Below are 288,358 nucleotides of genomic sequence, written 5' to 3' on the forward strand. Positions count from 1 at the left end.
ACGATCTCCCAGGACTGGACTGTTCTTAAAGTAAAAGAGGAGAAGGTAAAGAGACTGTTGCTTGTGCCTGGTTCTTTCATTGCCGGTCGGCCCTGCACCGTGTTATCCACACAACACCATAGACTTTCACGAGCACCAACTGTGCCCCGGGGCACCGCTCCACCTGTGGGAAGCAGTACCACCATTGCTGCCATTACATCACCCCGGAGGCCTCATACAGCAGTGGCGGCTTAATAGCCGCATACCACAGGTGGCGTCACGAACACAAACTTTAATTCATCAGCCATATTTAACTGATACACACCAGGGCCACGGAGTCGGGCCCCGCCACCACTGACTACCTCCGGACTAGTCCGGCCCGGCACCGAGTGCCCCATAGCCCTGGGGTGGACGAGTCACTTTTGGCGTCACGAACAGGATTTCGTGCCCGGTCCCACCGGGTACTGTGCGCCTGCAGCAACTGTGCTTAAAAGACTGTGTTACTGTTTGCAAACTGCCGCCGCCATTGGCCTCGCTGAGCGCAAGAAGAAGGGGGGCGTGCCTGACAAAGATCGCGAAGGGAGCGCGCCATCAGAGCAGAACGCCGTTAACCCCACGCTACCCGGAAGAGATTGTAAAAAGAAAGCGGAGCCTGGTAAGGTTCACTAAGGGGGAGGAAGATGTCCGACACCGAGGGAGAGCCGGTGGCTGTAGTAGTTCAAGACGCAGCACGCCGGCCGATGTAATTCCAGTCGCCGTCGCCCCGGCCCCCGCTGTAGCGCCGGTAATGCCGATCACAATGCCGTACATCCCGGGAGCAGAATGGCTGCCGCAGTACTCCGGGGAATCCCATACCCTGAGCGACTTCAGAGAAAGGCTGCACAGCTTGTTCATAGTGTATCCGCTGACTGAGACCCAGAAGGTGGGCATATTAATGGGGCAGCTAGCCGGCGCTGCCCAGCGTGAAGTGAAGTCCTGGCCTGATACAGATAAAGGGACAGCAACCCAGATACTGGCCAAGTTAAAGAGTACTTTTGACACCCGCACCGCAGCAGAAATAAAGATGAGATTCTTTGGGTGCAAACAACGGGCCACAGACAGCATAAGGGACTATGCCTTAAACTTGCAGGAGGCCCTGAAAGCAGTTAAACAGGTGGACCCAGAGAGTGTACGTGAAGAAGACAAACTCCTAACTGAGCAGTTCATAGAGGGGCTCCTGTCAGACGCCCACAGGACCCAGCTGCGTATCATGGTCCTGCAGAACCCTGCTCTGGACTTTGCAAAGTTTAAGGACCAGGCCATCCGGGTACTGAGAGAATCTACACCGAATAACCCAGTACCCCTACGGCCTCTTGATATCACGTACCCAGGGGTGGTGCCTGCAACACGAGCCGCTGCAGGGGCTGAGGCGCAGTCCCTGGATAAGGATCCCACTGCAGAGCTCAGACAGCAGGTCCAGGAGCTGACCAAGACTGTAGCTGCCCTTGCCAGGACCGTGCAGTCTCTACAAGTGACCCCATCGCCTGCAAGAATCGAGTTGGCCTCCAGCCCAGATGACGTCCCATGGATGCGACAGAGGAGGATTCCGCCGACCCGAGGAAAAGATACAGACCGGTATGATTCAACGGGACAACCGATCTGCCGCCGCTGCAGTCAGGCGGGCCACATTGCAAGACACTGTCCTTTAAATGGGCCGAGCCTGGGGCCAGGAGCCAACCCCCAGGTGTAAGGAAGCCCGGCTCAACCCCCAGTCGCAGCAAGTATGTGGGAGGACGACCGGTCCTTCCTATTGTGCTGGATGGGATCCCTTTGAATGCCCTCCTGGATACGGGGTCCCAGGTAACAACCATCCCTTATAAACTGTACAAAAGATATTGGGCTGATTCAGACATTGACCATGGCCCAGATGATGATTTAACAATTGTGGCCAGTAATGGTCAGCCCTTACCTCAAATTGGGTATAAAGAAGTAACCATTAAAGTGGGGCGGGTAGAATTGCCATGTCAGGGGATGATAATTGTAGATATTGATCGCAAAGAATCTTACCCACTGCTAACCATTGGTACAAATGTGATAGAAAATTGTATTGCCGAAGTGATAATTTTGTTGCAACAGGCGTCTGAAACTGCCAGCTCCGGGCAGCAGCGTGCCCTACAGAGGGAGATCAGAGCCCTGATGAGGAGGCAGCAGGTAAAGCTGGCCGGAGGAGAAATTGGCAGTGTGAGGGTACGTGACCCCCTCCCCATTGCAATACCCCCAAGAAGTGAAATGTTGATATGGTGTCGGGCAGCAATAGGCCTCAAGGGTCAGGATTACCATGCCTTGGTAGAACCGGTGTATTCAGACAGTAGGCCTGGAGTCCTGATAGCCAGAGGGGTAGCAGACGTCCGCAAGGGGAGAGTGCCCGTCCGTGTCCTGAATTGTGGGGAGGAGGAAGCCAAATTGCCCCGGTACGCCACTGTAGCAAAACTGTACACTGTCAGTAACAATACCATCAAAGCAGTGGAACCCTTGATCCCGTCCAACCAGGCGGAAGACAATGGCTCCAAGGGGCAGCTGGAAGACTGGTGCCAAAAATTACATGTGGGCACCGACTCCACCCCCTCACACCAAAAGCATGGGGTTTACCGGGTGGTACAGGAGTACGAGCGGGTCTTCAGCAAACACCCCCTAGATTTTGGACAGGTAAAAGGGGTTAAACATCAAATCCCCACGGGTGATCATCATCCCATTAAAGAGAGATACCGCCCTGTACCCCCAGCACAGTATCAGCGTGCCAAAGAAATGTTACGGGAAATGAAGGAGGCTGGGGTTATCAGAGATAGTTGTAGCCCCTGGGCCGCTCCACTAGTGCTCGTAAAGAAAAAAGATGGTACAATGAGAATGTGCGTAGATTACAGACAAATTAACCGCATTACACATAAAGATGCTTATCCACTACCCAGAATAGAGGAGTCACTAACAGCCTTAAAGTCAGCTAACTATTTCTCCACCTTGGATCTCACCAGTGGGTGTTACATCTCGTGGCTCTCCTGAGGCAAGGACTGAGGCAGTCTCCCATTCCTTGCCTGCCACGAGCACTCCTGCTCAGCAGCGCCGAAGGTCTGCCAGACTGCGCAGTGTGCAGGAGATACCTTCTCAGAGAGGCAGCAGAAGGGTGACACCTAGTGGTTCTCCTGTTACAAGGAGTGAAGCGGTCTCCCATTCCTGGCCTGCCGCAGACTCTCCTGCTCAGCGGCCCCGAAGGTCTGCGAGGCTGCGCAATGTGCAGAGGTTTACTGCTCAGGGAAGCAGTGAGATTCCCGTTATCTCTGCACATTGTGAGACCGAGGATCCCGCCTCTATTTCCCAGAGGCAGGAGGGTGAGCATGTGCAATGCGTGGTGGGTCCTGATTCGCTCACTGACGTCACACGGCTTGATGACAAGGCTGCTGACGTGGTGAATCCTGACTGGCCAGGCTGGGACGTCGTGGACCCTGATTGGGTCAAGTCCGTCATCTCCGCCTCGCGCCCGCCCTCGGGTGGAGCTGCACCTCCTTAAAAGCTCCCCCTGCCATCATGGCGGCGCGCGACCGTCCTTCTATGTTTGGATGTCTGGCAGCGTGCTGCCACGCCACTGCTCAGGCATTACTGACTCTTGTGGGCTTGGCCCTTGCTGCTCCGGCAGTACCTCGTTTGCAGGCCGTGTTCCTGCCTTGCTGCTCCGGCAGTATCCCCTTCAACAGGCCGTGTTCCTGTCCCAGGTGAGCTCCTCGAGTCTCCACCGGACTCACCTGGTTATTGAAAGCACACGTGCGTGGGCACCTCTGTGCTACCCTCGTGCCATATTCTCGTGACTTCCACTGGCACACGTGCGTGGGCACCTCTGTGCTTCCCCGTGCAACAGGTACACCGAGCCGTGAGATCCCTGCCATACAACCCACACGGGTTAGGGCAGATCGGTGTACATAGATCGTCTGTGACATTCCAGACGATCGCTGGCAGCAACCCGCTCACTCTTCACCCACCATAGCGGCGGTCCCTTACACCGCACAGTGGACCTTGACCGGCGGAAGCTGTCCATTTCCCATCTTAGCACGCTTCCCCGGGTCCCCCTCGTAACATTACGGTCGCGCCTAAGGTCTGGCTATGGCTGAAGAGCAGCAGCAGTTGCTGCGTTATGTGCAGCAGTTGGAGTCACGATTGGCAGCAGTGGAGCAGTCTTCCTCCGATAAGACTACTCTGACGACAGTCGCCACCCAGGCGGCTACCCAGGCTGTGCTATTGGGCGGAAGGTCTCCTCGCCTTGCGCTTCCAGAGCGCTTTAGCGGCAACAGCTCTGAGTGCCGTGGTTTTATAAACCAGGTTACCACCTACTTAGAGCTGTCCGCGACTCTTTACGCTACCGAGAAGGCGAGGGTAGCCTTCGTCCAGTCCCTGCTCACAGGGAGAGCGCTGAAGTGGTCCACGCCGTTGTGGGAGCGCGGAGATCGTGTGGTGAATAACTTACCAGCTTATCTTGGGGCCATGAGAATGGTGTTCCTCGGGCCTCAAGTCACCCACGACTCCGCACTGCGCCTCCTACGACTTCGGCAAGGGTCCGCTTCAGTCGGGGACTTTGCGGTACACTTTAGGACACTTGCCGCAGAGCTAGACTGGCCGGATAAGGTCCTTGTCCCTGTGTTTTGGGAGGGCTTGGCAGGGTTTGTCAAAGACGCACTGGCCACGCGTGAGGTGCCTGCCACTTTAGAGTCCTTGATTCAGGTTGCCTCTCGCATAGGCATCCGCCAGGCGGAGCGAAGGCTCGAGGTCTCTTCAGCACCCACGTCTTCTCGGCCTAAAAAGCGTCTGCCTCCCGTCTTCCATCAGACAGGTCTCCCAGCCAGTCCTGTAGGCAACTCCGTGGAGTCAATGGAGGTGTCCAAGGTGGTCTCCTCTGCCCCAGGTTCTCGGTCTTGTGTCATCTGCTTTTCCTGTGGGCAGAGGGGACACATAGCTACCCGATGTCCCAAAACCGTCGGGAAAAGACAGCGTCTAGTTTCTATCAGAGGGGGGACTCTAGACGCTACCTCTCCCTCTAGGTTGACTATCAGCGCCCAGTTGCAGTTCGGCACTACTCTCTTCTCTGCCCTGGCTTGCTTGGACTCAGGCGCTGAAGGCAATTTCATCTCGACCTCCCTGACAACCCGATACTCAGTTCCCCTGGTTCTGTTGCCCAAGCCACTCATGGTTCGGGTAGTCGACGGGTCCATACTACTCGATCCTATCACCCAGATCACCATCCCTCTCAGGATGGATGTACCACCGGGACACCATGAGCAGGTGTCCTTCCTGGTGCTTCCAGGGGGGACGGATGAGATCCTACTGGGCCTTCCCTGGTTGAGACAGCATGCTCCTATACTCAACTGGGCAACAGGGGAGATCTCATCCTGGGCAGGATCCTGTAGAGAGCACCTCGTGACTACCGAACCACCCGCTACCATTAGGTCGGTAGGGTCCTCAGGGAATACAGAGGGGCCGGGTTTACCGACACCTTATGAGGCCTACAGGGATGTCTTTTCAAAAAGGGCGGCAGATACTCTTCCTCCCCACCGGCCATATGATTGCCGAATAGACCTGAAGCCAGGCTCCGAGCCCCCTAGGGGCAGAGTGTATCCACTCTCTGCGCCAGAGACGGAGGCTATGTCCAAATATATTCAGGACAGCCTGGCGAAGGGGTTCATTCGCAAGTCTATTTCACCGGCTGGTGCAGGGTTCTTTTTTGTGCAGAAGAAGGAAGGGGATCTGCGCCCCTGTATCGATTACAGGGGATTAAATGCAATCACGATCAAGAACAAATACCCTTTGCCCCTCATTACTGAGCTATTTGATCGATTCCGCGGGGCAAAGGTCTTCACAAAGCTGGATCTACGCGGGGCGTATAATCTAGTGCGAGTCCGAAAGGGCGATGAGTGGAAGACCGCCTTTAACACCAGGGACGGTCACTACGAGTATCTAGTAATGCCCTTCGGACTCTGCAATGCCCCCGCCGTATTTCAAGACTTTGTGAATGACATTTTCCGGGATTTGTATCTTTCCGTGGTTGCACACCTGGATGACATTCTTATCTTCTCCCCCGATCTTACCACCCATCGGAGGGATGTCATCCGAGTACTTAAGAGGCTCCGTACCCATTCGCTATATGCTAAGCTGGAAAAGTGCGTTTTTGAACGGGAATCCTTGCCGTTCCTGGGGTACATCGTGTCCAGTCAGGGGTTAGCAATGGATCCGGGGAAGTTGGAGACAGTGATGAACTGGCCTGAGCCCCGCTCGCTGAAGGCGATCCAGCGATTCTTGGGGTTTATCAATTATTATCGCCAGTTCATTCCCAACTTCTCGACGGTGGCAGCACCCATCATTGCCCTTACCCGCAAGGGCGCTAATCCCAAAGCATGGACACGAGAAACGGTAGAGGCATTTCACACTCTCAAAACTCACTTCTCCAGAGCTCCCATCCTTCATCGTCCAGACATCTCCAAACCCTTCCTACTGGAGGTAGACGCCTCTTCGGTCGGTGCAGGTGCAGTCCTGTACCAGAAAAACGAACGAGGAAGGAAGCATCCTTGTTTCTTTTTCTCCAAGACCTTTTCTCCGGCCGAGAGGAACTACTCCATAGGGGATAGGGAGTTACTGGCGATGAAACTAGCATTCCAGGAATGGCGGCATCTCCTGGAGGGTGCGAAGCATCCATTTGAGGTATTTTCTGACCACAAAAACCTCACATACCTCCAGACAGCACAACGCCTGAACCCAAGGCAGGCCCGTTGGTCTTTATTCTTCTCACGGTTCCGCTTTATTATCCGCCACCTGGCCGGTGAGAAGAACGTACGGGCCGATGCCTTGTCACGTTGTATGGTTGTGTTGGAGGAGGACGAGGAGGAGCCTCGTCTTATACTACCCCCGGACAGCTTGAGGATGGTCACTCCCACTTCTTTGGACCAGGTGCCACCTGGCAAGACCCTCGTTCCCCCTGAACTACGGAACGAGGTGCTATCGTGGGCCCATGCCTCCAAGGTTGGGGGTCACTTCGGGGTCAAAAGGACCAGAGACCTGGTGACCAGGCATTATTGGTGGCCGAGACTACCCCAGGACATACAGGAGTATGTGGGAGCCTGTATGTCGTGTGCTCGGAATAAGCCGTCCCGGCAGAGACCGGCAGGTCTTCTTCACCCACTGCCAGTGCCGGATCGTCCCTGGGAAGTGGTAGGGATGGACTTCCTGGGAGATCTGCCCAAGTCAGCAGGGCACAGGGTCGTATGGGTCATCACGGACCACTTCTCTAAAATGGTCCACTTGGTGCCTCTCCCACGACTCCCGACGTCACGTGCTCTCGCCACCTTGTTCATTCGGCATGTATTTAGGTTGCATGGCATGCCTGACAAGGTGGTGAGCGACCGGGGTCCCCAGTTCGCGTCTCGCTTCTGGAGAGAGCTCTGTAAGCTCCTGCAGATAGAGCTGAACATCTCCTCCGCATACCATCCCGAGACCAATGGACTAGTGGAGAGGACTAATCAGACCTTGGTAACTTACCTCCGCCATTTTATATCCGCGCACCATGACAACTGGGCTAACCTCCTTCCTTGGGCCGAATTTGCCATTAACAATTCGGTCCATGAATCCTCTGGCCAGACTCCGTTCCTACTCAATAACGGACAACATCCCAGAATCCCGGTTCCGATGCCCATTACGTCACCCGATACTAGAGTGGAGGATTGGGCGACCAAGGCCCGGGAGATCTGGGATGACACCCAAGAGGCTCTTAAAAGGGCTAAAGACCGGATGGTGACAACGGCTGATGTTCGCCGCCGCCCTGCACCATCCTTCGCCCCTGGTGACCTAGTATGGCTGTCCTCTAAGAATGTTAACCTACGGGTACAGGCAGCCAAATTCGCCCCTAGGTATCTGGGTCCGTTTAAAGTACTACAGCAGGTAAACCCAGTGGCATATCGACTCCAGCTCCCTCCACCCTGGGCTATAACCAACACCTTTCACGTGTCCCTCCTGAAACCCGTACGACTTAATAAATTCTCGGGGTCCCTGCCGGCTCAAACCGACTCCCCGTCCGACGACCCTGAGGTGGCAAAACTTGTGGAGACAAAAGTCATACAGGGCAAGAGGTACTACCTCGTGGAGTGGGCCGGAGCATAGATCCTGGGAGTTGGAGGATCATATCCGCGCCCCGGGTTTGATAGCGGCCTTCGAGCACGGACAGGGGGGGGGGCCTAGACGGGGGGGTAATGTTACATCTCGTGGCTCTCCTGAGGCAAGGACTGAGGCAGTCTCCCATTCCTTGCCTGCCACGAGCACTCCTGCTCAGCAGCGCCGAAGGTCTGCCAGACTGCGCAGTGTGCAGGAGATACCTTCTCAGAGAGGCAGCAGAAGGGTGACACCTAGTGGTTCTCCTGTTACAAGGAGTGAAGCGGTCTCCCATTCCTGGCCTGCCGCAGACTCTCCTGCTCAGCGGCCCCGAAGGTCTGCGAGGCTGCGCAATGTGCAGAGGTTTACTGCTCAGGGAAGCAGTGAGATTCCCGTTATCTCTGCACATTGTGAGACCGAGGATCCCGCCTCTATTTCCCAGAGGCAGGAGGGTGAGCATGTGCAATGCGTGGTGGGTCCTGATTCGCTCACTGACGTCACACGGCTTGATGACAAGGCTGGTGACGTGGTGAATCCTGACTGGCCAGGCTGGGACGTCGTGGACCCTGATTGGGTCAAGTCCGTCATCTCCGCCTCGCGCCCGCCCTCGGGTGGAGCTGCACCTCCTTAAAAGCTCCCCCTGCCATCATGGCGGCGCGCGACCGTCCTTCTATGTTTGGATGTCTGGCAGCGTGCTGCCACGCCACTGCTCAGGCATTACTGACTCTTGTGGGCTTGGCCCTTGCTGCTCCGACAGTACCTCGTTTGCAGGCCGTGTTCCTGCCTTGCTGCTCCGGCAGTATCCCCTTCAACAGGCCGTGTTCCTGTCCCAGGTGAGCTCCTCGAGTCTCCACCGGACTCACCTGGTTATTGAAAGCACACGTGCGTGGGCACCTCTGTGCTACCCTCGTGCCATATTCTCGTGACTTCCACTGGCACACGTGCGTGGGCATCTCTGTGCTTCCCCGTGCAACAGGTACACCGAGCCGTGAGATCCCTGCCATACAACCCACACAGGTTAGGGCAGATCGGTGTACATAGATCGTCTGTGACATTCCAGACGATCGCTAGCAGCAACCCGCTCACTCTTCACCCACCATAGCGGCGGTCACTTACACCGCACAGTGGACCTTGACCGGCGGAAGCTGTCCATTTCCCATCTTGGCACGCTTCCCCGGGTCCCCCTCGTAACAAGTGGGTATTGGCAGGTTCCCGTGGCAGAGGCGGACAAGGAGAAGACTGCATTCACGACACCAATAGGCCTCTGCGAGTTCAACTGTATGCCATTCGGGCTCTGCAACGCCCCAGGGACATTCCAAAGGTTGATGGAGTGCTGCTTGGGCCACCACAACTTTGAAACCGTGCTGTTGTACCTGGATGACGTCATAGTCTACTCCAAGACTTATGAAGACCACCTGAGGCACTTAGCAGAAGTGTTTGAGTCCTTGTCGGAGTATGGCCTGAAGATAAAGCCGTCCAAATGTCACCTCTTGAAGCCAAAGGTACAGTACCTGGGTCATGTGGTCAGCGCAGAAGGTGTGGCACCTGATCCGTAGAAAGTCACCGTAATCAAGGACTGGCCAAGACCCACCATGGTAAAGGAGGTGCGGCAGTTCCTTGGGCTGGTGGGCTACTACCGAAGGTTCATTGATGGTTTCACAAAGATAGCAGCACCCCTTCAAGATCTCCTGGTGGGCCAGCCAAAGCAGGCTAAGAAGCAGAGCCCTCCATTTGAATGGAGCAGCCAAATAGAAACATCCTTTGTCCGGCTGAAAGGGTCTCTCACGGGAGAAGAAATTCTGGCCTACCCTGACTACAGCCAGCCGTTTGTACTGTATACAGACGCCAGCAACGTGGGACTGGGAGCAGTTCTGTCCCAGGTGCAGGGAGGCAGAGAGAAGGTGATAGCTTACGCCAGTAGGAAGCTTCGGCCCACAGAAAGGAACCCAGAAAACTACAGTTCCTTCAAGCTAGAGTTCCTCGCTATTGTTTGGGCAGTGACTGAACGCTTCAAGCACTATCTGGCATCGGCCAAGTTCACCATCTTCACGGACAACAATCCGTTGACACATCTGGCAACAGCCAAGTTAGGTGCGTTGGAACAGCGATGGATGGCCCGGCTGTCTAACTTTGACTTTACCATCAAGTACCGGGCTGGCAAGAAGAATAACAATGCTGATGCGCTGTCCAGAATGCCTCACTTACCCGAGTCTGGAGAAGACCTGGATGAACTCGAAGAGATAGAGTTACCGGCTTTCCATCACCAAGGTGTTTCCCAATGTGAGCATGCTGTAGGAGTGAAGCGCTCGAGCCAGCACGAGGTCTCGATCAATCCATTACTCCACCATAATTGGGAAGAGACACAGAACGGTGACCTGGCCGTGCGATTGGTCAAAGAAAAGCTAGCACAAGCTGATACCCATCTTGGCCCAGATGCTCCAGAAGAAGCCCAGCAGCTGTGGAAGGAGAGGGGACGACTGTTCACATACCAAGGCAAGCTCTGCAAGAGATATGTCAACTGGCGAACGAATGAACTCGTCTGGCAGATAGTGGTCCCACAGAGGGATGCTCCAATGGTCCTAGCAGCTTACCATGATAACGCAGGATACTTCGGGTGGAAGAAGTTGGAGACCCTACTCCGCGATCGGTTCTACTGAGTGCACATGAGAAAGACAGTCGAGAAGTGGTGCCGAGACTGTGGTCCGTGTAACCTGAGGCGGAAAGATGATGCCATCCAGAGGTCTCCCCTACAACCAATTGTCACGAAGCAGCCCCTGGAGTTGGTGGCCCTGGACCACGTGAAGTTAACACCAAGCCGGTCAGGCTATGTTTACGCCCTCACCATTGTGGACCATTACCCTCGTTTCCTGGTAGTAGTGCCTGTGAAGGACCAGACAGCCAGAACAGCAGCTAGAGCATTTCAGGCATACTTTTGTCGACCTCACGGTTACCCTGACAGGGTACTGACTGATTAAGGTCCTGCATTCGAGGCAGAAGTGTTCCAAGAGTTCTGTAACATGTACGGTTGTAAGAAAATCAGAACAACACCGTACCACCCCCAAACCAATGGATTGTGCGAGAAGATGAACCATGTGGTTATTGATATGCTCAAGACTCTACCGCTGGAAGAAAGAAACCAATGGCCAGAGAAGTTACCAGATCTGGTAGACCTGTATAACCATATCCCAGTAAATTCGACCAACTGCAGCCCTGCTTACCTGATGCGAGCAAGACCTGGCAAGTTACCTGTAGACTTGGAGATGGGAACTGTGTCACCTGAAGCAGTTCAAGAGATAGAAGATTGGGATACAGAACGACAACAGCAGTACCGCAGAGTTCAAGAATGCGTAGAAAAGAGCCTGTCCCAAGCAAGAACGAGACAAGAACGGAACTACAATCAAACGGCCCCAGCAACTCCCTTAGCACCTGGAGAACAGGTCCTCAAGAAAAAGCGGCGGGCGCATAAATTAGATGATCAGTGGGAGAATGAACCCTACACCATTATTCCCTCCAACTTTGACAATAGTAAGGTATGCCTCATAAGCAAAGATGAAGGCAAGACCTATCAAGCAGTTTCTCGAGACCTCCTGAAAGCGTGCCCTGAACGGTGCAGAACCCAAAATGAAGTAGAAGAAGTACAAGAAAGTCCCCAAAGTCAAGAAAAAGAGGAAGAGATGATCCAAACAATCCTTGGAAAATTCCCCAAAACTTGGACCCGAATAAACAATGCCATAGTGGTACCAGTGTTGACGTTCCCGCAGTTGGTCGAGCCAGAAACAGAAAAGGTTCCAGATCCACCTAAAGAACCGTCCGCTCCAACACGAGATGACACGCCAGCAGTGGAACAGGAGAATCAACCCCCTGCCAGTGGTGAACCTGCCGTACCCTTGGCGAATCTGAGACCCCGTAGGCAACCAACACGCATACCTGTCAGGCTTAGGCCTACCAGTGACACGGAGGGGGCAGACACTCCAAGTAGTCAGGGACAAACCCCAGAGCTACGCCGGTCCCAACGTAGCACTCGGGGGACAGCCCCCTCCAAGGTATAGAACATAGAAAGTAAAATACCTAACAGAGTGTAAATAGTTATGTAAAAATGTCTGGTATGTAATGTTTTGTTTTAGGTGATTAAGTAAATGGACAATTGGGCCACTGGACTATGGGTGGCCAACACCGTGCTGTACATAGTTAGCACCAGTGTGCTCAGCACCCCTGAAGAAAAACCCGTCCGGCGTGCATAGAGTGGGGTCATCAATGCTCTGACGCACGCCCAGAGCCCACTTTGGGGGTTTGATCGCGGCGGGTCCCCCATGGAGCAGTGTAATGGACACCCGGCAGGGAGCCACACTGGACTCTAATAGTAGTGTTTAAGTTTGTAACGTTTAAGTAATGCGCCTCCCATAATGGGATGAAATGTTCTAACATGTTATGTTTTGTTGTACAGTCCGGGAGTACTGAATTTAACTAAGGGGGAGTGTGGCGCCCCAGGACCTGGTCGCCACAACAGCATTGCCCTTCCAAAGGGTTAATGCTGAGCCTGGAGGTAATTGGGAGGTCCATTGGCCAGCAAGTTTAACATCCAACGCAGTTCTCCCTCCAGCCAGCAGGGGGAGCTCTGAACCTGGAATTCCAGGGAGCATTCCTCAAGTCTGACCTGAGGGAGGAAGTAGTGGTCAGTCTGGAGAGAAGTGATAGCAAGCAGACGCAGAGTGTGCTGTCCTGTGGATCTGGGCCTAGAGCTGGAGCAGCTTGGCCCAGGGACGCAGGAGTAGCAGAGAGGCAGAGAAGAGACTCGGACATCGGAGTCTGTGGCCACCAGGGCTTAAAATATTCCCTGGTAGCCGAATCCAAAGGGCAGGAGAGCTGCAAGCACCTGGCCCATAAACAGCCCGAAGGTACAGCTGCAGCATCAGGGCCCGGTGAGGACTCCAGCAGAGAAGCACCAGAGAGGGCCTGTGCAGCCTACCACAGAGGGAAAGGGACGTACCACCGGTCCCAGCAGCAAGAGGGCCATTGCTAGATCCATAGAGCAGGGTCCTATCATAGTAAAGAAAAGAACAGGAGTAGGCCTCATACTCAGCTGGCCAGAAAGATCACCCCAAGTACTTCCAGGCCGACCGGATCCCCTTCACCACCTGTGACGGTCTCCCAGGACTGGACTGTTCTTAAAGTAAAAGAGGAGAAGGTAAAGAGACTGTTGTTTGTGCCTGGTTCTTTCATTGCCTGTCGGCCCTGCACCGTCTTATCCACACAACACCATAGACTTTCACGAGCACCAACTGTGCCCCGGGGCACCGCTCCACCTGTGGAGAGCAGTACCACCATTGCTGCCATTACATCACCCCGGAGGCCTCATACAGCAGCGGCGGCTTAATAGCCGCATACCACAGGTGGCGTCACGAACACAAACTTTAATTCATCAGCCATATTTAACTGACACCCACCAGGGCGACGGAGTTGGGCCCCGCCACCACTGACTACCTCCGGACTAGTCCGGCCCGGCACCGAGTGCCCCATAGCCCTGGGGTGGGCGAGTCACTTCCTCAACAATTTTTGCTGATACTATGCGCCTTTGTTAATCCCTCTCCCCCACCATGACTGCCACCTAGGTGCCGCTCACCGTCTGGACCTTGTAGAGCTTATTATCCCTTCTGCATATGACTCCTCCTGTACTTCCTCCCCTTCCTCTTGGACCAACATCTGACTCCGAATAATGCTTACAGTGTGCTCCATCTTGTAGATGACCAGAATTGTCACGCTGAGAATGGCATCGCCAGTGCTAAAGATCTTCGTCGATATTTGTAAACTGTGTAGAAGGGTGCCTAGGTCCTTGTTCTGACACCACTCCAGCAGCGTGATCTGCACCACCTCTGGATTAAGTTAGCCCAGGGTATACGTCATACCGTATTTCAGCAGGGCTCTGCGGTGCTGCCACAGATGCTGCAACATGTGCAGATTCCAATTCCTGCGTGTCGGAACATCGCATTTCCGGCATTTAACCGCCAGACCCTAAGACTTCAGGAGCGATGAAAGTTGTTGAGCTGCTGGGTGCAAAGGATGAAAGTGAGCACATAGCGAGCGTGCCCGCTGCACAAGGCCATGTAGGCCGGGATGGTATTTTAAAAATTGCTGGAGAATCAGATTCAACACGTGAGCCATACAAGGCACGTGTGTCACAATGCCCTGACGAAGGGCCGCAGACAGGTTTGCATCATTACCGCACACGGCTGTTAAGTCACCAACGTAGTCCACTCAATCAATTTGTACTCCGGTCGCCAGGTGACAACGTGTTCCTTTCGTGCATAGTGCTGATGATGGGAAAGGAGTCGATGCCTGCGGCGCAGGTGGACGCAGGTTATGGTCACCCACTGGGTTGCGTTACCTTGACAGATACAGAACCACAGGTTGAATGTAGGTGGTGGGTATCTCACAGATGAAGTACCATCATTCAGCTACAACCAATGGGAAGACACCACACCCTTTTTTAGGCCCATCCTGTCTGCAGACCAGTGCCAGACAAAGCTATGAACCTCTTGTTACTGTTACCCCCAGTTCAGTTTTATGAGTTTGTGTGCTTGTTACCTGACTACTTTTCCTGCTTGCTGTTTATGTACCTCGTTGGCCGATCCGCATTTCCCCTCTGCTTGTTTTCTGATTAAGTCCTGGCCATCCCATTCTGTTCCTCTTCCTCAATTAATGTTTTTGACCCTGCATGACTACTATTCTCTGGAACTGCAGCCTTCCACAGGTATTGATCAACTTGGGCCCTGTGTAATTCCAAATCACTGTATAGGGGTTAAAGGGTTTCAGGGTTCTGGGTGTCCAGCTTGGTGAGTGGCTTGCCTCTAGCCTATCATTTACAGCCCATCTGAGTGTGTCGATCCAGGCAGGCGTTACACCGTGCCTTCTACAGAAGGCCATGTAGGCCGGGATAGTGTTTTAAAAATTGCTGGACAACCAGGTTCAACACGTGAGCCATACAAGGCATGTGTGTCACATTGCCCTGAAGAAGGGTCGCAGACTGGTTTGCATCATTGTCACACCCGACCTTCCCTGGCTGCTGGTTGAGTGGAGACAACCATTGATGAAACTCGGTCTCCCTCTCCAGAGCTTACCGTCCACAACTCCTCAGCGGTGTGACTCACATTTCCCAGACATTTCTAAGTAAAGAGTCGACCGCATCATGCTGTTGAGCTGTGCTGCCAGCATAGTAAGAAGGTGAGTGGGATTCCTTGGGCGCAGTTACAAGGAAGGGTGGCCTGACCACACAGGGTTTGGGCCGAGGTGGAGGACCCACACGAGGTTGAGGAGGCAGAAGCAGTGGAGGAACTTGTACATACAGAGGAAGGATTGACACACAAGTCGTGGGAACGGCAAGACTTGTACAGCAAACCATTCTCCATCTCTCACCATAGTTACCCAGTGCCCAGTCAGCAACATGTAACTCCCCTGTCCATGCTTATGTGACGCCCTGCGCAAGCCAGGGGTCACAGGTCATAACACCACACGCACCCCACATTCCCTGCAGGTACACACAAGGTCAAAACTAAAATCCTTGTTGCCTTCCTCCAGGGGCTGGTGTCCACACCAGGGGTGGGCCAGGCTGTTGGCTCCACCCACCGAGGAGTTCACAGCCCTGGAGGCGGGAAATCCAGGCAGAACGGAGATAAGCTAGGAAAGTGAAGGAGTAAACAGGGAGAATAAGAGGAGAGTTGGAAGTGACAGAAAAGTGACAGAAAAGTGACAGCAAGAAGCCTGAAGTTAGTCCGGGTGTGTGCCCCGGACTGAGACAGCAAGGTTGGCAGACGGCAGTGACCATCTGCAGGCGAGACTGATTGGAGGTTGCCGAAAGGACCGTGGACGGGTGGTGACCCGGCGGTACCGGAGCGGTATACGAAGATTAGTCAGCACCAGGGCAGGGGCCTTTCGGATCCCGGCAAGGCTAGGAGTCGCCATAATTTGCCAAATCCATCAGTGAAGGGGACGACTGTCTCTCAACAACTAAGTCCCGATTGAAGGCAACAGTCCAACCGTTAAGGGGAGACACCGCCACCACCAAGGCACCAGTTTCTCAGGGCCAGCGCCTGCGGGCAAGAGCGGGCTCCTCCGGCTCATATCCAAGCTGGGGAGCGGGTTACCGGTGGGAACCCATCACTACCAAACAACAACACATAGGTGCAGTGAAGAGACTGTCACCGTCAACTGCAGGGGACATCAGCAACGTAACCGTCTGAGGGACCCGTCCAACCAGCCGTTTGTTTACCGAGAACTGTGTCGTGTTTACTGGCTGAGTGAGTACCTCCGTGCCATGCGGCACAGCGCTGCCCCTGCACCCCTGCACCTCCACAGGCCCCCTAGCCCGCCTGTCCACCATCCCAACTCCATCACTGGGCCCCGGGATCACCAACCCCTACCCACGGAGGGGCAACACAACAACTGGCTGCTCCATACCATCACTCCCGGGATCCCCAGCCAGAGCAGCGGTGGTGTCCACATAATCACCACAACCGTGGGTGGCGTCACGGACAATAAACAATCCCCACACCCAAACCCCTTTCACTCACGGGCAAGGAGCGCCGCTAGAGTCCCCGGGATCCGGCCCATCGCTCGACCCACCGAGCAGCAGCAGGCCGCAGCAGCAGCGGCAGCCGGACCCGAGCAGTGGGAGAGCGCGGCGTCCCCTCCTCCGCCCGCGACAACTTGGCGTCACGAACAGGATCTTACCGCTCTGCCGTCTGGTAGAGGTGCGCCTTGTTACCGCCGGAGGTGTCCGGCCAGAAATTTCAGAAGCCGCCATTTTTGGCGCGAAGAGTTCCCGCTCGAGCGTCTTCTCGAGTAGCAGAAGCGCGAAGGCCAAAACCCCGCCCCGTAAGAGGAGGGGCCGGAAAGAAGCTAAGGGGGACGTGATGGCGGCTGGCTGCATGTGAACGCAGCTATAAAAGCAGGGACGCCAGGACTCTGCAGTCACCCTGTTCCTGGAAGGAGTTGCCAGCAGAATGTGGATGCCGTCCCGCAGCACCGTAGCCCCCGCGCCGGGAACCGCGGCGGGGGTGGAGATCCGGACCACGCAGCTCTATCAAAGGCTGCAGGTCAAAATGCAGCTCCTCATGGAGGAGTGGGAGGTCGACATGGCGGACGTGATAGCGACCGTGCGGAGACGCGAGGAGGAAGCCGAGGAAGGGAGGGTGAGTGACCCACGCCCCGATGCCCTTGAAGGGTCGGTCATCGCGGCTGCGGGACCTGGTCCAAGCCCTCTCGCTCTGTTGCCTCCCTCGCCACCCGTCTCGGAAGCTGTGATCCCGCCACTAGGCCCGCTGCCACCGCAACCGGTAGCGATACCCAGCATGCCCGCCCCGGCGGGCCGACCTGTAGCCAGAGCCCGTAGAAAATCGGAGGTGCTGCCATGGAAGGCCCCGAAGTCTGCACCGGAGGCGTCCCCTGAGAAGTCCCCCGAGCCGGAGCTGATAACCCGTTCCGAGCCGAAGGCCCAGCAGCGGAAAGCCCCTGTGCCCATCCCCCACTGAGGTGGCGCCGGGTTGTCGCTGCAAGGCGGCACCCAAGGCCAAGACACCGCGGAACCTGCCGCCCAGATTCCTGACAGTGGGCAGCGTCCAGAATGTCCTGCGGGGCCCGACCCATGCGCCGGAGCTCGCAGCAGCACCGTATTGGGACAGGGAGCCGGTACCGTTGGGCCCGGAGATCGGTGAAAGAGAAAAGAAGAAAGCGGAACTGGTGGCCCATGCAATCCGGTTGAAGGAGAACCTCCGCCAGGCGACGTTCCGTGTCCGGGGACCGCTGTATGAAGGACAGGTGAGGCGGTTTGATGTCCGCCGGGGCTATGGGTTTATCTACGAATCGGGCCTGGAGGCCGAAGTGTTTATAGCCCGGCGGGACGTGAATGCCCACCTGCCCGAGGAGCACCCCGGCCGTAACCTGATGCCGGGTGACATCGTGCAGTATACCCGGCACTGTGGAGAGAGGGGGTGGTTCGCCCTAGATGCGAAACTGAGGGGCAGCCAGGAGAGCCGTGTGAGTTCTGCACCCCTTCCCTCAGAGGGGCAACACAACAACTGGCTGCTCCATACCATCACTCCCGGGATCCCCAGCCAGAGCAGCGGTGGTGTCCACATAATCACCACAACCGTGGGTGGCGTCACGGACAATAAACAATCCCCACACCCAAACCGCTTTCACTCACGGGCGAGGAGCGCCGCTAGAGTCCCCGTGATCCGGCCCATCGCTCGAGCCACCGAGCAGCAGCAGGCCACAGCAGCAGCGGCAGCCGGACCCGAGTAGTGGGAGAGCGTGGCGTCCCCTCCTCCGCCCGCGACACTTACTGGTCCAAGTATCTGTGGTGAAATGCACCCTGTCACACACAGAGTTTCTCAAGGAATCGGTGAGGTTGTGTGCTACCTGCTGTGGTAGCGCGGGCACGCCTTTCTTGGAGAAGGAGTGACGACTGGCCATCGGCTCTTGGGGCACTGCAATGGGCATAAGGTCTCGAAAATCCTCGGTCTCAAAAGGGTGTAAAGGAAGCCTTTTTGTTGCCAACAAGTTGCAGATGATGAAACTCAACCTCTTAGGCATGTCATGCCCTTCGAAAATCATGTAAAACACAGCGTGGGGACTCCAACCACAGTCTCCCTCGTTTCCACTAATTGGGCCACACACACCCCACTTGACTGGCATCAGTTGACCCCCCTTTTGAAAAAGGAAAAGATGCTTTGCATGAAGCACTCTCAAAAATACGCGTGCCTTTCGCCTCCCCTGGTTGACCCAGGGGAAGAAAAGTCCTCTGAGAGCCATGACTTGTTCATCTTGGTTCTTTTAGAAACACAGCGAGGGGACTCCAACCACAGTCTCCCTCGTTTCCACTAATTGGGCCACACACACTCCACTTGACTGGCATCAGTTGACCCCCCTTTTGAAAAAGAAAAAGATGCTTTGCATGAAGCACTCTCAAAAATACGCGTGCCTTTCGCCTCCCCTGGCTGACCCAGGGGAAGAAAAGTCCTCTGAGAGCCATGTCCACATTGTCAGTGGACAGACACGTGTGCTTATCTGCCAGCAGACCCCCAGCAGCACTGAAGACAGGTTCCGAGAGAACGCTGGCTGCAGGACACGACAAGATCCCCAAGGCGTACATGGCAAGCTCAGGCAATTTATCCAGATTGGAAGCCTAAAATGAGCAGGGCTCAAGTTGCACAGTAATGGCATCGACGTTTCCTTGCATATACTCATATATCTGTGTGTCCTCTTTTTCCTTGTCCAGCTCTTTTGTTTTCACATGAGTATATGTCCTTGTCACTTTCCCATGTGTTTGTGTTGTGTTGTGAGTTGTTTGTCACCTTTTGGACACCTTTGAGGGTGTTTTCTAGGTGTTTTTATGTGTTTGTGATTGCCTGCCATTGTTTCCTATGTGGTTCGAGTTTGGTTCGTCGAACATTCGACGAACGAACTCGAACGAGACCTCTGTTCGGCGAACCGAACTCGAGCCGAACCGGGACCGGTTCGCTCATCTCTAGTGATGAAACCAAAAGAAGCACTGCATCCTCAGCCACAACCCTGGCTGTGGCCAACAGCGGTCAAGGGTCTGCAGTTTGCAGGAAGGATCGCATAGCCTGGGCTATTTTTGAGACCACAAAGGATGAACCAATATTCGTTATCTGCCAATGTTGTAAACAATGACTAAGTAGAGGCAAACATTCAAATAATATGACTACTACATGCATGAACCGGCACATGCAAAACCAACATGCATTACTGTAGGAATCTTACTACGCTAAAATGTGGACTACCGGGACTACCCAACTACCATCCGCCAAATCAACTACGTCTGCTGCATCATCCTCTTCCTGTGTCACCATCGAAACTATTCTCACACAGCTCTCCAAAAGCAGAACCTCCACTTGTTTACCTGCTAGTCATGCTGAGTGAGAGCCCATCAGCTGTTATGGAAGTGACCATGCCTGGTGTTTTTAACGCATGTGAGACACTGAGCACACTACGTTTCTCAATCCACCATCCCTCACAGTCAACTGGTCGGTCATTTACACCTTACTCAACCCTCTCTCAGCACAGCAGAAAGCCCTCGGTCCCGCAGTTTTGGTTATGTAAGAGATCATTTCCTCCCACACATGCCAAAGCAAATACCTTGAACTTCACCGTATCTAAACAGTTGGTCACAGAACTGCTGGTTTTCCGCATGGTGGATACAGACGGTTTCCGAAACCTGATAACCATTGCAGTCCCCCAGTGCGAGTTGCCCATTCACCATTACTTCTCTAATGAAGCTGTATAATGGGTTGGCCCGTCTGTGCCTCACCCTCAAGTAGCCTACTAATAGTAGGCTACTGGAGAGTGAGGCACAGATGGGCCAACCTATTATATCCTGCCCCCACAGGTTGCATATTATCTCCTTCTCTGTTCTAGTGTGCTCCCCTGAGGAATCCATGTTACTGTGGAGGAAACGCATAGGGAGGGTATATGGGGTTAATTTTTCCCCACACTTGGGGGCTTCCCTTGTTATGGCAGTAGTTTGCACCTGCAGCTTCCATCTGGAGGATTGTGTTGAAAAACTCAGCTACATACTTGGTGAGAGCAATCCTTTTTTATGTATTTGTTTGTGTCATGTTGATAAATTGCACTTTTTGCCTCTGCTTTGATTTTGTAGTTATGCTCCTACATAATTTTTAATGAACTAAATAAAAGATATATTTAATTCCTAATAGCATTGTTATACCTCATGGAAACATCCAACACATGAGGGCCTTCATGCTGCACTATCTGCAACATGATGTCCTTATCGTTAGTCTTATAAATAGTGTTGACTACTGGGTTGCCCTCTGTTAGATCCATGATACAAGAGTAAATTTAGCAAGATGCTTGCCCCCTGGAAAGGGATGTGCGGATGCTGGAGTATCGAAACCAGGAATCCCCTGTAGCTGTGAAGAGCCCGGGCTGAGCTGCCCCTGGGTCTTGTAATGCCAGAAGTGTAAAATGATGCCTGGAGCGAGGTCCTGACTGTGCTCCTCAACCCAAGCTGTGCCCGGGGAAGACTTCTCTAGTGTAAAGATACTCCTTTTATTCCCCCAAATGGTGCCCGCCCCCCTTTTGGTTGTCCTAGTGATAGCACCTAAATGTGTGTGGTTTGTGAATGTGAGAAACAGCAGGGATTAACCTCTTCCTTACCCGAGATGAGTACTGCACCTTAAGTGAGATGCAATACCCTGTGGTGACTGAAGCCTCAGGGGCGTCACACATGCATACTTCTTATGTCAAAAGATTCGGAGTTCGGTTCGGCAAACTGTTCAGTGAACGTAGCACTTGTTTGGTAAGGCTTAGCGAACCAAACTTGGAAAGTTTCACTCATCTCTATACTTAATATCTAGGGACATTATAATGGTACTTGCATTCCAAACTGATTCAAGTTCGAAAGGTCTAAGGATTACTACAAGCAAAGTTGTTAAATTTTAGGGTTTTATCTCTGCTTTAGATATTACACAGATGTTTATTGAATTTGTGCTGTAAATGAGAGGTTTACATTTTCCTCTCATGGGTTTGAATATTGGTTGATACAGCAAATCTTAATTTTCTAGCTAAAGCGGCTTTTACGTCTTTATTCTTTAAGCTGTAGATCAGGGGGTTCAGTATAGGCACAGCAGCTCCATTAAGCAAAGAGAAAAATTTATTGTAACCTAAGTTTACGGCTGTAGATGGCCTCATATATTGAAAGTTAAGAGAAGCGTAAAAGCAGATGACAACTGTAAGGTGAGAGGAACACGTGTAGAAGGCTTTACGCCTGCCGCCGCTAGAACGTATAGACAAGATGGTGCCAATTATGAAGATGTAGGAGATGAATATAAGGGTAAAGGGGATAAGACCAGTAACCAGCCCCCCTACAATATAAATGTAGAGCTGAAGAAAAGATATATCACTGCAAGTCAATTTTAGGAAAGGCATAATGTCACAGAAGAAATAGTCCATCTCGTTGGACTTAAAACACGTTAATTGAAAGATCCCCATAAAAAGTGGTAGGCCTTCAAGAAACCCACAAATCCAACAAAAAAGGGTTAAAAGGGCACAAAGTTTCAAATTCATGATAAGATTATAATGTAAAGGTTTACAGATAGCAACATAGCGATCATAACTCATCACTGTTAAAACCAAGAGTTCGTAACAAGAGACTAATAAAAAGGCAATAATTTGCATACGACATTGAAGAACCGAGACAATGTTATCTCCCGATATGAAAGAAGAAAAGATTTTATGAAAAGTTATTGCAGAACAAGTAATGTCCAAAATAGACAAGTTGGCCAAGAAAAAGTACATGGGTTTATGGAGATGGTGATCGATACAAATAAGGAGAAAGATGGTTAGATTTTCTACGAGAGTGATGAGATAAACCAGGAGAACCAAGAGGAAAACAAAAGGCTCGTCTGAGATCCCGGTGATGAAGAAATAAGTTATTGTGCTCACATTCCTGTGATCCATGTAATTTATACATTTATAAAATATATATAAATTTCAATATGAAATTAAAATTGATTGAAAAAAACATGAATATGCCTTAGATTACCGAATGTTTTCCAATCATGCATAAATAACACAGTATTTCTGCAAAGTAATAGTTACAATAGCAAACAATGATTGGACAGGATTTTCAGTATTATTTGTTATTTCATACAAAAGTACTAAGTAGTTAGAGATACTCTACAACCTTTCACACTGGTTAGAATAAAATTTTGGCCCCTGGTGAAACATAACACATGTAAATGATAGATCCAGCAAACTATACTATCGAAGAGTAGAACGGGAACATGTCAGGGTTATTCTCCATAGATGCATGATGCATAGAGCATGGTAGTGAGAGAATCAGGGGTTTACATAAAAAAATAGCTGAATTTTCAGGCTTCCCCTAGGGTCAATAAAAGCCGATGGGATGAGGAACATCAAAGCGAGAAACCCAAAGGACACATCTTCTAATGGAAATGTTTTCTCAATTATCTTTTCTTATTACAAGTGTGTTCTGTATACTTATAAATATAGTTCTACAAATATATTACAGAAAGTGTTTTATACAATTTTTAATCCTGATTCACCTACAAAAGTATATAAAAGAGAAAGTAAGTATATTACCAAAAAAATACTTATATTACATATTAATTAAAAACCATGATAGATGGATGATAGGTAAGTATATAAAAAGAAAATTGAAGCGATAAAAAGTCTGTTATTAGTATTTTGCCAAATGGATGAAAAATAGGGTGGGTATTCCGAGCTTTCACTTAGTGTTATGCTGACATACCCTACCTTGCGACGGAGGTACGCACCCTACGTACGCAAACTTTGTGCCTGCTCCACAACAGCTAGAAGCAATGAGTAGAAGGGAAGGACCCAACACTGATGCACATAAAAAAAAAAATCCAAGACTTTATTAGGTCATCTTAAAAACATTATTAGGGTAAAGACTATATAATATGCGCCCAAGCCTGAAACTTGACACGTTTCGGACTAGAAAATAAAAACAAAGTCCTTAATCATAAATCACTTATGATTAAGGACTTTGTTTTTATTTTATAGTCCGAAATGCGTCTAACTCTACCTCTGGACTGGCCTGTTCAGTGGACCGCGTGCACTCCTGCTGAAGTCCTGGGACAACTTTATACTAGGTGAGCTGAAAACACTTTTTTTTTTACTCTACAACAGCTAGCCCTGGTAGGCCCTAAAAGTCCCTATTTCAGTTGTCAGGGATTATTTTTAAAGGATATAAATGCTTAAAGGCAATTAGTCCCCATCTCAACATATGCAAATCCACTGCTATAATATTTTGTGCCCAATCAATGTATGCAACCTCACACAAGATAGTGCTCAATATGAGGAAACCAGTATTTTACATTCATTTTCATATCTTTGCAAAGTGAAACAAAAGTGCTTGACATCTAGAAGAGAATTCTTCATGCTCTTATCAAACACATTGAAGGAGCGCCATGACAGTTGAAAAAATACAAATTGAAGTCTGTCCATCCATTCAAAAGCCAAGAGCTGAAATCCAGGCTAAATATCGGAGTGAACAAGTTGGCTTATGACAAGGTTTATCAGTTCTGGAGACCAACGAGGCAGCAAATATGCGTCATCATAGTGAGATCACAGATGTTCATATGAAATAATGGAAGCAGCATACAGTCACCAGTATTATTGATGCACCAATAAGAACATTACTTAATTAGAGATGAGTAAACCTTTTCAATAAAAGTTTGCCAAATTTGAATTCGGTACGAGCCTTAGCCTGATCGCTAACCCGAGCACTTTCCCCAAAAGTCAGCAATGTTGGGTTTTGTTTGATCACTGATCATGTTTTCTAATACAATGATATGCTTTTGGATAGGATTGTGGTGCTTTATAATGAATGGGTAGGATGTGATTAATAAGTGAAGGGGGTGAGGTATCAGGAGAAGCCAGAGGCATGTAGCGCCATTTTATTATTTTTTCCTTCTTAACTTTATTTGCGTTTCTGCAGCCAATCACAGCATAGCAACCATCCACAAGATTCAGACACAAGTGCTTGTGTCATTGGCTGCCTAAGTCATATATCACTCTGTATATAAAAGGCGAACATGGAGTGTCGGTGCCATTTTGTGAATGTTAAACATTAGGGAAGGTGCTGCTGCCGGTTCTGCTGGACAGTTAGCTTTGCTAGGGGTTTAATGATAGGTATTTGAGATAGATAGGAGAGGGATAGTGTAGAATAGATAAGTGCAGTGTAGGGAAAGGTGTGTGCCACAAATCTGTATTTCATAATAGAAATAGGGATTGCTACTTGTGACTGCCTGCTAAAGAGTTGCTCGTCAGTGATGTAAATTGGTATTGCTACTTATTACTGCCTGCTCAAAATTAGGCGGTGAAACACATTTCTACGTATTGTTATTTATTAGTGCCTGCTGTAAATTTGATAGTGAACTAGTTAAATATGTCTTGGCACTTTTGAGTTCCTGATACGATTTATGCATTGACCCACACTTCTAGGTATTGTTAGTTAGTAGTGCCTGCTGTAAATTTGCTAGTGAACTAGCTAAAAAGGGACTCTTGGCACTTTTCATTGCCTGCTCTAAATTACGCAGTCAATCACATTTCTAGGTATTGTTAGTTAGTAGTGCCTGCTGTAAATTTGCTAGTGAACTAGGTAAAAAGGTATTGGCAGTTTTTATTGCCTTCTCAAAATTACGCAGTCAATCACATTTCTAGGTATTGTTAGTTATTAGTGCCTGCTGTAAATTTCCTAGTGAACGAGCTAAAAATTTGCACAGTCAGCCACATTTCTAGTTATTGGTACTTTTTAGTGCCTTCACAATATTGTCAACTGAGGCAGGAAATAAATAATTTATCTCTAGTGTAAGGTGTCTGCCAGGTGTGGGCATAGGGTTGTGAAACATCTGTTTGAAAGAGGAAGGGTACATCAACCATGAGTGGCAAATCACAATGAGGTTGTTGTGGAATTGTGAATAAGCGGGGTATTGGAGGTGTACATGTGGGAAATTTGGTAAGTAAAAGTTCTAGTGAGCAAACACCAGCTCATCCTATCTCAAGTGAAATGTTAATAAATTCCATTACTGGACAGTCTACTTCACTAGATTTCTTTGGCAGCCGTACATCGCTTCAACTTTGAAATGAGGCTGATTAACACCATGTGCTAGAGTGGATGGGAAGCTTTACATCAAGTGGCCTCTCCTCCTCTTCCTGCAACTCAACATCACACACAGTTCATTCCTCAGAGGGGCCACACCAATTACACTTGTTTCTACCCGTCACATACCTCCAATTGGCAAACAGGCTGTGGGGAAACACACATAAACGTGTCTGCAGAGCTGTTCACACATTCTATCCCATGGGCATCAGAGGTCTGCTCCAAAGATTCTCAGAGTCAGGAGGAGAAAAGCATCTGCCCTGATGCCCAAAATATTTGTCAGTTGGATCTTGGCCCAGACAAAGTAAAGTAGGGTCCGAGCAGGATCTTGACCCTCATCAACTGATGGTAACCTCAGTGGGTGGAGGTGATGATGATGAGACTCATATTGCTGAGGCACACGCATACTGTCCTGTGAGGTCAGGTCAGGAAGAGGAAGAGTGGGACAACATAGAGAATGACAATGATATTCTAGATCCCACTTGGTGTGAACCCAGAGGCATGCAGCTGAGTAGTTTAGCAGATGAGGAGGAGGAGGAAGACGAGGATGTTTCATTGGCTATTCCCACACAAATACGTAGTGATGCAGTCAAGGAAAGCACTGCATCCTCAGTCACAATCCTGGCTGTGGTCAGCAGCTGCTAGGAGTCTGCAGTTCGCAGGAAGGGTTGCCTAGCCTGGGCCTTTTTTGAGACCGCAAAGAATGGCCCCACTTTCACTATCTGCCAACGTTGTAAACATCGACTCAGTAAAGGCAAAAATTCAAATAATTTGACTACTACATACATGAACCAGCATATATACGCAACAAACATGCATTACTGTGGTAATCTTACTACACCAAAATGCCAACTACAGGGCTTACCCAACCACTGTCCACCAAATTCATGACACCTGCTGCTTCTTCCTCCTCCTGTGTCACCATCAAAACTATTCTCACAGAGATCTCTGATAAGAGAACCGCCACTTGTTTACCTGCTACAGTCGGGGTGAGTGAGAGCCAGTCAGCTGTTCCGGAAGAGACCATGCCTGGTGTTTTTAACCCATGTGAGACACGGAGCACACCACGTTTCTTAATCCAGCATTACATCTCCGCCTACGCCTCCCTCACAGACCACAAGTCAGTCATATACACCTTACTCAACCCTCTCTCAGCACAGCAGCCAACCCTTGGTCCCACAATTTTGGTCACATAAAAGATCATTTCTTCCCACACATGCCATAGCGAACACCTTGAACTTCACCATATCCAAACTATTGGCCACAGAAATGCTGCCTTTCTGCCTGGTGGATACATACTGTTTCCAAAACCTGATGGCCATTGCAGTCCACCAGTACCAGTTGCCCTTTCGCCATTACTTCTCGAATAAAGCTGTGACTGCGCTAAACCAACATGTTGCCGACAACATTACCTTTTCCTTTAAAACTCTATGTCTCCCAGGGTGTATATCACCCCAACACCCAGACAAGAAAGCATGGCATCTCTCTGCCTGGATACTGGGTTACTCTGGTGGCTGCGGGGGCAAGCGGAGAAGCGGCTGATTCCCAAGTCTTGAAATTTACAAAGGCTTGTGAGAAAAACCTCTGGATCTATTGCTTCCTCCATTGATTTTGCTTCCTCCACCTCCTCTAGGGCGTCCAACTGCACCCTCAACCTCTCCCTTACTGTAACACACATTCCAAAAGTGCAGAGAGAATCCCCCACCTCCTTACAGCTCAGCCAAGACAATCAGGAGTGCTGAAATTAATATGAATTGTAGAAGCAACTGATACAGAAGAGTTGTGGAGCGCTATCTGGGTCGAGTTTGATAAATTGCTCTCTGCACTGACTCTGGAGCCAGGGAATGCCATGCGGGATAACGGTGCAAACCTGTTGGCGTACCTACGCCTGGGCCATATTACACATGTGCCTTGCATAGCTCATGTCCTCAACCAGTTTCTGCAGAAATTTCTAGCCCACTATCTTGGCCTAGATGCGCTGCTGCAGAAGGCATGGTCACTGTGTAATCACTTCCGTTGTTCGCAACCCGTGGCTCGACTTGGAATGCTGCAAAGGTGTTTCAGCCTACCGGTTAACCCTAGCATGCGTGACGTAAAAAAACTACACTTTTGCGTAACAGGGGCCTCTTAAGCCCCCTTGCAAATCATATGGAGAAACTCACATAAATAACTTTTACAAGTTTATTTCAAAATTGCAAAATAAGATATGAATAATGCACAGCATTTTAATGATATTTTTTTGCAGAAAACACCAAAAACATTTTTTTTCAAAATTTCCAACAAAGATATGAAAAACACACAAAGCTATATAAATCTAGAGTAAACCTAGCTGCAGCTACATTTCTTTTCAAACTTTTTCTTTTCAATTTTATTGGTCTTCCAAACAATTTTCACGTTATCTTTTCTGAAGAATGTTCTTTACAGATATTTTCCCCAAAAGTGGTACAATATCGCTCAGTTTTCCTAAGTTTCTTGGACAAATGAAACAATGCTTTCGTTTTCTTTCTCATGGCCCTGGAATATCCTGAAACTGTATGCCACACCATTTTATTGCTTCTTTAGTTTGCTTTGGCAAGCATTTCATGTTGCTTCGCTCCATCATGTGAGGCATTACAAATTAATGCCAAAGGTCCTTCAAGAATAGGTGTCTCCTGTGCTTCCTCCTTGCATGGAATTCTGGATGAATTTCTGTATAAATAATACTTCCTCCTCTCACCCGTAGCAGCTCTTACCTTTTATACTTTTTTTTAGGAGGTGTACAATTGTCTGGATTTGTGTGGCTCACAAACTCTTTGCATGCTTCTTATAGAAACAAAGAGACTAGAAATGAGTCAGACTTCCTCCCAACATCATATCATTACAAGTTCTTCAGCAATTAACCTAGCTCACAGTGTATACTGTCCTCAGTACTCTCTACACAGCTAATTACTGTGTTCAGAAGAACCTGAGATGATGTCATGGCGTGACGCCCTGGCACAGCCAGGTTGTCACAGAAAGAGTTAATCCTCCTTGGTAATCTGATCTCACACCGGTGCAGCAGGACAAACCACAGCCCCCAGTGTAAGAGAAAAGCAGAGCAGAGGGGAGGGGCTGGAGCAGAGAGTGTGTGGAGAGGAGACAGAAGAGGAGCCTGGAGTTGTAGCTCCCAGGCTGATAGTGAAGCGTGCTCCGAGAGGGCCGGGACAGGCTGTAGTGAGGAAGGGGCCAGAGGTAGCCGGAGCAGGGCGGTGGCCCCTCGGTACCTGGGTACCCGGATCACTACAGGGGAGTGGATTCCCCGTTCCCGGCTGAGGAGAAAGAGGAAGAGAGTGGAGAGAAAGGCACCTGGCTGCAGGGAAAGAACAACAAGGGCTGCTGCACCGTGTGTGGGACACTAACACCCCCGTACCGAAGGCTGCGGACACCGGCAATTCCTAGTTTACCAGTGACTCCGTGTGACTTACTTGTGAGTACACCCGTGCCCTCGGGCACCGCACTGCAGCACTGCGCCCTGCTCCCTGCTTACCCCATCACCGGGCCCCGGGACAACCAACCCCCTACCCACGGAGGGGAGAACTAACATCTAGCTGCTCCATACCATCACTCCCGGGATCCTCGTCCAGAGCAGCGGTGGTGTCCCAATCACCACAACCGTGGGTGGCGTCACGGACAATATAAATCTCCCTTACCAAATCCCTTTATACTGTGGAGCCTGGGATCACAGACCGGGTCACGCCACCGTGATACCCACAGAAGTGACTCTGTGGCCCGGATCTGAGTACCCCCCTGGTCCCCGGGCGACACATTTGGCATCACGAACAGGATAGAACCCATCCAGTTACCTGGAGGAAGTGCGCCTTATTCTGGACTGTCAGCGAAGATCCGCTGCAAAAATTTTGAAAGTCGCCATCTGTGCCGCCATTTTTGGGCGCGAAAATCTCCCGCCCAGCGCCTTCTTCCCCAAGCGGTGGGCGCAAAAAAGAGGCTCCGCCCCCTGAGAACGCGGGCGGAAGTGAAGCTCCGGAGGACCGGAAGCGAAAGGAAAACTCTAAAAGTTGCTAGAAGGACTGCTCCCGAGTACCAAGGGGGAGCAGGAAGAAGGAACCGCAGTTTATGTGACTAGGACTGTAAAGGCAGGGATGCCAGGACTCTGCCAGCATTTGGTTCCTGGAGAGGCCGCCGCAGCGATGCACCGACCCATTACCCCTGTTACCGGTAGCGGAGCCCGCAGCGCCTGTTGGGGAGGACCCAGACCTGGGGTCCCCAGGCCTCACCTTTGTCACCGCCCTGCCACCGGCCCCGGCAGTCCGCCCGGCCGCGACGGAGATGACGACTTCTCCGGCAGTCCGCCCGGCCGCAACGGCAGCGAAGTACCAGTCCCGTTGACCAATCTGGAGCCGTTCCTGGACTGGGGTCAAGGGGTGCTGCCTGGGTTTTAGGGGCAGCACCAAGGCCAGGTTGTTTGGGTGGGTGACTGAAGGACCCGTTACACTGTTATTATTAAAAGTGTTCGACTGTTATTGCAACGTTGAAGCAATGTACATCCCGCTGTGGGAAGATTGAAAATGCATGTGTGAAAATGTTTAAAATGTTTTATTCTTTTCCCAGTTTAATAAATGTTGGTGGCCAGACGGCCCGAGGACGGGCCGTGTTTTACCAAGGGGGTGTGTGACGCCCTGGCACAGCCACGTTGTCACAGAAAGAGTTAATCCTCCTTGGTAATCTGATCTCACACCGGTGCAGCAGGACAAACCACAGCCCCCAGTGTAAGAGAAAAGCAGAGCAGAGGGGAGGGGCTGGAGCAGAGAGTGTGTGGAGAGGAGACAGAAGAGGAGCCTGGAGTTGTAGCTCCTAGGCTGATAGTGAAGCGTGCTCCGAGAGGGCTGGGACAAGCTGTAGTGAGGAAGGGGCCAGAGGTAGCCGGAGGAGGGCGGTGGCCCCTCGGTACCTGGGTACCCGGATCACTACAGGGGAGTGGATTACCCGTTCCCGGCTGAGGAGAAAGAGGAAGAGAGTGGAGAGAAAGGCACCTGGCTGCAGGGAAAGAACAACAAGGGCTGCTGCACCGTGTGTGGGACACTAACACCCCCGTACCGAAGGCTGCAGACACCGGCAATTCCTAGTTTACCAGTGACTCCGTGTGACTTACTTGTGAGTACACCCGTGCCCTCGGGCACCGCACTGCAGCACTGCGCCCTGCTCCCTGCTTACCCCATCACCGGGCCCCGGGACAACCAACCCCCTACCCACGGAGGGGAGAACTAACATCTAGCTGCTCCATACCATCACTCCCGGGATCCTCGTCCAGAGCAGCGGTGGTGTCCCAATCACCACAACCGTGGGTGGCGTCACGGACAATATAAATCTCCCTTACCAAATCCCTTTATACTGTGGAGCCTGGGATCACAGACCGGGTCACGCCACCGTGATACCCACAGAAGTGACTCTGTGGCCCGGATCTGAGTACCCCCCTGGTCCTCGGGCGACACATTGGCCTTATCACTCCCTCCGAAAATCATAAGACATCCTCACATGGTATGATCCACCCCCCGGCCCCTCCACCAGCAACCCTGACTATAAATAAAGTAACTTGAGACACAAACACTGCTGAGTACATGATAAAAATAGCAGGGGCCTGAAAGGCCCCCGTTTCGTACAGGTGTGGTTTTCCCCAAAAAAGCATTGTTACACCAAAATGCCTATCAAAAAAATTATATGAACAACTGGTTATTACCAACAACGACATACTTGAGGAATACCTAGGGTTTCAAAATTCCAAATAAAGTAATTTTGCAGATAATAGCAAAAAGGAAGCATTGTAGGGTTAGCCGGTTGATATGCAATGTGCCGACATGGAATTCCACTCTGTACATGTTGCAGTGACTTTGGCAGCAGCAGCAAGCCTTGGTGCACTATACCATGAGTCATAGCATGGGACTATGCAGTGCAGATGTGGGGAAAATCAGGATTGCGGAGTGGGCACAGATCAAGGAACTCTGCACCCGCCTGCACTGTTTTAAAATAGCAACAAAGATGGTTAGCTCTATTGATGCCATCATCAGCATCACTATTTCTTCTACATGTTGAAGCCCACTTTCAATAGTCTGCGAGAGAAGGTGAGGGTCCCAGAGGAAGAGAAGAGGATGAGGAAAGGATACCATTTCCTGTAAGGTCCAGGCAGTCGTCTTACAGGCGGGTGTCACTGGAGGGTGGAGTCCATTGATCGGGGTGGGCTTATGGTAACAGAAAAACTGGTAGTGAAGGTGCATGATCCAAGGAACAAATGGAGGAGGAAGAGGTGCTGGGCACAGAAACCTCAGGAGATTAAGAAGATATTGATCCCGTCTCTCTTGTCCGTGGTTGGTAGGAAGGGATACAGAAGGCAAGCTTGAGCATTACCCCGCCACCAACACAACATGGATTTGGACCTCATGGAAGCATCCAACACATGAGCGCCTTCTTGTTCCAACATGGATATCTGCAACATGATATCCGTGTTGTTAGGATTAGAAATAGTGCTGACTACTGGGTTGCCGCTCTGTTAGATCCACGGTACAAGAGTAAATGTAGCAAGATGCTTCCCTCCTGGAAAGGAATGAGTGGATGCTGAAGTATCAAAACCAGCTTGTAGACCATCCTAACAGTAGTTTTCCACAAGATAGCAGTGAGGCACACAGCGTGCATGGCAGTGCTAGAAATCGCACCACGGGAACATCGTATAATCAATGCAGAAACATTAGCAGCAGCAGTTCAAGTGGCAGAAGAAATTTCTTTAAGGTTTTCACACATTTGCACCAGCAAAACAGAGTACAAGTCTAATGTCGCGGGTGGAGGAGGGGACGCTGCGCTCACCCACTGCTCGGGTCCGGCTACTGCTGCTGCTGCTGCTCGGTGGTGGCTCGAGCGGTGGGCCGTATCCCGGGGACTCGACGGCGTTCCTCGCCCGTGAGTGAAAAGGGGGGAATGTTTGTGGTTTAGGGATATTGTCCGTGACGCCACCCACGGTTGTGGTGAGTTTGGTGACACCACCGCTGCTCTGGACGGGGATCCCGGGAGCGGTGACAGGGAGCAGCTTGGATGTTATTTCTCCCCTCCGTGGGTAGGGGGTTTGGTTGTCCCGGGGCCCGGTGAGGGGTAGGGATTGATGGCTGGTGGGTTACGGGGCCTGGCGAGGTGCAGGGTCACGGGGGCAGCGCTGTGCCGCACGGCACGGTAGTACTCACTCAGCCAATGATGAATGCAAAGTCTCCGGTAAAACAAACGGCTGGATGGATGGGTCCCACAGACGGCTGCAGTGTTTCTCCTCCCGGCAGGTTGATGGTGACTGCCTTTCCCTGCACCTGTGTAGTGTGTATGGTTCCAATGGGTTCCCACCGGTAACCCGCTCCCCAGCTTGGATGGGTGCTGAAGGAGCCCCTTTTGCCCGCAGGCTCTGGCCCTGGGAACTGTAGCCTTGGCGGTGACTGTGTTTCCCTTTACGGTTTGAGCTGTCGCCTTCAATCGGGTCCTGGCTGCTGGGAAACCCCAGAGGTTCCCTTCACTAACGGATTTGACAATTTCAACGGTGACTCCTAGCCTTGTCGGGGTCCGTAAGCCCTGCCGGATGGTGCTGGCTTCTATTTGTTCACCGGTCCGGTACCGCCGGGCCACCGCCCGTCCACGGTCCTTACGGCTCACTCTGATTAGCCTCTCCTGCAGACGGTCACCACCGTCTGCCAACCTTGCTGTTCCGTCCGGGCCACACACCCGGACTGTCAGACTGCTCCTCTACCACTTCACTTTCCAAAACTCAAAACTAATCTGACTCCTTTTCCCACCTCCAGGACTGTGAACTCCTCGGTGGGCGGGACCAACCGCCTGGCCCACCCCCTGGCGTGGACATCAGCTCCTGGAGGAAGGCAACAAGGATTTTTGTTTGACTTTGGTGTGCCTAGCCGGGGTGTGGGGTGTGTTGGTGTAGTTCCTGTGACGTCCTGGCTTGTCCAGGGCGCCACACTAACACACAGTGAACGACCAGAGAGAATGGTGCAGGAGTATCTAGAGCTCAATATTGATGCCTTAAGGGGGGATTGGACCCTTTTGCATTTTGGACTTCAAAAATGGAAGAGTGCACTGAGCTCGCCAGTCACGCCTTGAAAGTTTTGGCCTGCCCGGCAGTCAGTGTTCTTTCAGAACATGTCTTCAGCCATGTTGGCGGTGTATTGATGGATAAGCACATCTGGCTGTCCCCAGAAAGCGTAGACTGCCTAACTTTCATAAAGGTGAACAAGTCGTGGATGTTCAATGACTTTGCCACCTCAGTTCCAGACTGTGCAGTCTAAGCAATGGTGTAGTGCCAGGCTTCTGAGAGCAAGATGTCTATACCTGTCTGTTATCTTGCTCTGTCTGGTGAAGGTAGTAATGTTGGTTAAGGCCTTGTTACAGGGCCGGTCCCACACATCTATGTTGTGGTGTTCCACTATTTTTAGTCTGTGCCAATTGTTGCCACTTTTCCTGTTGTCTGACCATCTCATAACTGCTAAAACCAAAAATTCGTAACCAGAGACTAATAAAAAGACAATAATTTGCATACGACACTGAAGAACCGAGACAATGTTATCTCCCGATATGAAAGAAGAAAATATTTTATGAAAAGTTATTGTAGAACAAGTAATGTCCAAAATAGACAAGTTGGCCAAGAAAAAGTACATGGGTGTATGGAGATGGTGATCGAGACAAATAAGGAGAAAGATGGTTATATTTTCTACGAGAGTGATGAGATAAATCAGGAGAACCAAGAGGAAAACAAAAGGCTCGTCTGAGATCCCGGTGATGAAGAAATAAGTTATTGTGCTCACATTTTTGTGATCCATGTAATTTATACATTTTATAAAATATATAGAAATTTTAATATGAAATTAAAATTGATTGAAAAAAAACATGAATATGCCTTAAACTACCGAATGTTTTCCAATCATGCATAAATAACACAATATTTCTGCAAAGTAATAGTTACAATAGCAAACAATGATTGGACAGGATTTTCAGAATTATCTACTATTTCATACATACAAAAGTACTAAGTAGTTAGAGATTCTCTACAACCATTCACACTGGTTAGAATAAAATTTTGGCCCCTGGTGAAACATGACATATTTAAATGATATATCCAGCAAACTATACTATCGAAGAGTAGAACGGGAACATGTCAGGGTTATTCTCCATAGATGCATGAGCATGGTAGTGAGAGAATCTGGGGTTTACATAAAAAAATAGCAGAATTTTAAGGCTTCCCCTAGGGTCAATAAAAGCCGATGGGATGAGGAACATCAAGCCAAGAAACCCAAAGGACACATCTTGTAATGGAAATGTTTTCTCAATTGTCTTTTCTTATTACAAGTGTATTCTGTATACTGATAAATATAATTGTACAAATATATTACCGAAAGTGTTTTATACAATTTTAATCCTGATCCACCTAAAAATAAATAACATCAGTATATAAAAAAGAAAGTAAGTATATTGCCTAAAAAATACTTTTTATTAAAAATTAATTAAAAACTTTGATAGATGGATGGTAGGTAAGTATATACAAAATAATTTAAGTGATAAAAAGTCTGTTATTAGTATTTTGCCAAATGGACGAAAAATAGGGTGGGTATCCCTAGCTTTCTCTTAGTATAACCCCGACATACCCTAGCTTACTATGAAGTTTGGCACCCTACGGATGCAAACATCATGCCTGCTCCACAGCAGCTAGCCCTGGTAGGCCCTATAAATGCCTATTTAGGTTGTCTGGGTTTATTTTTAAGGGACATAAAGGATTTAAGGCAATTAGTCCAAATCCCATCATACAGTGCCTTGCGAAAGTATTCGGCCCCTTGAATTTTTCAACCTTTTCCCACATTTCAGGCTTCAAACATAAAGATAAAAAATTGTAATGTTCTGGTGAAGAATCAACAACAAGTGGGACACAATTGTGAAGTTGAACGATATTTATTGCTTATTTTAAACTTTTATAAAAAAAATAATAAACTGAAAATTGGGGCGTGCAATATTATTCGTCCCCTTTAAGTTAATACTTTGTACCACCACCTTTTGCTGCGATTGCAGCACAAGTCTCTTGGGGTATGTCTCTATCAGTTTTGCACATCGAGAGACTGAAATTCTTGCCCATTCTTTCTTTGTAAACAGCTGGAGCTGAGTGAGGTTGGATGGAGGCGTTTGTGAACAGCAGTTTTCAGCTCTTTCCACAGATTCTCGATTGGGTTCAGGTCTGGACTGTGACTTGGCCATTCTAACACCTGGATACGTTTATTTGTGAACCATTCCATTGTAGATTTTGCTTTATGTCTGGGATCATTGTCTTATTGGAAGACACATCTCTGTCCCAGTCTCAGGTCTTTTCCAGACTCCAACAGGTTTTCTTCAAGAATGGTCCTGCATTTTGCTCCATCCATCTTCCCATCAATTTTAACCATCTTTCCTGTCCCTGCTGAAGAAAAGCAGGCCCAAACCATGATGCTGCCACCACCATGTTTGACAGTGGGGATGGTGTGTTCAGGGTGATGAGCTGTGCTGCTTTTACGCCAAACATCGTTTGGCATTGTGCCCAAAAAGTTCAATTTTGGTTTCATCTGACCTGAGTACCTTCTTCCACATGTTTGGTGTCTCCCAGGTGGCTTGTGGCAAATTTTAAACAACACTTTTTATGGATATCTTTGAGAAAGGGCTTTCTTCTTGCCACTCTTCCATAAAGGCCAGATTTGTGCAGGGTACAACTGATTATTGTCCTATGGACAGACTCTCCCACCTCAGCTGTAGATCTCTGCAGTTCATCCAGAGTGATCATGGGCCTATTGGCTGCAATTCTGATCAGTCTTCTCCTTGTTTGAGATGAACGTTTGGATGGACGGCTGGGTCTTGGTAGATTTGCAGTGGTATGATGCTCCTTCCATTTCAATATGATCGCTTGCACAGTGCTCCTTGGGATGTTTAATGTGGTAGAAATCGTTTTGTAACCAAAGTCAGCTTTGAACTTCTCCACAACAGTATCATTGACCTGCCTGTTGTGTTCCTTGGTCTTCATGATGCTCTCTGTGCTTTAAACAAAACACTGAGATTATCACAGAGCAGGTGCATTTATACGGAGACTTGATTACACACAGGGGATTATATTTATCATCATCAGTCATTTAGGACAACATTGGATCATTCAGAGATCCTCAATGAACTTCTGTAGTGAGTTTGCAGCACTGAAAGTGAAGGGGATGAATAATATTGCACGCCCCAATTTTTAGTTATTTATTTTTTACAAAATTTTTAAATAATCAATAAATTTCACTCAACTTCACAACTGTGTCCCACTTGTTGATTCTTCACCATAAAATTTACAATTTTTATCTTTATGTTTGAAGCCTCAAATATGAGAAAAGGTTGAAAAATTCAAGGGGGCCGAATACTTTCGCAAGGCACTGTATGCAAATACACTGCTATAATAGCATTGTGTGCCCAATCAATGTATGCAGCCTCACTGAAGATAGTGCTCAACATAAAGCTGGGGTCACACTAAACGACAGCGACAACGACGTCGCTGTTACGTCACCATTTTCTGTGACGTAGCAGCGACCTTGTAAGTCGCTGTTATGATCGCTGCTTAGCTGTCAAACACAGCAGCCGAAGCAGCGATCATAACGACACGCGTCGCTGTTCTGCAACATTTGCAGAGAGCAGGGAGCCGCGCACACTGAGCGCTGGCTCCCTGCTCTCCTAGCTACAGCACACATCGGGTTAATTACACGATGTGTAATGCAGCTACATGTGCAGAGAGCAGGGAGCCTCGCACACTGAGCGCTGGCTCCCTGCTCTCCTAGCTACAGTACACATCAGGTTAATTACACGATGTGTACTGCAGCTACATGTGCAGAGAGCCGGAGCCGGCGCTGGCAGCAAGAGCGGCGGAGGCTGGTAACGAAGGTAAATATCGGGTAACCACCTTGGTTACCCGATGTTTACCTTTGTTACAGCTTACCGCAGCTGCCAGATGCCGGCTCCTGCTCCCTGCTCGCTTCATTTCGTCGCTCTCTCGCTGTCACACACAGCGATCTGTGCATCACAGCGGGAGAGCAACGACCAAAAAATGAAGCTGGACATTCAGAAACGAGCGGCGACCTCACAGTAGGGGCCAGCTCGTTGCTGGATGTCACACACAGCGACAGCGACGGGACGTCGCTGCAACGTCACAGAAAATGGTGACGTAGCAGCGACGTCGTTGTCGCTGTGTGTGACACCACCTTAAGGTAGACCAGTATTTCACATTCATTGTCCTATCTTTCCAAAGTGAAACAAAAGTCTTGACATCTAGCAGAGAATTGTTCATGCTCTTATCAAACACCTTGAAGGAATGCCATGAAAGTTGGAAGAATTCGAATTGTAGTCTGTAAATCCGTTGCAAAAGACAAGATGTGACGTCCAGGTAAAATATCTGAGTCAACAAGTCAGCTCATCTCAAGGTCTATTAGTTCTGGAGTGACAAACATGGCAGTGGAAGTAGGTCATATGCGTCATAATAGTGAGATCATTGACGTCCCTGCATGCAATGTGCAGCGAACGTTACCAAGTCTGAAATGGTCACCCCTGAAAAGGTGAAGACTTCAATCTTGCCATAAGAAGCATCTGCTCGTGTTTGCAAGAAAGTACAAAAGTGGACAGTAGAAGATTGGAAATGGGTGACTTGGAGCGAGGGTACGAAAGTCAATATACTGATACGTGCATATGGGTCTGAAAGAAGCAAGTGGAAAAGGGACTATGAAATCAAGAAATTAAAGAAATATTAAAGTTGGGTGGAGGAAATATGATAATATGGGGTTGTTTCACAGCCAAAGGCATTGAATACTTGACCAAGATCGATGGTGGTCTCAATGCTGAGCTATATGTGAGTGTTGTACAAGATGAATTACTTCACTTACTCGAGTACTGTCGGTATGAAAATGACAACATAGAGTTCCAGAAGGACAACAACCCAACGTATATCTTGAGCTTAGATAAGAAATGGTTCAATGACAATGAACTTGAGGTGCTGGATTGGCCCTCCAGTTCCCAATTGAACACCTTGTAGGTAGAAGTGAAGAAAAAGCTATATACATAAGAAAGTGAGCCGATCGGTATTCACCAACATTGGGAACATGTAGAAGAGGACATGAGATCAGATTTCGGTGGAGACATGGTTGATTTTAATTGAGAGCATGCCTGGAACAATTCAGGCTGTGTTTAAAGCGAAAGGTGGATTTACAAAATATCAACAAAATAATACAAATTTTAGGAGCAAAACAGTAACAATGTGGTGACATGAAAAAAATCTGTATAACTAATCATATTCTAAATAGCTGCAAGACAAATTTATATTTACAAGATGATTGTCTATAAAATGAAGGTCGTCTCATGCTCAAAGCAGTAGTGGATGTTGAGATATACAGCCTGAAAGTCAAAAGTCCGAAATATCATTACTCTTTTGCTTGTCAGTGTATATATTCATATATTCCCAAGTTGTATATATAACTGTAAAATAACAATAATATCCATATTTTATATCCTATGACGCTGTACTGCATATCAATATAGTGCTCCATTTATATCTTGATTATATCAGGCAATTAAATCCACTGTTGCACCCAGATCTCAACATCCCTCTAAACCTGTCCACTAAAGTAAGTTGTTCTGCATGCCGGGCTTTTCAATAACCAGGAGCAAAACAGGAATTATGCAGTAACATGACTGTGCTGTTCCTACTTGTTTTATTTAAAACTGTTACCTGCAATGGCATATCTACTGTTATTTAATGTTTTTCATGCTTGTCTTCTTCTGCCATCTACTGGTCAGACCTTTCGGCTCCTCTGTTTCTTTTCGTCCAGCCCATGGGAGTGTCTGCTGCTCCTTTTACATCACATCCTGGCATCCATGTTCAGTTCCCAGTCAGAGATCGTGAGAATCACACCCTTTATTTGAGCTGCTAGAAGCAAAGTCTTCTGACCTTAGTGGCATCAGAAACAACATCACTAGAATACCACAACACCAAGAACTCGGTTTTCTGTAACTGGGCATGTTTTATGGAGAAATAAACCACCGTTGTTCATCTCAGCGTGTGCATGTTTCATCCATCAACTCTGAAGCGCTCTGGTCATGTCTGCCTCACCTTTTGGAAAACGAAGGTAAGATGCTTACGCCTTCTCACAGCTATGCACCTTCAATCACCTTTAAGTGGGGACAGAACAATAACAAGAATCTGATAACTAATCATATGCTAAATAGTTGCAAGTCAAATTTATATAAATATGAGATAGCCAAGATGATTGTCTATAAACTGAAGGTTGTATTACGCTCAATGATGTAGTAGATGGCGAGATTTGGAGCCTGAAAATTAAAAGTTCAAAACATTGTTACCATTTTGCTTGTTTCTTGTACGTTCTCCACTTCTGTGTTTGCTAATATTATGAACATAATGGGAACCAGTTTTCTGAGCAGATGCTTCCCCCCACCCCCCATTAAACCAGGACCACAACAACTTCTCCAAAGACGTAAAGCAACTAGCAACTAGAATCCGCTACAAACAATGAAATCACTTAGCAATAAAAATGGATAGTAAAAGGAAATTTATCAACCAATGCCAGGTAGCTGCTGCCAAGCCAAATGCGATTATAATCAATTAAACACAATTCACAAATCTTTTCTTGCACTACTGAAAGACTTTTCAATTAGACTTTGCCCACTTTCTAGACACTTCCCAAAGTCATCAAGGTAGGGGTAAATAGTGTCTAAAGCAACATGCTGTCATCTATTGGGAAAAATATATTAATCAGTATATAATTATAATCACGCCTGTAATAAGAAACTATATTTACACTTTCTAAGGAAAAGCTAAATTTCTGGGTCCATTGGGTTTCCTATCATGATTTTTCTTATCCCATTGGCTTTTATTGACCCAAGGGAAACCTTGAAAGTGCTGCTATTTTTCTATTTAATCCCCTGCTTCTCTCACTATCATGCTTCATCTGTTCATGGAGAATAAGTGACACGTCCCTGTTATTCTCACTATTGGTATAGTTTACTAAATAAATCATTTTCATGCATCATATTTCACTGCAGGAAGGATTTTACTGTAACCAGCGTGAAGAGTTGTAGAGAATCCCGTACAATCCTTAATTTGTAATGAAAACCTTAAGGAAATACTCTTATTATTTAAACAAAATCATATTATTTAAATCCATTTTACTGATAACTTGAAACTTTGAAAAATGTAATGGATCATAAAAATGGGAGCACGACAACCTCTTTTATCATTACCGGGATCTCAGATGAGCCTTTGTTGCAATTTTTTGTTTTCCTCTTGGTTCTCCTCATTTATCTCATCACTCTCGGAGGAAATACAACCATCTTCCTCCTTATTTGTCTAGATCACCATCTCCATACACCCATGTACTTTTTCTTGGCCAACTTGTCTCTTTTGGACATTAGTTGTTCTACGATCACTCTTCATAAAATTCTTACTTCTTTTGTATCGGGAGATAATTCTGTCCTGGTTGTTGAATGTGCTGTGCAAATTTTTGCCTTTTTGTCGTTGACTAGTGATGAACTTTTGGTCTTAACAGCTATGAGTTATGATCGCTACGTTGCGATCTGTAACCCTTTACGTTATCATCTCATCATGAATTCTAAACTTTGTACGTTTCTGGCCTCTTTATGTTGGGCTATTGGTTTACTTGAGGGCATACCCCTTTTTATGGGGATCTATAAATTAACATGTTTTGTGTCCAACAAGGTAGACCATTTCTTTTGTGACATAGTGCCTGTCATGAAGTTGTCGTGTAGTGACACATCTTTTCTTCAATTTTATATTTTTAGTGAAGGGGTGTTCCTTGGTGGTTTAACCCCATTTACCCTTACATTCATCTCTTACATCTTCATAATTGGCACCATCTTGTCTATACGTTCCAGCATCGGCAGACGTAAAGCCTTCTACACGTGCTCCTCGCACCTCACAGTGGTGGTCTGTCTCTATGGTTCTCTTGTCTTCCAATATTTGAGGCCAACTTCATCCATCAATTTAGGTTCCAGTAAATATTTCTCATTGTTTAATATAGCTGCCGTCCCTATACTGAACCCCCTGATCTACAGCTTAAAAAATAAAGATGTGAAAGCCGCTTTTAGAAGAAAAAATGGATTTACTCATGTCAACCAAATTGCAAAGCCATAATTGTTATGTAGAATCCATTATTTTTATACCTTAACTTTATAAAAAGCTTAACAATATTATCTGAGGATGTTGTTCATTGGTTGTATCTGGTGTAGCTCAGTCCCCATCTTTATAATTGTTATTCCAGGCACTCTACGGATAATTATCTCAAACAACTTCTTGGAAGAACTTAACTGGGTTTTACAACCAGGAAAAAGTTTTAGCAAGCAGTTCAGATTGTCGAATACTAAGGCGGGCTTTGCACGCTGCGACATCGGTAACAATGTGTTACCGATGCTGCAGCGATAGTCCCGCCCCCGTCGCACATGCAATAACTAGTGAAAGCTGCCGTAGCGATTATTATCGCTACGGCAGTTTCACACGCACATACAGTTAGGTCCAGAAATATTTGGACAGTGACACAATTTTCGCGAGTTGGGCTCTGCATGCCACCACATTGGATTTGAAATGAAACCTCTACAACAGAATTCAAGTGCAGATTGTAACGTTTAATTTGAAGGTTTGAACAAAAATATCTGATAGAAATTGTAGGAATTGTACACATTTCTTTACAAACACTCCACATTTTAGGAGGTCAAAAGTAATTGGACAAATAAACCAAACCCAAACAAAATATTTTTATTTTCAATATTTTGTTGCGAATCCTTTGGAGGCAATCACTGCCTTAAGTCTGGAACCCATGGACATCACCAAACGCTGGGTTTCCTCCTTCTTAATGCTTTGCCAGGCCTTTACAGCCGCAGCCTTCAGGTCTTGCTTGTTTGTGGGTCTTTCCGTCTTAAGCCTGGATTTGAGCAAGTGAAATGCATGCTCAATTGGGTTAAGATCTGGTGATTGACTTGGCCATTGCAGAACGTTCCACTTTTTTGCACTCATGAACTCCTGGGTAGCTTTGGCTGTATGCTTGGGGTCATTGTCCATCTGTACTATGAAGCGCCGTCCGATCAACTTTGCGGCATTTGGCTGAATCTGGGCTGAAAGTATATCCCGGTACACTTCAGAATTCATCCGGCTACTCTTGTCTGCTGTTATGTCATCAATAAACACAAGTGACCCAGTGCCATTGAAAGCCATGCATGCCCATGCCATCACGTTGCCTCCACCATGTTTTACAGAGGATGTGGTGTGCCTTGGATCATGTGCCGTTCCCTTTCTTCTCCAAACTTTTTTCTTCCCATCATTCTGGTACAGGTTGATCTTGGTCTCATCTGTCCATAGAATACTTTTCCAGAACTGAGCTGGCTTCATGAGGTGTTTTTCAGCAAATTTAACTCTGGCCTGTCTATTTTTGGAATTGATGAATGGTTTGCATCTAGATGTGAACCCTTTGTATTTACTTTCATGCAGTCTTCACTTTACTGTTGACTTAGAGACAGATACACCTACTTCACTGAGAGTGTTCTGGACTTCAGTTGATGTTGTGAACGGGTTCTTCTTCACCAAAGAAAGTATGCGGCGATCATCCACCACTGTTGTCATCCGTGGACGCCCAGGCCTTTTTGAGTTCCCAAGCTCACCAGTCAATTCCTTTTTTCTCAGAATGTACCCGACTGTTGATTTTGCTACTCCAAGCATGTCTGCTATCTCTCTGATGGATTTTTTCTTTTTTTTCAGCCTCAGGATGTTCTGCTTCACCTCAATTGAGAGTTCCTTAGACCTCATGTTGTCTGGTCACAGCAACAGCTTCCAAATGCAAAACCACACACCTGTAATCAACCCCAGACCTTTTAACTACTTCATTGATTACAGGTTAACGAGGGAGACACCTTCAGAGTTAATTGCAGCCCTTAGAGTCCCTTGTCCAATTACTTTTGGTCCCTTGAAAAAGAGGAGCCTATGCATTATAGAGCTATGATTCCTAAACCCTTTCTCCGATTTGGATGTGAAAACTCTCATATTGCAGCTGGGAGTGTGCACTTTCAGCCCATATTATATATATAATTGTATTTCTGAACATGTTTTTGTAAACAGCTAAAATAACAAAACTTGTGTCACTGTCCAAATATTTCTGGACCTAACTGTACCTGCCGTGCGACGTCCCTCTGGCCGGCGACCCGCCTCCTTCCTAAGGGGGCGGGTCGTGCGGCGTCACAGCGATGTCACACGGCAGGCGGCCAATTGAAGTGGAGGGGCGGAGATGAGCAGGATGTAAACATCCCGCCCACCTCCGTCCTTCTCATTGCAGCCGGCGGCAGGTAAGGTGAAGTTCCTCGCTCCTGCGGCTTCACACACAGCGATGTGTGCTGCCGCAGGAGCGAGGAACAACATCGCACCTGTCGCTGCACCGGCATTATGGAAATGTCGGAGGCTGCAGCGATGATACGATAACGACGCTTTTGCGCTCGTTCATCGTATCAAAAAGGTTTTACACGTTGCGATATCGACTGCGACGCCGGATGTGCATCACTTTCAATTTGACCCCATCGACATCGCACGTGCAATGTCGCAATGTGCAAAGCCGCCCTAACTGTGTGTAATATAGACACTTTTATGATTTGGGGGTTTTTTTTTAGATGTTTTTGGGAAATGTAAATATTTTTCATCCCATGCAGACTAGATTCCTATCCGCTTCTCTCTGTATTCTGTTAAATGGTCAAATGCCGACTAGATCCACATTTACTGTCTTCAATGCCCTATTGAGAGAAGCTGATGAAATCTAGTCGGCTTCTAACCACAAGTTCGCAAATTGCTCGAACTAGCTTCCAGAACCAAATCCAAATCCTAACAGTGTGTATGTTACACATTGTTAGCATTCATCAATCAGCGCTGCTTGCTGAAAGTTATTCCATTTTTAGAAAGCCCCTTTTAGATCCTTAGCCCAAAGTTGTATTCATAACTCAGCTTTCTGCTACTGTAATCAGTCCATGAATTTTTAACAGACATAAATTTTATAGTTTATCTGAGTGCCTGAAATACATTGTCGAGTTTTGGTTTTTTTTTAATTATTTTGTCATTTTTTTAAATTTTTGGAGCAGTGTACTTTTTATAACTAAGTTTAAACTTTTACAACTTTGATCCTCTTAAATACAAAAAAGAACCTTATTTTTTTGTTTATAAGACACACTGGATTATAAGATAAATGTGAATAGTGGTCTTTTATTGAGAAGAACTTGTAGGATCAGCACAAGCACAGACGTTTCGGTCTTGGTGCTCAAGTAGGGTCCAAAAAGTAGGGTCCAAAACCGTCTCAAGTAGATGTAGAAACTTGGCACTCAAGATAAATGTGAATAGTGGTCTTTTATTGAGAATAACTTGTAAGACCAGCACAAGCACAGACGTTTCGGTCAAAGACATTCATCAGTGTGTGTGCAGGGGGTCCTCAGGGTGCCACATAGACAGCGGTGGACACCGCGTCATACCTGACTAAGCCAGTTGCCAAATTGCTATACCTTCTGAGGACCCCCTGCACGCACATTGATGAAGGTCTTTGACCGAAACGTCTGTGCTTGTGCTGGTCTTACAAATTATTCTCAATAAAAAGTCACTATTCACATTTATCTAGAGTGCCAAGTTTCTACATCTACTTGAGACGGTTTTGGACCCTACTTGAGCACCCCCCAGAAGCGCCGTGTCTATCAACTCACACTGGATTATAAGACGTACCCCACATTTAGAAGAGGAAAATAAGAAAAAAAATGTAGTGTTAAAATGAGGGTCGATCTTATAATCCTAGTGCGTCTTAATCCTAATGCTCACAGAGGGGAGCGGCGTTGGTGCAGTGGCTCAGAAAGGTCACAGGAGGCAGGGTCAGCGATGCTGTGGGCTCAGAGGAGGAGGTGCTGCGGCTCAGTCAGATCAAAGCACCCGCAACCAAGACATCTCATCTTGTGACCCTCCTGAGCCACTCCACTGCTCCTCGGAGCCATCAGTATCGCCAACCCAGCCTCCTATGACCCCACTCCACCACCGCTGCCCCGGTAAGCCATATCCGAATTGTAAGAGGCACTTCCATTTTAAACAAAACTCTATATGTAAAGTATATATTCATTATTTTGCATATTTGACATGGTATTTTTATTTTATGGATTAATACAATTTTGACAAAACTAAACTTATACTCTTTTTATATGTTGTTCTTCATTTGCAAAAAAAAAGTCACTTTGAATAATAATAAGTAAAAAAATATATTTTAGTCACCATATTCTGAGACTTTATTTTATATTATATATTTATGCTTTTATTTCTAACACTTTTTTATCACTATATTCTAAGACCTTCTTTTTTTTTTGCTGCAGACAGAGCTACAGTATTTCACATTTTTGTAAGTATTCCATAATATCTTTCCGTGGGACAGCACTGAGGATCTGACCCTGTGATACAATGTACAGTGTCAGTGTGCAGCTTGTATAACAGGGTAAATTTGGTACCCTCTAAATAACTCAACCCACAGCCATTAATGTGTAAACCACTGGCAGCAAAAGTGAGTACACCCCAAAGTAAAAAATGGCCAAATTGTTCCCAATTAGACATTTTCCCTTCCCAGTGTCATGCCACTGATTAGTGTTGCAAGGTCTCAGGTGTGAATGGGGAGCAGGGGTGTTACATTCGGTGTTATCACTCACACACTCTTTCATACTGGTCACTGGAAGCTCAACATGGCTCATGTGTCAATATTTTGTGTGGCCACCATTATTTTCAAGCACTGCCTTAACTCTCTTGGGCATGCAGGTCTCTAGAGCTCCATAGGAGCCGCTGGATCCTCTTCCATTGCCCATGATGACATCATGGAGCTGGTGGATGTTGCCGACCTTGCGCTCCTCCACCTTCTGTTTGAGGAGGCTTCACAGATGCTCAACAGGCTTTAGGTCTGGAGATACTTGGCCACTCCAGCACCTTTATCCTAAGTTTCTTTAGCAAGGCAGTGGTCGCCTTGGAGGTGTTTGGGGTTGGTATCATGTTGGAATATTAAGGGAGGGGATCCTGCTTTGCTTCAGTATGTCACAGTACATGTTGGCATTCATAGTTCCCTCAATGACCTGTAGCTCCCCACAGCCGGCAGCACTCACAGCCCCAAACCATAACACTCCCACCACCATGCTTGACTGCAGGTAAGACACTTGTCTTTGTCTTCCTCACCTAGTTGCCGCCACACACATACTTGACACTATCTGAACAGAATAAGTTTATCTTGGTCTCATCAAACCACAGGATGGTTCCAGTAATCCATGTCTGCTTGTTTTCAGCAAATTGTTAGTGGGCTTTTTTGTGCATCATCTTTAGAAGAGGCTTTCTTCTGGAAAGACAGCCATGCAGACCAATGTGATGCAGTGTGTAGCATATGGTCTGCGCAGTGAAATATTAACCCCCCCACCACTGTAACCTCTGTAGTGTATGGTGTATCGTCTGAGCAGTGACAGGCAGACCCCCACCACTGTAACCTCTGTAGTGTGTAGTGTATCGTCTGAATAGTGACAGGCAGACGCCCACCCCTGTAACCTCTGCAGCAATGTTGGTAGCTCTCATTCATCCATTTTGATAGACAACCGCTGGATATAATACTGAACACGTGCTCTCAAATCCTTTGGTCGACCATAGTGAGGCCTGTTTTGAGTGGAACCTATCTATCTAAACCACTGTATGGTCTTGGTCACCCTGCTGCAGCTCAGTTTCAGGGTGTTGCAATCTTTTTATAGGTTCGGCCATCTTTATATAGTGCAACAATACCATTTTTAGATCTTCAGAATTGGCCTTGAGGAGCCATGTTGAACTTCCCGTGGCCAGTAAGAGAGAGTGTGTGAGTGATAACACGAAATGTAACACCCCTGCCCCCCATTCACACCTACGACCTTGTAACACTAATCAGTGACATGACACAGGGGAGGGAAAATGGCTAATTGAGCACAATTTGGCCATTATTCCCTTAAAGATGTATCACTTTTGTTGCCAGGAGTTTTGACATTAATGGCTGTGTGTTGAGTTATTTAGAGGGCACCAAATTTATACTAATACAAGCTGCACACTGACACTGAACATTGTATCACAGGGTCAGATCTTCAATTTTGTCTTATGAACAGATATTTTAAGTTATATGGATCATAAAAATGTGAACACAACGATCTCTTGTATCATCACTGGGATCTCAGATGAGCCGTTGTTGCAATTTTTTGTTTTCCTCCTGGTTCTGCTCATTTATCTCACCACTCTCAGAGGTAACCTTTCCATCTTCCTCCTCCTTTGTCTAGATCACCATCTCCATACACCCATGTACTTTTTCTTGGCCAACTTGTCTATTTTGGACATTAGTTGTTCTACGATCACTCTTCATAAAATCATTACTTCTTTCATATCGGGAGATAACACTGTCTCGGTTCTTGGATGTCTTGTGCAAATTTTTACTTTTTTGTCGTTAACTAGTGATGAACTTTTGGTCTTGACAGCTATGGGTTATGATCGCTATGTTGCTATCTGTAACCCTTTATATTATCATCTTGTCATGGGCTCTAAGCTTTGTGCCCTTTTGGCCTCTTTGTCTTAGGTTTTTGGTTTTCTTGAATGCATGCCCATTCTTATAGGGATCTTTAGATTAACATGTTATGAATCCAACAAGATAGACCATTTCTTCTGTGACATTGTGCCGATCATGAAGTTATCGTGCAGTGACACATCTTTTCTTCAGCTCTATATTCTCACTGTAGGGGTATTTGTTGCTGGCTGTACCCCCTTTTCCCTTACATTTATTTCCTATATTTTCATAATTGGCACCATCTTGTCTATACGTTCTAGCAGCGGCAGACGTAAAGCCTTCTACTCGTGCTCCTCGCACCTCACAGTGGTCATCTGTCTCTATGGTTCTCTTGTCTTCCAATATCTGAGGCCACGTTCGTCCATCAATTTAGGTTACAGTAAATATTTCTCATTGTTTAATGCAGCTGTCGTCCCTATACTGAACCCCCTGATCTACAGTTTAAAGAATTAACATGTGAAAGCTGCCATTAGGAGAAGAAAGATTAGCTGTAGTACCAGCCAAAACGCCTTTCCATAATTGAAATACTTAAACCATTCAATTTCTAAAACTTACAAAAAGTCTTGAAAGCCCAAAGGTATCATCTGAACTTACAAGAAAGCATGTCTTTCAGAAGCACCAACAAACTGATCCATCAGTTAAATATAGATTTGCAGCTTACAAAACCCAGACACCCAATGGAGAAAAAATAAAAACACTTAATTCCCTTTGAACTAAAGTTGTACAACAAAGATCTTGAGCTGCATACGTAATTCAGCTAGTTACTAGAGATGAGCGAACCGGTCCCGGTTCGGCTCGAGGCCGGTTCGCCGAACGGGGGTCCCGTTCGAGTTCGGCTCGTCGAACGTTCGACGAACCGAACTCGAACGTATAGGCTATAATGGGAGGCAATCACAAACACATAAAAATGCATTATAAATGTACACAAACAGTTAATAAACATTGCCATAACACTTACCAGTCCCCGCGATCCCTTCTGCACTCTGTCTCCTGCCGCTATTCCATCCGATGATCGCTTAATCCTCCCGGTGACCTGCACTGCCAGCAGAGATGCAGGACCTATCGTGACGTCAAAATAGCCATGTGACCAGTCACGTGGCTATTATCTCATTGGCTACAGACTGGTCACATGACTATGACACGTCATGTAGGACCTGCGAGTGCATCTCTCCGGTACACGGTGCACATATGTGTATCGCCGTGTACCGGCGACATGCTCTAGCACACGGTCGACTCCCTGTTCCGTTAGGGACCGGCTGACACAGCCGGTCATTAACGGAGATCACCCTTGCCATAGCAACGCAGTTAGCGGTGACGTCACCGCTAACCGCGGCTCCGAGAGCACCGTTGCTATGGTAACGCGTCTGTCAGCGTTACCGCTGACAGCCAGCACTGATCACTCACGGAGTGAAGGCTGCACGCTGCTTCCCGATTGTAGTGAGGATTGTAGTGAGGATGAGGTTCCCCAGCCCCAAGTGATGAGCTGGTGAATCTCATCCTTCCTCACTACAATCGTCACTACTACTACACTAGTGAGGATTGTAGTGAGGATGAGATGCCCCAGCCCCAAGTGATGAGCTGGTGAATCTCATCCTTCCTCACTACAATCGTCACTACTACTACACTAGTGAGGATTGTAGTGAGGATGAGATGCCCCAGCCCCAAGTGATGAGCTGGTGAATCTCATCCTCACTACAATCGTCACTACTACTACACTAGAAAGAAAGAAGACAGAAGAGCAGGATCGTGGAGGGCTGACAGGGGGTAATAAAGATGGAGTCTCTAATGTGTCTGTGTATTTATTTCTATTAAAGTATTTTTTCTCTGTGTGGTGTCTTTTTTTTAACCCTTTATTGGAGATTCTTAATGGCCGGGTCAAACGTGCCTGACATTAAGAATCTCTGGCTTAATACTGGCTAGTAAAACAAAGCCAGTATTAACTCATGATTACCCAACAAGCCACCCGGCTCCAGGGCTGTTGGAAGAGTTGGATACAGCGCCAGATGATGGCGCTTCTATGAGAGCGCCATTTTCTGGGGCGGCTGCGGACTGCAATTCGCAGCAGAGGCACCCAGAAACCTCGGGCTAACCTGTGCTGCGGATTCCAATCCCCAGCTGCCTAGTTGTACCCGGCTGGACACAAAAATGGGGCGAAGCCCACGTCATTTGTTTTTTAATTATTTCATGAAATAAGTGAAATAATTAAAAAAAACGGGCTTCCCTATATTTTTGGTTCCCAGCCGGGTACAAATAGGCAACTGGGGGTTGGAGGCAGCCCGTGGCTGCCAGCTGTACCTGGCTAGCATACAAAAATATGGCGAAGCCCACGTCATTTTTTTGGTGGGCAAAAAAATTCTGCATACAGTCCTGGATGGAGTATGCTGAGCCTTGTAGTTCTGCAGCTGCTGTCTGCTCTTCTCCATACAGATAGACAGCAGCTGCAGAACTACAAGGCTCAGCATACTCCATCCAGGACTGTATGCAGAAGTTTTTTGCCCCCTGAAAAAATTATGTGGGCTTCGCCATATTTTTGTATGCTAGCCAGGTACAGCAGGCAGGTACGGCTGCCCCCAACCCCCAGTTGCCTATTTGTACCCGGCTGGGAACCAAAAATAAAGGGAAGACCTTTTTTTATTATTTCATGAATTTCATGAAATAATTAAAAAACAAATGACGTAGGCTTCGCCCCATTTTTGTGTCCAGCCAGGTACAACTAGGCAGCTGGGGATTGGAATCCGCAGCACAGGTTGGCCTGAGCTTTCTGGGCCCCACTGCTGCGAATTGCAGTCTGCAGCCGCCTCAGAAAATGGCATTTTCATAGAAGCGCCATATTCTGGCGCTGTATCCAACTCTTCCAGCACCTGCCTGCTATACCTGGCTAGCATACAAAAATATGGCGAAGCTCACGTCCTTTTTTTGTAGTTTTTTGGCAAAAAAAATAAAAAATGCTTCCCTGGATTTTCCATTGCCAGTGAAGGTAACACTAAGCAGTGGGGGTTAGCAGCCAGTAGCTGCTTGGATTACCCTTAGCTAGCAATACAAAAAATGCAGCGGGAGCCCATATATATTTTTTTTAATTATTTATTTAAATAACTAAAAATAAAATGGGCTTCCCTGTATTTTGATTGCTGGACATCACAGTGCTGTAAAAATAAATCTTGAAAAAAAATGACGTAGCGCTCCGCGGTATTTTTGATTCTCAGCGCAGATAAAGCAGACAGCTATGGGTTGCCACCCCCATCTGCCTGCCGTTACCTTGGTTGGCAATCAAAATACAGGGAAGCCCATTAATTTTTTCTATTTAAAAAATAGTTAAAAAAAAAATGACGTTGGGTCCCCCCATTTTTGATAGCCAGCTAGGGTAAAGCAGACGGCTGTAGCCTGAAAACCACAGCTGGCAGCTTTACCGTGGTTGGGGATCCAATGTGGAGGTCCCCTCAGGCTCTTTTTTATAATTATTGTATAAATATTAATAATTACACAATAAAAGTAGGGTCCCCCCCAAATTGGATCACCAGCCAAGGTAAAGCGGACAGCTGTGGTCTGGTATTCTCAGGGTGGGAAGGTCCATAGTTATTGGGCCTTCACAGCCTAAAAATAGCAGGCCGCAGGCACCCCAGACGTGGCGCATCCACTAGATGCGCCAATCCTGGCGCTTCACCCCAGCTCATCCCGTGCCCTGGTGCAGTGGCAAACGGGGTAATAAATCGGGTTGATACTAGCTGTAAAGTAACCTGAGATCAAGCCCAGCAGTTTGTGATGTCATGGCGTCTATTAGATACTCAACATCATAAACTGTCAGTACTAACAAAAAAAAAAAATCGACAAAAGAAATTTATTTGAAAAAACAGTCCCCAAAACATTTCCTCTTTCACCAATTTATTGTAAGAAAAAAAATAAAGGGGTCCCACGACGACTCTGGACCGTCTAGAATATGGGGGGGAGACACTCAGAGAACGTATCCCCCATTTTCTAGGAGTGCGGACCCTTCATGTGAGGAGTGTGGGTGCAATGAATCTGCACTCACTCTTCTCGGGTCCACAGCAGCAGAGTCCATGTCGTAATGGTTGCTACCAAAGCTGCAATGCCCTGCTCATGAGGTAAGGGCATGCCTAATCAGGAGAACTACTGTAGAGGAAGCTCTGCTCACTGGTATATAGGTGCTCAGAGGTAATAATAGATAAAATTAGTGAGTAACCTCGGCACTCTAAATCTCCCAGACTAAGTCAGTAAGTCACAACGGATAGTAATGCAAAATCACTCTTTATTGGTCCGTATTAAGAAAAAAAAATTTTTCATAAGCATATATGTTTTTGTCCAAAACAAGTTACAAATGACGTTTCGGCCTGAGCCTTCGTCAGATTGGACATATCTGCATGTAATTATGAAAAATGACAATAATCAGTATCACATAAGAGTGAGAGAACAATAACATAAACTCGAACAATGTAGAGGTACAATTGGGATGCAGCAAAAAAATTGCAACACAGCAAGAAATGAAACACATGATACAAATGTCATAATACAGTACAAGGACAATATAGTAATGACAAATATGGGGTCAGAGTAGACTTAGACAGCTCTGGTACGAAAGAGATGTCAATCATAAAGTAACATGTGCAGTAGGTGTAGAGCTACAGTGTGCATGGCAGAGCTAATGGGTAGACCGACCATAGAAAAAGAACGGAGAAAAAGTGGAGAAAAAGTGGAGAAAAAGTGGAGAAAAAGTGGAGAATAAGTGGAGAAAAAGTGGAGAAAAAGTGGAGAAAAAGTGGAGAAAAAGTGGAGAAAAAGTGGAGAAAAAGTGGAGAAAAAGTGGAGAAAAAGTGGAGAAAAAGTGGAGAAAAAAATGGAGAAAAAGTGGAGAAAAAGTGGAGAAAAAGTGGAGAAAAAGTGGAGAAAAAAATGGAGAAAAAGTGGAGAAAAAGTGGAGAAAAAGTGGAGAAAAAGTAGAGAAAAAGTGGAGAAAAAAGTGGAGAATAAGTGGAGAAAAAGTGGAAGAAAAAAATGGAGAAAAAGTGGAGAAAAAGTGGAGAAAAAATGGAGAAAAAGTGGAGAATAAGTGGAGAATAAGTGGAGAAAAAGTGGAGAAAAAGTGGAGAAAAAGTGGAGAAAAAGTGGAGAATAAGTGGAGAAAAAGTGGAGAAAAAGTGGAGAAAAAGTGGAGAATAAGTGGAGAAAAAGTGGAGAAAAAGTGGAGAATAAGTGGAGAAAAAGTGGAGAAAAAGTGGAGAAAAAGTGGAGAAAAAGTGGAGAAAAAGGGGAGAAAAAAATGGAGAAAAAGTGGAGAAAAAGTGGAGAAAAAGTGGAGAAAAAGTGGAGAAAAAAATGGAGAAAAAGTGGAGAAAAAGTGGAGAAAAAGTGGAGAAAAAGTGGAGAAAAAAATGGAGAAAAAGTGGAGAAAAAGTGGAGAAAAAGTGGAGAAAAAGTAGAGAAAAAGTGGAGAAAAAAGTGGAGAATAAGTGGAGAAAAAGTGGAAGAAAAAAATGGAGAAAAAGTGGAGAAAAAGTGGAGAAAAAGTGGAGAAAAAGTGGAGAAAAAGTGGAGAAAAAGTGGAGAAAAAGTGGAGAAAAAATGGAGAAAAAGTGGAGAATAAGTGGAGAATAAGTGGAGAAAAAGTGGAGAAAAAGTGGAGAAAAAGTGGAGAATAAGTGGAGAAAAAGTGGAGAAAAAGTGGAGAAAAAGTGGAGAAAAAATGGAGAAAAAGTGGAGAAAAAGTGGAGAAAAAGTAGAGAAAAAGTGGAGAAAAAAGTGGAGAATAAGTGGAGAAAAAGTGGAGAAAAAGTGGAGAAAAAGTGGAGAAAAAAATGGAGAAAAAGTGGAGAAAAAGTGGAGAAAAAGTGGAGAAAAAAATGGAGAAAAAGTGGAGAAAAAGTGGAGAAAAAGTGGAGAAAAAAGTGGAGAAAAAAGTGGAGAAAAAGTGTTGAAAAAAGTGGAGAAAAAGTGGAGAAAAAGTGGAGAAAAAGTGGAGAAAAAGTGGAGAAAAAATGTAGAAAAAGTGGAGAAAAAATGGAGAAAAAGTGGAGCACCCTTTGGTGCCTTTCATGTGGCACTAAGGGGTGCTTAGCTTTGTATTTAGCCAAAAAAATGAAAAAAAAAAATGACGTAGGGTTCCCCCTAGTTTTGTAGCCAGCTAGGGTAAAGCAGACGGCTGCAGCCTGCAGACCACAGCTGGCAACCTCACCTTGGCTGGTAATCCAAAACTGAGGGCACCCCACGCTGTTATTTTAAATTAAATAAATAATTTTAAAAAAAAACACGTAGGGGTCCCCCAAAATTGGATCACCAGCCAAGGTAAAGCAGACAGCTGGGGCCTGATATTCTCAGACTAGGGAGGTCCATGGTTATTGGACTCTCCCCAGCCTAAAAATAGCAGGCCGCAGCCGCCCCAGAAGTGGCGCATACATTAGATGCGCCAATCCTGGTGCTTCGCCCCAGCTCATCCCGCGCCCTGGTGCGGTGGCAAACGGGGTAATATATGGGGTTAATACCAGATGTGTAAGTCACCTGGCATCAAGCCCTGGGGTTGGTGAGGTCAGGCGTCTATCAGATACCCGACATCACCAACCCAGTCAGTAATAAAAAAAAATAGACGACAAACACATTTTTATTTGAAAAAACACTCCCCAAAACATTCCCTCTTTAACCAGTTTATTAGAATGAAAAACAAATCCAGGTCTGGTGTAATCCAAGGGGTTGCCATGACGATCCACACTGTCCCAGTCAATGAAGAGCAGGATGTTCCCCATTGGCTGGGAGAGCAGTGCAGTGACCTGAGCTAACATCAATGGGTCAGCCCAGGTCACTGCAGGGGATGACAAGTGCTGCTGTCAGCGAGGTACATTACCTGCGCTGATCTCCAGCACTGCCGACAGCCCCTGTCACTGAGTTCAATGACCGGCTTCACACCAAGTATCGCGAGAGGTCCGTGACGTCACCGCTAGTCAGTCTCGGGTCGGAAGCGAGAGGTAATGTGACAAGCGGCGGCCATGGAGGACAGTGACAGCGCTGAGGTCGGGATGGCGGGACTTCATCACCGCAGGTAAGCCGAGCGGGGGGGGGGGTGTGGGTGTGTGTGTGTGTGTTATCTTGGTTACCAGCTTCTGGCAGGCTGCCAGCGATGGCTTCTGCACACTGTAGCTGTAAAAAGCCCTGCTTTTTGCTGCTAGAACCGTTCTCGAACATATCTAGAACTATCGAGCTTTTGCAAAAAGCTCGAGTTCTAGTTCGATCTCGAACAGCCCCCAAAATCACTCGAGCCCCGAACTGGAGAACCTCGAACCACGAACCGCGCTCAACTCTACTAGTTACCACTGGAATCAGTCTACAATTTGTTGACAGTAGAATAGATACACGGCACTTTTGGTAGATTGGCGCACAAGTAGGTTCCAAAATCATCTCCAATCAATTACAGAAAACTTGGCACTCATATGGTGATTGAAAATTTTTAATAAGCGAATTTTTCAAACCAGCGAAACGCAGACGTTTCAGTCTGTCAAGAGCTTTTTTCAATGTGTGAAGCTCAATACTGCTATAGTGCAGGTGCCTTGGCTGGTGTGTAGATGGTTAAAGAATCAGCAAACAATACTGAGAGGAGTCCTGCGATGTCCACCGCTGTGGAGGAGATGACCCAAAGAACACCGTCCCCACTGTCAAGCATGTAGGTGGAAACATTATGTTTTGGGGGTGATTTTATGCTAAGGGCACAGGACTACTTCCCCACATCAATGGGACAATGATTGGAGCCAGGAAATTAAAAATGGGTCATGGCTGGGTCTTCCAGCACAACAATGACCCAAAACATACAGCCAAGGCAACAAAGGAGTGGCTCAAAAAGAAGCATATTAAGGTCATGGAGTGGCCTAGCCAGTCTCCAGATCTTAATCCCATAAAAAAAGTTATGGAGGAGCTGAAGCTCTGAGTTGCCAAGCAACAGCCTCAAAATTTTAACGATTTAGACATTATTTGCAAACACGAGTGGAGCAAAATTCCTACTGACGTGTGTAAGCCTCATCATCAACTACGAAAAACCGCCTGGCTGTTGTGCTGCCAACAAGGGTTTTGCTTCCAAATATTAAGTCTTGTTTGCCAGAGGGATCAAATAGTTATTTCTCTGTGCAAAATGCAAATAAATTTATATAATTTATACAATGTGATTTTCTGGATTTTATTTTGGAAATTCTATCTCTCACTGTTAAAATTAACCTACCCTTAAAATTATAGACTGTTCATGTCTTTGTCAGTGGGCAAACTTACAAAATCAGCAAGGGATCAAATACTTGTTTCCTTCACTGTACCAGTTAAAGTGACAGTAAGTGGAGAAAAAGTGGAGAAAAAGTGGAGAAAAAATGGAGAATAAAGTGGAGAAAAAGTGGAGAAAAAGTGGAGAAAAAGAGGAGAAAAAAATGGAGAAAAAGTGGAGAATAAGTGGAGAAAAAGTGGAGAAAAAGTGGAGAAAAAGTGGAGAAAAAGTGGAGAAGAAATGGAGAAAAAGTGGAGAAAAAGTGGAGAAAAAGTGGAGAATAAGTGGAGAATAAGTGGAGAAAAAGTGGAGAATAAGTGGAGGAAAAGTGGAGAAAAAATGGAGAAAAAGTGGAGAATAAGTGGAGAAAAAGTGGAGAAAAAGTGGAGAAAAAATGGAGAAAAAGTGGAGAAAAAAGTGGAGAAAAAGTGGAGAATAAGTGGAGAAAAAGTGGAGAAAAAGTGGAGAAAAAGTGGAGAAAAAGTGGAGAAAAAAATGGAGAAAAAGTGGAGAAAAAAGTGGAGAAAAAGTGGAGAAAAAGTGGAGAAAACGTGGAGAAAAAGTGGAGAAAAAATGGAGAAAAAATGGAGAAAAAGTAGAGAAAAAGTAGAGAAAAAGTGGAGAAAAAAGTGGAGAAAAAGTGGAGAAAAAGTGGAGAATAAGTGGAGAAAAAGTGGAGAAAAAGTGGAGAAAAAGTAGAGAAAAAGTGGAGAAAAAATGGAGAAAAAGTGGAGAAAAAAGTGTAGAAAAAATGGAGAAAAAAGTGTAGAAAAAGTGTAGAAAAAGTGTAGAAAAAGTGTAGAAAAAGTGGAGAAAAAGTGGAGAAAAAATGGAGAAAAAGTAGAGAAAAAGTGGAGAAAAAGTGGAGAAAAAGTAGAGAAAAAGTGGAGAAAAAATTGAGAAAAAGTGGAGAAAAAAGTGGAGAAAAAGTGGAGAAAAAGTGGATAAAAAAATGGAGAAAAAGTGGAGAAAAAAGTGGAGAAAAAATGGAGAAAAAAGTGGAGAAAAAGTGGAGAAAAAGTGGAGAAAAAGTGGAGAAAAAATGGAGAAAAAGTAGAGAAAAAGTAGAGAAAAAGTGGAGAAAAAAGTGGAGAAAAAGTGGAGAATAAGTGGAGAAAAAGTGGAGAAAAAGTAGAGAAAAAGTGGAGAAAAAATGGAGAAAAAAGTGTAGAAAAAGTGTAGAAAAAGTGTAGAAAAAGTGGAGAAAAAGTGGAGAAAAAATGGAGAAAAAGTCGAGAAAAAGTCGAGAAAAAAGTGGAGAAAAAGTGGAGAAAAAGTGGAGAATAAGTGGAGAAAAAGTGGAGAAAAAATGGAGAAAAAGTGGAGAAAAAAGTGGAGAAAAAGTGGAGAATAAGTGGAGAAAAAAGTGGAGAAAAAGTGGAGAAAAAGTGGAGAAAAAATGGAGAAAAAGTGGAGAAAAAAGTGGAGAAAAAGTGGAGAATAAGTGGAGAAAAAGTGGAGAAAAAGTAGAGAAAAAGTGGAGAAAAAATGGAGAAAAAAGTGTAGAAAAAGTGTAGAAAAAGTGGAGAAAAAATGGAGAAAAAGTGGAGAAAAAATGGAGAAAAAGTAGAGAAAAAGTGGAGAAAAAGTGGAGAAAAAGTGGAGAAAAAGTGGAGAAAAAAGTGGAGAAAAAGTGGAGAATAAGTGGAGAAAAAGTGGAGAAAAAGTAGAGAAAAAGTGGAGAAAAAATGGAGAAAAAGTGGAGAAAAAAGTGGAGAAAAAATGGAGAAAAAAGTGTAGAAAAAGTGGAGAAAAAGTGGAGAAAAAGTGGAGAAAAAATGGAGAAAAAGTAGAGAAAAAGTGGAGAAAAAGTGGAGAAAAAGTAGAGAAAAAGTGGAGAAAAAATGGAGAAAAAGTGGAGAAAATTGGAGAAAAAATGGAGAAAAAAGTGGAGAAAAAGTGGAGAAAAAGTGGAGAAAAAGTGGAGAAAAAGTGGATAAAAAAATGGAGAAAAAGTGGAGAAAAAAGTGGAGAAAAAATGGAGAAAAAAGTGGAGAAAAAGTGGAGAAAAAGTGGAGAAAAAGTGGAGAAAAAATGGAGAAAAAGTAGAGAAAAAGTAGAGAAAAAGTGGAGAAAAAAGTGGAGAAAAAGTGGAGAATAAGTGGAGAAAAAGTGGAGAAAAAGTAGAGAAAAAGTGGAGAAAAAATGGAGAAAAAAGTGTAGAAAAAGTGTAGAAAAAGTGTAGAAAAAGTGTAGAAAAAGTGGAGAAAAAATGGAGAAAAAGTCGAGAAAAAGTCGAGAAAAAAGTGGAGAAAAAATGGAGAAAAAGTGGAGAAAAAGTGGAGAATAAGTGGAGAAAAAGTGGAGAAAAAGTGGAGAAAAAGTGGAGAAAAAGTGGAGAAAAAAGTGGAGAAAAAGTGGAGAATAAGTGGAGAAAAAGTGGAGAAAAAGTAGAGAAAAAGTGGAGAAAAAGTGGAGAAAAAAGTGGAGAAAAAGTGGAGAATAAGTGGAGAAAAAGTGGAGAAAAAGTAGAGAAAAAGTGGAGAAAAAAGTGTAGAAAAAGTGTAGAAAAAGTGGAGAAAAAGTGGAGAAAAAATGGAGAAAAAGTGGAGAAAAAAGTGGAGAAAAAATGGAGAAAAAAGTGTAGAAAAAGTGGAGAAAAAGTGGAGAAAAAGTGGAGAAAAAGTGGAGAAAAAGTGGAGAAAAAATGGAGAAAAAGTAGAGAAAAAGTGGAGAAAAAGTGGAGAAAAAGTAGAGAAAAAGTGGAGAAAAAATGGAGAAAAAGTGGAGAAAATTGGAGAAAAAATGGAGAAAAAAGTGGAGAAAAAGTGGAGAAAAAGTGGAGAAAAAGTGGAGAAAAAGTGGAGAAAAAAATGGAGAAAAAGTGGAGAAAAAAGTGGAGAAAAAATGGAGAAAAAAGTGGAGAAAAAGTGGAGAAAAAGTGGAGAAAAAGTGGAGAAAAAATGGAGAAAAAGTAGAGAAAAAGTAGAGAAAAAGTGGAGAAAAAAGTGGAGAAAAAGTGGAGAATAAGTGGAGAAAAAGTGGAGAAAAAGTAGAGAAAAAGTGGAGAAAAAATGGAGAAAAAAGTGTAGAAAAAGTGTAGAAAAAGTGGAGAAAAAGTGGAGAAAAGTGGAGAAAAAATGGAGAAAAAGTAGAGAAAAAGTGGAGAAAAAAGTGGAGAAAAAATGGAGAAAAAGTGGAGAAAAAGTGGAGAATAAGTGGAGAAAAAGTGGAGAAAAAGTGGAGAAAAAGTGGAGAAAAAGTGGAGAAGAAGTGGAGAAAAAGTGGAGAAAAAGTGGAGAAAAAGTGGAGAAAAAGTGGAGAAAAAGTGGAGAAGAAGTGGAGAAAAAATGTAGAAAAAGTGGAGAAAAAATGGAGAAAAAGTGGAGCACCCTTTGGTGCCTTTCATGTGGCACTAAGGGGTGCTTAGCTTTGTATTTAGCCAAAAAAATGAAAAAAAAAAATGACGTAGGGTTCCCCCTAGTTTTGTAGCCAGCTAGGGTAAAGCAGACGGCTGCAGCCTGCAGACCACAGCTGGCAACCTCACCTTGGCTGGTAATCCAAAACTGAGGGCACCCCACGCTGTTATTTTAAATTAAATAAATAATTTAAAAAAAAAAACACGTAGGGGTCCCCCAAAATTGGATCACCAGCCAAGGTAAAGCAGACAGCTGGGGCCTGATATTCTCAGACTAGGGAGGTCCATGGTTATTGGACTCTCCCCAGCCTAAAAATAGCAGGCCGCAGCCGCCCCAGAAGTGGCGCATACATTAGATGCGCCAATCCTGGTGCTTCGCCCCAGCTCATCCCGCGCCCTGGTGCGGTGGCAAACGGGGTAATATATGGGGTTAATATCAGATGTGTAAGTCACCTGGCATCAAGCCCTGGGGTTGGTGAGGTCAGGCGTCTATCAGATACCCGACATCACCAACCCAGTCAGTAATAAAAAAAAATAGACGACAAACACATTTTTATTTGAAAAAACACTCCCCAAAACATTCCCTCTTTAACCAATTTATTAGAATGAAAAACAAATCAAGGTCTGGTGTAATCCAAGGGGTTGCCATGACGATCCACACTGTCCCAGTCAATGAAGAGCAGGATGTTCCCCATTGGCTGGGAGAGCAGTGCAGTGACCTGACCTAACATCAATGGGTCAGCCCAGGTCACTGCAGGGGATGACAAGTGCTGCTGTCAGCGAGGTACATTACCTGCGCTGATCTCCAGCACTGCCGACAGCCCCTGTCACTGAGTTCAATGACCGGCTTCACACCAAGTATCGCGAGAGGTCCGTGACGTCACCGCTAGTCAGTCTCGGGTCGGAAGCGAGAGGTAATGTGACAAGCGGCGGCCATGGAGGACAGTGACAGCGCTGAGGTCGGGATGGCGGGACTTCATCACCGCAGGTAAGCCGAGCGGGGGGGGAATGTGTGTGTGTGTGTTATCTTGGTTACCAGCTTCTGGCAGGCTGCCAGCGATGGCTCCTGCACACTGTAGCTGTAAAAAGCCCTGCTTTTTGCTGCTAGAACCGTTCTCGAACATATCTAGAACTATCGAGCTTTTGCAAAAAGCTCGAGTTCTAGTTCGATCTCGAACAGCCCCCAAAATCACTCGAGCCCCGAACTGGAGAACCTCGAACCACGAACCGCGCTCAACTCTACTAGTTACCACTGGAATCAGTCTACAATTTGTTGACAGTAGAATAGATACACGGCACTTTTGGTAGATTGGCGCACAAGTAGGTTCCAAAATCATCTCCAATCAATTACAGAAAACTTGGCACTCATATGGTGATTGAAAATTTTTAATAAGCGAATTTTTCAAACCAGCGAAACGCAGACGTTTCAGTCTGTCAAGAGCTTTTTTCAATGTGCGAAGCTCAATACTGCTATAGTGCAGGTGCCTTGGCTGGTGTGTAGATGGTTAAAGAATCAGCAAACAATACTGAGAGGAGTCCTGCGATGTCCACCGCTGTGGAGGAGATGACCCAAAGAACACCGTCCCCACTGTCAAGCATGTAGGTGGAAACATTATGTTTTGGGGGTGGTTTTATGCTAAGGGCACAGGACTACTTCCCCACATCAATGGGACAATGATTGGAGCCAGGAAATTAAAAATGGGTCATGGCTGGGTCTTCCAGCACAACAATGACCCAAAACATACAGCCAAGGCAACAAAGGAGTGGCTCAAAAAGAAGCATATTAAGGTCATGGAGTGGCCTAGCCAGTCTCCAGATCTTAATCCCATAAAAATAGTTATGGAGGAGCTGAAGCTCTGAGTTGCCAAGCAACAGCCTCAAAATTTTAACGATTTAGACATTATTTGCAAACACGAGTGGAGCAAAATTCCTACTGACGTGTGTAAGCCTCATCATCAACTACGAAAAACCGCCTGGCTGTTGTGCTGCCAACAAGGGTTCTGCTTCCAAATATTAAGTCTTGTTTGCCAGAGGGATCAAATAGTTATTTCTCTGTGCAAAATGCATATAAATTTATATAATTTATACAATGTGATTTTCTGGATTTTATTTTGGATATCCTATCTCTCACTGTTAAAATTAACCTACCCTTAAAATTATAGACTGTTCATGTCTTTGTCAGTGGGCAAACTTACAAAATCAGCAAGGGATCAAATACTTGTTTCCTTCACTGTACCAGTTAAAGTGACAGTAACCACTATACTTGTGCCTAATTCCTGAGAAAACAAAAATACTTTTTTTGTTTTGCATCAAAAAAAGTGTTTGTGACTTTTGAACCTAGATGCCATTTGGTGACATTTTATTTAAAGGGAACCTGTCACCAGATTTGGTGACTATAAGCTGCGGCCATCACCAGTGGGCTCTTATATACAGCATTCTAACATGCTAAGAGCCCAGGCCGCTGTGTAGAACGTAAAAATGACTTTATAATACTCACCTAAACGGTCGGTTCGGTACAAACCGGTCAGGTGGGTGTCTCTGTTCTCCGGGTGCAGCGCCTCCTCTTTCAGCCATCTTTGTCCTCCTTTTTCTGAAGCCTGGGTGCATGATGGTCCTACATCATGCACACAGGCTGGCATTGAGGTCCCGCTCATGCGCACTACAAAACTTTGATCTGCCCTGATAAGGGCAGATCACAGTGGGCCTGCACAGGACCTCAATGCCTGCCTGTGTGCATGACGTAGGACCATCATGCACCCAGGCTTCAGAAGAAGGAGGACAAAGATGGCTGAAAGAGGAGGCACCAATACTGGAGAACGGAGACACCCATCTCATCAGTCTGCACCAAGCCGACCATTTAGGTGAGTATTATAAGGTGATATTTATGTTCTACACAGCAGCCTGGGCTCTTATATATGTTAGAATGCTGCATATGAGCCCACTGGTGGTGGCCGTGTAGCGTCCCTGAGACCCTCAGGCCACTACAGGGAACTGCATCCTCCTGGGGATGCAGGACCTACCTCCTGAGACCTGGAGTACCAGTGCCGATTCCACCAACACACAACTAAAATCCTAGTTCTCCACTCCACACTGGACATAGAGGGTTAACCATGTAAGGGGATGGTCTCCATGGGAACGAGTCCCTGGGTATAGCCAGCCTGGTGGGAGGGGTCAGTCAGTCTAGAGTAGAGTCGAGAGACTGCAGCACACAGGAGAGGTGTGCGGACGTGCCTGAGCTGGGTCCGTGTAACAGTGACCCCGGAGGCACAGGAGAGAGGTCGCCAGAACGGGTACCGGAGATACGACTGGGACTGGAGCATGAACGGGGCACAGGGTCCTAGGTCAAGCGCAAGTTTTATACTGTTTGGCAAATACCTGCCCAAGGAGGACACCTTCATGGACTTCATCGAACCAAATAATCCGGGGGCATCAGCAGTAAACTAGGATCGGGGTTTGGACACTTACCTCCCTTCAGGGTCCGCACTGCCTGCCGTATCTAGAAGGAGACTGTACCCCAAAAGGGACAGTCAGGGCCCCCAAACGCTCTGCGCTACAGGGACTCAATCTACAGAGAGTGCCGTGGACAGAGCAACCTGGGTCACTACATTGGCACTGGTCCTCCAAGGGACCTGAACCAGCAACCCCTGGGTGCACAGTAATTAGACACTGTTAAAGACAACCTGGTGTGGTCTCCATTATTACACCCATTACATCTCCCAGACACACCTCTAGCTGCGAAGGGCCTACCATCAAAGCTGCCACTACTGGGAGTACCCACATTTAGAAGCGGCGGTTCTCCATCTTTAACCGCAACCCGCAGGTGGCGTCACATGAAAAAAACTCTAATTTCCCCTGTAAATACTCCCCATTACAAAAGAGTCCCAGGGCACAGGACTGGGCAATGGCCACCAATGTGACATTCCCAAGTATCAGTACTGCCCGGGACCGAGTACCCCATATCCCTGGGTGCTACAGCCGCAGCTTATAGTCACCAAATCTGGTGACAGGTTCCCTTTAACCTGTGGTGGTGCTACAGGGGAATTGGTCACTTGCTTTGTAAGTTAATAAGTGGATCTGATTGGTTGTTTTAAGCAAGTTCTACATTTTTAACACCATTGCCCTTGAGGTGTTTTAGGTCGTGACATGGCTGTATCTGTCTATCTGTTTCTCTGTGGATTTCTTGCCAAATTCTCTGTACAAAAGTTTTTCCCAATCTTTCTTTATCTGAAGAATCTTGATTGAATTTACCTAATCAGATATTCCTTAATGATTAGCTGTTCTGGGTTGTCTTGTCTCAGGACAAATACTCCAAGGATTATTTTAGTGTATTTAATCTTCTGCTTCGATGTATAGGACTTTAGAATAGGTGAGGAGCAGCTCGTGTGCATTTGTATTTCTAATAATATAAAACATCTGATTGACCAAATTCCACTATTTTTTGTCTTTGCTATTGAACATTTAATATTCTTATGATCAGGAATCCATATTATAGACTTTTTATACCTTCTACATATTTTTTATTGACCATCAATTTATTTTGAACCCAAGTATTTTTTCATTTTTGCTTCCTTTAATCGAACAAACCTTATGGACCAGGCAAATGTTAATGTGACGATTCACTTCATTATTTATGGGTTTTCAGATAACCCTACAATTAGTTTGATCATTTTCATTGTGTCTCTGCTCATTTATTCTCTTACTCTTGGTGGTAACCTGACTATTCTGCTATTGATTTCCACCAATCACCAACTCCACACTCCCATGTACTTCTTCTTGGCCAATTTGTCTATCTTGGACATGTCCCTCTCCACTATCACCCTACATAAAATCTTATTAGCTTTTATGACAGGTGATAACTCGCTTTCGGTTAAAAGTTGCATGGCTCAGATTTTTATGTTTCTTTCCATGACTTGCAATGAGTTGATGATTTTGACAGCCATGAGTTACGATCGATATGTAGCCATTTGTAACCCTTTGCATTACCATATGGCCATGAAACGTAGAGTCTGTGCACTGTTGGCCACTGCATGTTGGGTTTGGAGTTTCTTAGAAAACCTCCCGACTCTTGTGGCATTCTGCAAACTAAGCTGCTATAAATCTAATATAATTAACCATTTCTTCTGTGACCCTGTGCCTGTGATTAGGGTAACCTGCAGTGACACCTCATTTTTAGAGCTATATATGCTCACTGTTGGGGTCTTTATTGATGGGTTTCCTCCAGTTATTTTAACATTTATATCCTATGTTTTTATTATTTCAATTATACTTAAGATTCCATCCAATATTGGCAGACACAAAGCCTTTTATACATGCTCCTCGCACCTTACTGTGGTTACGCTCTTTTATAGTACTCTTATCTTTCAATACTTGAGGCCATATTCACTAGTAAACTTAGATTCCAATAAAGTGTCCTCCCTGTTTAATACAACTCTTGTGCCCATGTTAAATCCTTTGATTTATAGCCTAAAGAATAAGGATGTGACTACAGCTTTTAAACGTAAAATTGGAAAGACAATGACTCCTAATTGAGGTTATTAAGAACACAAAACATCTACTCAAGGTAAAGAAAACTTCTGAGTATATTCACAAGGAGTTTATTGACGTGGAGTATTCTGGCTGAAAAATCCCCACCCAAAATAACACTTATTTTTTTTGGCGTGGTTTTAAAAGAATGTGTTTTTTAGGGTCATTGATTCTGTTTTGATACATTTTTTATAGTATGTTAAACACAAAATTTTCAAAAAGCGCATGGTAACACATAAAGCTGGGTGTCTAACACGGCCTGCTGCACATAGGACCACTCCATAGAATATATTTAAACCGAAAAGAGACACACTCATTAAGCAGATGATTGAACGCGAAACGTACGTCGAGGTCTGAGGTCTATAATTGGAGAATTTTCTGGGTGGTTTTGGTTCTACATTGATAGTATTAATTTTTCTAAGCACATAGCACTTTCTTATGTATTTCTGAACTCCGTTCCCTTATTTGTATATGTATTTACATCCTTATAAGGATATCTTTGTGCAAAGTGATTCAGAGCCTCCATATTTTAGTGTGTCCCTTTTCGGTTGGTTACCTGGGTGCCTATATCCACCATATTCTTTTAGGTTCAGTGTTTTTATGTCCTGTCCTTGTAATTTCATGGTCCATTTTGGACTCTTTTATGATTGTTCTAATAAAAAGTGTACTTTTACTTAACCCTTAATGCCTTGTTTCTCCTGTTTATATTTTTGGAGTGGTTTTTATGTATTTTTAAATATATTGGGTATAGCATTGGGGTGTGTTTTTTCTCTATTTCCTAGCAAAAAAAAACATCAAAAATTGTGTGTATAAAAGGTTATGCATATAATTATGGTTGTTTGTATGTAAAGGTCTGCACAAAATTTGTTAAAGAGGTGGTTCACTACTCTGCAAAAGTGGCCATCTCTCTTTAAAACTGATAGGGAAGGCTATTTTCAAATACCTTGTTCATCCAATTCTGCCTCTGAGTGGCGCTATTGCGGTCCACTCATCTCCATGAAGTCACCCCCTTCCCCGGGCTCCCTGACCTTTGAGATCCGGTGATGTCAGGTCAACTTCCAGTTCGCCTGACATCACTGCGGCCGGCCCCAGTCTTCCTGAGTGGCTGTACTGTGGGCTGACTTTTATCGCTCATCACAGCCCAGCATCGCCCCTGCTTGCGGCGCAATGCAGGAAAGGAGAGAGTACGCAACATGCTGGGCTTTGACACTGGGCTGTAATGAGCGATGAAACGCTGCCCACAGGCCAATCACTCGGGAAAACTGGGGCCAGCCTCGGTGGTGTCAAGTCAACTGGAAGTTAACATGATATCACCGGATCCCAGAGGTCACAGAGCCGGGGGTCACTTCATGGGAATGAGTGGAACACATTAGCCCTGCTCACCAGCAGAATTGCCTGTACAAGGTATTTAGAAAAAGCGTCCCTTATCAGTTTTACAGAGATGTGACCACTGCTGTAAAGTAGTGAACCACCTCTTTAACTCTGAGTTCCATTTTAACATGAATCTCCTTTATAATATGACTTTAGTGTATAAGAATCTCTGATCAAACTATTTTGGCAATATTTATACAACTGCAAATGTGGACTATTATACTTTTATATCTTGTCTTGCATTAAAGAACGGGGGGGGGGGGTGGACTACACAAATGCACCAAAGGGGGGTTTTCTTATTCAAATATAAGTGATCTTGTAAACTTATTTGAAGTGTTATTTTTTTTATTGTGATGCAGAGTCTTCGCCTAATATGATATCAAAAAACTTTATGCAAAAACTATATCAAAGAACTTTCTGGAACCTAGGCTTATACTTATCTATATTTTTTGCTTATGAACAAGATATATTGTAATAAATTGCAGACGTTTGACTTCAGCATATTATAGCAAAGTTTAAATTAATTATATGAAGTTTTTTTTTATTATTTTGTGTAAGTCATCTAAAAAGCACTGTCCACTTTTGCAACAATTGTTTTTACTCCAGGCATAAAAATAATAAAAAAAGAAACTGATTTTCAAATATTTGTTACTAAACAGTTCAAATAGCCCCATAATTTTTAGCCCAAACAAATGTTTTTTTTTTTTTTTTTTTTTAAAATAACATTTATTCCAATTAAAATATTGTATAGTATAATTGGGTCAAACAAAATAGTAATTGAAAACCAACTGTGTACCTGCCAAGGATTCCAGTTTATTATACTACAATTATTATTAGAAGGGAGGAGGCACGAAGTATATTAGACTCTTTACCCCTGAGCATGGTTTTTACCTTTATGACCGGGCCATTTTTTGCAATTCTTACCAGTTTCACTTTGTCAGGTTATAACTCTGGAACACTTCAACGGATCCCGGTGATTCTGAGATTATTTTTTGTGATATATTGTGTTTCATGTTGGTGTTAAATTTGGACTAATTGTGAAAAATATTGGAAATTTTGCAAAAATGTTGAAAATTTCGCAATTTTCAAAATTTGAATTTTTATGACCTTAAATCCGAGTGTTATGTCAAACAAAGTAGTTAATAAATAACATTTCCCACATGTCTACTGTATATCAGCACAATTTATGAAAACATTTTTTTGTTAGGATGTTAGAAGGGTTTAAAGTTTATCAGCAATTTCTCATTTTTCCAACAAAATTTTCAAAACCATTTTTTTAGGGGCTATATCCCAATTCAAGTGACTTTGAGAAGCCTAGGTGACAGAAAATATCCAAAACTGACACCATTGTAAAAACTGCACCCCTCAATCTGTTCAAAACCACATCCAAGAAGTTTATTAACCGTTTAGATACTTCACAGGAAATAAACCAATGTGGAAAGAAAAAAGTAAAATTTTATTTTTTCCCACAAAAATGTAAATTTAGCCCCAAATTTTGTATTTTCACAAGGGTAATAAGAGAAAATTAATAATAAAATTTGTTGTGGAAGTTCTCCTGAGTACACCGATACCCCAAATGGGGAAATCAACTGGTTGGGTGCATGGCAGAGCTCGGAAGGGAAGGAGCGCCATTTGAATTTTTGAATGCAAAATTAGCTGGAATCATTAGTGGATGCCATTTCACATTGGCAGAATCCTTGAGATGCCTAAACAGTGGAACTCCCTCACAAGTGACCACATTTTGGAAACCAGATCCTTCAAGGAATTTACCTAGATGTTTTGATGACCATCTTGAACCCCCATGTGTTTAACAGAATTTTTAGTTAAAAGAAAAAGGTTTTGATACCGTGTTGGCCAGTTGAAAAATGATTGCTCTCAGTGAGAGAAACAAAATTAAAATTTTGAAGTTGTGATACCTTTTAATGGCTAACTAAAATAAAAATAAAATATAATGTTATAAAGCAAGCTTTCGAGACATCTCAGGTCTCTTCCTCAGGTATGGTATGACAAACTATCTGAAGAAACACAAATAAATACACAAAACAAGGCAGAGCGATGCATAGTAAAAGGACATTTAAATAAACAAACACTGAGCTTGTAAAGTGAATAAAAGGATTCACTTTACAAGCTCAGACACAGACAGGTTAAGAGACAGACACAGACAAAGAGACAGACTGACAGGGAAAGAGACAGACAGGGAAAGAGAGAAAAAGAGAAAGACAGGTTAAGAGACAGACACAGACAAAGAGACAGACTGACAGGGAAAGAGACAGACAGGGAAAGAGAGGGAAAGAGACACATAGGGTAAGAGACAGACAAATACAGGTAAAGAGACAGACGCAGGGAAAGAGACAGAGGGAAAGAGACAGATAGGGAAAGATAGGGAAAGAGACAGACAGGGAAAGTGACAGAGATAGATAGACAGGGAAAGAGATAGACAGACAGGGAAAGAGACAGACAGACAAAGAGATAAGAGAGAGAGACAGAGAGATATATACAGAGGGGGAGACAGACAGAGAATGGGAGAGAAACAGAGAGACAGTTACTATCCCGGGGGAAATTTTAACCCCGCGCGTTCCAATTTACCAATCAATTTTGCCCCTATCTACATAATGGGGAAAAAGTGAAACGAAAAGTGTTGGAAGCAAATTGACAGCAGCCAGATGTGAACAAGGGGGACTTAAAAAATGAGGTGATGGCGCCAAAGAGTATATACCATACAGTTGCTAAGGTGGGGCCCGAGATGGGATACTCACCACACTCGGGGATATGAACACACACACAAAATGCACCACACACTATGTTACGGGGGGCTGTCTGATAATAACCTAAAGGAGTATCAGACAGTCAGGGTCCACCGTGCAAAGACTTTGCTGCAGACTATGGCAGAGTGCAATACCTCTGTTAACTCACAGAAGGATATAATAAGTAAGTAAAGCAATTCCTCCCTTACTTGGAGGGTGTGTGGAATGATCTCTGTTAATAATCACAGAGACAAAGGCAATGTGTGCGAAATGGCACCTACCTAGGTCCGCTCTTCTAGTGGTGCAAAAGAGACGAACAGCAGCGTAAGCCGCACAAAGCTCCTACCTGCGTTCGCTCCACTAGTATGCGAGGACACGAACCACTAGATATGGCACCTGCCTAGGTCCGCTCTTCTAGTGGTGCAAAAGAGACGAACAGCAGCGTAAGCCGCACAAAGCTCCTACCTCTGTTCGCTCCCCTAGTGTGCGAGGATACGAACAACTGCCAGACGCAGTATAAGGAACGTTACCCTAGCGGCAACGTCCACCTACGAGTCGAATCACAAGGCCCAGCCAGACCATGTGCCTCAGGCACCTGCCTATGTCCGCTCCCCTAAGAGGTAAGGATACGGACAGCAGCCGAAGCTGTAAGGTATAAGAACGCTACCCTGCCGGTAGCGCTCACCTAGCATAGACAGAGGAATGCCTAGAGGAACGCGCACAGAGCGTCTACTCTTATGCATGAACCAAGAGGACTGAGCGCCATGCGGCGTGTGTCAGGGTCTTATATAGACTCTGTGCCTCATCCAAGATGGAGGACACCAGAGCCAATCCGCTGCCAGAACGACAGGAGTGACGTCATGCTGGCCTATCACCGAGCAAGGCGTCACAAGCACATGACCAGCGACCAATCGGCATAGAAAGTGTCAGAGACATGTGACCTCGTGTAAGCGATGATGTCACCCGCATATGTGCAATGGCTCCAAGATAGGACTTAGTCTCCGGCGCTCGCACATGTGCAGTAGCAAGAAATCTGGACTTAGTCTCCAGCGCTCGCACATGTGCAGTAGCAAGAAATCTGGACTTAGTCTCCAGCGCTCGTACATGTGCAGTAGCAAGAAATCTGGACATAGTCTCCAGTGCTCGCAGCAACCGTAACACACTACCACGTGCTTGAACACATATACAACCCTCAGCACACATTTCACCACACATACACCAACCTCGCCACATAATCGCCCTAAAACAGACACAAGTCTGGTATTATCCTTCAAAAATAAAAATTTGATTAATAAGCAGCCAAACTACAAGAACAACAAATGTACCATATAGGAAATATGACAGCTGTCAGTCACATGACCTGTCCATATGTGTTACGGGGGCTGTCTGATAATAAAACCTAAAGGAATGTCAGACAGTCAGGGTCCACCGTGCAAAGACTCTGCTGCAGACTATGGCAGAGGATAAGGGGTATATAAGTGTGCCACTGTAAAAAATAATAGCACAAGTGCAGAGTGCAATACCTCTGTTAAACTCACAGAGGAATATAATTAGAAAATAAAGCAATTCCTCCCTTACTTGGAGGGTGTGTGGAATGGTCTCTGTTAAAGATCACAGAGACAAAAGCAGTGAGTGTGAAATGGCACCTACCTAGGTCCGTTCCTCTAGTGGTGCCAGGAGATGGACAGCAGCGTAAGCCGCACAAAGCTCCTACCTGCGTTCGCTCCACTAGTGTGCGAGGACACGAACCACTAGATATGGCACCTGCCTAGGTCCGCTCTTCTAGTGGTGCAAAACAGACGGACAGCAGCATAAGCCGCACAAAGCTCCTACCTCTGTTCGCTCCCCTAGTATGCGAGGATACGAACAACTGCCAGACGCAGTATAAGGAACGTTACCCTAGCGGCAACGTCCACCTACGAGTAGAATCACAAGGCCCAGCCGGACCATGTGCCTCAGGCACCTGCCTATGTCCGCTCCACTAAGAGGTAAGGATACGAACTGCAGCCGAAGCTGTAAGGTATAAGAACGCTACCCTGCTGGTAGTGCTCACCTAACATAGACAGAGAGATGCCTAGAGGGACGTGCACAGGGCGTCTACCCTCATGCATGAACCAAGAGGACTGAGCGCCAGGCGGCGTGCATCAGGGTCTTATATAGACTCTGTGCCTCATCCAAGATGGAGGACACCAGAGCCAATCCGCTGCCAGAATGACAGCAATGACGTCACGCTGGCCTATCACCGAGCAAAGCGTCACAAGCACATGACCAGCGACCAATCGGCATAGAAGGTGTCAGAGACATGTGACCACGTGTCACAAGCACATGACCAGTGGCCAATCAGCTTAGAAGCTGTCAGAGACATGTGACCTCGTGTCAGCGATGATGTCACCTGCACATGTGCAATGGCTCCAAGATAGAACTTAGTCTCCAGCGCTTGCACATGTGCAGTAGCAAGAAATCCGGACATAGTCTCCAGAGCCACAGCAACCGTAACAGTACCTCCCCCTCAAGGGCCCCCCTCCCGGCGACGCAGGTAATCGGCAATTAAATCGGGAGCATGGACAGCCTCCTCAGGCTCCCAAGAGTGATGTTCCAGGCCATAGCCTTCCCAATCTATCAAGAAGAACCTGCGCCCTCTAACCATCTTAAAACCAACTTCGCTCGTACCTCATAGCTAGAGCGGGAGGAATCAGAGGCAGGAGAGTGCACTTCATGAGCGGGAGGTAAAATAGCCGGCTTTAGCAGTGAAACATGGAATTTGTCATGGATCCTAAGATGGACGGGTAACTTCAATTGGTAGACTACAGGATTTACCTGTCGAAGAACCTCATAAGGACCCAGGAAGCGAGGAGCAAATTTGACAGAGCTCACTCTAAGTTTCACGTGTTTTGCAGAGAGCCACACAAAATCCCCTGGAGAAAAGACAGGAGCCGGGCGACGAAACCGATCGGACACCATCTTCATACGGTCCTTAGCTGCTTGGATCGACTCTTGAGTCCGATCCCAAACCTCTCTGGCATTAGTTGCCCAGTCGGCCACAAGAGGAAAAGGTGCAGCAGCGGGAAACGGTACCGGTACCCTAGGGTGTTGCTCATTATTGAGTACGAATGGTGTCTGCCCAGTGGCCTCAGCCAGCGAATTGTTAAGGGCAAATTCTGCCCAGGGTAGGAGGGAGGACCAGTTATCGTGGTTCTCAGCAACAAAGTGTCGAAGCTATATAATCATGGATTGATTGGTACGCTCAACCAAACCATTGGTCTCCGGATGGTAGGCCGAAGAGAGATTCAACTCAATTTGCAGAAGGTTACAAAGATCTCGCCAGAAACGGGAAGCAAATTGCGGGCCTCTATCACAAATGATACGATCTGGCATCCCGTGAAGCCTAAAGACATGCTTGAGGAATAGTTTGGCTAGTACCCTGGAAGACGGGATTCTCGATAGCGGTACGAGATGAACCATCCGGGAGAAATGGTCCGTAATGACCCACACAAATCTATGTCCCTGTGAACACGGAAGATCACCCACAAAGTCCATGCCTACCACCTCCCATGGTCTATCTGGCACTGGTAAAGGATGAAAGAGCCCAGCCGGTCTCTGCCGTAATGGACGGTTGCGAGCACACGAGTAGCAGGAACCGACATATCTCTTGACGTGGCTGGCTAAGTGTGGCCACCAATACCACCTCTCCAGTAACTCTCGTGTCCGCCTAATACCAAAATGCCCACCCACCTTGGAGGTGTGGACCCATGACAGTATATCATTCTGTCGATCAGGCGGCACAAAGGTCTTGCCCGGTGGGATTTGGTCTAACGTCACAAGGGAGAGCGTATGAAAAACCCTGGAGGGAAGGATAAGACGAGGTTCGTCAATCTCTTCCTGGGTAGAAACCATAGAGCGAGACAGAGCGTCTGCCTTGTTATTCTTACTCCCAGACAGATAGTTGATGGAGAAGTGAAAGCGGGAGAAAAACAAGGACCAGCGGGCTTGGCGAGGATTCAGACGCTGAGCGGTTTGTAAGTACGTCAGATTCTTATGGTCTGTATAGACCTGGAAAGGATGTTTCGCTCCTTCCAGCAAGTGACGCCACTCCTCCAAGGCTAATCTCAGGGCGAGCAGTTCCCTATCCCCAATGGTATAGTTTCTCTCTGCCGGTGAAAAGGTTTTAGCAAAGAAGAAACACGGCCTTTTTCTACCTGCACCGTTTTTTTTATACAACACCGCACCAGCACCCACTGAAGAGGCATGAACCTCGAAGAGGAAGGGCTTATTCTCATCGGGTCTTTGAAGAACGGGAGCAGTTGAAAAGTGTCTTTTTACTGCCTCAAAAGCCTGGGATGTCTCAGTAGACCAGACTTTTGGATTAGCACCTTTCTTAGTCAAGGCCACCAAAGGGGCCACCAAAGTAGTGAAATGGGGTATGAACTGCCTGTAATAATTTATGAATCCTAAGAAGCGTTGCACCGCCTTCAAGGAATGAGGATCGGACCATTCCAGGACAGCAGAGAGCTTCGCAGGATCCATAGCCAGACCCTCTTGTGAGATAATGTAGCCCAAAAAAGGCAAGGATGACTGCTCGAATACACATTTTTCGAGTTTAGCAAACAATGAGTGCTCCCTTAAACGGGAAAGGACACGAACGACATCCTGACGATGAGTCTCCGGATCAGGAGAAAAAATCAGGATGTCGTCCAGATACACCACGACGGAGGATAACAGTAAATCCCTGAACACATCGTTTACGAAGTCCTGAAATACTGCGGGTGCATTACATAAACCAAAAGGCATGACGAGGTATTCATAGTGACCGTCTCGGGTGTTAAAAGCGGTCTTCCATTCGTCACCCTCTCGAATTCGTACCAAGTTATACGCACCCCGCAGATCCAACTTCGTAAAAACCTGAGCTCCCCTCAGTCTGTCAAAGAGCTCCGAAATTAAAGGTAATGGGTATTTGTTCTTTTTTGTGATTGCGTTGAGACCCCTGTAATCTATGCAGGGACGCAAATCACCCTCTTTCTTCCGAACAAAGAAAAACCCAGCTCCCGCGGGAGAGACAGACTTACGAATGAACCCCTTCTCTAAACTCTCTCTTATATAGGTCGACATGGCCTCCGACTCAGGTATCGACAGGGGGTAAACCCTGCCCTTAGGTGGAACAAAACCTGGGATAAGGTGTATGGCGCAGTCATACGGCCTATGGGGTGGAAGAACCTCAGCACCCTGTTTGGAGAACACGTCAGCGAAATCCAAATAGGGTGTAGGTATGGGAGAGAGATCAGTTGCTGCAACCGCAACGACCTTAGGTGGTAAGGGAAGACATCGGGACTGACATTTCGAACCCCAACTAATAATGCTGTCGGACTCCCAGTCAATGTGAGGAGCATGAGTCCGAAGCCATGGGAGACCCAGTAGGACGTCGTCTATACCCTCAGGCAAAACAAGAAAAGAAATCTCCTCTATGTGACCCTGAGGCAGGGAAAGGCGCAAGGGAACTGTCCTCAATGTAATGGAGTCAGACAACATAGTCCCATTAACAACACAGACAGGAATAGGCGCCTCTAACATGATAGAGGGAATATTGTGTCTCTTTACAAATCCTGAGGACACAAAAGTCCCGTCAGCTCCGGAATCCACAAAAGCCATAATAGGCCATGTATTCTCAGAGAATGAGAGCTGACCTGGGATACTACACTTAGAGGGTGCAGAAGACGTCTCTAGTAACCCCCTCTAATGGTTACTAGGCCTGGGAGTTTCCCTGACGACTAGAACACTTGTTGGCATAGTGCCCAGCCTGACGACATACGTAACATATAGGAGGACCAGACTTGCGTAGTCTGGAGGACGTATGACCTAACTCCATAGGAGTGGGAGATGTTTCAGATGCTGAGGAAGATGGTAGTGGACCCTCAACAACTTGAATAGCCCGATGCTTAGGGCGTGATGAAGAGACCTCGAGTCTACGTTCCCTATGGCGTACGTCGATCCTCGTTGCTACTGTGATCAAGTCCTCCAGAGAAGCAGGGACCTCACGAGTAGCAAGGGGCCAGGGCATCCTTGACATAGCCTGCCAACTTTCTCCAGAAGATAGGAATCAACACCTTAGCTGGCCAATCTAGTTCTGCCACCAGAGTTCTAAAAGCAATGGCATAAGAACTATTGGATAACAAACCCTGAGAAAGATCTAAAAGTCTCAGGGCCGCATCATGGGTAACCTGCGGACCCATGAATACCACTTTAAGAGCATCAAGAAAGTGTTGATGTCTCAGAGTAACCACATCAGAGCGCTCCCATAAGGGAGTCGCCCATTCTAAGGCTTTGTCCTGAAGTAAGGAGATGATAAAGCCTACTTTGGACCTCTCCGTAGAGAAGCGAGAAGAGTTGACCTCTAGGTGTAATTGACACTAATGAAACCACGACATGATCTGGCATCGCCAGAATATCTGTTTGGCAGAGCAAGTCGAGGATCATGTGCAGATGTCACCATGGTCTGAGGTTTATCCTCTATACTCTTGAGCCGCGACTCAAGTACTTGCATGTAACGGTGTAACTGCTGATATTCTGCCATAACTGCCAGACCCTTGGCTCAGTCCTAATGTTACGGGGGCTGTCTGATAATAAAACCTAAAGGAATGTCAGACAGTCAGGGTCCACCGTGCAAAGACTCTGCTGCAGACTATGGCAGAGGATAAGGGGTATATAAGTGTGCCACTGTAAATAGTAATAGCACAAGTGCAGAGTGCAATACCTCTGTTAAACTCACAGAGGAATATAATTAGAAAATAAAGCAATTCCTCCCTTACTTGGAGGGTGTGTGGAATGGTCTCTGTTAAAGATCACAGAGACAAAAGCAGTGAGTGTGAAATGGCACCTACCTAGGTCCGTTCCTCTAGTGGTGCCAGGAGACGGACAGCAGCGTAAGCCGCACAAAGCTCCTACCTGCGTTCGCTCCACTAGTGTGCAAGGACACGAACCACTAGATATGGCACCTGCCTAGGTCCGCTCTTCTAGTGGTGCAAAAGAGACGGACAGCAGCGTAAGCCGCACAAAGCTCCTACCTGCGTTCGCTCCACTAGTGTGCGAGGACACGAACCATTAGATATGGCACCTGCCTAGGTCCGCTCTTCTAGTGGTGCAAAAGAGACGGACAGCAGCATAAGCCGCACAAAGCTCCTACCTCTGTTCGCTCCCCTAGTGTGCGAGGATACGAACAACTGCCAGACGCAGTATAAGGAACGTTACCCTAGCGGCAACATCCACCTACGAGTAGAATCACAAGGCCCAGCCGGACCATGTGCCTCAGGCACCTGCCTATGTCCGCTCCACCAGGAGGTAAGGATACGAACTGCAGCCGAAGCTGTAAGGTATAAGAACGCTACCCTGCCGGTAGCGCTCACCTAACATAGACAGAGAGATGCCTAGAGGGACGTGCACAGGGCGTCTACCCTCATGCATGAACCAAGAGGACTGAGCGCCGGGCGGCGTGCATCAGGGTCTTATATAGACTCTGTGCCTCATCCAAGATGGAGGACACCAGAGCCAATCCGCTGCCAGAATGACAGCAATGACGTCTCGCTGGCCTATCACCGAGCAAAGCGTCACAAGCACATGACCAGCGACCAATCGGCATAGAATGTGTCAGAGACATGTGACCACGTGTCACAGGCACATGACCAGTGGCCAATCAGCTTAGAAGGTGTCAGAGACATGTGACCTCGTGTCAGCGATGATGTCACCCGCACATGTGCAATGGCTCCAAGATAGAACTTAGTCTCCAGCGCTTGCACATGTGCAGTAGCAAGAAATCCGGACATAGTCTCCAGACCCACAGCAACCGTAACAATATGTGTATGTGTGAGCTAATATATACTGTCAGGGGGAGGGCTTTCTGTTGCCTGGAGATTTATCAGGCTGCCAATAGCAACCAATCACAGCTTAGCTTCTATTTTGCTACAGGTAATTAATCTGAGCTCTGATTGGTTAATATAGGCAACAATTTAATAATTACATTTCTATCTATTTGTTTTGTGGTTTTTGTGTGCAGAATACATTTTTGTTAATACATTCTATTTTGTTAACAGCAGTTATTAACCCGGGCGAAGCCGGGTAGTACAGCTAGTCTCAAATAAATCAGGTTTTAAGGTTGTAGTTATGTTAAACTAGTGATTTGCTGCCCTCTCATGTATTCCACCCTTTGCCGCTCTATACGTCTCAGTGTGTGCCTTCAGCTCGGCCTCCTGTGCCGACAGGTGAGGGCTGGAGGGAGTGGTTCAGCTTTTATCACCTCGTGTTGTGTAACCACAGTATATCTAGTGTACAACTGACCATCTGGATTAAAAAAAAAAAAATCTAAATCTGCTTTAGCAAAGGGCTCATCTAAGACATGATCAAACCTTTCTTTTCCCTGTTGCATCAGATTGATGCAATCATGTAGTGCATGTATGTCTGCTATTTCTTCCTCTATTAAGGAATTTAAAAATAGGTCGCCTTCTGCATCTTTCTCCCTTTTTGAATCCAGTGGCAGGAGTGTAGCTGGATCCAAGACTGTACATTACTTGATTCCTTCATTTGGGAGCTGGAGAATAGTATAACATAGTCAAAGTTGCTGGTCCATTGATATTTGTCTAGGTTATACCTGACTAAAGACATCATTAATATTGTGTTGAGTGTAAAGTGTAACCTTGTAATCAAAAACTATCTCTGTGGCCTTTTCAAGAATGACTTGAACCACAGAAATGGCTCTGATGTAACAGGATGCACCCCTGGTGAGGGAGTCCAGTTTGGCTGTATAATAAGCCACAGATCTCTTCAGTTGGTCATGTTTGGGGGTAAATACTGAAGTAGCATGATGCAGAACACATAAAATGTTTAGTATAGTTAAGTAAATCAAGGACCAGGGCAGAGGTAATTAAAAGTTTGTGAGTAAACGTTTTTGCTCAGCTCCTGATGTTAGATTAAAGGGGTGTGTGGACAGAAAATCATACAGGGGCTGCATAAGGTGGGATGCAGATTGTAATCATGGCTTGCAGTATGATGCCAGATCAAGAAAGTATCTGAGTTGTGTAATGCTTTGGAGCAATTTAAGCTGCTGTATTACCATCTGTCATTCCTCTATGAGATGTTTGGTACTTTTTGATAGGCAGAATCCTACGAAGACTATGTTCTGCTGACACAACTGCAGTTTGTTCTTAGAGGCTTTGCATCCCTGTTCTGCTAGGAAACACAAAAGGACGATGGATGACTTGTGACATGAGATTTGATCAGGCCATCAAACCAATAACTCATCCACATGTTGAAGCAACACAACCATTAAATTGGAGATGTCCTTGTTTGTAAAATGGAGTACATTCCAGCTGTATACATTGTTGGTGAATTTTCATCAGCTCCTGATAACATAGTCCATGTACTATATACTGTTTATAACAATGGGTGAGAGTCAATAAATGCTGGCAGTAACTGCAGAGGCATGGAGAAAAATGTGTTTGCCAAGTCAGTCACCGTAAAATTTGTGGAATAAATCTTTGGTGAGTCTCAAGAAAAAACATTATTTTTCATGAATAACAGACTTGGCTACCACAGTAACTATTAATGTAGGATAGGATTGGTAGAATTACAAACTACTACGGGTTCAGACTGCTGCTATCAATCCCACCTCATGGGACCTTCATGTCCTCAGTCTTAACTAAGAATTGGGCCAGGCCATCTGCTATCTCCTCTCTTACCTCTCCTTCTCCTGCTCTTTGATAAGGCATCACTCCCTTTATCCTATGAGCCTGAATCAATTCCTGCTTCCTCCCTGAGGCTACCTGCAACAGGTCTTTCCCTCACCACTTAGGGCACACTTTCACAAGTCCCTGCCTAATGATTTTATTTAGTTCATCCACAAAAGCAGTTCCCATATTTGTCCTGAGTTATGTCATTTAAAGTTATGGATTGTTCCCTCTGCTTTGTTAGAATCCATTGCTACAGGACTTTACAGTACTCTTCTAAAGTATACATTTACAAATACTCAATTACATATCTAATGATTTAGATATTCTTTTGGCAGTTCCGTTTCCTAAGTTATGATATTTGCAGTTGTGGCACCCCTGAGTACATCAGGGTGCCACAGGGAACTGCATCCTTTCCCCAGGGTGCAGGACCTAGCCCCCATGGTTCCAAGTTCCCAGAAACCGGTGTCACCTCCATCAGCACCACAAATCCCAACCAACACCTCACATCATGACCTGTCAGACACACCAGTGGGTTGGTCTAGCTGAAACAGGGCCACCCACCTAGGGGTCAGGCAGAGTGGTGGGAGGGAGGAAGTGAGCAGTCGAGTGAGAGCCCTCAAAGAGAGAGGAGCTGGGGAGTGTTAGCTCCTGGGGGGGGAGCTAGAAGGACCAAGTTTGGGTCGCAGACGGTGGTCCAGGACCAGAGGAGTCGGGGACCAGTAGCAGTGACATTTGATAAGAGTATCACGGACATAGTCTTGGAGGACTGTCGGCACCAGAAAGCCCAAAAGAACTGACCGATACCGAGCACGACGTGGTACAGGACCCTAGGTCAGAAGCCGATTCAACGTCCTGGCAATTAACTTGCAGAGGAAGGGGACCTTCAAGGACCTTCCCAGAGAGCTCAGAGACTGAGGGCATCAGCACACCGTGGGGGGCATGGTTTTCCAGCAAAAGCAACCCACTGAAGTCCCAAGTGCCAGCCCTTGGGAGCAAGTCTACTCTTCACATAAAAACTGAAGAACGGGACCTTACAACTTCAAGCTATAGGGACCCACACAGACACGAAACTGTGCACAGAGGCAGGCTCCGGATCATTAAGTGACACCGGTGGGACTGGGTACTTGGATGGGCTTCCCGCAGTGGCAGCAGCACTCAGAGACTTTGGTTTACTTACAGTGTGTGTGTCTACTTCCTAAACCTCATCCAACACCACGACTACCCGCAGTGAGTACACTAGTCCCCTGCACCCTGTTGTCACAAATAACCACCAAACACCCTAAGTCCGGGGCCTTCCCTACCTGTGGACGGACTAACATCTGGCTGCATAACTCCATCTGCCCCGGTACTCCTTACAGCAGCGGCGGTACTCCCATTACTGCAACCCACAAGTGGCGTCCCAAACTTCTCCCCTGTAAATAAACCGCTTTTATGGATCAAAATGTCCGCCAAGCCAGGTCCGGACGACCTCCTCAAGCCACAATCCCAGATCCTGGATCCGAGCAGCACGACTAACACCGGGGCGGTACACAGTATTATCTTTCCCTTTTGCATCTTACAATGTCTCGAGGCCATGCCAGGTACAAGTATACTGTATGTAACCTGTATCTATTGGATCTGTCTAAAGAAAGGTGTGAAGATCGGAGGATGTGGGTTGTATTAATCACCTAGGCAGGTTAACGATGCAATCATTTTTATTTCTACTGTACACAGTCTTACAAAAACTCCGAATAGATGGCCACAATGTGATGATCCCAGTTCACAATATACAAAACCGAGATCAGTAGTTCCCGTGCCCCTGTACCAGGCAATACCCACTGTCTCCTAAGTTTTCGTTGGCCCAGAGCTTTTGTATCTCCCGCCAGTATAATCTGCAGTCACAGCCTATGCTCCTCCAGACAACTAATACTATGACCATAGCATGTGTATCCAACTCCAACCAGCAACAACAGTCATTATGCTTCTCCAGACAACAGATATCATAACTGTAGCTTGTGTATGCCGCTCCAGCTGGCAACAATAGTCCTTATCCTCCTCCAGACCATGGATATCAGGACAGTAGCATGTGTATCCAGCTCCTATTTCTATAGTCCTTTCATGGGTACCAGGACCTGGCAGCAACAAAATCTCTTTGCCCCTCCACAACACAGCACCAACTACATCCACACATGTGTCTCCCAGCTTTTCTACCTTTTTTGGGATCAGCCCCCTGGTTAAAGAGAGGAGATCACAACCCACCCCTTCAACCTTTGTTTAATGTGACTCCAAGTATGAAGGAGGGTAGTCTCCGACCAGCCTGCCGGATTGTGAATCAGGGAGTCCCTCTGCAGAGGGGAACAATAGATGCACAACCACCAGATGCAGGACAATGAGTCCAAGAAGGCCAACTAACATGACACACTTTTAAAACCCTTTCACCCATCCAATTATTTTTAGACAAGTTACCTTAAGCCCGCTTTACACGCTGCAATGTGTCGGTGGGGTCACGTCGTAAGTGATGCACATCCAGCATTGTAAGATACATTGCAGTGTGTAACAGCTACGTGCGATTGAATGGTAAAACGTTCATCGCACGCACATCGTTCATTTCTCTAGAATTGAACGTTAGGTTGTTCATCGTACCCGGGGTAGCACACATCGCAGTGTGTGACACGCAGGGAATGATGAACAGATCTTACCTGCGTCCAGCCGCTCCCGGCCGGCAATGCGGAAGGAAGGAAGGAGGTGGGCGGGATGTTTACGTCCCGCTCATCTCTGCCCCCCTGCTTCTATTGGCCGGCTGCCATGTGACGTCGATGTGACGCCGAACGTCCCTCACACTCCAGGAAGTGGACATTCGCCGCCCACATCGAGGTCGTATGGACGGGTAAGTACGTGTGACGGGGGTTACTCGTTCGTGCGACACGTTCAACAAATTGAACGTGCCGCACATACGATGGGGGCGGTTACGATCGCATACGATATCGTATGCTGGATCGTAAGGTGTAAAGCAGGCTTTAAGCTGACAAGCAAGCCCATCTCTAATGAAAAAAAAAACACCAAGATCAACATAACCATTGCTCCGTGCTGGAGAAAGTCCAATAGTCTTTAGTTTGTGGCCAGTTCCTCACAAAGGGAATAGACTTCTTGTCAGGGTTAGGAAGCTGTTTCAGCAAAGCTAACTGATCACCTGGACTCCAGGGCCTGTACTCACTAGTTGTAATCACCCTTTGAGGAAGGACAGTCACTCGTTCCTGAGGAGTACTAGTCAAAGCCCCCCCTAGTGTCTTTGTGGTGCCGTCTGTGAGCCCCACAAATTGTATCACTCTTGTCCTCCTCCCCATTGTATGTCAACAGACAGGGGGGAGATGGAGTGTTGTCTACTTTATCTACTACATTTGTTTTAATCACCACAGGCACTTTAGGAGCATTTCGGACATTGGCCTTAGGTCTAGGTGCTCCAAATTGAGGCAACTGTCTTTCAGTCCTTGACTCTATACTGTGCATACTATGGATGTCCACCATTTGGTCCTTTATAGGCAGGAGGTACTGATGGTTGTGTCTGATTAAATATGTCTGGTCCACTATCAAAACGTTCTTAGAACACTTGCCTGTAGTAGTTTGTCCATACACCTCTCTAATGCGTTCCTCAGATACTTTCTTTAACTGATCAGTTTTAAACTTCTTGTAGCCAAGCACACAGCCCTCTCATCAACAGCCACTACTTAGGCACATCCAGACCACCCTCTGGGGGGCATTCCAGGCTTTTTCAACATTCATTTAATAATCTATTACAGCATTCTTGCCTTCACATTCTCTGACCACTCTTTTTGCTGTCTTTAGTTGAGGTTTTTGTCTCCATCTACCTGGCAAGATTGCATACTTGCCCGCATGCCCCCTGTAGAAATATGTATATGCTGTATGGCCTCTAGGGGCCTCTAGGGGTCTCTCTTCTTGTATGTGTTTACAAGCAAGTGGGAACTCGCTGGTACTGCAGACAGAGTGCAGGCAGCAGGGAGAGATGCAATGGCTGACAATACCACCTAATAAATAGCCTGAAGATCTCCACTGAGTGTGATTACTGAGAGACACAACAACAGAACATGGTGGCAGCTGGGCACAGAACCTTCATGTGACACCTGCAAATCCTCAGAGCTTGTGTGTGAGACTGGGACTGTACAGAACATCATAGCAACTGTGAGTACAGATTTCCTGTCATTATACAAGATGGAGACTGGTCTGAAGCCCCCTCAGAAACTGGATGTCTCATCATGTAATCTATCCCAGACATGGAGACACTGGAAAGAGGAGTTTTCTCTGTATGTGGATCTGACAGTGGCCCCCAGTGATGACAAATGTGAAGTAAAGCTATTTTATTACTTAATTGGGGAAAAAGGCAGAGAACTAGCCCAGACCTTACTGTCAGACACAGACACTCTCATCCTAGCAGACATTGTGGAGGCAGAGAACTAGCCCAGACCTTACTGCCAGACACAGACCACCTCGTCCTAGCAGAGATTGTGGAGGCAGAGAACTAGCCCAGACCTTACTGCCAGACACAGACCACCTCGTCCTAGCAGACATTGTGGAGGCAGAGAACTAGCCCAGCCCTTACTGCCAGACACAGACCGCCTCGTCCTAGCAGACATTGTGGAGGCAGAGAACTAGCCCAGCCCTTACTGCCAGACACAGACCGCCTCGTCCTAGCAGACATTGTGGAGGCAAAGAACTAGCCCAGACCTTACTGCCAGACACAGACCACCTCATCCTAGCAGACATTGTGGAGGCAGAGAACTAGCCCAGACCTTACTGCCAGACACAGACCGCCTCGTCCTAGCAGACATTGTGGAGGCAAAGAACTAGCCCAGACCTTACTGCCAGTCACAGACCACCTCATCCTAGCAGACATTGTGGAGGCAGAGAACTAGCCCAGACCTTACTGCCAGACACAGACCGCCTCGTCTAAGCAGACATTGTGGAGGCAAAGAACTAGCCCAGACCTTACTGCCAGACACAGACTGCCTCATCCTAGCAGAGATTGTGGAGGCATTTGATAAGCACTGTGACCCCAAGAGAAATGAGACTGTGGAGAGATACAAGTTTTTCACAAGACAGCAGGCGGATGGTGAAAATCTAGACAGATATGTGACAGAGCTGAGGACATTGGCTGCAACGTGTGGCTTTGGGGAAATCAGAGATAGCCTCATAAGAGACAGAATTGTATGTGGCATTATGGATACTCGCCTCAGAGAATGTTTACTCAGAGACGAAGAGCTGACCTTAGAGAGATGCATGCAAATCTGCAGGGCTGCAGAGCTGACAAAGCGCAGCCTGAAGATGATGGCAGGCACCAGTGAGAATGATGATGATGATGATGAGGTACATGCAGTATCTATGAGAGGAAAGACAAGACCAAGCTCCCCTATAAGCACGATCCACTGCAAATATTGTGGTAAGAGACATAAGAGAGACAAGACCAAGTGTGCAGCATATGGCGAAACCTGCAGGTTATGTGGCAAGAAGAATCATTTCTCAGCTGTCTGCAGGCTGGGAACAAGCAAACAGCATGGACAGGTCCACACTGTGACACCAGACACTGACCGTGCAGAGGACATTACATGGCTACAGCTGCAACCTGCAACAGAGGATGTCAGTGTAATCAGGCAGCCATAGTCAAGGATGCCAAGCAGCTCTATGCAACCTTCTTGTTGGATGAGAAGCCCATTAGATTTCAGCTGGATTGTGGAGCAAGCTGCAATGTCATTCCAAGTGCTCTGCTGAACAAACAGGTTTCCATTGAGCCAACGGATAAGGTACTGGTGATGTACAACAAGAGTGTTCTGAAACCTATGGGGACACGTAAACTCAAAATACGGAACCCATGTAACAGGAAAAGTTACAGAGCTGAATTTACCGTGCTGCATGGTGGGAACCATGTACCATTACTGGGAGTAAAAGCAGTGCAGGCAATGGACTTAATAAAAGTACAGTCTCAGAACATTATGTTTGTTGAGGTTCCCCAGGATATACCAAATCCCAAACTAAATGCAGAGCGCAATTTGGACTTTCAAAAAATAAAAATGGAGTATGCTGATTTATTTGAAGGTGATGGATGTTTTGAAGGTAAATACAGGCTAGAAATTGATAAAACTGTACAGCCTACCAGATTATCTACAAGAAGGGTGCCTGTAGCTTTAATGCAACCACTGAAAGTAGAGCTACAAGATTTACAGAAAAGAGGCATGATAGCACCAGTCCAGAAGAGCACAGATTGGATCAGCAGTTTGGTCATAGTGCAGAAACCATCAGGCAAGTTAAGAATATGCATTGATCCGAAGCCCCTCAACAAGGCGCTGAAAAGAAATCATTACCCAATGCCGACATTAGACGATGTTCTCCCAGATCTATCAAAGGCTAAAATATTTTCTGTATGTGATGTCAAAAATGGATTCTGGCATGTGGAACTTGCTGAAGAATCAAGTTTATTGACAACATTTTCTTCACCATTTTGACGCTATAAATGGCTGAGACTGCCCATGGGACTAAAACCTGCTCCGGAGATGTTCCAGCAGAAATTGATGCAGGCTTTGGAAGGACTTCCTGGAGTAAAAACAATAGCAGATGATATCCTTATAGTGGGAGAAGGCGAAGATATGGAATCTGCAATCAAGGATCATGATCAGAAAATGATACAATTTTTGGACCGATGTAGAGCAAAACAAATAAAGCTGAACGTGGACAAATTCAAACTGAAAATGACAGAGTTGCATATATTGGACATCTTCTGACCTCAAATGGTGTAAAAGTGGATCCAGAAAAGGTGAGAGCAATTCAAGATTTGCCAACCCCAACTGATGTGTGTGGAGTGCAACGATTTCTGGGCATGGTAAATTATCTCTCCAAATTTTGCAAGCATCTGTCAGATATGTGTGAGCCACTTAGACAGCTAACCCACAAAGATGTGCTCTGGGAATGGACAGAAAACCAGGAAACTGCTTTCCGGTCAGTAAAGAAGGCTATTGCAGATGCAGCAACCCTGAAGTATTTCGACCCAGATCGAGAAGTGGTGGACAATGTGATGCTTCAGAAAAAGGCCTTGGAGCTACACTAATGCAGAACAAACAGCCAATCACGTTTGGAAGCAGAGCCCTAACAACAACAGAGCAGGGATATGCTCAGATTGAGAAGGAGTTACTGGCTGTGGTATTTGGGATGGAGAAGTTTCACCAGTACACCTATGGTCGACGAGTAACAGTGCAATCTGATCACAAGCCATTGGAGAGCATTACAAAGAAACCACTACTAAATGCCCCAAAGAGACTACAGCGCATGCTGTTACGACTTCAGAAATACGATTTTGACATCTGTTACTGTCCAGGAAGAGACTTACTGATTGCAGATACTCTAAGCAGAGTATACCTACCTGTCACAAATGATGAGGAGAATGAAATTGAAACCATCAATATGTGTGACTATCTGGCGGTGTCAAAAGACAAGTTTAAGCAAATACAGACTTGTACAGAGAAGGATAAAATACTCCAGATCTTAAAGACTGTCATCTTGCAGGGCTGGCCAAAATACAAGCAGCATGCACCTAGGGAAGTTTCTCCATTCTTCCCCATAAGAGATGAACTGTCAGTGCAGCAAGGAATCATCTTTAAAGGAGACAGAGCTGTTATACCAGAAGCACTCAGGAGAGACATACTGGAAACACTGCACTCTTCGCACTTAGGCAGGGAAGGATGTCTACGGCGAGCAAGAGAATCTATTTTTTGGCCAGGAATGAATGACCACATTAAAAACTATATAGCACAATGTGAAATATGTGCATCCTGCAGTGATAAGCAACAAAAGGAGACATTGCAACCTCATGAAATTCCACAGAGGCCTTGGTCAAAAGTTGGAACAGATGTGTTCACATGGAATGACAAAGAATACCTGATTACAGTGGGCTATTTATCTAACTTTTGGGAGATTGATTTGTTACAGGACACAAGGGCGAGAACAGTGATTAAAAAACTCAAGGCCCATTTTGCCAGGTATGGCATTCCAGATATCGTGTTCTCTGACAATGCTGCTCAGTTTACTTCAGAAGAGTTTAAAACTTTCAGCAAGAGATGGGAATTTGAACACCAGACGTCTACTCCAAGATATCCACAGAGTAATGGCAAAGCAGAGTCTGCAGTAAAAACGGCCAAAAGACTCCTTAAAAAAGCAAAACAGGCAGGTACTGATGTATATCTGTCTATACTGGATCATAGAAACACACCCACCCAAGGCATAGACAGCAGTCTGGCACAGAGGCTCATGAATAGACGTACAAAGACACTCATACCAACCGCTAGTCATCTGTTAAAGCCAAAGTTGGTGGGAAACATCAAAGCTCAACTAATGAAAAATCAAGATAGACAAGCTTTCTATTACAATAAATCTGCAAAGGATCTGCCAGATCTCCAGAGGAATGACAACATACGGCTGCAGCCAAGCAGCAAATATGACAAACACTGGCAAAAGGCAAAGGTTGTCCAGAAACTAGGACCTCGGTCCTACGAAATTGTAACAGAAGACGGAAGAAGCCTAAGGAGCAATAGGAGATATTTGAGGAAAACACAAGAACACGATGATTCATGGCCTTTTGAACAATATCCTGATACCCAAGATAACGAGGCAGCAAGTCCAAGCCAAGTACCAACAGTGACTGCTGACCATCAGGGTGAGACTGTGAACCAGAGACAGGCAATATCAGAAGGCACATTACCAGAATCAGAACAACTACCAGAGGTGGACATTGACACTTCTTATGTTACTAGGGCCGGCAGAATGGTCAGAAAGCCTGCGCACCTCAAGGATTATATCTAACTGTATATATTGTAATTCTCTTTTACTTGGTCAGATTAACTTGTGTTTATTAAGTTTTATTGTTATTCTTGTTTAAAGAGAAAGGATGTAGCAATATGTATATGCTGTATGGCCTCTAGGGGCCTCTAGGGGTCTCTCTTCTTGTATGTGTTTACAAGCAAGTGGGAACTCGCTGGTACGGGAGACAGAGTGCAGGCAGCAGGGAGAGATGTTATGGCTGACAATAGCACCTAATAAATAGCCTGAAGATCTCCACTGAGTGTGATTACTGAGAGACACAACAACAGAACACCCCCCTCATGTCTTTACCACTCTAGAAGCTTGTTTCTCAGTGCCAGCATACTTTTTTTATGTGTAGGTCTGAATCCAAGCCCCTTTAAGCAGACTACAAGATACTCCGTATGTTGATTCTTCTCAACAGCCAAACAAGACACAGCAACACTAGTAATGCTCAAAGTATGAGTTCCAATATATTCAATACATGCACTAATTTCATGACATACACACAGTTGAAGAAGGCATATTGTATCTCTTTAGTTCTTGAACCAGACTACTTAATGCAAAATAGCTCACCCAAAATGGAGGAGGACTAAACTCACAGTGAAAGTGAGGCCCAAATGTAAGGATAAGCTTCTTACATGATGTTTCAGCTTTCTATTCCCTGTCACTAGAGAGTTCTTCCTCACTCGAGATCCAGAAGGTACAATGCACATCTGGTCCCTTTATGGACATATAATTTCTGTGAGAGAAATCAATTCTCTTCTATTGCTTTTTGAACTCCAAATAATAAGATATGTTTTGAGCACTCAGGAAATCAGCAGCACAACCATGCAATGTTGTATAAAGCAGCATTTCTGGTTTATTAATGCCCAAGCAAGCAATTAAATGCAGTCATAAACAAAGAAAACATCCCACTGAAAGATGTAGACAATAGGAATTTAGAACTGTTAAACTTATCCATACAACAGTGTTAACTATTGATCACCATGAAACAAGAGTTATGTGATAAGATGGGTACACAGAGACAATATGCAGTATATTCTCTTATATCCTCCTGGACTGTTTATTCATTCCCAAAATTCTCAGTTCCCAGGTCAACTGTGTTATAAGAGAAGACAAATTTTTACATTAGGAGGAGAGAAAAGTTGCTACTCATAAGATTACAGGTGCGTATTCGCTTACCACTATTAGATTGGTTCCTGTGTCCGGAGTCCTTCTGAGTGTGTGCGCATGCGTGGTCTCTAAGCTGATGTGTCCCGAAGCCCGTGCATGCACTATTTCACTCTGACTTCTGATGCAACGCCTTTCTGATCTCATTGATATGCGCACGCGCCGCACAAACAGTCTGCTAGGACTTTCCCACACTGGAGCGCTCAGGCGCCACAATCACAGCTGCGGCCACTAATGATTATGTTTCGTGCATATAAAAATTCCAGGATTGCACACAGTATAGAGGTATCCCCCCCCCCTCCGAGATAGCTGTCTCATCATATGGCAGTCTGAATATCAAAAAAAGAAACGTACGTTGGGGTTTTCACTTATGTTATGGGTAGAGGTTAACTATATGGGTTTCTCTTTTAAGCAACCTGAGGTTTTTGGGCTGGTTCAGGCTACAGACTGCACAGGCACCTTATTGACTTTGTATTTATGAATTGATATATGCCTAACTAACAATGCCTATCTGGTCTGGTCGCTGCATTGAACTGTCTATAGTTAGCTTAGGCTTTTAGCCACTTTATATGCACAGACACTTTATTTTCTTATTTGATTAAGTCTTGACTTATACTTATGCGACCACTACCCTTACATAATTATTTGTCCATCTATTGACACAATATTACGTAGACATATTCTTGCCACTTTTATAAGATTATATGCATTTATCATGTCTTCTCTGTCCAGTCTAAATGTAATTTTTGATCAATACAGTTTTTTGACATTTAAACTATTTGACATCAAAATAAATTATCTGCATGCTATACTCCCTGTCCTTCTGGGTTTTTTTGTCATAAGATTCCATGCAGGTAGTAGGAAATAGGAGGGAGGAGCTAAAAGCACAGCTAATCCCTATTCCTTTTCGCTTTCAAAAATACAGGAAATATTTTATCAATAGCAACTTTCCTCACATCCTAGTTTAAAAATCGGTCTTCTCTAAAAACAAATTTTATCTGTGAATTGAGAATTTTTGAGACTGAATGATCAAAGGAGAAAAAAGCAGATTTCCCTAATAAGATATCTTACAAAGCGTCCTATTTCATGTGTACATTTGATTTATGAAATAAACATTAAAACGACAGTCCGTCTTTTGCATAAAATACAAAAACAAAATAAATTTAATTTGCTTAAACTTCATCTAAAAATATCTGGTAATTACCGTAAATGGTTTCTGAAACAAAAATATTTTCTATTTCAGAATTATTAAATCTGTATACACTTGAGTGTTCTACACCCCAGAGAAACTCTCTCAGGATTGGCCGCTTTTATTTAAATATTTCATTTCAGTAGATACCTTAGATGAGTTAAAAATGTGATTGAGGAATAATCAGGGTCACTGATTTTATTTTGAAATTCCTTTTTTCAACTTCAATTTCTTTTCGAAAAATATTTTAGACGTTTTTAATATTATTTCCTGCTTACTTTCTCACAAACATTTCATTGTAAAGTAATGAATCACACAAATATAAGTGCAGTAACATATTTTATCATCTCTGGGATTTCTGATGACCCTATGATAAAAGTTCTCATTTTCCTTCTGGTTTTGATCATTTATCTTCTCACTCTTGCCGGAAACTTGACACTTCTTCTGCTAGTCAGTCTAGACCGTCACCTCCACACCCCGATGTATTTCTTCCTATGTAACCTATCTATTCTAGACATCATTTGCTCAACGAACAACCTGAATAACATTCTTATATCTTTCTTATCGGGAGATAACACTGTCTCGGTTATTGGATGTATAGTGCAGATCTTCATATTTTTGTCTAGGACGTGTGGTGAACTTTTAATCCTGGCTGCAATGGGTTATGACCGATATGTGGCTATTTGTAACCCTTTGCGATATCACATGATAATGAATGCTAGAACATGTGCACTACTGGCCATCGCATGCTGGGTATTGGGCACGGTCGAAAGCATCCCGATATTTTTAGGGTTACTGAAGTTCTCTTGTTACAAATCAAACAAGGTCAACCACTTCTTCTGTGATATAATGCCCGTGCTGACGATGTCTTGCAGTGATACACATTTCCTAGACCTTTACATACTCACTATGGGAGTAGGAATTTCAGCTTTTTCTCCTTGTGCTATAACTTTTATTTCCTATGTCTTCATTATTGGAACAATATTGAAGATCCGTTCCACCACCGGCAGACGTAAAGCCTTCTACACATGTTCTTCACATCTCACGGTTGTCATTCTCCTCTACACCACTCTTGCCATTCAATACCTGAGGCCACATTCAATGGTCAATTTAGACTCAAACAAAGTTATGTCTCTGTTTAACACAGCAGCTTTACCTATAATAAACCCATTGATCTATAGTTTAAAAAATAAAGATGTCAAAGCCGCTTTACGAAAAAGGGTGGGATCTTCTATACCAACAAATCGGTAAGAGTCGAAAATTTGACTTCTCAGATTCATTGTTTCTTTAAAGAATTTCATATACAATCTACGAATTGGTTATTCATTTATGATGTGTATTAGTTTTGAAGTTGCAATCAAATTATTTACCTTTCATGGAAGATAAGATAAATTTTCAAAATTTACGATATTTTCGTAATTCGTTGCTGTTTGCAACAAAACAGTCAAGGGAGAGCTCAACACAGCTAATGTAACAAGCGGTTTCTCGAATTTCAGCACAAAACACCAAGTGTTACTGACAACTACCATTTCAGAATAATTGAACCCCTTCATCACAGGCACCTTTTATGCTTAGTAGAGTACCTCTGGCTGTTATAACCTGTTGTAGACGTGAGGCAAAGCCAGACACCAGCTTCTGGAAGCCTATAAGAAAAATCTTACCCCATTCCTCATGAGCTATGGCTTTCAGCTCACTTATATTGTTGGGATTATGTGCTGCAACTGCATTCTTCAAATCCCATCAAAGAGTTTTCATACAGTGCAACTGTGTCAACATCCAGAATTTTTCACGACTTCTTCTTGAACTGAACCTTTGTACATCTTAAGGCATTCTTGGGATTTTTGTTCTACTGAAAGGTCCAATGATGTCGAAGGTTCAGCTTTCTTCAAATCAGGTATGATATTTTCTCTTATACTTTCTTTTTTTTTTAAATTCTTTATTTATACAACAGACCCTTACAAACCATAAAGCAGTCAGTTGACAAAATAGACACAAACAGTTGAACAGAGTTTGGGAAAATACATCTCAATACAAAATCACTAACATCTGAGCCAACCCCACAAATTGTCAAACGGGTCCGTTCTTTTACAATTTTTATCATAGACAAGAAAGAAAAGTACCGAAAAGGAGGCAAAAGTGCCTAAAGATCACTCAGACATCTCTCAACAGGGAAGAGTTTGCACCAGCTGAGAGAAAGGAAAGGGGGAGGAATGTAGAGGAAGAGTGGAAAGAGAAAGGGATAAGGCAGAGCGGGAGGAAGGTGGGAAAGGAGGAAGAGAGAGGGAAAGGAAGGAGAGAAAGGGGGGAGAAGATGAGAGAAGAGGAGAAGAAGAGGAGAGAATAAGGAGAGGAGAGAGAAAAAAAGAAAAAAAAAAAAAAACCTCTTATACTTTCTTGATACTTGATTAAATGCACCTTGCCCTCTACATTTGGCAGGTTTTGAGCACCTTAGGAAGCAATGTTTTCCCAGGGCATCACCAAGCCACCAGCATGCTTCCCTATAGGCAGAGTGCTCTTTTTATCATATCTTTCATTCTTCCACTACCAGACATACTGTTTCATTATTGTCCAAAAAAGTCCTAGTATACTTTCATTGCCTCAGAGAACAGAATTCCAAAACTTCTGTGGTTTAGTTATATGTTATTGAACATATAATTGCTAACTTTTCTTGTGATTTTGTGTCAGTAGTTGTGTACATCTTAGAGTTCTATTATGGAGATCTTTAGTGTTAAGCAGGTACCTAACAATGCAAACTGAAACCGCGGTGCCTAGTGCCACCTAATCTTATTGCAAGTCTTTTTCAGTCACTCAAAGGTATATTGACCACCTTAATACTCAGGAGTCTGGTGACAGCCGGTGGCAGCTTCCTCCTTCTCCCATGTCAGCTTGTGTAACTATCAATTTGAACTTGTGAACTCTGATTTGAGCTTCTTCTATAAGAATCTTTAAGCATTTTAATCTTTTTGTATCCATGTCCTTGGTTGTACAAGACAATGATCTCTTCTCTTAACTTTTTGGATCAATCTGTCAACTACCCAAAATTATCTGTGACCTTGATGCCATTGCTCATGAGAAATAGGCTCAGATTCCCCAGTTATGTTGCCGTAAGTTGGTGTTTGGCTGTTCAACATGTTTTCAGCAGGTCATAACAGCCAGAGGGGCTCTAAGGCTATGTGCCCACGGGGAAAGTGTCCTGCGGATATATCCGCACGACATTCCGCAGGTGCTCCCAGGAAACAGCACCACAACTTCTGTCTGTTTCCATGCTGCGGAATGTCGTGCGGATATGCTGCGGGCATTCTGCATTGAGGATACAGTGCCATGGCTTCGGCACTGCATCCTCAATGCAGAACAAGTGCTGCCGTGATCAGGGAAGTTTATACTTACCTCCATCATGCAGCACCTCGCTTTCCGGCGGCCGGGTGACTGTCAGGCAGCGTCTGGTTTCACTGTGCTAGAGGTGGGCGGGCCTGAACTAGCTCCAGCTGTCACATGACCGGAGCTCGTGCAAGCTCCGCCCACCTCTTCCTTCCTGTACCTGGCTGGATCCACTGCGCTGCTGCCGCTGCCGCTACACCGGACGGAGAAAGTGACTCGGGTCTCTATCAAGGCAGGTAAGTATATGGGACCCTGCGGAGAAATCCGCTACAATAATTGACATGCTGCAGATTTTTCCGCACGGAAATCCGCACGATTTCCGCTGCGGAAAAATCCGCAGCGTGGGCACAGCATTTCCCAAATGCCATAGAAATGGCTGGGGAGTAGCTGTGCTGCAGATTTTCAGAAAATCCGCGGCTTTTCCGTGAGAAATCCGCGGCAAAATCCGCGCATTTTCCGCAGCGTGGGCACATAGCCTAATAAGTATTAAAGACACTTGCCATAAAGTAAGAAATAACTCTGAGACTGCAGTAGTCAGCAAAACTGCTATTTTCTGTAGCATTTGGAGAAACCATTTGTTATATTAATTTGGTTGAACTTTTATATTGGTTTATTGCAAACAGCAGAATATTTGTAAGTTGTACAAGTAAACCTATATTGCATTTGCGGTTGAATAGTGAAGATTGCATCGGAATACAAAGTAAATGGAACAAAATGGGAGTACCTTGATATGCCTCTATATTTTAGCAAGAGGGGTCCGGTAAGGACAACAAATACCACTTTTAGATAGTACACTGCACCAAACCTAATGCACATTGTCTTGTCGAATTTTATTTTATCCTCTGGTTATTATAAACCTCAAGGTTCCTACAACTACATTTCTCATGTTTCATTTTAATCCTCTTAAGAGTAAGGGCATTGTTATGACTATAACCTATACACCGTCTGTCTATATGTAATTTATACAAAGACTCCAAATATCACCATATCTTCTCTTTCTCATGGGTCTATAGACCCTTTTATAAGCTGTAGATTTAGAGTTTTTCTTCCACAACGGCTCTTTTAGTCATTCTAAAAAGATGCATTAATGATTACTTGGCTCCTGGCTTTAGATCTGTGGCTCTGCGCTTCAGATTATTGAAGGGCAGGTCAGATTACTCACCATCCTTTACTGTACCCCCACTCATGTACATCATTGTTTCATTATATTTATCAGTCACTTCGCTTCACATATAGGTACCATTCCATCACCGCTCCTGGACTAATCCTCCCATAAGAAGCTTGCAGACCCCTGCAACCGACGGATTAAATGGCAAGTTCTGCACTGGTTGACACCATGTGTATGTCCACCTAAGGATAGGATTCCACTTGCGAGAGACTCGCGCATATCTTGCATCGCATCTCCCGGGACGGACTGCCTCTCTCCCGACAGGAGCAAGCCAGATGCATCTATTTCTATGCAGCTGAGATGCTCCCGTTAGGAAAGAGGCAGTCCATCCCGGGAAATGCAATGCGAGATACGCTCAAGTCTCTTGCAAGTGGAATCCTACCCTAATATTCATCTTCAGACCTTTAAAGTTATCCTGTATTCCTACATGAATTTTTCTGAATCTGAACCTTTAGTCTCCAATCCCCTCCCCTGCATCTCATCCATCAGGTAACTGATCAACCATATAAAAATAGTCCAAAAAATCCGGCACTCAATATAATTCGATATAAGGAATTTTATTTGAATAGCGTTTCGGTCATTTGACCTTCATCAGGTTTACACAAAGCTTGTAATATGCTATGTATGAGCTGTTATGCTGAATGGAAAAATGCCTCTCCGGGTCCTTGCACCACGGACCCTGAGAGGCATTTTTTCATTCAGCATAATAGCTGATACATAGCATATTCCAAGCTTTGTGTAAACCTGACGAAGGGCAAATGACCAAAACGTTATTTTGAATTACATCATACACTATTTGCTTGTTCAAATAAAATTCCTTATTCCGAATTATATTGAGTGTCGGATTTTTTGGACTTTTTTTGTATAACGGGGTTGGACCCTATCCGGGCACCATAAAACCCAGGAGTGCCGCACTTCTATATCCTTTTGATCAACCATATATTTATGGTTTTTACCCTCATTAGGTAGCGCAGTAGTTCTTTAGTAAATTTATAGCAATTGTCAGCAGTATTGTTTTGGCAACTACAATTGTTAAATGAGAATAGTCAAACAGTTGGAAAACCTTTACTGTTGTGAATGTCAGTTATGCTTTTGCTGCTGTGAAGCTCCCTCTTATGGCCAGGAATGGTTTGGACAGAGACCAGGTGTGTTGAGCAATGGGCGTTTCCATTGCTAACTCTCTGCTTACTTAAACCCTGGTCTGCTAGCAGGCTTTGCCGGATGTCAGTTGTTCTTTGTTCACCAGCCTGTTTCATCCTGCTCCAGACCACATCCACCCCAGATAAGTGCTTTGCTCTTTATTTGTTGTTTGGTTCTTTTTGCTCTTATCTGAGTTTGTCAGTTTATTTGCATGCAGGGATCTTCCCTCTCAGTTGCTTAGCTGGGAAGCTCCCTGCAGCTATGTTTGGAGTATTGCTCCTATTAGTCCATGTGTTTGTTGCTTCTTTAATTTGTAATGGTTCCTGCTTTCTGTTCATTGGTTTGACAAGAGCGCCTGGTATTGGACGGAGTTCATATCTAGTGATCTGAGGGCCATTTTGTACTATCAGGTTTTTGGATTTTTGCAGGGTTTTTCTCTGGCCACCATCAGTCTCTTTCCTATCCTGTCCTATTTAGTCAGTAGGGCCTCACCTTTTGCTAATCCTATCATCTATCTGTGTATTGTGTTTTCCTAGATCACTGCAGTCTTTGAATGTGAGGGGCTTGCTATTCTTTATCTATTTTCCGAGGCAGAGAGTTATTCATCTTTCCTTCCTTTAGGATAGGTAGTTCTCCGGCTGGGTTTGTGGTGCACAGGATGTTAGTTCACCCCTCGGCTACTTCTAGTGTTGATGGTTAGTAAGGGGATGGCGGCCAGATTAGTTGCCAATGCTCTTGTCACCTTTTACCTATGATTTATGGTGGTCTTCCATGGTTCCGGATCATAACAGTACATCCGGCCAACAAATTTAAAGGGTACTCAAGACGGAAAAAAAAAGAAAGTCTGCTGAAAGATTTTTTTTTTTTTTTGATGTTTTTCCTTTTTTTTTTTGGGGTTCTGTGGAAGATTTCTTATTTCTAGCATGGATGAATTGGGTGAGCGTGTTGCTCATCTTGATGCTAAGGTTCGTTGTATAGAGTCTTATCTTGCACAGACTCCCCTTGCAGAGCCTAAGATTCCCGTTTCTGAATTTTTTTCGGGAGATAGGTCGAGATTTTTGAGCTTCAAATATAATTGTAAATTATTTTTTGACCTGCGCCCTAAGTCCTCTGGGAATCCCGTACAGCAGGTCAAGATTGTCCTCTCCCTGATGCGTGGTGACCCTCAGGACTGGGCCTTCTACTTGGCATCTAATGATCCGATTCTCAGTGATGTGGACTCCTTTTTTCAGGCCTTGGGTTTATTATATGACGAACCCAATATTGTGGACCAAGCAGAAAAGGCCTTGTTGTCCTTAACTCAGGGTCTGGATTCTGCAGAAACGTTTTTTCAGAAATTTCGAAAGTGGGCGGTCCTTACCAAATGGAATGATGATGCGCTTGCGGCTCTTTTTCGGAAGGATATTGCTGATACTGTGAAGGATGTAATGGTGGGATTCCCCGTCCCTTCTGGTCTTGATGCCTCTATGACCTTAGCCATTCAGATTGATAGGCGGTTACGTGAGCGCAGGAAGATACCTGCTGGTTTTGTGCTGGTGGAACAGCCTTTGGAGCCTATGGAGTGTGATAGGGTCCTCTCTAACGCTAGTCGGCAGGGGTTCAGGCAGAAGAATAGACTGTGCTTCTATTGTGGAGACGCTTCTCATAATATCTCTGTCTGCCCTAAACGTGAAAGGAGATTGGCTACTTCTGTTACTGTGGGTTCTTTGCAACCAAAGTTTCTTTTATCTGTCACATTGATTTGCTCATTGTCTTCTTTTTCTGCATTGGCCTTTGTGGACTCAGGGGAAGCGCTCAATTTGATGAATTTTGGGTTTGCTAGGGATTGTGGTTTTCCCATGGTTTCTTTGCAAACTCCTATTCCTTTAAGGGGCATTGATGCTACCCCTTTGGCAGAAAATAAACCCCAATTTTGGACCCAGGTGCCTATGAGAGTTGCACCAGCGCATCAGGAAACTTGTACATTTTTAGGATTGCATAATCTACAGGATACCTTGATACTGGGATTTCCGTGGTTGCAGACCCATAATCCAGTTTTTGACTGGAGATCCTTGTCGGTAGCTAGTTGGGGTTGTCAAGGTGTGCATCAGGACTTTTCCGTGTCGTCCACGTTTGCTCAGGCAGTTGATGTTCCCGCCTTCTTGTCTGATTTCCGTGATGTATTTAATGACCAGGAATCTGATTCTCTGCCCCCACACCGGGACTGTGACTGTGCCATTGAGCTGGTGCCGGGTTGTAAAATTCCCAAGGGGCGGATTTTCAACTTGTCTGTGCCCGAACATGATGCCATGCGGTCATACATCAGGGAATCATTGGAGAAGGGGCACATTTGGCCCTCTTCTTCTCCTTTGGGTGCTGGCTTTTTCTTTGTTGCTAAGAACGATGGGTCGTTGAGACCTTGTATTGATTACCGTCTTCTTAATAAAATTACGATCAAATATCAGTACCCTTTGCCTCTGATGTCTGATCTTTTCTCTAGAGTGAAGAGTGCCAAATGGTTTACGAAACCGGATCTTAAGGGTGCGTATAATCTCCGTATTAAGGAGGGTGATGAATCGAAGACGGCTTTTAATACTCCTGAGGGGCATTTTGAGTACCTAGTGATGCCTTTTGGACTCACTAATGCCCCCTCCATCTTCCAGGCCTTCATGAATGAGATTTTTCGGGACCTTATTGGTAAATTTTTGATTGTCTATTTGGATGACATCTTGATTTTTTCTCATGATTGGGACTTTCATGTTGGGCAAGTACGGGCTGTTTTTCAGATACTTAAGGATAATGCACTGTACGTTAAGGGGTCAAAGTGCCTCCTTGGGGTGCAAAGGATTTCCTTTTTGGGCTTCATCTTGTCTCCCTCCGCTATCGAAATGGACCCGGTTAAGGTTCAGGCTATTTATGACTGGGTGCAACCGACTTCTCTAAAATCCCTGCAGCAGTTTTTGGGGTTTGCTAATTTTTACCGTACATTTATAGCCAATTTTTCTGCCATTGTCAAACCTCTGACAGATTTGACCAAGAAGGGAGCTGATGCAGAGCATTGGACCCCAGAGGCGATTGTGGCCTTCCAGGAGCTTAAAAGGCGATTCACTTCTGCCCCTGTCCTGCAGCAACCTGATGTGTCTCGCCCATTTTAGGTTGAGATTGATGCCTCAGAAATCGAAGCAGGAGCTGTTCTGTCTCAACGAGACTCTACTTCGGGTAAACTTAAGCCCTGTGCCTTTTTCTCTCGGAAGTTTGCTCCTTCTGAACGGAATTATGATGTGGGGAACCGGGAATTATTGGCTATGAAGTGGGCATTTGAAGAGTGGAGACATTGGTTGGAGGGGGCTAGACATCAAGTTGTGGTGCTTACGGACCACAAGAATCTTACCTATCTGGAATCTGCCAAGAGGTTGAATCCTCGGCATGCCAGGTGAGCTTTGTTTTTTACCCGGTTTAATTTTGTGGTCTCTTTTTTGCCAGGCACCAAGAATGTTAAGACCGATGCCCTTTCCAGGAGTTTCTGTGCTGACTCTTTGGAGGTTGTCGACCCATCTACTATCCTGAATGATGGTGTAGTTCTCTCGGCCATTTCGCATGATCTGCGGTTGGCACTGGCGGAATTTCAGGGGGATAAACCTGAGAGATGTCCTACGGGGAAACTGTTTGTCCCGGACCAATGGAGAGACCGATTTGTCTCTGAGGTTCATTGCTCTGATTTGGCAGGTCATCCTGGCATTTTTGGTACTCGGGATCTTGTGAGCCGCTCTTTTTGGTGGCCTTCCCTGTCCCGGGATGTCCGTAGTTTTGTACAGTCGTGTGGAGTTTGTTCTAGGTGCAAGCCCTGTTGTTCACGTTCTAGTGGGCTATTATTGCCTTTGCCGGTACCTAAGAGACCTTGGATGCACATCTCTATGGATTTTATTTCAGAGCTTCCCGTCTCTCAGAAAATGACTGTAATTTGGGTGATCTGTGATAAATTCACCAAGATGGTCCACTTGGTTCCCCTATCTAAGTTGCCGTCTTCATCAGAGTTGGTGGCTTTGTTTTTCCAGCATGTTGTTCATTTGCATGGTATTCCCGAAAACATTGTTTCTGACAGAGGGGTGCAGTTTGTATCCAGATTTTGGAGGATTTTTTGTTCCAAATTGGGTGTTCAGCCGTCTTTCTCCTCGGCATTTCAACCTCAGACCAACGGTCAGACTGAAAGGGCTAACCAGACCCTGGAGACCTATTTACGGTGTTTTGTTTCTGCGGATCAGGATGACTGGGTTAAGTTTTTGCATTTGGCTGAGTTTGCCCTTAACAATAGAGCTAGCTCTACCACATTGTTGTCCCCATTTTTTTGCAATTTTGGGTATCACCCTAGGTTCATCTCGGGGCAGCTTGAGGCATCTGACTGTCCAGGGGTGGATTCGGTGGTAAACAGAATGCAGCAGATTTGGGGGTAGGTAGTGGATAAATTGTTTCAATCCCAAGAATCTGCCCAGAAATTTGCCAACCGGCGTCGGACTGTTGGTCCCCGGTTTAAAGTGGGGGACATGGTGTGGTTGTCCTCTAAAAATATTCCTATGAGAGTTCCATCTCCTAAATTTAAGCCCAGATTTATTGGACCTTATAAGATTTCGGAGATTATCAACCCTGTATCTTTTCGTTTGACTCTGCCTGTGTCATTTAAGATTCACAATGTCTTCCATAAGTCGTTGTTGAAGAGACATGTGGAGCCAACAGTCCCTGCAGCAGCGCCTCCTGACCCTGTTTTGGTACAAGGGGATCTGGAGTATGAGGTTGAAAAAATTCTGGATTCCCATTGCAGTAGGCGACAGCTTCAGTACCTTGTGAAATGGAAGGGTTATGGGCAGGAGGATAACTCTTGGGTTGTGGCTTCTGACATTCATGCGGACAGGTTGGTTCGTGCCTTCCATCATGCTCATCCTGAGCGACCCCGTGGTGTTGGGGAAAGTTCGGTGACCCCTCCTCAAGGGGGGATACTGTTGTGAATGTCAGTTATGCTTTTGCTGCTGTGAAGCTCCCTCTTGTGGCCAGGAATGGTTTGGACAGAAACCAGGTGTGTTGAGCAATGGGCGTTTCCATTGCTAACTCTCTGCTTACTTAAACCCTGGTCTGCTAGCAGGCTTTGCCGGAGGTCAGTTGTTCTTTGTTCACCAGCCTGCTTCATCCTGCTCCAGACCACATCTACCCCAGATAAGTGCTTTGCTCTTTATTTGTTGTTTGGTTCTTTTTTGCTCTTATCTGAGTTTGTCAGTTTATTTGCATGCAGGGATCTTCTCTCTCAGTTGCTTAGCTGGGAAGCTCCCTGCAGCTATGTTTGGAGTATTGCTCCTATTAGTCCATGTGTTTTTTGCTTCTTGAATTTGTAATGGTTCCTGCATACTGTTCATTGGTTTGACAAGAGCGCCTGGTATAGGACGGAGTTCATATCTAGTGATCTGAGGGCCTTTTTGTACTATCAGGTTTTTAGATTTTTGCAGGGTTTTTCTCTGGCCACCATAAGTCCCTTTCCTATCCTGTCCTATTTAGTCAGTAGGGCCTCACCTTTTGCTAATCCTATCATCTATCTGTGTATTGTGTTTTCCTATATCACCGCAGTCTTTGAATGTGGGGGGCTTGCTATTCTTTATCTATTTTCTGAGGCAGAGAGTTATTCATCTTTCCTTCCTTTAGGATAGCTAGTTCTCCGGCTGGGTTCGTGGTGCACAGGATGTTAGTTCACCCCTCGGCTACTTCTAGTGTTGATGGTTAGTAAGGGGATGGCGGCCAGTTTAGTTGCCAATGCTCTTGTCACCTTATACCTATGATTTATGGTGGTCTTCCATGGACCGGATCATAACACTTTACCTTTTGTTGTCGTTTATTAACTGATTTATGCCCTGTAACAAAGGCAGAATGGTTGTGGGGTGTATTGTATCTAGAGTAGAGAATTAAAACAGATTTACCAAAAATAGAGAGACTTATTATATTGAAGAGGACAAAAAATGGGACCACAAAATGTGGGTAGATTCACTTCCTACAAGCAAGCATGTACAACTGACCGCTGTATTCATGTCTTGTGTGTCTGTGTAGTGTGGCACGGGCCAGGAGTTGTGGGTGAGTTGCTGTTTTCTCGCGCCCCAGCATGCCACAGGAAAGATGGGATGGACCTGGCTGGGTGTGTGGACTTGTGTTGTGAAGGGGATTTACCAGTGCAGGCAGACCAGATGTTAACGTAAGCATAGAAGGAAATTGCTAGTTCTTAACACACAGTTTTGTACTTAAATATTACTTGTCAAACACAGTACACAAGGAATAGCGGGTACACATCTTGTTGGACATTTCTTGCTCAATAAGAAGTAATACCATCAATAGTCCCTCCATCTTTCCTGTCCTCATTAGTCCCTGTTATTTGGGTCTTGGATCCGAGGCCTTTCAAGGACTTCAAAACTGTCCAGCTGGTGCAACTAACATGAAAAAGACCTCCAGACTTCCAACTCCTTTTGCTCATAGTTCTCTTTTGACCACCATCAAGTCATCTGGTTGCACTTCACCATCAGGCCAGAGGCTTTGGGCCTTTCCAGCCTCATTGAAAACAATCTGTATTCCTCCAGCTCTAGCTTGAGTCATACAATGTTGAGGATGTCTTAAAAGAATAATTGTCTTTATTGGGGGAAAAACATAATTAAAATAAGCATAGGCCTACGCATTTCGAGCGTAAAAAAAAATGCTTTTTCCAGTCTCATGACAATCTTGGACATGGGTTGATACTGTCGTACATGGTACCTTCCTCAGGACTATCAGCACACTACCCACTTGGCATGATAAAACTCACACTCCACCAACTGACGCAAGCAACTGCGTCCTTCTCCAACACCAGACTGCGCACTGTGTGTGAAGCCTACCTCCATCTCTTCTCCAGAATCGCTGTAATATCCAGTTTTTTTACATATCAATGCTATGCCTTACATTATACAGGAACAATTCACATTACATTATCAACACCGCTAGATCGTACACATTATTCATTGCTATTTTATATTATTAACATTTATTACTATCATGCATTACATTACACAGCACTGACACAGTAGTGGTCTTCAGGGGGAAAAGACGACCAAAGATCTACCTCCTAATGATAGACTATTAAAGCAATAAAAGCTCAAAAAAAAAGAAAAAAAAAAGCTCACACATTAGTAGCTAAATACTTGTATTTAATTTAAGGATTATGTAGTTTGTTTTCTTTAAAAAAGTTAAAAAATGATATATTAGACTATTAAAACAATGACAAAACAATATTGTAAACAACACACACTGGTACGTAAACACTGTGTTTAAAGGTACCGTCACACTAAACAACTTACCAGCGATCCCAACAACGATACAACCTGATAGGGATCGCTGGTAAGTTGCTAGGAGGTTGCTGGTGAGAGGTCACACAGTCAGACGCTCCAGCGATCCCACCAGCAACCTGACCTGGCAGGGATCGCTGGAGCATCGCTACACGGGTTGCTGGTGAGCTCACCAGCAACCAGTGACCAGCCCCCAGCGACGCACTGAAGCGATGCTGCGCTTGGTAACCAAGGTAAATATCGGGTAACCAACCCGATATTTACCTTGGTTACCAGCGCACGCAGCTACACGTGCAGGGAGCAGCGCACACCACTTAGCGCTGGCTCCCTGCTCTCCTAGTTACAGCACACATCGGGTTAATTACCCGATGTGTGCTGCAGCTACATGTGCACAGAGCAGGGAGCAGCGCACACCGCTTAGCGCTGGCTCCTTGCTCTCCTAGTTACAGCACACATCGGGTTAATTACCCGATGTGTGCTGCAGCTACATGTGCACAGAGTAAGAGCCGGCACTGACAGAGCGGCGGAGGCTGGTAACGAAGGTAAATATTGGGTAACCAAGGACAGGGCTTCTTGGTTACCCGCTGTTTACCGTGGTTACCAGCCTCCGCAGAAGCCGGCTCCTGCTGCCTGCACATTCAGTTGTTGCTGTCTCACTGTCACACACAGCGATCTGTGCTTCACAGCGGGACAGCAACAACTAAAAAATGGCCCAGGACATTCAGCAACAACCAACGACCTCACAGCAGGGGCCAGGTTGTTGCTGGATGTCACACACAGCAACATCACTAGCAACATTGCTGCTACGTCACAAAAGTTGTTCGTTAGCAGCGATGTTGCTAGCGATGTTGCTTAGTGTGACGGGGCCTTAAGTTTCAGGATTAGGGAGGTTTCTCTTTTTATGGCACATTCCCAAACACCGTGAGCGAATATTCATTAACAAATAGAAACAAGCCTTGATTTCATAAATTGGATTTAATTGCAAAATCTACAGTGAGTGATGTAATACTACCCTTTCTTGAGTTCGCGTGGGACCACAAATTTCAAGAAATTTCACTCGAATTTGAATCTCCGCAGATTGATCTGCTGATCTCTAGTGTTTTTGTAACATACTCAACATCATCAAGACTTTGTAGGATGTCTGAAAGACACAATGATGGATTTGTCCAAGCCCCATACACAGACGAAGATCTGTGGTCAGTTCCAGAAGATGTTTGGAACAACTTCTATGCAGATTTCTTTCAGAAACTGGTGGCAAATGTACCAAAAAATAGAAAGATGCAAAGGACAGACACATCTAACATTGGTTTGATTTTATTTCTCTTTTGTTCATTCTCTTTGTATTTTGAGAATTGGTATAAATAAACTCTTAGCACTTCAATTTATTTTTTAAAGTATTTTTACTTTGCATTATTTTTTTAAGTACATGTGATTGAGGCGAAAACTCATTTTGGCAGTTGAAATTCAACTTGGAATTCACAATTGCATTTGCACGTCCCAAAGAATGAAAATTTATTTCCTTTGTTTAAGTTTTATCTAAAATATCTGGTAATTAATGGTTTTTGAAACAAAATTATTTTATGCCTCGTCGTGATTAAATTGGTATTCACTTGAGTATTTCTCAGCCAAGAGAAACTCTCTCGGGATTGCCCGCTTGTATTTAACATTTCATTTCAGTAGAGACTTTAGATGACTAAAAAAATGTGTCAGAGGAATTATCAGGATCATTGGTTTTCTTTCAGATTTCCTTTTATCTACTTCAATTTCCTTTGGAAAATATTTTAGATTTTTTTATAGTTTAATTTAAAATCTTACATTTCCATTAATACTTCATTGTAGAATAATGGATCACACAAATATAAGTGCAGTAACATACTTTATCATCTCTGGGATTTCTAATGACCCTATGATACGAGTCCTCATTTTCCTTCTGGTTTTTATTATTTATCTTCTCACTCTTGGTGGCAACTTGACAATTCTTCTCCTTGTCAGTCTAGACCTTCAGCTTCATACCCCAATGTATTTCTTCCTATGTAACCTATCCATTCTAGACATCATTTGCTCAACGAACAACCTGAATAACGTTCTTATATCTTTCTTATCGGGAGATAACACTGTCTCGGTTCTTGGGTGTATAGTGCAGATCTTTATATTTTTGTCTATGACGTGTGGTGAACTTTTAATCCTGGCTGCAATGGGTTATGACCGATGTGTGGCTATATGTAACCCTTTGCGATATCACATGATAATGAATGGTAGAACATGTGCACTACTGGCCATCGCATGCTGGCTATTGGGTACCGTTGAAAGCATCCCGATATTTTTAGAGTTACTGAAGTTCTCTTGCTACAAGTCAAACATGGTCAACCACTTCTTCTGTGATATAATGCCCGTGCTGACGTTGTCTTGTAGTGACACACATTTCCTAGACCTTTACATACTCACTATAGGAGTTGGCATTTCAGCTTTTTCTCCATGTGCTATAACGTTTATTTCCTATGTCTTCATTATTGGAACAATATTGAAGATCCGCTCCACCACCGGCAGACGTAAAGCCTTCTACACATGTTCCTCACATCTCACAGTTGTCATTCTACTTTACACCACTCTTGCCATTCAGTACATGAGGCCACATTCGATGGTCAATTTAGACTCAAACAAACTTATGTCTCTGTTTAACACAGCAGCTGTGCCCATATTGAATCCATTGATCTATAGTTTAAAAAATAAAGATGTCAAAGCCGCTTTACTAAGAAGAATGAGATTTTCTATACTAAAGATTCACAAAGAATCCAAAATTTGACTCTTGAGACTAGAGCTTAGTTTGAAGCACTTGAGGACTCTTGAGATGATATTTTACACCACACCATGCATATGCAATATATCAATTAATTATGAGGAATTTATTACAATTGATTTCAAAAGTTATTTTTACTATACATCGTAAATTATTTACCAAAATTTTCAAATGTTTACAATAAACCAAACAAGAACAATTTGAATTGCCCAACAAAATTCATATAAGTGATTTCTCCAAATTCAGCACAAAACACCACTTTTCATGGCTACTTGATGCTCAGAATTATTGTATTGACCCTTTCATGACAAGCTTCTTTAGAACTTGGTAGTGCCACTCTAACGGTTCTAACCTGCTTCAAATGTGACACATAGCCAGACTGGCTTCTGTCAGCATTGCTAAGAAATCTGAGCCCATTCCTCATGGGCAATGGTCTCCAGTTTACTGACATTCTTGGGTTTGTGTCCTGCAACCACCTTCTTCAAATCCCACCAAAGATTTCTATTGATTAAGTACAAGTCAAGTGACAGTGACAGCTCCTCCAGACTCTTCAAGATTTTTTCAAAACTTGGTGGAGTGTGAGGTATGTTTTGGATCATTATCCTGTTGGAAGGTTCAATGTTGCCCAAACTTCAGCTTACTCATAGTGGATATGATGTTTCCTCCTAGGATTTCTTGATACATGATTTAATCCATCTTGCGTTTTAAATGCTAAAGGTTTACAGCACCAGATCAATCAAAACAGTGCAAGTACATAAGTGAGCCATCACCATGCTTTACTATAGGCATCACTGAGTCACCAGCATGCTTCACTGTAGGCATGAAATTCTTAGCAACACATACTTAATTTTTTCACCTCCAGGCATAACGCTGATCCATAGAACAAAAAGTTTACATTTTGTTTAATTCTTTGATAAAACAGAACTCCAACTGTTTTGAATACATTTTCCAGTTTGGGGCTCCCTCTTGTGGTCAGTTCTGGTGATGCAGTTGATGTGTGGAGCGAAAGCTACACACCTGTGGAGGACTGGCAATCAGGGTCAGATTGGGCTATTTAATTGAGTAGTTTTCTCTGGTCACTTGCCGGTGGTCAATTGTAACCAGCTCTGCTCACTTCCAGAACTACTCTCCGATAAGTGGTATTTGTACCTCTGCCGTTTGTTTTCCACTTTCTTATTGCTTTCTCTGCTTTGATACTAATGCATGATTCCTATTTTGTCTGTGTGGAGTTCGTGGTAGAATGGGATCATTCCCTGCTGGGAGTGTCTGTATAGTTAGCTCCATGATTCTGCAAGGTTTGTGTTTGTCATGCTTGGTATTAATTCAGTCCCTCATCTGTATTAGTGTTTTTGGGTCCCAGTAACATCTGAGTGCTGGTACAGTGGGGGACAGGTCGTGTGACCTCAGGATTTTTCCATATCAGAAGTGCTGGTATATATTACGGTTTTTACGGCTGCAGACAGTTGCTCTTTCCTATCCTTTCATATAAAGATTGTTTGGGCCCCACCTTTGCTGAATCTGTCTTTTCTGGCTTTGTATTGTATTTTTCTATATCACCGTAGCCTTTACATGTGGGGGAGCTATCTATCTATCTATGGGGATGGCTCCGAGGCAGATTAGCTTTCTTATATTTCTATCTGAGAGATTATTTAGTTCTCCGGCTTTGTTGAGGCGTCCAGGTCATCGTAGGCCCGTCCCACCGCTGCTGTTAGTTGTGTGTCAGGATTAGGTCTGCAGTCCATTAAGTTTCTAGCCTCACTGTTACCTTTTGAGATTTTTTTATCCTCCTCGGTCCCTGAATCATAACACTCAACACTTTTGTGATTTTATATATATATATATATATATATATATATATATATATATATGGATTTGAGCATAGTAGACTTTTTTGTGCTTTTGGCTCAGTAGAGGTGACATTTTGGAGTCAGGACATGGTGACCTTCATGGTTTAGTATGTGCTTTATTTTGTAAATAGGGAGGGACTACTGCCACCAAATCTTGCACTACAGCCTTTTGTAGTCACTGAATTTCTTTTCAGGAATCTGTTGGCAGCTGGTGACCACTTTCTCTTTTTGCCTTGTCAAAGTAGTGCAGCCGGTGTTCTTGTAACTTTGAATTTGCGAATTTAGCTTCCAGGTGAATCGTTTGGAATATTGCATGCCTTTGCTTTATTTTTGCTTTTTGATTGGGACTATATGCAAAGCACATAACTTAACAATTGCTAGGGTAGTAGACAATGGGTTTTCTAAAGCAAACAGCCCCCTTTACTAGAAGAAGATCATATCACGTCCATACAGTGAATAGCAACTCGTAAAAGTTTGTTCTCAAAAGTTAAGCTGAAAAACTGTAGAGTTGAACAAAGTTAAATTCCCACTACTGATGTATTCCCTGATGTCTAAATAGTTTATTAATATATTTCCTTTGATAGAATGGTAATAAATGTGAGGAGCTCTGTACGGCGTCTTTACTGATTCACTCCTTGCCCAGGAACCGGGTAAGATGATTTTTCTCCTATGATCAGACAAATACCGATATGACACGATGGACTTATTATTTAAAGAGGAACGGAAAATGTCATTAATTATAATTCATGCTCTAAAGTCTTTGATGTATTAATATACTTTTGGAAATGCTTTTTTTTGCATATAAAAAATTCTGAATTTATCACTGAACACTTTTTTAGATAAAATCATTATTTTTTTGAGCTTGGCGTCTTATGGGCTCTGTTATGTTTTTACTTACATTTTGTAATTTGTAGAAATGGATAATTTATTTATTTCAAAATGTATTTGTCTATACTTTATTTTTTATTTTTTATAAAGGGTTTCCAGTGTGATTCGACTCGCGGAATTAGCAACACCTGAAAATGTCTCTATATGAAGAATTCGGATTATCACAAGAGACTTATCCTTATAGGACGCACACTAGTCATAGTCATTTTAAGACAACTCAGTGTTGACATCAACTTGTAGAACTTAAAATGTAGTGGTCAAGTTATCTTAACGTTTTGGGGTTTTTTTAATCGTAGAGATGATTGGGTGATGTAAAATTATTTTGATTGAATGTACAAATTTTAAAGGGTCAACGGAATCGGGGATTCCCAGCCAATCTTCCATGCAGGTACTTGCGTCAAACTGACGAGGGCAGGCCCATTCAATTTACGGTGGTTGTTGACGAATGGGACCAAAGTCTGTAGACTCCTCTGGCTCCTCTCAATTCAACAGAAGTCAAAAACACCTACTAGGCATAGAGTAACTAACTACAGACTTTTGTCCCCGAACCATAAAAATCCTTTAAAAGTTAACTCACCAGTATTGATGAACGAATAGTAATTACTCGTAACGATCCCAAAGTTCTATTCCGGTATTCGTCATGAATTGCGAACCTACTGCAAGTCAATGCGGAACCCAAGTATTTTTTGTTGTGACGAATACTGTAATAGTACTCATATAAAGAAAATTCCAGCATCCAGTCCAGAAATAAAATTTCTTCTTTTTTTATTTAATGTAGCATAAAAAAGCCATCAAAGTGGCGTGGCGCCAACCATACATTTGATGTGATCAAGGACGCTGCAACGTCAAAAACGCGTTTTCTCTGTATGGTTGGCACCACGCCACTTTAATGGCTTTTTTATACTACATTAGATAAAGAAAGAAGACATTTTATTTCTGGACTGGATGCTGGAATTTTCTTTATACGTGGATTCAGGAGTGGCCTCCCTTCCGTGCTCCGTCTGGAATTGTCTCCATCGGGTGAGCTGGTTTTCCCTGTGTTCATGTAATAGTACTCGGTATTCGGTAAGCATTATCCAAACATGAATAGTTACTATTAGCCCAACACTACTCACCAGTCAAGCAGTGCCATATGGAAAATTGAAAAAAATACTGTAAATAGAAGGACAATACTTCAGACCTACAGATGTGTCCACTCTCACCTCTGCTCGAATTTGCTTTAGAACTTAGTGCATTGTTAGAAAACCCATGACAGACCGCAATATACATCACAAACACAGGATGGCCTCACATGGAAACAAATAGAATAAGCAACTATTAATAAAGCATCTGGAAATCGCACTTTTCTTTTTTTCAAAACTAGTCATCTTGCTCCACAAATCTCAGGATATGTCAACCCAAGAAGAAAGGTAAGGAAGGATATGTCTGTACACTGCACCAGTGGTCTCTGACTTGTAGCTGTTTTGCAACGGTTTGAAGCATCCAAGTTGGAGACCACTGTCCAATGGGTAAATTCATGGGATCCTTGTGGCTCTGACCTTAGTGGAGAGAAGAACTCATTGGAGTCTGGGGCGTACATAAAAGTCATGGGTACCCATAGCAGAAGTTCTAATTGCCCCCCTCCCCCGCCCTCCAAAAAAGTCAAATGAATTAAATATTCTGTTTAGTCACATAAGAACATATCATACAACTTTACAGCCATTACTAAGTAAGTATCCTCCTAATAAAGCCTCTAGAAGTCCCTTTCATTAAACCCATAAAGTTTGATGCCAACAAAGGTGCCCATAAGTAATAATAATAATAATCTTTCTTTCTATAGCGCCAACATATTCCGCAGTGCTTTACAATTCAAGGTTTCATATACAAAGATTCATAAGTAATAGTTAAAGAAAATACATCATACCCAATACATACACAGTATGATGACCCTCCTGTACCCCCCTCAAATACCTTGTAAACTAAACCAACGCAGTAGGCTCCACCAACTGTGACACCCACACAGTCCTCCATGCTGTATAATGGGCTTACATACAGTATAATGGTCCCCACACCTATTTATGCTATATAATGCCCCCCACTAGCCTTCTAAACAGTTTAATGGCCTAAACACAGCCCTTTCCGCAATCTAATGGACCCGACACAAATCTTTACACTGTATAATTGCTTGCATGTAATATAATGGCCTTCAAATAGACCTTTATAAAGTATAGAGACTTCCTCCTAGCCCCCACAAATATGATAATGGCCCTCACATATCCTTCCATATAGTATAACTGGCCCAATATGGTCCTCCATATAGTGTTATGCACCCCCTTAGCCCTCCATATAGTACAATGCACCCTATAGTCTTCCAATTAGTATAGTGTTTCCCATAATCCCCCATATATAATAATGAAACCCCTACAGTCTTCCATATGTTATAATGCACCCTCATAGTCCTTCATATACAGTAGTATAATGCACCCCCATAGTTCTCCATACACAATAGTATAATGCTTCCCCATAGTTCTCCATATACAGTAGTATAAAACACCCCCATAACCCTCCCTATAGTATAATGCACACTCCATAGTTCATCATATAGTATAATGCACCCCTATAGTCCTCTATATAGTTTATTGCACTCCATAGTCTGCCATATATTATAAAACACCCCTCATAGTCCTCCATATTTTATAAAGCACCTCCTTAGTCCTCCATATATTATAAAGCACCTCCATAGTCCTCTATATAGTATAATGCACACCCATAGTCCTCCATATATTATAATGCACCCCCATAGTCCTCCATATATTATAAAGCACCTCCATATAGTATAATGCACCTCCATAGTCCTCCATATAGTATAATGCACCCCCATAGTCCTCCATATATTATAATGCACTCCCATAGTCCTCCATATATTATAAAGCACCTCCATAGTCCTCCATATATTATAATGCACTCCCATAGTCCTCCATATATTATAATGCACTCCCATAGTCCTCCATATATTATAAAGCACCTCCATAGTCCTCCATATATTATTAGTTCTTTGATAATCATAATGAGCCAAATACATTTCAGTGGATGTTAAGGTGCCTGAATTACTTAGGAGCATAAAATATTTCCAATTTTAATGTAGCATTTAGGATATGTAATGAAAATTACCCAAAAAAATTAATACAATATACTATATATGCACAAATAAATCACTGGAACCAAATTTATTTTTTATCTTATTTGTAGCAAAGTCTAATATTATGTTGTTGACCAACAACATCACAGAAACATATTTTATTATTAAAGGTATATCAGAAATCCAGGAATTACAACTTCCAATCTTCCTCCTGGTCTTATTCATTTATCTGACCACTCTTGGAGGTAATGTCTCCATTGTTCTGCTGGTCAGTCTGGATCGACACCTCCATACTCCCATGTACTTCTTCTTGGTGAACTTGTCAATGATGGACATGTCATGTTCAACTATCACTCTCCATAAAGCTCTCATTACATTCCTATCAGGAGACAGAACCGTCTCGTTTCATGGTTGTCTCGCCCAAGTTTATTCTTTTTCAGCCTTCACGTGTGATGAGCTGTTGATTCTGACCGCTATGAGTTACGATCGCTACGTGGCTATCTGCAACCCTTTACGATACAATGAGGTTATGAATAGCAGGGCCTGTTTTCTTCTGGCCGGTGCCTCCTGGGTAATGGGTTTTATAAACATCTTACCATGCCTCTTGGAAATATCCTCATTCACATGTTACACGTCATTGGAAGTCAACCATTTCTTCTGTGACATTATTGCCGTCATAAAACTTACTTGTAGCGACACCAGCATTTTGGAACTCTACATATTCATAGTAGGAGCATTATTTGCCACTTTTACCCCTTTCATTCTCACCTTTATATCTTATGCTTTTATCATTAGTACCATCCTTAGGATACGGTCCAGTATCGGCAGACGTAAAGCCTTCTACACGTGCTCCTCCCACCTGACCGTTGTCACCCTCCTCTATGGCACTCTGTCTTACCAATATTTTAGGCCCATTTCGTCAGTCAGTTTGGAGTCCAATAAACTCTACTCATTGTTTAATACGGCTGCAGTACCCATATTAAACCCCTTGATCTACAGCTTGAAAAACAAGGAGGTGATAGTGGCGATGAGGAGATGTTGCTTTGTGACAAAGAAGAAGGAGACAGTAAAAAGGAGAAACTGAACATTACTAAATCTATCAGTATTGCTCTTGACTACATGGGAAGAACAGGTCCTGCAACAATTTCTAAATGGCAGCAACATCAATGAAGACATGATTTGATTCCACTTGACATATTTTATTAAAAATAGGGCAATTTTAGTTTTCACACCCTTTTGTCCTGTTGTTATATATTATGGTACTCGCACTTCTAAAAATTGCAATATACAGAGATTGTCATCACTCACATCAACCACTACCAAAATTGAGGTTCACAATTGAAATTCCAAATTTACCTATCAATATGTTTTTGGAATTTGAGTAGATATGAGTGGATCCGTGGAAATTCGGTTCTTTGGGTGCAGCCGGACTTTAGATAAGGTTCGGTTTGGGATCCGGACTTGACCTTGAACCCCAATGATAGTCACTAATTTGGCAGTTCAGGTCTCGGCCCACATGCAGCCATAGGTCACTTCCAAGGGCGGGAGGTCGGGGTTTTTCCATTTTTTTTTTGTTTGGTGCACACTACATCCGATCAGGCTGTTCTTACCCCCAATATGAGCTGATCAAACACTAAGGCGGGCTTTGCACACTGCGACATCGCAAGCCGATGCTGCGATGTCGAGTGCGATAGTCCCCGCCCCCGTCGCAGGTACGATATCTTGTGATAGCTGGCGTAGCGAACATTATCGCTATGCCAGCTTCACATGCACTCACCTGCCCTGCGACCGTCGCTCTGGCCGGCAACCCGCCTCCTTCCTAAGGGGGCGGGTCGTGCGACGTCATAGCAACGTCACACGGTAGGCAGTTAATAGCGGCAGAGGGGCGGAGATGAGCAGGATGTAAACATCCCGCCTACCTCCTTCCTTCTCATTGCAGCCGGGAGGCAGCTAGGAGATGTTACTCGCTCCTGCGGTTTTACACACAGCGATGTGCACTGCCGCAGGAACGAGGAACAACATCGTACCTGTCTCTGCACCGGCATTATGGAAATGTCGGAGAATACACCGATGATACGATAACGACGCTTTTGCGCTCGTTCATCGTATCAAAAAGGTTTTACATACTACAACATCGCAAGTGACGCCGGATGTGCGTCACTTTCGATTTGACCCCACCGACATCGCACCTGCGATGTCGTAGTGTGCAAAGCCGCCCTAAGACCCTAATAAGAGCCTCACGCTGGGTCGAGCACCGATCGTACCCGAGCACAGTGATGCTCACGCGAGTTGTTTGCAACCGAACTCTGTTTTTTTGTAAAGTCTGTGTTTGGTATGAACATTTCTAAATGTGGGAAGAAAATAAAGTTAATCAAATTAGCGAATAGGTGTAAATAAAGTTCCTCATCTCTAAATTCTGATCCTGTGACTCAGCTACTCCCAGACTCACTCATGCACATTATATTTCAAAAAACAACAACACACCATCATTTACATTTCAAAGCGTTTATATCCAAAAATATAAGTATTTAATAATAATATTTATTCATTCATATAGCGCTGTTAATTCCACAGAATGTTACATACATTGGCAACACTGTCCCCATTGGGGCTCACAATCTAAATTCCCTATCAGTAGGTTTTTGGAGTGTGGGAGGAAACCGGAGTACCCGGAGGAAACCCACGCAAACACATGGGAAACATATAAATGCCTTGCAGATGGTGTCCTTGGTGGGAATTGAACCCAGGACCCCAGCGCTGCAAGGCCGCAGTGCTAACCACTGAGCCACCATATTATTATTATTATTATTATAGCGCCAATTATTCCATGGCGCTTTACAAGTGAAAGAGGGTATACATACAACAATCATTAACAAGTACAAAACAGACTGGTATAGGAGGAGAGAGGACCCTGCCCGCGAGGGCTCACAGTCTACAGGAGGAGAGAGGACCCTGCCTGCGAGGGCTCACAGTCTATAGGGAATGGGTGATGGTATCATATCCACCCATCTTACAGTTTCAACTATCGGACTTTCCCCACTTTTATCACGGTGTAAAAAAAAACAAAAAAAAAACAAAATTGCACTGTATGGAAAAAGGATGAAGACCCCAAAAATGTCACTCAGGTCAGGACAATGACTCTGATATGACATATCTGCCAGAACCAAACTGGAATGAAGTTTCTGCCCCATCAACACCTTCCTACTTGGCGTTTTTCCACCATGGAGAAAGTCCAATTATTGAAATTGTAAGATGGGTGGATACTTATATTTTTTATATAAAGAAGCTTTGAAATGGAAATAATGATGGTTTTCTTAATGCAAGAAAAAGTCAATATTGACTCTTTAACAAGGAATGCCAGGATAAGAAGCCAGACCAGAAGCTCCATTTGTAGACACGTGTTTTAGAGTATGGTTCCTCCTCAGTGCAAAGCAGGAAATCTGATTTGGCTAGGTGAGAGGCCTCTGACTGGAGGTTTAAGATCGCACATTTATCAGTAGTACCATCCTGAGAATTTGGTCCAGTATCGGCAGACGTAAAGCCTTCTACATGTGTTCCTCACACCTGAACCTCCTCTATGGTACTTTGTCTTACCAGTATTTTTGACCCATTTCATTAGACATTTTGGAGTCCAGTAAACTTTACTTGTTTAATCTGGCCTCTGGTCTCCTAGTAAACCCACTCATCTACAGCTTGAAAAACAAGGAGGTGATAGTGGTGATGAGGAGACGGTTAGGCTGTTTTAAGACCAACATAGGAAGGGGAGAAAAAAAAGTAGCTTTCCAAAAGGAGTTGATTTTTATAACATATTTTACTTTTGCTATTGTCTACTGTTATGTGAAGAACATAAAACTAAGATCAAAGGATGTCACTCTACTGAGACAAAGGAAAATACAGTGATTATGTGAGGAATGCTGTGGTACGTGGAGGAGATATTTTGGTTTCAAAGTAGAAAAGTTGCGACAATACTTTGAATTTAACATATTTCTGATGAGAACTAAAAAATGCCCAAGGCTATTCTCTTACCAGAATCTCAAGCTGTGAACTCCTATCACATTTTCACATTCCTAGTATGACTTTACAGCAGCTACCTGGCATTGTTTTGATAACCATTGCACTATAGTATATTAGGAAATAACCATTTTCATGTCACCTGTAGAATTGTTCTTAATGACTGCTGGTGAGGTGGAATGCAGTGGGGGGGACGGAGGGTTAAGACAAATTTGATGAAGTATCTTTACAAAGCCTCCAATGCAGATGAGAGCATAGTAGCACAGAAACAAAAGCCAACTTACAAAAACAGTTAGAAGCGGAATGCGGGTAATTCTTACACAAGTGCAAAAGACTGAACAACAGCCATTCATATACCTGGTATTCGTGAGGGGGTAATCCTTAGCATTTGAGTAGTTGAGCAAAAAGTTACCCTTGTCTGGCATCCACGTCCATAGCATTTGAGCTTCCTTTCTCTCTGACTGAGCTCTGACGTCCAATCTCCTATTCCTATTCTCCACAAACTGGCAGGAGAATCAACTTCTTCAGGTTTTCGAATGGCTATGAGTAGTGATTAGCAAACCCATAGATATTCAGGATCGCCAAACTAGCATGGACTTACAGTAAGCTAAACTTGACCCCGAATTTGACCCTGGACAACGAACCCCATACAAGTCAATTGAGACGAGAAGTTCTGGGCTGTAAATGGCCATATTAAGTGCTAGGGGGCTAAAAATGGAAGTTAAATGGTAGTAAGGACATGATAGTTATACATACTGTGATCGCACTGCAGGGAAACTTTTTTCTGGGTCTGCTAATTAAGGTTCATCAATACTCACTGCTTCCCCCGTCCACTCTCTGTGCCAGCATGCAGAATGCTATACACAAAGACATATTGCATAAAAAAAGGTGCCATCATATATACTCCCCTGTACTCAATGCGCATTTCACCATAGCTTTTTCCATCGCTCCTGGAAGTAGCTAAGGAGAAACATGCATTGGGCACAGAGAGGTATATATGGTGGTATCTTTTTTGATGAAATATGTCTGTTAAATTCACTCATATCTTGTTGCACGCCTTATATTTAAATTGATTTGGTCCAGCATTTCTCCATTTGTTTATGCATAATTTTAGGACATTTATTCAATCATTCATGGGGCATGTGTGGCGCCCCTGAGGCTTCAGTCACCACAGAGTACTGCACCTTCCTTAAGGTGCAGTATTCATCTCGGGTAAGGAGGGGGTTAATCACTGGTTTTTCCACATTTCACTTTACATACAGCTTAGGTACCTTCTCACTGCAGATTGGACTAGGGTAGGCTGGGGGTGGCCATCACAAGGCATGGGACTTTCCCGGTCACTAGGACAACCACATGGGGGGTGGGCACCACTTGGGGTAGAAGTAAGAGCAACCTTGACACAATCTTCAGTCAAGTCGGGACTACAGTTCTGGCAACACGACACCACTTTCTTCCTTCTTTCTTCATAGACCCTGAGGCTCGGAGCTGGAAGCTCAGCCCGGGTTCCTCAATTCTGAAGAGGCATCCCTTGGGAAAGGACACTTTCAAATACCAGTGGCTACCTCTAACTTATCCGGGATCGGCTGGAGCCCATCATGGCGGAGACTGGCACCTCCAGGCAACCCAAGGACAGTAAGTAAAAACCTTGAACCACAACTGCTGCGTAAGCCCATCATTGCTGGTGCTGGCACCCAGCGCTCCGGCGCCAATGGCCATTACCACATCCATCATCCTACTTGGGGCCTAGCTTCACCTGTGGGAATCTTAACTATCCTAGTTGCACACCATCTGCCCCAGAGGACAGCGACTGCAGCAGCGACTAATCCCTGGCCACATACCGCAGGTGGCATCACGAGACAACTACTACTCCCAACATCCTCATCCCATCTCCTTCATCCCCTTTTTGGTGTACACCTCAGGGCCACGAAGCCGGGCAGGGCCACCCGTGACATCCCAGCCCCGACATCACTAATTTAACCCCTGCCCCGTGGGTGCTACACATGTGCAATAGTATATTTGTTTGGTCACAGACACTATGTTCTGGACATTTTGATTTTTATTATTTTGTGCCCATATACACCTCGCTTATTTATTTCCTCCACTACGGACACAGTCATTTTTCCTTTGGGCTACCTTATAGGCACTGTCTATGTCAAAACCATTTGCACACAATTGTTTATCATCATGTTTAGTTGCTTTGTATCATTACATTTGTACTGAGGTATCCCATTATAAGTGATCTATTTTCTCTTTTCTTTGTTGTTGCATTATTGTTTTAGAATATTTAATAAAATATCATATTTTTATATGTGTGGTCATATTTGTTGTAAGGTTTTAAAATTACACCTTATACCAACACACATACATTACACCATCAAAACTGCTACACCTCTACATATAAACATTCTCAACTCTGCTACACCTATGAATTACAATAACTTAAGGGGGTGTTACACGCAGCGATATAGCTATATCGCTGGTGAAAGCAACCTCCCCCGTCGGTTGTGCGTCACGGGCAAATTGCTGCCTGTGGCGCACAATATTATTTGGAGCCGTCACACTTACTTACCTGTGTAGCGACGTCGCTGTGACCGGCGATCCGCCTTCTTTCTAAGGGGGCGGTTTGTGCAGTGTCACAGCGGTGTCATTAAGCGGCCTCCCAATAGAAGCGGAGGGGCGGAGATGAATGGCCGTAACATCCCGCCCATCTTCTTCCTTCCGCATTGCCGGCGGCCGCAGGTAAGCTGTAGTTCGTCGTTCCCAGGGTGTCACACGTAGCGATGTGTGCTGCCTCGGGAACGACGAACAACCTGCGTGCTCAACAATCAACGATTTTTGGAAAAGGAACGACGTGTCAACGATGGATGATAAGGTGAGTATTTTCCTTCATTAACAGTCGTTCCTTGCAGTCACACTCAACGACGTCGCTAACGATCCCGGATGTGCGTCACGGAATCCGTGATCCCGGCGATATATCGTTAGCTACGTCGTTGCGTGTAACAGGGTCTTTACTCTATACATTCCTATATTGCTTACAACATTATACAATACTATATAATAATATATAATTTGTCTCGGTGCAGGCGACTGGGTATTTTCTCATCCAGGAGAATCAGGTGGATAATGCAAATAGCACTGTGATCACACTCTGATCTGAGATTGATCTGAGTGTGATCCAATTCTCCCGGATGAGAAGATGGAAAAAACACTTTCTCCATCTCCTCCATTGCGTCAGTATGTGAAAATCGGACCGATGTTACCCGAGTGCTGTCCGATGTTTTCAATGGATTCATTCACTTTGTGGCGGAGTGTGATCCTGTGATCCGATAATTTGATCCATTTGACTTTTTACTTGGACCAAGTGGGTCCAAGGAAAAAATTGGACATGTGCTTGGCCCCAAAGAATAACACTGGTCCAAGAGGACAATGTTTTATCAGATCACACTCGGACCAAAAATATAGTCACATCTACACAAGCCTCTATGACTGTGACAGAGAAATAACTAAATGGCCTAAAGGCTGTTATTTTCCAGTCGTCATTAGTTGAAACAAGCATTTCGTGTTTTGCTTCTCAGTAGAGTGCATTAAATGAAAGTTGTAAGATGAAACTAGACAATACACAGCAATATGACAGATGAGCATTTTCTGAAGGTCACAAAGTCCCATAAAAGACAAAAATGTTAACAATTAAGGCCAAAACATATGGGTGTGATGTCATGGAGGGGAGCAATCTGAACTTGTTTAAAGTGAATGTATCATCAGAAAAAAAATGACTAATAACATCTCGTATATAGCAGATAACACAGGATCCACCATTCACAATAGGTGATGTCACAGCTCACCTCCTCCTCCTGTACAATGACTGATAACACCTCTATATAGAGTAGATAACACAGTATCCACCATTCACAATAGTTGATGTCACAGCTCACCTCCTCCTGTACAGTGACTGATAACATCTCGTGTTTAGCAGATAACACAGGATCCACCGTTCACAGTAGGTGATATTGTGGCGCCCTGGACAAGCCAGGACGTCACAGGTACTGCAACAACACACCCCACACCCCGGCTAGGCACATCAAGGTCAGACAAAAATCCTTGTTGCCTCCCTCCAGGGGCTGATGTCCACACCAGGGGGTGGAGCCAAGCAGTTGGCCCCACCCACCGAGGAGTACACAGTCCTGGAGGCGGGAAAAGGAAGGCAGTTGAAGTGGAGAGTGCGGTTGAGTTGAGAAGTGAAGTGGTAGTGGAGGAACTGACTGGCCGTGTTCGGGTACGTGGCCCGGGCACTTGACAGCAAGGTTGGCAGACAGTGGTGACCGTCTGCAGGAGGGGCTGATTGACGTGAACCGTAAGGACCGGGGACGGGCAGTGGCCCACCGATACCGGATCGGGGAGCGAAGAGAAGCCAGCACCATTCAGCAGGGCCTACGGACCCCGACCAGGCTAGGAGTCGCCGTAAAACCGGTCAAATCCGTTAGCGAAGGGAACCTCCGGGGTTTCCCAGCAGTCAAGACCCGATTGAAGGCAACAGCTCAAACCGTAAAGGGAAATACAGTCACCGCCAAGGCTACAGTTCCCAGGGCCAGAGCTTGCGGGCAAAAGGGGCTCCCTCAGCCTCCATCCAAGCTGGGGAGCGGGTTACCGGTGGGAAGCCACCAGAACCGAGAACATAACACAGGTGCAGGGAAAGACAGTCACCACCAACCTACCGGGAGAAGAACCACCGCAGCCATCTGTGGGACCCGTCCATCCAGCCGTTTGTTTTACCGGAGACTTTGCATTCGTCATTGGCTGAGTGAGTACCACCGTACCGTGTGGCACCGCGCTGCCCCCGTGACCCTGCACCTCACCAGGCCCTGTAACCCGCCTGCCTTCCCTCTCTCACTGGGCCCCGGGACAACCAATCCCCCTACCCACGGAGGGGAAGAACAACATCCAAGCTGCTCCCTGTCATCGCTCCCGGGATCCCCGTCCAGAGCAGCAGTGGTGTCACAACCTCACCACAACCGTGGGTGGCGTCATGGACAATAAATCCCCAAAACCATTCCCCTTTTCACTCACGGGCGAGGAGCGCCGCTCGAGTCCCCGGATCCAGCCCACTGCTCGAGCCACCGAGCAGCAGCAGCGCCGGACCCGAGCGTGGTGAGCGCAGCGTCCCCTCCCCGCCTGCGACAACTTGGCGTCACGAACAGGATCTTACCGCTCTGCCATCTGGTAGAGGTGCGCCTTGTGACCTATCTATAGGGGCGGGGTTTCGGCTTTCGCGCCTCCACTGCTCGGGAAGATGCTAGAGCGGGGATTTTTCGCGCCCAAAATGGCGGCTTCTCAAAATTTTCGGCCAGACACCTCCGGCCGAAAATTTTGAGAAGCCGCCATTTTGGGCGCGAAAAATCCCCGCTCTAGCATCTTCCCGAGCAGTGGAGGCGCGAAAGCCGAAACCCCGCCCCTATAGAGGAGGAGCCGGAAAAAGACTAAGGGGTACAGATGGCGTCTGGTCGCATGTAGCTCGCGGCTATAAAAGCAGGGACGCCAGGACTCTGCGGCCATACTGGGTTCCTGGAAAGCACCATGGCCGAGATGCACAGTCCAACCAACAACCCCATAGTCCTCGCGCCAGGCACCGCGGCGTGGGTGAAGGACCGGACCGCCCCGCTGAGTAACCGTCTGCAGGCCCGCATGCAGCTCCTCCTGGAGGAGTGGGAGGCCGACATGGCGGACGTGGTGGCTGCTATGCGGAGACGCAAGGTGGAGGAGGATTTGGAGGAGCGGGTAAGGGACCCACGCCCCTGTATTCCCGAGGGATCGGCCACTGCGGCTGGGGGGCCCGGCCTGAACCCGCTCACCCTGCCGCCTCCCCCGCTACCCGTGTTAGCCGCTGCCGCCCCGCCACTAGGCCCGCTACCCGTCCAACCGGTAGCGATACCCTGCCAATCCACCCCGGCGGACCGACCGGCTGCAGATGCTCAGGGTCGCCCTGAACCGCTCCTCTGGGAGCCGCCGAGGCCGCGGCCCCTTAACGAAGATGTATCAGAGGCCCCGGCAAGGATCGCACCAGGTTCCGTGCCCGAGCCCGGGACCGTGGTGTGGATGAAGGCCAGAATAATTGAATTCAACCAACGCCAACAGAATCAGATATACCTCATGATGGAGCAGTGAACCAATGAGGTGGAAACGCTGGTTGCGACTGCCCTGATGTATGAGATGGGAGCCGACGTGACGGAGCCGACGGGTGACCCACGCCCCCATGTCCCACAAGGACCAGCCACTGCGGCTGGGGGGCCCGGCCCAGTCTCGGCCCTCGTATCGTCCCTGCCATTACCCATGGGGCGCCTCAGTGTTGACCGACCTGACCTGCTGCCCCGTGCTACCACAGTAGAACCTGACGTGCTGAGTGCCGGAAACCCGGAGACTGCGGCAGCTGGCGGCAACCCACCTGGCGCAGGGACAGTTGATAATGACTCCGGCCCCGGCGCCGAGCCCACCTCTGAGTTCGAGAAGGCGAGTGAGTGTCTCCGCTACGAAGGAGGGCCGGTGGTTTTCTATAGCCCACGCACCGGTGGAAATGGATACCGGGCACCCCTCTCCCAACAGGCCTGTCACTGCATGTTCGAAATGTTAGTAGCAGAGGATGAGGCCACCTCAGCGGAAGAGTCAGAGTGATGGCAGCGGAGCCCTGCTGCAAGTTGTCCCCGTTGGGACCACCAGTATAGTTAGAAGTTTGAATGATAAGATGGATCAACTGAAGTTTATCTGATTGGAGCCGTGATTAAACCGGCCGTTGCCGGCAACTAGTCCCCGTAGGGACTTTCTGCAACCGTTGCGTAAGGAACTTCTTACGGACAAGCCCGAGAACTTGCAGGGCAACCACAAACTAGTGGAATGTAAATAATTGTTGGCTTACACCGTTACCGCCTCCGAAGAGGCTAATTTGGAGGATGGGCCTGAAGGAAAGGGATGGCCCAGGCCCGCCACTACCGTAACCGGTGGCGATCCTCCGGGGGTTCAGGGGTCCCCATGGACGCGGGTCCCCTGAAACAGACTGTACCTGCTCGGGCAGCTTGGTTCTGGACTTGGGTCAAGGGGTGCTGCCCACTTCCAGGTTGTTTGGGTGGGAGGAGAGCGGAAGCCGTACCGTTGTGAAATGTTTGTGACTTTTAGATGTTTTTACCGTTTTCTATCTTTTGCAGTTAACAAAAAAAAAAAAAATAAAACCGGTGATGGACAGGCAGGGCGTGGATGGTCTGCATTTTACTAAGGGGGAATGTGGTAGCGATATCGCCATGAAAGCACCTGTCCCCTTCGTTTGTGCAAATCGCTGCCCGTGGCGCACAATATCAGTAGTACACGTTACACATACTTACCTTCCTAGTGACGTCGCTGTGGGCGGCGAACAACCTCTTTTTTAAGGGGGAGGTTCGAGAGCCGTCACAGCGACGTCACACAGCGTCCTGCCAATAGAAATGGAGGGGCGGAGACCAGCTACATTAATGACACGCCCACCTCGTTGCCTGGAGGACGCAGGTACGTTGTTGTTCGTCGTACCCGGGGTGTCACATGTAGCGATGTATGGTGCCTGAGGAACGACGAACAACCTGAGTCCAGCACCAGCAACGACGTCTGGGAAAGGAACGATGTGTCAACAATCAACAATTAGGTGAGTATTTTTGATAGTTAGCGGCCGCTCGTAGGTGTCACATGCAACGACGTCACTAACGAGGCCGGATGTGCGTTACGAATTCTGTGACCCCCAGCGATATCTCGTTAGAGATATCATTGCGTGTAAAGCGGCTCTAAGTCTTCTTGGAGATAAGTTGTTTGTTTGCTTTCCCCTGTTTATTTTCACTATGTGTTCTTTAGGACTTAGTGGGGTTGACTAGTGCTCATCCCACCTGAAGATTACCTAGGGCCCAGTTTAGAGTCAGCCAGGGCCAGGTATCCTGCTTGGCACATAGATGTTGAACCAATCTACTGATGTCACGGGACCCAGGTGCCAGCGTAAGGTTTTATCAGTGGTCACCAACTCCCCCTCCTCTAGACAAAGGGTTTCCTTCTTCCCTCCCCTCCCTTTTCGCCATTCACTTGGTATTTCCACACACCTAGTGTGACACTGACAGAATGTTCTATTAGTGATCGCTCTAACCCCATCGTTCTTTGTCAGACTATGTGAGCATGTTTATACACAAGCGTCAGATGACATTAGTGTCGGATGACAAGTTGATCGTGCTCAGTTAAATGTCTGAAATCAGCTCCTGTAAATGCAGCTTAAATGTTTGCGTGTGATGGTGCAATATGTAAGCAGTTGAGGCTCCACTTTTAACTTTTGCCCACTTTTTCTTAAACTGGCCCTAGTTCTGACATCACGCTAAACACTGTCTGCAGTGTTGACAGCACTGCAGCCAATCAGTGGGCCCTGAGTGGTTTATACCTTCTGCACGATCAGCGCATATATAAGCCCACTGATGAGTTGCAGTGGTGTCAACGTGATTGTCACGGGGTCCTTCTCCCATATCACACAATCAACAGAGCGAGAGATGGATGAACAATCCAAAGATCCATTATTCCAAGCAAAATCAGACAGTCCATAAAAATAATCCACCACACAGAGGGAAAAGTAATCCAGGAACATGTATACAGTCCAGTAAGCGATAAATGCCTCAGCTTCTCCCACAGAGGATGAATCTTCTTGTTTCTGTCTTGAAGTTCTCAGACAGACTGAATAATCTTCAGGTAAATAGAGAGTTTGGTTGGATTCCAGGCCCCCCTCCCCCAAACCTAGGGACAGAAACACTGTAGGGGGTGAGTCCCAGTATTTGGAGAGCTGGGGAGTAAACAATGGACAGTCAAGAAATGGGGGTTAAACAAAAAATAAAGCAAATGGTAACTGAGCTAAGTTAATTAACTTGCAGACAATATAAGAAATACACAGAATGAATGGAGCAAGGCTCCTAAAATATGAACCTACACAAAATTATACACAACCTCTCATATTCCTCCATTACAGTGATGTCAGCACCTCAGACAGTAATAGACAACGCAGCAGTGGGAGAAACGTAGCACCGGACCCGGGGAGGATAAGTAAAACACAGTGCCGTGTGTTTTTTAAATAAACTGCAGCTGGGAACTGAACACTCCTTTAAGGGTATGTGTGGTGCCCCTGAGGCTTCATTCGTCACAGGGTACTGCATCTCACTTAAGGTGCAGTACTCATTCCGGGTAAGGAAGAGGTTAGTCGCTGGTGTTTCTCACATTCACAAACCACACACAGTTAGGTGCTTTCCCACTGGTATTGGCCTAGGGTAGGCAGGGGGGTGGCCATCACGAGACATGGGATATTACCGGTCACTAGGACAACCACCTGGGGGCGGGCACCACTTGGCGGAAAGGAAGGAGCATCTACACACATAGTTAGTTATCCCCGGGCACAGCTTGGGGTGAGGAGCTCAGTCAGGACTTCGGTCCAGGCATTTTCTCTCTACCTTCACACTTCTGACTGAGAGCACTACAAGACCCGTGGCTTGGAGCAGGCAGCTCAGCCTGGGCACTTTACAGCTACCGGGGATTCCAGGGTCTGCGGAGAGTGCAGGACACATCCACAGACCGTTCCTCATTCCATCCATGAGATTGGAGGGACCCCGACTAGAAAGGACTCACAGTGGGAACACCGGCGGTGACCTCTGAATTATGCGGGATCGGCTGGGGCCCATCACGGCAGAGACCAGCACTATAAGGGTGAAAACTGGACAGTGAGTAAAAACCTTGAAACTGCAACTACTGAGTCAGCCCTTCATTGCTGGCGCCCCGTGCTCCGGCATCAACAGCCACCGCTTCCACCCCCATCACCTGCGGGAAGCTGAACTATCCTAGCTGCGACACCATCCGCCCCAGAGGACAGAGACTGCAGCGGCAGCTAATCCCTGGCCGCATACCGCAGGTGACGTCACAAGACAACTACCACCCCCAACCTCCAACAACCCTTCATCCCACCATCATCTCGCCATCTTCCGTCCTCCATCCTCCTCCTTTTATTGTACACCTCGGGGCCACGAAGCAGGGCAGGGCCACCTGTGACATCCCAGACCCGACATCACCGGCCCGGTGATGAGTATAATTAACCCCTTGCCCCGTGGGTGCTACATATGTGCGCATGGCGTCTTTGAGGCACCAGTGCACCAGCTGAGTTTTCACAGGGGAGCTCACCTGAAAAAGACATTGCGCATGCAAACCATAAGGGGGCACTGTGGAGAGTTGTTTTAAGAAGGGACCTCAGGGGGCATTATTAGAGGGTTAGAGTGTGTGATACTTGCTTTACCCTGAACGCTGGTGACCTCTATGTTACACCACTAAGGCTCCCTAAAGGCCATATGCCATTTTAGCTAGAAGGGGCTTCCAAGATACATTTTTCTGCAGCTCCATGGTAGGGGCAACAATGCATCACATGGTGTCAATGATCCATCTGTGTAATACATGGACAATTCCTTAATTCCAGAAATAATGACTAACGAATCTGTAAGATACTTTGTGGTAAGTCAGAAAATGCTTCCTTTTAGTGCAATGTCTTATAAGAAGCAAAGTCAGAGGGAAATTTCATTAACTCTTTTCATAGAAACACTCAGAAATGTGTTCCTCCTCCACGAGGGAGGAAGGGAGAGTCTAAAATATGAGAAATGCAGAAAACGAGCGACCGAACGATCTGACAGCCGGTGACATCTGCATCCTCACAGGTGAGACTCTGAGATGGTGGATTTAGTTTCTAAATTTGTGATATGATAATCAAGTGTGCGTTAGTTAATGCTATTTTGATCAAAAAAAGCATAAAAGCCATCTCACCGCGACAAGGTGTGCCCAAGTCGGGACAGTCCTAGCCTGTCTCTAATGTTATCCCCTTCACAACTCAGAAATCCTTTCATGATTTTTAGTTTTTTCCTTCCCTTCTTTCTTTTACACTTTTACTGATACCCTTTTTTGGGTAGATACAATGTTTTGATCGGCTCTTATTGTATTTTAACGCAATATTGCGGAAACCAAAAAATGAAATTCTGTTGTTTCGATATTTTTTTCTCGTTACGCTGTTTACCAAATGGATTAATTTAGTTTATATTTTAAAAGATCAGATTTTTACGAAAGCAGTGACACCAAATATGTGTATTTTTTTTTTAATAGGGGAAAAGGGAGGTGATTTCAATTTTTTTTTAATTTTTTTTCATATTTTGAAAGAATTTTTTTTTACTTTATACTGTATTTAAAGGGAACCTGACAACAGGATTTAACCTTATTAACTAATTACACCTATGCATTTGTCATTAAATGGTTGTTGCAAGCAACTCCAAAGTTAAAAGAAACCTGTCTGCAGATTTGGGGCCTATAAGCTGCGGCCACCACCAGTGGGCTCTTATATACAGCATTCTAACATGCTGTATATAAGAGCCCAGGCCGCTGTGTAGAACATAAAAATTACTTTATAATACTTACCTAAATGGTCACTGCGGTGGAGTTGGGCCATATGGGTGTCTCTGTTCTCCGGGATTGGCGCCTCCTCTTTTGGCCATCTTTGTCCTCCTTCTTCTGATGCCTGAGTGCATGATGCGTCCTACGTCATCCACACTCGCCGGCACTGAGGTCCTGTGCAGGCGCACTTTGATCTGTCCTGAGCAGGGCAGATCAAAGTATTGTAGTGCGCCTGCGCAGGACCAGTTAGTGTGTATGACTTAGGAAGCGTCATGCACCCAGGCTTCAGAAGAAGGAGGACGAAGATGGTCGAAAGAGAAGGCACCGGATCCGGAGAACTGAGACACCCATCTGACCACACCGCAGCGACCGTTTAGGTGAGTATTATAAAGTAATTTTTACTTTCTACACATTGGCCTGGGCTCTTATATACAGCATGTTAGAATGCTGTATATAAGAGCCCACTGGTGGTGGCCACAGCTTATAGGTCCCAAATCTGCTGACAGTTCCCTTTAACCCCTTTAGTGACTGAGCCAATTTTCACCTTGATGAACAGGCCAAATTTTATGAAATCTGACCGGTGTCACTTTACGATGTAATAACTCTGAAACGCTTCAACATTAGTGGTAAATTTAAATTGATATTTTTTGGGCTTTATTTGTGAAAATATCAACATTTTGGTGAAAACTTTGTAATTTTCATTTTTTATATTCTTAAACCAGTTAGGCATGCTCTAAAGAATAATTAATAAATATAATTTCCCATATATTGTGCTCCGCTTGTGCTTCTGGAGAAGTTGTTAATTGGCCTCTATCCGCTACAATAATGCCACACACATGGTCAGTTATGAGGATATTTGTAGACTGTGAGCCCTCATAGGCAGTGTCCTCTCTCCTCCTGTGCCAGTCTGTGCCTTGTATTGTTTATGATTATTGTACTTGTCCCTATTATGCATACCCCTTTCACATGTAAAGCGCCGTGGAATTGATGGCGCTATAATAATAATAAATAATAATATTTCCAGTGACAGATGATGGACCTTAAGGGTGCTTTACACGATAGCACCCGCCCCCATCGCTTGTGCAACATTTGGTGCTCGCTGCCATAGCGAACATTATCGCTACGGCAGCGTCACACGCACTTACCTTGTCAGCGACGTCGCTGTGACCGCCGTACAATCCCTCCTTCAAGGGGGAGGTGCGTTCGGCGTCATAGCGATGTCACTGTGGCGTCACTACGCGGCCGGCCAATAGAAGCGGAGGGGCGGAGATGAGCGGGACATAACATCCCGCCCACCTCCTTCCTTCCGCATTGCCGGTGGACGCAGGTAAGGTGAGGTTCCTCGTTCCTGCGGTTTCACACATAGCGATGTGTTATGCTGCAGGAATGACGAACAACATCGTACCGGTGGCAGCAGCGATATTAAGGAAATGAACGACGTGTCAATGATCACCGTTCTTGAACGATTTTGTGATCGTTGATTGTCGTGTTACACGCTGCGATGTCACTACCGGCGCCGGATGTGACCCCGACGATATATCGGTAGCGATGTCACAGCGTGTAAAGTACCCTTTAGTGGGGGTTGCTTTTGTGGGGTAAGTTAGGGGGTTTTATTGGCAACATTTTGGGGTACAGACTATAGCATTGCTGTATATAGCACAAACAATCTGATGATCACAGCTTCAAGCCCCCTAAGGGGACTATTAAGAACAGTAAACATAATAAAAATAGACATATGTGTATCACCAAGTTCAGAAAAGTCCAATCTCTCAAAATATAAAAACAACCCAATCAGTAAATACTCTAAACAAAAGAAATTCAAGAACACCATTTTTTTTTGTCAATGCAATAGCAGAAAAAATACTGTAACAAGCGATCAAAAAGTCATATCTATCCTTACATTGCCTAAATAAGAACATTGTCTCGCCCCACAAAAAATAAGCCTTCACATGGCTCCATCGATCAAAAAATAAAAACATTACAGGTGTTGAAAACTGCTGACACGGTCCCCAACAACTTTTTTTTTTTGTTGCAAACTTTTGATATTTTTTCACCACTAAACTAATGAAAAAACTGGACCTATCTGGTATCATCATAATCATACTGATGAGTAGAATCATATTACAAGGTCATCCTTAACACAAAATGTACAGCGTAAAAACAATTCTCAAAACCTATGATATTAAATATCATCGTACTCAGCAATACGGGAGAGAATTGCAGAATTTAGTTAAATATGGTTTAGATAAAGATACAGTACAGACCAAATGTTTGGACACACCTTCTCATCTCTAGAACAACTGTTAAGAGGAGACTTTGTGCAGCAGCCTTCATGGTAAAATAGCTGCTAGGAAACCGCTGCTAAGGACAGGCAACAAGCAGAAGAGACTTGTTTGGGCTAAAGAACACAAGGAATGGACATTAGACCAGTGGAAATCTGTGCTTTGGTCTGATGAGTCCAAATTTGAGATCTTTGGATCCAACCACCGTGTCTTTGTAGAAAAGGTGAACGGATGGACTCTACATGGCTGGTTCCCACCGTGAAGCATGGAGGAGGAGGTGTGATGGTGTGAGGGGGCTTTTCTGGTGACACTGTTGGGGATTTATTCAAAATTGAAGACATACAGAACCAGCATGGCTACCACAGCATCTTGCAGCGGCGTGCTATTCCATCCGGTTTGCGTTTAATTGGACCATCATTTATTTTTTAACAGGACAATGACCCCAAACACACCTCCAGTCTGTGTAAGGGCTATTTGACTAAGAAGGAGAGTGATGGGGTGCTACGCCAGATGACCTGGCCTCCACAGTTCTCAGACCTGAACCCAATCGAGATGGTTTGGGGTGAGCTGGACCGCAGAGTGAAGGCAAAAGGGCCAACAAGTGCTAAGTATTTCTGGGAACTCATTCAAGACTGTTGGAAAACCATTTCCGGTGACTACCTCTTGAAGCTCATCAAGAGAATGCCAAGAGTGTGCAAAGCAGTAATCAAAGCAAAAGGTGGCTACTTTGAAGAACCTAGAATATAAGACATATTTTCAGTTGTTTCATACTTTTTTAAGTATTTCATTCCACATGTGTTAATTCATAGTTTTTATGTCTTTAATGTGAATCTACAATTTTTAGAGTCCTGAAAATAAAGAAAACTCTTTGAATGAGAAAGTGTGTCCAAACTTTTGGTCTGTACTGTATATTAACAAGTAATGAGGCAAAATCATTAATATTCATAGCCCAAAATTAGCTATAATTACCATGTACCTAAGTTGCATAAATCTGTTGCCAACCCCCGGGATAGGCCGATCATCAGGAATTGATTACCAAACATAAAATCTTTCTAAGTATGTTGATATACAAGTACAGAGGTACAGAGGTGTGTCCAATCCCTTTCGGCATATTTGCAATACACTAAACATATTTTACAGATATTAAGTGAGGTTAAGTGTAAACCTACGTATTTCTTGGGCACATTGTCACATCCATATATACAATTATAGAAAACAGTAAAGGGTGTGAAGCTGTCAAATATTATTTAGAGAAGTAGGGAAATTTTCCAGCAAATCATGTGGAGTTAACTATGAAATACATAATGTTTATATTAATACAATTATTTTAAATATCAAAAAGCCTTTTATAATCAGCCTTGGGGTACCGCGATGGGGGCCACGTTCACACCAGGGTATGCTAATTTGTATGTTGGTAAATGGGAGTATGAATTTATCTTTCCAAGGGGTAAATGCCATGTGAACCCAGTCCTATGGCAGTGTTTTATAGATGATATTATTTTTATATGGGATGGGGAGAATAATTCACTAACATTGTTTTTAGAAGAAATTAATATAAATATGCTTAATTTACAGTTTATGCCCACTACGCAAGGGATATTAATTTTCTAGACTTCACTATTTTTGTATTGTGAATTGAGACATGCACTAAAAACCTTTTTTAAACTCACAGACAGTAATACATTTACCTCTATACATAGTTGTCATTTACCCGATTGGTTGCTTAATGTTCCTAAAGTACAGTTCACAAGACTGGGGAGGAATTGTTGTAGGAAAGAGACAGTGGTATATCACCAATGGTGGCAGGCCATCCAACTGATACGGAGCCCGTGAGCCAAGGGGCCCACCGACCCCAGTGCCTCTTTCAGCCAGATGTTCATCCGAGGGCACGCATCAGCTGAAATGTTTTGTAGCACAGAGACCCGTTGGGTCCCTGATCAATGTACCTGTCAATTAAGTTAATAAATATTCACTGCTCCCCATGCCCATAGTCCCGCCAACCTCTTGGCACTAAAGCCAGTACTGAGAGGTGGGTGGGATTATGGGCATGGGGAGCAGTGAATATTCATTCTGTTTAATAGCAGAACAAATGAGACTCAGCCGCCAGCTTCCTGCAGCGTTCTGGGTGATTATGTGATGCTATTAAAGAGTATAAATATTGATTACTCACCACGCCAATTATCCCTGGCATGGAGAGCAGCAAATATGCATGCAGCTGATAAGTGGGTGTGCATGGCAGTGACGTCATGCGCTGCACCGCTTGCACGCTCTGAGCTCAGCTGCCAGAAGAGGACACAGAGTGGAGAGAAGGTGAGTAGAATAATTTAATTTTTTACTATGTGTGGCGTAATGGAGATAAGTACCAGGATGGGGCTATGATAAGGCAACATACCAGAATGAGGGCCATGTACCAAGATGGGGTTAAGATGAGGGCCACGTACCAGGATGGGGGCATAATGGGGGCCACGTATCAGGATGGGGACAAATATACTAGGAGGTGCCATAATGAGGGCCATGTACCAGGATGGGGACAAATATAAAAGGAGGGGCCAAGATATTGACATATATACCAGGATGGTAACAAATATACCAGGAGAGGCCAAGGATGTGGGCATATATACCAAAATGCAAGACAAAGTAAAAATATGGGCGCAAATGAGAAGCACCAGTGGGATTATGAAAGCTTTCCTTAATGTACTTCTCACCTTAAAGGGTTGTGCGTCCCCACACAACCCCAGTAGTAGGCTGGATATTATTTGCGGAGTTCCTCCTTTGACCACGCATTAGTGTTGTAACTGTAGTGCGCTTCGTCCAGACATCATGTGATCAATCACAGTGTGATCCTCTGGTCTCGTAGTATTACGTCCGGTGTCTGACGGGTGTATCACTTGTTAAATTCACGGTCTCCCTTAGTCTAAGCTGCTCCTGCCAGGCTTCCCACAGGGGAGTAATTGTATGTAAGAAAAAAGACGCCGGTCTTAGTGACTATAAGGGACTATTAATAAAAGGATTGTTTTTTTCTTAAAATGTCTCTAAAAAAAAATTCCCTGGTTTCCTTTCATCAGTTATAGCGCTCCATCAGACCGGCGTCTTTTTTCTTATATATACCAGGATGGGGACACATATACCAGCATGGGGACAAATAATCCAGTATGAAGACATATATACCAGGATGGGGACAAAACTACAAGGATGGGTCCATATATAAGAGGATGGGGACAAAAATACTGGAATGGGCCCAGGATGGGGACAAATATACCAAGATGGATCCAGGATGGGGAAAAATATATCAGGAAGTGGCCCAGGATGGGCGACATTAATACAGGATGGGAGCATTACTACATAGTGAAGGAGGAGGTGGGGTAACGCTTATATCTTTATAGAATTTAGAACGCTATAATTTGCCATACATCTCACTAACATGCGGGGGACCAGGCCCAAACTTTGCACTGGGGCCCATCGGACTGTAGTTATGCCACTAGGTAACATGTTCCCTTTAGAAATAAATCTTAGTAATAATAATGGCTAGTCTGCTATCTACTTTTTCGGGGGGGCCATGGCAAGCTGCCCAATTTATTATTGCACATGAAACAATGTTTTATCGCACAATGTATTATGGCATGATGTGTAATGGCACATGGTAGCTGTATTATGGCACAATGTTTTGTGGCACATGGCACCATGTACTATGGCACATGGCACCGTGTATTTTGGCACATGGCACGATGTATTATGGGCCATAGTAGAGTGTATTATGGCACATGGTACTGTGCATTATGGCACATGGCACAATGTATGGCACGATCTGTTATGGCATGATGTTTTATAGCACATGGCACTGTGTATTATGGGACATGGCACACTGTTTTATGGTATGATGTATTAACACTTGATGTTGAATGGCACATGGAACAATTTTTTTAAAAATGATCACTAATATGAGGTTAAGGAACATCTATCATGCTTTTCAAAACGGGAATATATGCAATTCGGTGCTCATATGAGAGGGTGCTAGGCCCGTGTGCTCCTCCCTGAAGACACCGATCGTCGTTACAGAATAATACTGTGAATTGTGTTTATGAATATAATGTGGTTATATTTAATCTGCGATTGTGGCCATTTAGTATCCGGTTTTAGGTGCTGCTCCCTGGAAAGGTAGTTAGGTATTGCCTAGCGAAAGGGACAGTGAGACTGCAAACATATAAGTGCTGTTGGAAGCCAACATTGGGAGGAGCCAGCTGCAGGGTACAGCCGGACCCAATTCAAGTTTTAGGCACAGAGAGTTAAGAGTGAGTAGAGTAAGGGGTACTTTGCACGTTGCGACATCGCTACTGCGATGTCGTCTGGGTCAAATCGAAAGTGACGCACATCCGGCGCCAGTAACGACGTCGCAACGTGTAAAGCCTAGATGCACCGATAAACGATCGCAAAAGCGTCGTAAATCGGTGATCTGTGTAGTGTCGGTCATTTTCATAATTTCGCTGCAGCGACAGGTACGATGTTGTTCCTCATTCCTGCGGCAGCACACATCGCTGTGTATGAAACCGCAGGAGCGATGAACATCTCCTTACCTGCGTCCGGCCTGCAATGAGGAAGGAAGGAGGTGGGCGGGATGTTTACGTCCCGCTCATCTCCGCCCCTCCGCTTCTATTGGCCGCCTGCCGTGTGACGTCGCTGTGACACCGCTCGACCCGCCCCCTTAGGAAGGAGGCGGGTCGCCGGCCAGAGCGACGTCGCAGGGCAGGTAGGTACGTGTGAAGCTGCCATAGTGATAGTGTTCACTACGGCAGCTATCACGAGAGATTGCATCTGCAACGGGGGCGGGGACTATCACGCTCAGCATCGCTACAATCGGCTAGCGATGTCGCAGCGTGCAAAGTACTCCTTAGAAGTAGAGAAAGCTGTATCTGTGAGAGATATAGCTGTGGGTGTGCAAGCTAACTAGATACCTAAGGCCGAAGAGGGTGTTGTGGCAAATTCAATCTGAAGGACTCCAGTGTAAGATGGGACAACGGATCATCCCTATTACGCCATAGTGAGTACTAGGTCCGAACCCGAGTATCCTGGGTTGCGACTAAAGGGTGCTTTACACGCTGCGACATCGCTAGCGATCTCGTTAGCGATGTGACACGCCAGATCGCAGATGCGATCTTCCGAGATCGCACATGTGACCAGCGCTATAAAAACGACCTATGTGCAATCTCGGTAGATCGCATCTGCGATCTGGTGTGTCACATCGCTAACGAGATCACTAGTGATGTCGCAGTGTGTAAAGCACCCTTAACTCTAGTGGTACTAGTCCTAGAGCGGAGGTCTCACATAGACTTGGCAGAACAGGTCGACACGGAATCACCAGTAGACAAGCTTTGTCCAACAATGGTCAAATAGTATCCGGTATCTGTGGATGGCAGTGTCAGACTGGCTACCAGAGAAACCGCCAGTAATACCAGGCCTGGCTGCGGTTACCTGCATTAAACTCCAAAGCGCTCACCTGAGCTCCAGAGTGCAACCTGGACTGAACTCAGGGTTTGCAGGCCTGAACCGTGAGCGCCTACTGATTCCCCAGCAATTGCGGTTCAGTTCATGACAGCTGCGGACAGGTTGGGTATTACTGGTGTGGCGCCCTGGACTAGCCAGGTCATCCCAGGTAACATACATACACCCCCACCCCCACTAGACAGTAACATTAGCCAAACACAAAATCCTTGTTGCCTCCCTCCAGGGTCTGATGTCCACACCAGGTGGGGCGGAGCCAAGTGGTTGGCCCCGCCCACCCAGGAGTTCACAGGCCTGGTGGCGGGAAAAGTGTCAGAGTAGTTTTGGAGTTTAGTCCAGGAAGTCGAAGTGGGCGGAGTCAAGTGGAGAGTGTCTGGATTTGTGGCCCTGGCACTGACAACAAGGTGGGCAGATGATGGTGGCCGTCTGCAGGAGTGGTGAATCAACGCAGAACCGTAGTACCGGGGTCGGGCGGTGGCCCGCCGGTACCGACCGGGGAGCGAAGTGAAGCCAGCACACACAGGCAGGGCCATCGGACCCCGACTAGGCTTGGAGTCGCCGTCAACAGTCAAATCCAAGTGTGACAGGAACCCCAGGGGGTTTCCTAACAGCCAAAGACCCGTTAGAAGGCAACAGTCCGCACCGTGAGGGTATACAGCTACCGCCTAAGGCTAGAGACCCAAGGGCATAGCGCCTGCGGCCAAACGGGCTCCTCCGGCATCCATATGTCGCGGGCGGGGAGGGGACGTTGCGCTCACCTACTGCTCGGGTCCGGCTGCTGCTGCTCGGTGGTGGCTCGAGCGGTGGGCCGGATCCTGGGGACTCGAGCGGCGCTCCTCGCCCGTGAGTGAAAGGGGGGTGGTTTGGTTTAGGGATATTGTCCGTGACGCCACCCATGGTTGTGGTGAGGTTGTGACACCACCGCTGCTCTGGACGGGGATCCCGGGAGCGATGACAGAGAGCAGCTTGGATGCTGTTTTTCCCCTCCGTGGGTAGGGGGGTTGGTTGTCCCGGGGCCCGGTGAGGGGAGGGATGGCAGGCGGGTTACGAGGTCTGACTAGGTGCAGGGTCGCGGCCGGGGGCAGCGCGGTGCCGCATGGCACAGTGGTACTCACTCAGCCAATGATGAACACAAAGTCTCTGGTAAAACAAACGGCTGGATGGACGGGTCCCACAGACGGCTGCAGTTGTTCTTCTCCCGGTAGGTTGGTGGTGACTGCCTTTCCCTGCACCTGTGTTGTACTCTTGGTTCTGGTGGCTTCCCACCGGTAACCCGCTCCCCAGCTTGGATGGATGCTGAGGGAGCCCCTTTTGCCCGCAGGCTCTGGCCCTGGGAACTGTAGCCTTGGCGGTGACTGTGTTTCCCTTCACGGTTTGAGCTGTTGCCTTCAATCGGGTCTTGACTGCTGGGAAACCCCGGAAGTTCCCTTCGCTAATGAATTTGACCAGTTTTACGGCGACTCCTAGCCTGGTCGGGGTCCGTAGGCCCTGCCAAATGGTGCTGGCTTCTCTTCGCTCCCCGATCCGGTACCGGCGGGCCACCGTCCGTCCCCGGTCCTTACGGTTAACTTCAATCAGCCTCTCCTGCAGACGGTCACCACCACCTGCCAACCTTGCTGTATGTGCCCGGGCCATGCACCCAGACACAGTCAAGCTGCTCCTCTACCACTTCACTTCTCCAACTCCATAACTGATCTGAACTGATCTGCCTTACTTTTCCCGCCTCTAGGACTGTGAACTCCTCGGTGGGTGGGGCCAACCGGCTGGCCCACCCGCTGGTGTGGACATCAGCCCCTGGAGGAAGGCAACAAGGATTTGTGTTTGACCTAGATGTGCCTTGCCGGGGTGTGGGGTGTGTTGTTGCAGTACCTGTGACGACCTGGCTTGTCCAGGGCGCCACATTCCCCCTTAGTAAAATGCAGACCGTCCGCGGGCTGCCCGTCCATTACCGGTTTTATTTTTGGTTAACTGTGGAAAAGGGGTAAAATATTTAAAACAGTAAAACAAGCATTCTTTTGTATAAAGCTTCCCTTAACGGGAGGTACAGTTCTTAAACGTTGCAAACGGTAACGGCTTCCGCTCTTTTCCCACCCAAACAACCTGGCCCTGATGCTGCCCCTAAGAAGTGGGCAGCACCCCTTGCCCCAGTCCAGAACCAAGTTGCCCGAGCGGGTACTGTCTCTTTCAGGGAACCCGAGTCCATGGGGGACCCCTGAACCCCCCGAAGGATCACCACCGGTTATGGTAGTGGCGGGCCTGGGCCATCCCTTTCCTCCAGGCCCATCCTCCCAAATCAGCCTCTCCGGAGGCGGTAACGGTTTCAAGCCAAAACATTTTTATTTACATCCCACTAAGTTTGTGGTTGCCCTGCCAGTTCTCGGGCTTGTCCGTAAGAAGTCCCTTATGCAACGGTTGCAGGAAGTCCCTACGGGGACTGGTTGCCGGCAACGGCCGGCTTAATCAAAGTGCTAATCAGGTTACATGTTCTGTTGATTCATCTTATCATTCACAACTTTTAAACTGGTGGTCTCAACGGGGACAACTGCTGACAACGGTGGACCGCTGACTCACTCCAAATCCACGGTGTCGGCCGGGGGAGGGGGCCGGGCTGGTACTCGGGCCTCTTGACTGCCCCTTAGCTTTGCGTCCAGAGCAAACCAACCCCTCTCCCTGCAATGCCTAGTGTACTGGACCAAATCCCCCGGCATCATGTTGCGGCCCGGGTGGTCCTCCGGTAGGTGGGCATTGACGTCCCGTCGGGCCACAAAGATTTCGGCCTCCAGGCCCGGTTCATAGATAAACCCGTACCCCCGACGAACGTCAAACCTCCTTACTTGTCCTTCATAGAGCGGGCCCTGTACACGGAAGGTGGCTTGGCGGAGGCTTTCTTTCTCCTTAATCGTGCGGGCCACCAGCTCCGCCTTCCTTCTTTCCCTCTCTGCGATCTCCAGGCCCAGCGGGGTCTGTTCCCTGTCCCAGTAAGGGGCTACTGCGGGCCCCAACGCACGGGTCGGCCCCGCGAGACCTCCTTCACGCTGCCCAGTACTGGCATTCTGAGGGGAAGGTCCCGCGGTGTCATGACCTGGGGTGCTGCCTTACAGCCGAGGCGTGGGGGATGGGCACAGGGACAGTCTCCCGCTTAACCTCCTGCATGGAGCGGCCTGTCGGAACCGATTCGGGCTCAGGCACGATCACTACAGGTGCCTCCGGTATCTCTCCGCTGATGGCCTCGGATTTCGGCATCTTCCAGGGGAGCGGCTCCGGTCGGTCACGGGCCCCGGCTGCAGGTCAGTCCGCCTGGGCGGATTGGCGGGGTACCGCTACCGGTTGTGATGGTAGCGGGCCTAGTGGTGGGGCAGCAGCAGCCAACACGGGTAGCGGGGGAGGTAGCAGGACGAGCGGGTGTAGACCGGGCCCCTCGGCCGCGATGACCGACCCACTAGGGGTACAGGGGCGTGGGTCACTTACCCTCTCTTCCAAAACTCCCTCCACCTCGCATCTCCGTATGGTCGCCACCACCTCTGCCATGTCGGCCTCCGACTCCTCCAAGAGGAGTTGCACTCTGATCTGCAGCCGTTGTTGTAGTTGGGCGGTCCGGACCTCCACCCACGCAGCGGTCCCGGGCGCAGGGGCTACGGTGCTGCAGGACGGTTGGTAAATCACTGCGGCGTCCTCTTCCAGGAACCACAAGATGGCCGCAGGGTCCTGGCATCCCTGCCTTTATAGCCGCGAGCTACATGCGGCCAGACGCCATTCGTCGCCCTTAGTCTTTTTCCGGCTCTTCCTCTACAGGGGCGGGGTTTCGGTTTTCGCGCTTCCACTACTCGGGAAGACGCTCGAGCGGGGACTTTTCGCGCCCAAAATGGCGGCTTCTCAAAGTTTTCGGCCGGACTCCTCCGGCGGTCACAAGGCGCACCTCTACTAGATGGCAGAGCGGTAAGATCCTGTTCGTGATGCCAAGTAGTCGCGGGCGGGGAGGGGACGCTGCACTCACCCACTGCTCGGGTCCGGCTGCTGCTGCTCGGTGGTGGCTCCAGCGGTGGGCCGGATCCCAGGGACTCGAGCGGCGCTCCTCGCTCATGAGTGAAAGGGGGGTGGTTTGGTTTAGGGATATTGTCCGTGACGCCACCCACGGTTGTGGTGAGGTTGTGACACCACCGCTGCTCTGGACGGGGATCCCGGGAGCGATGACAGAGAGCAGCTTGGATGTTGTTTTTCCCCTCTGTGGGTAGGGGGGTTGGTTGTCCCGGGGCCCGGTGAGGGGAGGGATGACAGGCGGGTTACGGGGCCTGGTGAGGTGCAGGGTCGCAGGGGCAGCGTGGTGCCGCATGGCACAGTGGTACTCACTCAGCCAATGATGAACACAAAGTCCGGTAAAACAAACGGCTGGATGGACGGGTCCCACAGACGGCTGTGGTTGTTCTTCTCCCGGTAGGTTGGTGGTGACTGCCTTTCCCTGCACCTGTGTTGTGTTCTCGGTTCTGGTGGCTTCCCACCGGTAACCCGCTCCCCAGCTTGGATGGATGCTGAGGGAGCCCCTTTTGCCCGCAGGCTCTGGCCCTGGGAACTGTAGCCTTGGCGGTGACTGTGTTTCCCTTCACGGTTTGAGCTGTTGCCTTCAATCGGGTCTTGACTGCTGGGAAACCCCGGAGGTTCCCTTCGCTAATGAATTTGACCAGTTTTACGGCGACTCCTAGCCTGGTCGGGGTCCGTAGGCCCTGCCGAATGGTGCCGGCTTCTCTTCACTCCCCGATCCGGTACCGGCGGGCCACCGTCCGTCCCTGGTCCTTACGGTTCACTTCAATCAGCCTCTCCTGCAGACGGTCACCACCGCCTGCCAACCTTGCTGTATGTGCCCGGGCCATGCACCCAGACACAGTCAGGCTGCTCCTCTACCACTTCACTTCTCCAACTCCCTAACTGATCTGAACTGATCTGCCTTCCTTTTCCCGCCTCCAGGACTGTGAACTCCTCGGTAGGTGGGGCCAACCGCCTGGCTCACCCCCTGGTGTGGACATCAGCCCCTGGAGGAAGGCAACAAGGATTTGTGTTTGACCTAGATGTGCCTAGCTGGGGTGTGGGGTGTGTTATTGCAGTACCTGTGACGACCTGGCTTGTCCAGGGCGCCACACATACACCGGGGAGTGGACTATCGTTGGGGACCCATCGTAGTCAAACAGTACACAGGTGCAGGGAAAGACAGCCGCCATCACCTGTCTGGGGAGAGACACTGCAGCCGGCTGCGGGACCCGTCCATCCCAGCTGCTCCCTACCATCGCTCCCGGGATCCCCGTCACAAGCAGCGGTGGTGCCCATCTTCACCACAACCCGTGGGTGGCGTCACGGACTAAATCCCCCAAACCAACCACCCTTTTCACTCACGGGCGGGGAGCACCGCTCGAGTTCCCGGATCCGGCCCACCGCTCGAGCCACCGAGCAGCACCGCAGCAGCGCCAGACTTGAGCGTTAGCAAGCGCAGCGGCGGCGCCCTACTGCCCGCGACACTGGTGGATGGATGCGACCATGGCCATGTGGGACTCCATGACTTTATTGAGTGAAATCGTGGTGTAAGATAGTGAGGAAGAGGATGTTTATACAACAGCAATTGTACCATGAACTATGGAGGTGTCTACCGTAAGTGTGCTTTGAAGTAGAACGTACCATACCTACAAAGTTCAAGTGTTGGGCCCACAATGATAATCTGACCGAAATACTGTGCGTAACTGTTAGTAAATACTGTTGAAAAAGAAACACAAATCCGTGTCTATGAATTCTCGGTGAAAAACTCCTGGTCTGCACAAGGGCCTAAGCAGGGGTATGGCTTGCACACACAAAGTCCACACACCCCACCATGAACACAGCCACAAACCCCTTCCCCTTTGCTCTGTGGAGAGGGCCAGGGCCCTGGCCAAAGAGAGAGGACTCCCAAGCTAAAGCAGAAGAAGCCCCTCACCCGCGACTACTGTGAAGCCCCACAGGTGTTGTATCGGTGCATACCTTCAGGGACTCCACGTAGCTGGTGCTGGTCACAGGTAGGAAATCTTCGGTTTTGATCGTGACGCCACTCTCAGTATTGCGGCCAGTGGGGACCGCCACTGCAGGTTAGGGGACGCCTGGGGCTGATGGTATGTGCAGTTAGTTGGAATAGCCTCCTGAGAGTGAGGCAAGCCCCAGGGCCCGATGTAAGTGCGTAGTACCACAAGGCGCAGAATAACTCCACACAGGCAGAATTGTCTTTCAAGGGCTTTACTCACATTTGATGGCAGGGTGAGTAACCCGGGCGTAGCTGGGATGAACCAGGCGGGAACCAGGTGTCCTTCAGGCTGACTTGTGAGGGTGACTACTAACTCGCCTTCCTTAGCCCTTGGTGGTTTGGGGTGACCCCGACTTTGAGTCCCTATGGGGGTCACCCAGGGAAGTTGCTGAAGCCTCACTCCCCTTCGTTTGCCGTGTGCTTGTTGCCTGGGCCAGATCACTCCAGCTTCTTGCCTCCTGTGAGCTATGGGCCCTAACTGTGGCTACGTGGCTGCGGCTTTTTGTGGTGTTGTGGCGTGGGCTTTGAGAGCCCCACACCGGCAGGTTTAGCAAAAGAAAGCTGGATCTATCTCCGCTTCGGGATCTGCCGCCCGTTTGGGCCTGGTTCTCTCTAGCAGTCTCCTTACTTCCCACTCCGTGCTTTCTCTCTAGCTGAAGCTGGCTTTCAGGCAGCACTCCTAGTTGACCGTTCTCCCCCGTCAGTAGCCACTGCGCGGGCGCTGTTAGACAGCATCAACCCCACAGGTCTGCTCCTCACTGAGCCCTCTGGAGTTCTCCTCTAACTGACTCACTGCCCCTCCTCTCCTGTTCTTGCCTACGCCACCTAGCAACCAGATTCTCTTACCACACCCCTTGAGAGGAGATGGAGGCTTTTGGCCCCCTCCACTATTCCAGTGAAGGTCAAGGCTTTTCCCCCCTCCTGGGATCCCCAGGGGTCCTCTCATGGGTACATGTGTGAGACCTGATCACTATGCGCCTGTGTACCACACCCCAGTCAGCCTTCTGGATTACCTGTATTGTACTGTCCCCAGCATGGGTGCAGTACTCAGTGGTGCCTGACCAGGTCAGGGGCGCCACATTCCCCCTTAGTTATCACCAGCACGTCCTCGGGCTGCAAGACAACATTTTAAAATGCATAAAACATTAAAACATGTAAAACATTTAAAAGCACCAGGTACCATACATCACCACCCTCCACCCACAAGTCCGTTAACCCACCCAAAACCCTTTCACGTTGGCCGCGGCTTCAGCCACTTCTGGCAGGATGTAGAGGCGGCTTTCATGGGCTGGTGGTTTCAGGGTATACCTGGCCTGGTGGATCCGCGCCTTCAGCCTCTTCTGGCAGGATGCAGAGGCGGCCTCCACAGTTGATGCTGACCAGGTACCCTCTTTGTGGTGGTGAGCCAAGGCCCCATAAACAGGCGTGCTCTCTGGTTGCAGGTGAGCCAAGGCCCTATATACGGACGGGCTCCTCCTGGTTGCAGACGAGCCAAGCCCCTAAACAGGCTGACTCTGGTGGCGGTGGTGCCCTCTGGTGTAACTATTTACACTGCGAGAGTTTGTGGCTATAGCCAGTTCATAGCCTTAAGGTTTATGGTTTTTCTCACAATAGTTTTTGTGGGCACATGCTTAAACGTAAACGTTGCAAAACAAACTTTTTCAAAACTTTAACTTCTGTACTTCTTACTTTACTTTACTTTACTCCTCTTTACCAGGGCTTGAGCCTGTATGGCGGTGGCACCTGCTGCTTTCCTGCTCTTTATCGTCGTCTGTGGTAGTTTCATCCGTAGGTTCTTTTTCTCTGCTTTGTCTTCCTTCTCTTTCTTTAGGACTTTGTGTTACGTCCAGGGCATACAATCCTCTTTCACCTTGATGCATAGTAAACTGGACTGAATCTCCCATCTTTAGATTTCTGCCAGGGTGTCCTCGAGGCAGATGAGCTCTCACATCTCTTCTGTTGACAAATATCCCTTCTTTGATACCAGGTGCTACGATGAATCCGTATCCACTTCTCAGATTAAAATCCTCTACTACTCCTCTGAAAAGGGGTCCTCTGGCCTGGGCTTTGGACCTTCTCAGGGCTCGTTTTTCTTGCAAGTCTCTGACGGTGACTTCTCTCTGCTCTGGGGATGACGGTGCAGAGGATAGTTGCGTTCTGTTGCGGTGTGTCTTACGGGCTGGATTCTGTAGGGTGCAGCTTGCAAACTCCCAGGTAAGGCTTTTGGGCAGTTCTTCTTCTGCAGATGGTGTCAGGTCTTCCTCATCCCAGCGGGAATATGGCAGCATCTCTGGCTCTGGGTATGGCTCTGGAGTCAGCCCCTCAACCTCCTGGCCTCCTCCCCCCCTTAGTTCTTCCTGGCACTGCTTGGGTAGCAGTGCTGGGGATGGACTTCTTTCTGTCGGCCCAGGTGGGGAACTCTTTGCCGTGGTTGCTGCAGGAGCTGTCGGGATACTCTTTGGGGTGTGCGGAGGGAGCATGTACCGCTCCACCATCTCCCGTGGGAACTTAGCTTCCAGATCGGCTTTTAGCTGCCAGTACGCGGAGTCCTCACCTACCAGGGATTGCCTAGCAGGGACTTCCTGAACCTGGGGAGCCTTGTCTGCTCTGGCCTTGCAGGCCGGGGTAAATGGTACGTCAGCCTTGTCTTGGCGGGCCGCGCCTGGCATGGCGGCGGCCTGGTCTTGGCGGGCCGCGCCTGGCATGGCGGCGGCCTGGTCTTGGCGGGCCGCGCCCTGTATGGCGGCGGCCTGGTCTTGGCGGGCCGCGCCCTGTATGGCGGCGGCCTGGATCGGCGTCGCAGCTGCGATGGGGTCTGTGCAGGCTGGGCTGGGCATCGCTGCAGGGACCGGGTCTTGGTGGGCCGAGCAGGGCATCGCTGCGGCGGCCGGGGCTTGGCGGGCCGAGCAGGGCATCGCTGCGGCGGCCTGGGCTTGGCGGGCCGAGCAGGGCATCGCTGCGGCGGCCGGGTCTTGGCGGGCCGAGCAGGGCATCGCTGCGGCGGCCTGGGCTTGGCGGGCCGCACCTGGCGTGGCTGCGGCCTGGCTCAGCGTCGCCGCGCCGGGCGCCTCTTCAGGGACCGCGGGCGTGGCAGTAGGGGTCGGGGCACTTGCGCTAGCCGGGGCATCACTCGACTCACCCATCGTTGGCAGCATCGGGGTCTGAGTTGTCACCGCCCAATCTGGCACTCGGTGCGCGGCTCTCCTTTCATAGGCCCGAACCGCGGCAGCCATCTCCAGCAGTTCCATTCGTTCTTCTCTAATCTGCTCCACGACCCGGTTCTCCAGTCGGTCGCAGAACTGGGCCAGCTCCCGATACCACCAGGCAGCGGAGCCCGGTTCTGGATTTCTGCGGTCAGACGCCATTTCTTCTGCGCCCTCTTCTGCACGACTCTCCAGCTGTGGACTCGCCGTTGCCTCTGATAGCAAGCTGTTCAGTTTCTGCTCAGCCTCTTTCAGCAGCTCCTCTCCCAGCAGCAGGCTTGTGGCTTCCTTTCCGTCCCGACGTCTCCGGACGCTTCCACTCTCATAGCTGGCAAGGCCAGAACTCTGCAGGGGATCTCTGGATAGCCACACCTCTTCGTGGGCGGTAACTTCTTCCAGCGCGGGCTGCTGTTGTTTTTCAGCGCGCTTTTCATGGTGGCAATATGGCGGCGCTTCCAATTTTTCAAGCGGACCGCCCAGGCACATGGTCACCTGTCTAGACAGGTCTAGTCCTTATCCTGTTCGTGACGCCAGATGTGAAGCCCCACAGGTGTTGTATTGGTGCATACCTTCAGGGACTCCACGTAGCTGGTGCTGGTCACAGGTAGGAAATCTTCGGTTTTGATCGTGACGCCACTCTCAGTATTGCGGCCAGTGGGGACCGCCACTGCAGGTTAGGGGACGCCTGGGGCTGATGGTATGTGCAGTTAGTTGGAATAGCCTCCTGAGAGTGAGGCAAGCCCCAGGGCCCGATGTAAGTGTGTAGTACCACAAGGCGCAGAATAACTCCACACAGGCAGAATTGTCTTTCAAGGGCTTTACTCACATTTGATGGCAGGGTGAGTAACCCGGGCGTAGCTGGGATGAACCAGGCGGGAACCAGGTGTCCTTCAGGCTGACTTGTGAGGGTGACTACTAACTCGCCTTCCTTAGCCCTTGGTGGTTTGGGGTGACCCCGACTTTGAGTCCCTATGGGGGTCACCCAGGGAAGTTGCTGAAGCCTCACTCTCCTTCGTTTGCCGTGTGCTTGTTGCCTGGGCCAGATCACTCCAGCTTCTTGCCTCCTGTGAGCTATGGGCCCTAACTGTGGCTACGTGGCTGCGGCTTTTTGTGGTGTTGTGGCGTGGGCTTTGAGAGCCCCACACCGGCAGGTTTAGCAAAAGAAAGCTGGATCTATCTCCGCTTCGGGATCTGCCGCCCGTTTGGGCCTGGTTCTCTCTAGCAGTCTCCTTACTTCCCACTCCGTGCTTTCTCTCTAGCTGAAGCTGGCTTTCAGGCAGCACTCCTAGTTGACCGTTCTCCCCCGTCAGTAGCCACTGCGCGGGCGCTGTTAGACAGCATCAACCCCACAGGTCTGCTCCTCACTGAGCCCTCTGGAGTTCTCCTCTAACTGACTCACTGCCCCTCCTCTCCTGTTCTTGCCTACGCCACCTAGCAACCAGATTCTCTTACCACACCCCTTGAGAGGAGATGGAGGCTTTTGGCCCCCTCCACTATTCCAGTGAAGGTCAAGGCTTTTCCCCCCTCCTGGGATCCCCAGGGGTCCTCTCATGGGTACATGTGTGAGACCTGATCACTATGCGCCTGTGTACCACACCCCAGTCAGCCTTCTGGATTACCTGTATTGTACTGTCCCCAGCATGGGTGCAGTACTCAGTGGTGCCTGACCAGGTCAGGGGCGCCACACTACCACAGAGTTGGTCCTGTGCCGTCCATCACCCCTCTAAACCCATGTGAAAAAATATATGTGGTACCAAACGACAACTACAGAAAATATTGTTAAAAAAATAAATCAAAAGATCACCCCCTGTCAAAGCATTATGTGCACAAACATGGTGGTTAATTATGATGGAGCATTATCCTGCATGAAAATCATGTTTTTCTTGATTGATACCGACTTCTTTCTGTACCACTGCTTGAAGAAGTTGTCTTCCAGAAACTGGCAGTAGGTCTGGAAGTTGAGATTCACTCCATCCTCAGCCCGAAAAGGTCCCACAAGTTCATCTTTGATGATCCCAGCCCATACCAGTCCCCACCTCCACCTTGCTGGCGTCTGTGGCGGAGTGGAGCTCTCTGCCGTTTACTGATCCAGCCTCTGGCCCATCCATCTGCCCATCAAGAGTCACTCTCATTTCATCAGTCCATAAAAACCTTTGAAAAATCAGTCTTAAGATATTTCTTGGCGCAGTCTTGACGTTTTATCTTGTGTTTCTTGGTCAGAGGTGGTGGTTTTTCAGCCTTCCTTCCCTTGGCCATGTCCCTGAGTATGGCACACCTTGTGCTTTTTGATGCTCCAGTAACGTTGCAGCTCTGAAATATGGCCAAACTGGTGGCAAATGGCATCTTGGCAGCTTCACGCTTGATTTTCCTCAATTCATGGGCAGTTATTTTGCGCCTTTTTTGCCCAACACGCTTCCTGCGACCCTGTTGGCTATTTGCCATGAAACGCTTGATTGTTCGGTGATCACGCTCCAAAAGTTTGGCAATTTCAAGACTGCTGCATCCCTCTGCAAGACATCTCACAATTTTGGACTTTTCAGAGCCCGTCAAATATCTCTTCTGACCCCATTTGCCAAAGGAAAGGAAGTTGCCTAATAATTATGCACACCTTACATAGGGTGTTGATGTCATTACACCGCACCCCTCATCTCATTACAGAGATACACATCACCTGATTTACTTAATTGGTGGTTGGTGCAAATCGGATACAAATTTTGGTGCACAATCTGTCTGCAAGAAAAAAATGTGAACAATACCATAAAATATTTCTGAAATTCAGACATGTGAAAGGGGCCTTTGTCAAATACTAGTAATGCTGGGTATTAGGCTGCTTTCACACATCCGGTTTTAGCAGAGACGGCCAATCCAGCTCTAAAACCTATGCAACGGATACGGCGACAATACCGCATCCTTAGCATATGTTTTTGACATGCGGCCCGTCCGGTTTTTGCCGCTTGGGGCACGCTACTGAGCATGCGCAGTGGAAAAAAATGCATGCGGCGTCCGGGTGTGGTGTATGCCACAGGACACCGCATGCGGCATCCATAGGCTTGTATTGCAAATTGCGCCGCATCGGCCGGATGCGACGCGATGCATTTTTTTTTTGCTGGACAAAAAAACGTGGCAGGCAACGTTCCATCCGGCCGCCGCCTCGGCTAAATCTGCCGCATGCGGCAAAAACTGTACGGAATGCAAGCCCATGCGGCACAATCCGGCACCAATGAAAGTCTATGCAAAAAAAAACACAACCGGCGGCAAAAAAAACGGTTGCGGTTTTTCTCCAAAGCGCCGGATTGTGCCGCACAGGAAAAACTGGATGTGTGAAAGCAGCCTTAGTGGGGGAATTATGGATCAGTGTGTCTCTAGAAATAGTAGTGGACACAGAGAAAGATGTGCTAGCAACAGGTAACGGAGAAGAATTGAGACGCTCACACAGACATTCTGGTATACTAGTGTGACCACGTGTAGAAACAACTGTACAATCATGATTGTGACATATCAAATGGTTCCTGTCACATTGCTAGAAGTTTATCAGAAGTTGGCAGTAATGGTAGAATCCTTCCTGCTTCTTCTGTGTATGTAAATATTACATGTTCATATTTATGCCTCACATACATGTCGACACTATGTAATAAGGGACAGCGCTATACATAAGAGAGGACACTATAAAATTAGGGACAGTTCTATATATAATAAGAGAGGACACTCTGTAATAATGGAAGGTGTTATATATAATAAGAGAGAATGTTATGTGATAATGGATGGCACTACATGGAAGAGAGGACATTGTGTAATAAGGGATGGTGCTATACAGAATAGGAGAGGGTACTATGTAGTAAATCAAAATTGAATAGAAATGACACATTACTATTAATGAACAAATCTATACATAAGAGAGGACACTATAAAATAAGCGACAGTTCTATACATAATAAGAGAGGACACTATGTAGTAATGGAAGGTGATATATATAATAAGAGAGGACACTATAATGGAAGGTGCTATACATAATAAGAGAGGACACTATGTAATAATAGAACGTGCTATGCATAATAATATATGGAAGAGAGGACATTATGTATAAGGGATGGTGCTATACAGAATAGTAGAGGGTACTATGTAATAAATAAAAATTGAATAGAAATGACACATTGCTATTAATGAACAAATCTATACATAAGAGAGGACACTATAAAATAAGCGACAGTTCTATACATAATAAGAGAGGACACTATGTAGTAATGGAAGGTGCTATATATAATAAGAGAGGACACTATAATGGAAGGTGCTATACATAATAAGAGAGGACACTCTGTAATAATAGAACGTGCCATACATGATAATATATGGAAGAGAGGACATTATGTATAAGGGATGGTGCTATACAGAATAGAAGAGGGTACTATGTACTAAATCAAACTTACATAGAAATGACACATTGCTATTAATGAACAAATCTATACACAAGAGAGGACACTATAAAATAATGGAAGGTGCTATATATAATAAGAGAGGACACTATGTAATAATGGAAGGTGCTATATATAATAAGAGAGGACACTATAACGGAAGGTGCTATACATAATAAGAAAGGACACTATGTAAGAATAGAAGGTGCTATACATAATAGTATATGGAAGAGAGGACATTGTGTAATAAGGGATGGTGCTATACAGAATAAGAGCGGGTACTATGTACTAAGTCAAAATTGCATAGAAATGACACATTGCTATTAATGAATAAATCTGTTAAAATTTAAATTAGGCAGTTTGCTCTAACTCAGTTGAAAAATTTGATTCCCAGCAATGTGGAAAATAAAACACTTTCTAGAAAGCAACAGCAAAAAATAAAGGATCGGTCATATGGACTGTATAGGATAGGTAATAATTAGCCATGTGAGTAGTCTATTGGCACTAAACAGGAATCCTGAGGACCCCATCATTCCTGCCTACATCCTAGGTGCCTCTTCTGATCACTAGGCAATCACTTGGCTCAACAATCTCATGCTGTCAAGCAAGACATGACCCCAATGCCCAGTAATTGACTGCAGAAGTCACAACCTGCTGTAGAAGGGACGCCAACCCTGCAACAAAGGCCAACACTGAGCAGTGGAGAGGCAGCACAGATGCGACAGAGGTTAAGGAATGATGATTTTGTTATTTAAAGGCGATCAAGTCCTTGGGTATTACACTTTATAATTGGACAACCCATTTAAGACTTAATTCATTGGTTAATGTACATCAAATCATTATCTATTTTTATTGTTCTTTGCAGGAAAAAAAAAAATGTTGGGAAACATCAGCCGATATCATATCATTATAGCCCTATTATTTTTCATATTTCTCGTTTCAAGTAACTGGATACTTGTTAACCGGAATTTCCAATTTCCGAAATATCCACAAGCAACAATAATGCTTAATAAAGAGATTCAAAATTTGAGGACAGCAAAGTCAAGTCTTCTACCACAAAAAGAGACTCTTCTCCTGGTTTGGAATTGGCCATGGGGTGCTCAATTTCCATTAGATAAGTGTGAGACTGAGTTTGAAATTACGGGGTGTAAGCTATCCACAGATAGAGGGCTGTATAGTGTGGCCGATGCCGTCATCATCCACCATGCAGATATTAGGGGCGATAAAAGGTCATTACCTCAGCAACCAAGAAATCCTTATCAACGTTGGGTCTGGCTCAACCTGGAGCCACCACTACGTCTGCCAAACATGGAAATTCTGGATAATTTGTTCAACATGACAATGACTTTCCGTCATGATTCCGATATTTTCACTCCATATGGTCATATTGAATCATTGAGGGAACCTCAAAACGTTACTATTCCGGAAAAATCAAAGTTGGTATGTTGGGTGGTCAGCTCATGGTACCCTGGTATTCGTCGTATAGCTTATTATCAGGAGCTGAGGAAGCACATATCTGTTGATGTTTATGGGGCCCAACATAAGCGATTGGACAATGAGGATTTTAATTCGACCATAGCTCAGTACAAATTCTACTTGGCATTTGAAAACTTTAACTACCCAGATTACATTACAGAGAAACTATGGGCGAACGCTCTGGGCTCAGGGACCGTGCCAGTTGTACTGGGAACCTCCCGCGAAAATTACGAACGCTTTGTTCCCGGAGATGCTTTCATACATGTTGATGACTTCCCAACTGCAAAGGAACTGGCTGCCTACCTTCTTGAATTGGACAAGGATGATGAGAAATATAGGAAGTATTTCAACTGGAGATCGCGATATAGAGTGCGTCCGCGGAAGGGATGGCCGGAAGCTTATTGTAAAGCCTGTGAAATTATCAAGCAGGGTCCAAGGTATCAAGTCATTCGTAGTGTGGCAAAGTGGTTCCTTGATGTTTAATATGGAGGGGTGGGACCAGAGCACTTTTTTGGAAAAGACAGCGGTACAGTAGCAATAACGTAGTTGTTTGTATTTATTACTGAATTAAAAGCCAACTGCTGACATACCATGATGCTCCAGTATTTTTTGGGAACCATGACTATGACTGTTCACATTTGAGTTGAGGTTTTGTCTTCACGTGGAAACTAGCACACAGTGTAGACCTGTCGAGCTATGACCACCAACGCTGCCCTATTGAGGGGCATAAGCTTCAATATGGAGTCCATAGTTTTCATGGTAGAGAAAGTGCTTGTCAGATGCCTGCAACATGACCATGAGTGTTGATGATTTACCCTTGCAGTCTTGTGTCTGCCATTTTTGGGCTCCTATAAAGCCTTTCAATACTTAACACTTCCTCATATTAAGCAAAAATTGTATTTGTTAGTTACAAGGAATCATTGCAACTAGGGATGATCGATTATTTGGCTTCGCTAATATTTTCCGAATACCTAGCCGCTATTCGACTATTTGATGCGCAATGTAAGTCTATGGGAAGCCCGAATAGTTTCGATTAGTTGTTATTCGGGTTTCCCATAGACTTACATTGCGCATCGAATATTCGCAAATAATTGAATAGCGGCGAGGTATTCAAAAAATATTCGCGAAACCAAATAATTGAAGAATTCGATCATCCCTAATTGCAACCTATTGTACCTGCGATCAAGCGCCTGCAATTCAAGTCCCCTTTGTAAACTAACAAAAAAAAAACAACTATGGAAAAATATGCTGCTTTTTCAATACCATAAATGTAATAATCGCCCAGTTTTCTATTTTTAAGGATTAAAAAAAAAATTTAAAATTACCATATTTTATTCTGCTTTGCCTGCAAAACTAACAATCTTGAAAAAAAATGATGTATCTAGTACGGTGAAAGGAAACAAAAAAAATGTGAATTGCATAATCACCATTTTTAGTCAACTCGCCTCTTATCCCTGAAAAACAAAAAGTTATTTTTACCCAGAAATATAAAAAAAAAAAAAAAAAAAAAAAAAAAAAAAAAATTCACCGTTTCCCACCTTTAACTGCAGAATATTTTTTTGCTATGGCTCTGCGTACAGAGAGACTAGCAAAAATTGTATTTTTAATAAACTTTTTTTAGAGCTGTAAAATTCAATTTTATAAATAATATAAACTTGGTATCATCATCACTAACATCTGCAGGATATAGTTATTAGGGTTATTATTCATATTTTTAATGTTCGCATTTCATTTCTGACCTGGTAACTTATGAGTAATGTAACTAATGAAGGTACACTGAGCAAAAATATAGACAACACTTTTATTTTTGCTCCAAGTTTTCATGAGCTGAACTCTAAGAAATAAGACTTTTTCTATGTATACAAAATATTATTCACAAGTTTGTCTTAATCTGTGTTAGTGAGCACTTCTCCTTTGCAGAGATAATCATCCACCACACAGGTGTGGCATATCAAGACACAGATTAGAGAACATGATTATTGCACAGGTGGGCCTTAGGCTGGCCAGCATGATTATTGTACAGGTATGCCTTAGGCTGGCCAGCATGATTATTTCACATGTGAGCCTCAGGCTGGCAAGCATGATTATTGCACAGGTGCGCCTTAGGCTGGCAAGCATGATTATTGCACAGGTGCGCCTTAGGCTGGCCACAATAAAGCACAACAAAAGCATGGAATTTCTTGGTCATTGAAAACTTAAAATTATTTTACATTCATCCTGAAACTCAAGATTATGCAAACTCTTTGCTATAATCACAGCTCAATGACCTTACACCTTTGTAGAATGATGACTAGTTTGTGGCCATTGATTGTGTTACTATAGGATTCTTGTGAACTTGATAAATTAGGATTAACCTAGGACCAGATACATGTTATACCATGGAACTCCCTCTTCTAGTGCTGCATGCTCACCTTCACTTCCTTAGAATCTGAGATGCAGTACCGGTAAATGGCCACTACATAGAGTATGGAGCTTTCTGCCTCTCTGTAGTTCTTCTAGCCACAGAACCAGATATCAGCTTCGTGGTGAAGGTGGCAGAAGTTAAACTACTATCAATCTAATTGATGACTTATCTTAAGTTCTTGTGCACGTAATTACCATATTTTTGGCTCAAATTCTACCCAACAAAACTTTAGATCACACACAGGCCTATGTTTTTCTATGGGACTGGACATATGTGTACATATGTCTGATATTTGTTTTCCTCAGACTGAGTCGGTCCAAGAAAAAATGGCAGCATGTCCAAGTTGGATCCAATTATCAGATCATACTCGGTCACGAAAGTCAATAAGTCCGTGGAAATCATCAAACAACACTCGGATCACAGCTTCTTTTCAGCCACGAAAAGTTCTTCTTTGGTATCATCTGACCAGAGCACCTACTCCCACATGCCATGTAGGGGACACAGCAAGCATGTCTAAGAAAGTGTTTTGGTCAGGAGACCAAAGTAGAAAGTTTTAAGTTTAACACAATATGCTATGTCTGGAAGAAAACTAACACGGAACATCACTCTGAAAACACCATCCCCACCGTCACACATGGTGGTGGCAAAATTCTGCTGTGGGGAGACTTTTCTTCAGCAAATATAGGAAAAAATCCAGCGCAGTCCTCAGAGTGTAGACTTTAAAATCATCGGCGTTTATTCATGAAAATCCAATAAAAAACAATAATATACAAAGCGGTCAGCAGGAAAATACAGGGGATACAGGTTATAAGGACCCCATAGAACAATTTTTTCTTCAGCAAATGTTTCTTGTAGCAACACACAAAACAATGCATTCATTGTTTATTTACTGACATTTAACATTGCCGTATTGCATTGTCACGGTAGTAGCTCATTATTGCGCATTCATTTCTTTGATATCCCACTGGTATCTCACTTGATACTACATTGATATACTTTTATAATACTGTTTGCACCTTTTCAGTTGACTCTGCTGCTTATTTATTCATTTCTGCACTAGCACTTTACTAATATAATGATACTTTACTTTTAGATGTAACCATGCTGTTGTCACTTTAATGCTACTGATTTGCAAAACTAACCAGTGTAGTTTTAAATATTTACTTACCATTTTTACATATTGCACATACATTATATTCTGTGTTAATAGGTGCTATACTAATTGTAAGTGTAGCAGTCCTGAAGCCATCAGGAGCTACAAGGTACTGCATCCTGTCAAAGATGCCGGGCCTACCCCCCAGGAACCTGGAAGACCAGTGCCGGTAACACCAAAACATACTATAATCCAGTTTTCCCCACCCCCAACGACTTGTGACAGACTAGAATTGGACCCAATGGATGGCCACCCAGGGGTGGAGCTGATCCAGTCCACTAGACGACAACCAGGTGGGAGGGGACAGACACTCAGTAGACAGTCAGAGAGTCAGTAAGTGGAAGTGTAAGGAGTCGGACGTGACCGCACTGACTGGAGTGTGTGGCAGTGACCTGAGGGCCCAGGTTGTGGTTGCCGGTGTATTCCCAGAACCATAGCACCAACGGGGTACAGAGCCCTAGGTCAGGCAAACACTCCAGGCAGACCTGATAAAAATCTGCACAGTAAGGGGACCATCTAGGACCTCACTGACCGTAAAGTCCGGGGACACCAGCAGTGATGGGAGAACCAGGGACCGGAACAGAACACCGACCCTACAGGGTTCAAACTGCCGCCATACAGACTAAAGACTGAGAGACAACTAGGAGGGAACCCCCAGACACTCCAAGCCATGGGCACCCACCAACTTGAGAAAGGTGCAGGGGAAAGAAACCACCAGGTCACTAAACTGGCACTGGGACTAAGGGAACCAGTGGTGAACACCAGCCTTCCTCCGGGTACCAGTCATCAAGCTGCCGTGAGTAAAGAACCCAGTTACACTGCAATCTCTTGTGTGGCCTACCTTCTTTCCACACCTAACTCCATCACCTACCCCCTGGGGCACCGGTCCTACTTGCGGAGGGCCCCACATCCAGGCTGCCACTAACATCAGCCCCGGCGGTGAGAAACTGAGCAGCGGCGGTTCCATCCCCATAACCGCAACTCGCAAGTGGCGTCATGAGACAAAGTTTGTAAAAGCTCCCTTGTACATAACTCCCCTTTTAAAGCAACCCCCAGGGTCACGAAACCGGGCAATGGCCACCCAGTGAACTGTCCTTGTAAATATACGGCCCGGGAGTGAGTACCCCATAGCCCTGGGCGGCACATAAGCATACACATTTTTACATTTTTGTATTTATTGTACCACTGAGATGTACCATACAATTTATTCTATGGATATATACATTTTTCTGCACTTCAAGTCATTGGGGATGACCGTACCTGAACTGTAAAGGTCACACTTTGCATCAAACACTGGTTGTCCGGGGCTCGAACCTGAACACAGACTCTATGACTGAGTTTGGGTGCTTTTCATATGCTTGTTGTGGGGGAGGCATGCTGCTGTAGTCACGGGCAAGGAAGTGCTTCTGCTTCTTGACAGTTATTCGATGATCTGCGCCTTGGCCACCTCTACAGTGTAAGGGGAAAGGGGATGTGTTGTGGTGTTCCTGGTGGGAAGTGTGGTCTTTGTGTGTGCAAGCCATACCTCTGTGTAGGGGCCTTGTGCAGACCAGGATTCTCCCACTAGAGATTCACAGATACACAGATTCTTGTTTCTTTTTCAACAGTCTTTTACTAACAGTTACTCACAGTATTTCGGTAACCTCACCATTGTGGGCACAACACCTCAACATTTTCGATACAGTGAAATTTATTTCAAGACATAATTCTACTGCGGGCTGTTCCATAGTTCCTGGCACTATTACTGGTGTTTGCACGTCTTCCTCTTCAATGTCTGATAGCACAGTCTCACATGATAAAGTCATTAGGTCCTGTAGGACTTCCGGGAACCATTTTGATTGGGTCATCGGACACAGCTCGTCTATCGCTGATTCTGTGCCGACAAGTTCGCCCAAGTCTATACCAAAGCTGGATGTGCCTGTGTATTCCTATAGCAGTAAATGCTTACAGCTGACCCTGTGTCATACCTGTTTTCTGAACTCTTTGAAGTGCACCATATTATACCTCACTACCAGGAATCAAAAGTTAATTATGTGCACCCAGACATCACAAATACTTTCGATTTTATCACTATCATGGGGTAGGGTGGTAATGTCTGCACACCACATGGTACTACACAGATACTATTTTTTCTGAACTGAACTGTGCATACGAGTAGTGCTCTGCTGCCATAGTATGGTGAATGTGAAAACTGCAGCCTTTTTGTCCTAGCATCATTATTACAAGCTGCGTACTTGGATAGGGATGTTACTACAAGATCGGGACCAGAATAAGGACTTTACTACAAGATAGGCACCTGGATGGGGACATTACTACAAGATAGGGACCTGAAAGGACCTTACTACAAGATGGTGACCATAATGGGAACATTTCTATAAGATGGGAATCTGGATTATTATTATTATTATTATTATTATTATTATTATTATGATTATTATTATTTATTATTATAGCACCATTTATTCCATGGCGCTTTACAAGTGAAAGGGTTATAGATAAAAACAAGTACGTACAACAATCATGACCATTACAAAAACAGACTAGTACAGGAGGAGAGAGGACCCTGCCCGCGAGGCCTCACAGACTACAGGAAATGGGTGAGGGTACAGGTGGAGAAAGGACCCTGCCCGCGAGGGCTCACAGTCTACAGGGAATGGGTGAGGATACAGTAGGTGAGGGTAAAGCTGGTTCCGCAGTGTTGTACTGAACTGAGGGATATTTTAGATTGTTGGAAGAAGTGGGTCTTCAGGTTCCTCTTGAAGCTTTACATGGTAGAAGAGATTCTGATATGCTGGGGTATGGGGTATTCCAGAGTATGGGGGAAGCACGGGAGAAATCTTGTATGCAATTGTGGGAAGAGGAGATAAGAGGGGAGAAGAGAAGAATTTCTTGTGAGGATCTGAGATTGCGTGCAGGTAGGTACCGGGAGACTAGGTCACAGATGTAAGGAGGACACAGGTTGTGGATGGTTTGTATGTCAGGGTTAATGTTTTGAACTGGATTCTTTGGGCACTGGGAAGCCAGTGAAGGGATTGGCCACGGAGCAGGAGGTTGCAGTAGTTGATGCAGGAGATGATGAGGGCATGTACTAATGTTTTTTCAGATTCTTGGTTAAGGAAAGCATGGATCCTGGAGATTTTTTTGAGTTGTAGTTGGCTTAAGGTGAAGAGGGCTTGGATGTGTTGCTTGAAGAATAGAGCAGATGGGGACATTATTACAAGATGGGGACCAGGATGGGGATATTACTACAAGATAAACACCTTGATGTGGACATTACAACAAGATTGGGTCCAGGAAGGGGGCATTACTACAGGATGAGGACAAGGATGCAGACATCTCCCTCTACTTGCAATGGAATCTTTGGTCCTCTTGCGGTGTGCCAGACTTCTGGGTGTTATGGCACTCTGGAGAGTTCTGCGCAAGCCTGTGGAAGGTCACGCCGAATTTCGTGACATCCTGATGCCACTAACCTCATGCATGTTTGCGCAGAACCCTCCCAGGCGCCAAAAACGTCTGGCACAGTGCGAGAGAACCAAAATTTGGTTGGAACATGTGGCGAGGATATGATGGGTGGTGGTGAGTAGCAGAGGCCGCAGATACCACAGGACATAAAAAGGGACATTAAAATTGAATTTCCTGAGAAACAAAACACACAAAAAGGTAAATCTGAATTCTGCAAATTTTTTGCTAAAATTACATCAAATTTAATTGCCTCGAACAAAATTGCTCATCGGTAATAAGTGCTCGTGCGTTACATCAGGTTTTTCTACCTCTGTGGATTTGTTCCCACTTGTACAGAAAGACTATTAATATGATTGCTTGATACAATATCTGCACAGATTTCTTCATATCTGCTCATATCACATCATCCCAACATTTTTATTCGTGCTCTAGGTTTTTGGGTTTTTTGGGGTTTTTTTTTAAATACAGATTTCACTCTTTCCTAAATACAGGTAAGTTTAGGTCCATAGCAAAATTTTAATTTATTAATTCCAAGATATTTTTTCCAACGCTACCCCATATATACATTTTTGTATAACAGAGAGCACAAAATTAGTTGGAAAGTTGACTTTGCGAAATACTGTCTATTATTACATTTTTCCAGACCTTCTTGCTTTTGTTTTTCATTCCTTTCTTTAACAAGCCAATAACTTTTTTTTTTTTTCCATTAACTTTGTTGCATAAAGGCTTGCTTTTTTCTGGGACAAATTGTAGTTTCTAATGTGACCATTTTGCTTATTAACCCCATCACCCTGGGCGTTTTTCCGTTTTTTCGTTTTTGTTTTTTTCCTTGCCTTCTTCCAAGAGCCGTAAATTTATTTTCCCATCAATTTTGCCATATGAGGGCTTGTTTTTTGCAAAACAAATTGTACTTTTAAATCAAACCATTAGTTTTACCATACAGTGTACTGTGAAACAGCAAAAAAATTTCAAGTGTGGGAAAAATTGCAAAAAAAGTGTGATTGCACAGTTGTTCTTGGGGTATTTTATTCACTGTTTTTAGTATATGGTAAAACCAATGTGTCGGTATGATGCCATAGGTCAGTACGAGTTTGTGGATACCAAACATATATAGGTTTACTTTTATCTAATGGCCCCGTCACACACAGAGATAAATCTTTGGCAGATCTGTGGTTGCAGTGAAATCTTGGGCATATTGTTCCATTTGTACACAGCCACAAACCTGGCACTGATTGTCCACAATTTCACTGCAACCACAGATCTGCCGCAGATTTATATGATAGATATGCAATTACGGAGGGTGTGTGCTACACCATTTAGGAAACCGACATTCTCTCTTCATTTGAACATGAGTAAGACTATGTGTCGAAACGCGTAGTTCTATGGGGTCCTGATTACCTGTATCCCCTGTATTTCCTGCTGACCGCTTTGCACTATTTTGTTTTTTATTGGATTTCACAAATAAACGTCGATGATTTTTAATCTACACTTTGAGGACTGCGCTGAATTTTTTCCTATATCATACATTTGGCTGCCAAGCTTTCCCTGCGCTGGGTCCACGTAAACAGCGGTGAACAGCAACTCGGTGAGCTGAACTTTTTTCTTTACTTTTGGAGAATGATGACATTGTGCCAAACCGGCTAATCAAAAGAAGAGATGGGGAGGTCCGTAAGTAAGAGGTGGTTCTTCAATCCCATGCTCTGCCTTGGCTGATGGAATGGCATATCTGACTCAATTATCTCAAACTCTAGTTCTGATATACTCTACCAATAAATCTATAGATTGCTCCAAAATAATCAAGAAGTCACACAGCTCCATCAGCAGAAATCTAAAAGAGTTATGTAGTACCCAGGAATATGGGGTACTTGATTCCGGGCAGTGTATCTACGGGGAATGTCACAATGGTGGCCGTTACCCGGTTCCTTGACCTGGGCCCTTTTTGTAATGGGGATATTTACAGGGGATTTATGAATAAAGTTATTCGTGACGCTACTTGCGGTGTTGCGGCTAAGTGTAGGGAGCCTCCGGTGCAAGTTTTCCTGGGGCTGATGGAATGTGCAGCTCTAATGACTTGGGCCCTCCGCAAGTAGGGTGTTACCCCAGCAAGTGTATGGTGCAGTGGGCATTGGAAGAAGGAGTCCAGACAGGTATTCAACTGATTTACTCACTCTTTGGATGTTAACTGGTTGCCCGAGGCCGGCTGGTTTCACCTCCAGGTCCCCTTCGTCCCAGTGCCAGTCTGGTTCTCTGGTACCTTCTTCCCTGCACCTGTCTCTGGTAAGTGGGTCCCTGTGGTATGGAACACTGGGGGTCTCCAGTCTGTGATTTGTCCACCTTTGTCCGCCTAACGGTAGCATGAGCCCTATGGGATTAGAGTTTCTGGTCCTGTCCCCGGTTCTCCCTTTGCTACTGAGTCTTTGGATTCTGTAGGGACAGCAAGATCCTTGATGGTCCCCATTGCTGTGCAGGTGTTAACAGGTCGGCTTGAAGCTCTTTCCTGTCCTAGGATCCTGTACCCCGTCGGTGCGTAGTTCTGGGAGTACTCCACTGGCAACCACCTCTCCTGGGTACCAGGTCACCATTAACATGAGTCAGGAGGCTCCTCAGTCACTCCTTCCACCTTCACCCATCTTACACTGACTTCAACTGACTGCTCTCCACGATCTGCCCCTCCCACCTGGTCAACTAGTGGACTGGAGTGGCTCCACCTCTAGGCAGCTATCCATTGGTCTCACCCTAGCTGGATAACATTCTTTGGGGGATTTGTTGGGGTAACAGGGAATATCTGGGTTCTTGGTGTTACCGGCACTGGGGTTCTGGGTCCCTAAGGGGATAGGCCCTGCATCCTTGTGGACATGCAGAACCTTGTAGCACCCTGAGGTGTTCAGGGGCGCTACAGTTACAGGTCTCACAATTTGGTCAAACATTTATGCCTGTCATGTTTTTTTCTCCTAGGAACTTGGAACATTTTAAGAAATATGGTGAAAGAGATGACAGTCATTCTGACGTTTCGTCATCGTTCCCCTATTTACACTCATTTAGCCCTCATGGGTCTCTTGGTTCTGTTTTAACACACAACAAATGGCATGAAATGCCCACTCTAATCTTTGCAGGAAAAGGCATATAATAGAACGCCAGTTCCATAACGATACCAACCACTGGGCCAGTGTGCCCTATTATATACCCAGTCACAAAGTGCCTCCCATTAATGCATGCTTCTACTCTTTTCTCTGACATGGAAAGTATGTGAATACCACCAGATTGGGGTACAACATAAACCAGAAAATATAACTTATAAAAAAATAATCTAGAAATAAAATATTTCCTATTTTCTTTTTCGTGTATTCAGATGCTCAATTTTAATTCAACATTTTAAAACAGTAACAACAAACAATCTAAAAGATTTAAATACGGTATGTCTAATGTTATGGATCTGACCAACACATCTGTGAAACCATATTTCATTATTAAAGGTATGTCAGATAATCCGAAGCTACAACTTCCATTCTTCCTTCTCATGCTCCTCATTTATCTTGTCACTCTTGGTGGTAACATGACCATTCTTCTTCTGATCGTCCTTGATCATCATCTCCATACTCCCATGTACTTCTTTCTGGGGAACGTATCCACACTGGACTTGTCATGCTCTACCGTAACTCTACATAAAGCTCTTGTTACCTACCTATCAGGAGACAGAACCGTCTCGTTCGGTAGCTGTTTTGCCCAAATATTTCTGTTCTTGTCATTAACGTGTGATGAGCTGTTGATTCTGACCGCTATGAGTTACGATCGCTACGTAGCTATCTGCAACCCTTTACGTTACAATGTGGTTATGAACAGCAAGGCCTGTTTTATTCTGGCCAGTGCCTCCTGGGTCATGGGTTTTCTAAACATCATGCCAGTATTCGTGGAAATATCCTTATTTACATGCTACACGTCATTGGAAGTCAACCATTTCTTCTGTGATGTTATTCCCGTCCTAAAACTTACTTGTAATGACACCAGCAATTTGGAACTCTATATAATTATCGAAGGAGTATTACTTGCCTCCTTTACCCCTTTCATCCTCACCTTTATATCTTATGTTTTTATCATTAGTACCATCCTGAGGATACGGTCCAGTATTGGCAGACGTAAAGCCTTCTACACGTGTTCCTCACACCTGACCGTTGTCATCCTCCTCTATGGCACTTTGTGTTACCAGTATTTCCGACCCATTACATTAGTCAGTTTGGAGTCCAGTAAAGTCTCTTCATTGTTTAATACGGCCGCCGTGCCCATATTAAACCCCCTGATTTACAGTTTGAAAAATAAGGATGTGATAGCGGCGATGAGGAAATTGTTAGGTTGTTTTAAGACCAACAGGGTACAGGTAAAAAATAAAAAGTAGAAGGAACTGCTCATTATAACATACATTGTTTTTTTCCACTGTGTAAATGTATGGGAAGAACATAAAATTAGTGGTACCTTATTTTTCGGACTATAAGACACACTTTTTTTTACCTACAAATTTTGGAGGAAAGTGGGGGGTACCTCTTATAGTGTATTAGATAGATATATGGGGCTTGCTGGCTTGAGGGGCATAGGGACGGTGCTTGACTGGACTTCACAATGACAGGAGAGGGTCTCCGCTGAAGAATTCCCCACTAGAGCAACCACGTGAGCCAGCTAATTAACCTCATCAATATGCATTGCATCCCCACTCCCACCTCTCAGCACTAAAGCCAGCGCGCGCTGAGAGAGGACATGAGGAGCAGACACTGTGTTACTTACTGTAGTTCCTGTAATAGCCGGCACACATGGTCTCTCCGCAGCCGCCGGCTTCCTGCAGCTGCTGGGGAGATCGTCTACCTGCCATTACAGAGCAGGAGCAGAGTGCTGGCGGGGAGGAGGAGCAGCGTGCTGGCGGCGGCTAGTGTATCATAACCACTCTGGTGCTGAAATTTCAGCCGCCGCCACATGTTAACCTCTGCTCAGTACAGTTACCGCAGCATGTGAAACTGCACCAGCCACGTGCTGTGGACCATGAAATGGACAGCCTCCCCCTCCAGATGAAGTGCTGCCGTAAGTGAAAAGCCAGGGCACAGGACAGCACTGCCCCCCTCCTCCCACTGGCCCTGCCTCTTCATTACATTCCTGGTTTCTAACGCAGCGGCAGGGAGGGCCAGGCTTACCGTACATCATTACCATAGCTGGAGTCTGCTCCGGTAAGAAGTAGAAGTAAGAAGTTACAGTATGATAAACTATAAGTCCCCCCGTACCTCCTAATAAAGTAAAGTACCGTACCTTAGAGGAAAAATCCCACTACTGTGCTTAACTAGAACTCCAAGCATGCCATACAGGACAGGCTTGGAGTTATAATTCTCCTTAAAGGGGTTGTCCACTACTTGGACAAGATTTGTTTGCCACTGTTGAGTTGTTTACAATTACATTGGTGAAATATTACAGTATGCTATTTAGGTTATTAAATATTTTACCACATTTTTTGCTTCAAATTTTTTTTTCCTATGTTACACTTCTAAAACCTGGGTGCGTCTTATGGTCCAGTGTGTCTACAGTTCAAAAAATACAATACGTCAATTTATTGAGCTAAAGAAAATGTGGTGAGTCATGTGTAGAGATGAGTAAACCTGTTCAGTAAGGGTTCACCAATTTCAAATTTGGTACCAGCCTGAGCTTGTTTGTTCGGGCTCAGCAAACCCGAGCCCCTCCCTCAAAAGTCGCTAATGTTCATTTTTGTTCCTTTTCTGCCCCCGAACGCTAGCTGCGTTTCCAACAATGCTTTTTTAAAACATTTTCTACTTTTGGATAGGTTGTTTTAAGACCAACAGGGTACAGGTAGAAAATAAAAAGTAGAAGGAACTTCTCATTATCACATACATTGTTTTATCCACTGTCTAAACGTATGGGAAGAACATAAAATGAAGAACATGTCAATCTATTGAGCTAAAGAAAATGTGGTGAGTCGTGTATAGGAGGAATAATTTGTTTTGTTGATGCGTAGGAAGGAGGTATCTTTGTTTTTCAGTAAAACTATTTGAATTCTTTGAATATATGAGCTATCACTTATTTCCACTTATTTCGCTGTTTACTCCTATTTGTCTTCACATTCCAATGTGACTTTACAGCAGCTGCCTGGCATTATTTTGCTAACGTTTGACTTTTGGTATATAAAGAAATGTCCGTTTTCATGTCTTCTGTAGAGTTGTTCTTAATCACTGCTGGTTAGGTGGAATGGAGTACACAGATTTCCATTAGGTACAAGTGTGGATGTCCACCTTTTTAATGGAAAGACTACCATTATATGCACTGCCACTTTTTTGTGTTTTGGTTTTTTTTTCATTTAAATTTCACAAAATCTCCTTACGCAGTCTCTGATGCAGATAAGAGCATAAAAGCATAGAAAAAAAGCCAGTTTACAAAAAATAGTTCCAAACAGAATACAGATATTTCTTATACAAGTGCAACATACTGATTCATACACCTACTAGTCTTCACTCCATGGCACGTGAACTTTCTTGGCTGGCAGGTGAATGCATCTTGGGCATTTCTCAGGAAATGTAATGGGTCATGACATTGCGTTATGATTAGTTGCTAGGCCAAATACCACAACTTGTCATGCCTTGGTTTCGGAACTCAATCTGGTGACCTTTTAGTGGGTGGTCGGTTTCATAGGGAGGAAGATGGGACAGGAAGATAGTGGAAGATATTTAGACAAAGCAAGCAAAGGTGAACATTTTATTGAGGCCTAGTGGTGCTTGAGTTTTCAGGATGAAAATCCCGTGGGATTCTCGTTGTAATAATAATTGATCCCAATTATCGCCTCTCGAGGAGACTTGAGCAGTGTCAATCCCAACAAATGAAGGGAAAACAATACGAGAACTCAGGAGAAGAGTGGGGGAACACTTGAGAGATATACCCTCACCTACTGTATCCTCACCCATCCCTTGTAGACTGTGAGCCCTCGTGGGCAGGGTCCTCTATCCTCCTGTACCTGTCTGTGCCTTGTATTGTTTATGATTATTGTACTTGTCCCTATTTTGTATACCCCTTTCACATGAAAAGCACCATAGAATAAATGGCGCTATAATAATAATAAATAATAATATATGTAAAGCACTGTGGAATTAATGGTGCTATATAAGTGAATGAATGAATAAATATAGCAAATAAGAGATACACCGGTGGCAAAACATATGAGGCACATCAAGTTGACATTTCAGGACTTTCCTTTGTAGAAATTGACACTGTTCAATTCTCCTCGTGAGGTGGTGATTGGGATCGATTATTATTATTACAATGAGAATAATATTTTTCTATCCATGTTTGTCCTTTTTTACCTTTTGAGTTGATTAAAGGTTATGTTTAAAGGGAATCTGTCAGCAGATTTGGGCCTATAAGCTGCGGCCACCACCAGTGAGCCCTTATATACAGCATTCTAACATGCTGTTTATAGAAGAGCCCAGGCCGCTGTGTAGAATGTAAAAATCACTTTATAATACTTATCTAAACGGTCGCTGCGGTGGAGTTGGGTTATATGAGCGTCTCCGTTCTCCGGTGGCGGCACCTCCTCTTTCAGCCATCTTTGTTGTCCTTCTTCTGAAGCCTGGGTCCTACGTCATCCACACTCGCCGGCATTGAGATCCTGCGCAGGCGCAGTTTGATCTGCCCTGAGCAGAGCAGATCAAAGTATTTTACTGCACCTGCGCGGGACCGGCAAGTGTGTTTGACGTAGGACACAGGCTTCAGAAGGAGGACAAAGATGGCCGAAAGAGAAGGTGCCGGCACCGGAGAACGGAGACGCCCATATGGCCCAACTCCACTACAGCGACCATTTAGATAAGTATTATAAAGTCATTTTTACGCTGTACGCAGCGGTCTGGGCTTTTATATACGGCATCTTAGAATGCTATATATAAGAGCCCACTGGTGGTGGCCGCAGCTTATAGGCCCCAAAACTGGTGACAGGTTCCCTTTAATTTATTCTACCCTTGATATACATATCGTATATTTTTTTGTTTTTTAAATTTCTGAATTTTTTTCCCTCACTTAAATGTTAAAAAATTCCATAGAGATTTGGTATTACTGTAATCATACTGACCTGGAGAATGGTAATTCAGAGAAATTAATTACTACAATAGAACATATGCAGTAAAAATAAATACCAAATAAAATGTTGGGTTTTTTTGTTCACAATTTCCCATCACTTGGATGTTTTTTTTTTCTCAAACTAAAGGGCACTTTACACGCAACGACATCGTTAACGAGATGTCGTTGGGGTCACGGAATTCATGAGACACACATCCGGCCTCGTTAGTGACGTCATTGCGTGTGAAACGCATGAACGATCGTTAACGATCAGAATTACTAACCTTATCGTTGATCGTTGACACGTCGTTCCTTTCTTAAATATTGTTGCTGTTGCAGGACGCAGGTTGTTCGTCGTTCCTGCGGCAGCACACATCGTTATGTGTGACACCGCAGGAACGAGGAACATCATTGTATCTGCGGCCGCCCGCAATGAGGAAGGAAGGAGGTGGGCGGGATGTTTGTCCCGCTCATCTCCGCCCCTCCGCTTCTATTGGGCGGCCGCTTAGTAACGTTGCTGTTCAAATCAAGAAGGCCTGCGGAGACACCATCACATGTTTCTCAACGCTGGCAGGAAACTAGCCAGGTCTTTCACCGGGAAGGAACAACCATGGGAAGGGCAGTCTCCAGTCAAGGAGACCACCTATGCCAAACATGGTATCCATCCACAGACAGCCGTTTCGGGGTATTTGCCCCTCATCAGTGTGGAGTAGGAATCTGGCTAGTGGGACATTGCCTAGTAAAAGACTATGTGAGCAAGGATGGTTGACCTTAGGGAGATCAACATCCACCACTGCGGAGACACCATCACGTGTTTCTCAACGCAGTGATTCTAGAGCAATGCCCCCTGGGAAATATTCAAATCAAGAAGGCCTGCGGAGACACCATCACATGTTTCTCAACGCTGGCAGGAAACTAGCCAGGTCTTTCACCGGGAAGGAACAACCACGGGAAGGGCAGTCTCCAGTCAAGGAGACCACCTATGCCAAACATGGTATCCATCCACAGACAGCCGTTTCGGGGTATTTGCCCCTCATCAGTGTGGAGTAGGAATCTGGCTAGTGGGACATTGCCTAGTAAAAGACTATGTGAGCAAGGATGGTTCTTGATTTGAATATTTCCCAGGGGGCATTGCTCTAGAATCACTGCGTTGAGAAACACGTGATGGTGTCTCCGCAGTGGTGGATGTTGATCTCCCTAAGGTCAACCATCCTTGCTCACATAGTCTTTTACTAGGCAATGTCCCACTAGCCAGATTCCTACTCCACACTGATGAGGGGCAAATACCCCGAAACGGCTGTCTGTGGATGGATACCATGTTTGGCATAGGTGGTCTCCTTGACTGGAGACTGCCCTTCCCGTGGTTGTTCCTTCCCGGTGAAAGACCTGGCTAGTTTCCTGCCAGCGTTGAGAAACATGTGATGGTGTCTCCGCAGGCCTTCTTGATTTGAATATTTCCCAGGGGGCATTGCTCTAGAATCACTGCGTTGAGAAACACGTGATGGTGTCTCCGCAGTGGTGGATGTTGATCTCCCTAAGGTCAACCATCCTTGCTCACATAGTAACGTTGCTGTGACGCCGCACGAACCACCCCCCTTAGAAAGGAGGCTGTTTGCCGGCCACAGCGATGTCGCAGGGAAGTTAAGTATGTGTGACGGGGCCTAACGATATTGTGCGCCACGGGCAGCGATTTGGGTGTGGGTGTGGGTATGCTCGCTAGCGATCTCGTAAGCGAGATCGCAGCGTGTAAAGTGACCTTAAGACTCATGACTCCGGAATGTCTGACTGAAGGCCTTTGACCTTCCCCAACAACCCCCTACCCCCTAGGGTTCTTATCTAAAATAAACACAAACACTGCGTGACGTTGGATATAAAGGCCACAGCAGCCCCATTTATTCGTAACAGAAACATAAGCCATGTAACAATACAATTCTTCATTGAAGAACCCCCCGAAAAGGAAGGGGGGGGTACCTGAAGGTTAACCAAAATGTTCTTTGCAACATCGGCCCATCTCCTGACCCTCAGCCGCAACACACCGACTCGAGAGCCCAAGCCAGATGTTGCCCACACTATGTCCCGCTGAGACTCAACCCAGCAAGGACCCGTTTACCAAACAATTGCACCGCTAGAGGTAACCCGCTCCGGCACTGGTTTCCGTCCTCTCCTCTGTGCAAACCCCCACCTTCAGACACCCCCCTCCTTTCCGCCGCTGCGACAAATACGATCTTCCTTCTTTTCTTCATTGATGTCGAATCCACAATCAGGGCGGGCGGGCGGGAACGATTACAGTCACCGTCCAGGTAGGAATGGCCCACCCCCCCTCTGACCTGCCCTATATACTACCCCCTATAGCACCACCCCCTGACCAATCACACTGACCCCTGATCCTAACTGCCCCTTAGCACCACCCCCAAATTTCGCGCCCAAACTGACTTCTCCATTAACCCCTTATTAACCCTATGGCCTGGCATCCCTCCTAGTCATGTAGCCCTCCCTTGAGCCCCTTCGGGTCAGCAGTCCGGGCTCTTCCTTGACTCCGGAATGTCTGACTGAAGGCCTTTGACCTTCCCCAACAACCCCCTACCCCCTAGGGTTCTTATCTAAAATAAACACAAACACTGCGTGACGTTGGATATAAAGGCCACAGCAGCCCCATTTATTCGTAACAGAAACATAAGCCATGTAACAATACAATTCTTCATTGAAGAACCCCCCGAAAAGGAAGGGGGGGGTACCTGAAGGTTAACCAAAATGTTCTTTGCAACATCGGCCCATCTCCTGACCCTCAGCCGCAACACACCGACTCGAGAGCCCAAGCCAGATGTTGCCCACACTATGTCCCGCTGAGACTCAACCCAGCAAGGACCCGTTTACCAAACAATTGCACCGCTAGAGGTAACCCGCTCCGGCACTGGGTTCCGTCCTCTCCTCTGTGCAAACCCCCACCTTCAGACACCCCCCTCCTTTCCGCCACCGCGAGTGCGCATGACCCCTTGTGCGCGCGAGTCCTCCCACACCAACAAAGCCTTCTCAACCCCCTCCATCAGCCCTAAGGCCCAAATATCATTTCCCACCGAATTTAAATGGACCCCGTCCCGGCGCAACAAGTCGGCGGACGCCGCTTCCAATTCCGGGTGCCGAACAGAGACACCCCCGACCCGGGAAATGAACCGCCCAATCTCCCGATTCACTTTACTTCGCGCCCTGTTTACCGCCTCCACCGACCTGGCGTGCCGCCATGCCAGCCGCGCAACCATATCAGACCAGACAATTATTAGACCCGGGTGGGAAGACAGGAGCCGCAGGCAGTCACATTTTATGTCTTGTATCAGGTCCCTGGAAGCCCGGAGACCCAGGTCATTCCCACCCGCGTGTAGTACTACCACGTCCGGTGCTCTGTCCAACTGCGAATGGTGGCGCCAGGTAGGCAACACCTCACTCCACAGCATGCCCCTGACCCCGATCCATCGCACAGTCGCCTTTTCCCTGGGGACCCCCAACTGGCGGCCGTCCGGTCGTATTCCCGCACGAAACGCCCCCCAATACACGTATGAGTGGCCGAGCACCCACACCAACAATGGTAAACCTACAAAACAAAAGGTGACAACACAGAGGAGGGGGTGGGGGGGGGGAGGCACGAGGAAGAAAAAGATGGGTAATGAATACCAAACAAATACCGCCCCCGACCCTCCCCCCCCCCCCCACCAATATCTCACAACAAGTTCGGCCGGACGTAAGATCTAAACCTGGCCGAGTCCCATCGTCCAATCTTACGGAGAGCCTGCGCGCCCAGACCCCAACGAGCCGCCTGAGTCGCAGCCCCAATCCGAAAGGAATGCGACGCGAACTCAGCCTCGTTGAGACCGCAACACTGCAGGCACCTCCGAAAGATGCAGACAAATTGGTAACTAGACAAGGCTGACCCGTCCTGGTGGGACAAAAGGGACCCCGGGCGAGCTCCCCTCACTTCTAAAAACGCCGACAGCCATCTGACAGGGCACTCCGCTAAACCAGGTACACCCCATAGTTCCACCATCCGACCTCTACCCAGCTGGTCCGTCTTTGACCGTCTCAAGCAACACCGTACCACATCCATACCGCATTCCACGTCCTCCAACAACAAACCTCCGTGACTCCTCGTGTTTCTGCTCACCAGTTCACTAATTCTAAACGCCCCAAAGAAGGCCAAAACAAAAGCGGTCCCGAACAACTGGCATTCATACTCCGAACAGCACACCCGAGGCAAAACCGACAACAGCTTGCCCAGCAGCTCAAAAGATACCGGGCGCCGGAGGTCTCGGCGCGCCCCCGCCCTCCGGTAACCCTTCAGCGCCTGGCGCACCCAGAAATCCTTCGTAACATCCTTCCAGCCCAGTAACTTGAAAAAGAAGGCAATGCCCGCCAACCTGCCCGCCACGGCCGACCACGAAAGGCCTTCTTCCTTAGCCCTGCCCATCATGAACAAAACTAAATAAACTCTGTCACCTTCAGATACATGACCTCCCACCTCATCAACCAACTCGAGCCAACGGTCCCATGCTGAATTATAGCTGCGCCACGTACTGGGTGCCACCGAATGTCTGATCAATTCCCAGGCCGGCTGCAAACCAGGTCCCACAACCAGACGGGCCACACGGTCTCCTGCTGCTCCGCGTCCGGCGCCAGCATTCGAAAGCGGTCCCACTGGAAGCGAGATAAAGCATCAGCCACAGAATTCAGCACCCCCGGCACATGTACAGCGCAGACCCACAAGTTCAACTCCAGACATTTCAACACCAAATGACGCAAGAGATCCACCACCGGGGGGGAATCAGCTGTCAACTTGTTAACACACTGAACGACCCCCAGGTTGTCACACATGAAACGCACCTTCCTGTCTTTCAAATCCTGTCCCCAAACCTCTATGGCCACGACAATAGGAAAAAGTTCCAACAGGGCCAAATTCCTAGTCAGACCGCAAACCCGCCACGAATCAGGCCACCTGCCGACACACCATCTCCCCCCAAAATATGCGCCAAAGCCACTGGATCCTGCCGCGTCCGTATACAGTACCAACTCCTCATTTGACACCACCTCGCGAAGCCACAATGACCGTCCATTATACAGCTGCAAAAAACGGCACCACACTCTCAGGTCCGCCTTGTGCTCCACCTTCAAATGCACAAAATGCAACGGGTGCAACACACCGGTAGTGGCTTGAGCCAAGCGACGGGAAAAAACTCTCCCCATCGGCAAAATCCTACACGCAAAATTCAACTTCCCCAACAGGGACTGTAAGTCCCGTAAACGAATCTTCTTGGCCTCAATGGCCCCTTGAACGCAACGCCTCAAATCCGCCAGCTTGTCCTCCGGCAAGCGGCACTCCATGGCAACCGTATCCAGCTCAATACCCAGGAATTTCAAAACAGTAACCGGACCCTCCGTCTTCTCCGGCGCCAACGGAACGCCAAAGCGGCGAGCAACCTGCTCCACTGTCCGAAGCAAAAGGGAACACTGTGAGGATCCAGCAGGTCCCATGCACAAAAAGTCGTCCAAGTAATGCAACACTGAATCTAGACCCGCCTCCTCCTTAATTACCCATTCCAAAAAACAACTAAACTTCTCAAAATAGGAACATGAAATTGAACAGCCCATAGGCAAAAAACAATCTACATAAAACTTGTCCTCCCACCAACACCCCAACAGGTGAAAACTGTCCGGGTGCACCGGCAGCAGGCGGAAGGCCGCTTCTATATCCGTTTTCGCCAAAAGCGAACCACAACCCAACTTCCTTAACCATTCCACAGCCTTATCAAAACGGACATACGATACTGAAACCAGCTCAGGATCAATACCGTCGTTCACCGACCGGCCAGTAGGATAAGACAAATGGTGGATAAGCCGAAACTTGTTAGGTTCCTTTTTCGGGACCAACCCCAACGGGGACACAACCAAGTCCGGCAATGGAGGGGCATCAAAAGGCCCCGCCATCCGTCCTAGTTCCACCTCCTTCTGTAACTTATCCGCAACAATCTCACCTGTAGGCGAGTCGACTGTAAATTTTTCAAACGAATCTCTCCCGTCTTAACCACTGACGGTATCTTGAAACCAAAACTAAAACCGTCACTCAACAATTCCGCCGACCCCCGATCCGGGTATCTACTTAGAAACGGCGCCATCCGATCTACCCTCACCGGGGTCCTCCCTTTTTGACGAAGACTCAGCGGCCTTCCCTTTTCCCTTCCGGAAGCACTTAAGGTGACTGTGGGCGCCACCACAGCCCGAACACTCGTGCTTGAATCGGCAGGAGGAACCAAACCGGCATTCCTTTTCATTGAACTGCCAGCAAACGCCCTTTTTGGGCCCCGGCGAGGTGCCAAATGATCCCCCGCCGGTGCCCCCTGGAAAGGACTGCGATGCCGACTTCGGCGCAGCCATCAGCCGCATCCATAGACTAATTTCTTTGTGGTCCCACCGTAAACTGGGTCTGACCGCCTTCCTCTGGCGAAACTGCTCGTCATATCTTAGCCAAGCAGTCCCCCCATAGGTCCTATACGCCTCACAGATAGAATCCAGATAACAAAAAAGCGCCGAACAGTTATCCGGAGCCTTTTCCCCCACCACACTGGCCAGTATCACAAAGGCCTGCAACCAGTTCTGAAAAGTGCGAGGAATAAGGCGATAACGCCGCCGTTCTTCCTCGTCCTTCTTGCTCTCATCCGGTTTAACCCGATCCAGATTAAACTTTTCCAACGGAAGCAATGAGAATATTTCAACATATTCATCCTTCCATATTTTTTCCCTGGTCTCCTGCTTCAGATGCGCCCCCAACGGTCCATCAAAGCAGACATACACTTCCCCTCTCGCCTTGTCATCTAATCGAACAATGTCCACTGCAGCCGCAGCTGCGGCAGCGGGAGCCGCAGCTGCGGCCGCGGGAGCCGCCACCACCGGCTCACCAACCACATTGCCACCAGCAACCCCTCCAACCGCAGGAGTCACAACCTCCTGCCCCGTCGCTCCCTGCCACACCAAGCTAGGGCCCCCCACAGGGGCAAACAAACCCCTGACCAACCTCAACAACTCAGCTGCCACACTGCCGTCACCCGTCACCGCATTCATGACCTGCCCTCCAACCGGGCCACCAAGCAAACCACCCGTACCACCAACCACATTCACGCCCTGCGCGCCATCCATATCACCAGACACACCATCCATAGCCAAACCAGGTGTACGAGAAATAGGAAAAACCGTGGTCTTACCAGGCTGACTCCGAGAAGATCCCGAAACAGCCGTCACATGTCCTCCGCGTCGCACTCCAGCCGCCTCGCCGACCTCCACGATCTGGTCCCCGGTGTCGTCCTCCGCGGCGTCCTCCTCCAAGGTGGCCTCATCTTCCTCACTGGACCCAGGCCCAGGGAGCCCACCGTCCGGCAGACTCGACCTTAGGCCCCGTCCGCCCGCAGCACCATCCATCCTCCGCGCCGTCCGCGACGATCCAGACGCTGGCGCCGCCACGTAATCACCGCCTGGGGCATGCCGTCCGGCATCCCCGCGTGCTCCAGCTGATCCCGACGCCGTCCCATCGCTGTCCCTCCGCTGTGATCCCAGGCCGGGCCCCGCTGATCCGGGCCGTCTCCGTACTGGCTCACCCGCCGACACTGGGACCCCATGCTCCTGCATGGGCCCCGCTCTGCTCCTGGCCCTTGCTGCCGCTGCCACTGCGGCCTCATCCGTGCCCTGCGATCCCGCTGGCCCACGCAACCCAGCTGGCCCCCGTGACCCCGCTGGCCCATGCGACCCCGCCGGCCCACGCGACCCTGCCGACCCACGCGACCGCGCCGGCCCACGCGACCGCGGCGGGTCAGGTGACCACACCGGGTCAGGCAAGCCTGCCGGATCGCGGGGGCGCGCCGGGACGGGTGAGTACGCAGGGTCACATGACCGCGCCAGGTCAGGTGACCGCGCCCGGTCAGGTGACAGCGCCCGGTCAGGTGACCGCGCCGCCCCACGTGACCGCGCCGCCCCACGTGACCGTGCCGTCCCACGTGACCGCGCCGCCCCACGTGACCGCGCCGCCCCACGTGACCGCGGCGGGTCAGGTGAGCGCGCTCGGTCAGGTGAGGCCGCCGGAGCACCAGGGGACGCCGGGCCACGCGAGCGCAGCGGGCCACGTGACCGAGCCGGGTCAGGTGACCGCGCCGGGTCAGGTGACCGCGCCGGGTCACGCGGCCGCGACGCGCGCGTCACTGCCGTGCGCCGCGAACCGGAAGAGCAGGGGAGGCCGGCCATGTCGCTCACCGCCCCGCTGCCTTGGTGCCCGCGGCCCGACTTCCGGCCGGGGCCTCGCGACGTCCCGGCTCCCGGATCCACCGCCGCACGTCCACTTGGGCTCCGTCTCCGCTGCCGGCTCCTCGGCGTCATCTCAGGGCTAAGGCGCTCTGGGGGCCGCGTTCTTCGCTGCCGCTTCGGAGGCAGGGGGGTCCCATCTTCCTCACCGACGCCGGACCATCGCTGGAGCTGTTCGTCCATCCACCGCTGTCCACGCTGCTCCGCCATCCTCTTCATCTGTGCCATGAAGTCCTCCATCTTCGGGATCCAGCCACAACGATTACAGTCACCGTCCAGGTAGGAATGGCCCACCCCCCCTCTGACCTGCCCTATATACTACCCCCTATAGCACCACCCCCTGACCAATCACACTGACCCCTGATCCTAACTGCCCCTTAGCACCACCCCCAAATTTCGCGCCCAAACTGACTTCTCCATTAACCCCTTATTAACCCTATGGCCTGGCATCCCTCCTAGTCATGTAGCCCTCCCTTGAGCCCCTTCGGGTCAGCAGTCCGGGCTCTTCCTTTCTTAAAAAAAAAAAAACCCTTGTACCTGATGTAGACAGAAAAATAAAAAAGTTATGGCTTGTTTAAAGGAGGAAAAAAAAAACAAATGAGCAAAAAAAGTGGAAAGTAGGTTATGTTTTGTGTCTTGGTTTACAAAGAATAAAAACAAATAAGTGGAGGGTTGGGTGAAGAAAGTAAATCTTATTACATCTAAAGTAAAATATCAATAGGATGAATACAAAAAAATGTGAACAAGTTGGGGGTTCTCAGAAAGAGAGTAATATTCCAATAAAGCAAGGAAATAGAAATCTACCGCAGAAAAATCTGGTCTAGATAGGGCCAGGTTTTATCAAGGTGACTTTCTATTGTTTTCATATACAGTCAGGGCCAGAAATATTTGGACAGTGACACAAGTTTTGTTATTTTAGCTGTTTACAAAAACATGTTCAGAAATACAATTATACATATAATATGGGCTGAAAGTGCACACTCCCAGCTGCAATATGAGAGTTTTCACATCCAAATCGGAGAAAGGGTTTAGGAATCATAGCTCTGTAATGCATAGCCTCCTCTTTTTCAAGGGACCAAAAGTAATTGGACAAGGGACTCTAAGGGCTGCAATTAACTCTGAAGGCGTCTCCCTCGTTAACCTGTAATCAATGAAGTAGTTAAAAGGTCTGGGGTTGATTACAGGTGTGTGGTTTTGCATTTGGAAGCTGTTGCTGTGACCAGACAACATGTGGTCTAAGGAACTCTCAATTGAGGTGAAGCAGAACATGCTGAGGCTGAAAAAAAAGAAAAAATCCATCAGAGAGATAGCAGACATGCTTGGAGTAGCAAAATCAACAGTGGGGTACATTCTGAGAAAAAAGGAATTGACTGGTGAGCTTGGGAACTCAAAAAGGCCTGGGCGTCCACGGATGACAACAGTGGTGGATGATCGCCGCATACTTTCTTTGGTGAAGAAGAACCCGTTCACAACATCAACTGAAGTCCAGAACACTCTCAGTGAAGTAGGTGTATCTGTCTCTAAGTCAACAGTAAAGAGAAGACTCCATGAAAGTAAATACAAAGGGTTCACATCTAGATGCAAACCATTCATCAATTCCAAAAATAGACAGGCCAGAGTTACATTTGCTGAAAAACACCTCATGAAGCCAGCTCAGTTCTGGAAAAGTATTCTATGGACAGATGAGACAAAGATCAACCTGTACCAGAATGATGGGAAGAAAAAAGTTTGGAGAAGAAAGGGAACGGCACATGATCCAAGGCACACCACATCCTCTGTAAAACATGGTGGAGGCAACGTGATGGCATGGGCATGCATGGCTTTCAATGGCACTGGGTCACTTGTGTTTATTGATGACATAACAGCAGACAAGAGTAGCCGGATGAATTCTGAAGTGTACCGGGATATACTTTCAGCCCAGATTCAGCCAAATGCCGCAAAGTTGATCGGACGGCGCTTCATAGTACAGATGGACAATGACCCAAAGCATACAGCCAAAGCTACCCAGGAGTTCATGAGTGCTAAAAAGTGGAACATTCTGCAATGGCCAAGTCAATCACCAGATCTTAACCCAATTGAGCATGCATTTCACTTGCTCAAATCCAGACTTAAGACGGAAAGACCCACAAACAAGCAAGACCTGAAGGCTGCGGCTGTAAAGGCCTGGCAAAGCATTAAGAAGGAGGAAACCCAGCGTTTGGTGATGTCCATGGGTTCCAGACTTAAGGCAGTGATTGCCTCCAAAGGATTCGCAACAAAATATTGAAAATAAAAATATTTTGTTTGGGTTTGGTTTATTTGTCCAATTACTTTTGACCTCCTAAAATGTGGAGTGTTTGTAAAGAAATGTGACAATTCCTACAATTTCTATCAGATATTTTTGTTGAAACCTTCAAATTAAACGTTACAATCTGCACTTGAATTCTGTTGTAGAGGTTTCATTTCAAATCCAATGTGGTGGCATGCAGAGCCCAACTCGCCAAAATTGTGTCACTGTCCAAAGATTTCTGGACCTAACTGTAATAGAAAAATAAATTCTGCAGTTCGTTCCGGATTTTTGACTTCTATTGAAGTATAACAAAAGAAGGTCATCTTGTACTACCCACAGAAAATCAACTGAATTATGAAGAATGAGGAACACAAACACAAGAATATATTTATTTTCTCAACCATATATTTATGCTATGTTGTGATGGTGACAAAGTGAGTGGAAAGGGAATGAGTTTTCACTTTTGACAACTCCAGGCTAAGGTTTACAATTAATATGTAAAAAAGTGTAGCCAACCGGTAACAAATACAGTACAGACCAAAAGTTTGGACACACCTTCTCATTCAAAGAGTTTTCTTTATTTTCAGGACTCTGAAAATTGTAGATTCACATTGAAGGCATCAAAACTATTAAATAAAACATGTGGAATGAAATACTTAAAAAAGTGTGAAAAAACTGAAAATATGTCTTATATTCTAGGTTCTTCAAAGTAGCCACCTTTTGCTTTGATTACTGCTTTGCTCACTCTTGGCATTCTCTTGATGAGCTTCAAGAGGTAGTCACCGGAAATGGTTTTCCAACAGTCTTGAAGGAGTTCCCAGAGATGCTTAGCACTTTTTTGGCCCTTTTGCCTTCACTCTGTGGTCCAGCTCACCCCAAACCATCTCGATCGGGTTCAGGTTTGGTGACTGTGGAGGCCAGGTCATCTGGCGTAGCACCCCATCACTCTCCTTCTTGGTCAAATAGCCCTTACACAGCCTGGAGGTGTGTTTGGGGTCATAGTCCTGTTGAAAAATAAATGATGACGCTGGCCCTGTCCAGTGTGAGGGCCCAATGGTACGCTCATGTAGTGTTCAGTAATGAACACTTCAGCGCCAGAGTCACAGTAGTGAGTGACTTGTGTTTGGGGGTCATTGTCCTGTTGAAAAATAAATCATGGTCCAACTAAACACCTCACCTATTGTACCATCACCCATTCCCTGTAGATTGTGAGCCCTCGCGGGCAGGGTCCTCTCTCCTCCTATACCAGTCTGTTTTGTACTGTTAATGATTGTTGTACTTATACCCTCTTTCACTTGTAAAGCGCCATAGAATAAATGGCGCTATACTAATAAATAATAATAATAATAATAACTAAACGTAAACCGGATGGAATAGCATGCCACTGCAAGATACTGTGGTAGGCATGCTTGCTCTCTATGCCTTCAATTTTGAATAAATCCCCAACAGTGTCACCAGCAAAGCACCCCCACACCATAACACCTCCTCCTCCATGCTTCACGGTGGGAACCAGCCATGTAGAGTCCATCCGTTCACCTTTTCTACAAAGACATGGTGGTTGGATCCAAAGAACTCAAATTTGGACTCATCAGACCAAAGCACAGATTTCCACTGGTCCATTCCTTGTGTTCTTTAGCCCAAACAAGTCTCTTCTGCTTGTTGCCTGTCCTTAGCAGTGGTTTCCTAGCAGCTATTTTACCATGAAGGCTGCTGCACAAAGTCTCCTCTTAACAGTTGTTCTAGAGATGAGAAGGTGTGTCCAAACTTTTGGTCTGTACTGTATATGATGAAAAAATGAAGTAGAAGTACGATGGTACTGAAACTGAGAACCACTGATGGTACCTGGTGTGAACCAAGGAAAGGGGAATGGAAAGGTGAAAACAGAGGCATACGCGGTGTCTACCGCTGGTGTATGGTGGATACCGCGTGTGCCTCTGTTTTTCCAGCACTTGGCCCCTGCGGTTACCTGACCATTTCTAGTGACTAACATTGATCAGCGGCTTTCTTATCTACTTGAGGTCACTTTATCTTTGATTTTATTTTCAGACTTTGTTAGTCTGTTGACCTCCATTCCCCTTTCCTTGGTTCACACCAGGTACCATCAGTGGCTCATTTTCAGTACCATCGTACTTCTACTTCTTCATTTTTTTTATTATATATTTGTTACTGGTTGGCTACACTTATTCCATATTTCAAACACAGCTAGTTCCTACTGACGAAGGTCAATGTTATGACCGAAACATCTGTGATCATTTGAACTTTTGGCTGTTAAAGAATAAAACAATCAATTGCATCAAAATTGGAGTGCATAGCCTATTTATCTTGGTATACGTAGTTGGATTCTACTAGAGCACACATACCTCCTTAAGAAGTGCCGTGTCTCTTTATACATTACTAAGGTTTACAATTAGTGATGAGCGATCGTGCTTGGCACTACTCTGTACTTGATCGAGTATTCTGGTGCTCTGGCGCCATGCTCGAGTCCCCACTCCGCATGTTTCGTTGTTTTTTTTAACCACTAAACATGCATTGTTTGCCTGTCTATCAAGGTAATGCCGTGTTGGCTACCGTAGCTTCGTTGGCTACTGGCATTACTAGCATTTGCTGGCCGCATTGTGTCATGGGGTCTATATAAGTCCCATAGATGTCATAGTTGCCACACTGCTCCCTGAAACAGTGTAGGGAGAGGTTCTGCTGGAGAAGGTACAGTGTCAGTATCTGCTGGTGTAGCATTAAATCAACAGTCCGTTTCAGGGCTAATTGAAATCTATTGTATTCTATACTAATAACGCTCTAATGCCGGCGTCACACGGTACGATATATTGGGCGATATGTCGTCGGGGTCACGTCGTTAGTGACGCACATCCGTCATCGTGTGATATATCGTACCGTGTGACGCCACCGAACGACTTTGAACAAGCAAAAATACTCACCTTATCATTGCTCGTTGACACATTGTTCATTTTCAAACTGTTGGTCCTCCTTCTGTGCTCCGGTTGTTCATCGTTCCCGAGGCAGCACATGTGGCTCCGTGTGACACCTCGGGAATGACGAACACAGCTTACCTGCATCCCGCCGGCAATGCGGAAGGAAGGAGGTGGGCGGGATGTTACGTCCCGCTCATCTTTGCCCCTCGGCTTCTATTGGCCGGCCGCTGTCTGACGTTGCTGTGACGCCGAACGTCCTTCCCCCTTCAGGAAGAGGATGTTCACCACCCACAGCGACGTAGTCCGGGAGGTAAGTACGTGTGACGGGGGGTTAACGACTTTGTGCGCCACTGGCAACTAATTGCCCGTGACGCACAAACGACGGGGGCGAGTACGATCTCGCGTGCAATCGCACGATAGATCATACCGTGTGACACCGGCATTAGTCTACAATTAGTGTCGGGTCAGCTTCTGGAGTAGGAATTGTGTATCTGAGACCTGTAGACAGGGATTCTAGCCTGACAGACCTTGCAGTTGGTGCTGCTTCTACGTGAAACAGAAATTTTCTAACAATACTGCTTAGAGCTACATTTAGTGTGGTGCAACCTGTTGGAATAAGGATAGTGTATTAGATGCCTGTAGGCAGGGATGCTAGCCTTACGTCTGTAAGCCTTGCTTCTGTTCCTGCTACATAAAAAATCTACAGTGGCATAAAAAAAGTTTGAACACCCCTGGTAAAAATTGCTGTTATTGTGAAGTTTAAGATGAAATGATCTCTAAAAGGCATAAAGTTAAAGATGACACATTGCTTTTGTATTTTAGGCACAAAAAAAAAAAATATTTCTCATCAATATAAAAATACATTCTAGGTCTCCCTCCCTTTGTTGTGGTCTCGCGCAACAAGCCCACATGTGTCTCCGCACATGCCTACTGATCTGATCAGCAGACATGTATAGATAACTGGCAGGGGTGGATCTCTGATCCACCCGCAACTGTTAACACCTTCAATTGTGCTGTCAAACTCTTACAGCATGAATTAATGTGCTCCGGTAGGGATCACACTGTCCCCCGCCACCATTGGCAGCCCTGTGACGCAATAGCGAAGCACCAATGGATTGTCATGACAATGTGAGGTCAGCTGATGGACACCTGTCACTGTCATGACACTTCCTGTATAGGCTGTCAGTGCAGCGGCACTCACAGGAGATCAACAGAAGTGAACAAATAGTGCATTCATAAAGTCCCCTAAGGGGCCTAGTAAAATCAATAAAAAATGTAAAAAAAAATTTGAAAAAATAAAACAAACTAAAAGTGGACCTTATCTACTGATTGCAGCATCTAGTTGGGAGACAAGTTATTTTCTTAACTCCTAATAAATCTCAATTTGGTTTGAACTTGATATTGTCTCCGAGTCCTCTCATCTTTTCCCCCGAGCGCTAGAACCGTAACATTTTTATTTTTCCGTTTTTTGAGCTGGGGTGGGCTTTTTTCTTGACTGATGAGCTGACACTTTTAATGATAATTAATTTTATGAATGTTACAGTACACCAAATGGTTATTTTTTTTTTCCCATTTCTTTAATTTCTTTATTTTGAATAGGGGAAAAGGAAGAGGATTCAATTTTTTTATTTTTTTAAAAATGTAAAAAACTATTTCACTTATTTGTAAGTCACTTTAAGGGATTTGAACCCAGGTGGTGACCGATGGGAGCCGGTGTGCACGAGCACAGGAGCGCATTTCATTTAAATGTTGCTGTCAGAGATTGAAAGCTGAGCTCTGGCTATGGCTGATAAAGACAGATGCCAGCCATGAAAACTAGCCGATATCTGCCACATCTGGAGAGAGCTTAGCAGTAGCTGAACCTACTCCACAGATGGAAACCCCTACAATCACATAGAAATATGTGATGTTGCGCTGGTGCTGGTGGGAACAAGCCACTTCTTGTGCATTGATTTTTATTGGATAGCATGTATAATAGTAGGAATCAGTCCATCGCCCGAGTACAAGAGGCCCCGAGTGGTTGAGCTGAGTTAGTGAACATATGTGAGCACCAGCACTGTACTCATAGGGTGGACATTCTGAGGGGGATCGAAAGACCATCATGGAGCATCTTAACAATTATGTAACACCAATGTCCACTTTTAAATGGTGTGGTGCACTTAGAAGGTCCTGGACAGACTGAAAGTTGATTCACAGCTAACATCAACCCCAAAACCATTGCACTGTTTGCCACCGCATCAGGGAATTCGGGAAGAGACAGGCAAAGCGCCAGAATTGGCACATCTAATGGATGCCCTCTGGATGTACCAGTGTATGCCACTTACCTCATAAAAACAATGTAAACTACTGTTAAGGCCGGAGTCACACTTGCGAGAGACTGGTGTGAGTCTGGCATCGCATCTCCCGGTATGGTTGCACACTCTCCTGACAGAAGCCGGCGGTTGCATGTATTTCTATGCACCTGAGCCGCTCGTGTCCGGAGCGGCATACACTGGTGCATCCAGAATTAAACTCCCCACAGGCTTTGTTACTGGGCAGAATAGCCTGGTGGGTGGAGGAGTCTTAGTGAACTACCGTAACTACCATTACCTCACAGTTTAGTCAGAGTACAGTTGGAGCTCAGCGAGTGCACACGCGAGAAACATGTTGGGAAGCGCTAACCCCCACTCCAGCAGGCTGTATGGGAATGGACTGAACCAAAAACCACATATAGGACCATTTAGGACTTCCACCTCTTTAGACAGATGGAATGCCCTGATCTGAACAGCGCCTAAAACTACCCGAAACTCAAAGCTGTGGACGTAGCAAAAGTACGGGCCTGGAGGTGAGTTCCCTATAAAGAACATGGGTACATAGGAGAGCCGACTGTACATGAAGGTCAGAGGGAGCAGGAACAATGGGGTCTGATGGGGAACACTTGGACAGTATCCAACTCTAGGGGAGTATAACAGGTTTTAGGTACATAAGAGCAGAATGATGACGTTGAAGAGACCCTGATTCCAGTGATCTGTCACTTACAGGGCTGTGTGCTGTAGTTTTGGTAAAATCCCTTCAATCCACAGGCAATTATTTCTAGATAAATATATTTATTTTTTTTATTTTCAAGGTATGGACTTCTACAGGCAAGACAATACCAAATGTGTTCATTTTACACTTTTTTACTTTAAAAAATAATAAAAGGGCAATTTTATCTTGTGTTTTTTGTATTATAAAAAAGTTGCAAATGTTTACATTTATTATGTATGAATATTGAACTTGCAGTCGCTTGATTACATGAACATTGTACAACACACTATAACGCTTCCTTGTAATTAGCAAATACATTTTTTGCTTAATATGAGGAAGTATTGCAATGAAGTATTGAAAGACTGTGGCAGGGCTTCATAGCAGGACAAAAAATGGCAGACTCAAGACTTCCATGACACCTTTATCTACACCCATGGTCATGATGCAGGCAGTCGGGCACTTTCCTCACCATCAATACTATGGACACCATATTGAATCCAACACACCCATTATTGATGGAAAGGGTCAATATGGAGGCACTGGTGCCCGTTGTTCAACAGGTCTGCACTTTGTTTCCTTTTGTAGCCAAAACCTGAGTGCAAATGTGAACTGAGTCATAGTCAAATTACTGGAGCATCATAGGCAGGTCCAAATGTTGGCTATAAACTATGTGGTAAGTATCAAGAACTATGGTATGTCTATTGCAGAGCTTGTGGAAAGGTGTTCTGTCCCTGGAAGTGGAAGTGCTCCTTTAATACTAAAAAATTCCCTCTTTATTAGACATCAATAAACCACTTTGCCACACTACGAGTGACTTGATACCTTGGACCCTGCTTTATAATTTCACAGGCTTTACAATAAGCTTGCGGCCATCCCTTCCGCGGACACACCCTATATCGTGATCTCCAATTGAAATACTTCCTATATTTCTCATCATCCTTGTCCAATTCAAGAAGGTAGGCAGCCAGTTCCTTTGCAGTTGGGAAGTCATCAACATGTATGAAAGCATCTCTGGGAACAAATCGTTCGTAATTTTCGCGAGAGGTTCCCAGTACAACTGGCACTACCCCTGAGCCCAGAGCATTCACCCATAGTTTCTCCGTAATGTAATCTGGGTAGTTGGAGTTCTCAAACGCCAAGTAGAATTTGTACTGGGCTATCGTCGATTGAAAATCCTCTTTGTCCAATCGCTTATGTTTGGCCCCATAAACATCAATAGATATGTGTTTCCTCAGCTCCTCATAATAAGCTATACGACGAATACCAGGATACCATTTACTGACCACCCAAGATACCAACTTGGATTTTGCTGGAATAGTAAAGTTTTGAGTGTCTCTCAATGCTTCGATATGACCAGATGGAGTATAAATATCCGAATCGTGACGAAAAGTCATCGTCATGTTGAACAAATTATCCAGAATGTCCAGGTTGGAGATAATTAGTGGTGGCTCCATGTTGAGCCAGACCCATCGTTGATCAAGATTTCTTGGTTGCTGGGGTAATGAGTATGTATTTCCCCTAATATCTGCATGGTGGATGATGACGGCATCGGCCACACTATACAGACCTCTTTCTGTGGATAGCTTACACCCCGAAATCCCAAACTCAGTCTCACACTTATCTAATGGAAAGTGAGCACCCCATGGCCAATTCCAAACCAGGAGAAGAGTCTGTTTTGGTGGTGGAAGACTTGATGGCTTTGTAGATGTCACATTTTGAACTTCCTTATTTAGCATTACTGTTGACTGTTGACATTTAGGCCATTGGAAATTCAGGCTAATGTGCTTCCAATTATATGAAACAAAAAATATGGAGAAAAATAGGACAATTATGATGATTGGATATTGATTTACCCTTGACAACATAATTTTTTCCTGTAAAAAGCAATAAGAATAATTAATGATTGATTCACATTAACAAATGAATTCAAATAAGACTAAAGGCCGCTTTACACGCTACAATATATCTAACGATATGTCGTCGGGGTCACGTCGTTAGTGACGCACATCCGGCCTTGTTTGACATATCATAGCGTGTAACACAAATGAGCGACTGTGAACGAGCAAAAATACTCACCTTATCGTTGCTCGTTGACACGTCGCTCATTTTCAAAAAAATCGAACGTCCTTCTGTGCTCCGGTTGTTCATCGTTCCCGAGGCAGCACACATCGCTACGTGTGACACCCCGGGAACGATGAACTGCAGCTTACCTGCACCCGCCGGTTATGCGGAAGGAAGGAGGTGGGCAGGATGTTTACATCCCGCTCATCTCCGCCCCTCCGCTTCTATTGGCCGCCGGCTGTGTGACGTCGCTGTGACGCCGAACGTCCCTCCCCCTTCAGGAAGAGGATGTTCGCTGCCCACAGCAAGGTCGTTTGGAAGGTAAGTACGTGTGATGGGTGTTTACAACTTTGTGCGAGACGGGCAACAAATTGCCCGTGCCGCACAAACGATGGGGGCGGGTGAGATCGCTCATGCGAACGCACGATAAATCGACACGTGTAAAGCAGCCTTTAAAGGGGTTCTTCAATTATAAAATTTAATAGCCCAAAAATATTCTCACCTTTAAAAATGACAAAATTATCCTTCCTTACCCATTGTTGCTTCAGTGATGTCGCTCCACTGCTCATTATTTGGCTTTGTTGCAACGTTAATGTCTCTTTTACAGCATGTCATGAAGGCTGCAACCAATCACTTGGCGTTGTAATCATACCTAACTTGATGGACCAGAACTGTTTGGCCAAGTGATTGACTGCAGCTTTGCCATGAGTGCATCATTGCTACAGTCATGTGAACGATGATAGTCGGGGAGTAGCAGAGAGGCGGTGCTGGAATGACTAGCATAAATTAAGGATAGTTTCAAAATTTTTAAGGAGATCAAGCCTCTAAACCAGAGGTGGTGAACCTTATTACTGCCGGGGGCTATTTGTAAATTTCTAACAACCTTCGGGGGCCGCATAAAATTATCAATGTGAAAATTACCTGCCTATATTTGACCAAGTAATTCACTCATCCCTACTGTGGTGGCTGGAGCTGCTTCTCTTTGGTGCAATGATTAATTTTCGGTGATATTGATCACGTAACATTGCTTTTCAGAACTACTTTTCCACTTTTGTCTCTGTATTGAACACAGTCATCTCTTGATAAGATTGGTAAATCATATATATCACATAACAGACACTGGAATTGCTGTAAATACATCACAGGAGACATTGGGGCACATGCATCACGCGAGGGGCTGGGGAAATATATATGCGTAAGCCTCTCTTGTAATGTATATGGCCCATACCCCTCTGTGATGTATATGCCCCCAGCCCCTCCTGTGATGTGTATGCCCCCAGATTCTCCACTGTGATGTATATGCCTTATAATTTCCAATGTGATGTATTTGCCTGATCCCCTCCTCTGATGTATATGCCACCCGCATCTCCAACGTGATGTACAGTCATATGAAAAGGTTTGGGCACCCCTATTAATGTTAACCTTTTTTCTTTATAACAAATTGGGGTTTTGCATCAGCTATTTCTGTTTCATATATCTAATAACTGATAGACTAAGTAATATTTATGGATTGAAATGAGGTTTATTGTACTAACAGAAAATGTGCAATCCGCATTTAAACAAAATTTGACAGGTGCATAAGTATGGGCACCCTTATCAATTTCTTGAATACTCCTAACTACTTTTTACTGACTTACTGAAGCACTAAATTGGTTTTGTAACCTCATTGAGCTTTGAGCTTCATAGGCAGGTGTATCCAATCATGAGAAAAGGTATTTAAGGTGGCCACTTGCAAGTTGTTCTCCTATTTGAATCTCCTATGAAGAGTGGCATCATGGGCTCCTCAAAACAACTCTCAAATGATCTGAAAACAAAGATTATTCAACATAGTTGTTCAGGGGAAGGATACAAAAAGTTGTCTCAGAGATTTAAACTGTCAGTTTCCACTGTGAGGAACATAGTAAGGAAATGGAAGAACACAGGTACAGTTCTTGTTAAGCCCAGAAGTGGCAGGCCAAGAAAAATATCAGAAAGGCAGAGAAGAAGAATGGTGAAAACAGTCAAGGACAATCCACAGACCACCTCCAAAGACCTGCAGCATCATCTTGCTGCAGATGGTGTCAATGTGCATCGGTCAACAATACAGTGCACGTTGCACAAGGAGAAGCTGTATGGGAGAGTGATGTGAGAGAAGCCGTTTCTGCAAGCACACCACAAACAGAGTCGCCTGAGGTATGCAAAAGCACATTTGGGCAAGCTAATTACATTTTGGAAGAAGGTCCTGTGGACTGATGAAACAAAGATTGAGTTATGCATGGAGGCAAAAAAAACACGGCATTCCAAGAAAAGCACTTGCTACCCACAGTAAAATTTGGTGGAGGTTCCATCATGCTTTGGGGCTGTGTGGCCAATGCCGACACCGGAAATCTTGTTAAAGTTGAGGGTCGCATGGATTCAACTCAGTATCAGCAGATTCTTGACAATAATGTGCAAGAATCAGTGACGAAGTTGAAGTTATGCAGGGGATGGATATTTCAGCAAGACAATGATCCAAAACACCGCTCCAAATTTACTCAGACATTCATGCAGAGGAACAATTACAATGTCTTTCCTCCTCCTCATTCATCTCCTCCAACAAGCCTTTCCATCACACTTGATGGTTGCTCACTCACCCCAGTCTCACAAGCTCGTTGCCTTGGAGTGACCCTCGACTCTGCTCTATCCTTCAAGCCACACATCCAAGCCCTCTTCACCTCATGCCGATTACAACTCAAAAATATCTCCCGGATCCGTGCTTTTCTTAACCAAGAATCTGCAAAAACATTAGTGCATGCCCTCATCATCTCCCGCCTCGACTACTGCAACCTCCTGCTCTCTGGCCTCCCTTCCAACACTCTTGCACCCCTCCAATCTATCCTAAACTCTGCAGCCCGCTTAATCCACCTCTCCCCTCGCTACTCCCCAGCCTCGCCACTCTGCCAATCCCTTCACTGGCTTCCCATCGCCCAACGACTCCAGTTCAAAACATTAACCATGACATACAAAGCCATGCACAACCTGTCTCCTCCCTACATCTGTGACCTAGTCTCCCAGTACCTACCTGCACGCAACCTTAGATCCTCACAAGATCTCCTTCTCTGCTCCTCTCTTATCTCCTCTTCCCACAATCGTGTACAAGATTTCTCCCGTGCATCCCCCATACTCTGGAATGCTCTACCTCAGCACATCAGACTCTCCACGACCGTGGAAAGCTTCAAGAGGAACCTCAAGACCCACCTCTTCCAACAAGCCTACAACCTACAATAGCCCCCAGCCCAGTAGACCACTGCGCAACCAGCTCTGTCCTCACCTATTGTACCATCACCCATTCCCTGTAGACTGTGAGCCCTCGCGGGCAGGGTCCTCTCTCCTCCTATACCAGTCTGTCTTGTACCGTTAATGATTGTTGTACGTATACCCTCTTTCACTTGTAAAGCGCCATGGAATAAATGGCGCTATAATAATAAATAATAATAATAATAATAATAATAATGTTCTGGAATGGCCATACTAGTCCCCAGACCTGAATATCATTGAACATCTGTGGGATGATTTGAAGCGTGCTGTCCATGCTCGGCGACCATCAAACTTAACTGAACTGGAATTGTTTTGTAAACAGGAATGGTTAAATCTACCTTCATCCAGGATCCAGGAACTCATTAAAAGCTACAGGAAGCGACTAGAGGCTCTTATTTTTGCAAAAGGAGGATCTACAAAATATTAATGTTACTTTTATGTTGAGGTGCCCATACTTTTGCACCGGTCAAATTTTGTTTAAATGCAGATTGCACATTTTCTGTTATTACAAAATACCTCATTTCAATCTGGAAATATTACTCAGTCCATCAGTTATTAGATATATGAAACTGAAATAGTTGTTGCAAAAACCTAAATTGTTATAAAGAAAAAAGGTTAACATTAATAGGGGTGCCCAAACTTTTTCGTATGACTGTATATGCCCCAGCCCCTCCTTTGATGTATATGCCCCAGCGTCTCCAATGAGGTGTATGCCCCCAGTAACTCCTGTGATGTATATACCCCAGCGTCTCCTGTGATGTATAAACCCCAGTCCCTACTGTGATATATATATCACAGGAGGGCTAAGGCATACATATCACAGAAGATGCTGGGAGCATACACATCACAGGAGACGCTGGGAGTATACAAGTCAAAGGAGACGCTGGGGCATATAGATCACAGGAGGGGATGGGGGCATATACATTACTGGAGGGGCTGAGGGCATACACATAACAGGAGTGGCTGGGGCATATACAGCACAGACCAAAGGTTGGGACACACCTTCTCATTCAAAGAGTTTTCTTTATTTTCATGACTCTGAAAATTGTAGATTCACATTGAAGGCATCAAAACTATGAATTACCATGTCAAGCTGCCACCTGGGGGAGCCGGAGCTCTGCAGCAGAAGACACTACACAGAGCAACGAGAACCAGGAAGTAAATACACAGTGTTCTCGTATACTGCCTCACAGCACAGCTGGGAAGCAGAGCTACGGGGTATGCGAGGAATAGTCAGGCAGGCTGGGTCAAACACAGTATGGGCAGAAGCAGGACCAGAGGAACGAGCAAAAGCAGAGTCAAAGCTAGGCCGAGGTCAGTACCAGAGGAAGCAACCGAGTGGGGAGGTAGGAGAGGAGACAGAAGACTGGAGGGACCACCAGGGGATGGAACATAGACAAGGGCACGGGGATACAGGAACAGACGGATCAGGATATCACTCACAGGACCAGCAATCACAGGCAAAGCAGTGCTAAACTTATAGCCGGTGCTGGTACACTGGAAATGTCAGCTTTTAAGGCATCCAGACTCCGGAAATGAGGCCCGGGAGAAGGCTCCGCCCCCTAGCCATGTGGACGGGGAGGTGAACAATGACATAACACATGTGGAATGAAATACTTAACAAAAAAGTGGGAAACAACTGAAAATATGTCTTATATTCTAGGTTCTTCAAAGTAGCCACCTTTTGATTACTGCTTTGCACACTCTTGGTATTCTCTTGATGAGCTTCAAGAGGTAGTCACCGAAAATGGTCTTCCAAAAGTCTTGAAGGAGTTCCCAGAGATGCTTAGCACTTGTTGGCCCTTTTGCCTTCACTCTGCGGTCCAGCTCACCCCAAACCATCTCGATTGGGTTCAGGTCTGGTGACTGTGGAGGCCAGGTCATCTAGTGTAGCACCCAATCACTCTCATTCTAAGTCAAATAGCCCTTACACAGCCTGGAGGTGTGTTTGGGGTCATAGTCCTGTTGAAAAATAAATGATGACGCTGGCACTATTCAGTGTGAGGGCCCAATGGTACGCTCATGCAGTGTTCAGTAATGAACACTTCACCGCCAGAGTCACAGTTGCGAGTGACTTGCACTAGTCTGACATCGCATCACCTGGCACGGCTGCACACTCTCCGAACAGGAGCGTCTCAGCTGCATAGAAATACATGCAGCCTACCCGGGTGATGCAATGTGGAGACTATGGTGGGTCACTTGCAAATGTGACTTCGGAATGTGCGTTCTTGCAGAGCACATGGGGATTTTAATCACTGACGGCTGGCAAGACGCAGTGGTCGGCCCGAGCACTGTGGCCCCAGGTATCTGCCTGTGGGCTGCAGAAAACTTCATCTGAGGTTCTCCACCCCTGCTCTAAGCTATTTGAGATTAAGTTTTGACAATCTGTTCAAAGGGGTATTCCAATTAGTACAAATTATTATCTATCTACAGGATAAGTGATAATTGCTAGATTTGTGGCTGTCCATTCATTGAGACCTCTACCACTTTCCAAAAGTAGTGGCTAGCATTTCTCATTAAAATGGAGCATTGTGTGTGGGTCTGAAAAGTAAGACCATCAACCAATCAAGTTATCACCAAAGATGAGTGTATTACTTCTCAGGACCCTGATCCAGTGGCCATGTCAATAGTCTGTGGTTGTTGGACAGGAGCTTTTCGAACTGCCTCATATATGCTGGAATCCCAGCGATTCTCCTGATTTGTCATTTGTGGCATGATAAATGTCTGTCATCACAGTAAATTTATAAATCAGAAGAGGAACCAAGGGAGTTGGTAGGAATCTCTGGAATACTGTCCCCTATACAATAACCAAGGAATACCAAAGTTGCGGAAGCTTCAGGGCTGGAGAATGTAGGTGTGTAGGGGGGTGCATTTGCTCTCTCAGATACTACATAATAATACACTTAAGAGCCTTGCTCGACTTCAAACTGGATTTGGCATACCGACCAGTTCCTTTTAGCAATACTTACAACTAAAGCGGGCTTTACACACAGCGACATCGCTAGCGATGTCGCTGGTGAAAGCACCCGTCCCCGTCGGTTGTGCGCTACAGGCAAATCACTGCCCGTGGCGCACAACATCACTTACACCCGTCACACATTCTTACCTGCCTAGCGATGTCGCTGTGGCTGGTGAACTGCCTCCTTTCTAAGGGGGCGCTTCGTTCGGCGTCACAGCAGCGTCACTTAGCAGCCGCCCAATAGAAGCGGAGGGGCAGAGATGAGCGGGCTGAACAACCCGCCCACCTCCTTGCTTCCTCATTGCGGGCGGCCGCAGGTACGGTGATGTTCCTTGTTCCTGCGGTGTCACACATAGCGATGTGTTCGGCCGCAGAAATGACGAACAACCTGCGTCCTGCAAGAGCAACGATAATCGGGATAGGAACGACTGGTCAACAATCAACGATTAGGTAAGTAATTTTGATCGTTAACGGTTGTTCCTGCGTTTCACAAGCAATGACAATGCTAACGAGGCCGGATGTGCGTCACAAATTGACACCCCATCCCCATCCCATCCAACATCTCGTTAGCGATGTTGTTGCGTGTAAAGCCCACTTTAGACATGCCCTCAAGACACAGACACTTCAAGTGGGTATCATACTAGAATAAAATCACACCCTCACTGACTTGCTGACCTCTGAATGTCTGAATACTCCAATGGTATAATTTGCATGTTCTTTGGCTATCTTAATAAATTCCCACTGTAGAGAGAAGTGAGAGAGGGACTTGGACCCTATGATGGTGACCAATGGGTGGATGTCCTATCTCAGACTCCAGCTGTCTCCGAAAGTCAACAGCTTTCACAAGTGTTTTTTGCTTCACAGAGTGTAAAGGATGCCCAGTCTGTTACACAAGATGGGGATTCTGACAGATGATCTCTGCCTCAGGTGTGGGTGGGAGAATCCCAACTTACTGCACATGGTGTGCTGCGGAAACATCGAGGTATATTGGAAGGCAATATTGGCCTTAAAGTATTTAGAATACGGCTGCAGCCAAACTCAGGTACATGTGTACTGGGTCTTCTGGACGAAGGTTCAGACTTGAGCTGATCGGTGGTGCTGGGTATTTCATGTCTCATATATCAGGTCAGAAAGCTGTTGGCTTATCACTGGCTAGATCCAGCTCCTCCAGCCATTGGGGAACCTAGGGATAAGTGTGCACATACCCTAACCCTGCCTTAGTGAAGAGAGCACCAAAGCAGCTCTTCTCAATGCAGCCAGCTACATTCTGCTCCTCCTCTCTGTTCACTTAGACCTGTGGTCCATAACCTTTCTGACCTTTAGAGACACATTCAACTATGAGAGAGGGTTGCGAGCCCCATCGAGCTTCAACCACCCTACCATCTCACAGTAGTGACACCCAGAGCCCTGTCGCGCGGGTGGAGGAGGGGACGCTGCGCTCACCCACTGCTCGGGTCCGGCTACTGCTACTGCTGCTGCTCGGTGGTGGCTCGAGCGGTGGGCCGGATCCCGGGGACTCGAGCGGCGTTCCTCGCCCGTGAGTGAAAGGGGGAATGTTTGTGGTTTAGGGATATTGTCCGTGACGCCACCCACGGTTGTGGTGAGGTTGGTGACACCACCGCTGCTCTGGACGGGGATCCCGGGAGTGGTGACAGGGAGCAGCTTGGATGTTGGTTCTCCCCTCCGTGGGTAGGGGGTTGGTTGTCCCGGGGCCCGGTGATGGGGTAGGGATGGTTGCAGGCGGGTTACAGGGCCTGGTGAGGTGCAGGGTCGCGGGGGCAGCGCTGTGCCGCACGGCACGGTGGTACTCACTCAGCCAATGATGAACACAAAGTCTCCGGTAAAACAAACGGCTGGATGGACGGGTCCCACAGACGGCTGCGGTGTTTCTCCTCCCGGCAGGTTGATGGTGACTGCCTTTCCCTGCACCTGTGTAGTGTATACGGTTCCAATGGGTTCCCACCGGTAACCCGCTCCCCAGCTTGGATGGGTGCTGGAGGAGCCCCTTTTGCCCGCAGGCTCTGGCCCTGGGAACTGTAGCCTTGGCGGTGACTGTGTTTCCCTCTACGGTTTAAGCTGTTGCCTTCAATCGGGTCTTGGCTGCTGGGAAACCCCGGAGGTTCCCTTCACTAACGGATTTGACCGGTTTTACGGCGACTCCTAGCCTGGTCGGGGTCCGTAGGCCCTGCCGAATGGTGCTGGCTTCTCTTTGCTCTCCGATCCGGTACCGCCGGGCCACCGCCCGTCCCCGGTCCTTACTGTTCACTCTAATCAGCCTCTCCTGCAAACGGTCACCACCATCTGCCAACCTTGCTGCTTGTGCCCGGGCCACACACCCAGACACGGTCAGTCTCCTCCACTGCCACTTCACTTCTCCCAAACTGATCTCTAACTGAATCCTTTTCCCGCCTCCAGGACTGTGAACTCCTCGGTGGGCGGGACCAACCGCCTGGCCCACCCCCTGGTGTAGACATCAGCCCCTGGAGGAAGGCAACAAGGGTTTTATGTCTGGCCTCGGTGTGCCTAACCGGGGCGTGGGGTGTGTTGGTGTTGTTCTGTGACGACCTGGCTTGTCCAGGGCGCCACAGCCCCATTACTGGTATAATGCCACACAAAGCTTTTCCACAAAAATTACACCAAGGCAGTGTACCAGAATTTACCACAATAAACCAGTTAATATTTTCACATCAGCTCAGGTGGAAGAACCTGCTCAAAGCACAACTATTTGTCATATACTCCACTATTCTGGCCTTTATAGAAGAGGGGCCAGAAAAAAGATATTTTTGAAAGCCATAAGAAGTCTTGTTTGGAGTTTGTAAAAAGACATGTAGGGGTCACAGTGAACATATGTAAGAAGGTGGTATAGTCAGATGAGTCCAAAAGAGAACTTTTTGAGATAATGCAAAACACTATATGTGACAAAAAACTAACACTGAACATCATCCTGAAAACACCATCCCCACCGTCACACATAGTGAAGGCAGCATCCTGCTGTGAGGAAGCTTTTCTTCAGCGGGGGCAGGCGAGCTGGTCAGAGTTGAATGGAAGATGGATGAAGCTAAATACTGGGAAATCCTTGCGGAAAACATGTTACAGACCACAAAAGTCTTGAGACTGAGGTGTAAGTTCACCGTTCAGCAGAAAGAATGACATTAAACATCCTGCCAGAGCTACAATGGATAGTGTAGATGGATACTATAGATGAACGCATAATTGTGTGTGCGAATGGCTCAGTCACAGTTGAGACCAAAATCACATTGAGAATCAGTGACAAGACTGAAAATTGCTGATCACAGATGTCTCCATCCAATCTCACTGAGCGAGAGTGAGTGTGCAAAGAAGAAGGTGCAAAAATTACAGCCTTTAGATGTGCAAAGCAGGAGAGACATCCCCCAAAAGACTCGCAGCAGTGGTTGTAGCGAAAGGTGGTCCTGCAAAGTACTGACTACAGGGAAAATGGGGAAAAGTTCACGGAGTATGAATACATTTTCAAAGAACTAATATCAATATAAAAATAAAACTATGACATAAAAAACTATCCTAGTTTGGTATTTCCGTAATTATTCTGACCCGGAGAATCATATTGCAGTGTCATTTTCATACTCAATATGAAACCCCAATAAAAACAATGGTAAGTGATTTTTTTTTTAACCTTTTCACCCCTCATGGCTTATTTTTCCATTTCTCAGTCCATTATATAGTAAAAGTAAAACCATTATACAGAAGCTGTATTGGGGGAAAAATTATACTGAGCAGTTCTTTAATTTGGCACCATATGCGGGTGCTGTGTGGGCTCCATATAGCACTATTGTTTGTGCAGGTTTCGATGTCATATGTAATGAATTCCCCCCACCACCACCCATGGGTGATACTTGGCACTATTGTTTGTGGAGGTTTAGGGCACAATCTCATATGTAACGTCCCCCCGCCACCACCCATGGGTGACACTTGGCACTATTGTTTGTGGAGGTTTAGGGCACAATCTCATATGTAACGTCCCCCCTACCACCACCCATGGGTGACACTTGGCACTACTGTTTGTGCAGGTTTAGGGCACAATCTCATATGTAACGTCCCCCCTACCACCACCCATGGGTGACATGTGGCACTATTGTTTGTGCAGGTTTAGGGCACAATCGCATATGTAACGTCCCCCCTACCACCACCCATGGGTGACACTTGGCACTATTGTTTGTGCAGGTTTAGGGCACAATCTCATATGTAACGTCCCCCCTACCACCACCCATGGGTGACATGTGGCACTATTGTTTGTGCAGGTTTAGGGCACAATCTCATATGTAACGTCCCCCCTACCACCACCCATGGGTGACATGTGGCACTATTGTTTGTGCAGGTTTAGGGCACAATCTCATATGTAACGTTCCCCCCTAACACCACCCATGGGTGACACTTAACACTATTGTTTGTGCAGGTTTAGGGCACAATCTCATATGTAACGTCCCCCCTACCACCACCCATGGGTGACATGTGGCTCTACTGTTTGTGCAGGTTTAGGGCACAATCGCATATGTAACGTCCCCCCTACCACCACCCATGGGTGACACTTGGCACTATTGTTTGTGCAGGTTTAGGGCACAATCTCATATGTAACGTCCCTCCTACCACCACCCATGGGTGACATGTGGCACTATTGTTTGTGCAGGTTTAGGGCACAATCTCATATGTAACGTCCCCCCTACCACCACCCATGGGTGACACTTGGCACTATTGTTTGTGCAGGTTTAGGGCACAATCTCATATGTATGTCCCCCTCCACCACCTCCCACCACCTGCACAAGAATCATCTCGAGTGACCCCATCTAGACTGATGTATCACCTACAGTAAGGATCTAGATGATGTATCGCTCATTTTCTCCCTCTTCAATATTACTATTATATCACAAATTTAGGAGAAGTGACATAATGAATAGGCAGAAACTAAACCTACCATCTCAGGGACTCACCTGTGAGGATACAGATGTCACCGGCTGACAGTTCCTCCAGTCGTTCGTTCGTTTCCTAGACTTACATTTTAGAAGCCCCCCCTTCATGGAGGTGGAACTTGTTATTTGCCGACTCTAACAAAGGAGTGAATGAAATTTCCCTCGGACTTTTCTTATGAGATCTCAGATCTCACTAAAAGGAAGCATTGTCTCTCTTACCACAAAGTATCCCAGCAGGTTTATATCTTACAGTTTCGTAAAAGTCATTATACCTGTAATTAAAAGGGATTGTCCAACTGTTACACACACGGCTCATTAACACCATATGATACATTTCTCCACAGCTCCAAGGTAGGGGAAAACAATGCCAACCATGGAGCTGTGGAAAAATTTAACTTCGAGGCAGTGATTTTTTTTTTTTTCTGAATAGCTTACCAAAAAATCACAGATAGACAATATTTTTTACTGACATATTGAAAAACCATAATAAATAATCATGAATGAACCTGAACAATAAAATTTTGGATTTCTACAAGACACCAGGTGTTTGGGGCTCGCCCTCGAAAACCGACTTTTAAAAAAGTCTGCGTCTGAGTTGGGTGTTCGAGTGCTGTTCGGAAGTTAATATAGTTTGTTGAAAGGCTGCAGTGCAGCCAATCAATACGCTTAAAGGCCCCGTCACACGCAGCGACGTATCTAACAATATGTCGCCGGGGTCACGGATTCCGTGACGCACATCCAGCATCGTTAGCAACGTCGTTGCGTGTGACACGCATGAACGACCGCTAACGATGGAAAATACTCACCAAATCGTTCATCAATGTCGTTCCTTTTTAAAAAATCGTTGATTGTTCAGCACGCAGGTTGTTCGTCGTTCCCGAGGCAGCACACATCGCTACGTGTGACACCTCGGGAACGACGAACTACAGCTTACCTGCAGCTGCCAGCAATGCGGAAGGAAGGAGGTGGGCGGGATGTTACGTCCCGCTCATCTCCGCCCCTCCGCTTCTATTGGGCGGCCGCTTAGTGACGCTGCTGTGACGCCGCACAAACCGCCCCCTTAGAAAAGAGGCAGTTCGCCAGCAATAGCGACGTCGCTAGGCAGGTAAGTATGTGTGACGGCTCTGAACTATATTGTGCGCCACGGGCAGCGATTTGCCCGTGACACACAAACGACGGGGGCAGGTGCTTTCACCAACAATATCGCTAGCGATATCGCTGCGTGTAACACCCCAATTAATTGCATGCAGAAGATGACTGCCGTGAATAATAAATATAAACATTTTTTATAAAATGTTGTGGGCTACCACTTATTTTTGATGACCAGCAGAGGTAAAACAGACAGCTGAGGGCTACAACCACTTAGCTGTCTGCTTTACCCTGGCTGGTTATCAAAAATAAAGAGGATCACACACCGTGTTCAAAAAACGATTAAATAATTTTTAAATATAATTGGTGTGCGGTCCCCCTTATTTTTGATAACTGGCCAAGGTAAACTAGACAGCTGGAGGCTGGTATTATCAGGCTGGGAAGGCCTATCATTATTTGACTCCTTCCCAGCCTAAAAAAAACAGCCCACAACTGCCCCAGAATAGGCGCATGCATTAGATGCATCAATTCTTGTGATTTTGATTGCCCTGGTGCAGTGGCAATCAGGGTAATACATAGGGTTGATGTCAGCTGTGAATTAACAGCTGGCATCAAGTCCAGGGGTTAGTAATGGAGATGCGTCTATCAGGCACCCCCATTACTAACCCGACAAGTGCAGAATTAAAAAAACTCACAGACACAAGGAAAAAAAGGTTTATTTGAATAAACACTTCCTCATACTTCTTTGTTCACCAATGTATTACTTAAAATAAATCCTGGACGTTCCGACATAATCCAAGCAGTAATGTTCCACTACAGACATCCATTCCAATGGAGCTTCATTCTGAGAAAGTTTTCAGAACGAGACTCCATAGGTCACTGGCTGTCAGCACCAGATCCACAATTTGTCCCGACCGTGACGTCAGTAACTCAGTGATGTTACCGCTTGTGAGAAATTCCAGGCTAACGCTGACAGGCATTCTCAGACTGAACCTCCATAGGAATCAATGGAGGTTGTGGGACATTACTCCATTGGATTATGTCATAACTTTGAGGATTTCTTTTTAATTAATACATTGGTGAACGTGGACGGGTGGGGGAGTCTTTATGCAAATAAACTATTTTTTGCTGTGTGATTGTTTTTTAACTCTATACCGGGTTAGTAATGGGGGTGCCTGATAGACGCCTCTCAATTCACAGCTGAAATCATCCGCAAAGTCATTTCCCTGATTGCCACCTCATCAGGGCAATTGGAAAGACCTGAGCAAAGAGCCAGAATCAGAGCATCTAAAGGATGCACTACTTGTGAGGAAGCTGCGGGCTGCTATTTTTAGGTTGGGAAGGGCCAAATAACCATGGGCCTTCCTAACCTGATAATGCCAGCCTGCAGATGTCTACTTTAGCTTGGCTGGTTATCAAAAATAGGGCAGAGACCACTCTGTTTTTAGAATTATTTATTTACACAATTTTAAAAATGGAGTGCAATCCCTTCTATTTTTAATAACCAGGGTTCCAGCTGTCTGCTTTATGTGCATTAAATTTCGAAAAATAGGAGGGAGCCCACATCATTTTTTAAATTTATTTACTTCTTAACCACATTTGTTTGCAGGGAATTTACTCCTGTTTTGCTTCATTTTGAAGCCCCTTATCCCTTACTACGACCATTGCAGCCCCCTATCTTTTACTACTATCATATTAAAGCCATTTTACTGCACACACATTCTGGTCTCCATTCACTTATATGGGGTTACCTATGTGTCATTCATTGTGAAATATCTTTAGCTATTACTAAGAACCGTTTAACACTGGTTTGAAACGCATATACTCATAAGGCTATTTTCTTGTACTTTTTTTATTTATCATATTGGGTTTTATTAATATGCAATAAAGGATTCAGATTTTTTTTTTATTTGAAGACGAGTGATGAAACTTCCTTTTCTCTGTGCCTTTATAATGCAAAGTTGCTGATTTGTAAAAGGTTGTTAATTTATTGAAGGAACGGGACAAGTCTGAAACATCCAAATATTAAGAATATTAAATCTACCGTTAGTTCTGTGCCCATCAATGATCGTACTTTTTTCTAACCATACGTTTCTTCTCAAATCAGCCAGAACTTTCAGAAAATACCATGTCTGCAAGGGGAAATTTAAGCATTTAGGCACTAGAAGGACACTATTCACATAGGACCAGGGGTGGACATGTCATTGGTGCAACCTGTGCAGCTGCACAAGGGCTCAAGAGCTAAGAAGACCCCACTACTGTAGCGCCCCTGAGTCACTCAGGGCACTACTAGGAACTGCATCCTCACGGGGATGCAGGACCTACCCCCTGGGACCTGGAACACCAGTGCCAGCAACACCTAGACAAACCAAAAATCCTAGTTACCACTCCACACCAGGGGGCACTGCCTACTCAAACAAAGGGATGGCCACCAGAGGGCAGAGCTAGACCAGGGAACTAGACAGCCTGGTGGGAGGGGACAGCGGTCAGTCTACAGTCAGTCTGAGTAGGAAGTGAAAGTAGAGAGACGTGCCTGAGAGCTGGGTCGTGTAACGGTGGCCCTGGGGCACAGGAGAGTGGTCGCCAGGGCGGGTACATCCGAGTACCGCTGGGACCAGAGCACGCACGGGGCACAGGGCCCTAGGTCAGGTGACAGTTTCAGACGGCCCAGCACGACCTTCACGGACCTCACTGACCCACAAATTCGAGGGCACCAGCAGTAAAGCAAGGATCAGGGTTCGGGACACAGACCAGCCCTACAAGGTCCACACTGCCTGCCGTACGGTGGAGACTTCCACCGCAAAGGGACAGTCGGGCCCCAAACGCTTCTCGCTACGGGGACCCAACCACACTAAGGCCGGCTTTGCACACTACGACATCGCAGGTGCGATGTCGGTGGGGTCAAATCGAAAGTGACGCACATCCGGTGTCACTTGCGATGTCGTAGTGTGTAAAACCTTTTTGATACGATGAACAAGCGCAAAAGCGTCGTTATCGTATCATCGGTGTAGTCTCCGACATTTCCATAATGCCGGTGCAGCTACAGGTACGATGTTGTTCCTCGTTCCTGCGGCAGCACACATCGCTGTGTGTAAAGCCGCAGGAGCGAGGAACATCACCTTACCTGCGTCCCGGCTGCTATGAGAAGGAAGGAGGTGGGCGGGATGTTTACATCTTGCTCATCTCCGCCCCTCCGTTGCTATTGGCCGCCTGCCGCGTGACGTCGCTGTGACGCCGCACGACCCGCCCCCTTAGGAAGGAGGCGGTTCGCCGGCCAGAGCGATGTCGCAGGACAGGTGAGTGCATGTGAAGCTGCCGTAGCGATAATGTTCGCTACGGCAGCAATCACAAGATATCGCACGTACGACGGGGGCAGGGACTATCGCACTCGACATCGCAGCATCGGCATGTGATGTTGTAATGTGCAAAGCCCGCCTAAGAGTCACGGGGACAGAGCAACCGAGTCATCAACTGGCACTGGAAATACAGAGACCTGAACCAGCCGTGCAAAGGACCACAAGTGAGTAGAGACTGTTAATTACAACCCAAGTGTGGTCTCCCTTATTACTCCATCATACATCTCCCATGCTCAGCCCTACCTGTGGAGGGCCTACCACCATAGCTGCCATTATCATCAGCCCTGAGGATAATCTACTCAGTCAGCAGCGGAGGTTACACCATCTTAACCGCATCCCGCAGGTGGCATCACACAAATGACGTTAATCTCTCCTGTAAATACTCCCCATTAAAAAACACCCAGGGCACAGGACCGGGCAACAGCCACCAAAGTGACATTCCCCAGTTATCCACTGCCTGGGACCGAGTACCCCATTCCCTGGGCGACACAGCTTTTTCCTGTCGTCACGAACAGGATATGGACTAGGCCCGTTAATCCGTGTGATGTGCGCCTTATGGACTGTTTTTTACATAAACTACCACCATCTTTATTTCTGTGAAAAACTGGCTGTGCCATCACTGTGGCAAAAGCGTGCAAACGGGAATCCCGCCCTCTAGACCTGTAAACTGTCAAACTCTTACAGCCTGAATTATCGTGCTCCGGCGGGGATGACACTGTCCCCCGCCACCATCGGCAGCCCTGTGACGCAATCAAGGGGCACCAATGGGTTGTCATGACAACGCGACGTCAGCTGATGACACCTGTCACTGTCATGACACTTCCTGTGAAGGCTGTCAGTGCAGCGGCACTCACAGGAGATCAACAGAAGTGATCAAACAGTGTATTCATAAAGTCCCCTAAGGGGCCTAGTGAAATCAATAAAAAATGTGAAAACTTTTTGAAAAACTAAAACAAACTAAAAGTGGACCCTGTTCACTGATTGCAGCATCTAGTTGGGAGACAAGTTATTTTCTTAAATCCTAATAAATCTCAATTTGGTTTGAAGTTGATATTGTCTCCTCTCATCTTTCCCCCCTGAGCGCTAGAACCATAACATTTTTTTTTCCATTTTTTGAGCTGGGAAGGGCTTTTTCTTGATTGATGAGCTGACACTTTTAATAATAATTAATTTTATATTTTGGTTAAACTCTTATGAATGTGACAGTACACCAAATGGCTATTTTTTTACATTTCTTTAATTTCTTTATTTTGAATAGGGGAAAAGGAAAAGGATTCAATTTTCTTATTTTTTAAAACTGTAAAAAAAAATGTATTTATTTGTAAGTCACTTTAAGGGATTTGAACCCTGGTGGTGACCGATGGGAGCCGGTGTGCGCAAGCACAGGAGCACATTTCTTTTAAATGTTACTGTCAGAGATTGAAAGCTGAGCTCTGGCTATGGCTGATAAAGACAGATGCCAGCCATGAAAACTAGCCGATATCTGCCACATCTGGAGAGAGCTCAGCACCTGAACCTACTCCACACATGGAAACCCCTACAATCACATATAAATTTGTGATGTTGCGCTGGTGCTGGTGGGAACAAGCCACTTCCTGTGCACTGATTTTTATTGGATAGCATGTATAATAGTAGGAATCACTCCATCGCACGAGTACAAGAGGCCCCGAGTGGTTGAACTGAGCTAGTGAACATATGTGATCACCAGCACTGTACTCATAGGGTGGACATTCTGAGGGGGATCGAAAGACCATCATGGAGCACCTTAACAATTATGTAACACCAATGTCTATTTTTAAATGGCGCCGTGCACTTAGAAGGTCCTGGACAGAGTGACAGTTAATTCACAGCTGACATCAACCCCAAAACCATTACCCCTTTTGCATCAGGGCAATCGGGAAGAGACAGGCAAAGCACCAGAATTGGCAAATCTAATTAATGTGCCAATTCTGGGGCAGCTGTGGGCTGCTATTTTTAGGCTTGGAAGGGACAAATACACTCCCTGACAGACGTTTTGTCACTTATCCATGTTATGTAAATAAAAGCTTATAACCTGACTTTAAATTCATCCATTGGTTTTATAAATTACTCTTTTGAAAGCTGAAACCCTCCCAAATTTGGTTTAGGTTATGAAAATAAAGTTGCTGGAAAGCTGAAATATTGATCATTTAATGAACACAGAAAGGTCAGATTTTGGCAAGACAAAAGTTTTGTCACCCACAGAAAGTAATGTGAAATTCAAACAAATAATTATACAAAGATATGTTGCATAACATTGGTGAATGAAGTTGTGGTGCTATTAGAGCCATATTTAATATTTTGTGTGACTTCAATGAGCTTGAAGGACTGCATCCATGCGGTTAAAGAATGATTCATACAATTTATTGATGAAGTAATCAGGAATAGCAAAGAATGCAGTCTTACATGCCTCCCAGAGTTCATCTAGATTCTTTGGTTTTGTCTTCTAAGCTTCCTCTTTCATCCTACCCCAAACATGCTCAATTATTTTCATGTCTGGTGACTGGGCTGGCCAGTCCTTGAGCACTAGTGATGAGCGAGTACTAAAAAGCTCGGGTGCTCGAAGCTCGGGCCGAGCCTCCCAAGATACTCGTGTACTCGGCCCGAGCACCGAGCCCAATGTTATCCTATGGGAGACCCGAGTATTTTTGTGAAATGACCCCCCGGCAGCATGTAGAAACCCTAAAAATGTCACAAAAGTCTCAGAAGAGTGCTCAAATGACATGGCATCAGCATGGGGAAGACCCCTTGAAGCATTTATCACTCAAAAGTCACAGCTGTGAACAATTTTGTCCAAGTTTTACGCCATTTTTACGGACTCACCAGAAAACCTTCCAAAATGACACCAAAATGAATTTTCATGGCGGAAATGTTAAGGGCACATACCCAATAGTGAGATAGAGCTGGTGTATGTTACTTTTTGAGATTAATACATGAAAGATTTTACGTGAAAACCTTGTGTGGCACTCCGATGTCCAAAACGCACGTTTTGTGCTTTTTACTAACGATGTCGGTCATTTTTTTTTTCATTCTATCTCCCGTCGGTCTGTCTCGCTCTGTCTTGTCTGTCCCCCTCTCACAGTCTGTCGGTCAGTTCTCCCCCCTCTCTCTTACTTACCGTTCCCCGATCACTGCCGCGGCGCTGCACGGCTGTTCAAACTCCGGTGGCTTTTCCTCTTTTGAAAAAGCCGGCCGCTCATTAATCAATCTCGTATTCTCTGCTTTCCTGCTTTTCGGCGCCTATGATTGGTTGCAGTGAGACACGCTCCCACACTGAGTGACAGCTGTCTCACTGCACCCAATCACAGCAGCCGGTGTGTGTATACTGTGCAGTGAAATAAATAATTAAATAATTTAAAAAAACGGCGTGCGGTCCCCCCAATTTTAATACCAGCCAGATAAAGCCATACGGCTGAAGGCTGGTATTCTCAGGATGGGGAGCTCCACGTTATGGGGAGCCCCCCACCCTAACAATATCAGTCAGCAGCCGCCCAGAATTGCCGCATACATTATATGCAACAGTTCTGGGACTGTACCCGGCTCTTCCCGATTTACCCTAGTGCGTTGGCAAATCGGGGTAATAAGGAGTTAATGGCAGCCCATAGCTGCCACTAAATCCTAGATTAATCATGTCAGGTGTCTCCCCGAGATTCCTTCCATGATTAATCTGTAAATTACAGTTAAAAAAAACACACACACCCGAAAAATCCTTTATTAGAAATAAAAAACACTAACAAAGTCCCTCATTACCAATTTATTAACCCCGACAAACCCTCCATGTCCGGCGTAATCCACGGACCTCCAGCGTCGCGTCCAGCTCTGCTGCATGGAAGTGACAGGAGCTGCAGAATACACCGCCGCTCCGGTCACCTCCACGCAGCTAATGAGATGAGTATAGCGATCAGCTGAGCTGTCACTGAGGTTACCTGGATCCAGCGGTGGATGCAGCGGTGGCCGCGGGTAACCTCAGTGACAGCTCAGCTGATCGCGCTACTCACCGCCGCTCCAGTCAGCTCCATGCACCAACTGAGGTGAGTATAGCGATCAGCTGCTGTCACTGAGGTTAATCGCGGCCACCGCTGGATCCAGCGGTGGCCGGGAGTTACCTGACTGACAGCAGCTGATCGCGCTATTCCCTTCATTAGCTGCGTGGAGGTGACCGGAGCGGCGGTGTATTCTGCAGCTCCTGTCACTTCCATGCAGCAGAGCTGGACGCGACGCCGGAGTCCGTGGAGTACGCCGGACATGGAGGGTTTGTCGGGGTTAATAAATTGGTAATGAGGGACTTTGTTAGTGTTTTTTATTTCTAATAAAGGATTTTTCGGGTGTGTGTGTTTTTTAACTGTAATTTACAGATTAATCATGGAAGGAATCTCGGGGAGACGCCTGACATGATTAATCTAGGATTTAGTGGCAGCTATGGGCTGCCATTAACTCCTTATTACCCCGATTTGCCAACGCACTAGGGTAAATCGGGAAGAGCCGGGTACAGCCCCAGAACTGTCGCATATAATGTATGCGGCAATTCTGGGCAGCTGCTGACTGATATTGTTAGGGTGGGGGGCTCCCCATAACGTGGAGCTCCCCATCCTGAGAATACCAGCCTTCAGCTGTATGGCTTTATCTGGCTGGTATTAAAATTGGGGGGACCGCACGCCGTTTTTTTTAATTATTTATTTATTTATTTTACTGCACAGTATAGACTCGCCCACCGGCTGCTGTGATTGGGTGCAGTGTGACACCTGTCACTCAGCGTGGGGGCGTGTCTCACTGCAACCAATCATAGGCGCCTGTGGGCGTGGAAAGCAGGGAATATGAGATGGCTGTGTACAGAGCACAGCGCGCCCGCCGGTATAAAGGCTTGGTCACGCTGTGCGGGCCGGCCAATCACTGCAATTCCACAACTAACAGGGCTGTGGCATTGCAGTGGTCTGCCAGCCAATCCCTGCATGAGGGCTGGCTCTCAAAAGAGCGCCAACATGCAGGGATGAAGACCACGAGTAAAGCACGAGTATTGCAAAATTACTCGGTACCCGCCGAGTAGACCGAGTACAGTGATACTCGTGCGAGTACCGAGTAGTAACAAGCATACTCGCTCATCACTATTGAGCACTTTGATCTTCTTTGCCAGGGGGAACCTTGTTGTAGAGATGGATGTATGAAATGGAGCACCATCCTGCTGCAGAATTTGACCCCTTTTATGATTGAGAATGTAAGAGGTAGCTAATACTTCTTGATATTTTAGGCTATCGATATTGCCTTTCACCTTGCAAATGTTTTGCACACCCCCATACTGCATGTAACCCCAGACCATGATCTTTCCACCACCAAACTTAACTGTTTTCTGGGTGTATTTTGGATCCATACAGGCTCCAGTAGGTCTCCTGCAGTATTTGCGGCGGCTGTGGTATAATTCAACTGAAGATTCATCAGAGAAATCCACCTTCTGCAACTTTTTCAGCGCCCATCTGTTTAGCAGGCTGTGGGACTTGGCAATTGCCACATGGTTTTTTAATTGCCTTTTCTTTAGTGCTGGCTTCTGGGCACTGATTCGATCATGTAGGCCATTTCAAGACAGAATCCTACAAACTGTTCTAGTTGACACAGGGACTTGAGGTGACCAGGCCTTTTGGAGCTCTGCTGCAGTGGAAGAGGAGCTGGCTTTGGATTTTCTAACCAACAAACGTTCCTCTTAAGCAGTTGTCTTGCGGGGTCTGCTGGACCTGGGCTTGTCAAAAACATCTCCAGTCTTTTCAAATCTTTTTTTAATTCTTTGTACTTGACGCTGAGACACATTAATGGAGCCAGCCACCACTGCAGTGGATCTGGTCTTCAGCCTCTTGATAATCGAGGCTTTGGTCGCAGAGTGGATTTTTGGCATGTTGTCAGAGGTCAAGTTGCAGTTCAAGAAGAGAAGGTCTAGGGTGCTGGGTTTCTTTTTATACACACCCACTAATTAACCGATCATTTAGTGAGCACAGGTGAGGAGGATGTAAACTAAGATTGGGTGCATTATATGACAAGGCGACAAAACTTTTGTCTTGCCAAAATCTGACCTTTCTGTGTTCATTAAATGATCAATATTTCAGCTTTGCAGCAACTTTATTTTCATAACCTAAACCAAATTTGGGAGAGTTTCAGCTTTCAAAAAAGTAATTGATAAAATCAATGGATGAATTTAAAGTCAGGTTATAAGTTTTTATAACATGAATATGAGACAGAACGTCTGTCAGGGTGTGTAACCACGGGATTTCCCAGCTTGATAATACCAGCCCAAAGCGTTCTGCTTTACCTTGGCTGGTTATCAAAAATAGGGCGGAGCCCAAGCCATTTTTATTATTTATTTAAATAATTTAAAAAAAAATGGCTTGGGGTCCCCTCTATTTTTGATAATCAGCCAAGGTAAAGCTGGCAGCTGAGGTTTGCAGCCCCTTGCTGTCTGCTTTACACGAGATGTTTATCAAAAATAGGACCATATGTAATTTTATTTATTTATTCCCTATAAAAAAAATTGTTTGCAGGGCAATTGTCCCTGCTTTGATTCCTTTTTCAGCCTCCGAGCCCTTACTATAACCATTTTAAAGCCATTTTCCAGCACACAAGTTCGGGTCTCCATTTACTTATACAGAGTTTGGCATCTGAAGTCAAGTTTAAAACCAGCTTTACACCTTACAATTAGGTATGCGATCTCGTATGCGATGTGACACGCCCAGGTCGCATATGCGATTGAATGAGATTGCACGTAGGTCGTTCATTTGCTGTCACACGTGCGTTAGTAGTCTATGTTAAATTGATCAATTTTATGTGCGATCCTTTAGATCATGTGTTCTGTGACGTATGCATTGGGCACCCTTTTTTTTTTTTATTTACTGACTTGCCAAGCGTGTGTAATGTGTAGGGATGCGTTTTTACTATGTCATCTGCCATTCAGCTCTGCTACATGGCCGCTGACAGCAGACACAGACAGCCATGTAGCAGAGCTGAATGGCAGATGACAGCAGACACAGACAGCCATGTAGCAGCGGTGAATGGCAGATGACAGCAGACACAGACAGAGCCGCACTGTCAGAATGAACTCGGGTGAACCTCACCCGACTTCATTGTCATGCTGCGGCTCTGTCTGTGTCGCGTCCCGATTAGCGGTCACCTGTGAAGGACTCACCGGTGACCGCTAATCTCCTGAGTAACTGAATTGAGCAGCCCTCTCTCATACTCACCGATCCCCGATCCCCGGCGCTGCACGGCATTCACACTGCTCCGGCGGCTTTTACTATTTTGAAAAAGCCGGCCGCCCATTAAACAATCTCATATTCCCTGCTTACCCCGCCCACCGGCGCCTATGATTGGTTACAGTGAGACACGCCCCCATGCTGAGTGACAGGTGTCACACTGCACCCAATCACAGCAGCCGGTGGGCGTGTCTATACTGTGCAGTGAAATAAATAATTAAATAATTAAAAAAAACGGCGTGCGGTCCCCCCCAATTTTAAAACCAGCCAGATAAAGCCATACGGCTGAAGGCTGGTATTCTCAGGATGGGGAGCTCCACGTTATGGGGAGCCCCCCAGCCTAACAATATCAGCCAACAGCCGCCCAGAATTGCCGCATAAATTAGATGCGACAGTTCTGGGACTGTACCCGGCTCTTCCCGATTTGCCCTGGTGCGTTGGCAAATCGGGGTAATAAGGAGTTATTGGCAGCCTATAGCTGCCAATAAGTCCTAGATTAATCATGTCAGGCGTCTATGAGACACCCTCCATGATTAATCTGTAAGTTACAGTAAATAAACATACACACCCGAAAAATCCTTTATTAGAAATAAAAAACACAAACACATTCCCTGGTTCACCACTTTAATCAGCCCCAAAAAGCCCTCCATGTCCGGCGTACTCCAGGATGGTCCAGCGTCGCATCCAGCGCTGCTGCATGGAGGTGACCGGAGCTGCAGCAGACACAGCCGCTCCGGTCACCTCCACGCAGCTAATGAAGACAGCCGTGCGATCAGCTGAGCTGTCAGTGAGGTTACCTGCTGTCACTGGATCCAGCGGTGGATGCAGCGGTGGCCGCGGGTAACCACAGTGACAGCTCAGCTGATCGCGCTACTCACTGCTGCTCCTCTCACCTCCACGCAGCAACTGAGGTGAGTAGCGCGATCAGCTGAGCTGTCACTGTGGTTACCCGCGGCCACCGCTGCATCCACCGCTGGATCCAGTGACAGCGGGTAACCTCACTGACAGCTCAGCTGATCGCACGGCTGTCTTCATTAGCTGCGTGGAGGTGACCGGAGCGGCTGTGTCTGCTGCAGCTCCGGTCACCTCCATGCAGCAGCGCTGGATGCGACGCTGGACCATCCTGGAGTACGCCGGACATGGAGGGCTTTTTGGGGCTGATTAAAGTGGTGAACCAGGGAATGTGTTTGTGTTTTTTATTTCTAATAAAGGATTTTTTCAGGTGTGTGTGTTTATTTACTGTAATTTACAGATTAATCATGGAAGGTGTCTCATAGACGCCTGACATGATTAATCTAGGACTTATTGGCAGCTATGGGCTGCCAATAACTCCTTATTACCCCGATTTGCCAACGCACCAGGGCAAATCGGGAAGAGCCGGGTACAGCCCCAGAACTGTCGCATCTAATGTATGCGGCAATTCTGGGCGGCTGCTGACTGGTATTGTTAGGCTGGGGGGCTCCCCATAACGTGGAGCTCCCCATCCTGAGAATACCAGCCTTCAGCCGTATGGCTTTATCTGGCTGGTATTAAAATTGGGGGGGACCGCACGCCGTTTTTTTTAATTATTTAATTATTTATTTCACTGCACAGTATAGACACGCCCACCGGCTGCTGTGATTGGGTGCAGTGTGACACCTGTCACTCACCGTGGGGGCGTGTCTCACTGTAACCAATCATAGGCGCCGGTGGGCGAGGAAAGCAGGGAATACGAGATTGTTTAATGGGCGGCCGGCTTTTTCAAAACAGTAAAAGCCGCCGGACCAGTGTGAATGCCGTGCAGCGCCGGGGATCGGGGATCGGTGAGTATATGAGAGAGGGGGATAGACTGACATGGACAGAGAGTGAGGGACAGAGATAGTGACGGACTGACAGAGATTAGTGCATGACAGACATTGTGAGGCGCTTCAGAACGCAGCTTTTCAGCTCCGCTCTGAAGCAGACCTTTTTTAAGCTGCGGCGCAGAGCGCACACCTGCGCACATAGCATCAGACACCAAAATCGTATGAGGGATGTCACACGTTACAATTCACTAGGTTCATACAACAAAACGTCCAATGTATGAGGAATAAACGACGTGTATGCGATCACCGTATTTTCGTTCAATCTTGATTGCACGTAGGTTTCACACGCAAATACGTCACGAACGATGACGGATGTGCGTCACTTACAACTTGACCCCGACGACGGATTGAAAGATCTATTGAAGCGTGTAAACCAGGCTTAAGTCCCAAACAAACTTTTTTAAAGTCTGGCCAAACCAAGCGAACCTAATCATCCTGAGCTGTACCCATCATGAATCAACATCTGAAATATCATGTACAGATATTGTATGCCAGGCAGGGGTTCAATCTGCTTCTCTGTTAGTTTGCAGCAAGAAAATGCAAACATCAATATTGGGTGTGACAGCCAATACCTGCAAAGTAGAAGGTGTAAAATGAAAAAATTGTGCTATGCTAATTTTTCATTTCACTTGGACACAGAGCTGACTTATTAAGTCAGAGGCACAACAGGGAATCACACCCTCACAATGTCAGTGACTTTCATCTCTCTGTTTCTTGTAATTAAATATAAATATTCTCTCCTTCACACTCTACTGATCTGTATTCCATGTACCGAGCTCAGAGGTCCTGTCTCCTATCCCAATTCCCCACAAAATGGCAGCAGCCTTTCCAACTTGGGCTTTTATAGTGGCTTCATCACTGTCCTAAAGTCCTTCATACTTGTCTGTGCTGAAGGGATGGGAAACTGGAGGAATTTTAGGAATACCTGCCATGCTATTCCCAAGATCATTGGATCACTCTTGTCTGTCTTATGGTATCTCTAATACGGTGGGGACCATTTTAGATGATTTGTTCAAAGTTAATTGAGAATTATTCAGATTTGCAAAGTTTGAGAAATTTTTAAAAAGTATATCAAGTTGCTGTAAAAACTCGTCACTCTATAGTAAAGCCCATTATTGGCCAACATAAAGAGCTTGGCAGCCTAGTACGAGTTAGAAAAAAAAAACTATTAACAACCAGGGGATACTGAAAATATTATTTCTCATAGATCACACAGTAATTTTCAACAATTTAGGGTTATCTAAATATAGTGAAATGATTAGCTGTGAGTGGCTAACTGCAGCCTCGGCTCAGCTGTCCCAATCTTCTTTATTACTTCAGAGCTGGTGGATATATTTAGATGCCATTTTTAAGATTGAAATATATATATATATATATATATATATATATATATATATATATATATATATATATATATATATATTAGCTGTAGTACCTGGCGTTGCCTGGGATAGTAACTGTCTCTCTGTTTCTCTCCCAGTCTCTCTCTGTCACCCCCTCTGTCTCTCTGTGTGTTTGTCTGTCTCCCTCTTTCCTGGTCTGTCTGTGTCTGTCTGTCTCTCTCTGTCTGTGTTTGTCTCTTTCTTTCCTTGTCTGTCTCTCTCTGTCTTTGTCTGTCTGTCTCTTTCTTTCCTTGTCTGTCTGTCTGTGTCTGTCTCTCTGTCTCTCTCTTGGTCTCTCTCTCTCTCTGTCTGGCTCTTTCTTTCCTTGTCTGTCTCTCTGTGTCTATCTATCTGTCTGTCTCTTTCTTTCCTTGCCTGTCTCTGTCTGTGTCTGTCTGTCTTCTCTCTCTGTCTCTCTCTGTCTGTGTCTGTCTGTCTATTTCTTTCCTTGTCTGTCTGTTATGATTCGGAACCATGGAAGACCACCATAAATCATTGGTAAAAGGTGACAAGAGCATTGGCAACTAATCTGGCCGCCATCCCCTTACTAACCATCAACACTAGAAGTAGCCAAGAGGTGAACTAACATCCTGTACACCCCGAAGCCAGCTGGAGAACTAGCTATCCTAAAGGAAGGAAAGATGAATAACTCTCTGCCTCAGAAAATAGAATGCCAAAGAATAGCAAGCCCCCCACATTCAAAGACTGCGGTAATATAGGAAAACACAATACACAGATAGATGATAGGATTAGCAAAAGGTGAGGCCCTACTGACTAAATAGGACAGGATAGGAAAGGGACAGATGGTGGCCAGAGAAAACCCTACAAAAATCCAAAACCTGATAGTACAAAAAGCCCTCAGATCGCTAGATCTGAACTCCGTCCTATACCAGGAGCTCTTGTCATACCAATGAACAGAAAGCAGGAACCATTACAAATTCAAGAAGCAACAAACACATGGATTAATAGGAGCAATACTCCAAACATAGCTGCAGGGAGCTTCCCAGCTAAGCAACTGAGAGGGAAGATTCCTGCATGCAAATAAACTGACATTAATCACAGCAAATGAAAAACTCAGATAAGAGCAAAAAGAACCAAACAACAAATAAAGAGCCAAGCACTTATCTGGGATAGATGTGGTCTGGAGCAGGATGAAGCAGGCTGGTGAACAAAGAACAACTGACATCCGGCATAGCCTGCCAGCAGACCAGGGTTTAATTAGGCAGAGAGTTAGCAATGGAAACGCCCATTGCTCAACACACCTGGTCTCTGTCCAAACCATTCCTGGCCACAAGAGGGAGCCTCACACCAGCAAAAGCATAACTGACATTCACAACATCTGTCTCTGTCTGTCTGTGTCTGTCTGTCTCTCTTTCCTTGTCTGTCTGTGTCTGTCTCTGTCTGTCTCTTTCCTTGTCTGTCTCTCTCTGTCTGTGTCTGTCTGTCTATCTCTTTTTTTCCTTGTCTGTCTCTGTCTGTCTGTCTTTTTCTTTCCTTGTGTGTCTCTCTGTCTGTGTCTGTCTGTCTGTCTCTCGGTCTCTCTCTCTTTCTCTGTCTGTGTCTGTCTCTTTCTTTCTTTGTCTGTCTGTGTCTGTCTGTGTCTCTCTCTCTCTGTCTCTCTCTGTCTGTCTCTTTCTTTCCTTGTCTGTCTCTCTCTGTCTGTGTCTGTCTATCTCTCTCTGCCTGTGTCTGTTCCTTTCCTTGTCTGTCTCTCTGTCTGTGTCTGTCTGTCTCTTTCTTTCTTTCCTTGTCTGTCTGTCTGTGTCTGTCTGTCTCTCTTTCGGTCTCTCTCTCTCTGTCTGTCTCTTTCTTTCCTTGTCTGTCTCTCTCTGTGTCTGTCTGTCTGTCTCTTTCTTTCCTTGTCTGTCTCTGTCTGTCTCTTTCTTTCCTTGACTATCTGTCTTTGTCTGTATCTGTATGTCTGTTTCTTTTCTTGTCTGTCTCTCTGTCATCTGTCTCTTTCTTTCCTTGTCTGTCTCTCTCTGTCTGTCTCTTTCTTTGCTTGTCTGTCTCTCTCTGTCTGTGTCTGTCTGTTTCTTTCCTTGTCTGTCTCTCTGTCATCTGTCTCTTTCTTTCCTTGTCTGTCTCTCTCTCTCTCGCTGTCTCTGTCTGTCTGTCTCTTTCTTTCTTTCCTTGTCTGTCTCTTTGTCTGTGTCTGTCTGTCTGTCTTTTTATCGGTCTCTCTCTCTCTGTCTGTGTCTGTCTGTCTCTTTCTTTACTTGTCTCTCTGTTTCTCTCCCAGTCTCTGTCTGTCTCTTTCTTTCCTTGTCTGTCTCTCTCTATCTGTGTCTGTCTGTCTCTCTGTATCTCTCTGTGTCTGTCTGTCTCTCTCTTACCTTGTCTGTCTCTTTCTTTCCTTGTCTGTCTCTCTGTCTTTCTGTCTCTTTCTTGCCTTGTCTGTCTCTCTCTGTTTCTGTCGTCTGTCTCTTTCTTTCCTTGTCTGTCTCTCTCTGTCTGTGTCTGTCTATTTATATCTTTCCTTCTCTCTCTCTCTTTCTCTCTCTATCTCGTCCATGTGGATTTCCTGGAAAAAAAACAAGACATACAATAGCCCCAGAAGTCGATGTGAAAATGGTGATTTTCAGTATTATTAACACAGATTGTGATATGGAAAAATAATTGAAATAATAAAAAAATACATTTAAATTTAATTAAAAAAAAGCCTGATTTCAACACTAGATCATCTACTGATAAGTTATAACACATTCCTTTTAAAAAGCTGTGTGGTCATGCTGCGTTTCTTCATGCGTTTTTTTTCCTGCAGATTTTAATCAATACTGCAAGGAAAAACGCATCCCAGCAAAGTCTATGAGAATCCTGACTTGCTGTGCACATGTTGCTTCTTTTTTTCCTTGCAGATTGTGGTGCAGAAAAAAGAAGCAGCGTGTCAATTGTTTCTGTGTTTTTTCCTGTGGATATAATTCACTGCAAGGCTCGATTATATCTGTAAGGGCTGCACTCGCAGCTCTGCCACTTCATCTCACACACCATGCATCCGACATGGTCTGTGCGGCGATCCGTAGCTGGTTGACCCGGGGTCATAATGGTGATGATGACCCATGTTAGCTAGCAGGTCCCGGTTATAGCATTAGGGGGACCTGATCGCCAAGGAGAGGTAAGCAATCCCTCTCCCTGCCTCTTGAACGCTGCAATCACATTGATCGCACCATGCAGGGGGTTAAACTGACAAGAGCAGCGGTGACACCGCTCCGGGCAGTGAGAGCCGGGTCCGGGGTGTAACATCAGCTGGAGACCCGCTGACGATCCCGGGAGTACCCTCGTGATCGTCATAACTAAAAAAAACTATAGGAAAAAACGCGGGTTTTTTCTGCTGCGTTTTTCCTGCCATAACATGCAGTTTCGTGTGCAGAAAATGTGCACACAAATCTGCTAAGTGTGGACATACCTTAAGAATTAAGAATGATTTTTGTAAAGGAGAAGCTAGATATGATCATGTGATCAGAAAAAGCAAAATGACCTCCAGTATCAGGGTGATATGGCTTTTTTTTTGGATAAAGAGCACATACGGCACATTAGTGTCATTACAAGCTGTCCAGAGATACAGCACCATGCAATATCCGGAAGGATGTACACACACTTCCCAGAAAATGGCACAAAGCCCAGCTCTTACAGTTCCAAGAAACAGTGCATACAATGCCCAGATAGCGCCAATGTCCAGCGCATAATACCATTCATTTCCTAGCCAATATCCTAGATAATGCAGTACAATGCCCAGCGCACAGTATCTAGGTTTTGGTGCACATTGTCCAGGTGAATGGTACAACACAATATTTAGTTATTGAATAAATTAATGGGAGAGGGTTCCGGCGCCATCAATACCTGTAATCTGTGAGAGATGCGGGGACCTCACAGTGGAAACAGGACGTTGCTGACTTGTGCTCAATTTCCAAGTGTGTTGCGTGGGACAATCCAAAGTTAAAAAACAATCAAAGTGGCACTGACCAATGTGAAGACAAGTCCTCCATAGAAGCGCTTCTACAGGACCTACAGAATAAAGGGTACGTTACACACTGCGATATCGGTACCGATATCGCTAGCGAGCGTACCCGCCCCCGTCGGTTGTGCGTCATGGGCAAATCGCTGCCCGTGGAGCACAACATCGCTAGCTCCCATCACACGAACTTACCTTCCCTGCGACGTCGCTCTGGCCGGCGAACCGCCTCCTTTCTAAAGGGGCGGTTTGTGTGGCATCACAGAGACGTCACACGGCAGCCGTCCAATAGCAGAGATGGGGCGGAGATGAGCGGCCGGACAATGTCGCCCACCTCCCTCCTTCCTCATTGCCGGTGGACGCAGGTAAGGAGATGTTCGCCGTTCCTGTGGTGTCACACATAGCAATGTGTGCTACCACAGGAACGACGAACAACATCGTACCTGCAGCAGCAATGATATTTGGAAAAGGAGCGATGTGGCAATGAGCAACGATTTTTCACGTTTTTACGCTCGTTGATCGTCACTCCTTGGTGTCACACTCTGCGATGTCGCTATCGGCGCCGGATGTGTGTCACTAACGACGTGACCCCGACGATATATCGTTAGCGATGTCGCAGCGTATAAAGCACCCTTAAGTGAAAAGGGGTATGAGGGCACTAAGGCGAATATGGATGGGATCATCCAAATGCACACCTAGGAGTAGAACAATAAGAAATAAGAAGAAGGGGGGGTGCTAGGAAGGAGATCACCAAAACAATATCAAAAATACACAATTTTTATTGTAGAAAAAGACACCAACACAATTTTTAAAAACATCTAAAAGGCATAAAGTGCAATAAATGTCAAGGGTTTGCTAGAATACAGCACACAACCCTAAGGGGTACTTTGCACGCTGCGACATCGCTAGCCGAGGCTAGCGATGCTGAGCGCGATAGCACCCGCCCCCGTCGCACATGCGATATCTTGTGATAGCTGCCGTAGCGAACATTATCGCTACGGCAGCTTCACATGCACTTACCTTGTTAGCGGCGTCGCTCTGGCCGTCGACCCGCCTCCTTCCTAAGGGAGCGGGTCGTGCGGCGTCACAGCGACGTCACACGGCAGGCAGCCAATAGAAGCAGAGGGGCGGAGATGAGCGGGATGTAAACATCCCGCCCACCTCCTTCCTTCCGCATAGCCGGTGGAGGCAGGTAAGGAGATGTTCCTCGCTCCTGCGGCTTCATACACAGCGATGTGTGCTGCCGCAGGAACGAGGAACAACATCGTATCTCCTGATGTAGCAACATTTTGGAAATGACCGACGCTACACAGATCACCGACTTACGCGATCGTTTATCGGCACAGCTAGGCTTTACACGCTGCAACGTCGTTACCGGCGCCGGATGTGTGTCACTTTCGATTTGACCCCGACGATATCACAGGTGCGATGTCGCAGCGTGCAAAGTACCCCTTAGGCTACGTGAGCACTTTGCGTCGAGGTACTAGCAGTTGTAAACACATGCTCTGGCAGAAATTGTCTTTGACAAATTTGGTTTGGACCACAGAAACGCAAAAAATACGCATTCGTTTTTACCGCGTTTTTACCGCGATTTACTTGCTTTTTCATTGCTTAAAGTCAAATGCGTTTTCATTACAAATACACAACTAAAGAAAGTTTTAACATTCAAACATTAAGAAAAAAGTGCAAAAAAATTATTAAAAATATCATGATTAAAATCATACACAAAATAGCTAATTTTATTAAAAAGATAACTGTAATTTAATATTTATGGCTAAAATAACGTTAAAATATTGTTTTTCATTAATTTAATTGTCGGACTATGTGTGGGTGTAAAGGGACACATAATTACTTCAATTTAATGACAAAAACGCATGCGGTAATTTGTAGAGTTGAGCGATGTTCGAGGTTCGCCAATTTCATGTTCGAGTGATTTTGGGGGGTGCTCGAGATCGAACTCGAACGCGAGATTTTTGCTAAAAGCTCGACAGCTCGAGTTACGTTCGAGAACGGTTCGATCACAAAAAGCCTAGCTAGTTACTAGCTGGCTTTTCACTGTAATAGTGTGAGTCACTGTGATTCATGCTATTATCAAATTTCAGCGTATAGTGTGCAGGGGTGACGCGGTTTAGATCTGTGCTGCTGAGAGAATGCCGATCGCCATTTATTTTTTTTTTCCTAAGCGCGCATGCAGTGGGGAAGGCCAGCATGTCAGCCAATCCCAGACACACACACAGCTAAGTGGATTTTTGCCAGACAAGCAAGGGCATGTGTCATAGGCTGTTAATGTCACATGTCCTTACCTTATAAAATACGGCCATGTTCCCTGTCGCCGCCATTATCTGCCTTCTGCGTGTGGGTGACAGTCACCGCTCACGCTGCTGCTGCCGATCCTGCTGTGTGCGCTATAGACATAGTGCAAGCTACACAGCGCTGTAGGGATTAGGGACTGCTGGTTATTTCAGCCCTTTTCAGGGCTGATTTCCAGGCGCTCAGAGCCATAGCTGACAGGCAGGTCCGTGCAAATGCTTTGTACAGCTTTAGATAACAGCGTCTGTGTACCTAAGCTCAGGGAATTCCTTGCTGCATTTCATCATTAGGAGGGATAGAAAGTGAAGCTTCCTTTCCTGTCCTGGTACCCACAGAACCTGGACACTGGACCCACCTGCCCACTTTTGCCACGCTATTTTATTTGCCCAAAGAGCTGACACTTTTTCTGCCATCCTGAAAGTGTCTGGAATACTAAGTTAGTGTTCCTTTCCTGTCCACTGACCCACAGAACCTGGGCACTGTAACCACCTGCACACTTTTGCCATGCTATTTTATTTGCCCAAAGAGCTGACACTTTTTGTGCCATCCTAAAAGTGTCTGGAATACTAAGTTAGTGTTCCTTTCCTGTCCACTGACCCACAGAACCTGGGCACTGTAACCACCTGCACACTTTTGCCACGCTATTTTATTTGCCCAAAGAGCTGACACTTTTTCTGCCATCCTAAAAGCTACATTAACATCTGCTGAAGATAGGCCATCTTCCAGCAAAAGTAAGATGTCTACTACTTTACGTGGACAATCCGATGTGCTCCCTTTTTTACGGAACCGAACAACTGTAACAAAGGTAGATGATGCACAAAAAAAGGACATGCTTGAATGGATCTCAAGTACTTCAACAAGTGGCCTCTCCTCCACCTCAACTTCAACATCCAAAAAACAACAGTCCTCTGAATTGTCACCCCAATCACACTTGCTTTCTCCCAGCTCTCAAGTCTCCACCCGCCCTGCAGAGTATGGTGTAACAGAGATGGCTGAGTCTGCAGAGCTGTTCAGTCACACTATACCGTGGGAATCAGAGGTCTGCTCCAAAGCTACAGTGAGTACAGACCAGGAAATGGTCTGCAGTGATGCCCAGAAGCTTTGTGAGTCAGATTCAGGCCCTGATGACCAAGTTTCTGAGCATAATGTAGACCCTCATTCCCAAACTGTAACACCTGTTGGTGGAGGCAATGAGGAACATACTGATGACGATGAGACACAGATACCAGATTGGGATGACAACTTAACTATTCAGTCAGGGCAGGAAGAGGTTAGGTCTGAGGGCGAGGGGAGTGCAAACGCAACGCTTGATGATGAAGTTCTAGATCCCACTTACGGTCAACCCACAGTCAGGCACTCGAGGAGGTCACCAGAGGCGGTGGAGGAGGATGCAACTGACAACGAAGTTACCTAGCGCCTTCCTGGATAGAGTCGGAGTACTGGAAGCACGTCAACAACTGCATCCTCAGCCACCACTCTGCTTCTGAGCACAAGTCGGGGTGGCTCTGCAGTTCGCATGTCCTCTAAACCTTGCCTAGCCTCGTCCTTTTTTGACCTTGCAAAGGATCTCCCAAATCATGTAATTTGTAAAATTTGTCAGCAATCTATAAGTAGAGGCCAAAACCTCACCATTTTGACAACTTCTTCCATGAATCGTCACATGAATAACAAGCATACGTCCCAGTGGGAAGCTCACCATGCTGCAATGCGGCCTAGCAGAGCGGGCCAACCACCGCCTGCCCCTTCCAGTGCATCCGCATGCTCTTCATCTTCTATGACTGTGGGGACAGCTGTCAGTCCTGTTCTTCCACGCAGACCTCCTACCACTTTAACCGCAACAGACAGTTTGCTTGGCAGGTCGTCAGTTGGTTTGGAAGGGGAAACAAGTGCTGGTATAGAGCTCTCTCAGACATCGAGAGCACCAACTTTGGATGAAGGCAACATCATGTCTCCGCCTGCACTTTCCTCACAGACCTGCAGTTTTCCAGGGACACCCTACTCACCACCATCTCCACACAGCAGCCAGATCTCTGTCCCTCAGATGTGGACAAATAAAAGGCCATTTCCTCCGAGCCATGACAAAGCTAAGAGGTTGACTTTATCCCTCTGTAAGCTGTTGGCTACCGAAATGCTGCCTTTCCGCCTGGTGGACACAGAGGATTTTCGAGACCTTATGTCCATCGCAGTGCCCCAGTACCAGATGCCCAGTCGCCACTACTTCTCCAAGAAAGGTGTGCCAGCGCTATACCAGCATGTCGCACACAACATCATCGCTTCCTTGAGAAACTCTGTGTGTGACAGGGTGCATTTCACCACCGATACTTGGACCAGTAAGCATGGACAGGGGCATTACATGTCGCTGACTGGGCACTGGGTAACTATGGTGATAGATGAAGAAGGGTCTGCTGCACAAGTCTTGCCGTCCCCACGACTTGTGCGTCAATCCTCTGTATGTCTAAGTTCCTCCACTGCTTCTGCCTCCTCAACCTCGTCTGGTTCCTCCACCTCCGCCCCAAGCCTGCCTGGTCAGGCCACCCGCATTGTAACTTCGCACGAGGAATCCCGCACACCTCCTTACTATACTGGCAGCAGAGCTCAATGGCATCAGACGGTCTTTACCTTGAAATGTCTTGGAAATAAGAGTCACACAGCAGAGGAGTTGTGGTCATCTCTTGCAAGCGAGTTTCGTAAATGGTTGTCTCCACTCAACCTGCAGCCTGGTAAGGCCGTGTGTGACAATGCTGCAAACCTGGGTGCGGCCCTTCGCCTGGGCAAGGTGACACACGTGCCTTGTATGGCTCACGTGTTGAACCTTGTAGTCCAGCAATTTTTAACACACTATCCCGGCCTAGATGGGTTTCTGCACAGGGCACGGTCACTCTCTGCTCACTTCCGCCGTTCAACCGCCGCAGCTGACCGACTTGCATCGCTCCAGAAGTCTTTCGGCCTGCCGATTCATCGCCTGAAATGCGATGTGTCGACACGCTGGAATTCGACTCTCCACATGTTACAGCGACTGTGGCAGCACCGCAGAGCCCTGGTGCAATACGTTATGACATATAGCCTGGGCCAACGAGATGCAGAGGTGGGGCAGATCACGCTGCTGGAGTGGTCTCAGATCAAGGACCTATGCACCCTTCTGCACAGTTTCAACATGGCGACGAATATGTTTAGCGCTGACAATGCCATTATCAGCATGACAATTCCAGTCATTTACATGCTGGAGCACACGCTAAACACTATTCGTAGTCAGGGGGTGGGACAAGAGGAAGGGGAGAAAGTACAGGAGGATTCATATGCGCAAAGGATACCAACATCTACAAGGTCCAGACGTTCATCATCACCAAGGCGACAGGCATGGGACGGTGGGGGAGAGGGATTAACAAGGGCGCATGGTAGCAGCCAAAATGTTGAGGAAGATGCAGGAGACCAGGAAGAAATGGAGGACGAACTATCGATGGGCATGGAAGACTCAGCAGATGAGGGAGACCTTGGTCAAATTTCGGTTGAACGAGGTTGGGGGGAGATGTCAGAGGAAGAAGGCACGGTTATCACCTCGCCGCCACAAACACAGCACGGACTTGGTCCGCATGGATGCGCAAGACACATGAGCGCCTTCTTGCTGTACTACCTACAACATTACCCTCGGATTTTCCGAATTAGAAGTAATGATGACTACTGGGTTGCCACACTATTAGATCCCCGGTACAAGTCCAAATTTTGCAAAATAATTCCAGCCATAGAAAGGGATGCACGTATGTAGGAGTAAAAAATTGCTTATTTGCATCAAGACTCCCCCACCTGTCCTCGTTCACCAATTTATTAATTAAAAAGAAAGCCTCAAAATTCCAACCTAATCCAATAGAGTAATGTCCCACGACCTGCATCGATTTCTATGGAGGTTCGTACTGAGAACGCCTGTCATCGTTAGCTCGGAATTTCTCACAAGCGGTAACATCACTGAGTTACTGATGTCACCGCTCATGAGAAATTCTGCATCTGGTGCTGACAGGCAGTGACCCATGGAGTCTTGTTCTGAAAACGTTCTCAGAACGAAGCTCCATCGGAATCGATGTGTGTAGTGGAACATTACTGCTTGGATTATGTCAGAATATCCAGGATTTATTTTTAAGTAATAAATTGGTAAATAAAGAAATATGGGGGCGTTTTATTCAAATAAACTTTTTTCCCTTGTGTCTGTGGGTTTTTTTAACTCTATACTTGCCCGGTTAGTAATGGGGGTGCCTGATAGATGCATCTCCATTAATAACCCCTGGACTTGATACCAGCTGTTAATTCACAGCTGACATCAACCCCATGTATTACCCTGATTGCCACTGCACCAGGGCAATCGAAAGAGCCCGGCAAAGTGCCAGAATTGGTGCATCTAATGCATGCACCAATTCTGGGGCAGCTGTGGGATGCTATTTTTAGGCTGGTAAGGGGTCAACTAACGATGGGCCACCCCAGCCTTATAATACCAGCCTCCAGCTGTCTACTTTACCTTGGACAGTTATCAAAAACAAGGGGGACCGCACACCATTTATATTTAAAAATTATTTAATATTTTTTTAAAAACGGTGTGTGATCCCCTCTATTTTTGATAACCAGCCAAGGTAAAGCAGACAGCTAATGGGTTGTAGCCCTCAGCTGTCTGTTTTACCTCTGCTGGTGATCAAAAATAGGTGGTAGCCCAAAACAGTTTTTAAAAAAAAAATTATATTTATTATTCACAGCAGTCATGTTCCGCATGCAATAAAGCTTATTGATTGGCTGCGCTGCAGCCTTTCAACAAACTTTATTAACTTCCGAACAGCACTCGAACACCGAACTCGGACATGGCCATTTTTAAAAATCGGTGTTCAAGGCCGAGCCCCAGACACCTGGTGTCTTGTAGAAATCCCAAATGTTATTGTTCAGGTTCGTTCATAATGATTTATTATGGTTTTTCAATATGTCCGTAAAAAATATTGCCTATCTGTGATTTTTTGATAAGCTGTTCAGAAAAAAATACAAAAATTAAATTGGCATCCCTGCCTTGAAGATCCATGTTTGGCATTGTATCCCCCTACCTTGGAGCTATAGAGAATTGTATCATATGGTGTTAATGAGCCGTGTGCGTAACATTTGGACAATCCCTTTTAATTACAGGTATAATGACTATTACGAAACTGTAAGATATAAACCTGCTCGGATACTTTGTGGTAAGAGAGACAATGCTTCCTTTTAGTGAGATGTGAGATCTCGTATAAGAAAAGTCAGAGGGAAATTCAATTAACTCATTTGTTTGAGTCGGCAAATAACATGTTCCACCTCCATGAAAGGGGGGGGGAGCTTCTAAAATGTAAGTCTAGGAAACGAACGAACGACTGGAGGAACTGTCAGCCGGTGACATCTCTATCCTCACAGGTGAGTGCCTGAGATGTTAGGTTTAGTTTCTGCCTATTCATTATGTGATGTCTCCTAAATTTGTGATATGATAGTAATAATGAAGAGGGAGAAAATGAGTGATACATCATCTAGATCAGTGTTTCCCAAACTCCAGTCCTCACGACCCCCAACAGGTCATGTTTTCAGGATTTCCTTACTATTTAACAGGTGATGGAATCATTATCAAGGCATCACCTGTGCTATATTAAGGAAATCCGAAAAACATGACCTGTTGGGGGGTCGTGAGGACTGGAGTTTGGGAAACACTGATCTAGATCCTTACTGTAGGTGACACATCTGTCTAGATGGGGTCATTCGAGATCATTGTTTTGCAGATCCTTGGCAGATGGTGGGAGGTGGTGGAGGGGGACATACATATGGGATTGTGCCCTAAACCTACACAAACAATAGTGCCAAGTGTCACCCATGGGTGGTGGTGGGGGGGGGAATTACATATTAGATATTGTGCCCTAAACCTGCACAAGCAATAGTGCCAAGTGTAACCCACTGGTGGTGGAGGGGTGGACATTACATATGAGATTGTGCCCTAATCCTACACAAACAATAGTGCCAAGTGTCAACCATGGGTGGTGGTGGGGGGACATTACATATGACATCGAAACCTGCACAAACAATAGTGCTATATGGAGCCTACACAGCACCCGCATATGGTGCCAAATAAAAGTACTGCTCAGTATAATTTTTTCCCCCAATACAGTTGCTGTATAATGGTTTTAATTTTACTATACTGTATAATGAACTGAAAAATAAGCCAAGTGGGGTGAAAAGGTGAAAAAAAAACACTTACCATTGTTTTTATTGGAGTTTCATATTGAGTATGAAAATGACACTGCAATATGATTCTCCGGGTCAGAATCATTACGGAAATACCAAACTAGGATAGTTCTTTATGTAATAGTTTTTTTTATATTTATATTAGTGCTTTGAAAATGTATTCATACTCCGTGAACTTTTCCACATTTTCCCTGTAGTCAATACTTTGCAGGACCACCTTTCGCTACAATCACTGCTGCGAGTCTTTTGGGGGATGTCTCTCCTGCTTTGCACATCTAAAGGCTTTAATTTTTGCCCCTTCTTCGTTGCACACTCGCTCTCGCTCAGTGACATTGGATGGAGACGTCTGTGATCAGTGATTTTCAGTCTTGTCAATGGGATTTTGGTCTGAACTGTGACTGAGCCGTTCACACACATAAATATGTGTTGATCTACAATATCCATTGTAGCTCTGGCAGGAGGTTTAAGGTCAGCCTTTCTGCTGAAAGGTGAACCTACACCTCAGTCTCAAGACTTTTTGTGGTCTGTAACATGTTTTCTGCCAAGATTTCCTTGTATTTAGCTTTATCCATCTTCCCATCATCTCTGACTAGCTCGCCTGCCACTGCTAACGAAAAGCCTCCCCACAGCAGGATGCTGCCTTCACCATGTGTGACGGTGGGGATGGTGTTTTCAGGATGATGTTCAGTGTTAGGGGTACTGTGCACACTGTGACATCGCTAGCCGATGCTAGCGATGCCGAGCACGATAGTACCCGCCCCCATCGCACATGCGATATCTGGTGATAGCTGCCGTAGCGAACATTATCGCTACGGCAGCTTCACACGCACTTACTTGCCCTGCGACGTCGCTCTGAAGCGGAGGGGCGGAGATGAGGGGGACGTAAACATCCCGCCCACCTCCTTCCTTCCGCATAGCCGGCGGGACGCAGGTAAGGAGATGTTCCTCGTTCCTGCGGCTTCACACACAGCGATGTGTGCTGCTGCAGGAACGAGGAACAACATCGTTACATCGGTCGTCCCGAAATTATGGAAATGACCGACGCTACACAGATCGCCAATTTACGACGCTTTTGCAATCATAAATCAGCATATCTAGGCTTTACACATTGCAACATCGTTACTGGCGCTTTCGATTTGACCCCGAGGATATCGCAGTAGCGATGTCGCAACGTGCAAAGTACCCTTAGTTTTTTGTCACATATAGTATTTTGCATTTAGCTCAAGACGTTCTCTTTTGAACTCATCTGATCAGAGCACCTTCTTACACATGTTCGCTGTGTCCCCTACATGGCTTTTTGCAAATGCCATACGGGACTTCTTATGGCTTTCAAAAATATCTTTCTTCTTGCCCCTCTTCCATGAAGGCCAGAATAGTGGAGTATATGACTAAAGGCTGCTTTACACACAACGATATCGCTAGCGATCTCCTTAGCGATGTGACACGCCCAGATCGTAGTTACATTTGCCGAGGTCGCTCATAGGTCGTTTAGTAGTTGTCACACGTAACCATCTCACAAACGACGCTACATCGTTCAGCGATATATTGAAAAATTTAAGGAGACTGAGTTTCATATGGCCAAACATAGTATTGAAAAGATGACTAGTACACCCAAATTTATAAATAAATATTTATTATAACAAAGTCCCATACAGATGGGGGTACTGTTATAGAAAATGGATTATAAAAATATAACAGTGAAAGGTTGCAGAACTAACAGAGATCTCCCTCCCTTCCAGGGACCTCAGCAGCACATAAATCAACAGTGTGTATAGGCAAAGATTGTGCACAGTCTACACGGTAAAGTATCATGGTAGAGCCCACCATATATATCACAGAAAAACCCATAGGCTGTGCATAGATTAAAGCGAGTGCTTACCCATAATAGATGCCTGTATGATTGCCGTGTCAGAGGTCCGGTGAAGAAGAGGGGGAAGCCGTTCAGCGATATATTGTTTGACCAAGGCGGTCGTGTGGATGTTGTTTGTCGTTGGCATAGTAATATTTCTGCTGCGTTCCAAACGACGAACAATATTTTGAAACTGAACGACGTGACAACGATCAACGATTTTCACCCTATTTGCGATCGTTCGGAGTCGCACGTAGGTGTCACACGCAACGACGTCGCTAACGATGACGGAAGTGCGTCACTAAAACCGTGACCCCCAACGACATATCATCAGATAAATTGTAGCATGTAAAGCGGCCTTAATAGTTGTCCTTTGCACAGATTCTTCCACATGAGGTGATGTGAAAATACTAAACTGGTTTATGGTGGAAACTTTTGCATTTTGGTACACTGCCTTGGTATAATTTTTGTGGAAAAGCTTTGCCTGGCATTATACCAGTAATGGGGCTCTGGGTGTCACTACTGTGAGATGGTAGGGTGCTTGAAACTGGATGGGGCCTCTCAGAGTTGAATGTGTCTCTAAAAGTCAGAAAGGTTATGGACCACAGGTCTAAGTGAGCAGAGAGGAGGAGCAGAATGTAGCTGGTTGCAATGAGAAGAGCTGCTTCGGTGCTTTCTTCTCTAAGGCAGGGTTAGGGTATGTGCACATTTATCCCTAAGTTCCCCAATGGCTGGAGGAGCTGGATCTAGCCAGTGATAGGCCAACAGCTTTCTGACCTGATATGAGACATGAAATATCCAGCACCATCGATGAGCTCAAGTCTGAACCCTCATCCAGAAGACCCAGTACACATGTACCTGGGTTTGGCTGCAGCCATATACTAAATACTTGTTCAATTAAGGCCAATACTGCCCTCCAATATACCTCGATGTTTCCGCAGGACCACATTATGTGCAGTAAGTTGGCATTCTCCCGCCCACACCTGAGGCAGAGACCATCTGTCAGAAGCCCCATCTTGTGTAACAGATTGGGCATCCTTTACACTCTGTGAAGCATAAACATCTGTGAAAGCTGTTGACTTTCGGAGACAGCTAATTTTGGAGTCTGAGATATTACATCCACCCATTGGTCGTCCGTCATAGGGTTCAAGTCCCTCTCTCACATCTCTCTAGCGTACAGTGGGAATTTATTAAGATAGCCAAAGAATATCACTGTATATAACGTACAAATATGTTATATATAGTGTATGTATCACAGGAAGGGCTGGTGGCATATACATCACAGGAGATGCTGGGCCATATACATCACAGAAAGGGCTGAAGGCATATAAATCACTGGAGGGTATGAAGGCATATACATTACTGGAGGGGCTGAGGGCATATACATCAAAGAGGGGCTGGGGCATATACATCACAGGAGGGGCTTGGGAATATACATATCCCCAGCCCCTCGTGTGATGCATGTGCCCCCAATGTCTCCTGTGATGTATATACAGGAGTCCCAATTTCTCCTATGTGATGTATATACAGCAGTTGCAGCATCTGTTATGTGATATATATAATTTACAAATCCTATTATCACAAAAAGTTGACTGTGCTCCAGACAGAGACATAAGTGGAAAAGTAGTTCTGAAAAGCAAAGTTACGTGATCAATATCATTGAAAATTAACCACCGCGTCAAAGAGAAGCAGCTCCGGCAAAACAGTAGAGGTGAGTGAATTGCTTGGTCAAATATAGGTGGGTAATTTTCACATTGATAATTTTATGCGGCCCCTGAAGGTTGTTAGAAATTTACAAATGGCCCCCGGCAGTAATAAGGTTCACCACCCCTGGCTTAGAGGCTTGATCTCCTTAAAAACTTTTAAATTATCCTTAGTTTATTCTAGTCAATCCAGCACCACCTCTCTGCTGCTCCCCGACTATAATCGTTCACATTGCTGTAGCAATAATGCTCTCATGGCACCGCTACTGTCAATCGCTTGGCCAAACAGTTCTGTTCCATCAAGCTAGGTATGATTACAATGCCCAGTGACTGAGACATTAACGCTGCAACAAAGCCCAATAATGAGCAGTGGAGAGGCATCACTGAAGCAACAATGGGTAAGGAAGGATGATTTTGTCCCTTTAAATGTGAGAAAACTTTTGGGCTATTAAAGTTTATGATTGAACAACCCCTTTAAGACTTATTTGAATTCATTTGTTAATGTGAATCATTCTTATTGCTTTTTACAGGAAAAAATTATGTTGTCAAACATCAATAAATATCAAATCATCATAATCGTCCTATTTTTCTCCATATTCTTTATTTCATATAATTGGAAACACATTAACCTGAATTTCCACTGGCCTAAATGTCAACAGTCAACAGTAATGCTAAGTAAGGACGTTCAAAATGTGACATCTACAAAGCCATCAAGTATTCCACCACCAAAACAGACTCTTCTCCTGGTTTGGAATTGGCCATGGGGTGCTCACTTTCCATTAGATAAGTGTGAGACTGAGTTTGGGATTTCGGGGTGTAAGCTATCTACAGATAGAGGTCTGTATAGTGTGGCCAATGCCGTCATCATCCACCATGCAGATATTGGGGTCAATAAATACTCATTACCCCAGCAACCAAGAAATCTTGATCAACGATGGGTCTGGCTCAACCTGGAGCCACCACTAATTATCTCCAACCTGGACATTCTGGATAATTTGTTCAACATGACGATGACTTTCCGTCATGATTCGGATATTTACACTCCATACGGTCATATCGAATCATTGAGAGACCCTCAAAACTTTACTATTCCAGCAAAATCCAAGTTGGTATCTTGGGTGGTCAGTAAATGGTATCCTGGTATTCGTCGTATAGCTTATTATGAGGAGCTGAGGAAACACATATCTATTGATATTTATGGGGCCAAACATAAGCGATTGGACAAGGAGAATTTTCAATCGACGATAGCCCAGTACAAATTCTACTTGGCATTTGAGAACTCCATCTACCCAGATTATATTACAGAGAAACTATGGGTGAATGCTCTGGGCTCAGGGGCCGTGCCAGTTGTACTGGGAACCTCTCGCGAAAATTATGAACGATTTGTTCCCAGAGATGCTTTCATACATGTTGATGACTTCCCAACTGCAAAGGAACTGGCTGCCTACCTTCTTGAATTGGACAAGGATGATGAGAAATATAGGAAGCATTTCAACTGGAGATCTCGATTTAGGGTGCGCCAGTGGAAGGGATGGCCGGAAGCCTATTGTAAAGCCTGTGACATTATAAAGCAGGGTCCAAGGTATCAAGTCATTCGTAGTGTGGCAAAGTGGTTTCTTGATGTCGAATAAAGAGGGAATTTTTTAGTATTAAAGGAACACTCCTAGCAAAATTGTGTTATTTCTAGTGCACCATGACAGAAAACCTTCCCACAAGCTCTGCAATAGATATACCATAGTTCTTCATACTTACAACATACGGTAGTTTATAGGCAACAGTTGACCTGCCCATGACACTCCAGTAATTAAACTTTTGACTCAGTTCACATTTGCATTGGGGTTTTGGCTACAAAAGGAAACACAGTGCAGACCTGTCGAACAACGGGCACCAGTGCCTCCACGTTGATCTTTTTCATCAATAATGGGAGTGTTGGGTTCAATATGGTGTCCATAGTGTTGATGGAAAGGAAAGTGCCCGACTGCCTGCATCATGACCATGGGTGTAGATAAAGTTGTCATGGAAGTCTTGTGTCTGCCATTTTTGTCCTTCTATGAAGCCCTGCCACAGTCTTGCAATACTTCATTGCAATACTTGCTCGTATTGAGCAAAAAAATTATTTGCTAATTACAAGGAAGCATTATAGTGTGTTTTACAATGTTCCTGTAATCAAGCGACTACAAGTTCAATATTGTAAAAAAAATGTAAAAATTTGCTACTTTTTTATAATAAACAACCCAAGTTAAAATTGCCCTTTTTTATTATTTTATAAGGTAAATAAGTGTAAAATTTAACACATTTGGTATCGTCTTGCCTGTAGAAGTCCATACCTTGAAAATAAAAAAAATAACGACGTGATTTTACCAAAACTACAGCACACAGCCCTGTAAGTGACACATCGCTGGAATCAGAGTCTCTTCAACTACATCTGCTCTCAGATTGTACCTAAAACCTGTCATACTCCCCTAGAGTTGGGTACTCTCCAAGTGTTCCCCATCAGACCCCATTGTTCCTGCTCCCTCTGACCTTCATGTACAGTAGGCTGGTCTGTGTACCCATGTTCTTTATGGGGAACCCACCTCCAGGCCCATACTCCTCCTACGTCCACAGCTTTGAGTTTCGGGTAGGCTAAGGCACTGTGCAGACCAGGGCATTCCATCTGCCTAAAGAGGTGCAAATCCTAAGAGGTCCTACATGCTGTTTCGGGTCAGACCCTTCTCACATTTGGCCCCTGGAGCCAGGTTTTGGCGTTCCACTACATGTTTCTGGCGTTTGCACTCACTGAGTTCCAACTGTACTCTGACTAAAACCTGAGGTAATGGAGGTTAGGTGCACTAAGACTCCACCTATCAGGCTATTCTACCCACTAACGAGGCCTGTGGGAGTTGTCGTACCAGTTTATGCTGCTTACCTCATGAAAACAATGTAAACTACTGTTAAGGCCGGAGTCACACTTGCGAGGGACTCACAGGAGTCTCGCATCACGGCACCCGGCTCGTCCGCACACTCTCTGGACATGAGTGTCTCAGCTACATAGAAATACATGCAGCCGACCTGCTCCTGTCAGAAGAGTGTGCAGCTGTGTTGGGTGATACAATGCAAGACTCATGCGAGTTCCTCACCAGTGTGACTCCGGCCTTAAAAGTAGTTTACATTATTTTATTGATATATATAGCATACACTGGTACGTTAACTCCCCACAGGCCTTGTTAGTGGGTAGAATAGCTCGATGGGCAGAGCCTTGGTGCAACACTCAAAGTTCTCATTGAGTCCTTGCGGTGTATTACTACCCAGCCTATAAATTGACTTGTTCTCCACCTGGGCAAGTAGTTTGCCCAGGTCTCAACCCCCCCCCCACGACTCCCATTGTTAGCATGTTAATACCATTAACCTTCAGCAGACTGAAATTACTCCAATGATGAACAAAAAAGTGCTGGGGAGGTCTTGGGCATGCTTGGCCCTCAGCTGCACTTCCTTTCTCTATGTCTTAGATATGTTCCATGGTCCTAACCCTTAGCTCTCTGGTATTTAATCCGACAAATCTTTTTACAAGGGCATGTCACACAATATACAACACCTTTACAGGTGCAGGTGATATTATGTCTTATTGTGTAGGTCTTATCCCCCGTCGAATTGGTAAAGGAATTGCTTTTCACCATATTAGGGCAGGCCTTACACCGGCCACAAGGGTAAAGCCAGCCATGGAGAAAAAGACATGGATCGCACATCCCAAAAATACATTGATCTAAAAGCCGCTAGGCAAAAATTTAAATAGAACATGAGGTTCTTAGTTACCATTCTGATCAGACTGTATTAAGCCCACTGCCACGTCACGGCGAACCTCTTGAGTGGGTCCCTAATCTAAGGGTAAAGCCCCTTCATAGCAAGCCAGTTTCCACTGTTATTTTTACAGGGGTCAAAATGAGTCCGTATCAGGATGTCCTTCAAATTTTGCGTTACAGATAGTTTTCTTATATGGTTTTGGTCCACCAAAGTCTTGTTTGTCATTAAAGAGTTAAAAGCAAAAAGAACAGTGTAGCATCCGGTAAAATTGTCAGTAAAGGAAGGGAATACAATACCAGTCATATACTTCATTTTCTCTGCTATTGTTTATGTTTTAGAGGGGTTAATTCCCCTAGAACATAAAAGACTTGTGTGACAACAAGCCTAACAAAGCCTCGTAATACAGTAATGCAGTTTGTTGTCTCTGGCATCTTGTTCCTGTTCTGAGAATAAGGCCAACCTAAATGGGAGGGAGTAGGAGAGTCCATCAACCTCCGAAGAAAAAGATGACTATCAGAAAATGAATCCTCTACTTCTCCGTGACTTTAGTGAAGGTAAGAAAGCTTTGCAGTTACAACGATAAATATATTGGACTTACGAGCCTAATATTGACATTGAGAATTATTTAGTTTGTCAGGGACAGACTATACAGTAATTAATGGTATATATGTATACTTTACATTAATAATAAACTTTTTTTAAAGAGCTATTTATGTTTTTACATGAATATGTAAAATATGAATTTATGTTTTTACATGAATATTTTTCTTGGGTGGTAAACGCTTATTCTTACTCAAGGACAGGTGGAGATCAGATATTATCTCTCTCCTGTCCCTGCAGCTCCCCGTCTCCTTCACACTGTGCAAAGTGGGGGCAACATTTTCATTTTTTTCTGCGCCCTAAGGCCTCCTTGACACGTCCATGAAAAACGTTTGTGTTTTGCACGGCCGGGTTAAAGGTGCGTATGGCCCTTCGTGTGCTGTGATTTTGGCACACGTGTGTTCTCCGTGTGCTATCCGTGATACTTTATACTCACCTGTCCACACCACTGTTGTCACTGGTGCTGATTATGGATGATCGAATACTTCGATTATTCGGCTTCGCGAATATTTTTCGAATACCTCGCCACTATTCGATGCACAATATACGTCTATGGGAAACCCGAATAGTTCCAAATAGTTGTTATTTGGGTTTCCCATAGATTTACATTGTGCATCGAATATTCGCAATTAGTCGAATAGCGGCGAGGTATTCGGAAAATATTCGCGAAGTCGAATAATCAAAGTTTTCAATCATCCCTAGTGCTGAGGTCTCACGCGCCGGTACTTCAGAGTGTGCGGTGCGGTTATCTGGGAAGTCCACGACAAAGTCCCGACGCGTTTCCTCCCATAGATACCAGGGAATCATCAGGGGACATGCCCAGGAGGTCCAATATAGATACGAACTCCTCCTTGGGGCACCAGAGCAGTGGTGTGTGAGGGTGATACCTGTCAAGGACTTCCCAGATAAGTTTTCTGTCTTATCTTATTGTTGATAAGGCTTTTCTAATATTTTGGTGTTTGACCTATACAGGGTCTTTTTAGGGTCATTTAGGGTCTCCCGTCGGTGAATGGGGCGCCATAACCCTTTAGGGCGTCATACCCTCCATTGCTAGGTAGGGAGAGCTACCTTAGGGATATCCAGGGACAGCCCTTCCCGTCTCCCTTCCTAGCTTTTGTTATTATACTCTCTGCATAACCTGTTGTTTGTATTAATGTGGTTTTTGATCTTTTAATGTTTATTATTAAAAGTTAATTTTTAATGGGGATTAATTTTTGTTTTTTTCTGGAGAAAAATGGACTTGTCTCAATGTGGAACACCCGAAAATGTGTGTGGTCCATACGGACACACGGTCCTAGTGAAAACACTGTTGTGTGTGAAAACCCATTGATTCTAAAGGGTCTGCATAAGTCTGTGTCTCCGGCATGTATAAAAATGGTGCAATATGTACCGGAATCACTGATGTGTGAAGGGGGCCTAAGATAATGTTTTTATTGATATCATTTTGGGCCGAATACAATATTTTCATTGCTTATAATTGTATTCTTTTTCAGTGTTGCGGCGACTCAAACACAGCTGCACAACACAGCCATCATCTGCCGGCAAGAGAGCAGGCTCAGTTTCTGAGCCTGCTTCAAATAAAGGGACACTACATAAGATGTAAATGTATGGCTAAAATGTATACACCCCAAAAGATGAGCAGATCAGACAATATTCAAATTTATCTGTGTAATTTTCCCAGAAAATTCAATTAGTGAAGAAGTCATTCCCAGTAAATTGAAATGTCCCCTATTATTGGCAAAGTATATGCAATGTTTCGAGTACAGACAATGTGGACTTTTCTTTGTCCTGAAAAAAGGTGTCTTTGGCCAAAACGTTGCTAATGTTTTGCCAACTTTGGACATGATTAAAAATATAATTATTATTAGTTCTTTAAGAATGAGCGGCTATGTGAAGTCTATTGGATGAGCGTTTAGTGAGAGTTGCATATATGAACAGTAAATAATAGGCTGGAGCCGCAGTACAAGCTTTGGCTGGATGGAATACTGATAGCGGTCCTAGTAGGAACTCTGCGATTCCATTATAAGAGTGAAACTGATGAAATTGATTCAGCATTTGCAGTTTATTCCTATCATGCGCTAATGTATTACTGTTCCTAATAGAATAAGGTTGTCGGGTGCATATGAGGAGTTCAGCGTCTGATTGCTGAGGGAGGAGGAATGCCCCGAGCGCACAAATAATGAGAGTTTGCTAACATAATAAAGTGTTTCAATAAATAAATAACTAATGAATGGTCGCCATCTTACCACTCTGTTGGATAAAGGCACAAATTTTTGAGAACGAGTGTTAGTAATTCCATTATAATCTTTCTCTCCTTTGCAAAGTCTCCTTAAGGAGAATAGTGTTCCCCCGTGGTCCCCACAAAGCTTCTCATGAGCCAGATCAGACACCCCATACTTTGCACTGACGAGGGGCAAGCACCCCGAAACACCGTGTCTGCAAATTGGGATTCTGATCTGGCATATATATCCTAAAGGCCCTGTCACACACAGAGATAAATCTGCGGCAGATCTGTGGTTGCAGTGAAATTGTGGACAATCAGTGCTAGGTTTGTGGCTGTGTACAAATGGAACAATATGTCCACAATTTCACTGCAACCACAGATCTGTCAAAGATTTATCTCTGTGTGTGACGGGGCCTTTAGGGGTACTTTGCACGCTGCGACATTGCTAGCCGATGCTAGTGATGTCCAGCGCGATAGTACTCACCCCCGTCGCACATACGATTTCTTGTGATTGCTGCCGTAGCGAACATTATCGCTACGGCAGCTTCACACGCACTTACCTGGTCGGCGACGTCGCGGTGACTGCCGAACAATCCCTCCTTCAAGGGGGAGGTGCGTTCGGCATCACCGCGACGTCACCGCAACGTCACTAAGCGGCCGGCCAATAGAAGCGGAAGGGCGGAGATGAGCAGAACATAACATCACGCCCACCTCCTTCCTTCCATATTGGCGGCGGGACGCAGGTAAGGAGATGTTTGTCGGTCCTGCGGCTTCACACAGCGATGTGTGACGCCGCAGGGACAACAAAAAAAAAAGCGAATCAGCAACAGGAGCGACATTATGGAAATGAATGACGTGACACAGATCAACGATTTTTGACTGATTCATGCTCGTTCATCGTCGCTCTTAGGATTTACACATTGCGATGTCGCTACTGGCGCCGGATGTGCGTCACAACAACCGTGACCCTGACGATATTTCAGTAGCGATGTCGCAACGTGTAAAGTACCCCAAAGTCATATGCAAAGGATTGTTAAAAATACAGATTTGACTTTTAGGATCGCTACTTCCAATAGGTGGTGCTGCGCTAGAGTTTGTCTCCTTTCCTGGAGAGACAATTTGATTATAATCTTTGACATTCTGAAATGGAATTAGAAGGTGTGGGAATATAATATTTTACTAGGAGCTAAAATATTGGCGGGGTCCCTTAATAGAATAACCCTCTGTTTTGCCAAGTATTTAAAGGGATCGGATACGACTTTAAAGAAGGCGATTAATTTTATTATAATAATTAAATGATATACATATAAATACAGGATACACTCTTTATGACAAAATACAATATTTCTCAGCAGCCATGACATACATTACTTACAAAGACACAGTGGTATAAAATCTAACCAAGACACAATAGGATACACATATAGTTATATAAAACGCAGTATACACTCAGTAGGAGAAGTATTACTGAAGCGACAGAGGGTAAGGAAAGATGATTTTGTCATTTTAAAGGAGAGAAAGCCTTTGGGCGATTAAAGTTTATAATTGAAAAACCCCTTTAAATCTTGTTTTAATTCATTTTTTAATGTGAATCAAACATTAATTGTTCTTATTGCTCTTTACAGGAAAAAACGATGTTGTCAAACGTCAATCAATCTACAATCATCATAACCATCCTATTTTTCTCCATATTTTTTGTTTCATATAATTGGAAATACATTAACATGAATTTCCAATGCCCGAAATGTCAACAGTCAACAGTAATGCTAAATAAGGACGTTCAAAATGTGACATCTACAAAGCCATCGAGTCTTCCACCACCAAAAGAGACTCTTCTCCTGGTTTGGAATTGGCCATGGGGTGCTCACTTTCCATTAGATAAGTGTGAGACTGAGTTTGGGATTTCGGGGTGTAAGCTAGCCACAGATAGAAGTCTGTATAATGTGGCCGATGCCGTCATCATCCACCATGCAGATATTGGGGGCAATAAATACTCATTACCCCAGCAACCAAGAAACCTTGATCAACGATGGGTTTGGCTCAACCTGGAGCCACCACTAATTATCTCCAACCTGGACATTCTGGATAATTTGTTCAACATGACGATGACTTTCCATCATGATTCGGATATTTACACTCCATACGGTCATATCGAATCATTGAGAGACCCTCAAAACTTTACTATTCCAGCAAAATCCAAGTTGGTATCTTGGGTGGTCAGTAAATGGTATCCTGGTATTCGTCGTATAGCTTATTATGAGGAGCTGAGGAAACACATATCTATTGATGTTTATGGAGCCAAACATAAGCGATTGGACAAGGAAAATTTTCAATCGACGATAGCCCAGTACAAATTCTACTTGGCATTTGAGAACTCCATCTACCCAGATTACATTACAGAGAAACTATGGGTGAATGCTCTGGGCTCAGGGGCCGTGCCAGTTGTACTGGGAACCTCTCGCGAAAATTATGAACGATTTGTTCCAAGAGATGCTTTCATACATGTTGATGACTTCCCAACTGCAAAGGAACTGGCTGCCTACCTTCTTGAATTGGACAAGGATGATGAGAAATATAGGAAGTATTTCCACTGGAGATCACGATATAGGGTGCGTCCGCGGAAGGGATGGCCGGAAGCTTATTGTAAAGCCTGTGAAATTATAAAGCAGGGTCCAAGGTATCAAGTCATTCGTAGTGTGGCAAAGTGGTTTCTTGATGTCTAATAAAGAGGGTTTTTTTTAGTATTAATGTAACACTCCCAGCAAAATTGTGTTATTTCTAGAGCACCATGGACAGAACGCCTTCCCACAGGCTCTGCAATAGATATACCATAGTTCTTCATACTTACCACATAGTTTAAAGGCAACAGTTGACCTGCCCATGACCCTCCAGTAATTTGACTTTGACTCAGTTCACATTTGCACTGGGGTTTTGGCTACAAAAGGAAACACAGTGCAGACCTGTCGAACAACGGGCACCATATGGACGCTTTTCATCAATAATGGGAGTGTTGGGTTCAATATGGTGTCCATAGTGTTGATGGAAAGGCAAGTGCCTGACTGCCTCCATCATGATCATGGGTGCAGATAAAGTTGTCATGGCAGTCTTCTGTCTGCCATTTTTGTCCTTCTATGAAGCTCTGCCACAGTCTTGCAATACTATTCGATACACAATGTAAGTCTATGGGAAGCCCGAATAGTTCCGAATAGTTGTTATTCAAGTTTCCCATAGACTTACATTGCACATCGAATCTTCGCGAATAGTCGAATAGCGGCGAGGTATTCGGAAAATATTTGCGAAGCTGAATAATCAAAGTATTCGATCATCCCTAGTGCTGATGTCTCCTGCGTCGGTACTTCAGAGTGTGCGGTGCGGTGAATATTCATGAGCATAATGAGCGGGCCCTGAAGCAAGTGACAGCAGAGCTGAAGACAGCAGGTGAGCATAGAAAATCATTTTATTTCAAAGACACATATTTTCTCAGATACGTGTCACACGGATCACATCGGTAATAACATCAGTGCTGCTGGAGAAATATGGACTTGTCTCTGTGTGGAACACCCGGAAATGTGTGTGGTCCATACGGACACACAGTCCTTGTGAAAACACTGTTGGGTGTGAAAACCCATTGATTCTAAAGGGTCTGCATAAGTCTGTGTCTCCGGCATGTATAAAAATCGCGTAATATGTACCGGAATCACTGATGTGTGAAGGGGGCCTAAGATAATATTTTTATTAATATCATTTTGGGGCGGATACAATGTTTTCATCGCTTCTTATTATATTCTTTTTCAGTGTTGCGGCGACTCAAACACAGCTGCATAACACAGCCATCATGTGCCGGCAAGAGAGCAGGCTCAGTTTCTGAGCCTGCTTCAAATAACGGGACACTACATAAGATGTAAATGTATGGCTAAAATGTATACACCCCAAAAGATGAGCAAATCAGACAATATTCAAATTTATCTGTGTAATTTTCCCAGAAAATTCAATTACTGAAGAAGTCATTCCCAGTAAATTGAAATGTCCCCTATTATTGGCAAAGTATATGCAATGTTTCGAGTACAGACAATGTGGACTTTTCTTTGTCCTGAAAAAAGGTGTCTTTGGCCAAAACGTTGCTAATGTTTTGCCAACTTTGGACATGATTAAAAATATAATTATTATTAGTTCTTTAAGAATGAGCGGCTATGTGAAGTCTATTGGACGAGCGTCTAGTGAGAGTTGCATATATGAACAGTAAATAATAGGCTGGAGCCGCAGTACAAGCTTTGGCTGGATGGAATACTGATAGCGGTCCTAGTAGGAACTCTGCGATTCCATTATAAGAGTGAAACTGATGAAATTGATTCAGCATTTGCAGTTTATTCCTATCGTGCGCTAATTTATTACTGTTCCTAATAGAATAAGGTTGTCGGGTGCATATGAGGAGTTCAGCGTCTGATTGCTGAGGGAGGAGGAATGCCCCGAGCGCACAAATAATGAGAGTTTGCTAACATAATAAAGTGTTTCAAGAAATTAATAACGAATGAATGGCCGCCATCTTACCACTCTGTTGGATTAAAGGGTACAGATTTTTGAGAACGGGTGTTAGTAATTACATTATAATCTTTGACGTTCTAAAATGGAATTAGAAGGTGCGGGAATTTAATATTTTACTACGGTAGGAGCTAAAATATTGGCGGGGTCCCTTAATAGAATAACCCTCTCTTTTGCTAAGTATTTAAAGGGATCGGATACAGCATTAGGCCTCTGCCACACTCACGTGAAATTCACGCACGTGCCGAGAGACACGTATTTCCCCTGCGTGTTGCGTGCAGGTAAGTACGTGTCTCTGGTACGTGCGGGACACGTGTGTTCTACGTGTGCTATCCGCGATAGCACACGTAGAACCGGTAATTAACATACTCACCTGGTCCTTCCTGATGTCCGCGCTGCTGTCCGTGGTGCTGATCCTCAGTCTCCAGCCCTCCCGTCTCCCCGCTGCTGCTGCTGCCAGGCAGTGAAGTGAATATTCTATGAGATTAATGAGCGGCGGTCGGCAGCAAGAGGCAGCAGCGGCAGAGACAGGAGGGCTGGAGAAGGTGAGTTAATGTTTTGGTTTTTTTTCTCTGACACGTGTGTTTTCTCCGGCGCGTGTCACACGGGACCGCATCCACACTACACCCATGTGGTACGGGTGCGGGCCGTGTGACACCCGTGCTGCGGGAGAAAACACTGACATGTCAGCGCTTTGAAAAACGCACACACGTACAAACGCACACGGACACACGTTCCGTGTGGTTTTACATGTGTGTGCCTGCTACAATAGGGTAGCATTGCTGAACGTGTCTCCGTGCCGCCGGTACGTGTAAAAAATGACAAACACGTGCCGGAGGCACGGATGTGTGTTGCAGGCCTTAAAGAAGGCGATTAATTTTATTAGAATGATTAAATGATTACAGGAAATAGTGTAACATTACATACACTTTTGCATAGTATTTATCACAAAGGTAAAGTACTTACATTACACACTACATGAGAAAACAAAACTTCACCAGGTGCAACACATCATCTGCCCGGAAACATCAGGTGTGAGAAGCCAAAACAGCAAAGACAGAGAAACTCCTGGGATCCACACTGTGGTGAAATAGGTGTCCCCTCCACTGGTAAAGAAAGTTTCTGACTTGACTGAAATCTTCCCCAGTCTATATCTCACTTGAAAAGAAATTGCTTATATAACCAATTGTTACGCAAACTCTAAGGGGTACTTTACACGTTGCGACATCGCTACCGAAATATCGTCGGGGTCACGGTTGTTGTGACACACATCCGGCGCCAGTAGCGACATCGCAATGTGTAAATCCTAGGAGCGACGATGAACGAGTGTGAAACAGTCAAAAATCGTTGATCTGCGTCACGTCGTTCATTTCCATAATGTCGCTCCTGTTGCTGATACGATGTTGTTTGTCGCTCCTGCGTCGTCACACATCGCTGTGTGTGACGCCGCAGGACCGACATACATCTCCCTACCTGCGTTCCGCCGCCAATGCGGAAGGAAGGAGGTGGGCGGGATGTTACGTCTCGCTCATCTCCTCCCCTCCGCTTCTATTGGCTGGCCGCTTAGTGACGTTGCGGTGACGTCGCGGTGATGCCGAACGCACCTCCCCCTTGAAGGAGGGATTGTTCGACAGTCACCGCGACGTCGCCGACCAGGTAAGTGCGTGTGAAGCTGCCGTAGGGATAATGTTTGCTACAGCAGCTATCACACAATATCGCATGTGCGACGGGGGCGGGTACTACCGTGCCGCACAACGCTAGCATCGGCTAGCGATGTCGCAGCATGCAAAGTACCCCTAACAGGTTCCATTTGTCCAATATAGTATCCCTATTCTGAGTGGCGAACTGTTCAGATGTCAATTTACACTGGACAAATTCGTCACCGGATGAGACATGCCAAAAGCTCCTAGTTTCAGATGTTTTACCATACTATAAACACACACATCCTCAGTAAACATTGATAAGAAAACTATATGGTAATGAGTGATAACGTACTATAAACATTTATTTTGTCAGGCCTGTGCCACACTTCCGCAAAAAAAACGGACGTGTCTCACGTTCCGTTTTTCGGGTCTGTGTTCCGGTTTTTTTAGGCATTTCTCCGGTACGTGTGACATCCGTGTGATGGAGTATGCTTGCCGTGTGTGCGTGTGGAATGTCCGTGTATGCATATATGTAATGTCCATGTGTTGTTCCGTGTGTGTTGTTAATTGTCGTTGCAACATACCCGCTGACAGCCGACACAGACAGAGACGAGCGATGAGAATGAACTCTGGTGAACCTCACCCAACTTCATTGTCATACCACGGCTCTGTCTGTGTGTGCCATCCTGATTAGTGGACACCCATGATGGAATCACCGGTGACCGCTAATCCCCAGAGTCACTGAAGTTAGCGGCGACATTATCGCGTCCGTCACTCAGGTTACCCGCGGCTATCTGGGATCAGCCACTCGATACCGATACTCACATGTGACTTCATTGCAGATCGCACAGCTCACTTCAGTCACTTGGGCGACTCGCTGTCACAGTTGGAGAATCCAGCGGTGGCCGCGAGTAACCTGACTGACGTCATCGGTGATCGCGCGGCTTACTTCAGTTGCTGCTTGGAGGTGATAGAGAGCGGTCATTGTGCGTGGCTGCTCCTGTCACCTTCATGTAGCAGAGCTGAGAGCGTCGTGGGACATCCATGGATTACGGTGGACCTGGATAGGTTTATTGGTTTTATTAAAGTGGTGAACGAGGGTGTTTGTTTATGTTTATTATTCTAAATAAAGGATGTTTTGAATATGTGTGTTTATGTACTTTTAATAACAGGTTAATCATGGAAGTTATCTCGGGGAGACACCTGCCATGATTAACCTAGGACTTAGTGGCAGCTATGGGCTGCTGCCATTAACTCCTTATTACCCCGATTGCCACCGCACCAGGGCAATTCGGGAAGAGTCGGGTAGAGTCCAGGATCTGTCGCATCTAATGGATGCGGCAATTCCGGGTGGCTGCTGGCTAATATTGTTAGGGTAGTGGGCTCCCCATAACGTGGGACTCACCATCCTGAGAATACCAGCCTTCAGCCGTGTGACTTTACCATGGCTGGTATCAAAATTGGGGGGACTGCACGCCGTTTTATATAATTATTTATTTATTTTACTGCACAATATAGACATGCCCACCGGCTGCTGTGAGTGGTTGCAGTGAGACAGCTGTCACTCAGCGTGGGGGCGTGTTTGCCTGCAACCAATCATAGGCCCCGGTGGGCGGGGGAAGCAGGGAATAGTAGATTGAATAATGAGCGGCCGGCATTTTCAAAATAGTTAAAGCCGCCATAGCTTTTTCACAGCTGTTCATCACCGCGCTGGTGATCGGGGGTCGGTAAGTATGAGACAGGGGGAGATACAGACCGACAGACAAAGAAATATTGACTGACAACAACAGAAAAAAAGGGAGATTGAATGACAACCACATAAAAAATAGATTGACCGATATCGCTCACTAAAAAACGCACACAGACGGTATGTGTAGCACACGGACGTGCTACGTGTGCCGTCCGTGCAGGAATGAACTCATTGACTCTAGCGGGTCCGTGCCTGCGTGATGCCGGCGAAAAATGGACATGTCGAGCGTGTTGGAAAACGCACACACGTACTAACGACACGGACACACGTTCCGTGTGGTTTTACGTGTGTGTGTCTGCTACCATAGGGTAGCATTGGTGTACGTGTCTCCGTGCCACCGGTACGTGCAAAAACGTACCAAACACGTACCGGAGGTACGGATATGTGTCGGAGGTCTCACTAGAACTACAACTCCAGGTATCTGGAAAAATTACAGAAAAAAGCAAACTAATATGAACTAAACTTTTACAGTCTAATATCTTAAAGGGTTTCTTACAGACAGACTACTAATATGGATTCCTGATGGCCACTAACATATTGGAACTAGACTTCTGTCATGACCAGCACAAAACCTCCAAACCTGTAAAACCCACCCTTATTCTTGGTCGACGCAAAAAGGCACACCCACCACAAGATCTCTTTAGTGGACGGGGTCGTCCACAGCTTTATTATTATATTTCCTTTACCTTTTCTTTATTAAAATGTCTCTGTTAAATCTTCAACTTCTCAGAATATTTGAACCTTTTTTTTCACCATTTTTTTAACTCTGACATGGTGTGGCACTCCAGACTCCCAGAGGCCACGGTCGTTCATTAACATCGATTGAATTTACCGTCATGAAGGGGCTGGTGTACCCCTACACCATGCCCCAACCGCCACCGAACAAAAGAACAGCCTGTTCGACCCCGTCCTGCAAACCAGACAAAATTATGTTACGGCCAGTATCATTTAGATGCACGCCTTCTGACCCATCAGGCAAAGATTATCTCCCTCTAGCCATGCGTGACCCACAACTCATCGAACTTAGACCTCACAAACCGTGACGAGCAACCATTTATATCCTGCGTGTTTTCTCAATGGCCATCGCATCTCTCTCCCCCTGTCATGTGACTCTCGGGGTTATCTCAAACCAAGTAATAATAACCTCAAAATAGTCGTCACCCAAACCACTCTGCTGACTTACATTGCCCCTGATAGCACACATTTCAAATACAGACCCAAATCACCTTTCACGACACATCGATGTTCCCAAAACCAAAAACCTTTGGCTCTGTCCTATACGCGGCCCTCTGAGCAGCCCAACATATGTACAACTGGCCCAACAACCAGACATTGGGCCAGCGGTGACCTATATAAATACAAACATTAACCTAAGACTTCGGGGCTTGCAACTACTGCAAAACATTATGACTTCCATCTACCAACTCATTTTTTCTTGGTCCAACATATTTTACTAGGTCCACCAACAAGCCCGCTCTGTATGCTTAGAGTCAATTTAGAACAACGGGTCACTTCATGCGGGGTACCTCGATCCCCGTTAGGCACTCCTTAAAACCATGGAAAATTGAAAATGCAAAAAGACCATCAATGTACACTAAAAAATGTCCAACCATCAAGACGCCTTGCCGAGTAATTCATAACCGCCTCAACAGAGCACTCCGGGCCAGACACCAAGTTTAATATAATCCAAGCACCTAGGTCTGTCTTGGAGCGCTTAATTCGAAACCACCATTTCGTTGGTAGCTAGGACAACATTATACACGCTGGTACCTAGGGCATCATATGCGCTAAGCTACCCACCCTGGCCCTTGATAACGAGCCACTTCCTCCTGCTGCCTCATGAATTCTCTTGTAACATCCCGCATGTCCTGTAAACAAAATGGAAGCTTAAACCCGCCATCTTCTTTACCACTGTCGAATATGGGGCCCTTTGGGACATCAGCTGTTGCAAATAGCGAATGATGTTCTCCTAAAGGGAAACTGTGTCGAAACTACCTTACCATATGTGTTCCAAGTTGTTACTGCACTGATGATCTTACCAGGGTCATCAATTGTTCCTCACGTTACCCCATATCACCTAAGGGCATGCCCAAAAAATTTCCTGGGATGCCTCTGGCAACAACTGATGAAGTTCCTGCCAAATAAAGCAAAGAGAAATCAGCACATTTATTATGGACACCTGTGACATGTCTAGTGTGAAACCAAATATATAATAATGCTGAAGACAGTGGAGAATTAAATGCCGAAGCAATGCCAGCATGGGAAGAAAACTGGGCATGAGGCTGTCTACCACCTAAACTGTTGACAAGCTATGAGATCGAAAGCACACCTTTATTGTTTCCGATAGCCTGGTGGCCCAATAGTGCCTAAAGCATTCGTAAACAAGAACAGCTCCTTGTTAGGTACCTCTACTACCTGGCAACACATGTGCCCGTTGTAGTTAAAGTGAAAACACACCACACTTCCAAACTCTCTCACATGGAGCTTGCAATACAAATATGGTGCTCGTGTCTCCTAACCCTTCTCATCGCCCAGGACAAATACGCAAAAAACTTGACCCATAAGCATGGCCCAGCACAAAAAAACCAAGAGGTCCACAGGGATTGCATTTGATTTAATGTTAGCTTAGGAACAGTCATAAAACCATCTATCAATCCCGTAATCCTCTCAATTCTTGGCGTTAAGAAACCTGACAACCAAGCCCGCAAAATCTAGCTTGATATCCAAAAAAGTGCGGGGAACCCGGGGAAGGATAACCGAAACGCTGCATTAATAGGAGAAACAAACGAGGAAATATTCACAATGGAAGATGTCCTTGGCCACAAACCAAATTCACAAGTAGTGTATGGTTAATCTAGACCTGGTTGCACACATGAGAGGCACATTCCAAAACAGAGCTGAAAATCCCCGTCACTTTTGTGACTATGAAGCCAGGTGTACAGTCCACAATGGACAGTTCTTAGGTGCAAGGACTTTCTATAGGACATATAATATATACGTTGAGTATGACTTTAAAAATTAGCAAAAACTAAGCCACCATGCTGAGAGGTGTAGTTTCATAATACCTGGTGATCTATTGGCTGGAGACCACCTAAAAATACTAGACAGTCTCATGCCTTAGGTTGGAATCACACTTGCGAGTGTAAAATCGGACCGAGTCTCATGCTAGAAAGTAGCATAAGCTCTGTCCGAGTGTTGATCTGTGTGCAATGCAACAGCAATGCGATCCTAGGATTTTTCTCATGATTGTAGTCCATGTACAATCCTTGTGTGATCCGTATGTGATCCGTTTTTTTTCTCAGCAACTATGTCATCTGCCATTCAGCTCTGCAACATGGCCGCTGACAGCAGACACAGATAGAGCCGCGCGATCAGAATGAAGTCGGATGAACTTCATCTGACTTCATTGTCATCCCATGGCTCTGTCTGTGTGTCGGGGCCTGATTTTCGGTCACCGGTGACCACAAATCCCGAGTGACTTAAGTGATCGACGCTATCAGCAGTGCCATCACTGAGATTACCTGCGGCCACAGCTAAAGTCCTCCAGCTGAGATCTGTGGCCGCGGGTAACCTGAGTGACGTCATCGCTGATAACGCGACTCACTTCAGTTGCTGCGGGGAGCTCATAGAGAGCGGTCGTGGTCTGTGGCCGCGCTCTGTCGGCTTCCGATGTAGTAGAGCTGAAAGCGTCATGGGACCTCTGTGGATTACGTCGGACCTGGAGGTGTATTTGGGGACTTGAATAAAGTGGTGAAAGAGGGTGGTTTTTGTTTTGTCATTTATTTCAAATAAAGGATTTTTTCGGGCGTATGTCTTTATTTTCTTTAACTTACAGGTTATCATGTAAGGTATCTTGGGGATACGCCTGCCATGATTAATCTAGGACTTAATGGCAGCTATGGGCTGCTGCCATTGTCGCGGGCGGAGGAGGGGACGCTGCGCTCTCCCACTGCTCGGGTCCGGCTGCTGCTGCTGCTCGGTGGTGGCTCAAGCGGTGTGCCGGATCCCGGGGACTCGAGCGGCGTTCCTCACCCGTGAGTGAAAAGGGGAATTGATTGTGGGAATTTGATATTCTCCGTGACGGTTGTGGTGAAGTTGTGACACCACCGCTGCTCTGGACGGGGATCCCGGGAGTGGTGACAGGGAGCAGCTTTGATGTTAGTTCTCCCCTCCGTGGGTAGGGGGTTGATAGTCCCGGGGCCCGGTGATGGGGTAGGAATGGATGGCAGGCGGGTTACGGGGCCTGGAGAGGTGCAGGGTCGCGGGGGCAGCGCTGTGCCGCACGGCACGGTGGTACTCACTCAGCCAGCAACACACACGGAGTCTCTGATGAAACAAACGGCTGGATGGACGGGTCCCACAGACGGCTGCGGTGTTTTTCCCCTGACCCCAGGTTGGTAGTGTAAGTCCTTTCCTTCACCTTCGTGTATGCTCCTCCTGTACTCCGGTTTCCAGGTGGCTCCCCGGTTCGGTACCGGACGGGCCACTACCCTGTCCCGGCTACCTACGGTTCCACCAAAACTGTCTTCCCGGCTCCTGCAGATGGCCACTACCGTCTGCCCCACTGGCTACACGAGGGACCCAGACTCCAACCTAGGCCCCAGTCTGCGTCTGCCTCTCTGCAGACCTCCTCTCTCTTCCTCTGCCTGGACTTGTCTGGGCTTGTTTCCTGCCTCAGGCCAGCTAAACTCCTCGGTGGGCGTGCCCATCTGCCTGACTCCGCCCACCTGGTGTGTCTGTCTGAACCCGAGGAAGAAATCAGGTCTCACTGGGGATGTCTGTGTGAACTGCTGTGGGTGGGGGGGTGTGTGTGTGTTGTTACCTGTGGCCCCTGGCTTGTTCAGGGCGCCACACCATTATCTCCTTATTACCTCGATTGCCACCACACCAGGGCAATTCGGAATGAGCCGGGTACAGTCCCGGGACTGTCGCATCTAACGGATGCGGCAATTCCGGGGGGGCTACTGGCTGATATTTTTAGAGTGGGGGGCTCCCCATAACATGACGCTACCCATCCTGACAATACCAGCCTCTAGCCGTATGGTTTTACCCTGGCTTGTATCAAAATTGGGGGGGACCGCACGCCGTTTTTTTTAAATTATTTATTTAATTTACTGCCCGATATAGACCCGCCCACCAGCAGCTGTGATTGGTTGCAGTGAGACAGCTGTCACTCAACGTGGGGGCGTGTCAGACTGCAATCAATCATAGGCGCCGGTGGGCGGGGAAAGCAGTGAATACTAGATAGAATAATGAGCGGCCGGCTTTTTCAAAAGAGGAAAAGCCGCCGGAGCTTTGTGACAGCCGTGCAGCGCCGCGCTGGTGATCGGGATCGGTGAGTATGAGAGAGGGGGGGGGAGGGATAGACCGTCAGAGAGAGGGAGAGACCGATAACAGGGGGACAGAGAGACTGACAGAGAGACTGACAGAGAGAGACAGTGTCAGGATCCGTGTGACATGCGCATGCCACCCGGATTCTGACTTTTCTCTCGCCCCCATAGGATTTCATGGGGGTGAGAGAGCTGAGAATCGCATCAAATCGCAGCATGCTGCGATTTGAAGGTGGAACCGTGTAGAGTCTGAAAAAAACGGGTAAAAGGAGACAGCCTCATAATAAATCATTACACAGATTGCAATCCGTTTTTTCAAGTGATGGGATTTGGAGAAAAAAAAAACGCTAGTGGAGAAGAGCCCTTAGGAAATGAAACTGAATGTGGAATCCTATCTGGAGTACCAGTCCTGACCACAAGGTGGCATCAGTATTCTGTGACACTTTTCAAAGTACTAAAAAGGCCATTGAGGCAATAGCCCAGCAGGTGATAACAATCCAAAAGTACCATACCAGCATTACGAAGAAATGCGATGGCTCTATCAGAAGACATGCACCCCGGAAAACAACCTACTTATAATACCATCGTCCAACGACGACCCCTCGAGACCCTGTTAAATTAAATACTATTTGTTGGGCTCTTTTGGCACCACACCCGTCGGGAAAATGCGCAAGTTGTGAAAAAAGGGGGGATGCCCCAACGGTTGCCATTCTACCCAGGAAAATATTTAGCTGGTTAGCAAGTTATCTATTGGTGACTTCAAGTTCTGAACAAAAAGCAGAGCGCTGGAAAACGAAAGGAATGAAAAAACGAACGCAAAATCCGCTCACAAGTTGGCCGCTGCCACATTATTGGGATATTGGTTTATCCACATACCCATCTCTGCCCCTTCACCAGGGTATTTTTCATCAGAAGGGACCGCCGAGAAGGCTACCTGGTCTGGAAGAATTGGATTGCAAATGAAGAGCATTCGTGCTTGTATCTGCACAATCCATAAAAGCGGCAATGCCCTTCATTTAAGTGCCAGCATGCTCCCGGTCTCCATGCAGCTGCGCCCCTTTAATCGCGAAGCGCGGCCACATTTTGAAAAGTGTATAAGCCTGCAAAATTGCTTGCAACACCTATAAAATGCATTACCCCTGTGCAATTATAAACAGCTCAGAGCAGCGCTCCAGGTGACTTTACATCGTGCGAGCCACCCTCGGCCGTCTAGCAATTTGCCTGTCCATTTTGCCTACACTTCTTATCCACCATACGTTGATCTGAGGAAACAAGTATCCAAATAGAAACATACTGGTTCAACCAGATTCTCTACTTTGTCTCCTCATCTAAATGAAAACCCAGAAAAAGGCTTCCTTATGAGCCGCAGCTCAGGATAAATTCTCGGAACTTTTTTTTTTCCAGCATCTTGGCTAAGAGTTCTCTTGACTATAACTTTGTCAAAAGGGCCTTAATAGTTGATACTAAACTACTATCCTCCCCGGAAACCCAAACCCCAGCAAAGTCAAACTTACCATCCTGTTTGACTGCAGCAGAAGTGGAACCATGGAGGGACAGCAGCACCGTGCCGGCAACTGCCACCTCGCGGGATGGCCCACCGGCCAACAACGATGTTCCAGGTTGCTTCATTCTTGACCTGTCAGAACTGCTGGAGCTGGCTGATTACGAGCATGAAAGTCGCCGGGACGAGCGTGCACAACGTGACATCTGCTGTCTCTGGAGGAACCTTACTATGCACCCCAATTTGGGATGTGTTAGCAGCGGGTTAATCAGCGTGATGTCTACAGCGAGCAACAGAAAATGTACATATATTGAGAATTAAGAACATCCAGCTTACAATATCAGAATAGGATCAGTCTGGTTTCTGTGAGAGGGACAGAGAAATCTACTGTGACCTTCAGCTTCCAGCTCCACACTAGAATAAACACACTGGGAGAAGAAGGAGGAACATCCTGTCTGTGATTGAGGACCTTTTTGGGTTTTTTTTGTTTGTTTTTTTTTAACTTTGTTAACATCTGAACAATATGCATGCAGACATAAAATCACATCATATTAAACAAACAATAGTTGCTGCAATACATACAGATCAATATGCATTAGGCCAACACCCCCACTCAACAACTACTTATTCTGTTAGTCCCATAGTGGTTCTCAATCCTTGGAACCTAGGTCATGGCAATGGCTTGGTCAAAATGTCAGCTATCATTTTATCAGTCTCACAATAAACAAACTGAATTATGCCACGATCTATCAAATCACGTAGATGATGATATCTGACATCGATGTGCTTAGTTCTAGCACTGATCTTTTCACTGCATGCAAGTTTAATGCATCCTTGGTTGTCCTCATATATCACCGTTGGCTGAGTTAACGGTTTACCAAGATCATCCATCAGTTGTCTTGGCCAAATGATCTCCTGACTTGCATAGGCTGCGGACACATATTCAGCTTCTGTAGATGACAAAGCAACAAATACTTGTTTTCTACTAGACCAGGAGATTGAACTATCTCCAAGTTTAAATACGTATCCGCTTGTGGATTTACGATCATGCGAATCACCAGCCCAATCTGCGTCAGCATAGCCGGTCAGTTTTAGATTTCCTGCTGCAGATAATTTTAAATTTACACCTTGTGTCTCTTTTAAATATCAGAGAACTCTTTTAACGGCATTCCAGTCCTTTTGGCGCGGTTTCTCCACATATCTGCACAATATTCCAACTGCTGTTGTAATATCTGGTCGAGTCATAGTCGATATGTATAGAAGTGCTCCCACTGCCTGTCGATATTTCTCATTGTTAGGCACCGGTCATCTTCTTCCAGTTTCAGGTAGGATGATTCCATTGGCGTTGATACACCTTTGGTTTCTGTCATTCCAAACTGATTCAGAATTGAATTAATTTTTGCACTTTGATTTAGAAGAAAACTTCCATCTTCCTCTCTCTGGATATGGATTCCTAGATAATATGTCACATTTCCAAGGTCTTTTGTTTCAAAATGCTGGTTCAAAATTTCAGTAATTTTCCCAATTTTGGCTTCTTCTTGATGAACTACAATTACATCGTCCACATATAAGACAATATACATCCACTTTCCATCTGTATATCTCGTATATAAGCATGGATCCGCTTGACCTCTTTTAAATCCTTCTTCTAACAAGACTTTGTTCATTTTGGTGTTCCATGCTCTTGCCGATTGCTTAAGACCATAAAGAGATTTTTGTAGTTTGCAAACAAGATTCTGTTCACCTTCCTTTATATAACCTTCAGGTTGAGTCATGTATACGTCCTCCTCAATGTCACCATTTAAAAATGCAGTTTTGATATCCAAATGTCTGACAAACATCTTTTGTACAGAGGCTACGGCCATCAAGGCTCTAAATGTTGTCTGCTTGGCGACTGGGGAAAAAGTAGCATCATAGTCTTCGCCATACTTTTGAGAACATCCTTTTGCGACCAACCTCGCTTTGAATCTGTGGACTTTACCTTCAGAGTCATGACCAGCTGAGGGAGTATTCTCCGGTCGTGATGTCTGTGTTACCAAACCCCTTATACTATAAATAAACACACGGACTGCATGCGACTTGGTTCAAATGGCCACAGCAGCCTTTTATTGCCTATTGTTCACAAACTAAGCACCTTAGGGACGCCGTCCAACGGGCGACCCAAAACAACACACATATAACAATAGACAATGCCAATTACATGACCCTCCCGGGGGCAGGCCCAGTCCATAACTACTACTCCCCCTGCCCCTGGCCGCAACACACCGACCCAGAGATGAGGTGCCAATCACCCACGGATTGACACCCCCACACTTTGGCAGAACCCCGTGCCTGCCACATCCCGGAACCGAGAGCCACCATACCGAGACAATGACTCCCGGTCCAGTTACCAGTCACTTCCAACCTCTGGACCAGACCTACCCCCCCCGCCGCTGTGACAAATAGCATCCCAACATCCCAAACCACGTCCCCCAGATGACAACACAAAAAAGGGAGGGTGGGCGGGGATCTCTTGGCGTCCGGAAGAAGAAGAGGAGGTAACCCCCTCCTCTCCCAGACTAACCCTTTCCCTACTCCTCCTCTTCCTCCCAAGCTAAACCACCCCTTAATGCCATATTAGGCCTGCCAAGCAAACTGTCCCTATTAACCCCATCACTCCCTAACTCCCCCTTGGTCATGTCGCCCCTCCTCCCCAGGGGATCCATGGCTGTCTTATTTGGGTTTTTTTACCCACTTGCACTTGATTGCCTTTTCACCCAGTGGTAACTCAGTGAGTTTCCAAGTTTGAAGTTGATGAAGCGAGTTCATTTCTTCATTAGCGGCATTGATCCACTTTGTTCTTTCATGGGCAGGTAGTTTTTGCATTTCATCCCATGACTGTGGCTCTGACTCAGGTAGTGTCTTGACAATCATAAATAAACAGATCCGCAATTGAGAAGCCATCAATACGGCTATCTTGTGGCCGCACAAGCACGTCCTTATAATACAGTACAATAAACACAAGAGAAAAAAGGACTCGGCGTGCATAGAAATAATATCATGATATCCAGTCAAAATCACAACCTCATATGATGCATATAAAAAAATCAATTTTATTATAAGACCAGATAAAAGACAGGTTGGATTAACATTATGTATCAATACAATTCAGTACAAAAAGTAGGGATCATAGAGTAAACGAGGACAGGGAAAAGCAGCACATTGACCCAAACATGAAAAAATCTATAATGGGCTGATTTTCACCTCACCCATGAAATTACAGAGTAACTCACAGGAAAATAGGAGCAGTATCTCATGGGGAGGACAGGGTAAGTTAGGTTAATCGGATAGATGTAGAAGGAATAAATCACATCCATGCATCTGGGAACTCCATATGCCATATCATATGTTGAGGGCTAAAGCAGCCACGCAAAGAGACAGAGGGGTATCAGATGGAGCATGTCAGAAAGCATGCCATGAATCTAATCACACTTACCCATGTATCAGGTCACACCAGCCAGATCGTAAAGTTGTGTGCCCCTACGCGTCTCGCCTAGAGCTTCATAAGGGGGAAGTATAGAAGGAGAAGTGCACTGGGTGCGCGGGATGATGGGCGGGTGATAAACAGCCGGCCCGCATGATCACCCCTGGCAATTACGACCTGGAGTGATCATGTGTGGCTGTATTCACTGCTCCCTGCGCATCATCATCAGCGCGGGGAGCAGTGAATCAGTGTACAGTACTCACCGTTCCCCTGCAGCATCGCTCATCCTCCCGTCTGTGTCAGCGGCAGCGCCGCCGAGTGGAGCCGTCCCCGTTACCCTGCTGCATCGCGATCATCTCCTGTGTCTGTGCCGGCAGCTGAGTGGAGGCTAGCGGCGCGCACAGCGATGACGTCATCGCTGTGCCCACGTGTCCACACGCAGGAGATGATCGCGATGCAGCAGGGTAACGGGGACGGCTCCACTCAGCGGCGCTGCCACTGACACAGACGGGAAGACGAGCGATGCTGCAGGGAGCGAGGTAAGGTGAGGTGAGTATGAACGTTTATTTTTTTTGTGCCACAGGATGCGGCCATACACCAGGATGGGGGTATATTATAAGCAGGATGGGGTCATATGAGCAAAATGGGGGCATATCAGCAGGATGGGGTCATATGAGCAGGATGGGGTCATATGAGCAGGATGGGGGCATATCAGCAGGATGGGGTCATATCAGCAGGATAGGGTCGTAGGGCGGCACGGTGGCTCAGTGGTTAGCACTGCAGCCTTGCAGCGCTGGGGTCCTGGGTTCAAATCCCACCAAGGACACCATCTGCAAGGAGTTTGTATGTTCTCCCCGTGTTTGCGTGGGTTTCCTCCGGGTACTCCGGTTTCCTCCCACACTCCAAAGACATACAGATAGGGACTCTAGATTGTGAGCCCCAATGGGGACAGTGTTGCAAATGTATGTAAAGCGCTGTGGAATTAATAGCGCTATATAAATGAATAAAATTATTATTATTATTATTATTATTATATGAGCAGGATGGGGGCATATGAGCAGGATGTGGGCATATGAGCAGGATGGGGGCATATCAGCAGGATGGGGGCATATCAGCAGGATGGGGGCATATCAGCAGGATGGGAGTATATGAGCAGGATGGGGGTATATTATGAGCAGGATGGGGGTATATTATGAGCAGGATGGGGGTATATAGCAGGATGGGGCCATATGCCATGATGGGTTATATAGTAGGATGCGGCCATATGCCAGTATATAGCAGGATGAGGGACATATACTGTATATACAAGGCAGGAGGATCATTACCAGGATGCGGCACCCTAGTAGAGAATTTGGGGACATTACCCCCATAACAGTGTCAGCAGCAGATCCTCGCCCCATAACAGTGTGTCATGACCACATTTTTTGCTTAAAATTTTATTTTCCTATTTTCCTCCTCTAAAACCAGGGTGCGTCTTATAGTCCGGTGCATCTTATAGTCCGAAAAATACGGTACTTCGTTTTTCTTTGGGAATGTGTGCAAATGCTTTACTTCCGAAAATCCTTATGTGTTGTAGTTTTGGCTTTGTACTATTCCATTGCTCATAAGGAGTTTTCTCTGTCGCTTTACCTGGTAGTCTGTTCTGAAGATAGCAAGCCGTCATAATAGCTTCGCCCCAATATACTGTAGGCAGATTTGCATCAAATAACATACTCCTTCCGCTTTCACAGAGTGTTGGGTTCCTTCTTTCTGCTACACCATTTTGCTCGGGGTTATATGGTACAGTAGTCTGAAATATGATTCCATTTTTCTTTAAAATGCTCTGTGTCTCATTACTTGTGTATTCAATCCCATTATCTGCACGTAGAATTTTTGGCATTCTCCCAAACTTGTTATATACTTCACCTAGATATATTTCAAGTTTCTCTGGAACTTTATTTTTGCTGTGAAGTAGATGGACAACTGTATATCTTTAATTGTCATCAATAAATATAAGAAAATATCTCCTCTTTCCAGGGGTCTGAGTACGCATTGGACCCCACATATCTGTGTGTATTAAATCTAGTGGTTGTTCTGTTCTTGTAGTACTTTTCTTAGGAAAGGCCTTTCTGGACATTTTCCCTTTGATACAGCTGGTACACCTCATTGTCTGGTTACATGGATCAATTGTAATATCATCAGCTAATTGTTCTTGAAATAACTTTCTTATTGCTTCTGGGTCTCTATGCGGAAGCCGCCTGTGCCATACATGAATACAGTTCTTGTGCAGTTCTTGCTTAGCTGTGTATACACACTCTTTACATTTCAACTGATACAGTTCATCTCTGATTCTTCCTTTTGCTAGTGTGTGACCCTCCTTTGAGATGATGCAGCTATCGTGCTTAAATGTAACTTCAGTCCCTTGTTTTGTGAGCTTTTTCACAGATAATAGATTACTTTCAAGACTAGGCCCATATAGCACATCCTTTACATGGATCCTTCTGCTTTGTGTTGCAGAGATGTTACAAACAATATAACCATCTCCTATGCCTTCTGAGTTCATGCACTGACCATTCGCCATTATCACTTTCTCTGACTTGCTTTGGTTAAGCTTAGTTAAGAAGTCTCTGTCATTGGTCATGTGACTGGTTGCACCGGAATCTATACACCGCGCATGCTTTGATTTAAATGCATTGACTGATGTGAATGCAGCCTCAGTATTTACAGGATCATTATTTTCAGATACAGCGCTCTTAACTCTTTGTTGACTGTTTTTCTTCTTCAGCTGATTCATTTTAGCTTTCCAGACTCTGCATTCAGCGTTTAAATAAGGCCTCTGCCACATTCACGTGAAAATCACGCACGTGCCGAGAGACACGTATTTTCCCTGCGTGTTGCGTGCAGGTAAGTACGTGTCTCTGGTACGTGCGGGACACGTGTGTTCTACGTGTGCTATCCGCGATAGCACACGTAGAACCGGTAATTAACATACTCACCTGGTCCTTCCTGATGTCCGCGCTGCTGTCCGTGGTGCTGATCCTCGGTCTCCAGCCCTCCCGTCTCCCCGCTGCTGCCAGGCAGTGAAGTGAATATTCTATGAGATTAATGAGCGGCGGTCGGCAGCAAGAGGCAGCAGCGGCAGAGACAGGAGGGCTGGAGAAGGTGAGGTAATGTTTTTTTTTTTTTGTTATTCACTGACACGTGTGTTTTCTCCGGCGCGTGTCACACGGGACCGCATCCACACTACACCCGTGTAGTACGGGTGCGGGCCGTGTGACACCCGTGCTGCCGGAGAAAAAACGGATATGTCAGCGCTTTGAAAAACGCACACACGTACAAACGCACACGGACACACGTTCCGTGTGGTTTTACGTGTGTGTGCCTGCTACCATAGGGTAGCATTGCTGTACGTGTCTCTGTGCCGCCGGTACGTGTAAAAAATGACAAACACGTGCCGGCGGCACGGATGTGTGTCGCAGGCCTAACCTAGCTTCTTGCATACAAAACATTCACGTGTTTCGTTAGGGTGGGTTCTGCTGGTGGGCACATCCTGTGTTTGTAAAGCAGTTTCCTTGTTGCATATCTCGCTGCTCACACTTTCTGCCTTTCTCTTATATTCATCTATAAGCTTTCCTCTGACGTACTCCAATGTAAGCTCATCATCTGGGCGTGCATCTAGTGCAGTTACAAGCGTGCCATAGCTTTCTAGGAGACCACTAAGTAGTAGTGCTGCTACATGGAAGTCCTTCATATCTTCCCCAATGCCCCGCAGGCGCTCTACGGTCGCTAGAGTGTTTCTAATGTAGTCCTGCATGTCCTGGTCATTGTGCAGCTTAGACTGATACAGCTTTCTCATTAGATAGAGTTTATTACTTAGATTTATCCTCTCATGTACTTTCTGCAGCTGCTGCCACATTTCCTTTGCAGATTCTCACTTACACACATGCACAATCTGATCATCCTCTATGCTGAGTGATATGGTGCTCTGTGCTTTCTGATCCATCTCTAGCCATTCCTATGGTACTGGGTCAGGCTTAGGCTCCTGAGTATATTTCCACGTACCTTCTGTTATCAGCAGCATCTTCACCTTGAATTTCCAGGATTGGTAGTTCTGGTTATTCAGGCTTGGCACTGTAAACTTTCTGAGTTGCTGCTGGTGGCCATCTTTTCTTCTTCTCAGTTCACTGTTGTCTTTCTATCTCTGTGCTCTGGAGGTCTGGGACTGCTGTGACTCTGGGCCTATAACCTGTCAGCAGCGGGTTAATCAGCGTGATGTCCACAGCAAGCAACAAAGAATGTTCATTTATTGAGAATTAAGAACATTCAGCTTACAACATGAGAATAGGATCAGTCTGGTTTCTGGGAGAGGGAGAGAGAAATCTGCTGTGACCTTCAGCTTCCAGCTCCACACTAGAATGAATACACAGGGAGAAGAAGGAGGAACATCCTGTCTGTGAATGAGGACTTTTTTTTTTTTATTAACTTTGTTAACATCTGAACAATATGCATGCAGACATAAAATCACATCCTATTAAACAAACAATAGTTGTTGCAATACATACAGATCAATATGCATTAGGCCAACAGGATGTATTCAACCTGTCTAGATTTTGGCGGTTGGTGGCTGTTCACATTCAGTCATCAGGCCCTGTCCACAGGCTATTTACTTCATGCAGCATTTGCTTGGACCTGTCCCGCCCACAGCCATGCCAGTCATGGTTACGGGATTGAAAAAGACCAAGTAAGTGCTGCTAAGAGCAGTTCTACTATTTCATATGTGAGGCCGTCTGGCACATTTTATAAAAATATTTTAGTGTATGACTTCCCCAAAGAGATTTGCCGTGACGTGGCGAGGCAGCTCAAGAAAGTGCAATTTTTTGCCAAAAATCTCAATTTTTATAATAAATACAGTTTGGAATTTTTAGTGCTGAAGTGCACCTTTAGTGCTGGCTTTTTGTTTTTCTTCTCTGGAGGAATGCCTGCAGCAATGCCTATGGTCCGAAGCCGAACTCCTTCCACACCTATCTATCCCGCAGAAGCATGAACGCGACCTCAAAAACGTCCTCCTGTGGTACCTGCGCACCTGGAGATCATTTCAGCGGTGGGTGGAAAATAGGGAGAGGTGTTAAGGGTTCCTTCAATGAAGATGATCACTGATTGTTGTTCTCCCTCAGAGCACTACACTGAGGGGCTGCTATGTTTATTTAAATTAGCTGCTGTTTCCGTTGAAAATGGCGCTGCAGGGATGGGAGGGGTTGGGCTATGGCAGCCCTGTGGCACACACTCTTGAGAACACGGGCATAGTGTAAGAAACTGTAAGGGGGGGTGATGCCCTGGCAGAACCCGGTAGTCACACATTATGCCCCCGCATAACACCATCCCTCACAGGGTTACACTCAGCTGACCTGAAACCCTAGTCACCCCCCTCAGGACAAGACAGACACACCAGTGGGCGGGAGCAGGCGGTTAGGAAACGCCCACCTAGGGGTCTAGACAGCCTGGGGCGGGAAACACATCAGTTCAGTTCAAGGCTGGAGTTGTGAAGTAGAGTTCAAGTTGAGAGTTGTGGAGGCTGGGGCTTGGTGTAGCTCTAGCGGAGGCAAAGCTCAAGTTGACCGGTGCCAGGGTAGGAGCCCTGGTGCCTTGGCTAGGTGGCAGACGGTGGTCTCCGTCAGCAGGCGACGGGAAGACGGCAGCCGGAGATCCGAGGTGGACCGGGACAGGGTTGTAGCCTGCCGGTACCGACACTGGAGAATTGACCCGGAAACCGTGCACAGAGGGGGTACTTGGACCCTGAATCCAGGACCGGAACCAACAGCCTAGCTAATTAACCAATTGAGGGTAGGATTTTAGGTCTTGTCCCAACCAAAGTCATGAAAGCAGACAACTAGTGATGAGCGAGTACCAAAAAGCTTGGGTGCTCGAGGCTCGGGCCGAGCATCCCAAGATACTCGTGTACTCGGCCCGAGCACCGAGCCCAATGTTATCCTATGGGAGACCCGAGTATTTTTATGAAATGACCCCCCGGCAGCATGTAGAAACCCTAAAAATGTCACAAAAGTCTCAGAAGAGTGCTCAAATGACATGGCAACAGCATGGGGAAGACCCCTTGAAGCATTTATCACTCAAAAGTCACAGCTGTGAACAATTTTGTCCGAGTTTTACGCCATTTTTACGGACTCACCAGAAAGCCTGCCAAAATGACACCAAAATGAATTTTCATGGCGGAAATGTTAAGGGCACATACCCAATAGTGAGATAGAGCTGGTGTATGTTACTTTTTGAGATTACATGAAAGATTTTACGTGAAAACATTGTGTGGCACTCCGATGTCCCTGAGAAGAGACGTACATGAAGGCCTCTTGAGTCTAATGTGCCCATTTTGAGGAAGTGAGTCTTTGTAGTATTTTCCTTTGCCAAGGCAGTCCAAAATTGTGAGGTTCACCAATGCCCCTGCCTACAGACGTGCATGATGGTCTGTAAATCTGAAGTGCCCATTGTAAGGAAGTGGGTCTATTGTAGTATAGCCCTTTGGCAGGGCAGCCAAAAATTGGGAGGCTCCACATTGTCCCTGGATAGAGACGTGCATGAGGGCCTGTAAACCTGAAGTGCCCATTGTAAGGAAGTGGGTCTATTGTAGTATAGCCCTTTGGCAGGGCAGCCAAAAATTGGGAGGCTCCACATTGTCCCTGGATAGAGACGTGCATGAGGGCCTGTAAACCTGAAGTGTCCATTGTAAGCAAGTGGGTCTATTGTAGTATAGCTCTTTAGCAGGGCAGCCAAAAATTGGGAGGCTCCACATTGTCCCTGGATAGAGACGTGCACGAGGGCCTCAAAATATTGTTCCCATTGCAAAGGAGCGGGTCTCCTGTCGTTGTAATGCCCATTCTGAAAGAATGGGCGAAAAAATTTACTACTGGGGGTATACCTGAAACAACGGCCTAACTATTGTAACGGTCATCATGGTGGCGCATGAGGAGTAGGACTAGCAGTCCAGCGATTAGCCAAAGTCCAGACGTGTGTACCCATGGGTGAGTGGAGGTACATGGCAAATTCCCGTTACAAAATTTAAATTCCGCTCTCATTTGCTGGTGGTGTGGTGAAGTCTGGCCCAATCCAACCCTTGTTCATCTTGATCAGAGTCAGCCTGTCAGCATTTTCAGTTGACAGGCGGGTGCGTTTATCTGTAATGATTCCACCTGTGGCACTAAAAACACGCTCTGACAAAACGCTAGCGGCAGGGCAGGCCAGGACTTCCAAGGCATAGGGAGCCAATTCATGCCACGTGTCCAGCTTGGATACCCAATAATTGTAAGGCACAGAGGAATGTCGGAGTACAGTTGTTCGATCTGCAAGGTACTCCTTGAGCATCTGGGCAAACTTAGCATTTCTTGTGGCACTACCCCGCACCTCAGGGGCTGTGGTACGTGAGGGGCTGAGAAAACTGTCCCACATCTTAAAGACTGTTCCCCTACCTCTGGCGGATTGGACTTGTGCCCCTCTCGGCTGTACGCCTTGGTTGTCCACTGATTCCTGACCTATGCCACTGTTTTGTGAGGGGAATGCTTTGCCTACTTCCGTGACTATGGCCTTCTGGAACTGCTGCATTTTGGCTGACCTCTCCGCCTCGAGAATAAGAGACATAACGTTCTCCTTGTAGAGTGGGTCTAACAGTTTTACCAACCAGTAATGATTGTCGGCCAAGATGTTCTTAACGCGAGAGTCACGAGACAGGCAACTTACCATAAAGTCAGCCATGTGCGCCAAACTCTTAACAGCCATCACTTCAGTATCCTGACCAACACGATGACTGAACATGCTGTCCTCCTCCTCCTCCTCATCTACCCTGTCCTCTGGCCAGCCACGCTGAACCGAAGATATGACTGGTGTGCATGTCATATCCTCAATTTGGCCGGAGAGTTGCTCCATGTCTTCATCCTCCTCCTCGTCATAGTCCTCCACTTCAAGTTGTGATGAGACGAGGCTGGGCTGTGTGTTATCACCCACACCCACTACTGTTTCTTGCTCCAACTCATCACGCTCCGCCTGCAATGCATCATGTTTGTTTTTGAGCAGAAACCATTTTAGAAGGCAGAGAAGCGGTATGGTGATGCTAATAATGGCGTCATCACCGCTCACCATTTGGGGGAGTCCTCAAAGTTTTGGAGGATGGTACATAGGTCGGACATCCATCTCCACTCCTCAGCTGTTATGTGTAGAGTTTGACCCATTTCCCGACGGCTTAGGTGATGCAGGTACTCAACAACTGCCCTCTTCTATTCACATATCCTGACCAACATGTGCAGAGTTGAATTCCAACATGTGGGGACATCACACACCAGTCTGTGAGCCGGAAGATGCAAACGGCGCTGAAAGCCGGCAAGGCCGGCCGAAGCAGTAGGTGACTTTCGAAAATGTGCAGACAGGCGGTGAACTTTTACCAGCAGATCAGACAGCTCTGGGTATGACTTTAGAAACCACTGAACCACAAGGTTGAGCACATGGGCCACGCATGGAACATGTGTCAGCTGGCCTCGCCTCAAAGCCGCCACCAGGTTCCGGCCATTGTCACACACGACCTTTCCTGGCTTTAGGTTCAGAGGTGTTGAGCAAGTGATCTGCCTGCTGTTTCAGAGCTGTCCACACCTCTTCTGCATTGTGGGGTTTGTCACCTATGCAGATTAGCTTCAGCACAGCCTGTTGCCGCTTCGCCGAGGCAGTGCTGCAGTGCTTCCAGCTTGGGACTGGTGTGGAGGGTAAAGTGGATGAGGATGCGCAGGAGGAGGAGGAGGCTGAGGAGCATGACATTCCGGAGCTGTAGAGTGTGGGTGAAACCCTGACTGAGGTAGGGCCTGCAATCCTTGGTGTGGGAAGGACGTGTTCCGTCCCTCGCTCAGACTGGGTCCCAGCTTCCATATTAATAATATTAACCCAGTGTGCCGTCAACGAGATGTAGCGACCTTGCCCACAAGTACTTGTCCACGTGTCTGTGGTTAGGTGGACTTTGGCTGAAACAGCGTTTTTCAGGGCACGAGTGATGTTTTGTGACACGTGGTTATGCAATGCAGGGACGGCACACCGGGAGAAATAGTGGCGGCTGGGGACCGAGTAACATGGGACAGCTGCCGCTATCAGGTCGCGGAATGCTTCTGTCTCCACCAGCCTAAAAGGCAACATTTCCAGCGCAAGCAGTCGCGAAATGTTAGCATTTAGAACTGTGGCATGTGGGGCGCTGGCAGTGTATTTGCGCCTGCATTCAAAGGTTTGCTGAATGGATAACTGAACGCTGCGCTGGGACAAGGACGTGCTTAATGATGGTGTTATTTCTGCGTGGGCAACTGCAGGTGCAGGGCCGGAGGAGGCTTGTTCGCGGGCAGCATGGACAGGGGATTGGCTCGCATGCACAACAAGCGAAGACGTAGCAGTGACATCAGCAAGCACTGCTCCTTGACTCTGTTGTACATCCCACAAAGTCGGGTGCTTGGCTGACATGTGCCTGATCATGCTGGTGGTGGTCAGGCTGCTAGTTTTGGTACCCCTGCTGATGCTGGCATGGCAGGTGTTGCAAATGGCCTTTTTAGAATCATCTGGAGCCAACTTTAAAAAACTGCCAGATTCGGGAAGACCTAACATTTGTACAGGCACCTTGTGTCGTGTTGTTGTTCTGGGGAATGGTTGCCTGACTTCTGCCTGGGGCCACCACCCTGCTTCTTACTGCCTGTTGGGATGCTACGCCTCCCTCCCCCTGTGCACTGCTGTCCTCGCTCTGCATATCCTCCTGCCAGGTTGGGTCAGTTACTGGATCATCCACAACGTCGTCTTCCTCTTCCTGACCCTGCTCCTCCTCCTGACTTCCTGACAATTGTGTCTCATCATCGTCCACCCCTTGTTGAGACACGTTGCCAACTTCGTGAGAACGTGGCTGCTCAAATATTTGGGCATCTGTACATACGATCTTCTCATGACCCACTTCAACATGAGCTGGCGAGAGGCCAGAATGTGCGAATGGAAACGTGAACAGCTCTTCCGAGTGTCCAAGTGTGGAATCAGTAATGTCTGTGGACGTGTACTTGGCCTGGTGGTAGGAAGGAGGATCAGGTTCTGAAATGTGCGGTGCAGTATCACGGCTACTGACACTTGACCGTGTGGAAGACAGAGTGTTTGTGGTGGTGCCAATCTGACTGGAAGCATTATCCGCTATCCAACTAACAACCTGTTGACACTGGTCTTGGTTCAAGAGCGGTGTACTGCTGCGGTCCCCAAGAATTTGGGACAGGACGTGCGAGCGACTAGATGTGGCCCTTTGTTGTGGCGAAATTAGAGCTTGCACACGACCTCGGCCTCTGCCTGCACCACCATCACGTCCACTTCCTTGTTCGTTGCCAACGCCCTTGCGCATTTTGCAATGCTGTGCTGATGTGTATTCACTAGACTTGTGCGTTATATGCAAGTTTGTGCAAAACGCACACAAGTGCACCTTTACGCTGCCACCGACAGGCACACACGTGCGTTTTTTAAATGCAAGCATGGACGCACTAAGAACCTAACAGGTTTTTAGGAGCGACAATTACTGAGAAGTTTGACACTATAAGACACTGCTGATGTGTATTATTCACTAGACTTGTGCGTTATATCCAAGTTTGTGAAAAACGCACACAAGTGCACCTGTACGCTGCCACCGACAGGCACACACGTGCGGTTTTTAAATGCAAGCACGGACGCACTAAGAACCTAACAGCTTTTTAGGAGCGACAATTACTGAGAAGTCTGACACTATCAGGACTGTTTTAAGGCTGCTTTACACGAGTCAATCCATCGTGCGATTTATTTGGCAAAGTCTTTTTTTTTTTTTTTTGGTTTGTATCGCTGATAGGTAGTTGTCCATGTGTCACACGTTGAGTGTTGTCAAACGACCACAAAGCGCTCATCGATATATTGATTGGCCATGGCGGACGTCCAAAAGGCTTCACACATGTTTTCCTTTGGTCAATCTGTCTTTTGTATGGGCGTAATTAGGCAAACTATACAGCCCTCCGTGGCGTTGTCTGGATTGTTGCACGCCCTGAATTCTTCTGACCTGCTCAATCCAGTTCTGCTAATGTGGTTGATTGGTTACATCCCATATATATAGTTTCTCTTCTGCGTCTGTCTTTGTTGCCTCGTGTGTCCTTAGCATCAATCTTGTTTGTTGTTTGTGGTCTGGTTAATGTCGATTTTGATCCAAAAAGGAAAGATTGGCATATAACAACTTACCACAAAAAAGGGATAACAAGGAGTGAGGGCGGAAAATCCAGCGAACAAACAAACGTAAGAAAAATTAGGAATAATGCACTATAAAACACTGCATGACGCCAAGGCTGAATGTTCACACATCATGACTACAGCTCCGTATTTTATAACAGTAATAACCAATCAAAACGCATCTGCTACAACCAATCCGATTAGATTAGGCGTGATTATTTAAAACCACAAATACGCCCTGAACGTTTAATGACGTCACAAATAACTACGAGGATGGCCGATTACACGGTGTCACACTTTGCAATGTGTCGTTCATTAAGACTAAACTGACCAATTTTATGGAATTAAACGATGAGTACACGATGGCCGAATTTCAAACGATTAGGCATCGGTTGGACTCGCAAGGAGCTGTCACATGAGGAGATGTCGTTACGAATGACGGAAGTGCGTCACAAAATCCGTGACCCCAACGATGCATCGCACAATAGATCGACTCGTGTAAAGCAGCCTTTAGACTGTGTACACCAGCCCCAGATATGATGAAGGCTGGTATACGGTCACCACTAGGAATGGCTATACACCCTGCCTGCCTGCCTGCCTGCCTGCCTGTATACAGCTACAATAGTCCTGAGAAGGACTCTTCTGGTCACCAGCCTGTATTCCGACCTGGCTATACCCTGCCTGCCCTGCCTGTATACAGCAACAATAGTCCTGAGAAGGACTCTTCTCCTGTACTCCGACCTGGCTATACCCTGCCTGCCTGTATACAACTAGAATAGTCCTGAGAAGGACTTCTGGTCACACTGTTTGCAGCCCTGCTCCGGAAATAACTATAAAGGGCCGCAAAGCTTTCCCTGAATCAGCGACACTCTCCCTGCACTGACTGTCTGGATAGCTGTGTGCAGAGCACAGCGCGCCCGCCGGTATAAAGGCTCGGTCACGCTGTGCGGGCCGGCCAATCACTGTAATTCCACAACTAACAGGGCTGTGGCATTGCAGTGGTCTGCCAGCCAATCCCTGCATGAGGGCTGGCTCTCAAAAGAGCGCCAACATGCAGGGATGAAGACCACGAGTACAGCACGAGTATTGCGAGATTACTCGGTCCCCGCCGAGTAGCCCGAGTACAGTGATACTCGTGCGAGTACCGAGTAGTGGCAAGCGTAGTCGCTCATCACTACAGACAACCACCCACAGAGAGGGATAGGGCAACCGCCAGGGCCCAGGAGATCCCACGGGTCAGCATCAGCGGGCACGGCTCCTCAGGTACACAACAAGCCGGGAGCGGACTCCCATGGTCCATACCGGGAAGTCCAACACGAACACAAACAGTGCAGAGGGAAAGACGGCGACCACCAGCCCGGGTGGGGGACCAGAGTACAGCCGGCCGCGGCGGCCGGCCGCCAGCTCCTTGGTTTACCAAAAAACTCGTGTGATTTGTTCAACTGTAAGTAACCAAACATCCCTTGGTACATCCAGGCGCATCGGCCCCTGCCATCGCCATTCCCTGTACGGAGTCACTGGGCCCCGGGGCAACCATCCCTACCCACGAAGGGGTTAACATCCAGCTGCCATCACATCTCCCCCGGGTGTCCCACAACAGCAGCGGTGGTGCCACACTTCACCACACACAGTGGGTGGCGTCACGAATTGAATACGGCCAAGCCCGTATAACTACGTCCCCCTTTTCATTTGCCGTGTCTGCGTGACCCCCGGGTTCGGAGGATCCCTCGAGCCCTCAGAGGGTCCGGATCCAAGCAGCCCGCTACAGGTGTGTGGGGGGGCACAGGGGCAGTTCACACAGAGGGAGCGTGGTTACCGAGTGCTCACGACGCCGCTCATGGAGACCAGCAGAGGCCTACAGTGGCCGTCGCTCAGTGTCCATACGTCGTTGGTGAGTACAGTGGGCAGAGTTTCTGAGGCGGGCGACTCAGGGGCACCGAGTGCCTGCTCCCGGCCGGAGCACTCTTGTTGGGCCTGTGAATGTGAGCCCTACCTGCTGCACTGCCCAGCAAAGCTGACAGATGTGCTTTGAGCTGACATCACCGGTCTTTAGGCGCACGGCAATACATACTATGCTGTCTTTGTCGGCCATCACTGGAAAGCTGACACACTTGTCAGCCGATACCAGAAAAGAGGCCAACCTCCTCTCCCCAAGCCTTATAACAACAGGGGAAGATACCAGTAGAGAAAGGAAAGGGAGGGGGAATCCAAATAGGAACCTTAAACCATGTAAGGGGAAGGCAGACACAGCCACTGGCCTGCATAAACACTGTGGGAAGGGCCTGAGCCAGGCACCCCTACCGAATGAAAAGGGTATTGAACTGTTCTTAATTAACCCCTCAACTCCTGACCCAGACATAAGGGAGGTAAACAAGGGGGGTAAGCCAATCCTGATGCCCAGCAGACAGCAGTTAGTGCCGACTTCCCCAATTGGGGGTCTGGTTGCACCCTGTTAGTGCATTAGTTTTTTTCTTGGCCTGAGCGGTTCATTACTGCTTTATCCTGCTGTGAGTATTCTAAATTGTGGAGGATATTTAGTCCTCTTTTTGCTATTTTGCTAGTTCCCGGTTTCAGAAAAATGTCAGTAGGCACTCAGCTAAATTAAGGTCTTAAAATATTAAATAATAAAGGTTATTTTTTAATACGATCCCATACAGTGAGAATATTAATTTTTGAAGGGCTATCAGTTTTAGTGATTTTTCTACCAGTAATATAGGCCGCATATGAAATCCCGAGTGTCTCTCCCAGTAATATAGGCTGAATGTGAAGTTTATGTGTCTCTGACAGTAATATAGGCTGGATGTGAGCTCTGTGTGTCTCTGACAGTAATATAAGCTGGATGTGAGGGCTGTGTGTTTCTCCCAGTATTATAGGCTGGATGTGAGGGCTGTGTGTTTCTCCCAGTAATATAGGCTGGATGTGAGGGCTGTGTGTTTCTCCCAGTATTATAGGCTGGATGTGAGGTATGCGTGTCTCTCCCAGTAATATAGGCTGAATGTGAAGTTTATGTGTCTCTGACAGTAATATAGGCTGGATGTGAGGGCTGTGTGTTTCTCCCAGTATTATAGGCTGGATGTGAGGTATGCGTGTCTCTCCCAGTAATATAGGCTGAATGTGAAGTTTATGTGTCTCTGACAGTAATATAGGCTGGATGTGAGGGCTGTGTGTCTCTGCCAGTAATATAGGCTGGATGTGAGGGCTGTGTGTCTCTCCCAGTAATATAGGCTGGATGTGAGGTATGTGTGTCTCTGCCAGTAATATAGGCTGGATGTGAGGTCTGTGTGTCTCTCCCAGTAATATAGGCTGGATGTGAGCTCTGTGTGCTACTCCCAGTAATATAGACTGCATATAAAGTCCCGAGTGTTTCGCTCAGTGATATAGGCTGGATGTGAGGTCTGTGTGTCTCTCCCAGTAATATAGGCTGGATAGGAGCTTTGTGTGTCTCTCCCAGTAATATAGGCTGGATAGGAGCTTTGTGTGTCTCTCCCAGTAATATAGACAAAAAGACTGACTGCACTCACCAAACTGACGTGTGAACAGGTGTATAACTGAACATGACATAAAATACAAAAAAAGACAGTTTGCACTCTCATAATGCTAAAGTATGAAACCATGAATGTGTGAACATGGACCTGCATTACTGCTAATGAAAATCTAAGAAAAATTAGATATTTAGCATAGTATATATATATATATATATATATATGTACCGCCCCGTGCCAGCAGCCGGCGCTGCTCGAGTCTGGGCCTTCAGGGGTGGTGGCTCGAGGGTCTCCGGACTCGGGGGCCTCGTGGACACGCCGAGTAAAAAGGGGGATGGACGAATATGTATGTTGTGAGTTTGTGACACCACCCACGGTGTGTGGTGATATTGGACACCACCGCTGCTGTTGCGGGACACCCGGGAGAGATGTTGTGCAGCAAGCTATTAACCCCTCTGTGGGCAGGGATGGTGGCCTTGGGACCCGATGACTCCAATGCAGGGGGAATGACAACTGCAGGGGGTGTTGGTGTACTCACTGTTGGCAAATAATACACGAGTAAACCAAGGTGGTGGTGGCCGGTGCCATGGCCGGATGTACTCAGGGTCCCACACCCGGCTGGTGGTCTCTGTCCTTTCCCTGCACTGTTTTCTTGGTGTATGACTTCCCCGTGTGTAACGTAGGAGTCCGCTCCCGGCTGGATGTGGCCTAAGGAGTCGTGCCCGCAGACGCTGGCCCGTGGGATCTATGGGCCTTGGCGGTGACCGCTTATCCCCTATCGGTGGGCTGTTGTCTTCTATGAGGGACTTTGGGTGGGACAGAACCTCTAGTACTGGCCTCAATCGGTTAATTAACCAGCTCCAGTCGATTCTGGTTTCTGGCTTCAGGGTCCAAGTACCCCTCTTTGTGCTACGGTTTCCGGGTCAGTTCCCTGTGTCGGTACCGGCGGGCTACAACCCTGGCCCAGCATGCCTCGGTTCCACCGAGCCATCTTCCCGTCTCCTGCTGACGGAGACCACCGTCTGCCTCCTAGCCAGTGGTGCCAGGGCTCCAACCCTGGCACCTTCAAATTGAACTTTCTCTCCTGCTGCTGGGACTACACCTAGCCCCAGCTCCTCTCAACTTGAACTTCAACACTCAACTGTTAGACTGAACTGACTGACCGACTGTTTACTTTCCCGCCCTGGGCTGTCTAAACCCCTGGGTGGGTGTGCACCAACCACCTGGCCTCACCCACTGGTGTGTCTATCTGTTCCTAAGGGGGTGACTAGGGTTTAAATGGTTGGCTGCTGTTCCTAAGTGTGGGGATGGTGTAATGCGGGGGCCTATCTGTGACTACCTGGATTCTCCAGGGCATCACACACACATATATATATATATATATTTATATATATATATAGTATGTGTGTGACGCCCTGGACTAGCCAGGGGTCACAGGTAGTCCTACGCACCACACCCCACCCTAATAAGGTAATAGCAGCCACACATTGAAACCCTGAGTCGCCCCTCCCAGGTCCTGACGTTCACACCCGGTGGGGCAGAATCAGGTGGTTGGCCATGCCAACCGAGGAGTTCGGATGGCCTGGGGCGGGAACACAAGACAGAACAGTGTTGACAGTTGACAGAGGAGGAGTGGAGGGGAAAACTGGGAACTGTCAGGGGCCTGGGTAGGAGCCTAGGTACCCTTTTCGGCCAGGAGGCAGACGGTAGTGGCCGCCTGCAGGAGACCGGGAAGATGACTGGTGGAACCGTAAGGGACCGGGACAGGGTAGTGGCCCGCCGGAATCGAACCGGGGAGCCAACTGGATACCGGAGCACCAGGCAGGGTACTCAGACCCCGAACTAGTCCAGAAGCCACTGGATCTTAGTTAAATTAACTGATTGCAGTCTGGACCTCAGGGTCCTTTCCCACCTAAGTCCCGATTGAAGGCAACAGCCCAACCAGTGCGGATAAGTGCCACCGCCAAGGGCCAGAGATCCAACGGGCCAGCGCCAAGGGCAAACAGGCTCCTCCGGTGTACAAAAGTCGGGGAGTGGACTACCGTTGTTTAGGCATAGGAGTCAAAAGTCACTACACAGAGGTGCAGGAAAGAGGCGGACATTACCAACCTTACTAGGAGAACACGCAGCCGGCTGCGGGCACCGATCATCACCGAACTTGGTTTACCAGTGACTCTTTGTGTGATTATAATCGTGAGTACAACAGTGCCATCAGGCACCGCAGCGCAACACTCCGCCCTGCACCCCGGCCCTCGCCAGCCAGCCCCGGGACCAACATCCCCTACCCACGGAGGGGTCAACACCTAGCTGCGCCATTACACCGCTCCCGGGAGCCCCCACACCTTCACCGCAGTGGTGGTGCCTACAATCACCACGACCCGTGGGTGCCGTCACGAACTTTACCAATACAGCGGCTTCAGCCGTGAACCGTCCACCACACCACCCCTACCCGTAGCGCCAGCAAAATCACCCCCCTTTTCGGAGCGACGTGACCCCCGGCCGAGCCACCAACAACCCGAGCCCAGATCCGAGCGGCTCGGCAGGCAGCCGAGCTCCCAGGGCGGTACATATATATATATATATATATATATATATATATATATATATGTAAGAAAGCTACTTCTCCATTTGCCAGCATATTTTTATTTTAATTAGGTGCATATGCCATGTCCGAGATGAGAATACCCCTTTAAGTACAATGCATAAAAAGTATGTTTTGTTCCTCAAATAGATAAGTAACGGTTAGCTTCCATAACTACTTCTCCATAGAAAAAGTACACAAGAACAGTGCACCATTGGGTAGAAACATAATACCAGTCATATACTTCTCTTTTTCTTCTATTTTTAGGTTTTAGAGGGGTTAATTCACCTAAAAGAGAAAAGAAAATTGTAAGACAAGCAAAAAACACATCCCTGGGATACAGCAATACATGTCGTCCTCTCTGGAATCTTGTTCCTATTCTGACAATAATTGACACCAACCTAAAAGGGAGGGGGTGGGAGAGGCCGTCAGTCTCCAATAAAAGACTCAACCATCAGAAAATGATTTGTCTTCTACTTCTCAGTGATCTCTATGAAGGTAAGAAACCTCTGCAGCTACAACAACGACAAATATACTGGACTTGGCAGCCTAACACTGACATTGAGAACCATTTAGTTTGTCAGGGGCAGATTATACGGTAATTAATGTTGTACACTTGTACTTTACGTCTTGTCCTTGAATTTTCTTGAGGGGATGAATACACCCAGTTACATCACACAATACTTTACTTTTGTCCCCAAGGTCTTAGCTCGCATTTAATATGAAGGTTACTTGATCATCATTTTCCTGCAGACTTGCTTTATTTTACTACTTTCTCCTTTACAAAGTTTTACATCAAGATATTCGTGGTAAATTGTCTAAAATAAATTGTTACATTAAGGTGAACTCTCATGGAGCCTCCTAAGTAAATTAACCCCCTTCCTTCTCCTCCTTTCAAATTTTTATTATTTACAATTCTTATGTGAAAGGGGTACACGTACTAGGGACAAGTGCAATAATCATAGATAATACAAGGCACAGATAGGTATAGGAGGAGAGAGAGGACCCTGCCCGTGAGGGCTCACAGTCTACAAGATTTGGACACTCCTGTTGTAGACCGCCCAATGTCAGCCTTCTACTTGGGCTGGCCATCACAACTCCGGACCAGATCTCAATCAGAAGACAATAAAGCTTCCAACCTCCTTCTCTATGAAAGCTCCAATATTCACTGCCACAACTGCTTGTCCCCTTGCTATACTGATCGTTCAGCTTCACATCCCTCATCTTATTTGCTGCACTATTCTATGTCCGGTTGTGAATAAGTATGGGACTCTTCAGATTTTGTGTTATACTGAGCCTGATGAAGAGACCTGAGGAGTCTCTAAAGCTGCTATTTATCACCATCTTTTTAGTATCAACCACTGAGGACTCTCAGTTTATTTTTTTGCCTTTTACTTGTGATATTACTAGTTATTAAACATAGGACAGCAAAAAAAAAATTTCAAGATGTCCAAGAAGGAGCCGTGATTGTGGTGGGTCATGGTGCCTTTCAATGAGATTGTGTGGATTGGGTTTACAATGTATACTGCTCAAAAAAATAAAGGGAACACTAAAATACCATTGTGTTGTTTAAGCTTTCCCTTTATTTTTTTGAGCAGTATATTTTCTATAGGACATGAGAAATTTGAAGATCGGGATACTCCACTATTATAACATCCAATTGTTTCTTTATTGAATATCCATTAAAACATGCTCACAGGCATGAACACATCAACTCGGAAGCGTTTCCGGCAAACACATGCTGCCATCTATTTTTCTATAGAAAGTGTCCTCTATTTCATTGTCTTTAGGTGCCTGTTGCATAATATATATATTTCTATATATATATATATATATATATATATATATATATAATTTTTTATTATTATTATTTATGAATTAATTATTATTAAATAAATGCCAGTCCTTCATTTATTCTATATATTGTGGATGCCGTCCCTGGACTTGTGCACCGTGGATTGAGTGCCACCTGGAAACTTCTCTCTATATATATATACACACACACACACACACACACACACACACACACACACACACACACACACACACACACACACATACATACACATACATACATACATACATATATATATATATATATATATATATTTATTTCCGAAAGTAGGGTATTAGTTGTGAGATAAAAGTATATTTATTAAGCCAAATGCATCATGGCTAACTAGCTACGTTTTGACTTATTATATGTCTTTATCAAGATCACTGTGCTCTGGTCATGATCACACTATAATCAAAATAGCCCTTGTTATTCCCTTCCTTCCAATACCTCAAACATTTAAAACTACAATGTTTACTAAAAAAAATATAATAGTAATAAAATATATTATTATTATTTTTTTATATTTTTAGTAAATATTGTAGGATAAGAACTACTCAAATAACCAATAATCTAAAATATATAGTTTTTTTGCGTATAATTAAAAATGACAAATAAATGTTGGTGATCCACGCACCAAGCGCATGCGCGAGAGACAAGGAAAAATCCATGGCTCCTGGACATGCGTCACTCCAGCAGTGCAATAAAAAAACTCTGGAGTGGTGCCTTAACCAATTTAAGACCGGGCCACTTACACCTCTTCCTGACAAGGTAGATATTGTTTTTGCTTTTTCGTTCATTCAGTTTAAAGAGCTGTAAGATGTTTTTTTCTTTCATTCAGATATTCAATTAATTTTGATGGGTGCTTTTTGTGATAAATAGGGTTAATATTTTATGTAACTGTCTTAGTCTCTCTTTTTTTTGCTAATTCATGTGATATCAGTGGAAAAATAAACCAATAAGTGTCTGTATTTTCATTTTCTAATTTTTTTAAGACTAAAAAGTCTTACTAAAATACATTTCAAAATGTGTTCCCTATTTATACATATTAGACACATCAGTAGCCACGTCAAAGCATATCTCATATACTGGGTACCTACTGGGCAGATACAGCAACGGTCATTTTTTATATCTCAATTTTTTTTTTCCTTTAGCAGTAATGCATATGTGACGCCCTGACAAAATCAGGGTGTAACAGATGACTGCACCCCTCTTCTAGGTGCAGGAGTCCCTCCTCTTTGGTTCTCCATCACAGCCCCCATCCTGGTGCACAACATCAGCCAGCAAAGCCAAGTCACCCCCCCATGACAATAGGGGCACACCAGTGGGCGGGGCCAAGCAGATGGTGACGCCCACCTGGGGGTTCTGAGGTGTTATGGGAGGGGGCCAGTTCAGTCAGACAGACAGTCAGAGAGTGACAGTTGAGAAGAGAGTGGGAGTTGGAGCTGAGGAGACGGTGGACAGGGTAGCCTGGGGTTGGAGCTTCTGGGCTACCAGAGGACTGGACAAGTGACTAGGTGGCAGTCAGTGGACAGGGCCACAGCCGGTCGCGGGAGACCTTAAGTGGACCAGGGCAGGGTTGTAGACCGCCGATATCGACAGCGGGAATCAGGTCCGGAAGCCGTGCACAGCCAGGGTACCTGGACCCTAGGGCGAGGAACAGTTTCAAACACCTCAACAATTGACCAGCCGGGGACAAGATTTCAAGTCTCGTCCCACAGGAGGCCCAGATAGAGCGAGACGGAAGCGCAACAAGGGGGATAGGGCTCCGCAATTGCCTGCTAAGATCCCATGGGTCAGTTCTCTCGGGCCACAGCTCCCACGGACAAACACACCGGCAGTGGACTTTCCTGTTTCAAGCGGAGTAGTCAAAATCAAGGACACAAACCTGAAGTGCAGGAGATAGGGCCCTTGTTCCAATATACTGCGGTGCAGGATCCAAATGCACCCTCCCAAGGCGACCGACCACTGGCAATTTGGTTTACCATCTGGACTCTGTGTCAAGTTATTTCAGGAACTGTGAATACATCAACACCATCCGGTTCAACCCTGCAGACTGCACTCCGTCACACCATCCCACCTGTAATGGGGGCCCTAGGACAACACCTCCCCTACCCGTGGAGGGGATAACATCCAGCTGCCCCACTCCATGGGTCCCGGGCATCACGTCCAGCGGCAGTGGCGGTGTCACCAACAATCACTGCACACCACTGGTGGCGTCACTGACAAACCTCCCCTATATATTTAAATACCCCTTTTTCACTTGCGAGAGACAGACGGGTGCTCAGGCCCGGGTCCGGCTTCCCCTTGAGCCACCGCAACGACCCCGGATCCGTGCGTCTCGGGCAGCCCCCCCTCCTGCTGCGGTCTGTCCCCCTGTTCGCAACACATATTTATAGTATATTCTTACATTCATGGTTTTCATGCTTTAGCATTTCAGAGTGCAACTGTCTTTTTTTGTCATTTTGTGTCCTGTTCAGTTATGCACCTGTTCACATTGCATTTTTTTGTCTGGATTAATGGCAGTCGTGCCTTCTGACCGTGCACCCCTCCCCCATTTTCCACAGGGGATTTTATTCTCTATGTCAGGTTCCTACTTGCCCATACAATGGAGGTTTTTTGAAACCGAGAACCTTCAGTTCAGAGTAGGTTCCCAGTGATGAGGTATGCCTTGACGCAGCCACTGGGCAGATATGAAAATTGCCATTATTGTATGATAAATATCTCAATTTTTTTTCCTCGATTTCCTTTAGCAGTAACGCATGTCTATATTCTTATATTAATGGTTTTCATGCTTTAGGATTTCAGAGTGCAACTGTCTTTTTTGTCATTTTGTGTCATGTTCAGTTATGCATCTGTTCACATTGCAATTTTGGGAGTGCCATCAGTCTTTTTGTCTAGATTAATGGAGGTCATGCCTTCTGACTGTGCACTCCTCCCCCACTAGCCACGGGTGATTTTATTCTCTATAGCAGGTTCCTATATGCGCATTCACAATAGGTTTTTAAACCCAGAGAGGCCTTAGCTCAGAGTAGGTTCCCAGTATATGAGATATGCCTTGACGTGGCTACTGGGCAAATATGAAAATTGCAATTTTTTTATGCTAAATATCTCAATTTTTCCTAGATTTCCTTTAGCAGTAATGCATGTCTTTGCTCTTTTATTCATGGTTTTCATACTTTAGCATTTCAGAGTGCAACTGTCTTTTATTTGTCATTTTGTGTAGGGCGACCTGTCAGTCAAAGTGTCGTGGCATGCTTACATGGTAGCTGAGGCCACTCAGCATTGGTACGCTATTAACCTGCAGAATGCCCTACAATGATTGGTGCTCAGCTGTTTGACACGCCCAGCATCTGCCTGCACACAGCAGTCTCAGCTCCTGAGCCTACTTCATTTCTTCGCACCCACTGCCTGATGTAAGGGTATGTTATGTAGCAGAAAGGGGTAAACAGGATCTCAGATAAGAGGTATAACGTCCTCACCAGAGTCCGCTCCTGCGACTTTTGCTTCAGTCACCAGGCGCCGCCATATGTCCATTATGGACTGTTATGGTGATAGGAGAGGAGTCGGTGCCAGTGGCTCTGGTGGGCACAAGCTCAACTCATCCACTAAGCTGGGTTTCCCTGGGACCTGCAGTACCACTGGCTGACTGTAGTTGGTGTGTGTATTCCTGCTGAAATCACCAAAGTTTAGCTACAGCCAATGGGAAGATACCACTCCCTTCTTATTCCTACTCCTGTCTGCTGGTCACTGCCAGATATAGTTTTGTTTTCCTGCTAGTGTCTGGTTCCTGTTCTGTTCTGTCTATTGATCCCCATGTTTTGACCTATGCCTACTCTCTGACTACTCTTCTGCCTGCCATTTTTGTACCTCACTGCCATCTCCGGTTTTGACCTCTGCCTGATTTCCTGACTACACTGCTGCCTGCCTATTTTGTCCCTTTTTTGCCTCCTTGTTTGGTCCCTGCCTGATGACCACTCTTTCCTGGATTGCAGCCTTCCATAGGCAGCGATCTCCTGTATCTTGTGTAATTCCGAATCCCTGTACAGGGGTTAAAGGGTTTCAGGGTTCTGGAGGTCCTGCCGACTTGGTAGTTAGCCCTAGTCTATCCGTGACAGTCATCCTGAGTCTGTGGTCAAGGGCAGACGTTACAACTGGCTGCTCCAGTAGGAGCTAAGCTGAATGCATCAGTTGTCTGCAGTTGGCACCGGTGCCCGCTCCATCACTGTCACTTATAATATAAAAAACGTTTAAAAAAAAATTCCATGTCATCAGTATTCCACTTTTTATTTTGACCACTAAGCACTTGCACTTTTCCGCTCGTTCTGACTAGACTAGGGGTGCTTCACACACAGCGAGCTCGCTGCCGAGATCGCTGCTGAGTCACGCTTTTTGTGACGCAGCAGTGACCTCATTAGCAATCTCGCTGTGTGTGACACTGAGCAGCGATCTGGCCCCTGCTGCGAGATCGCTGCTCGTTACACACAGCCCTGGTTCGTTTTCTTCAAAGCCGCTCTCCCGCTGTGACACACAGATCGCTGTGTGTGACAGCGAGAGAGCGACAAATGAAGCGAGCAGGGAGCAGGAGCCGGCATCTGACAGCTGAGGTAAGCTGTATCCAAGATAAACATCGGGTAACCAAGGTGGTTACCCGATATTTACCTTAGTTACGAGCCTCTGCAGCTCTCACGCTGCCTGTGCTGCCGGCTCCGGCTCTCTGCACATGTAGCTGCTGTACACATCGGGTTAATTAACCCGATGTGTACAGCAGCTAGGAGAGCAAGGAGCCAGCGCTAAGCAGTGTGCGCGGCTCCCTGCTCTCTGAACATGTAGCTGCATTACACATCGGGTTAATTAACCCGATGTGTACTGTAGCTATGGTAGGAGAGCAAGGAGCCAGCGCTCAGTGTGCGCGGCTCCCTGCTCCCTGCACACACAGCTGTGCGCTGGTAACTAATGTAAACATCGGGTAACCATACCCGATGTTTACCTTAGTTACCAGTCTCCGCAGCTTCCAGACGGCAGCTCCGTGCAAGCGCAGCGTCGCTTGCACGTCGCTGCTGGCTGGGGGCTGTTCACTGGTCGCTGGTGAGATCTGCCTGTTTGACAGCTCACCAGCGACCATGTAGCGATGCAGCAGCGATCCTGACCAGGTCAGATCGCTGGTCGGATCGCTGCTGCATCGCTAAGTGTGAAGGTACCCTAAGGTTGGGTTCAGTAGTCATTTTTTACAGGGATAGATTACAGAAAAACATAAGGCTGTAAATCAGATAAGATGTGTAAGAAGAGTGCAGAGGCACGTCGTAAAACTCTCTACACAGATATTCTTGTGATAAAGTATATGGCACTGTTATTAAACTTATGTGTAACCTACGGATCAGCGTAAAGCAAACTCAGCACACCCTGGTGTTTTTCACTCTTTGCTTTACAAACTTTTGCACTGAATGATACTGGCAGTAAAAATTATAGCAGGACGGAAATAATACGATTCATCTGAAAAGAAACATGGAAAAGTGCCTAATGTGGGTGCTAATGATCTCTGGAGTCTGTCATTCTAAAATGACAGCACATGTTCTTGTAGGGTGTATTGCCCACTTCACTTTTAGTATTTCAATTGCTGCCTCCGTTCTGTTGTTGGATGCCAAAAAGAGAGGTTGACAACTCCCCTCTCCCCCCTCCCCTACACAAGCGGTTTGAGTAGTCCTCATGTGACCGATCATATGTGATTTGCAACTTATTTGAGCAGCTCTTCCTAATTCTCTCACTGATCAGTGGTAAATGACAGCCGATGCTTCATTGAGAAAATCTAATTGTCATATGACAGTAAGTATGAAAATCGCATATTAGTGGACATATGATGACTGCTGGAACCAGCCAGTAGAGCTGAATCCTGAGAGTATACACTGATGAGCAAAAGGGTAACAATGTTTTGAACTTTTGACTTTCAGGCCCTATATCTCACCATCCACTACAGCTTTGAGCATGAGACGACCTTCATTTTATAGACAATCATCTTGGCTATCTCATACATAAATTTGACTTTCAAATATTTAGCATATGATTAGTTATGCAGATTCTTGTCAGGTCACTGCATTGTTACTGCTTTGCTCCTACAATTCTCAATTTTAACTTTTATAATTTGTTAGCATTTTGTAAATCCACCTTCAGCTTTTGCACTGCCTAATTCCTTCTGGGCTCTCAATCAGATTCGTCTCGACTGAAATTTGATCCCAGGTTTTGTCCACACGTTCCCAATGTTGGTCCATACTGGTCAACTCACTTTTCTTCAACTCTAACCACAAGTCTTCGATTGGGTTGAGGTCTGGGGACTGTGGGGACAATCCAGCACCTCTACGTCATTGTCATCGAACCATTTCTTCACCAATCTCCCAGTATGCTTCAAGTTGTTGTCCTCCTGGAACACTATGTCGTCCTTTTCATACCCATAATACTCAAATGTATGAAGTAACTCATCTTGTAGGATCCTCACATATAGCTCAGCATTGAGACCAAAAAAAGAAAGAAAAGAATATACCCAAAAGGGATCACCAAAAAATTATAAAAGTGGAAAATCTTTATTACAAATAAGGATACATATGGAACTCCATACTGGGAGTGAACACACAAGGGACAATTAAAAACATTTAAAACATACAAAAATCCCCTAAGTCTCTACAGCGCATGCGTCCATAAGACGGCAATGATCTTAGTCAAAACTCATCTTACTCAGATGTGTAAGTCCTCATAGGTAGAGCATAACCATATATAGGTAAGATAATACAATTTTTTATGGAGTGGAATAACTTACACAAAAGTAAGGTATATCACACTCGGCGGCGCATGCGCAATAGCAGTTTATTGGGACTTAGTGCATAACTTGGGATGTCACAGCACACTTTCACAGGGGTACCGGTACCTCAGCATTGGGACCACCATTGATACTGGTCAAGTATCTAACACCTTTGGCTTTGAAACACCCCCATATCATCAGGCTTCCTCCACTGAACTTGACAGTTCCTTAAATTTCTCCATCCATTAGCCCTTTTTTAATTGATTCTTCCAAGACCCATTTGCCCCATCAGAGCCGTCTGTAGAATTTCATCTCTTCGCTCCAAATTACCTGTTTCCAATCTTCCACTTTTTGTAATTTTTTGCAAACTCAAGCCGACACTATTTATGACAATATTGAAGTTGAAGCTTTTTCACCTTTTTTCGAGCCACCATTGCAGATTTGTGTACATATGTCGTTCGGTGATTGCATGTACGTCTGTGATCTCACTATTATGAAGCATACGAGCCGCCTCCAATGATGGGTTTATCACACAAGAACTGATAGACCGTGTGATGAGCCGACTTGTTGACTCCGATATTTTGCGTGGACGTCCAATTCTTGGCTTTTGAATGGATGGACGGACTTCATTTTGAATTCTTCTGTCATGGCCTCACATGATGCAGTTTGGCAATTTTCCTGTCCCAGAGACTGCTATCAAGAGCTGGATGATGCTGTTTCTTTTTTCTTGGGAAATTTTTTTCATGGCCGCTTCTCGATTCAATCCAGTGACCTTTTGCTTGGGAATCAACTTATTAACACACTGAGCTATTAGGGAATGTGAGAACAGGTTGTAATTTGTAGTATACAGGAAGAACAAGATTTTTCAAACAAGAGCAAAACAGTAACAATGCAGTGACATGACAAGAGTCTGCATAACCAATCATATGTTAAATAGTTGCAATGCAAATGTATGTATGAGATAGCCAAGATGATTGTCTATAAAATGAAGGTACTGTAGTTTCACGTTCAAAGTTGTAGTAGACGATGAGATATGGAGCCGGAAAGTCAAAGTTCAAAACATTGATACCCATTTGCTCATCAGTATATTGCTGTTAGGATTGGGTATGCTACAGTGCATAAATGTTATAATTAAAGGAGTTGTCCAGATTTGTAATTAAAGTCTACAATCACTGTAGGTGACTTCTGAATTCTTACAGCATGCACACTGCACACTTTCAGATTTTCCCGTGCTGGTGGCAAGTGGCCGTTCATGTGAGCACAAATATGTGATTTGCATACTTCAAGCAACATTCCAATTAGACGTGTTAGGCCTCAGTAAATTCAATTGTATTGAGCGAGGCCATACATATCTTGTCAGCACCATATTGTTTCCTCATACATTCACCCTCCACACTCCCCATACTGTATTCGCACCCATCCCCAACTTTTGTACACCATACCGATTCCTCACACATTTACCCTCACTTTCCATAGTGTTTCCTCTTACCTCCCCCCTCCCTGTACTGTTTCCTCACACATCCACCCTTGGTCCCCATACTGTGTCCACACCCATCTCACCAGACCGATTATCACACATTCCTTCTCCTGTTCCATGCTGTTTCCTTATACCTCCCCACTCCTTATTCTGTTGCTACATTAATTCCCCCTCTTGCTCCCCATACGTAATTATCACACATCACTCCCCTCAGTCCCATTACTGTATTTTCATTCATTCCTCCACCCTCCCTCATCTTACTGTTTCCTCACATATTCCCCCCTCACTTTCCATGCTGTCTCCTCATACATCCCCCCTCCCCATACTGTTAATTAACTCATCCCTCTTGCCTCCCCATGCTGTTTTCCTCATATATTTCCCCCTCCCTCACTCCCCATAATGTGTTCGCACCCATCCCCCTCACTCCCCATACTGTGTCCACACCTATCCCTACTCACTCCTCATACTGTGTTCAAACACATTCCCCACTCTTCCTCATACATTGCTTCACCTCACTACCGATACTATTTCCACACCCATCCCCCTCCATACTGTTTCCTCACACATCCCCCCAATCCCCATATAGTACTATGTTAACAACAATTCCCTCCTCACGTTCCATACTGTTTCCTCTTACATCACCCTCTCCCCATGCTGTTAATGTACCCATTCTCCACCTGTTCTCCATATAGTTAACACAACCATCCTCCCTTCTTGCTTCTTATACTGTGCTCCCACCCATGTCCCACCCCCTCTGCTCCCCACAATGTTTCCTCAAATTCCCCACCTCCTTTATTACAGTAAATCTTCAATTTCTTAAGCTCCATTGGAATGCTTACCACACCAACGATTGTTCTTCGCAGAAATGCAGCGCCGCAAGGTGCCATCAGCAGCATGATCAGACTACCTGATCACCCTGCTGACATTGCCCTTCCCCAAAAGTTCTGGCAGGCAGGGATTCTGTTCCCGTGGTGCACTACACCTTCTCTGAGCTAGCTAGCTGAACAGCAAATCCCATTACGGGGGCGACAGAATTCAGCTGGGAGACACCTTAGACCACAACATCAGGTGGCCCGCCCTGACTGTGTCTGGGGCAAATGCTCCGTGTATTCCTATAGTTATGCCCTTGACCTTTGAACACCTTTAGTAATGGTTTAAGTAAAATAATATTTTAACACTGACTCTCTTTTTTTCCTCAGAAACACAATGCTCAACTAATACTTGGATTCACCACCTCCTTACTAACCAAAGATGATCTTAGCTCCAATCAACCAGAAACATCTAAAGATATTGTCCGTCTTTCTTTTTCTGTTCCTGTTATCCTTTATAGTAAAGCGTGAGATCATCACCTCAGGGGTGACAACAAATGTTCATAAGTTGATTCGTAACAGAATCGAGACCCAAAACAAGTCAGAGATTAAAAACATCATCGCCCCAAAAAAACCTGTTGAGGACATTGTTGTCCTCATTTGGAAATGGCCTTGGGGATATGAATCCCCATTGGATAAGTGCCCAGAATATGATATATTGGGATGCAAGTTGACAATAAACAGAAGTCTTTATAGCATTGCCGATGCAGTCCTCATTCATCATGCAGATATTATGTATGACAAAATGTCATTGCCCCAAGAGCCAAAACCTAATTTTCAGCGTTGGATCTGGTACAATATGGAGCCACCACGGATTATCCAGAACTTGAAAATGTTGGATAATCTATTCAACATGACCATGACTTTCCGGAAAGATTCAGATATATATTCTCCATATGGTCGGATGGCACCATTAAAACATAGGGTTCAAAACTTCACTATTCCAACAAAATCCAAATTGGTTGCTTGGGTTGTCAGTAAATGGTACCCTGGTGCCCCCCGTATAGCATATTATGAAGATCTAAAGAAACACATCTCTATTGATGTTTATGGAGCAAACCACAAGAAACTGAGCTGGGATGATTTCTATGCCACCATAACCCAATATAAGTTCTACTTGGCCTTTGAGAATTCAATCTACAGGGATTATATCACTGAGAAGCTGTGGTCTAACGCTTTTGGGTCATGGACTGTTCCAATTGTTTTGGGAACATCTCGGAAGAACTATGAACGTTTTGTCCCTGGAGATGCCTTCATTCACGTTGATGATTTTGCAAGTCCTAAGGAACTGGCCTCCTATCTTCTGGAGTTGGACAAGGATGATGAAAAGTTTAGGAAATATTTCAACTGGAGATATGAATATCATGTCCTTGGTGGTAAAGGTCCATCATATGCCTACTGTAGAATATGTGAAATCATCAGAGAAAATCCAGTTTACCAGGTCATTCACAGTATAGAAAAGTGGTTTCTGGAAAACGTGTAATTTTTTTGATCTGGACAGTTGATGACCAATTCCTCTTCTCCCTTCACTTAGACATGGGCAGGATGCCCACTTTCCCCTCTTAAACTCACATAACAATTCTCGGGAACAACATTGTGCTCATACCTAACAGTACCTCTTACACAATAGTGCATGTAGATTGGACATAGTGGCTTTCATGACTGAGATGAGAATACCTGCTCAAGGTCTTGGCCACTGTAAAAACATTAAAATTAATACATCTAGTTATCAAATATTTTATAGTAGGACATATATGTTCACAGTTCTGTTTATGTTGGAGGGCATAGTTTATTAATAAAGTTTTTATAAGGAATAAATATTAAAATGTCCATATTGAATATACTTGAGTACTGACATGGAAGGATAAATATAAATCTTCTGGAAGCTTCTAGAAGATTATGTCATATGGAACTATGTTCAACTAAAACACCCTATATGGACTGGACAGTTGTCATATAACACACGATGGAGGGGGCTACTGGTCGCTCCTGCACGTCGCCTGCTGCCAGAATGATTAGAGGCTGCAAGATGAACACATGCTGTCCAGCCTAGTAGATCACCTCTGCTTTGCCATTCAGAATCCAAGGAGAGATGGATGAAGATTTTCTATTGATCAGTATGGACTAAATTAACTCTTTTTCCGTAAGCTAATGAAGTATATTATTTTTCCTTTCTGTAACTGAACCCTGGCAACCATTTTTTAATAGATAAAATACATTTATTTTTTTACATTTTTGAAGTTCTTTCTTTCATGCGCTTTTACGTATTTGAAGAAAAATATATTTAAGAGTATATTTTTTAACAGCCACCAGAATTGGAGCTATAAAAACAGCTGAACGGAGCTGTGCTACACTGTTTGCATAATTCCCATAGAATTCCCATTCCCATAACTCCGAGCGAGATCCACTTGTTTTGCAACTTGGTAGCTATGACAACAGCATAGGTTGCTTTCTAGGCTGTTCTTCCCATTCACTTCTATGGGAATTATGCAAAAAGCTGCTCTTGGCTATCCTTGAACCCTCTGTTTCTGTGGCCGGGACCTACAGCTGCGCTTGGCTGTTTTCGTAACCCCACTTTTGGTGGTGGAGACCTAGAAGCAGTCATTTCCTCATTTTCCATGAATGGTAAATAAGGGAATAACCACATGTGAACAGTTGTTGAAGTTAAAGGGATTTTCTCATGAACAAAGTTCATTTTAAAGTTAATTTTAATCAATAGATCTTAGACTAATATTAATTTCCACAGCTGGATGTGATTAAAAATAATGTTCCTGTGCTGAGATAATCTTATATATGTGTTCCTGCTGTGTAATGGCCGTGTCTGACCGTACAGGGACATGGTCTGATCACATCACGTCTCAGAACTGTGCTCTGAACTACAATTTTCCGTTACCACTCGCAAAGTGTTCAGCGGTGACAGAAGGTCTGGTGCTGGTGGCCGTCCTTGGTGACAACGTCCATATCTCGGTACAACTTTATTCCACTTTATAATTTATTACACAGGGGTTTTTTTATTCCAAGATCTATTGATTAAAATGAATTTTGTTCATGGGACAACACCTTTATTATTTATTATGTCAGTGTTGGTTTATGGTTACAGAGCCTTGCAAAAGTATTCAACCTCCTTGGCATTTTTTTTGTTTTGCTGTCTGGTTTTCTTTTTAGGGTTTGCATCAATCCATATAAAGAAAGGTCTGGAAGCCCAAATAGGCCATACAGGCCTCACGACAATATAGAGGGGGGAGTGACGGGGTTAAAAAGAAAAGTTACGGGGTCCGATGCAAGGCATCAGTGGTGTACATGTGGAGAAAGTTGATTGGTAGGGTTTGAAAAAAGGAGCAGGGTACAACTGAGCTAATAAAAAGGATAAAGGGGGGGGTGGTACCTCCTATTGCATCTTCAGAATCCAACAGCCCACCCCCCTTCCCCTCTTTTCAGTTTGTATATATAAAAAATTAAATAAAATGGGTCTTGTTGGATGATGGTTAACTGGTGACATCCTTCGGTGGGAAGGCGCTACTGGGGTAATTGTGGCTTCTGTAACAAGTGGGTGAAGGGCCTGCAAGTTAAGGGGTATTATTAGGGGATGTTAATACCATGTTTCCCCAAAAATAAGACACTGTCTTATATTTATTACCCCGAAAAAAATGCTGTAGTGCTTATTTTTGAGGTAGGGCTTTTTTTGGGTACACACTGGTTGGAGTAAGTTTAAACCAAAAACAAAGCAGACACCCTCCAGGAGAATCACACTTATAAGACCCCAGACATTTGCGTCGCTCCCAGGTCCCCCTTCGATACGCATTGGTTGTTTCCAGCAGGACTTTGTGTGTTCCATAGCAGTTCTCTCCAGCTTCTAGCTGGCATCCTTCCACTCTCACACACCATACACACACACATATCCCATCCCAGTAATATCACACACAAACACATGTCCAGTGACACTGTAATGCTTCTGGCTGCAGGGAATCCTGAGACGCCGCAAGGACCTGCAGTGGAACACATTAAGGACCTGCAGTTGAACGCATCAAGGACCTGCTCCTCGATGCATTCCACTGCAGATCCTCCATGCATTCCAACGCGGGTCCTCAATGCATTCCACCACAGGTCCTCGTGTTCCACAGTGTCCCAGGTATCCCTTCTGGTCGGAAGCAGTAGGATATCACCTGGTGTGTGTGTGTGTGTGTGTGTGTGTGTGTATGATGTTACTACTATTGGATGTGTGTGTGAGAGCGGAGGGATCCTGGACCTGATGTGTGTGAGCAGAACGGCTAGGGACCTGACAACAACACAGATCAATGTGGAAGATTCCATCCACCGTTGGCATCTGCCACTTGTAGCTGTTCAGAGTCTGGAGAGTGCGATTGCGGGGGTTGTGTTCTCTTATTTGGGGCTGTCATCTCTTTGATTTCTGGTCTCATGTATTGCAGTAGACATGTACTGCAATGCATGAGACCTGTCAACTTACATAGAAATCATTAAAAATGCGGGGAGTGACTGTGATGGATTACATGTTGTGAGAGACCTAAGGGATAACCAGCAGGCTAGCAGGGATTGACTCCTGCTAGCGATCACTAATGAGAACACAGCAGGTTGACGCCGGAGCCTGTCTGTGTAATTCAGAAGCAACAAAGGAGGCATAGTGTGGAGTGTCAGATACTGAAGTGTGAACAGCGTCAGATGCTGCTATAAGTGGGTGACCTATGGTCAGTACTCACCTGAAGACATCGTTGGTCGCATTGTGGATGTGGATTTTATATGTATAGAGCTGTATGTGTAAAGTTCTCTAGTGGTTTATGTTGCAGTACTGCCAGCTACCACTAGGTGTCACTGAGCTCTCTAGCAATAGGGGAAGTCTCAGATAGAAAGTATAGTGGCAGGACTAAAAGGGTTAGCTGAGAAAGGCCCGGCCCACAGTGAAGGGATATAGTAGGGAGGATTTCTTGGTTTGAGTTAGATAGGGATAGAGTGAAGCAATGTAGTAGAGTGGAGAGAGTGGTGTGGTGAGGAAGAACAGGCAGAAGTTTGGGCAGGAGGAAAAATCCTTGGTGACCACATACAGATGGTAGCAGAGCGGCTTCTTGGAAGTATTGAGAGATTGAGAGGGACCAAAGACAGCACCTCCTTGGTAAACAGGCTATCAAGAATAGTGTAGTTATTGAAAGGGCATTTGTCTTCGGACAGCCAGCTTCACTGCATGTTTGGGATCTTTGGATGCAACCCGATGATGTAGAATAGCCTCTCTGGGGACAGCATTGTGACTATGGAAAACCCTCATTCTCCTTGGTAGCTGGTGCGACTCTGACTGCAGTAAATTATGGAAGAGCCAAAGTGTATTTGAGAGATAATTCCTGCTAAGAACATTTGCCTCTTTGTAAGAGAATGACAATGGTGTGTGAGTTGTGTTACAAGTAAAGTTGAAGCAGTTGATAACCAGTCTGTGTGCGTCGTAATCACTATGGAGGAAAATCCGCACAGTGTGAACTCGACCCAACACAGCGGGCTTACAGCCCAGGAGCACCATGGCTCTCAGGTAACCACTCCACATCCACTCTACCAGCCACTCCATGCACACCCCATCCCCCGTTTCTGTAATACGTCAGGCCAGGTGCAGGACTACGTCCCTCGCCCATGGTTACCACCCAAACTCACGTTACACCACCATGACACTCGGCAAGTTTAGACCCTAACACCGTGTGACAACATCACACACAAATCGTATTCCAAAAATATTTAAACACAGGTTGTAATGTAACAAAATAGGTAATAAGTTCAAGGGATTTCCTGGTTTGAGTTAGATAGGGATAGAGTGAAGCAATGTAGTAGATTGGAGAGAGTGGTGTAGTGAGGAAGAACAGGCAGAAGTTTGGGCAGGAGGAAGAATCCTTGGTGACCACATACAGATGGTAGCAGAGCAGCTTCTTGGAAGTATTGAGAGGGACCAAAGACAGAACCTCCTTGGAAAACAGGCTATCAAGAATAGTGACATCACACACAAATCGTATTCCAAAAATATTTAACCACAGGTTGTAATGTAACAAAATAGATAATACATTCAAGGGATGAATATTTTCGCAATATACTGAGTATATGAGCAAGTACACCATCCAGGTTGTCTGTCTTTAAATTCAATGATGTACAAAGCTAGTAAAGACATCACCCAAAAGACTTGAAGGAATATTTACAGAGAAAGGTGGTCTAACAAAGTATAGACTCAGGGGGCCTAAATACAAATGCATGTCACAATTTTCACATTTATATTTTTAAAATATATATAAAACCCTGTATCCTTTCTATTAGGCTGCACAAATACTTGCTACATTGTGTTGCTATATCACATGAAATCCCAATAAAATGCATTTACGATTGTGGACAGAACATGAAAAATATAGAAAAGTTCATGGGGTATGAAAACAATTAGTAGGATTAGAGATTATTTACACTACAGTTCAAACGTTTGGGGTCACCCAGACAATTTTGTCTTTTCCATGAAAAATCATACTTTTATTTATGAAATGAGTTGCATAATGAATAGAAAATATCGTCCAGACAGTGATGAGGTTAGAAATAATGATTCTTACGTGAAATAATAATTTTCTCTTCACACTTTGCTTTCGGCACAGAATGCTCCTTTGCAGCAATTCCAGTTGCAGACCTTTGGCATTCTAGCTGCTAATTTGCGGCGGTAATCTGGAGATATTTCACCCCGTGCTTCCTCCCTCCCACAAGTTGGATTGGCTTGATGGGCACTTTTTGGTACTAAACGGTCAAGCTGCCCCCACAACAGCTCTATAGGGTTGAGATCTGGTGACTGGGCTGGCCACTCCATTACAGATAGAATACCAGCTGCCAGCTTCTTCCCTAAATAGTTCATGCATAATTTGGAGGTGTGCTTTGGGTCATTGTCTTGTTATAAGATGAAATTGGCTCCAATCAAGCGCTGTCCACATGGTATGGCATGACGTTGCAAAATGGAGTGATAGCCTTCCTTATTCAAAATCCCTTTTACCTTGTACAAATCTCCCGCTTTACCAGCACCAAAGCAACCCCAGACCATTACATTACATCCACCATGCTTGACAGATGGCGTCACGCACTCTTCCAGCATCTTTTCAGTTGTTGTGCGTCTCACAAATGTTCTTCTGTGTGATCCAAACACCTCAAACTTCGATTCGTCTGTCCATAACACTTTTTTCCAATATTCCTCTGTCCAATGTCTGTGTTCTTTTGCCCATATTAATCTTTTCCTTTTATTAGCCAGTCTCAGATATGGCTTTTTCTTTGCCACTCTGCCCTGAAGGTGAGCATCCCGGAGTCGCCTCTTCACTGTAGACATTGACATTGGCATTTTCCGGGTACTATTTAATGAAGCTGCCATTTGAGGACCTGTGAGGCGTCGATTTCTCAAACTAGAGACTCTAATGCACTTGTCTTGTTGTTCAGTTGTGCAGCGCGGTCTCCCACTTCTCTTTCTACTCTGGTTAGAGCCTGTTTGTGCTCTCCTCTGAAGGGAGTAGTACACACCGTTGTAGAAAATCTTCAGTTTCTTGGCAATTTCTCGCATGGAATATCGTTCATGTCTAAGAACAAGAATAGACTGTCGAGTTTCACATGAAAGTTCTCTTTTTCTGGCCATTTTGAGAGTTTAATGGAACCAACAAAATGTAATGCTTCAGATTCTCAACTAGCTCAAAGGAAGGTCAGTTTTATAGCTTCTCTAATCAGCAAAACTGTTTTCAGCTGTGCTAACATACTTTCACAAGGGTTTTCAAGGGATTTCTAAACATCCATTAGCCTTCTAACACAGTTAGCAAACACAATGTACCATTAGAACACTGGAGTGGTGGTTGTTGGAAATGGGCCTCTATACACCTATGTAGATATTGCATTCAAAACCAGACGTTTGCAGCTCGAATAGTCATTTACCACATTAACAATGTATATAGTGTATTTCTGTTTAATTTAATGTTACCTTCATTAAAAAAAAATGTACTTTTCTTTCAAAAATTAGGAAATATCTAAGTGAACGCAAACTTTTGAACTGTAGTGTAGGTTTGGTTAATCGTTCCCAAAAATGTGATTCGTGGTTAATCTCAAGAGGTCCATTTGCCTTGGAATATAGAACATTGTATAGAACTTTGTGCCGTCCCCCAATATTGTATGTAATCTACTGTATAACCATTAAAAAGAGAGGTCAAAACTTCACTATTCCCCAGAAATAAAAAATTGGTGTCTTGGATGATCAGTAAATGGTACCACGGTGCCTCCCGCATTGTGCATTATAAGGAGCTAAAGACAAATCTCTAGTGTTGTTTATGGCAAAAAACATAGAAAACTTAGAAAACTGAGCTGGGGTGATTTCTATTGTACAATGTAACCGTATAAATTCAACTTGACCTTTGACATTTCAATCCTCTGAGAATCTGTGGTCCAATGCAATGGTATTATGGGCGGTTCAACTAATTTTGGGAACATCTCTGAAGAACTATGAACGTTTAGTCCTTGTAGAGACCTTCATTCAAGCTGACGATTTCCCAAGTCCTAAGAAATTGTCTGCCACCTATCTTCTAGAGTTGGACAAGCGTGATGAAAGGCATATTACATACTCTATCTGGAGATGTCAATAGTGTCCTTAGTGATAAAGGTCCATCAATTGTCTACTGTAGAATCATCAAAGAAAGTCCAGTATACCAAGTCAACGCGAGTGTGGAAAAGTGGTTTTTGGTAGATGTGTAATTTTTTCAGCTGAAAAATTGATGTCAAATACTTCTACTCCCAAATCAATCATTTCTACCTT

The 288,358-nt window shown here is 46.0% G+C and overlaps 12 protein-coding genes and 1 pseudogene across 13 annotated transcripts; 11 read left to right on the plus strand and 2 right to left on the minus strand.

The window, feature by feature from the left end:
- Nucleotides 1–21,672: 21,672 nt before the first annotated feature.
- LOC142251777 (olfactory receptor 6C1-like) lies at nt 21,673–22,626 on the minus strand. Its single transcript, XM_075324827.1, has one exon. It carries the CDS (start codon nt 22,624–22,626, stop codon nt 21,673–21,675), a length of 954 nt encoding a protein of 317 aa, XP_075180942.1.
- Nucleotides 22,627–41,069: 18,443 nt separating this feature from the next.
- On the plus strand, nt 41,070–42,023 carry LOC142251778 (olfactory receptor 5V1-like). Its single transcript, XM_075324828.1, has one exon. It carries the CDS (start codon nt 41,070–41,072, stop codon nt 42,021–42,023), a length of 954 nt encoding a protein of 317 aa, XP_075180943.1.
- A 6,028-nt stretch (nt 42,024–48,051) lies between these two features.
- LOC142251779 (olfactory receptor 6C1-like) lies at nt 48,052–49,005 on the plus strand (annotated as a pseudogene).
- A 15,668-nt stretch (nt 49,006–64,673) lies between these two features.
- Nucleotides 64,674–65,615, plus strand: LOC142251780 (olfactory receptor 5AR1-like). The gene has a single exon (XM_075324829.1). The coding sequence runs from the start codon at nt 64,674–64,676 to the stop codon at nt 65,613–65,615; it is 942 nt and encodes a 313-aa protein (XP_075180944.1).
- Nucleotides 65,616–90,937: 25,322 nt separating this feature from the next.
- Nucleotides 90,938–91,882, plus strand: LOC142250370 (olfactory receptor 8B8-like). The gene has a single exon (XM_075322523.1). The coding sequence runs from the start codon at nt 90,938–90,940 to the stop codon at nt 91,880–91,882; it is 945 nt and encodes a 314-aa protein (XP_075178638.1).
- A 13,600-nt stretch (nt 91,883–105,482) lies between these two features.
- LOC142251781 (olfactory receptor 5AR1-like) lies at nt 105,483–106,442 on the plus strand. Its single transcript, XM_075324832.1, has one exon. It carries the CDS (start codon nt 105,483–105,485, stop codon nt 106,440–106,442), a length of 960 nt encoding a protein of 319 aa, XP_075180947.1.
- Nucleotides 106,443–112,413: 5,971 nt separating this feature from the next.
- On the plus strand, nt 112,414–113,373 carry LOC142251782 (olfactory receptor 8D1-like). Its single transcript, XM_075324833.1, has one exon. The coding sequence runs from the start codon at nt 112,414–112,416 to the stop codon at nt 113,371–113,373; it is 960 nt and encodes a 319-aa protein (XP_075180948.1).
- Nucleotides 113,374–126,960: 13,587 nt separating this feature from the next.
- Nucleotides 126,961–235,829, plus strand: LOC142250999 (3-galactosyl-N-acetylglucosaminide 4-alpha-L-fucosyltransferase FUT3-like). 2 transcript variants are annotated; one of them, XM_075323467.1, is made up of 2 exons: nt 126,961–127,024; nt 234,711–235,829. In XM_075323467.1, the coding sequence occupies exon 2, from the start codon at nt 234,720–234,722 to the stop codon at nt 235,806–235,808; it is 1,089 nt and encodes a 362-aa protein (XP_075179582.1). In that variant the 5' UTR covers nt 126,961–127,024; nt 234,711–234,719; the 3' UTR covers nt 235,809–235,829. The 2 variants fall into 2 exon arrangements, with proteins under 2 accessions (XP_075179582.1, XP_075179581.1); XM_075323466.1 differs by lacking the exon at nt 126,961–127,024 and adding an exon at nt 222,069–222,113.
- Nucleotides 150,049–151,132, plus strand: LOC142250371 (3-galactosyl-N-acetylglucosaminide 4-alpha-L-fucosyltransferase FUT3-like). Its single transcript, XM_075322525.1, has one exon. It carries the CDS (start codon nt 150,049–150,051, stop codon nt 151,129–151,131), a length of 1,083 nt encoding a protein of 360 aa, XP_075178640.1. The 3' UTR covers nt 151,132.
- On the plus strand, nt 161,092–162,057 carry LOC142251783 (olfactory receptor 8B8-like). The gene has a single exon (XM_075324834.1). The coding sequence runs from the start codon at nt 161,095–161,097 to the stop codon at nt 162,055–162,057; it is 963 nt and encodes a 320-aa protein (XP_075180949.1). The 5' UTR covers nt 161,092–161,094.
- LOC142250372 (3-galactosyl-N-acetylglucosaminide 4-alpha-L-fucosyltransferase FUT3-like) lies at nt 182,934–184,040 on the minus strand. The gene has a single exon (XM_075322526.1). It carries the CDS (start codon nt 184,019–184,021, stop codon nt 183,062–183,064), a length of 960 nt encoding a protein of 319 aa, XP_075178641.1. The 5' UTR covers nt 184,022–184,040; the 3' UTR covers nt 182,934–183,061.
- Nucleotides 222,069–228,620, plus strand: LOC142250998 (3-galactosyl-N-acetylglucosaminide 4-alpha-L-fucosyltransferase FUT3-like). The gene is made up of 2 exons (XM_075323465.1): nt 222,069–222,113; nt 227,012–228,620. Exon 2 carries the CDS (start codon nt 227,021–227,023, stop codon nt 228,110–228,112), a length of 1,092 nt encoding a protein of 363 aa, XP_075179580.1. The 5' UTR covers nt 222,069–222,113; nt 227,012–227,020; the 3' UTR covers nt 228,113–228,620.
- Nucleotides 235,830–279,905: 44,076 nt separating the features above from the next.
- On the plus strand, nt 279,906–281,751 carry LOC142250373 (3-galactosyl-N-acetylglucosaminide 4-alpha-L-fucosyltransferase FUT3-like). Its single transcript, XM_075322527.1, has one exon. It carries the CDS (start codon nt 279,947–279,949, stop codon nt 281,045–281,047), a length of 1,101 nt encoding a protein of 366 aa, XP_075178642.1. The 5' UTR covers nt 279,906–279,946; the 3' UTR covers nt 281,048–281,751.
- The last annotated feature ends 6,607 nt before the right edge of the window (nt 281,752–288,358 follow it).

This window comes from Anomaloglossus baeobatrachus, chromosome 9 (assembly GCF_048569485.1).
Source record: "Anomaloglossus baeobatrachus isolate aAnoBae1 chromosome 9, aAnoBae1.hap1, whole genome shotgun sequence".
Classification (NCBI taxonomy): domain Eukaryota; kingdom Metazoa; phylum Chordata; class Amphibia; order Anura; family Aromobatidae; genus Anomaloglossus; species Anomaloglossus baeobatrachus.

Excerpts from the sequence above, each read along its gene's own strand:
- LOC142250370 (XM_075322523.1), top strand. The coding sequence starts at position 90,938 with ATGAATCACACAAATATAAGTGCAGTAACATATTTTATCATCTCTGGG.
- LOC142251781 (XM_075324832.1), top strand. The coding sequence starts at position 105,483 with ATGGATCACACAAATATAAGTGCAGTAACATACTTTATCATCTCTGGG.
- LOC142250373 (XM_075322527.1), top strand. The coding sequence starts at position 279,947 with ATGATCTTAGCTCCAATCAACCAGAAACATCTAAAGATATTGTCCGTC.
- LOC142251777 (XM_075324827.1), bottom strand. The coding sequence starts at position 22,626 with ATGGATCACAGGAATGTGAGCACAATAACTTATTTCTTCATCACCGGG.
- LOC142250372 (XM_075322526.1), bottom strand. The coding sequence starts at position 184,021 with ATGCTAAATAAGGAAGTTCAAAATGTGACATCTACAAAGCCATCAAGT.
- LOC142250998 (XM_075323465.1), top strand. The coding sequence starts at position 227,021 with ATGTTGTCAAACATCAATAAATATCAAATCATCATAATCGTCCTATTT.
- LOC142250371 (XM_075322525.1), top strand. The coding sequence starts at position 150,049 with ATGTTGGGAAACATCAGCCGATATCATATCATTATAGCCCTATTATTT.
- LOC142251783 (XM_075324834.1), top strand. The coding sequence starts at position 161,095 with ATGGATCTGACCAACACATCTGTGAAACCATATTTCATTATTAAAGGT.
- LOC142251778 (XM_075324828.1), top strand. The coding sequence starts at position 41,070 with ATGGATCATAAAAATGGGAGCACGACAACCTCTTTTATCATTACCGGG.
- LOC142251782 (XM_075324833.1), top strand. The coding sequence starts at position 112,414 with ATGTTGTTGACCAACAACATCACAGAAACATATTTTATTATTAAAGGT.
- LOC142251780 (XM_075324829.1), top strand. The coding sequence starts at position 64,674 with ATGGACCAGGCAAATGTTAATGTGACGATTCACTTCATTATTTATGGG.
- LOC142250999 (XM_075323467.1), top strand. The coding sequence starts at position 234,720 with ATGTTGTCAAACGTCAATCAATCTACAATCATCATAACCATCCTATTT.